This window comes from Python bivittatus, unplaced genomic scaffold (assembly GCF_059951505.1).
Source record: "Python bivittatus isolate LINGU-HERP-01145 unplaced genomic scaffold, Pbiv_v1 ctg000020_np1212, whole genome shotgun sequence".
Taxonomy (NCBI): Eukaryota; Metazoa; Chordata; class Lepidosauria; order Squamata; family Pythonidae; genus Python; species Python bivittatus.
The window spans coordinates 23,968,007-24,256,364 of record NW_028277030.1 but is presented as its reverse complement, the minus strand read 5'-3'; the positions used below and the strand labels follow the sequence as shown (position 1 = coordinate 24,256,364).

At 37.4% G+C, this 288,358-nt stretch overlaps 2 protein-coding genes across 2 annotated transcripts; one reads left to right on the top strand and one right to left on the bottom strand.

Annotated features, from left to right (window-relative positions):
* Positions 1-58,542: 58,542 nt before the first annotated feature.
* NBAS (NBAS subunit of NRZ tethering complex) lies at positions 58,543-250,145 on the bottom strand. Its single transcript, XM_088135940.1, has 52 exons — positions 249,730-250,145; positions 246,156-246,210; positions 243,052-243,085; positions 242,313-242,390; positions 241,344-241,391; positions 238,847-238,890; positions 236,978-237,111; positions 236,116-236,249; positions 235,934-236,032; positions 231,443-231,587; positions 229,930-229,995; positions 229,219-229,347; positions 223,360-223,423; positions 220,399-220,592; positions 217,343-217,597; positions 216,434-216,559; positions 215,687-215,838; positions 214,333-214,470; positions 213,567-213,645; positions 212,290-212,394; positions 209,831-209,967; positions 194,882-194,965; positions 190,381-190,534; positions 188,513-188,698; positions 187,172-187,345; positions 183,172-183,305; positions 182,296-182,358; positions 179,082-179,204; positions 177,820-177,922; positions 173,761-173,990; positions 167,563-167,675; positions 157,085-157,198; positions 150,569-150,682; positions 150,004-150,161; positions 148,544-148,648; positions 137,385-137,552; positions 136,940-137,053; positions 136,600-136,723; positions 130,529-130,605; positions 128,634-128,771; positions 121,797-122,026; positions 118,671-118,781; positions 114,724-114,974; positions 110,647-110,981; positions 105,617-105,838; positions 103,854-104,056; positions 101,346-101,435; positions 91,352-91,547; positions 80,375-80,514; positions 76,771-76,915; positions 70,671-70,799; positions 58,543-59,222 (listed from the first exon to the last, which is right to left on the bottom strand). The coding sequence occupies exons 1-52, from the start codon at positions 249,865-249,867 to the stop codon at positions 58,947-58,949; spliced, it is 7,158 nt and encodes a 2,385-aa protein (XP_087992066.1). The 5' UTR covers positions 249,868-250,145; the 3' UTR covers positions 58,543-58,946.
* Positions 250,146-257,707: 7,562 nt separating this feature from the next.
* On the top strand, positions 257,708-280,766 carry DDX1 (DEAD-box helicase 1). The gene is made up of 26 exons (XM_007426144.4): positions 257,708-257,817; positions 259,142-259,193; positions 260,333-260,396; positions 260,913-260,942; positions 261,346-261,442; positions 262,781-262,828; positions 263,418-263,501; positions 263,795-263,878; positions 264,811-264,887; positions 266,676-266,748; positions 266,833-266,909; positions 267,364-267,478; positions 267,782-267,920; positions 268,062-268,122; positions 268,593-268,691; positions 269,196-269,285; positions 271,059-271,247; positions 271,952-272,003; positions 272,356-272,502; positions 273,094-273,185; positions 274,486-274,558; positions 275,516-275,588; positions 275,681-275,723; positions 275,989-276,084; positions 279,077-279,197; positions 280,483-280,766. Exons 1-26 carry the CDS (start codon positions 257,802-257,804, stop codon positions 280,611-280,613), a joined length of 2,223 nt encoding a protein of 740 aa, XP_007426206.1. The 5' UTR covers positions 257,708-257,801; the 3' UTR covers positions 280,614-280,766.
* The last annotated feature ends 7,592 nt before the right edge of the window (positions 280,767-288,358 follow it).

Sequence of the window (288,358 nt, the reverse complement as noted above, 5' to 3'; positions counted from 1 at the left end):
TGGATTCTACATGGGCCTGTGCACACAGAAGCAGTCCTGCCATTGTGATCCAATGCTTTGAAATATTTCCAGGTACTTTGAAGCAGTATTTTGCTTCAAAGGGGTGCTTTGATAAAAACTTTGTTAAATCAAAATGCATCATAGAAGCTCTGCACAGTGCAAATGTCTGGATATTCCTTTCTTGTTTGATTTTTCTAAACTTATATTTGAACATATAACTAATTTTCTGTACAGTACATTATTAATATCATCATTATTAACATCATCATCATCATAAAAAAGAAACAAGATCACAGGGATTTGATTCTATATATTCAAAGAAATGCAAAGGGTATAAAACTATATTCAGGAAGATTAAAAATAATAAAATGCAGCCCTTTTTAATGATTTAAAATGTCTTTCATACAAACATTTAAAAATACTGGCTCCGCTTGCACCCTGAAGTTGTATTGGGTATATTGAGCATGTTCTTAACTTTGGTGTATCTTATTCTTTCTTCAACTTCAACACAAGAACAGATCTCCTCTCTGCAATTTGTAGCTTCTTGAATGGCTGGTTGAATGGTCTCTATTAGGGATTTAGTAAGCAGTTTACCAATTTTATCAAAAGTGGATTCTAGATTCTTGCTGGCTAATGATGGTTGTAAGGCCTTCTTAATGAACTTTGCTAACATTACTGTGATACTTTTCAACAGAAGAAAATAATTAATTAAATAATTAAACAATATAAATACACTTTCTCCATCAAGAATGAGGTATGAAACACTTCCCAGTGGAGATCTAGAAATATGATTGTGGAAGATAATTTTAGGCTCACTGAACTTCCCATCCTTTCAGGAGTGAGGTTCATGGAACACTTTTAAAAGTTGTAGCATGGCGGGTAGTTTCACAAAACAGCTGCCAAAGGTGGCTTGCTCATATACAAAATGGCTATCAGAATGAACAAGGTCAATTACACAATATCTGTTTCCCAGAAGACGAAGTGATGAGGCTAAAAGAAAAGAAACTGAATTACAGGGCAAGGAAGACATGGAATCTGTGCTGTAGTGCAGAAAAATATCCTTATAATGCTTCCCCCCCCCTCCCCCCATTGCTATTTCACACAAAGTAAACTTCTGAGACTTGGAGACAAGTGATTGAACTAAGCAAATGAGGTGAGATGAGCAAGGTCTGGAACCCAAATGCCAAATCACATATTTCCTGGGCGTTTGGTCTCATCAAGGTGCAGAGGTGATGCAGTTTGACTTACTGCAGTGCTCTGCAGCTCCTCAAACTCCCTCATGGTTTTTTTAGATCAGTGCTTCTCAACCTCAGCAGCTTTAAGCATGCTGGCTGGGGAATTCTGGGAGTTGAAGTTCTTAAAGTTACTGAGGTTGAGAAACACTAATTGAGATGGAAGAGATTTCTGTGCACCTGGTCCCTCGTGCAAGAGCCTCTTTCATTTATCAGAATTGTCAAGAGAGGCCTCAAGCCAAGCAAAGTGAAGCAATGGGCTTCCTTCACTTTCTGAAGCAAGGAGACGCCTTTGCTTTGCGAAGTAATTTCTCATGGATCTTCATCATGACAAAGTGTTTGAAGCTATGCACAGCTCTAAGATTTTCTCCCACAAAGCACAAAATACTCTTTCAGCAAAAGCAAGTTTTACATTATACACACAGGGGAAAAATATTCCAGATACACCACAAAAACACTCGCCATCTCAAAACAAAGTTGCATACAACAACATACTCCAGAAAGGCAAAATACACACGTATACTATACTTCCTTCATTTCTTGCTATCCATTCTGACTTGTTAGAACTTGTAATAATCTCAAATTTATTATTGTCATTATTGGGGCGGTGATGGGGACCACTTCAGACTGAAAAACTGGGCTGCCACCATTCACCATTTTTACCTTCTAATGTTGCTGAGATTTATATGGATGCCAGAGGAATGATTTGAATAATCCTAGGAATGGAAAATATCCAGTCTGCAAGTTTGGAAGGGAACCTGATACGTGTCTGTGGGCACCCAGGGAGGAAGGGAATGGGCCCCTGTTTTAAGAGATCAGTAAAGGACTGTTTGGTTTTAGATTGTACAGAAATCTTAATTTTAGTAAAACAGAGGAATACATATCAGAATTTCTTGAGCAGACACTGGAGAGAGTTGGCAAGAAGGATATTTGACTCCATTCTGAAAACTGTCTGATCCATTTCTTTATCTGGGCTATGTGCAACATTTCTATCTGCATACAGCTTCCACGTGCAATTACATCTGGAATTAGGACATGAAAAAAATACATTCTACTGGGTGCTAAGCCCCAACATTGTTAGGTTAAATGAATATCTGCTAAACCACTTTAAGACTGTAGATACACTTACTGACACATATAACCACCATTGTCCACTCTGTTCAGTCCTTATCCCCCTCTCATGCAATTTTAATCAAATCAGGGAAAGCTCCTTATTAGGACTTATACTGAGTTAAAGGTTTTTCCTTTCTTGAGAGATTAAACATTGGCTAGTTAGGGAAAGGGCTTTTTCAGTTGTGGCACCCATTTAAGAAATGCTCGGTCTAAAGCAGCACTTCTACAGCCATCTCTGTAAAGTAGCCACTTTTTTTTTTTCCCCAAAGTTTGAGTAGGCCTGAAAAAAGACACAGCTGCTTTAATGAGTCTCATTAAACCACATAGCTGCTTTCACAAGTCAATTCCTTAAGGCAATTGCAACATTTTTAGGCTTGCGTGAGAGCTGCTTTAAAAAGGTACTGGGTTTCCACTCTGATGCATCCTGGAGTACTTTTTTCCAAATTGGTTTTGGAACATAAACAGGTGTACTTTTCAGCACTAGGAATGACTAATACTGAATCAACCTAGGCTTCTTTCTATCCTGAAATCCTGCCCTTTCCTAAAGAGGTACTTCAGCAGTGGCTGATTGAAGAAGCCGCTCTGCCTTTCAGAAAGACTGTGTTTGGAAGCCCTCAGTTTTTTAATTTAGACTTTGAATTTGTAATTATGCTGTTGTGGCTATGTCTTGTGTATTAGGTAGACTACATTTTGGCAACTGATATTGGGAACTGTCCTCAGCCTAACCCGAAGTTAGAACAGAAATGGTAATCGTATGAATACAATAAACACCGTATTTGCCCTGGAAGGTAGAATTCGTCTAAGCTTTCTAAATTTTGCAGAAACTTTTAATATAGTTTGAACTCCATAATCATTTTACCCTGGAGGATTAATGCAATCTCTATACACACATATGTACAAATCCATCTCAGAGCCAACAAATGACCCAGATTGATGAATGAGTCTCATAAGAGGAGCCTCTGAGGGAAACAGTCATTCACTTAATAGTTTGAGAGGAGTCTCTTACAGTATGGTGTACAAGAAAGCATGTTAGGGGATTATTATGAATGAGGGAGGTTCAGTCTGGCCGTCATGGAAAGCCATCATTTTCAAATAGCAAGTTTCTGCTCATTTAATATTCTCTTTGCTAGTATTCAGAAACACTTCAGACCCATTATTTCTGACATGCACAAAAGCGCCAAAGCATTTTTCCTTATTCCCTTTTCTCCTCAGTTGTTCTTCAGGTTCTTGGAATTTTGTTCTTTAAGTCTTCAAAATAAAACACTTATACTCAGTAGTATATGACATTTAGAAGGAGAACTGTGTTAGCCTATGGTAGCCCCAGATCAGGAGGAGTTTGGTAACACATTTTCAGGCTAACACATTTAATTAAAAGAAAAAAGCCAGTGCTTGAGAAAGTGTGGTGTCATTGTCCAGTATGAACTATAGCTGATTAATAGCTCATCTGAGTGGCTTGAGTTATGAATTGTGACAACCAGTGACATTCTGTTGTTCTGCTTTTGTGGTCTCTTTTAATAAGTCCTCTGTTGACGTGGCTCTATTGATCTCATTGGATGAGTAGTTCAGAAAGAAGTGAACTTGTTCTGTAGGTAGGGAATGGCTGAGGTTAATGATGGGGTGGGGTGGAAACTGATGAAGTCATGACTGATGAGAATTTCATTTCCATGGGTTCAAATGATGAAAATATCATTCATGAATCTCAGGTAAAGGAAAGATTTGGGGGTAAGAGTTGATAGAGCATTATTCTAGGTCAGCCATGAAGTTGTTGGCATATTGTGGGGCCATCTATGTGCCCATGGCTGTGCCACTGATCTACAGGTATATCGTATTGCCAAAAGTAAAGTAGTTACGGATGAATCTGTTGGCAGATGTGCTGTGTTGACAACCTTGATAAAGTACTTGATGGCTTGAAGCTCATGTTCATGGGAGTCATTGAGGTATAGTGCTTTAATGTTCACAGTGGCTAAAATGGCGTCATTAGGGAGATTGCCAATGGATTTCAGTAGTATGTGAGTGATCCATAAATACAGTATTATCAATAGGCCACATTTTCTCTGCAAAGCAGAGCCTTTTTTTCCAACTTGCTGCTTCATTTCTCTTGCAACTAGTATTACTGACTCCTCTGACTATATCCTTAGGTGCTTTTCATCCTTTTGTTTTTTCTTTATCGCCTTTCTCCCCACCTCCAACCCCACCCCTCAGTATATTGATTACATGCCCACTTGGACTGAATATTGATTGGAACCACAGATCTCACAGAAGTCAGGTTTTTTTCATACTTGAATTCAGCTTTCAAGAAAACAGATATTGTTCTAAATCATTGTGTATCATGATCACTGCAACATTTGTTTGCTCAGTAGCATTTACAGTGCAATCCAAAGCATATTGATTCAGACCATATCTTAAGGTCCCACACCTCACTGGGCAGGTTGAATGTCAGAAGTAGGTCTTAAAAGAGGATCCCTTGTCTCTTCTGCTGATATGCATATATATGGTAGCATGAACATTCTTCAACAGGAATTGTATCATATGATCCTTGGAGTAATAGGGAACATCTCACTAATGAACAGAGACCTGCCATTGAGCTAAGTGGAGCAGTTGTCTCAGAGGACAGGTGCTGCTAGGGCACAGCCTGATATTGGCAAGTAGCTGAGTACATCAGTTTGCCTTGACCCCACTAAGGTAACATGTTGACTTCAGCTTGAATGGAGGGCGTGGTCCCATATCTGGTATAAAGCAGCAGTCCTGTGATCTTTTGTATATGAAGTAGATTAGGGGATGCCACACCTTGTAGAACACATCTAGGATCAGTGCTCGATCAGCTAATTGCCCGGTCCCCGGCATGCAGAGGGGACTTTTGACTGATACTTGCATCAAGGCATCATTTTTATCCTCCTTTTCATATCAGCAACTGGGTAGGTCTGAGAGTACCCCTTTAGTCCCCCCCAAATTCTCCAGCTGAGAATGCTACATTGTGGATGTTATACCATAGGACCTAGTGATTCACCCAAACCTGAATATTGCTACTGCTGCTACATGCTGTCACCACCTAAATCCAATCCAACATCAGTTCCAGTTCAACCAGCATCATGCATTCTACCATGGCTAAAATCTGCTCAACTTATTATTTTGTACAGTTACACTTAAACCCTGTAAATGTTCAAAGATTCAGTAATATTTTTAAAGAGTGATCAGAAATTATCTTTTTAGACATCAGAACCAAGTTCCATGTTTCATATATGATGTAGTCAAAAGCTGAATGGTGGCTTATTTTGGTGTGGAAGGGGATGTTTTGCTTGGCCTTTGAAGTAAAACATTTTGATCTGCCATAACTGCCCTTGCTGGCTGCATATCCAGTTTAGAGTTCTGCGAGTTGAGTACCAACTACTTTCACATTCCTTTCTGCCTCTCTTCTGCACTTCCTAAGTATCTGCTCCAAAGGACTGTGGTTGTCCAAGAACTAGGCAGGGAATGAGAAAATGGTAGCAGTTGCTTTCCCTCCATTTTTGTTCATAGAAACCTCTCCTTGGTCTGAGCCCTTTCCATGAATAGATTTGGTTCCTTTCAGAACCAGGAAACTTGAAATCCAACTACCTCACCACCTTTCAAAGGAGGTTCAGTAATTCTTGAGATGACCAAAGATGAGTAACACCTTTGGTCATCTCAAGAATTGCTGTAATTCTACCTTAATGCCTGTGAGTCAGCTGGTATGATAATTTTTCAAACAGCTTCTTCCTGCATTCCAGTCAGTGGAAAACAGTACTGATTTTTTGTTTTTAAAGCAACATGCAATGAGATAGTAGTGATACTGTTAATAAATCAAACCATGATGAAATTCAACTTGGAGTAATTTGTGGCGACTTGCACTTGAATTAGAAATTGCACCAAATCAGTAGGTACTGTAGATAGCAGATGATATGAACTGTCTATGCTTAGGTTTAATAAAGACATCATTATAAAAACCTAAATAATTAGTGAATATAATTAATTGCTGCACAAGGTGGGGAGAGAAGTAGAACATTTTGTTTCCTGCAACATTAAATATCATTCTGCTTCTTTTTTTTTAAAGTAGTGCTAGAAAATACTATACACACAATTCTAAGTGAATTCACATTTCTAAGAAAAAAGAAGGAAGATCAACTTGAGTTGAATGTATGGCAGTAATGGATGTCACAAGATGGAGTTGCTACACTGTTCCATGTCCTTCTCCTACTTACTTTCCTAGTTATCTTGCTCTTTGACTGTAATTTACTCATTATATATTTAGCTAACTATATTTCTAGAACTGCTAACAGCTGATGGTTTACAAACCTACAGTGTACGTTTGTACATGTAGTGGGTGAGTGAGTGAGATAATACACATAAATCAAGCTCTAAAAGAAATTAAAATAGCTAGAGAATGAAACTAATAATAAATAATACAGTAGATCAGTAGCACAAAAATCTAAAAACCACCATTCTAGTTTTAAAAGTCGGAACACTTTGTGAAAACTTTGAAATTAAATCTGACCCCATGAAAAGGTCCTGGGATGTTTGCTTTGGAGTCTGGGGTGGGGGATGGGTGGATTCCATATTCGCGGAAATGCTATTTATTTATTTATTTATTTATTTATTTATTTATTTATTTATCATATTTATATAGCCGCCCATCTCACACAAGGTGACTCTGGGCGGCTTTATCAGGTTGCTCTTCGTGAGGCTTCATTCGGTGGTGGAACTGATCCAATTTTATTTGCTCTCTCTCCTCCATCAGCAGGGATGGGGTTGAGAAGAATATTAGAAAAAGAGATAAGAAGAGGAAATCAGTGCCGTACGTGCAAAATATGCTGCTGCTGCCTTCCTTCTTGTTGTATTTTTTGTGGATTGTGTTTTATCAGTTTCTGCCCAGATAAGGACCACTGCATGCAGAGAAAGAGAGAAGTCTAATTCTTCCTCCAAGCCCTTCCTATCAGTGTCATTTTCAATAGCAGAACAACAATCTCTGTTACTTCCAACAGAATTTAAAATACACAGTTCCCATGATTTGGTTGTGCTTTTCAAAGGGAGAGAGGGGGTAAAAAAGAACATATGGGGAAAATTTAAGTTTATTTTCCTGAGATACAATTCAGGCCATTGTGGAAGTGCTGTACAATTCTTAGGTTATCTGTGAAGCTGTTTAGCATAGGACCCCAGAAACAGACAGACATCAACAACTGGAAAATGCCCGGTTTAGCAGCATGAAATCTCATTGCCCTGCATGACAGCAGTGGGCAGAGCTGACTCATCTGCGAGCCTATGGGGGAAAGGCATCTCAACAGAAGTTTTGTTGGACGTGCTAACCCCATACCACTGATGCTTCACCACTTCATAACTTACTCATCACAATGGGGCAGTAGGGTATAGATAGAGTTAGGGATTGACTCCGTACTCTGGGTCCCCTCTTTGTTTGTCACTGCAGGCAGGATTTGGTAGGCAGCTTGGCCAAGGCATTAATCATTGCCTGGAATAGGCAAGTGGCAGAGTTCTTGGATTGCATTGTCCCTATGCAGCCCCTCCCTGGGCATGCACCCTGGGGTATTTATTTATTTATTAAATTTATCCCTGCCCATCTCCCCCTAATGGGGGACTCTGGGCAGCTTACAACTCATTAAAACAATAAGTAAAAATACAATTACATAAAACCTAAAACCCATACAAAACACTTACTAAAAAAGAAAGAGTCCGGGAGGCTGATGGTTCAGAGCAGCAAACGCCAGGCCTCTAAGGGGCTAGCCAATCCCACACCTGATGTCTTCCTTCCCCACCCCAGGCCAGATGGCAGAGCCAGGTCTTCAAATCCTTCTGGAAGGCCAGGAGTGAGGGGGCCAATCTTACCTCTGGGGGCAAGATATTCCAAAGAATGGGGGCTACAGCAGAGAAGGCCCACCTTCTGGACCCTGCTAGTTGGAGCTCTTTTACCGAGGGGGCCCGGAGCATGCCCCTTCTGTGTGATCGGGTGGGATGGGTTGAAGTCATGGGGAAGAGGCAGTCCCTTAGGTAACCTGGACCTATGCCATGTAGGGCTTTAAAGGTGATAACCAACACCTTGAATTGGACCCGGAAGCAAACTGGTACCCAATGCAGCTCATGGAGCAATGGCATTACGTGGGCCCTTCTTGGGGATCCCAAAATAGCCCGCACGGCTGCATTCTGGACCAGCTGTAGCTTCTGGATACTCTTCAAGGGTATCCCCATGTAAAGCACATTACAGTAATCTATTTGAGAGATAACAAGGGCATGAGTGACTGTTCGAAGGGCATCCTTTGATCCAGTGAGGAGTTCCAGGAGATGAAGCACCAGAAGAGATGCCTGTAGCCCCATTGGATGAAGACAAGGAATGAGTCTGACCAGACATGAGTAAGAGACCATATTGGGATTACTTTATGGCAATATGGATGGCAAAACTTCAATATTTCTTTGCCTTGATTGTGGCTGCCAATAATTGTCTGACAGCCCAGTTTAAAGTGATTGATGGCTACTATTTGTGTGTGTGTTGGGGGGGGACAGGTTACAGGAATGTCTGCAGGGCAGCTGTGAACAATATTGTATCTATCTGATGGATAAATTTCCTCAGATCTACTCCAAACTATGAATTCAGCCACCTATTTATTAGACCCAAGTCCCTCCTGGGGTATTAAGGCTCTCTGGGAAGTGTCCTGTCATTGCGTTCATGCAGTGATGCTGACTTCTTTGGAAGATGGGGTGGTTCCTTTGGCCTTGAAGAAGGCAATGGTGCACCCATTCCTCAAGAAGACATACTTGGACCCAGTGATTTTGGATAACTAACAGCCTGTCTTCAACCTTCTTACTTTTTAGAGAAGGCTGTTGAGAAAATGGTTGGACTTCAATTGCAGAGGATCCTGAAAGAAGCTGATTATGTGGACCCATTTCATTCAGTTTTCAGGATGAACTTTGGTGGAGCTGGGATGGGGGTGGGACTTTTCTTTAGTCTTGGATGGGGCTGCACTTCCCCACTCAAGACTGGCATGCAATCTGGAGATTATTTCTGCTCATAATTCCTGCTCAAAGAGCAGGTACAGTTGTGGCTAAGAGGACCTTTTCCCAATTATATCAACTGGTGCACCAGTTGCACCCAGTTTCAGGTTGGGAGGCCTTCCAGATGGTCACTTATGCTCTAGTCATCTCATGGTTGGAGTATTGTAATGCGGTCATCATGGAGCTGCCCATGATGATCATTCAGAAGTTACAGTTGCTCCAGAATGCAGTGGCACAAGTAGTGCTGGGCATACCTCAGTATGTTACACTTCTGCTCCATGAGCTGCAGTGGTTTCCAGTGGGCTTCCAGGTCTAATTCAAGGTGCTGGTTGTCACTTATAAAGCCCTTCATGGCTTAGGGCCACATTATCTAAGGGACCACCCATCTCCCATGGTCCTTGCCTATCCAGTAAGATTGGGTGTAGTCAGTACACTTGATGTCTCTTCAATTAAACAGCGCCATCTATCAGGACCAAAGAAGTGTGCTTCTATGTCATGGCACCTACCCTCTTGAATGAGATCTCCCCAGAGATCCATGTAATTCCTATCCTGATGACGTTCCAGAAATCTTTAAAAACCTGGCTGTTCTCTCAGGCCTTGGAGTAGGGTGTTAATGGAACCCTTTTTGGTGATGTCTTTTGTTAGAGGGTGTGTGTTTGTCCAGATGCTTGGGATTTTCATTTTATTGCTTTTCCTTCATTGTTCATATTTTTAGTGTAAGCCACCCAGAGTCATTTTGGAGTTGGGAGGCCTCTAGATCTCATCAATCAATCAATCTGCAATCTACCTTTAAAGCATCTGTGGGAAAGGATAACAAGCAAAGCATAGGAAGCAGGAACCCAGTATATACTTTTTCTTCCTAAAATCAGGAAAAGTATTCAACTTTGAATGTTTCTAATTAATTTGTGCCAGATCCTTATCATAGTGCCCTTCTTTCCAAAAGCTTTTCATCCAACCAAGATCACATCTGGTATTACCTAGCTCAGAAGAAAAGCATGCTGATAAAGAAATTGTAGGAAGATAAGCCAAGGACACAAGTCTTCTGCTTTTTTCCCCCCCATAATCAATACAATTCTGTATTTAAATACATGGAACTGCCAACATGATATCTAGTTTCACCAACTAGCTTGAAGAAAAGGTATTTCTGCTCCTTCCTGTAAACAAGGAGTGGGAAGGAGACATACCTCTATCTGTACCTACTTCTGATGTGTGGAAGGAATTAAGAAGAAAGTATTGACACTGTGTGCTCTCATTTTAAGGTTGCCTATGCCATTTACCACAATATTTAAACACAAGATTAAGAATGCCTCCCAGTGACCCTAGGTCTGCTATAGCTCAATAAGAGAACATAAACGTTAGATGCTGAAGGTCCAAATTCCATTCCTGACATTTGCAGAAATGTCAACCAATACTGACAATTGACAGAAACGACAATTACAGGGTAAGGACTGGGTTCTGTCTAAAATTCTGAGAGCTGTTACTGCCAATCACTCTAGATAATATTGAGCCACCTGGATCAAAAGTCTGAATCAGTATACAGTATACAGAAATTTCCTATATTTTAAATAATGTGGAAGTTCACCACACACATTGAGCCAGAAGTACAGAGGTTAGAGGACATAATGTACACCCTGACATGGAGGGATATGGCTGGCAGGCTTGATTCCATGATGTGTCTCATACATTCATTGAACATCCCCTCTATGTGCCACAGATGATTTAGATAATGCATTATTCTTAAACTTAAGGAGTGTCTCCTTTCTACACTACAATGTTATCTGTATCAGAATATAAGCATTAGGACTGTGTAGCACTTGGTATCTGAAAGAGAAAGTGCTTTGGAGCCCACCTTGTTGCACACATTGCACCTGTCTACAGTTTCTTAAGCCAAACACGAGTTGCAGTTACGGACTGGTGCCATATGCTCCAAAGCTTATGTCTTCACATCTGAAACACTACAGAAGTAATATCTTGCTGAATAAAAGTAAGGTCCATCTAATCTAAAACTCAGTTCCCAGTGAAAATCACCAAATACATTACATTATGTATATAACATCTGAACATTTCAGTTCAGGCTTGTCCTCCAAGATTTTTTAAGCCATATTATGTTATGTATTTATTACCCAACAATTTGCATACTGCCCACTTCAAAGACTCTAGGCTTATATAATCATAACAGATCAACTGATGGAATACACTCTCAAAATCCCAGTATCCTATCTTGACCCCATCAAAAGGGCAGCCCACCACCACGATTACCAGCCAATTGCTCACTAGATGGGATGGCCTTCAAAGCCTTCTGTGCTGTTGGAAATGCTTATCTACTCTTACATCCATTCTATGCTTCTTTGTTCTCATTCTGAGGTGCCTGACTGATCCAGTTGCTTTATAGCTGGAAGTTTACATATTTCTCCACCACACTGCAGTTTCCCTGATTGCCCAGGCTTTCTGATTTGAAAATGCCCCGTTGGAGAAGTTTCATCATCATGGTTTCCCTGGGGATTTAAGGATCTATGGGAAGCCAAGGAGATTGTATGATGAAACAAAGACCACTGTCTTTCCAAAGCCCCCTTGGAAATGCCAAAATCTAATACCCAACTTTCAAATATTGTCAAAATTGTCATGTCCTTTCCTTTTTTTGAGGGGGTGTGTGTGTGTTCAATTTCTTGTCCATCAAACTGAAGAATAGTTGAAAAATGCATACTCTTAGGACCATCTCAGAGAAAAAAAATCTACAATTCACTCTGAAGAACTTTGAAATGTCTGTATGTTCAGACTTACTACTACAGGCAAAATTTGCTCTGTAACCAGTTCTTTGACTGGAAGGAGATTTTTTTCCCCTTCCAGTCAAAGAACAAGTCATTAAAGTGACTTTTTCTTGCATTATTATTATTCCAATGGGTAGCTAAAGGGGGGGGGGCTAATTTTAATTAACCTCAAAATATCATTTTTGTTAAGCTACCATAACTTCCATATACTTTAACCAGTTAATTAAGCAATTAATTTGATAAATGTGGATCAGTTAGTGAGTTTAAAATTGCCCTTGAATCAGCTGATCTTATGAATTAACATTCCACTGTATAATGAAAAATATTATTTTTGGACCAGGGTTTTAAAGAATGTGCTTTTGTCCTGTTAGTGGTACCTAGGGGTATAAGCATTCCTTCCCTGACCATTGTGTAAGCAATCGGTTGTAACGAGAAGCCAAAGAAGTTTACATTTACTGTAATTCCCTTTGTCCTCTATAATCAGAAAAAGTAACAGTTCTCAAGTGGGCTTCCAGCAATTTTTTCACTTTCAAACAGCAGTTTTCCTTGCATGCTTGGCAGAGTCTTTCATTTGAGCCTCTGCAGGATCTGTTGGCTTTTGGTCAATTCACATGAGACTACATCAGTTCAGAAACTATTAGTGTATGAAGGAACCACGTGGGCAAATATGAGTTTCCTGTCCATGAGAGTCACGTCTTTGGGATGTAAAACACTGTATAAAGTGGCACAAATTAACAAATTCCTTTCACCTGTGCTCAGGAAAATCATTCTGACTCTCATCCAAGCATGTATACCAGATGACTGCATCTTTTTTTTACTGGATAACAGTTGAGGAAGTTGAGCATGGTCACTTATCAACAATAATACTGCAATGCACGCTACATGGGGCTACCCTTAAAGAGTATCCGGAAGCTTCAGCTGGTCCAGAATGCAGCCACACAAGCTATTTTTGGGGTCTGAAGAAGATCCCATATAACACTATTGCTCCGCGAGCTGCATTGGGTACCGGTCTGCTTCCAGGTCCAATTCAAGGTGTTGGTTATCACCTTTAAAGCCCTACATGGCATGGGGCCAGGTTACCTGAGGGACTGCCTCTCCCCCACGATTTCAACCTGTCCCACCCGATCACACAGAGAGGGCATGCTCTGGACCCCCTCGGCAAAAGAACTCCAACTAGCGGGGTCCAGAAGGCAGGCCTTCTCTGCTGTAGCCCCCACCCTTTGGAACATCTTGCCCCCGAAGGTTAGATTGGCCCCCTCACTCCCGGCCTTCCGGAGGGACTTGAGGACCTCGCTCTGCCATCTGGCCTGGGGTGGGGAGGGAGGTCATCAGCTGTGGGGTTGGCTAGCCCCCTGGAGGCCTGGTGTTGCTTCCATCGGCCTCCTGGATTTCTCCTTTTATTCTTTGTAAATGTGTCCTGTTATAAATTTTAATTGTTTTAATATGTTGTAAGCTGCCCAGAGTCCCCCATTGGGGGGAGATGGGCAGGGACAAGATAAATAAATGAATGAATGAATGAATGAATGAATGAATGAATGAATGAATGAATAAATAGCTAGCTAGCTAGCTAGCTAGCTAGCTAGCTATTCTTGGGCAATTTTGCCATCTCTTCTTCAGAGAAGACACACTAACTTACTTTCCATGCCATGTGGGGACAGAGATCCAGCAGGATCCCAGGGAGCTCTTCTTCCCTTGATAAGGGAAGTGTGGCTGTCTCTAACCTTCTTTTGCAGTAAAGAATTTGACAATGTTTATTAGGGCTGAGTCAGAGTGTGGGGGATATTGCCTAACTCAGGGTTCCTCAACCTTGGCAACTTTAAGACGGGTGGACTTCAACTTCCAGAATTCCCCAGCCAGCCCTGCTGGAAGTTGAAGTCCACCCGTCTTAAAGTTGCCAAGGTTGAGGAACCCTGGCCTAACTGGCTTTGGTAGCAGGTTTTTTTCACCAATTCTTTTCAGCTCCTGTTAGGGCTGAGATCCACTGGGTCCCATTTGGCTTTTTGACATTTGGTCCCAGCTACTTGGTCTTAGTCAAGTTCAGGCACTTGGTCTTAGTCAAAAGGCTGATAAGTGATTGTGTAACTAGAGCTAGAACAAAACTACAGCTTGAGAGGGGATGGAAAGATGCAGGAAGGTGGGATCTGCACTGTGGACTGGAGAACTAACTCTTTTGATTCTTATCACACTGGGTCAGGGTGAAAAACAAGCATCCTGAGGTGCTTTTTCCTGCCCTGAATCACGATTTGATCTGATTGTTAGAAATGTTGATTATCAAAAGCTCATTATTTTATTATGCTGGTTGTTTTTTATAGCCACGCCTAGCTCTTAATTAGTTCATTTGAGAAGCAGCCTCAGACCCCCGAGGGCATGCTACATCTCATTGCCAACCAGCTTGAGGAAATGTGGGTGCCCCCAGTTTTGATAGCACCCGCTTAATAAATATTAACCATGGATGGATGCAAGCAGGGGTTGCTTGCCTATCTTCAAGATGGAAAGTTGATAATAAGAGCCATTTCTTAAGGTGAAGTCACTCTTAACAGACGCTACCAGCTATGTGCATAGTATAGGACACCAGTCTCTTCTAATTTGTTCTTGTCTGTTGCCCTTTATGACTTTAGCTAATCAGCATTGCGACCCTTTCGCACAACCATGTCTCATGATGACCTTCTGGTGGAAGAGTGAAGAATTTAGTGGCACTTTCAAATCTAACAAAATTCAGATGGCTTGTGTGTTTCTGTACTACAATCTACTACCTTGGGGAGATGGCCACCATTCAATAATTAACACTGCTGTACATCCTGAACTTCATTTCCCTCTGAACACATGGCTTTCTCCAGTATCATCTCCAATTATCCCCAGTCATAAGTACTCAGGACAAGACCCAGTTGATGTAATGAAGTGGGCTGGAGCCCACGCAAATGCATGCTTGCCAGTTAACAAAAACTGAACTTTTTCTTTTCCTTAGAGCAAATATCTGAACCTTGAGAGCTAATGTCTGAATAGGTCCATTTCAATTTCCCACAATACTATCATCTGAACGTTCACCAGCTGCATTATGAGAAATGTAAATAGGGACACTGAGGCCTCAGCAGCTGCTGCCAAGGATGCTACAGGTTGACACTAGACCTGACAAAAGGCAGCCATAATGCATGCAGCCATCAAGCCAAGGAACTAGATTGTAGACAGTCAGAAAGTCAAGATGGTGGTCGTGACCATGTGATTGAAACCTCACCCTTTGAATGTGTATCGCAAGCACAGCACACATTTAAAAAGGGTGGGGCTTTGATCATGCAGTTACAGCTGCTGCTTTTACTTTTTCATCCTCCCCCTGCCCCCAGACGCTCCTGTAGATGCTCCTGTAGCAATCTGATAATAGCGGTTTCACTCACTGCTTTGTGAATTAGCTGCCTCAGAAAGATTCGTTTCTTGCTTTCTTAATTTTTTGTACAATATCAGGGGCATAAAAGCTTCAGCCTGTAATGGGCTGTGAGAATAACCTTGAGGACTTACAATCCTGTAACCCTATAATAAAAGCAGTATTAGCATTCATAACTTTGGTTTCCTTGTCTGGTCTACCTTGAAGGGCTGACAGCAATCTTGCATGTCTGAATGTGCCTCTGTCCTCCCTGCCTTTATCTTAAGTGGGGGGGGGGGGCGGTCAAGTCTGAGATGTTTTCTTAAATTTCTGCCTTGGTCTCAAATTTCTCTTATCTGAACGTTGTCTTGTCTGCAGCTGTTTCTCCTGTTCTTCAAGATTATTCTCACAGCCCATTATAGGGCCAGACAAACCTGCCAGTATTCCTCTTGCCACCTTTTTAAAAATGTATTTATTTGGGTGATTTAAAGGAACAAAATGAGTGCCTTAAGCCTTACAGTATCTTAAGGCCCATGGAGCACCCATTAAAAATAACATCCCCTTCAAAATCAGGCCCGCTGAGGGCCCTGGCCCTGCCCTCTTGGAAGTGCGGCCCTCAAGATGTGTCAGCCTTGCAGGGTAAACCAGATAGGAATCATAACCAGATGAGCTAATTCTACTTAATTGTAAAGCTACATTGACAGAAACTTGCAAGTCTGAAAGTACAATTGCCCCCTCCCCCATCTCCTTTACAGACTGAGAAACTAGGGAGGGTCTCTTCTGAGCCTCTTGCCCTGCCCACTATCCAGCTGCGGGATAAGCTGCCTCTTATCTGATCATTCTCTTGGCAGCATCTCCTGGCCCAATCTCCCAAGCTCTTTCCCACATACTGTTACAAGATGCTACCCAAAATCTAGTGAGCCAATGGAAATCTAGTTCAGTTTACATACATACATACATACATACATACATACATACATACATGCTTTGAATCAGTGTTGACTCCAGGTGACTGCCTGGACAAATCCCTGCAGTTTTCCTGGCAAGATTTCAGAAGTGGGCTGCCCTTGCCTGCTTCCCAGGGCAGAGGGAGAGTGACTGGCCAAAGGTCGCCCAGTTGGCTTTGTGCCTAAGGCTGGACTAGAACTTGCACTCTCCTGGTTTCTAGCCTGATGCCTTCACCACCAGACCTAACTGGCTCTCTTCCCCCACATAACCCTGAGGAAAAGATTTGTCCTGAATAAAAGTTCAACCTTCAGCCAGAGCAAAATTCTCCTGTCAGATGCTTTATGGGAGCCCCATTAGGAACATGTTTTTTATATTACTGGCTTTCTAATATTTGCCTAGACCTTGGGCTATCAAAATGTTCCTTAAAACACAGTACCAAAAAAATACAGAACACCATAGCTTCACCAAACTGTTCCCTGTTTGTATTAATATTTAATGGTGCAGCAAAACAAAAGCTGTTAACGTAGGCTTAAATAACAGCTTCAGTGTTGGCTTCCCTTAATATTATACAGTAAAATATTGGTCAGTGTAACCAAACTGTTATTTCAGATCCCACTGATATAATAACCAGGGCAAGCAAAATCATACTGCTATAATCCTAACATATTATTCATTATTAAAAAAACAACAACAACAACTAAGAGCAATTGTGTTAGTCACAGAACAATTTCATATTAGCAAATACCCATAGGAAATTCATCTAAATCAACAGAATCAGAATTCTGGATAAGCATGACATTCTTTAGATGTGTGCAAATAATAGCATACATGCTGTATTTTTTCCTGTTTCAGTTCTGAATTACTTTTGCTTTTCTTAGTGGAAATGTGATATCGGTTTATTAATAGCAATGTTTAACATATTTAGTAATAAACTAAAAATACTTAAAATCTAAATTGCTACATACTTGCACACCCCAGTGCTATCTCTGTCTGTCTGTCTGTCTGTCTGTCTCTATCTATCTATTGCCAATTCTAATAGAACATGATCTATTTTATCCCTTGGGAAAAATATAATTATCTCTCATATTTCACATTTCTCTGAATTTATATTCACTTTAAAGATGCAGATTTTTGGAAAATATACATTTAGAAATACATAATTTATGAGAAAATATGTTTCCTCACAATAAATATCTGAATGGATTCTTGTGCAGATTAAACAATCCACAGATTAATGCAAAAGCAGATTTAATAATACAGTTATGATTCGGGAGGCAGATTTATTCTGGATGTTTTATTCTATTCTTTTTCAATCTAGGAACACCGCAGATGTGTGGGCTTCATTTCCTACAGCTCTCAGCAATGGCCATGTTGGCTGGGGAATTCTGAGAAATGGTGGCCACACATCTGGAGGAGGCCAAGGTTGGGAAAGAGTGTTTATTGGCATTAGCACAGAAACAGTAGCAACAAGAATCTTGGTTCAATTAAGACTGAATTCTATGCGAAAGTAGATTTTTGTACACATAGTCTGGGTTCATGGAGGATATGCAGGTAAACATCTGTATTTGGGGGAAGGAGCAAAGGGTGGACTCAGTATTTCTGCGGGTGTATTTGCCCATCCCATCCAGAAGTCCACCTGCCAACTGATTCCTTCCTCTCCACATGGAAGATGATGCTTGCCAAGATTACCGACACTGGAGAAGATGAATGATTAGTGGCACCAGCCGAACAGAGAGCACTGCACCAACACTCTGAAGAGGAGGCAAATTAAGATTCACACTGGCAAGATTTATGTTTGTGCCAAGCCATGCTTCACTTCAATCACAATTTGTTAATTAAATTACAAATGATATTGTAATATTATATTACGCTAAATCGTATACCATAGCTTACATTTTACAACAGCTGGGTATACACAACACATCAAGATGAACCACAGTAGTGCAATGTTTGAAACTTGCTGTGTGTGGAGAAAGGGAGAGAGGGAAAGAGAGAATTTTCATCTGTTGTGTATGGAAAATTCTTTCCTCCCTGTTCCTCGTTTGCCTCCCAGTAGATAATTCCAAATTGTGTACTTTATCACAGTTAATTCAAATAGCTGACAGTAGTGCAGGAAAGGGTTTTTATCATTTATAGCTCTCCCATGAGAAATCACTGCTAGAAGATTTTATAAATATACGAAGTGCAACAGGATAAAAATAAACTGAAATATATAGAGATACATAGATATGGATGCAAATACGGAAACAGATACAGAATGGCTGTAAGTAACATTCATTTTACAGGGTGGCTTTCACATGTGGAGAGAGTGGTTAGGGATATACAAAATAGTAAAGATATAGTTCAAATTCAGGATTTAAAAAATTGATTTACAGATTCAGTTCAAGACAATTTGAGCTTCAAGATTCAATTTGATTTGATAAAAAACTTGGCCTGAGGCCATAAAGGGAAAGTATCAAAATGGCTACTGCTGTTTTATTTTTATTTTTTTGACATAATAGCATGGAAATATGCATAATTTCAGCAGAATAAATGTTTGAAGCATACTCTCCTACTTTTTAAAGGCAGAGACAGGAGATATACCAGGCTGTGCAAAACAACGTCCTACTTCATGTTAAAAAATTAAACTTTCCAAAAATGATTTTAAAAACAAGCTTTTATTAAAGTTTCAAAGAACCCACTCCCCTCAGACCACTTGTTTTTCTGGGCTGAAGGTATAGGGTATGGCCCCTTGGCAGGGTTAACATGGGCCATTAACAGTTAACCTCTTTTGACAAAGACACATTAAAAGCTGCATGTGCAACAATTTAAATAAGAGAAATAAGTGTATTATGTATTATGACTGTTGTGCATGCAATACTCTGTAATATAAATAAATAATCTGTGTTATACAATATGCAGTAGTCAGACAGCAAGCACGCTATCTCAAGGTGTACTCCCATACTGCAGAAAATTCACTATACAAAACAAAACTGACACAGACAAGTTTCAGAAAGAAAAGAATTGGGGGGGGGGGGAGAAGGGGGATGTAAGAGTGGGGAGGATGAAAGGGGAAGCTGAAGAATAACAAACAGACAGAAACTAACAGTCAGACAAATAGACTGAAAATTAAAGACTGGTAATGATAAAACAGTATGGATTTGGGGAAAGCATCACATTAGAAGCAGAAAATCACATTAGAAGCAGAAAATCAAGTTGTAAAAAGTAGCAGAATGTATGAGTCTCTTTCTTTCTCTCTCTCTGTCAGACATTACAGAATTAAGTTGTGGACTATGCTTCAGCAGTGTTCATGCCACCCTAACAGAGATGTTATTTTCCATAAGAATCATCTGGAAAAGAATAAACAAACAGAAATCATAAAGTTGGAAGGAATCAGGCCACTGAGTCCAACCCAGTGTTCAGTGCAGGACCCTCCCTGAGACTGAACCCTTCAAAGAATTAAAGCTCATCACCTTCTTCCTCAGTAACTGATTCTGCTAGGTACTCATACTATGGCAAAATATCTTCTTAACACTCAACCACCATCTGTCTTTTTGTAACTAAGAATATTATTCGATGTCAGACTCTCTGAAGCAGTGCACATGAGATCTTGGCCTACTTCAGTGTAGCAGCTCTTCAGTTACTTGCAAAGTCTAGTCATATTTTCCCTACTCCTTTCTGAAAGCTGAACGCATCCCATTCCCTCCATTTCTCCTCATAAGAGTTATTTTCCAGCGCCCTTGATAACTCTTATCGCCCTTCTTTGCACATGTTCCAGTTTCATCATATTAAAAGTCTAGATATACCCAGAAATATTTCTTCAGTCTCTTCTCTCCACCAAAACCTGGAGAAATGCTCCTAAGGGCTCTGCCTTATCCTGTTAAGGGATTCATCTATTAATTTACACAATTAAACCTTAGGATCTTAATTTTTACAAAGTCAAGCATTAAAAATTCACGGACAACTTTTTTCTCATCACTTAGATAGCTGCAGGCTGAAGAAATTTAGCTAGTAGATTCCTCTTAAATTGGGCAAGAAACACGTATATGAAATAAAACAGGATGACATTTCAGCTCTTTCCCATGTTCCCCAAGGTCTTCAAAAATTATGGAAATCTTTATGCAAAGCAAATTAAATGACAGTTTAATCCTCACAAGTAGGTGTGTATGTGACAATATGAATGATTCCTGTTTACCCAGTAATCCATCTTATTCATTTCTAGAAGGAAAATTAGAAAATGATATAATCAGTTCTAAACAGAGGTATGATTTATCTCTAGTGTATATTTATTAGGGAGAACCTGTGCTTCTTTCCTCTAGATATTCTTATAATATTAACTAAAAGTTAATGCAAAACAAAATATATTATTAACTCATAAACATCGACAAAAAGATTTATCTCATAATTTTGGGTGAATGATCAGTCAGGTTGACTTACGAAGTCCTTCCTTCCCAGCTATCTGCTTCATACTGTGTATTATCAAAACAGCATGGTCCACAGTGAAAACTGGGAAAAACAGAATCTTACACCTGCCGACTAAATTTCAGTACTTTGTGTTTCCTTATTGTAGCTTTCTTCACCCTGCTGTGCTAGGCAGAAATTCTGTGGATATAGTGGGATTCTGACAGTGTAGCAGCAAATCCGAAGGTTACTGGATTGGACAAATGTTGGTTATGGTATACTTGTACAAATGGAGCCATTATGGAGAACATATCTCTACTATTCTGCATCATTATACTTCCCAATTCAAAGGATAAGCCTGGTCTCTCAAGTCAAGCTTCACTCTTGGCGTCAGAATCCAGGCAATTGGTAGCCTTATAGAAGTGGTTTGCCCTTGGCTTCCTCAACTTCCCAGTCTAGCCTACTGCCTTGGACTTCCCAAGCAGTTACTTATCCAGGTACTAACCAGGGCCAACCTTTCTGAAATCAGTCACATTTGGCCAGATACTAAGATATACAGTATGTTTGAGGTTATCCTCTCATCAGGGGTACACTAAGTGAAACACAGACACTATGGTCTTCTAGTGCATGGGCTCCTAATCTTTATAACCCACATATCTATTGAGGCCTATTTTTCATTTTTAAATTAGAGGCAGATTACAGGAAGAAGCACCTCCAGAAATTTATTGCCATGAGAGAGCTTCAAATAGCGCAGCATAACTTAAAAATCGGTTATTTCTTTTTATAGTATAGAGAATTATGGCTTGATCTGAGATCTATAGGTGAAAGTCATGCAGCTTTTTCCAATTCTATAAAGAAAAGCCATGCATCTATATTGGAAAAGTACATGTGTTGTGACCATGTCAAAAGCAATGTTCTGGGACTTACTGGAGAAGTCCAGCAAGGATTATGGAATGGTGAGCTATCCTTGCTGCTTTGTACCTTCTCCCAGGTAAAAGATTTATTCAGCAGAAATTGGGAAGACAGACAGTGTAGCAGCCAGGACATGAATTTCAAAAGCATCTGAATCTCATTCAAAATGGAAAAAACTTCTCATAAGGAGTTTTTTTTCAAATTTTCCCAAGCCCATCTCATTATACCTAACTTTTCTAACCTCATTAATTACTAAATTTATCTATTCTTCTTAGATCCCTTCAAGAACCTTTTCTTAAATCTACACTCAATGTCTACTTGCTTCCTTTTGCCTTATAATTCTCATTGCCCAGAGGCTATTAATGCTGTAACCGCCTGTCTAAAACTGCTGTTCACTTTCAGACCAATCCAGTCTATCATTTTCTAACCATCTTGGGAAAGATCTGGAGCCATGCAGTTCTGCTGGATGGAATATGCTGCAATAAACAGAGATTGTACCCAGATGCTCAAGATGTTCTTGGATGCTATTTATTATTCATATATGAACCTTTTGTAAGGTGTTTTCATTACTATTTATTCTATTTCAATTAACTTTTTTTTTTTTTTACTGTAAACCACCCAGAGTTGCTCTGCAGTGAGATGGGCGGTGACAGATTTGAAATATAAATAAAAATAAATAAATAAAAAATGAGATCTGGTTGAGAAACCTTGCCAAAGATACAAGTTTGGGAGACAGAATGGGAGAATACACAGCAATGGAGAAATTGACTATATATATATTCACAACAAAAGCCTAACCAAACTGAAGCAGGAATGGGTCCCTTACATAGCAAGGCCAGCTGTTAGAATATGGCACTTGAAGAAAAGAAATTGATCAAAAAAACAACAGAAAAAATTACTCAGATATAAGCAACAACTGTCAAAGTTTAAAGCAAAGGATAAATATCTAAGTAGTCATGTTTGGGAGAAAAGTGAAAGGAACAGGAGAGTGCACTACTGGATGGTTCTTTTTAAAATGCATTTTAATGCACTGTATCTTACTTCTTGCATCTCTCATTTTGATCTCCTACTTTTGTACAATGCTTATGCAATAATAACATTACTCAAATGCTAAAACAATGAAATCTGGTTTATTAGTATGGTAAAGAATCATCAGGTAAGGTCCCTGTCATCTTAAGGTGAATAAACCATCTCCTAAAATGGGCATCATTTATGTCTAAGAATCAGCGTGTTACTAAATCAGTTATTTTGTATCTATGAAGCCTCACTGGGTTTTACAGCATTGTTTTATATTAAGGACTTTGAACAGTTTTTCTCATAAAGCAATCCTTTTTATTAAGTCACCTTGGAGAAAAAGTGCCTTCAGAATTAATTTAGGCTTCTTCTCTCCCACACATACGCATTTCTTTTCCTCCCCTCACCCATGATTTAGATATCAGCTCTGGGCTGAGATTCAGTTCCCATTATCTTCTGCAGTTAACACAGAAGATCTTTTTTATGTCCTGTCCTCATTACTTTTTATTTATTTATTCCACGGTGCTTATATACTGCCTGCTTATCAAACTCTAGACTTTCTACTTTTAGGTATTTTAACTTTTGTTAAATTTGCTTCATCTATCTATCTATCTATCTATCTATCTATCTATCTATCTATCTATCTATCGTAACAATACAGTGGAGGTTTTAATATTAAGTAATTGGCTTAAGATCAAAACCATTATCATAAAACCAATATCTTGATGTGAGTTGTAGCAGTTCTTTTTTGTTACATTTAACTTTGGATGAAAAAGCCAAATAATTTCATGCTTGTAATATTGACATCTTAAATTGTAATTAACAGTAATAGATTTTTTTCTTTCTTTTATCTATTTTCAATACTTTAATCTATCTAAATAATAGAATGTAAATAAATTCTAAATAAATGGAATGTTAATTATCTCTAATCATATCATATAAACATCACTGTATTGAAATAATACCATGTATCAAGATTTATAACAATATAATAAAAAAGAAAAATATCTCTAGACAATTCACAATAGCATAAATATATTCAACCATTAAAATAATGAACATTACAATCAATCCAAACAGCATTCAAAATAAAATGGTTAAGCAATTTAAAAGCTTACTACAGAAATCCAGGCTTGAGGCAATGAGGGCATAAATTATTGTCACCTCCTCCAAAAAGGACCACAACTGGTGGGCCATCTGAAACTGGGCAAAGACATCTCTGGCTACCTGATGATCCAAAGCCATGAACTCAACAGCAACCCAAATCATGTAACTGTTTCTTCCACAGCTACCCTCCCTACAACATATCTAGTGGTTGGTGTACAAACAACAGTCCCTTATGGCATCCAGATGTCAGGAAAGAATCTTCACCTCATCTCTTGTCCATTTTGGGGTGGATATGTATATTAAACTCTCACACAAAATTGATAGATACCCCCCCCCAGTAGTTTTATATACCCATTAAATAACAAAGGGGAGAGAGGGGAGTTCTGTGGTACCCCATGCATAGAGAGTAAAGGTGACCTTGACAGAAATATGCAAGAATTGTTGCTTAGGCAAAGGGGGATGAAATATTCTTTAAGCCCTGGGAAACAAGATAATATTTGGAAGCACTCAGGCAGATGACTTTCTGATTCACTGGGGTGTAAGAAAGGAGGGAAGTACAGCAAAATCAGACCTGCAACATTCTCTTAGTATAGCCAATCTCAAGTGTAGTTCTAGTCTTCCTGTGTAGTTGATTTTCTGATCTGGTCTACCTAGCAGGTCTGATACCATAATTAGTTAGCATGGATTCAATTGCTTATTTTCCCCACCCCAATTTCCTACTGGAACTGCTGACTCAGGAGGGAGCAGAATGATTGCAAAGCAGTACCCCCTCCCAACTCTTGCAGGCAGTCTAGAAGGATACCATAGTTGATGATACCAAATACTGCTGAGGGATCTAACAGGGCTAAGAAAGCTATACTCCCATTGTCCAGGTCCTTACAGAGATCAATCAAAAGAGTGATGAACATTGTTTCCATCCCATGTCTGGGTCTAAATCCTCACTAAAAGGATCTAGATAATCCAATTCATCTGGAGTCCTATGCAACTGCAGTCCTACCACATTCTCTGGAACCTTTCCTAAAAAGTGAAGATTTGAGACTTGGCAGAAATTTTCCAATATTGCTGGGTTGAAAGGTAACTTCTTCAGGTGGGGTACATCTACCTCAGGGCAGAAGATAGTACCTCCTCTCTTAAAGAGCCATCAGTCACCTCTGAATCCCAACCTTTCACCACTTCCTTGCATGATGGAAGCAGATGTGGCAAAGGTCCAACACACAAGTGGCTGAATTAATGCTGCAAACATCCTGTCCATTTCTCGGAATTCACAAGATTTAAAGAATTTTAGTCATTATTCCAGCTATCTTAGTTGAGCTATTTTTTTCCTGGTGAAATATAAACAAAAGAAAAAAAATGCAACAGTGTTAGTACAATCAAAAAAAGAAACTAATATACAGTAATGACCAAAATAAACTAAAAGTGAAGGGGAAAAAAACCCCAATATAATATTAATATAGAACTCACTCAATCCTTTAATATACTATTACACCTATGCTTCCTCTTCTCATTTTTATAATATAAAGATGTTTCAAAAATTGAAAGAGAATCCATCTCTGGAATCCACTCTTCAACATTAGGAGTGTAAATTTCTTTCAACTTACATAGAATAATTCTTTTTGCCAAAACCCAAGCTCTGTAGAGCCCAAGAGCCCAGGTTCTTCATCAAAAGTCAAATTCTGCATTCTGGGAGTATCATTCAACATTACATTTACATCTTTATGTGCTATGTTTTTAATAATCTATGTAATATTAATATATGTATATATCGTATCCATATATTAACTTTTTACATTAAAATATTTCATTACTTAAGTTAAAAATAACCATAAACATGACCAAATCATGAGTCCCTTCAAATTTCTTGCAAAGTCCAGAAGATTCCCCAGGTTAATCACAGAAACAAGGGATGTGGTTGATCACCTGATACAATAACATGACTATTCAAAAAGCAAAAATATAATCTAATACTTAGGTACAGCATAAGAAACGTAACCAAAAATAACACTGCTGTCTCCTTGGAATACTCTGTTTTTCCCCTCGCTTTTTTTGTAAACTATGTTTTGTGGCTTTCTGTTTTTTATCTGCATCTTCAGTGTTTAAAGTGTTAGGCCAAGACTGAGGAAACCCAGCTGAACCTCTTTAGTCACTTAGGGTTAGGGAGCCATAGGTGTTATGTCAAACTGTGATTAGTCTGTTGTATGAACTCCAAGTGGGTTTATTTCAATAAGCCATAGTTAAGCAAAGCATATTTTAGCATGTTCAGCTCAAGACTCACATTTCACCATAGGGATGTCAGACTAGGACCACAGAGACCTAAGTTTAAATCCTTAGCAATCCCTGAGTGATGGCTCACTATTATCTGCCTCACAGGGTTGTTGTGAGAGTAAAAATATTTTCATATGGAACCCTGTAAGAAAGGCCAGATTACAGGAAAAGAGAAAAATGGAGTCCTTGGTGTTCTCTGAGCTTGGTTGTTTTCTTGCAGACATTTCATTACCTAACTAGGTGTTACCTAGCCGGGTAATGAAACAACTGCAAGAAAACAGCCAAGCTCAGAGAACCCCAAGGACTCCACAGTTCAACCCTGAGCTACAGATAGTCTCTTCTATTGAAAGAGGAAAATACCTCAAATTGAGTCAAACTACTTTTCAGCAACCCAGTGCCCTCAAGACTACAACTCTTCCCTGTAGCTAGCATATCAATATATGTCTTTGGTGAGGATGATGGGATCTGTAGTCCAACTCATTTGGAAGCTACTACTCTTCTGGGTAAGGTTAATGTATACCACCTGGCAACAATTCTGCAGGTTTTTTTCTCAGCTCCACGGTTAGGAATTGAACCTGAGATCTTTGCATGCTCCACCAGTGAAATCTACTCTTTCCCTGAGTTGTAATGCCACCTGATGGTCATTTGATAGTAGGTTCCTCACAAGTGTGAGGAAAACCAATCTTTTAATTCACTGTAAGAAAGAAGCAGTACATATACAAGTGATACAATATTCCTCCGTCTAATTTTGGGTGATTCCTCCACTTGCCATAGCTCTATAGCACAAAACTTACAATGTTTCATAGGACCTCTGAACCTTTTAAGGGAGTTGGGATATAGTGCACCAGGTGAACTGTCATAGGAATTTTTCTTCTGTGCCTGCAACATTGGCTATCAACATTGATTTATACAGAGGAAAACAAAACAGAGAATGGAGAAATGATCACCCTACTGAGTGAGAGCCTTCTCTCTTTCTCCCTATGTGTCCTGTCCAGAGTGCCCATAACTTACATTTGGAAGAGGGAGGGAGGACAGAGGGAGAGGAATGTAATGGTGAGAGCGACATGTCCTCTGTCAGGCCATCAGTTCCAGAATCTCTGGTGGAATATGATATTATTTGCACAACTTCCACTTGAGAGAAAGCTCACAGAATATTTTTCAACTGATTTCCCTCATTAGAGATGTTGGTGCTACATCCCTGGCAAACAGATCATATGGAAATGAAAGTTAAAACAAGTTATGTGGGTCATTTGGCAGCCTTCATTGTGTTCAGAGACCTTTGAAAGGATGTTAAATTACTCTAGAGGTGCTGAAAGTTCAGATAAATAAGCAAGCTATTTACACAGAGTTGAACTGGCGTGGTGCCACATCAGAAGCATGTACAGTGTGCCTAAACCCGTCTCAATGCTACTGGGAGAACCAAAAAGATCCAATATGGATTTTGAGGCCTGCACAAATGTCTTCTTCTCATCTTCTCCCATCCTTTACAAGACAGTGCCCTGAGTAGAAGGTACCACACATGAATGACAGGCGTTCTTGATCCCCATCATCTCTGCAATCCTGCAATGGCAGCTTTTATTTTAAAACTCTTCTTTTAAGTTCTTCCTTTTTTCTTCTGGGCAAAGTCTCCAAATAACCCTGCTTAGTCTATCAGCACAGAAGAGTAAGCAGTGCAGACATATTTATTTTACACACAAATATTTTGGAGAGAAGCTGAACCCACAGACTGCCAATATCCAACAGTAGTTTGTCACATGATTAATAGATGTAGTTGTTACACTCTGGAAAAATGAGAGTTTTGTCCATTTCAATTGAGTTAAAAAACCCAATCCACAGAATATAGTACACTAATAAAGCAAATTATTTTTTTTAAAAAAAATTTTTTTGACAGAGCAAAGGATTTTAATAGATAAGGCTGCTGTTACTTAATACCAGCCTGTTGTCACAGTATCCTTGCCCAGTTTTGTCTGGTCTGGCAGCTGAGATCATTTTTAGAACAGAGAGCCTTGGCATGGAGACCTCCAGTTTGGATTATTGCAATCCACAGTTCTTGAAGCTGTCTTTGAAGACGACATGGAAACTTCATCCAGTGTGGAATACAGCAGTTGACAGGTGAAAAATGTTTTAACAGAATTACACCAGTGATGCAGTTACTGTCACTGCAGTAGTTGTCCATTTGCTCCTTGGTCCCATTCAACATGCTGGTTATGACCTATAAAGCCCTCTAAGGGTTAGAGACAGCTTATCTTTAGGAACATCTGCTTCATGAATCATCTGCCCACCCTGTCCATTCAAATCAGGAAGGGATGCTCTGCATGTTTGCCCCTTGGGAGGTTAGAGGGCTGGGAGCCAGGAAGCAGGCCTTCTCTGTGGCCACCTTGAAGCTTATGGAACAACTTGCTCCCTGAGGTAGAGTTGGCTACCTCATGTCTTGTGTTGTCATGACCCTAACTTTTTAATAATTATCTTTTGCTACTGGCATCTTGGATCTTAGGGTTTTGCGGGGTGAAAATGAGGTAATAAATAAATACATTTGAACATTTGGAACATTATCATTGTATGTAAGGATAAAAAAAGGCTATTTCCCAATACAACATTAATAATAATTTAAAGAATGAAATATTGCTGCCAGGTTCATAAGAAAAAGTAGTGAAAATGTATTTGCAAGCATACCAATGCTCAACATCTGAACTTTGTCTTTGCTGAGTCACTCTTCTGGTACAGTCCTGTATGGTGTTCTTGGCCACATTATGAAAGCAGTTTGCTGGTGCTTTCTTCCAAGATATTTTTTAAAACCGTCCAGTTACATCCAGAACCTCAGATTTCCTAGTGATCTCCCATCCAAGTATTAATTAGGTCCCACCCTCCTTGATTTTTCCAAGCAGAGCCAAGATATTGCCACTTACTGTAACAGTATTGTAATACAATATAAAATTTTAAAAAGAGATGCAACTGACTGATTAAAGATAAAATCCAGCGAATATCACCTATAACTATCAAAACAATTTTTTTAAATCTTAAAATCAAATCTGAGTATTTTGAATTATTTCCATTAGCAGCCTTATGTCATGAAAGAAAGGGAATCATAAAAAATGGGCAAAATTTCATTTCTGCCTTCTTTTTTTAAAGGAAGACTTACCAGCTTTGTAACCTCTCTGGAACATGCACATTTAATCTTTTAAAAGCCTGTACATTCCCATACATTGTGGTTAAGGTATTGGACACCCATGTTCAAGTCCACCCTCAGCCATAGAAACTCTGTGGGTGAATTTGGGCCAGTTGTGGGGTAAAATGAAGGAGATCCCCATATAAGAAGCTTTGGATTCTTGGAGAAAAGGCAGGATATAAATGTAACAAATAATTATAATAAGATGGTAACTCCATAATTCATTATATTATCCCTCATATGCAATCCAGTGAAATACACTGATTAAACACATGCTGATCCATTCTTTTTAAAGATAGGTATTAAATATTGAATCCACAAAACTAGATCTGGAATCATCCATTTTGTTTCTTCCTAAACAACTGAAATAAACTAGACACAAAATCTTTTTTGAGTGACAATACTTTCAGTGTCATCGCAGTAAATTACATATAATTAAAACGGGGAAAACACAGTGTTCAGACTTACATCAGCTTTGTTTCATTTTCATTGCAGCAGTACAAAATTTGGCTACCATACAGGTGATAGACAATTTCATATCTCAAAGGAGAAGGTTCTCATAATAATTATCTATTCTTCCTGGGTATTGATGCAGCAGGATAAGATAGAGCTATTCTGAATAGCCCTGCAGAAGTCACATATAGTAGTACATGATGAACTGGTTTTGCGTCACTGAACTGCACTGGCAGGTGTGCTCATGCAGAGGGGTGGATATTGTATCTCAGCCTGGGAAAGTATTTAAATATTGTGCAGGTTACCTTTGGCAACCTGTTGACCTTAATCTGATGGTCTATATAGTTTAATCTTTGGGAGAATGTTTGTGGGAACTGTTCATATCCCCAAAATAGTACAAATGCTGTTGATAACCCATATGATGGCAATTTTTGTTCTGCTGTAGCTTTCCTGACTGAATAATAATTGTCAGCAGGAGCAAAGTCAATAAATCTGTTGGGAAAAACTGGATTTTCAGCCAGGAGCTAAACATCAGCCTTCAAACCTGTTCCTCAATGTTAGGCATCCCTGGCTCTAATATGAACAGGGCATTTGCTACACTCCTAAGGCAGCAAATAGGAACCTCAAAACTTTGATTTGCATTGCCCCTAATGAGTCCTTAACAAGGATAATTTCAGATTCTTTGAGACAATAACAAAGGGATGCTACCAGTGGCTTTAAGGAAGGCAGGAAACACACTTAAGATTCAGACTGTGCAAATTAAAGATGCTACTCCTCCCGTACACCTCCCCACTGTCTCACAAGGCACTTAATACAAAACCCATCCAACACCAAGTTAAAAGTAGCCCAGGTCTCCTGCAAATAAAGGATATCCAATTTTGAGAGGTACTTTAAAAAGTATTGGTTTTCGTATTAGCTGCCCAGCGTGCAGGATCTCATGGTAATTGTGCAGGTTTGGGGAGAGTGTCATATGACCTTCTTTTTAGGGGTTGGAGGTGTTAAATCATAGTTTGTAGGTGTTACTTCCCTAAGGGAGTGATTATAGAAGGGGAGACATGCTTATCTATAATAGCATGTCTATCTATAAAAAATAAGAGTCTGGTAGGACCTTTTCACACTAACAAATTCTGTTATAAGACATAAGTCTGAGCTGAAGCTCAATCCATCATATGCACAGAGTGGCTAAACTTATGTATATTTAATACATTGGGGTGAGGCCGTGGGATGGGGGAGGGAAAGGAAGACAGAGTGCTTATGCAGATAAGGGTTCCACATTGGACAGAATACAAATATCTTATTAATTAACAACTGTAATGTATTTAAAAAATTGTTTTTGTTCAGATCTTCTGAGATAGTTTGAAATCTATTGGTGTATGTAAGCTCAGCTGTCTCATACTCAATTGTGCTGACAAAGTTCCTTTGCTCCAAAACTGCCATTTTGAGACCTGTGATGAAATGTCCTGGGAGGTTAAAATGTTCTGCTATTACTTTGTCCTTGTTTTGGGTCCTGATGTCAAATGTGGTTGGTCCATCAGCAGGATTCCGCTTCGAAAAGAAAACTGAATGGGACCAATGGTGTGGTGGGAGAAGCCAACCAAAGAAAGGTTGGGTTAAAAAATGGGCTGGATCTGCCCAGGACTTGTGGAGAAAAACAGCCTGGAAAAAAAAATCCCCCAATGCATCCTTATGGGAGGGGTGGCTGGACAGCTCCTTGGAGTCTTGCCAGCCCTCCATTCTGAGCCCCCTCCCTCCTAATCACATGAGCCAGAGCAGAGCATATACAAACACAGATGCATCACAAAGGGAAAGCAGAAACACACACAGAGAGGCAACATGTACACACCCAACCTGATTAGACCCTCACAGATGTAACACATGCACAGAGACACAACATGTACGTACGGATACAACCTGATTAATCCCTGGGGAGAAAATGCAAAACACTATAGTTGTTAAGCCCCTCAAGACTGCAGGGTGTGAATTCCAAAGACTTACAGCAGGTACAGAGAAGACTCCATCCTGAGTCACCACCAGAGGTGAATCTCATCAAATAAGATTCACCTAGTCAAATTCATCAAATCCGGTGGAGGTTCAAATAGAAGGAGGTACCCTCTCAAATGGCCTGGATTTACTTAAACACGATGAGCAACACTTTGCACTTACCTCAGAAAGGAATTGGCAGCAAATGCAGTTTTAGAGACTCCCCTACACTTTAGGAGGAACTGATATTAAACAGGTGCATTATGTTATAGTTTCTTAACTTGTAGAGAGATCTTTACTATGCTTAAATATAAACTTTATTAATATGTTCTAGGCATCACTAAAAAATAAACCGATTTAAGATGACACTAAGTCTTCTTACTGAATTGTTGGTGGCCCCTGAAATTGTTGACACCAACATTCTGAATGAGAAATATCTTTTTTCCTGTTTGAATTTCATCTGAATTATTATGTTAATAGTTCAGTTTCATTTTAGGTTTAAACATATGGCACAGAGAGTGCAGTGTCAGCTTTCACAGTGTTTCTATTTTGTTTTGTTTTTTTAAATAAAGAGACTTCAAAGTTTCAATTCCAAATACTACTCTAACCAATTATTGTGGTAAACTTTGCATTAAGCAGTCATTTCCTTTCCGCTATATTGCATTCTGATGGTGTTTCAAACAATGCTGCAAAAGTTAAACTAGATGTTGTTGGGTCTTTACACAAATTATGCCAAAAAAGTAATTGGCCTCACACAAATAATGCAAATTACAGTATATCATTTACATCAATTTATGTCACTTGTGCAATAACATCATCACACATATGACACAAATTATTGCTGTATAATATTCTCTGATTTAATGGATAGTGGGGAATAATAGAATCACCCTCCCCCAGTTGGTCCATTATACAGCATGATATAGTAAAGAACAAAACCCTTAAGACAACTGAGCCTACTTGTTTGTTTTTCTCTTGCTCTGTACTAAAATTGTATTGATCCATACCAGCTGGACTGCTCCTAAATTCTGTAGGTTGGAATATTTTGAGTTAGCCAATGTACTGAAGTTATTATGATGTGGTCATATTATAAGTGCAGCCATAAACAAGTTTATGCAGTAGTAAGCCTGAGTTCAATAGCATTTATTATTATTTTTGTTATTTATTTATTATGGCAATAGCATAATAGAGATAAAATATTTGATATGGAAGTTGAGGATCAAAAGAATATTCAGGTTATTTAAGTTTTCCCAAGAGTTAATTCACAATTTCCCTCCTAGCATAAAGTGATGACAACTGCTTAGAGAAAAGTCTGAGATTGTAGGAGGATCTCTAATCCAGTCTTCTTCCTTCCTCTCTGCCTTTCCTGCATTATGGAGGATAGGATTCTGAGGAAATTACCTGAGGAAATAAGATATCTGCAGTGCTCTGAAATGAACCAAAACCTTAGACTTTGATCACCAGAAGATCTATGGACCTAACAGGTTGGGACCTAAATAGGACGCAGTAAATAAAGTATGGGTAATGAGGTGTTTTGTTTTGTTTTTTGCTTCAGTTTGTATTTAAGCTGCAAGGGGCTTGAACGTCTTTGGGTGTTTAAGTCACAACAGTTGGCTTCTTGCAGGGAAGAAGCTATACATTTTCTCAGCAGGATACTTGTTTCTTCAGTATAGAAAGTGTCAGTAGGTTGAGAAGGTACAACAAGGCAATGTGTACAGAAATGGATCTCTAACAGAATGATTCTGATGAGTGTGAGCAAGGTCCTTTTCCGCCTAATATACCATATCAGAAAGACTAGGAACAAATAACCATGTTTGCTTAGTGCCCCTTTGCCATTTCTCTGGGAGATTTTCTATGAGATCTTCAGATTTGCAGTACACACATACCAAAGCTAATGGTGGCTCCACAGTTAAGGTTCTTCCATCCATTCTAAATGTTTTATATCTGATTTGCATCTCATCATGCATTATAGGCATAACATCGTAAAGCACCAGGATATAAATGCTGTAGACAAAGAAGGAGTGAATAAGAGCGGAGTTAACTCATGAAATGGATAAAGATGAAAGAGAATTCTACTGACCATTGTGAAATAAGAGCGTGCCTCTCTCATTATAAATGCAGAGAACAGCTGCTAGAAAGTACAGTAGACAGGGGAAGAGAAAGCGGCTCTTTTAGAAGGACTAAAGAAACATTTCACAGAGATTATAAAAATTGACTTGGGCGGAAAGGCCATGACAAATTACCTAATTGGTAAAAAAAAAATGTTCCTTAGGCTGCACTTTTTTATAAGTTAGAAAATAACTCACTTGTCAGTTTGTGAAAATGGCACACTGCCCTGGCAAATGAAAAAGGCTACATGAGAAATAAGATTACTATGTGACTATGGGCATCTTTATTTTTACGTTGGGTTTAAAATAGTTCAGATAAAAAGCATAATGGGGCAATTATTTTACTGTGTTATAAACATCATGTCATCTCTAGAACTGTGATCAAAGTTAAAGGTGTGGATTTTTGTCCACTGTGTTTCATGTAAACAGAAACGCCATCTCCTAGAAAACCTGCCAACATACTGACATACTAGTGGACGTTTGAATGTCATAAATTAGCATTTTATTGTCAATTCTTAGTCACCATGTCTCCCTCCAAACCCAGCTATCAGTTAGAAATGCATGTTTTCTGCAAAGTTTTGATAGCAGTACAGTTTTTTGTTGTATTCTTTTCTATTATAACATAGCAATTACAATTCCCACCTACCTCAGGTCTCTGGACAGTTTACACAAAACACAAAATACTTTATGTTACATAGTAAAATGATACTGAGTACACAGAAAGGAAGTCTAGGTACCAATATAAAGAGTTCAGCCTGGGTACTAAAAGCTCAGGGAACAAACTCTATTTCTTAGAGGAAACTTTAGAATCACCAGTGCATGCTTTGGATAAAGTGAACTACAATTCATAAAAGCTCATGCCTTTCATAAAATTCCATAAAGTGTATGCTTTTAAAAAGGTGCCACCAGACCCCTTCTGATTTTCAGGATTACCAAGGGGCTAGTGAGTACAGTGTTATGTTCTACATTCTCCTATAGAAGTATAAGGCTATAATTCAGTCCTGCAGCCTCCAGCTGGGATTAGAGTTGGGGAGTAATTAAGAGAGTTAAAGTCTGGTGCAAAAGGAATCTGTAGCGAGTAATCAGAAGGTTGCAGGAGGGTTAATTTGTTGAGGAAATAAGACGAGGAGAGGAGGAGAGTAATCAGGAAGGAAAAAAATCAGAGGAGGACCAATAGGTTGTTTCAGACCAATAGGAGAAGAGGTAGGTTAAAGATTAAGGACCCAAAAAGTTAGTGGCAGGTGGGCAGGGACCGAAACTCAGGGAACAAGAGTCAGAAGAGAAAGAAACAAGGGCTAGGGTTGAAATGGGAAGAGAAAAGAGAGTGTCATCAAGCATAAATGGAACAGAGCCAAGCAGGGTAAAACAGCACAGTGCAGTACGGGACCCAGAACAAGGATTTAGGCAGAAAAGAGAACGGGTGCCATGGCAAAGAAAAAGCTGATAAAAGGAAGCTTCTGTAAAGTAGTTTGAATAATATTAGTAGTAAAGCTGTTCATTGTTGACAACCGAGATGTAGATTTTCTGTTCTTTTACTGGATTTCAACAGGAGGGGTGGGGCGGGTTCAGAAATTGATCCATTAGAGCCCCCCCCCATCTGAGAGAAGGCAATACTTGGCACCAGATTTATATAAAGAGAAAGATGTACAGGTACTGGTAAGAGTTCTCCAGAGTTGTTGCAAAACCCAGGTCCTGGGCCCAGGCTAATCCCAGTTTAATAAGGCTGCTACCCTTGCTTGTCATATTTGCCTTTATAGCCACCTAAAACCTGTGTCTATGTGTCTGTGTGTGCACATGCATGCTTAATTTTGTCTGTATTATACCCAGATTGAAGCATGACAAAATAAATAGTGCACCTCTAGAGAAGGAGGTTTATGCTAAGTGTAAATTAATTAAGTGTGAGAAATGTTAAATGAACTATACTTTAAGTACAGACAGAAATATTCGTATGGTTCAAGGAAGAATTTACTAAGTTATTCAGTGGGAAAGGATTAGCTGAATTTCCTTATTTCTCCTGTAATTTTATTTTCTCCTGGCTATTTTGTGCTAACATCCAAGGTGTTAAAATAAAAAGCTGTATTTGTTATCCGTCCCAATCAGCAAGGTTATATTTTTCAACTTCAGAACTGCAATACCACTTCAGAGTTGAAGCTAAGTTCCTAGCTAATTATTTGTACCGCTGAACAAGATGATCATCATCATATAATTGCTTCTTGCCTTTTTGCCTGGAAGATATTTCTGGAGGTTCTTGAAGATTGGATTGTAGTCTTAAAATTTCAAATGGTCATCTGCAGCACAAGCAGTTCAGATCTCAAGAAACAAAGCTGTTACCATAATATAAAATAATATCTTCTCAGAGTTGGGCAGCGCACTAGTTTAATGAATTGTTATTAAATTATTATCATTCCCTTATTTCTCTCCCTTAGATGGCATCTGTTCAAGTCTCATGCCTTTCAGATATGGTAGATTACCATGCTTAGCTCTTAGCCAGCAAGTTCAAAGGACATGATAACTGGGAATTATGAAGATTGTAGTCCAGAATACTGGGAGGTCACTGTATAGAAACAGCTATTCTAGGAGCTATACTCAGACCAAGCACAGCCATGGAAAGGAAAAAGCAATGAAGCGTGCTAGGTAAGATTGAAAATGGGATCAGGAAGTCTGCCTTCCATCCCTTTTATGTTTGGACCACTGTAGAACCAATAGATATAAGAACTTACTGTTGTAATGAATTCATAGATCACATGCTAACTTGGGAGTAAGAATAGCTATAAAGGGCGAATCTGGAACTCATTTTCCTTCCCACCAAATCTACCATGCATAATACTCTCAACTTCTTATTCCCTTTACTTGTCATGGTCCATGCTTAGTTCTATGGTTAGGATATGGTTGGAGTTCTACATGGGAAAATATACTGGTCAGAACTTAGTGAAGGTGATACCCACACACCCATTTAAGGATAGAGGGCAAAGGGAGAAAGGAAGGGAGACAGGGCACTTGCATTCATAAAGAGGATCTAATTTATGCTTTTGGTTCTTTGGTTTCTTAATTCCATAAAGTTTTTCTCCTCTTTTTTCCTTTCTCTCAAAATACTTCCATTTCATGTTTTTTTCTGCTTCATTGAAGCAGTAAGAACTTTAAGTCATAAGATAAAGCAGTCATACTAAATTCACATGCACTGTCTTAAATAACAGGAGAATTTATCATCTCTTTCATTTTAAGATAATGTTAACACTATTATTTCAAACGTATAAAGAATCTATGATGGGGAATGGGAAGAATCTGGAACATGTAAGATACTGAATGGTAGACCAAGCTTTTCATTTTAAGTATGAAAGAGAGAGAGAGAGAAAGAGAGAGAGAGAGAGCACGCTATTGAAATAGAAATACCTAATTAAGTCTCAACAAAGCTTCAAAAGTAATACTAGAAACACAATTCAGTCTCTAACGTGCCTCATGGACATGTTGTGAATGGGCTGGGGGGGGGGACATGCAAAAACTGCTTAATACAGTCCTTTTATCCAACAAAATTTTAGGATTATTTCAGAAAATGCCCCTACTCCCACTTAGTTTTCTTTACAATATAGTTAGGACCATGAATTATATCTAGCAAGAGACTGGAGGAAGGAGAATTAATTATTTCAAATCAGTGCTTGAAATTAATTTTTAGCTGCCTCCAAATCACAATACTACGGTGTCAACAGAAGCTGCAGCTATTCCTCCCTTGCCTCCTGGACCCTTTCTTTTTATTGCTCCCATTGCTTTTTGCTTCAGTCTTCTTCCTTCAGATTTATTTGTATCACCTATCCCTACTCAGAGCATGGCTGTATTATTTCCATAATAAGCACTATAAAGTTTCCTCAGAGCCCCTTCTCAACTTAACGTTGTGCGTTTTTGCCCAGATGAATCATCTGAGGGAATTTCCTGCTTTTGAACATAGGAACATATAAACTTCATCCAACAGAACTAAATTCTCCTTAATGCTTTAGCTATCTATATGGCCTCACTCATAATATTGTGCTCCAGGCCCAATATCTACTCTAGATCATTGTGTGCTGTGCAGAGGTTTGATGGGGAATCTGGTTGGCCTGATCATGGCTTCTCCACTCAGAAAACTGAGGCTCTCAATCATACAGAATGGGAATAGGGAACCCATGGCCCTTCAGAACTTGCTAAGCTCCAACTCACAGATGCCCCAGTCAGCATGGCCAAAGGTGGGAGAGGCTGAGCTAGAACTCAAAGACAGTTTTCTCTGCCTCAGTGTAGAGAAACTTGCAGTAAGTTTATTCTGATTGCAAGGACTGTGAAAAGTTGTGATGGTTGTGAAAATAATAATTCTTTGTTCTTCTGGCATAAGTGACAACTGTCAGTCACAATGCGATCTTCTCTTCAGATCAGTTCATAATATTGTTGGTTTGGCCATCTTTATGTGAATGGTCTAGAAATTGGGTTTAACAAAGGAACATTATTGTTCAGTGATAGCTGGCAATCTCTCTCTAGTTTGGAACACAATGCCCACTAGAATCTGCAAATGCGACAGAAGTGAGAAAAGGCAGGGAAACAAGACCAGAATTGTAGGTAGAATAAATAGGAGAGTGAGAGAAGAGGGACAAAGGGAAGACCAGAGAATCTGGAGTTGTCTGAAAGTGAAATCTCCTAGAACGCATTGGCTGCTTCTAATATGCCTTCCAATTTTCAATTCTGCAGTTTCCATTATAATAATTCTCATTGTATCAGCATCAGATGAGAGCTGTTTAATATGGCACTTCATAAGAGAAATGACCAAAGTGTGTTCTTAAAAGTACATTGATTTCAGTGCTTTATTACCTGGAAGATGCTTATTCAAGTATTAAGTTAAAAGACAGCACAATTAAATTTGCTTCATCGCTTCAAGCTGCAGAGCTTTAATGTCTAACCTGCTTAATGACTTAAGGGTTCAATTAGGAGATGCATTTCTTTAAGAAACTTTTTTTAAAAAAAGAAACTTCCAATATCTTATTTCCTCAAAAAAAAAAAAGTTTAAGGAAGTTGAAATACTGGGAAAATGAATAGTGTGGCAGAAAGGAAGCAGGAAAGGATGCATTGTTTTAAACGCACATTGGTGAAGTTTGCACTTGCTGGATGAATATAGACTAGCCAGTGGGATAGTCTGAATAGTGATATAGTTTAAAATTGGTTGCAAACAAAACATCCTGGTATCATGCTTAGCATCAGGATATGGCACGGTCAGGTAAATGACAGGTCTGGGTGCTATACTGGGCTCATGTGCTGATGACACCAGTCTTTTTAAAATAATTGTTATTTACTACCTAACTCACTCAAACTGCCATTCACTTCTCAAGACTGCAGGCAGGTAACATAAAGGTAACAAAAATGTCACCATAAATAATAGGAGATTATGACTAATACCCTTAAGGGTTAAAAAGGACCACACCACACGATCTTCTTTAGGGTCTAGTGTTAAGAATCAAGTACCAACTGAGGCATCATCGGGCATGTCTACCTTCTGAGACCCCCAGCCAAACTTCACTGTATTAGAGCCTAGAGGCATTCTGGGAAAAGGAGGATGGAAACTGCTACTTCACCTGTTTCCCAGGACTGTGTATGTGAAATTCATAAGAATAGCTGTGAAACTATACTGCGTGCCCAAGTAAACTGACACAATTGAACACAATAATCATAGATACTAAGAATTGGATATCCAGCATTACCAGAACTGAACATTACTTTTCTAAAGTGTCATCACCATTCCTCAGCCCCCCAAAAATGGTGGCAGCTACATTTGGAGATATTCCTGTGATTACATATTAGATAAGCAATATTATGATAGGCAGATGTTTTCAACACTAAGTGAAACTGTATCACACCAAAATGTTTCTACCTTTGGATTTTTCAGCTTGAATATTTCATATACAAAACAGTATAGCCTTCTTCAGTTCTTTACCAATTGCAAGCTAAATAGCTGAAGAATTGCTTTAAAGTTTAGCCTTAATCCATAGATTACCAGCAAATTGGGCTACGAGGGCAAGCAGATGTTTAGGGCTTGACAATGGATCCATTCATATATTAAGTGTGGAATTGTTTTCTCTTCACTACTTCAGCTGATTCTTTATTCTCACCATTTCTTAACAAGTCTGTAGCACAACAGTTAATGACCTGCCATAAATTTAATGCAACTTCCAAATGGAACTGAGAAGGCTATTTGCTTCCCTATCAGTTATGCTACACAAACATGGGCTCTAACCCTTCTAATAGGAATCATCATTTTGGGAAACATCTACTCTACTGCTTTGCCCTACATTACTATGGCCATTACTATGTACTATTGGTGTTGGTGGAACTGAAAGTGGCCACCTCCTCTTTCTTTAAAGTTCTGTTGACATTGTTCTACCATAGGAAAAAGGGTTGGAAAACTTCCTTTTGTATCACAAAGGAACAAAATGCACATAGAAGCTTCCAAGAAGTTTCCAAGTAGAAGACGACAAATGGTTAAAATGTTCTTCCCATTTACTCAGGGTTGCTCAGGCTTCCCGAACTCATGAGAGCACTGTCACGTTACGTCATGTCACGTCACGTCATGTCATTCTCTCCTGCTTTAACTAAAGATCTTGCCACCTGCTGATGGAACAGTTTTACTTGCCCATCCTTTTTCCAATCACTTTTTAAGCTCCCTAGAGATGGCAAAATGAGAAGGAGGTATGGAGTGGAATTACAGAAGAAGTTGAGGAACTAGTAGAGTGCACCCATTTTCTGATGTGCATGTTTTGTTTTTTTCTGTTTAGGTAATAAGTGCATACAGGCTATGAACCACTACTTGATGGGTTAAATGTCTGTCTGCTTTCTGGATGTTATATCAGCATAGCCTGATCTAAGTGTTTATCTCAGACCTTTAATCAATATCTCCACAGCATGATCTTACACCCTTGATCACAAGACTAGCTAGCCACTTGGTGTAGGAACTTAGATTGGCATGGTCAGTATATTTTCTTCATCTATCCATTAGTATATATACCAGTGCCTAGGAAGACATTTTCCCAGACATATGGAAATATTCATTCATTCATTCATTCATTCGTTCATTCATTCATTCATTCATTCAATTTTGAGGCCACGCAATTCCATAGTGACTCTGGGCAGTTTATTAAAAGAAAGCAAAATATATCAAAAAGAAAAAGAAGACAGCTAACCAGATCCAGAGCCAAAAACCAACCAAAGGGACTTAACCCCCATTCTAGCTCATGACCCAGGAGAACACCCAGGTCTTAAGTAGTTTACAAATGGTCAGAAGAGTAGGAGCTGTGAGGGGGATATCATTCCAGAGGACAGGAGCCATTACCGAGAAGGCACTTTTCCTAGGCCCTTTAAGATGACACTGTGTAACAGATGGGACCTGGAGTGTGCCAACTCTAGCTGATCTGACCTGATGGGCAGAAACAATTGGAGGCAGGTGGTCCCTCAAGTAATGAGGCCCTATGCCATACAGGGATTTATAGGTGATAATCACACCTTGAATTGTACCTGGTAACCAACTGGCCATCAGTGCAGCTTGTGAAGCAGTGAGGACTGTGTGCATACCATGACATACCTATCCCTGTCCATGCCACTGAATTCTGGACCAGCTATAGCTTCTGAGTGGTATTCAAGGGCAGTCCTATGTAAAGTGCATTATAGTAGTCCAATTGAACAGTAACCAAGGCATGAGTGACTGTCTGAAGACCCTCTTGGTCCAGGAAGAGGTGCAATGAGCATACAAGGTGAACCTGTGGTGCGGCCAAACAAGTTGTACTATATCAGCGATGATATCTGCTTGCTGCCAAACTTGTAATGGAAGTGTGATTAGTTCTAAAGTTATTTTTAGTTGCCTGGATATTCTGTTGTTGTCATGATATTGTGTCTGTTCTACAGTCTCCAGCCTGCTTCTTGTCTATACTGGATCAGTGGCAATAGCAAAGAGCCATCTTAGCACAAGTCACATTCACTACATCCATTCCTCTCCTGCCTTCAGTTTGGAAAAAAAGTCAGTCTCAACTGACTCCTAAGGAAACTTCTATTAGACATATGTAATGTACCCATGTACTAAATAATGTATCATAACCTTTAATGGCCCATTTTTTAAAGAGCACTCTTACTTTTTATGGTGAATTGAAAGCTATTTTCTCTATACTTACTTTACACATTCTCCTAATTACGGTAAAATGAAATATATTTCTGGACCTGTAGAAAGCCATTTCTTTTCAACGGTCTGTGTTTATAAAGCGAATTAACAATTTCAATCAACAGAACCTCTAATTTAAAACTGTTGTCAGCATAAAGCATAATCATAAAAGATTTCACAGTAAGCAGTCCTGACGGAATGCAATCTGTAAGGCGCCATTCTGGGAGTTAACACACTCATTCTTCTTCCTCATTTCCCTCTTCCCCTCTCAATCTTTAAAAAATTATACTGGTACTTTGGGACCGAGAGCAACTTTATTTCTATCTGAAAACGGAGTTGTTGTTGTTGTTTTTTAAATCAATAATGGGAAAATAAAATGTGCCCGCTCCATATTCAAAGGCTTGAAAAATGCATCATACAAAATGAGAACCCTGCTGAATGCAACCAAAAGTCTCTCTAGACCAGCATCCCATAATGGCTTGCTAGATGTCTCTAGGAAGCCTAGCCTCTTTATACTGCTCTTACTTCTCAGCAAATGGTCTTATTTATTTCTTTTAAAAAATTCTTTTATTCAATTTACATGGCCTCCCACTGGCCAGCGACTCTGGGTGGCTAACAGTGTTAAGAACAATTAAAGAAATGTGAATAGTAAAAATTCTAAGAAAAGTGACACAAAAGAATATGCCCAACATATCTTCAATGATGATTTCTTAGTGGTTGTACCTGGGCTATCGCATGTCTTTACATTGCCTCATGAGATACAGCTGGTAACTTTTTTCACCCTCCGTATCAGCTCACTGCAATGCTATATGTTATTTTTCATAATAATTGCCTATTTAAAAGCTTAAGGGGAAAATGTATCTTTTTAAAAGCCTCACAGTGGAAAGGGTGCTCTTAGAACCTATTCATATGAAACTTGGCAGTAGTTATTCCTTTAGGAGTGTCATCCAGCTGAGTCATGAAATGAAAATGGTATTACCAGTTTCTTTTTTAAAAATCTGCATTAGGAGAGGCACTTTTATCTGTCAGGATTTGTGTACGTTTCATGCTCTCAAAAGAGATAATTCCTGAAATTAGCAAGTTTTGGGGCTTCAGGGGAATCAACCTACAGCTATGTGTTGATTTCCAACTATAGTCAATGGGAGTTGTGGAGATTTGTATTTCCAAATCAGGATTCGGATTCAGGGTTACACCAAATCAAATCAAAGTTGTTGTTTTTTTTCCTTTCATTTGAACAGCCACAATGGATCACAACCACATAATTCTTCTAGCATAGTGTGTGACTTGGAATCTCAATGGGGGAAATGTTAATTCTGCTGGACCTCAAAATCCTAAGTCACCTGATCATGGTCCAAGGCTGGATTAAGGCCAACCGTTGCTCTAAACCTCAGCAACTTTAAGATGTGTGGACTTCAACTCCCAGAATTCCCCAGCCAGCATGGAGAAGTACCTGGAGAACCCTAACCCTAACCCATGCTGGCTGGGAATTCTGGGGATTGAAATCTATACATTTTGAAGTTGCTGAGGCTGAGAAACACTGCCCTAAGCACAGCCCAACAGTGGGGCCCCTCAGCCCTTCCATTGCTTAACTGACAAGACATTAAGATTCAATAAGTGCTGAAAACTAAAGTTGAGTGTGGCAGGGAAAGAGTTAAAGACATGAGAACTAGGGGGGGAAATGCTATGATGCCCCACTTCCCGTGATGCCCTAAGCATGTACTTATTTTGCTGAATGCTTAGTCCAGGGCTGTTGAGGTGGAACTTGGAAACACTGTGGTCTGTGGTGGTTTCAGACTTGCTTGGAAGGAGAGCTTCATATGATGCTGCTGCACAGCGGGCAAATAATAGTCACCTTCCTCCCTCCCCCTTGGAGGAACAGAGTCTGTAGCAAGTCTATATGGTTTCCTCTCCCATAAAGATTTGTTTTGATAGAGTGCACCTGTATGTGTATACAGTATATCGCTCCCATTTTATTCTTATCATCATTTCTCTACAGATTTTCCTTTCCTGTTATTTTTTTGCTCTGCTTTTGTTTCAGAAGATAAAGAGCTGCAACGCTGTACATAAATAGTCCTCTGTAAATGTTTTTGTCAAAACGCTTTAATTCATATCCCATTTCCTATTTTAACTCTCCACAGTTTTTTCCTTGAATATTGCCATTCTTTGTGCTGTTCAAAAAAATTGGGATTAAAACACTTGATTGCAAAGCATAAATGTACCTGGAGAGAAGTTGGATAATACTATTTTGAAAGTATTATTTTCTTTAAAATATAAGCAGTAACTGTCTGTAACATAAGTGCAACAGTACAGAATATGTATGAGCCATGTTGCTGAAATTACTGTATATATACAATCTATAACCTGCTTACTATTGATTAAAAGAAATTCAAATAAAAATAAAATAAAAGTAATACAATAAAATCCTCTTTGAAATCCTGCAACTTCAAACCACAGAATAGCTGAAATGTATACGAGAATGGACCAATCAAAACATCAGCACCCCATGAAAGGCATGACTTTGCCCCAGGTAGTTGAGCTATGCAGCATCATGAAGAGCTGCACTGCTGCCATGGAAACCTTGACCAAAACACTCTTTGAGGCTATTTTGCAAAGTGCCCTGACACCCTGGCTTTTCTTCACCCATCAAAGTGGCTTCTGCACACACATAGAATGTGCATAGAAACCATTTTGGCCAGGCAAGATGGGTGATTGAAGCAGATCGTTTATGTCTTGATGCTTCTAATGAAAGCCTTGCCCCCTTGCTGTCAAGCTGCAGAAGGTTAAGGCATAGTTAGCACAGGCCTAAAGTTTAACTGAAGGCGGGGTGGGGGAGAAACAGATAGATTTTCAATTGTATCAAAAGATGACAAGGCTCAGCACCAATTGTATTTGAACTGGGCACTCATATTTAGAATGCCCTGTCTTAGGGAGCCACATAGTGCATCAATGTGGCACCCTCAAGAAAACAATTTCACCATGATCTGTTCTCAGAAGATGTCTCCCTTTAGCATCCTAGCCACAATGTCTTGCAGTAGCTGAAACTTCTGGGCCCCATGTCTAGGACAGAAATCCTCAGGCCATCCCAGAGAAATGGCTGTCCAACCTCCAGTGATGGAGCATTCACTAATCCAGGAGGCAGACTGTTCCACTGCTTAATAACTCTCATGGTCAAGAAATTTCTCCTGATTTTGAGTTTGGATCTCTGTCTATAAAACTTCTACTCACTGGTTCTTCTCCTACCTTGGGACACTATGAAGAATAAATCTACGCCCTCTTCCCTGTGATAGCACATGGATGATATAGCTAGCATATATCAGTCCAAGAATGACTATAGCTGCTAAATCAATCAAAGGTGGGGGAAAATAACTTCCTCCAAAAATGACCTCAAGTTTTTATGGATAGCAATGACTCTAACAGGACATTACAGAGTGGGATAAAAGGAATCATGTAGCCACCACAGCTGTCTTGCCTGGATTCAGTTTTATGTTATGGATAAAACCAGCCCAGCATCATATCCAGACACTGATCTGGGCATTACAAAGCCTGTAGTGAGTCAGATGATATTAGAAACTAAATTTGGCATCCTCGCTTTACTGTCTTAACTTTACTTCCTCCATACCAATAATTTCATGTAGGCATGAAACAATGTTTTGGACAGAATAGAGCCCTTAAAAAAAAAAACTGATGAAAGTTTGATTACCCAGTGTTATCCTCTGAACATGGGTGACAGATAAATGTGGAATCACCGTAACACCTATCCCCAGAATCCATTCAAAAGAAATGAAATCCAAGGTCACAAAGAGATCAAGAAGAATGAAGATTTTGCAGTTCTTCCTTTTCCTCTGTGTCTCGGTAGAGAGAACTGTCATGATGTCCAAGCTTTTGAAAAGATGGGCCTTTAGAGAAAATAATTAAAAGTACATTTATTGAATAAGTAAAACACCAAAATGAAGGTATGAGTACACTGTTGTGCTTTTTGTATTCTTCTTTTCCTAGATACATCCATTAACTGCATTTTTAAAAACATTATTATACAGTATTTTTATTTGAACATTGTTTGCCTTAGTAAAAGACAAGACAAACACACACACACTTTTAAATTTTTAAAAAGTCTTTTAAAACTGTTATGTGGCTCCCATTCCTTATAATTCTTGATGTATCACTACCAACATAAGCTATAAATAATGTTTTATTGGAGGACTTCTGGGGAAGAAATGATGAACTGAAAGTAGCTCCACTAAAAGCGGAGCCAATGACCTTGGTGGAATGAAGAGCCGGCAAGTAGGCCAGCTCTTAGTAATTACTCTCTAGACAAGAAGGGGCTTGAGATTGGCCACAAGTGCTCCAGACAGGTGTTTCCTCATGAGTATACCACAAGACAGTGGTCTTCGATGGGTTTAGAGCTCTGAGAGATGAGGGAATAGCCATCTTTTTGCTAAAACCACAGTCAGCACCTTCAAAAGGACACTGGGTTTGCATTCTTCCTTTTCTAATCACTTTTGGAAATTGCTTGTTAACTGCTTTTCAGCTATTAGGAACTTTTGGATTGACATGTTTTACAGCACCAGGTGCATTTCCTTCAATCCTTTGTGAAAGAAGTTTTAAATACAAATTTAAGGACTTAAATTTTTTTTTTTTGAATAAACAGAAAAAAGGTGATTAGAATTTGATTTTGGAAAGTTACAAACAACTAAAGGTCCAGATGGATTTGAAATAAGATTTCAGAATTAATTATAAGAATCTTTCCCATGGGAAAAATGCTTTTGTTTTGAATTCTTTAAAAAAAACATGATAGGATGAGATATTGAAAGTTAGATACTAGAGGGAACCAGAAGGAACTAAATATTACAATTAAAGAACATTTAAATTTGATTTACTAATATAGAATGAAGCAAAATATTTTAACATTGGACATATTGAAGGATATTTTTCTATAATGGACCCAGAAGTTAATTTTAAGAATATCTGCCCCTATAGACAGACTGTGTTTAAAAGATGTTATGGAAGAGTTGAAAGGGATTTAAAAATGACAGGCTACAAGAATGACATGGAAAAAGATGTTACACTGGACATACAAAAGAAACTGGCTGATGTCTTAGTAATTAAAAGGGATATGCAAACAAAAACCAAGAGAGTGACCTGGATAATTTTCCAATATTAGATTTACAAAAGAGGCTTGTTAAAAGCTATGAAAAATTTTGTGAGAAGGGACAGAAAAGAAAAAATGAAAAGAAATCAAGTTCTAGGACATTATTTGAAGGGACTAGAGATCAAGATTGTTAGAAATAAGTAAAGAATATAAAGCTGGTTTATTTGATCAAGGTTAAAATAGATACATTGTTATCTCTGGTAACCCTTAATGGACTTTTGCTGATCAGGACTGAAACTATGAGTCTTTAAGTATTTGTTTATAGATAAGAGATAAGATATGGGAAGAAGAGATCTTCTTGATGTTGAAGTATCAGAGAAGGTGATAAGTTACTAAAATTGTTTATATTTGTTGTGATGAAGGTGGGAAGTCATTTCTTTATATATTTTTCTTTTTCTTCACTATATTCTTTTTTGTTTGTTTGTTTCTTTTCTATTTCTCTATTTTTTCCCTTTTTTCCTTTCTTTACTGCACTTTTTTTCTTTTTTTTCTTTTTTTTAGTTTGTATTATTTTTTACTGTTGTAATAATCTTTAATAAAATTACTATTAAAAAAAGATTCTTCCAAATCATTTTCAATATATAGCCCTAGTAATAATCCATAGGACTGTGCATTTAATTTAAAATCTGTGCAGTTATATAAAGTTGAACATAAATTGCAGGATTTGGTTTGTTGCTGTTTTATAGCTCAGTTAGGAAGACAACTGGGGATAAGTCCTATAAAATTGTAAAGTACTTTTTTCTAAAGGCCCTAGTCTCACAGAACAACACATATACACACAAAAATGATTTATATCTATGCTTTTCATCAAAAATGGTCACAGTATCTATGGTGAATACTCAGCCTTGGCTAATCCACAGAGAAACTTGGTCTATTAGAAAAACTAATTGGTGCCCTTTGTTTAATTTTATATGCATAAGGTTGCTTGATTTTCATAGCCATATGTGTTGTGTGTGTGTGTGTGTGTGAGAGAGAGAGAGAGAGAGAGAGAGAGAGAGAGAGAGAGAGAGAGAATTATGTGGGTATGGGTATGTGAATAAGTGAGAAAGGGAGGGAGAAACAGAGAGTAAGAAAGAAGGAAAACATGAACCATTTCCTCACATGCATTTTGGACATGTTTCTGAGACGTCCACAATTACTATGGTGTCCCCCCCACCTTCCTTTCAGTCTATACTGAACTATACTAACTTTTAGTACTTTTAGTTTTTCTATATACTTCTGGAATAATTTATTTTTTGAAAAAAAATCTTGAAAAAGTATGTCAGATAAGGAAGCACAATTTTTTCCCTAGTTTAACTTTATTCAATCTAAAGAAAGGACTGGCTAGCAATGCTTGTTCAAAGTTGTGGCTGTTCAACTCTAACACAATTGATTCTAATAAATCTCAGAACAGGTGTGCTAAGACATACATCTCTGTGGATAAATAAGTACCCATAACATACACAAACAGAAATTAACCATTTAACCTTGTCCTCCTTTCTATTCAGTCAGTGTGGTTGCAACTTGGGCTCAACCCACTGAATTGCCAATCCCCCCCCTGCCCCCCAATACTCCTGGGCTTGGGACCATGTGTGTTGGGAGGAGAGAGAAGGTTGAGGTTCTACACCATTAAAAGACCAGGTACAGTGGGACGCTTTGGCTCTTCTCTTAGAGATTTTCTGCAATGGATCCAATCTTCTTTTCCTAGCTCCACATCCAATCCTAAATGGAGATGAGCGGGCAGGTGTGTATCAAATTCTGGTAGCTATCTGGTAGCACTTAGAGAAACTTCTGTACAATTTGAATCCCATTTCTCAGACTGTTTTCATTTGAAAGGCATTACATGAATCTGTTCTGCTCTCCCTCCCATTTCTTTCAGTGAGAGGAGATGAAAATCAAAAGGAATCTCAAAGCCTGAAATTATGCAGCACCTCCCTGCAGTTCTAATCTGGCTATTCTATATGATTCTGAAGTATTAACTCCATTCAGACAAGTTGTCCTTCAGGAGGGAAGCAGAGGCATTCAGCTTACATGGTATTTTAAGGAGATATCTGATTTCAAAATAAAACAAAGCACTGTCTTGGTGGCAAGTTAACTTCTTCCAACAACCCACACAATCACTTTTCAATGCCTTAAAATTAACTGCTCAGAAGATTCTACTCCTTTTCCAGCCCCTACTTTTACAATGTAAATATTGCTATGGATTTAAACTTCATTGGCCAGATGGTCTATTCAAAAGTCCCACAATTCTTCTCTCCCCTCACACAATAATGGTGCCAGAAATACAGAAGGATTTTACAGAACGGAAGAGAGGTAAATCACTGCATTTGGATAATAAAAGCTTCTTTTTTGAGAATGAAGATTCTTATTGAATTCCAAGTCATTTGGCAAATCATTAAAAGACATTTTTTTACACTGCACCTATGGTTTCAGAACTTTTGTTTCAATTCAGTATGCCGTGTAGGCTGTGAATGTAAAGTCCATCCTGTACATCTAGAAACAAAATTAGCAATTAGAAAAACTGTAGACAGTTTAGGATAACTGCATCTGTTTTTTAAAAAATGAAGCTTTCAGTGGTTTGAAGCTTCGTTTGCTTTTAAAGGTGCAAGAGCTTTTCCCTCGTATGGGTTATGATAGATATCTCTCAGGCCTGTGTATACATTTCTCATTGACCCACAACTCCCTGAGCCCCCAACCCCTAGAGATCCCATCTTTCTTGGCACCTGCCAAGCTTCCTGTCCTACATGATTTTATTTGCTTTACACTTGTAATTTAAAAAAGGAATAGAAAGTTAGGCTGTTGCAAAATACAGTAAAGCCTCAGGTATAATCAGACATTTCCAACAATGTCTCTGGGGCCCGTGAATGCCTGCAACCCTGTGCTTTGCTAGGAAGTGTCCACATGTCCTAAAAAAATAATAATAAAAAAAACCCCTGAGATAGTATACAGCATCCTGGTATGCTAGAGGGGGACCCTCCCTAGTTAACTTTCGGGAAAAGGGGTGTTTTATGGTTGGCAATGCCCATCATGGCAGCCATGTTGTCAGAGGGTCATAGCACATGCTCAAAGTGTCAGATGTCCCCACCAGCTTGGAAAAGGTTGAAGATGCCTGCATTATACAAATTCAGGAATATATGAATTTTCATTTGGAAGAAGTAAGGACCCAATGCATATGATGCCAAAGAAAGGGTTTGAAAGTACAGGGACATTGCTTTATAACATCACCAGAGCTGGCAAAAAGGTGGCAACTTTATCTGCCTATGTAATCAAATAGAAGCTTGGTTATGATATCATGAACCCATCTTGTCCTTACTGAAAGATCTGCATAGCATTGGTGGCCAGCTGGTTTCCATATTCAGTTCAAGTTGTTAGTTTAAACCTTTAAAGCCCTTAACAAGTTACAGCCTGATCAAATCACATCAGTTTATTTCAGCCATAAGGCCAGATACAGTAAAATATCTAATAGTAGAACTGTTAGATCATTGTTTGGTTCTCCATCATTTGACAGAAAAATATTCTGTGCCCCCTCAAGGTTCGCTTTTTTGTTGATTTTAAGTCACCTTTTGACCTGATACAAGGGAAAGACTGTGGGACAGTTTGAGACATTACACTATTGATAATTCACTGTTCTTGAATTATATAATTGACATCAGTATACTGGTATACTGGCCAACAGATTATTGGCTTGTCTCTAATCTAGATCCTAGCTTGCACAGAACAGTGAGAGTATGCTTGGAGTAAATTTTGGCTGTGGTTGCTCCTGTTCCTTATTGTCCAAAATATGCCAAAACTCACTGACTCTATGCTTGCCATCAATAGGGAATGTCACAGGTGGCAGGGGTGTGACTAAGACTGGTAAATTAGTCTACATCTTCTCTAGCTGATTAAAAAGAGTTATGTAAAAACCTCAGCTGACCAAAGCCATGATAGGCAGCAGAGGTCAATATCAGCTGATAGTGTATCATCTAGTGATGATCATAGCTTATGAAAGATCGTGACTTGGAATACAAGAGGAGTAAAAGATAAATACTATGAAGTAATGAATGAAAGAAAAATACATGTTGTGTGTTTGTAAAACTAATAGAAAGGGGAAAATTATCTTAAATCTGAATCAAGATGGTCTGATCTTCTGGAATGGAATTGATGAACACGTGTAGGGGAGTGAAGATGCATGTTGAATTATGAATGAAAGGGCTAAAATGTACATCAGAAAATAAGAATTTTCATCTAGACTGTTGTGGTATGAAAGTAGGAATCCATCAGTTGACATTACATTCCAGTGAAGGGTGATAATGGAAAAACTAGGAAACTAGACAGAAATAGTCAGAACTCCCAGCTGAGGAAACCTCCAAAGGCTGCTGCATTATAGGTAGCTACAGTTTCATCCAGCATGGCCAATTGTTAGGGATGATGAATGGTTTATTTCAGCAGTAGCTGGAGTATCATATTTTACCCATCTAGCTATACTCCAAAATAACTGGAAGACTTCAGGTTGAGAGATGTTCAATAAACAATATCCACAAGGTAGTTGTACAAAGAGTAGAAAACCCAGTTCTTCCCTGTTTCCAGTGGGGCATTACATATGTTAATCAATGGAACAAAAACAAGACAGTCTTCTGGAATCTTAAAAGACTATAAAGTCATTATTGTATCCAGCTTTCGTAGGCTACAGTATACTTCATCAGATTCATGAAATACAAAACTGAGAAAGGAGCAATATATGCAAACACAGTTATTGCCAGAAGAGAAATGGGAAATGGAAAAGAGGTGGTGAATTACAAAATTACTATTAGATTCTAATTAGTAATGAACAGTAGGTAGATAAGACTATGCCATGCTGCCATCTCTTCATCTTTAAGGTATCACGCTAGTCACAAGCCTCCCCCCTCCCCCCCCATTTCCAGAAAAACAGCCATGGATAGATGCAGCACTTTATCCGGGAGAAAAGAGAGCAAGTGCCTCACCACTTAATTTACCATGCCATTGATTACGCTCCAGAAGCACTTGATCCCAGTCTTTTAGGCTGTCTTTAAGTCACAGCCTCCGCAATTCCCCTTTCTCCCTACCAAGAAAACAGCTGTCAGACTAAAAAAACGGCCAAGGGCTCCCTGGCAGAAACTTGACACTGATTAGCTCCAGCATGCCGCAGGGGGAAAAATGACACATACAGTAGTTTTCAGAAAGGGAATAGGTTTCAAAGAATAAATATTGAGAGTTCAGCTCTAGCTATCAATCCCCATTTACAATCTATCTACAATTGTCCCCAGTGGAGGTGCAGAAGGTACCACCAAAAGGTTTTCGGTGACAACGCCCAGGAGTGTCCTGATGCTTCAGCACTGACTGTTGATCTCTTTCTCCTGTGTTTGATCACTAGCTGGCACCTGCCATTAGCAGGCCTACCTCTCCCAGCTTGCAACACATTTGTCATGTTGTGCACTTTCAGTGGCCCAGATAAAAGTGTAAATAACTAGTACAGATAAGGGAAGAAAAGATGCTCGTTGCTTCTAAAAAATCAAATTTCTGGGAGAGACTTAACCTGTTTTACATGGGTTGCACTGTAAGGAAGGAAGCTGCTTGAATCACTCAGTGAAAATCTAATGCAGAACCATCCGTCATGCAGATGCAAGCTTACTTTTCTTATAGTCCTGCAGTTTTCATGTGCTTCACTTAGAAGAACCTATCAAAAAGCAGCACTTCTTTCATGCATGCCTCAGAGACATTAAAAATGCCACAAGAAACTCAGTTTGCACCAATTTCAAAGATCCTAATAGCTAGGACTTATGAAGGTATGACAAGAGGTTGATGGACTAAGTGACATATCAGTGTTGTTTTATACGAGAAACCATGTATTCATATCAACCTGACATGAAAAGGTCAGAGAAAAGGCTATTGTGATCAGTATATAAAACAATATGAAGTTCCAGAAGATCAAACTATTATCAACCTCTCTAAAAGTGCTCATGCATTATGTAATATGATATTGTTCAATGGGGTCCAGACATTATTCCACCACATAGGTATCTGCTTCTGTAAGTACAAAGCACTCAAATAATAGATCACTGGGGAATGTGTTTGTGTGCACATGCATTCAAATATATATGAAAGAGAGTGGGATGAAGGAATACCAGTCACATAGCTAACTTTTCTTGGGAAAAATCACGGCATTGTCTTTTCCCTCTTCTCTCATCCAAAGCAACCACATCATCTATATTGGCTCAGATTGAAGGACATGGTGAGCTTTATAATGAACTGTGTGGAATGTGCACATAACTATTGATAATGCTCCCTAGTGATCTGGCTGCCACAGGAGTGGTGATCAGACATTCCAGAAGAGAAACGTAGGGGAGCCATTGAACAGCAAAAAGTCAAAGCTGAACATTTTGATTGCTTCTTCAAAGATCAAGGGATTGTGATTGAGCTTCTGGGCTGTTTGTGAATTTCTCCCTGTGGCAGCCAACTTCAGGATAAATCTAATTAGATTCAGACTCCAAAGTTATTTTTCTGTTTTGTTGTGTAACAACACAATCAATCAGTGGCAGTGTTCCTAACTGACAGTGAGGCAAGGAAGCAGTGGAAGCGTACAAATCTTCCAGGGGTTGCATTGCTTTGAGCAGAGGCCCTTCCAAGTAGCTCCATGAAATGAAGCGCTCCACTTTCAATCTGCGAGGTGGTCACAGGGTTTTGCTTCTCTAGCAACCACAACTTCTGCGTATGTGCAATGCCTCCAAACAAACCACTGCTTCTGTGAACTGAAGCAGACTGAGTCTTCATGAGGCAACCTGCCTCTACAGGTACTTCCTTGTACTGAGGGGAAACTAGGAAGCTTCTCCAAAGCTAAGACAAAATTCATTTTTACCGTTCACTCTTTTCCTAATTTACCAACATTTATAGCAGAGATGCCCAAACTTTTTCGAGCCAAAGGCCTTTCACATACAGGCCAGGAGGCACATTCCAAAAAGGGGAGAGTGCCAGGACAAAAATAAACATGCTTCACTGTTTAACTGAAGCACAATTTAAATTAGAGTAAGTACATTTAGCATTATTTCTCTCTCTGGATTTAATAATGTTCCTCTTCTGTTTCATAAAAGATTGCAATTTGACTGCCATTTTGGATGGCCTAGGTTTGCTGTCTGGTCCTGAAAAATGGTATGCCTGTTTCAGTGACTCATACATGAGTGTTGTTGGTGCTTCTGAATCTTCCAAAGCACCTCTTCCCAGTCAGATTCAAAGCTCGGCCAGCCCTTTTGTGCTTTCCTGTTTTAAATGCCCTTTGGGGTGTGCAGAATAGACCTGTTGTTAACCAAGGGTTAAGAGCAATATAGCATCTGCGTAAGTTAAATCTGGTGGTGGTGCTCTTCTAGCAAATGGCAAGTGATTTTAAGAACTCTTTCAGATGCTGGAAGTTGCCTTTCCTAGCTAACTGTAATTTTATACTGTAGCCAACTAGAAATCTGCTAATAAGAACTGAGAAAAAACTGATGGGGGCTACAAAACTGTCACCATGGAAACAATTGCAAGTGTGAGGCCCAAAGACTATTAAAGACTGGTTTTATTGTACTAGAGGAGACTGCAAAGAAGTCTTGCCAAGAAGAGAAGCCCTACAGGGCACAAATAGTACTGCTAAGAAATAGCAGACATAGTTGTTCTACAACCTACACCATTATTCTAGTTGCAGTTACAATGATTTTGTATAATCTTTATCTTTAAATTCTATTAAAAAAAACCAAGGAACTGTACACTACAATCTGTATCTGCAGGCTTACAATGATCTCTCTAGCTAGGTTACAGGACATCAGCTTAGCCTAGGTAACCAGATGGTTTGGACTACGATTCTCCAAAGGCCTAGCTCTTGGCCAAGCTTGAGGGATTTCTGGGAGCTGTAGTTCCAAGGGAACAAGTTGAGAACAACTGACCCTTTAGACATATTACACAGCAATGTCTAAGCTTCTCTGCTGAAAGGTGTATCTATATACCTCACACATGAAATGTGTGTGTATACATAATAGTACCTACAAGGAAGCAACTCCTGCTTCAAGCTCTCTAACAGTACATTTTATGAGGCTCTTCAAGAAACTCCCAAGGCTAACTACCTACCTAGCTGAGTAGCAATGCAGAGTGTGGTATCCAACAATCAGCCAAAAATAGTACCACAGCTGTTTTCCACCACATTCCTGTTCCATTAAGATTAGAAATGTCTACTCAAAGCATATTAACATCTGCTAATGCTATTAATTACTTAACATTCCTGTAACTTTGGGGCCATGAGTTTGAAGAGTTAATTCAGATCATAATAGGTCTGGGTTCTAAATTTATCATGGGTTTCTCATACATTTTTGTTATTTTCCACAGGTGTTTGATAGTTCTTCACAGTTCTAAGTTAGCCTGGCTCTGAGCAGCAGATCACAACAGCTGGAGTGGGCCTTTGCTGAGTCTGAGCTTCTCCCTCTCGAGGAACATCTGGGATTTGATGGACAGCCTCATCTACCTGGCAGAGCACAAGGGAGTGCTTTCAGAATATTCACCGAGAGCACATTTTGGCCCCTGCAGGATGAGTTAATTTCTCTTATGGTTCTAATAAACCACAGTTGAGACTGGAATTTAGGTCGCTAAGCGATGTGGTCATTAAGCGAATCATCACATTACCAGCCCTGGTTTTACAACCTTTTTTGTAGCGGTTGTTAAGTGAATCACAGTTGTTAAGAGAATCATGTGGTTCCCCACTGATTTTGCTTGCTGGAAGCCGGCTGGGAAGATTGCAAATGACAATCATGTGACCCCAGTCGTAAGTGTGAGCTGGTTGCCAAGTACCTGGATTGTGATCATGTGACTGCAGGGGCGCTGTGACGGTTGTAACTTCGGGCACCGGTCATAAGTCACTTTTTAAGCACTTTTTTATTTCTAAATGAGGGGTTAAATGTCTAGAGAGCTGAGAATAACAGCCAGTCTGAAGTGAAGCCTGACACACAAGATAAAAAGGTCTGCTATACTTTGTTTAAAGTTCAGAGCAATTCAAAATTTCATAGACTCATGTGGAATCCAGCAATTCTTTAGGAGTAACAGGGAATGCAAGTACAAATACAGTCATGCTAGTGAAAAAGCATCAGAATTAAAGAGATACAATTTTACACTTTTACAACCCAATTATAGTACAGAATGCTTTGTGATGAACATTTTGTTGAACATTTTTGTAGTCATGAGTTTAGGAAGTGCACTATAACTTCAGAGTTTAACTAAAGATCTAGGTCCTGATACCCCAAACCATTATGCTTCGCTAAATATTAATTTAAGAAGCCACTTTCAATAATTTCTGAATCTGAGTCCTGTGTATATCACAAAATCCATGGTAAGTGATGCCAATTCAAAGGGTCCTAAAAACTGCATGCTTTTGAGATCCCTTAATCTGGCAAAATATTACAAAAATCAGATTGGAGCAGGGAAGGGGGAGAAGTTATGATATCTGTAGTCCTAAATTGCAGCATAGGAAAAGATTGCAGTCATTCAAAAATAGCCTCTATCTAGAAGAGTGAGACCTTCAGTATGCAACAAATGTGGAATATTAAGGAGCATAGTTACAGTATTTGACATCTCAATTATAAAAATATAAAATCCAGGCTTTCTCTAAAGGAACCATCGGAGTTGAATTTGGATTAAAGATGTTACAGGTACATGTCCAATAAATACAGTGCTGCAATGGAAATTATATTGCACAACCAGGAAAAAGCAAAAAATGGGCATTAGTCTTGCAATGACTTCAACTGAGTATTTGAATTTGTTGCTCACAACTTCTCAGAAAATTATTTGTTTTATCTCAAGGGAAGTGCCCTATATATCCAATTCAGCAGAATACCAACAGAATGCATCTTAATGGTCAGTTAACAGTAGCTCCTCACTGATCTTTACAAGTGAGTTGTGAGATTATACTTGGATATGCATATTATATATTTACCATATTCTATACTACAGTGATCTAGAATGTTTACTTCTATCTTTCCTATTGTAAATGCTTTGTATGACTGAAATATTGTAACTTTGGCATGTGATCGAATTAACAGTATTACATCTGTAAAAATTTCAAAACGATATACAATGTATAACTGGGAAACTAATAAAATTTATCTATGATCATTTTCTGTGACAAATTTCTTTCAAATAGGCCTATGCCATTAATTTCTGAAATACTTTGATAGGGCTAGAATAAACAGGTTCGACAATTCTGCTTATGGTTTGGTCATGCTGGGAGAATAATCACTGTATTTCATAATGTAAACTACACTACAGAAGGGAGTTAAAAGAGTCTAATTCATGTGCTTACCTCTTTAATCATCAGAACAATCCTGCCTTGGCTATAAATTGTATTTTTTTTTCTGTATGCTGCACAAAAAGTCCATGAAACAAGTATTTTGAAGACTGTTAAAGGGTGATCAGCTTCCAATCTGCAGCAAAGATAAACTAGCTGCATTTTCAGATGGCTACCACATAATAGAATATCTTTGCAAATGATAGGTGTGAAGACCTGGGGAAAAAAATTGTAACTTAAAAAAAAATCATTATGAAATAGATCCTCATATATATATTTTTTAAATGCCACATGACATGGTTGAAACATGAAAGAAACTGTTCTTTAGTTGGAAAATATAAAATCAATGTGTAAAAGGACAAATTTTAGGCAAAACTTCTGTTTTCAGAAGTCTATAAAATGATAAAAATAAAGGACAGCATTCAAGTCAGAAAGTAAGAATGACATCTCAGATGATAAAATGTGTATTTTAAGACTTGGTCCCCCCCCCCGCCCCTTTTCCTCAGCTTTCTATAAAAATCAGTGTTTCTTTTATCTGATACAGTGGACAGCAAAACCCATAATATATAACTTCCTTTGTTTTATGACAATGCTGATGATTCCTTTCCTGTATTTTGTCTACCTGCTTCTCCTAAACAGGCAAAAATGAAGACATGTTTAACAGCTTCTAGTTTCATTTTAAACAAAAATTTAAAAATGTAATTTAAAGTGAATTCATCAATAATGTATAAGCATTTTCTGAATGGACCATACTTTTCAATTTTATACACTAAACTTGCTTTATAAAGTAATAACAGGACTGTATACCTGTAGAGACTGTTCAAAACAAACTGCTACATGTGTATTATTTTGGGGATGGGAAAAAGGTCTCTCCCACCCTCCATTCTGACACTTCAAGATTTCTTGAAATTTTATATCTCTAGTAAATAATTATATTTCTGGTTTAGTGTATCCTGATTCATTTCTATTTTAACTGAAATAGCATAGTGGCTATGGCCTTTGCCTAGCACAGAAGGCTGCTGATTTGAAACAGGTGGCATACAATAATAAATAATAATAAATAATAAATAATAATAATAATAATAATTATTATTATTATTATTTTACTTTCAGAAAAAGGAACCACACTAAAAATAAACTCAAGTTGGTTGAAAAGAAAGCCTTTAATTAAAACAGAAATTAAATTAATAAATTTCCAAACAGCAATGACATATTAAGTATCTTCCTCAGGAATTTCCATTTAATGTGAGATTATTAGTTCTACGCAACTTAATTTTTAATTATATTTTTATACAATGACTGTGTGTTATATGATAATTATTTATTATGAGAAAACTGGAAAATATATATTTACTAGAATATTGTTCAGGGGTCACATTGAATGCACATGGGAACCAATTCAAGAAAAGGTTAAAAATGCACATTACAATTTCATGTAGTACTGAGCAAAGATGAACTTGAAGTGTATTTTTCCATATTACTTTTCTTCAGCAAGATTTCCAGCCGAGCAACTCATATTTGAGGCATCAATTGCAACTTGAAGTGCCTTCCCACTTAAATCCAGTGCCTAAGAGAGGTCAGAGCTGCACCATAGGTCTGGAGTGCAGGATGCGTTCCTTTAAAGGCCATCAGGAGTGATCCTGCTTCTGCAACAAAGCCTTCTTTTTGCAGCTGTTTTGCTATTTCTATTATATCCCATTGTCCTTCCTCTTGATTGGTGATCAGATAGTTAACTAGGTGAGAATAATAAACTGTGGGAATGCATTTCACTACTAATTTCTCATCCAGGAGCAAAGAAAGAAATTCAGAGTCACAGCTGGAATCATCAACCTAGGGGGGGAAAAAAGCAAGCACACAGCTAATATTATTTTTAAAAAATGAATATAGAGTTGTATTTTTGAATCAGAAATGGAATGATAATCTATTGTTAAGCCACTCAATTTCCCTACTCCCCTTTCATTATCACTGTCTTTCCTCCTCTGCTGGGTAAGAATCGATCCTATATGCTGAAAGTATTGAGATAAATATAGCCTATCTTAGACAACCAGATAAAAGTTGGTAAATAGATAAATATGCCCTACTTTGTTCCCCTGTAAGAAGCAAAGATGGTAGAGTCAGATTTGAAAGGGAGTGGCTATAACACATACCAATGTATATTTAAATGTACACTAAAAACAAATATGCTCAAACCATATTCACAGTACTATATGCTCTTCAGTGAACATCTTTCCTGTTACTACAGAATACGTAAGTACAGATGGGAATGCAGGTGAATCTGAGAAAATATTGCTAAGTTGTAAAATTTCAGCTTATATGATATATTGAAAAATTCTCAAAATGTTCATGGTCTAATAGCATTTGAAATTTTAAGTTTTTGGTACTATTAACCAGTTATAAAACACTGTTTTAACAGAATGGGTGGGTGGGAACACACACAGCATGAGAGTTTGTGTAGAATAAGTCAATGGAAAGGAGAACTGGTGAATATTAACACTTCTCTTCCCCCTCCTCCTTATTCAGATGGAAGCCTCTACTTGATCATGGTTCCTTCTACTAATGAAAAGTTTTGATCTAATGCTCTGAATATTATCCAAGCAACTTTCCATGATATCCATTATCCATAATCCATAGCTATTACTCTGATAAGAAAGTATGCAAGCTCCCTTGCTTGATATTATAAATTAGTACAAACCACAATTTCATATGATCATGTATAACACCTGAGACTCATACATATTTACTAGATAGCAAGTATAGTTACTCATGTGCCCTTGGCATCAGGAATGAAACCTTTCAACTCAACTTTTGAGCTGTCATACTACTAGAATGGCTCATTAAGTTGAATCCCACAATCAACTGTTTACCTTTAAATTAGTCAGAGTGGTAAAACTGGCTTCAAACTGATGCAGCTGCTTTGAGAACAAGAACAGCAAGCTTGAGTGATTTGCAAATTGCAGATCATATTAAAAACAAGATGGCCATGTTCCAATATAAGCAAGCTATATACTTCATTTAAAAGCACTTTTGCAGAAAGTCAAGCTGTTTTAATAGCACAAAAAACCTTCAAGTTTCAACTCCAGATTAAAAAAAAAAAACATAATAGGTGATTAAAATACTGTAAGTGCTATATACAACCTTCCTCTTCCACAAATGCAATTCCAGCACATTAAATTCTAAGTATATGAGTGCACTGAGTAAGACAAATGATAGTTTGCCTAGTCTGCTTATGATGTTTGAGAAAAAAAAAAAGACAATGTCATGTTGCTCCTCAGCATATCAACACTTCTGTGGTCTGATGGCTGCCACCAAAAAAAAAAAAAATCATAGGACATAGCAACCAAAATGTCCTGTACCCTAAATGGCTGGAAAAAAAAAAGTTTAGGTTGCCAAAATGACTTAATATGATTACAGGACTAAGGCCCATTCCATCTATAAAGGGGTTGTGCAGGTGATTAGAATTATGCATAATGAAGAACAGATTTCTGCCTAGTGGTCATAAACTTGGGCAACACTTATCAAAGAAGATAGCCTCAAAGAGTTAAATCTATTACTACTGAGACTAGTGGATAGAACCTCATCTGGAAAGAGGATAGGCTCCAGAGATCATGAAAGAGGCCTCAGGTTATACCACACCTCACTTTCAACGATGGTGCTAACGATAAGACTATTTGGTATCTCTATTGATGGCTGCAGTAAGACATGGGAAGGAGAGGACACAACAGACTGCTAACACCTTTTCCCATATCTGATTCCTGAGAAACAGGAAAGGGATGGTAATGGGGCAATTTATGGTTGGTGGGATATACCACCTAATCCAAATCTAACTCTCACAATGAACAAAGTGAAAATATTAACGAAGAATGAAAAAAACTGAACTGATACCTTTTTGGAAATGCTAATAGCATCTGATAATATACTTTCACTAATCAGTCAGAAGCTACCCTTCTACAAGACAATGCTAGACAGTTCATTACAAAGTCACAAACAATACAAGCAACCTCCATAATGGTCATCTTTGTTTGAACAAAGCAAGTAACTACTACTGGATCACTGAGGAAAAGGACAAAGGGTTTAACCAAAGATTTTATTAGAAAGTTGAGTTTTAAGGTGATCAGTGTGTAAAAATGGGAGAGAGAGATTTCACTGCTTGTATCATGCTGTAAAAACTCTTCAGTGGGCAGAGTAGATATTGAGAGCCATTTTCTCTTGATACTTGCAGGTGCACAATTATCTGACAAGTGGTTTATACTCAAAACAATGTCAAGGTACAATGAAGACAAGGGATATGATTTAAGATCAGTTTGGAGAAAATGTGCAATCCCTTCTCTTTCCCAAATTGGAGTTACATTAGCCCACAGCAAGACAAAAATCAAGTATATCTCTCATTTTACTTTGAGCACTTTATTAAATCATGTCATATGTCATCTGTAACACCTCAAAATGGATTAGGAGGAAATTTAATGGAAGGCAGAGAAGGAGGCATGCACAATCCTATTGCCTGCTCTAAACCCTAAGTTTTGTGATATATCTGAAGGAAACCACCTATGATTTAGAGAAGGAAGTAAAGTGCTAGCATTATTTAATTATGACTACCTTATTGCTAAGAAACAGGCTGCTTCTACTTTCAAACGTGCTACTGTTTTCCTTTATTTTCCCCACTTACATTTAAATAGGCTGCCAGAATTATTCCTCTGCTATGCTAATTTTCTTTCCATCAAAAAGCTTAATGTTAAGTGGAGGGCAACAATTCCCAATTCTGTTCCATAAAGTTAATTTTAACTTTAAAGTTAAAATTCTGTGCTGACATTTATTTGAAGAAAACTTTCTAATAGGGTCTTGATAAAAAAAAATAAAAAGGCTAAACTGATTCTGTGAATCTCCAAACCTATCATCTTATTCTCACCACTTGAGTACTGTCTGGCTTTGCTATTTGGCAAAGTGGCTGGCCACTTAGTTGTTAATTTCTGCTTCCCTCCCTTTTAAATGGATGCCAATTTATACTCAATTGCCAAGGCTCAACAACAGCTTCTCCTTCACTGTGTGCAACTGCAATCTTTTCCAGCTTTCTCTGCCTATGGGAAGGGGACTTTGAAAAATGCTCAATAATTGCAAAATATATAATTAAGCTTTGCTGTATTCAACTAAAAAAAAAAAAAACTACTCTTCAGCAGATATTATTTTAAAGACAATTATGTTAATCAGGAATTATTATTATTATTATTATTATTATTATTATTATTATTATTATTATTATTATTTTGCTCTGGCCTTGTCCTTTTTGTTGGAGTGTAGTCTCTGCCAGTGTGGATATACACATAAGCAAACAAATATATCATATGCACACATTTATTGGTAGGGAAGGCGTGGAAAGACTCTCCAGGGCAGATTTAGTGTGAGTTGGCAATCCTGGTTGATATGGTAGGGAAGCTGAGATATATACAATATTTTTGTCTGTTTAGTACAGTGTTTTTCAAACTTGACAACTATAATAATAATTTATTAAATTTATATGCTGCCCGATTGCCAGCAACTCTAGGCGGTTTACAATTGTAAAAACATTTAATAAAAAAAAAAAAAAAAAGACAAAAAACACCACAAGACAGAAGAACAGCAATGGCAAAGAAAACAAAACCAGAGGGGAACAAAAAGGAAGAAAGGGGCCAAAGGCCTGGTCAAAAAGCCACATCTTTAGGGTTCTTTGAAATATCAGTAGGGTGGGAGCCATTCAAATTTTGGGGGGAATCTCATTCCAGAGGGCAGGTGCTGCTGCAGAGAAGGCATGCTTCTGGGGTCCAGGCAGGTGGCATTGTTTAATCGATGGAACCCAGAGCATGCCAACTCTGTAAGATTGAACTGGTAGCACATACTAGCAGGGGAATTTTGGGAGTTGAAGTCCACACATCTTAAAGTCGCCAAGTTCGAAAAACACTGGTTTAGTGTCTTTCTTCTGTTGAATATTTTTTGGGGGGGATGGTCATTTTAAATTGAGGATAAGCTTCTTTTCAAGTAAATATGGTCCTCTAAAGTGGTAAGAGAAGCTAATGGACTTCTTCCTGTATGTTTAATACGTTTCTAATGCTAAACTAGTGCTCTAACTATGTCTGAACTGAACTAATTTCAGCTGCTACTACTGTTTTTTAGGATTTTAAAGGTTGATGCTTATGTCAATACAGGTCTCTCCTGTCTCAGTAGCCCAACAAATCCAGAGGTGGGAGAAGTGTTGCTCACAAAGGTGGAGCAAGAAGACCCAATTCTACCTTTAGGTCATTTAGAACACAGATTTATGTTCGTGGGATTTAAAATCATAGTAGGAAAACTACAGTGAAAACCAGAAGGTGCAGAAGAACTATGAAAGGTGAGTGGTTAGCATCAATTACATTAAGAATGTGCAGACAAGCAAAATCTTTTATGATAAAGACCCATTTGCTTTGTCTAATGTAATGAAGAAAAGTTTCCACTTTTCCAAAGGTGTCCCCAGGCTTAAGTATGGAGACAAATGGAAGCAGATGCAGACCAAGAGTAGGGGAGACACAACTGCTAATGGCCTTAACTCAACCTGGAAAATTCTGGAGATCTGGAATATACCATTACAGCACAAGGCATGTGTTTACAAAGAATGCCACTGGGAAAGAAAAATACTTGGGATATTTTAGATATTTATTCATTTAACCAATTTAATATTAAAAGATTCACAGGATAGTAATTGTTCCTGAAATATAAACACGAAGCTTGAACCAAACCATTATAGAAGAATCAAATAAATTCTCAAAGAAATAGGATAATACAGATTGCTTTTGGATCATTATGCATGAGGAAGAAAACAAATTAAATACGGGAACTATGAATTGGTATTTGAGCTTATTTGCATACAACAAACATATCAAATCCATGCAACTAAGCTCATTTTCATTTCTGCAACACTCTCCTTTAGTGTTCTACTTTAACAATTTACCTGAAAAACAACCAAACATATCAAACAATAATCTTCAGAATTCTGACAATTAATAAGAAATACTAGATAAGGGGCCTACTGTGAACAATGATTTTTATGCTAGCTTATGAGACAAAAGATTTCTTACACAGAGTTTATAGAAAGCATAAATAGAAACATCAGAGAGAATAATAAAGAATTAGGGCATGAGCTAGCCCTCTTTTACAGCAACCTTTGCCTTTCTTGTAGCCACTCAATATGAGCATGAGCTTTCTGCTTCTCATCTCCTCTTTTTCATCACTGGCAGCCCTCTCACAAGGAGAGGATTGTTCTTGCAGAACAGTTCTATGAGGAATCAATTTACTGTAATCAGATCCTTCCTCTTTTAAAAATACAAGATAAGGAATGAAAATTACTTTAGTCACATATATTTGTTATGTTTGAAGACATGATACAGAAAATGTTTGGAAGCTAGTTTAAAAATTGACGTGTATCAGAGTAACATGCAGAATTTGGGAGTTGTGCTGACCAACAGGCATGCAGCAGGATAGGCTGTTTCTGTCTCTATTTAATCAGTTAATGGACACAGGATGTAGATGCACTGACGAAGTATACAATGTCAGCTGAGATAATGCATTCTTAAGTCAGTGAAGCTTTCAGTTTAACAGGTGTTTACCTATCCAAAAAATACCCACTGGAGTTCAGGAAAACAATGAGTTTGAAATTGCTTATACAATGCAGAACAGGTAAAATTAATATGTGAAAACGAACATATATGAGTTTATAGACATTACCTTGGCCATGAATTCCACCAAATTTGTGGAATAAGTGACTATACAATTTCAGGATTTCAATCTTAGTATCCTTTTTGAGGTTACCACAATCATCCCTTTCTGAGTATGAACATAAATAACTGTAACTCATGAGCAATCTTATTTATTCAACAAATAAAAGATACCAAAAACTGATAAAATCCACAACTGATGAAAATAATCAATGTATACTAGCTAGCTGTCAGTGAAATGCTAATTGTCAAATGTTTTGTTAGTATTTTAAGTAATTGGAATTTTAGTGTAATTTTATAAAAACATTTATTCATTATCATTGACTGGCATGAGGTTTTTCTTAAAAAAAATTATTAAAGCCTTTTAATAAAATATATATTTTTTGATAACAGCATCTTTGGCCTGGTTCCCTGGGGAAGAGCTGAGGTGTACCAATTTACACGTTAAAATGGAATTTGGAAGCCAGAAGACTAAATATTGTTAATCTTGAACACTACCTAGAGTTATAACCAAGATTCAAAACAAAACAAAACAAAACTTAGAACTTTGTTGTTCTATTATTTGAGACAAGACACTATTCAAACTAAATGTGCTGCTGGCAAACCTAACATTCTTTCAATTATTTATGCACAAGATTCATTGTCAGAGATGAACCAGTTATTTCTGATCAGGGAAATACACAGAAACAGTAATTTGGAGATGGATAAGCAGCAAATACAAGGGTGCTGCAATTTCAGGAAAGCTAGGAAAAGAAGCCAGGCTTTTTACTGCAGGCAAAAGCAGCTGAAATCCTGGTATCAGCACTTCCCCCACCATTATCTCTTTAAATGTAAACATCCATAAAGCTGTCAGTATTAGACAACAAATGACTAAATAATACATTTGATCAGCAAGTGAGCACTGCATTTCCTCTTGCATATTTGTGGTTGCGAGCCTTGCTAGGAAAATCAATAGGTTCTGATTTTGCTTTCCAGATGCTGGTTATGATTCTCTGGTGTAATGTAAGCAGAGAGAGGGCTTTAGGAAACAAAAGAGCCATGGTTAAACAGAAAAACAAGCTAACTCAAAAAGTCTGCCTGGCGACAATATATATTATTCAAGCATCATGTAATATAGCTTAATGTAGGCAAGGACTGAATTGTAAGAAAACAGTTACACCTGAACAGGGGGGAAAAAAAACCTCAAAAGAGAAAGAAAAATCCACCCAGTGACATTCTTCAAATGTTATAAACGCCTAAGTTTATGCCAATTATTTAAGTAGTGTAGGAAAGTTTATATATTCTGTCTCGTCAGAGACAAGGAGCAACAGCTTACTATTTCAGCTGGACGACCATTTGTTCTCTTCCTTGGCTACAATATTTCAAGTGTTTAAGAGGGAAAGAGAACAAATCCCTCTCCCCTTCCCTACGATACTTCAGAATGGGGATGTACAAAGCAGTTACCCATAAAAGAATTATGGGCAATGTACATTATCTGCAGCAACCTATATTTAAAAGCTCCATTGTAGAGATGCAGGCCTAAATCTAAATGATATACAGAATCTGAGACCCCCTTAGGGTTAATTAACCGTAACTTCCACAACCTTAGCCAGCATGGTCAAAGACAGGTGATACTGGATGTTGTAGTTCAGAGTTACCGGTTCTCACCTTACAAATAGGTAATGATATGATCAAGTGGCTGGTTTATAGATGCCTTCCTATATACCCTGAATTCACATGAAGACACAGTGGTCTCACCAGGAAGAACCACACTGTTTAGCTTTATAATTCCTCAGGTGTTAGAAGCCAGAAGTTAGTCTGCTCTAGCGAACTTGGAGCTTCCACACCAAGGATACACAAAGGATCCCCTGAAAGTTGGCACTGAATTCTAATTTTTAACCTGACAGAAGAGGAACATTATTACACTAGAAGAAATATATTAACCACCATAGCAACCCTGAGAAAATGAAACAGGGTTAGATGTAGTTCATATTTGAATGGGAGACAAGCAGGGAATGGCAGGGCAATACAGACTTGGAACACCCTGGAAGAAGGGAAAGGCAAAGGACTTCCTTATTGCTGCCAGGAAAGCCATAAGGATGTCTCCATGGAATCACCAAGAGTCAGACTGGCTTGAGGGAAACTCTTCTTTAAATTAACTATATTTAATTAAATTTAAATGTGGTTAAATTAAATCAATTTTAAATTTTGAAGATTAGAAAAGTATTTGAGGGGAAAATGTTCCCATCCTGAAGTACATCTCTGACCTCAAATGGGCCTTTCAGATTGGAACAGCCATTCGGACTGTGGGAGGGCAACCAATGATGGAAACAGGAGATGAGAAGCAAAACATGTGAGAATACTGAATAGATGCAGGAGGGGCAAGGATTGCATATTGATCCAGATTGCTACTGAACTACTGAAATATTTTTTCTGTAAAAAAAAGAAAAAAAAACCCTTCTCTTTTTCACATTAGTAATACATTCCTTTTGTTAGATAAAACTAAAGTTAGTTTTGCAGTTTCTTAATAACTTGGAATTAAATCATATTTAATATTTGTAACAAGCTACAATGTTAGGACCAAGCTGAAAAGTAAATGTTTACTGACGATAAGTATGGGAAAACTTATTAATCATAGGCTTTTAAGTAGGACAAGCTATTGCATATGAAAGAATGGTATTATAATACCTAGTGGAAAAATATACAAATATCTAACTAACTATTTATCTAACAAAAGGAATGTATTACTAATGTGAAAAAGAGAAGGGTTTTTTTTTCTTTTTTTTACAGAAAAAATCCTCCACAACACTCTGTGGCTTCTGTTAACTTTAAATATGTCTTTGATTCAAACTCCAGGAAAATCTCAAGGGAAAACTCAAGGTTATAACCATAGATCTCTGCTCCTACACATCTATAAATTACATGAAAATACAAACTTGAATCTAAAATGCAATCTACAAGGGTAAGTTTTAAATTCTCCTCCTATTCAGAATCAGGATCATGTACTATCCCTTTTACAAATTTATATTAAGTAGTCAAGAATCTATAAAATCTGGATCTCCAGCCATGTAAGCTATCTGAGAAGTGCAAATCCTATTATATGGTAAGAATATGGTGGTTTTATCTCAATCTTAATTTGGGTTTAGGAGAGTGTTGAAGCTATTGCTCAGCCTCACTCTGTTTATCTCTTCAAATCAATTACTAGAAAAGAAAGATTACAGTATTTGCTAAAAGACCTAGAATAAGTGTTGTAGCAAACATGAAGTTCCTCTACTCAAAAGGAGGACAGATTATTTCTGCTGCTGTCAGATTATTAATGGCTAAGTCTGATGCAATAACTCAGTTCAGTTTGGGCCATGTTCCAACTAACACTCTGCTGGAATCAGTTCAATCAAAGTCTTGGAAACAGTGCTCCAGGTCCCTAAATGTCTGCTGAATGCAGCCTTGTGAATGGAATTTAGGGCTACCAAGGGTGATGAATCAAGCTTGACTGCTGATTTTTGAGTTTCCACTTAAAATGAAACTTTTGGCCCCTTAACAATCCTTGATTAATATCAGTCAGCCTGGAAGAAAGCCATATCAGACAACATATCACATGGTTTGTTTTAGTGTTATCAGAGACTCTTAAACAAGTTATGACATTAGGACTTGGAGACTGAAAATTCATACAGAGCCAACCAACTATTTCAATACTTTGGAACTGCCTAGATATCATAGAGTGTTCTCATTGGCCCATTTTAATGTATTGCCAGCTGTCTTTCTGGAGGGCTGGTTTATTAAGATATCCTACGAGGAATGAACAGTTCATTAACTAGTCACATCTTAGTATTATAAGAGATGGGGAGTATGTTTATTTCACTTAGTTTATCACTAGGTCATTGAATGACTCTTTCAAATAGTTTCTGTATTGCTTTCTAACAGTCAGGTTGGCATCTAAACATTAAACATAATGTGGCCAAATTCTGTGCTGCAGCATGTAAAGCACAACATGAAATAACAGTGGGCACTTTGTAATATTCCTACAAATTAGCAAATCTGGTTACATTTGGTCTTAACTGTGTTACTCTGTCAATATTATCTTTAGTTTTTGTTTATCATGTTTAAACCTGCTGGTTTTTAACCTTATTAACATTTTCAATGCAATTTTAATCTCATCAAAACATCAAAATCAGTTAAGTTACTTTTCAAGAATTTGCAAACATAGTTATATATGGCAAATTACACTTCAAGCGTTTGCAACTGTACGTACAATGGATTAAAAATGTTGGCTCCAGACCCTTGATTACCATTATTTACGATTATGGGTATTCATACAGCATGATTATTATTCACAAAGCACACTGCATAATCTAAAATTTGACACTATGGAAAGGCAAGGGAAGAATACATGATTAGTACATTAAGCTTCATCACATCATCTGATTCTGTCATTTTGACTGGATTAGATACTCTATTTCAACCCTCCTCTTCTGATTCACTCCAGGTATACTGTGCTTCGTCTCCTAGAAATCTCTATCCAATATGGCTGGTTGTGGGTTATGGCCCAATGGAAATGCTGGAGGATTTATGGGAGCTATTGCTCAACATATTTGAAAGACATCAGGGTGCTAAAGGCTGTTTTATGTGATTAAGTGAACAGAAAACATAGGTGGTATGGGTTGTGAACACATCTGAAATCTAAAAAAATATTTTAGTGGGGAAATTCCTGCATGCCCAAACTGACATTTTCTATTTGAAATCATGACAACAGAAGATATGGAGGACTGCTTTAATAAAGACACGAGAACAGTGAACGAACAGTTAATTACTTCATTTCTTTAAAAGATTCACAACCACTATTCAGGTAGTGTAAAGCATTTGAAAGGGTGTTTTATAAAGCACAATAATGTAAGCAAAGCATCACTCATTGAAGTATGAAAGTAGCTACTTCCTCTGGAAGATCTGGCAGCTCCAAAAGCTTTTCCCAGTTGCTTCTGCATGAATGTGCATGTGCAGACAACACTTCCACTGAGAAGTAAAAGCTGTGTATAAAGATAGATAATCCAGGAAAGCTTTTGAAGCAACTGCAGTAAACCTTCCAGAAGACGTAACCTACACTAATGTGCTTTGTGAAACATTCCTTTCAAATATTTTGTTCAGCCCCTAACCACCATGTTTTGTAGTATTAAAAGTTCCAGTTTGGTGATCATTAATAAGATTTGTCTTAATTGCATGCTACTGGCATGTCAAGATATCTAAAACCCAGATCTGTTATGCTCAGTATATTCCAGTCTACACAGAATTAATGACAAATGGATTATCTAAGACAAACCATCAAGTAGGTACAAAAGCTCTTTGTTATTTTCCTAAACAATTGGTTGAAGAGATAATGTAAAATAATTAGAAGAAACATAATTAGTCTTAATCATTTTGAGCATATAAAATGAACACTTAGCCCTATATACTTCTGTAGATTACAGATACAAAAGCTTCGGAAAGGCATTATAACTATATTACACTCAAAAGGCCTAGTTTCCTGCTTGATGACCGAAGAGCTAATTTATTACCTCAAATGAGGAAGAATGGCTAATTCAATTGCTCATACCTTAGCAACTGCTGTTATCTGCTCTAGTGCCATGAAGTGCAGATCTTGATCTCCACTTTCCACAAGCAGCTTTAGAGAGGGTAGCAGAAGAGATTCCTTCAGGAGCAGCAAACACAGGCTTTTTATGCACTGAAAAACAAAAAGAAAACTTGTGTGTAAGCAGTCAGCCAGAGGGTCACAACTTGCACTCTTATTCAGGAAATCCTTACATCAAGTCCAAAACGAAAACCAGAATCCTTTTAAAGCAAGCAAGCAAGCAGCCCAACAAAAACCTGTGCTGAAAATTCAGCCTCTTATGAAATTTAAAGAGTGAATGGAGCAAAAGACTGAATTGTTGAGCTAAAGTCACTTGAAAATTCCTTTTATGAGAACTGCACTGAGAAGAATTAAACTATAAACATTTTGAAAAGATGCCTTCTGTCCCAGAAGAAGACCATCAGTTGTCACCTATGGCCACTGCTAATAAAAGGGATGGAAAGAATTTGAGGAACTAAGCTCTGCATGGTGTCCCCACCTTCTTTTATTCCTAAACATTCAAAAGGTCTCTGGAAATGAAGCTGCATGTCAGTTGAGGCCATTCATCCATCCAACAATACTCTCATACACATAGACATGTAAAAAATCTGGAGTACAACTGAGATTTTGAAAACTACTAGTTACTGTATATACCAAAGAATTTTCAACAATAAAGAAACAGACTTTCATTCCAGAACATTTTTGTCTATTCGTTTTAGTATAATACACTTCTTTAACTACAAGATCCAGTTCTACCTGCATCACCCAGCACAATACTCTGCGTGCAAATATCTCTGCACTTTCACATTATGTTTTCTTCTCCTATTAGCTACAAAGATCTGATCACCACTAATTGATTAATAGTCAAGCCCATCTCCTAAAATCACAATCTCTGGAATGTGGTCATATTGAACAGAAAATATTTGAAAAATTATATCATTAATTTTAGTACAGAGCAAGCAGATTTCAGGAGGGCAGGGAAGCTAAAAAGAATCCAAATATCCATAACTGGAGTGTGGCTGTAGCATAACTGAAGTACAAGAAATCCAACAAGCATACCTGTCTACTGGTTGAATGGCAGACTGACAAATGGAGGCCAGGCACTATAAAATGGAATTAGTTTCTCACCCAAACTCAAATCAGCATATACCTTAATTAGCTTATATAACTGTTAACCACAGGATAAGAGCTTGCTCTAGGAAGCACTCTTCCACAATTAAGGAGCAACCTGGTCCAAGAGAATGTATGGTATAAGTCACCACTGTGTTAAGACACTTATTTGAATTAGCTCTATGTAGATGTTCCTAGAAGTTGGTTAGGCACTTCTGTATATCTTTATTCCCCGCTCCTAGTCTTCAGGAACAAGAATGTCATTTGGACTTCTTTGGAAATAAGTTTTATAGTTCTATCAAGCCTCTTATAATTCAGCTTCTTCACTTAAGGTTTTGATGGGTTTGCAGATATAAAATGTTACTGGCAGTAGAAAACTGCTGCTTCACCCAACTGTGCATCTTAAGAGCCATCAGCACTTTTTTTTGTAAGCCCTGTGCACATAGCAATAAATTGTCCTTTCCAGATGCACAAAAAATGTGCAGAAATATATGATCAGTATTTCATATTGTGTTCTACAAGCCTTTTTGTTACTGTTTACCAGAAACAAGCCCCTAATACGAAGTTGTAAGAGATGATAGAAAGCTCAATATTTCTAATTTTACTACCTCATCTACAATACATTTAATCTATTGGTTCTCTCTTTTTTCTGGTGTGTTCACTTGCATGGTAGAATAAATCAGTTCAGATGGGTAATACAATCACAAACACCACCTTTAATTTTAACCTTGAGTGCCATCTCTGATTCCTTTGTGTGCTGCATGAATGTTGAGCAGCTGTTATTTCTGGTTAGCAGTAGTTGAAATCTGACACTAATGGCAATCCTGAATAACTAATGTAGGGTAATGCTTAAGATATTGGATCAGGACCAAGAGAGTGCCAGGTTCAAGTCCATCCTCAGCCAAAAAAACTCACTGGGCCATTCACTCTCAGCCCAACCAGACTGCACAGGTTGAAGTTGTAGGAGAAAATTAGAGAAAGGAATACCATGTTCTCTAATTTGAGCTCCTACAGGAAATATGGGATGATGAAGATGATGTGAATGATACCAATAATATCTCCTATTGGGGGTGAAATTTTACTGCAACGTTTCGTTACAGTAAATTTATGCATTTATGTATATTTATTATATCAGTAAACCTCCAAAATCTTAAGACTCACAGCAGTTTACAAAAACAGACAATTATTAGCCCCCGCCCTTTGGAACATCAGGATGTTCCTTTGGACCTCAGGATGGCCCCGATCCTGCTAGCCTTTCCTTAGGGTTTAAAAACCTGGCTATATGCCAGAGCCTGGATCCTGAAAGCGTTAAGGGCCCTGTTATCTGGTTGCACTGTTGATTTTTATGTAATTTTTGTGACAATTCTCAGCTGCCTATATGTATAATTTGTAATTGTTTTAATGGTTTCAATTATTGAAATTGTTCGCTGCTCAGTCTCTTGGATTGAAATGGGCAGCTATAGAAATTGCATAAATAAATAAATAAAAATTAAAGAATTAAAATATAGCTAAAAACTATAAAAAAGATAACTTAACAATAAGGTTATTAAAACAAATAGGCAATATACAATTACAAAAAACCCAGTAGTGCTAACCCCACATTAAGTGACATTAGTTTTCAAAGGTCCTGCAGAAAAGTTCTGTTTTAACAGCTTTTTAAAAAATGCCAGGGTTGGTGTGAACTGGACATTGGGGGGGGGGGGTGCGGGGGGAGGCTGTTCTGAAAAGTGGGGCCATCACAGAGAAACACCACCTCTGGGCACCCACAGTTCTCACCTCTCATATCTTGGGAACCCTTAATATCCCCAAGTGTGTACTGGACAAATTGATTCTACTTGAAGGAATCTTCCAGATATCTAAAAGGATACAGATGATATTTCACCCTGAAGTGGCAGATAACTGTTCCAAACACACAAATGTTAAAGAGTAGCAGGAACATGACTGAACCCTGCAGGACCCCACAAGAGAGCCCCTATCAAGCCAATCTCTCCTCCTGCACTATTATTCTCCTAGGAAGGAGTGGAACCATTGTAGAACAGTGTCTTCAATTGTCAACAATCTGCAAAACAAACAATCCAAAACAATACCTTTGTCAATGGTACTGAATGGCACTGAGAAGCCAAATAGACTGCTGGGTACACTTCTTCCAACTAAGGTCATCCATCAGAATGACCAGTGCTGCTTCTGCCCCATGCCCAGACCTGAACCCTGACTGAAGAGGTCCAGATAATCTGGTTCTTGTAGAACACTCTGTAGCTGAAGCCACATTACCTTTTCAACAACCCTGGATAAAAAGCAAAGATCAAACTAAACGAACATGGGTAGCGCCTTTATTAAGGATTACACTGCGGCAATAAGAGTGGCAAAACTTAATTATTGTTCTGCTGTTATTGCATCCATGAATTGTTGTCTGGCAGCCCTGTTTAAGGTGACCTGGTCCCTCTTAAGGAAGAACGGTCAGAATACTGTGTGAAGGGCCACTGTGAGGATTACTCAAGGCATCTGTCAGATAAAGTTACTCAGATTCATTCTGACTTGGACTCTAGCTGTGCATGTGTAGTTGAATTAACTGAGGTATGGTCTAGCAAGGTTATATGGGAAGAATTTGAGCCTGTTTGCCCTGAGGAAGTGAACAGGGTGCTTGGAGCTGTTAGTAAGACCACCTGCATTTTAGATCCACAACCTTCTTGGCTGTTAAGGCCTCTCAGAGGGTGACATGTAGGTGAGTCCAACTGGTAGTGAATTAATTCTTGAAGGAGGTGGTGGTCCTCCTCCTCCAAGAATCCGTCACTAGATCCATCAGTATTGGATAATTTCTGATCCATTTCCAGCCTTCCCTTTTTGAGGAAGGTGGCAGAGAAGGTGGTTGACTTGCAGCTTCATGAGGCTCTGGAGAAAGTGGATTATTGGAATCTCTGTCAGGTTTCAGGCATTAGCATGGTACTGAAACCACACTGTAGATGACATATGGAGGGACTGAGAAGGTAATGGTGCACCCATCCTGGCCCTCTTTTCCTCTCAGCACCCTTCAGTACCCTTGTGGTATCTTTCTGGGACGGCTCATAGTGTTGGAAGTGCGAATGGTTGTTTTCCTTTTTCCAGAGTTGATTCAATCGGTGTTGATAGGGAGAAAGATCTAAACCTTAGCTCCTGTTCTATGGCATATCTCGGGGGATGATTCTCTCCCTGCTCCTGTTTAACATTTACATGTGGCCACTAGGTGAGGCCAACCATCAGCACAGGGTTTGGTATCATCATATGCGTATAATATCCAGTTATACAGCTCAACTAAATAAATATACATTAACAACAACAACAACAACAAAACAGTCTCCAGACACAGAAAACAATTCAAAAATGTTGCCTGTGTCTGGAGACTGGTTTTTTTTTTTGTTAATGTATATTTTTATTTGTTTTGTTTGTGTATATGGCCGTAAGTCACATGTTGTTAGGGTAACTGGATAAATTGACTTAATACATAAAAATAAATAAACTTCCCTAAAAAAGAAAGGTTAAGACACAGAGCAATAATGTAACTGGAAGGTATCTTTAGAAGGGATTATATCAGTGTCTCTTTAAAGGTATCCAGCACAGCACCCTCCCCTAAAGTGACACTGTCTACTTCTTAGATCCAGCTACTCACTGCCTCCACTGAAAGTGCCAGGAAAGGCATGGATCTAAGCCATAGGCAGTGGAGCTCACTCTAGAGAGTGCTCTATCAACTTCATCAGAGTCCACAAGCTGAAATGAATCCCAACAAAACATTCTGCAAACATGTGACCAGGGGGTAGCTCTTCTTGCTCACCCTTGAGTGTCCTTAAATAGGGTGAAGTATGAAGATTTTGCTGCCCTTATTTGCCATGCTCCTTTGTCCTGTGAATGATTCCATCTAGGACATGTTCTTCATATAAGGAAGTCCCAAAAGCAGTTCCTGACATACCAAGTTTAAAAAAGACTCAGGTAGGGGACTACAACACGATACAACTAAACTAAAAATTTTGGTCTACTACCAATTATAATCAAACAATTTTAAGCTAGGCATCTGTCCTTGTGCATCTATATTCCACTTACTTGATAGTTTTTTTTTTTAATTGCATTAACTTGCTTTATTTTGGAATAACTCATTTGGTCATATTTTTTGTGTACTGGCATGTTATCTGTAAAGATAAAAATTATTAAGCTCTCCCCCCAGTAAATAAATAAGTCAATCATAAGTATGTTCAGTATGCAGCCCCTCCTCCCAATACTTTTCTGGGATAAGTTTTCAGTTCCTCCAGCTTGAAATCTCGCCTATTCCAATTCCTAAAACATGTTCACAGCATTTCAGGGCCTGTAACAATGGAAGACTTTATGAATGCGGTTGGGACAAAAGTGAGCTTACAAACAGAAGCATAGAAGAGTCTGAAGCTAGCAATTTATGAGGAGGTGTTTTTATTGCCCCATCTGGAGAAAAGGAGACTGCAAGCACTTTAGACATTTCAATATTTTACCAAACTTTAAAAAAAATACCGCATCAATAAAAGCTTAAGTGACAAACACTGCAAATCCAACAAGCACTTTTGGTTAGAACTCTTGAGCGCCCTGATCCACCAACAGAGATGAAACAGAATTTCATTAGGAAGGATGCTGGCAGGAGCTCTGGCTGAACTAGCCACATGGAACTGAAAGGACATCTGAGACCCATCTGTTGTCAGTAGTGACTAACTATCCAGAAATGCAACTGTACCAGGACTTTAGGCTCTCTGACAGACTTGCATGAGAACAAAGTCTAGTGGAAATGGGTGTAGCAATGCCTGATGAACAAAAGGAATAGCACTGTACCTGTAACCAATGAGTTACTGAACACTGCAAAAATATTTCAAAGCTTCCTTACCACTATCATTCTATGTTTAATGAAGAAATTGTAGACATTAAAGAGTTTACTTCCAAATAAGCCGGCTCATGTTTAACAAAGATTCTAGTCATGTGGACTTACCTCTGAAGAGAGCTTGTGTTTTGTCTTGTATAAAGAGCGGCAGATCTTCAGAATTTCATCTCCCACACTTTTCTTTTGCTCCTGTAGGCACTTCATAAGCATCACTGTTCCCAGTTTAAGCCAAAGATTATTACTTGGACATGTTCTACAATGCAGGAAAAGAAGTTTTCTTGTAAGTACTAAAAGCAATCTGATCTCTATTGTGCACATTTACCTATATGTACCTTTAAAAAGAGATGTATCTTTTGATAACATATGTTGAATGCAAATGCTCTGGGTAATAGTTAAACTCAAATGAACTGCTTTTCAATGTCCATATAGTACATGACTTTTTAGACATAAATATGAAAAAAAAGATTAACAGAACTAATTATTTTAATTAAACAAAAGTGTGGCAGAGAGAGAGAGAGAGAGAGACAGACAGACAGACACACACACACACACACACACACCCCAATAAGGAGGAGCTGATTGCTAGACAGCGTAAGCAAATAAGCCATAAAGGCTAATATGTGTCTTCTGTAATGTCAAACAAAGTTTGAAAATAGACAGAATACAAACTGAGGTCAGAGGCAAATAAGACAAGCCCAGCCGATTTTTTAAATTTTCAGATTAATGTTTGCTAATAGTAAGTGATTAAGTTTAACTAAAAATTAACAAAATGATTTGTCAATTGTTAAGTAACTTTAACTAAAAATTATTTAAAGTAAATTGTGAAATTTTTTCCAGAATTAGTTTTCTAATCTAGAGTCACAATTTGCATGCTATTATGACTCGGGCAATGATATTGTTTGAGTTTAGGTACAATATCACACTTCAATTACCAGTTACACCACAAATACTGTGCATGACAGTAAAATTCAGAAGGTAATAAAGTATAATAATACTCACACATTATAAACCTGTCAAGGCTAGTGTTACTGGCAAATGCTCTCTTCAAAACTAAATTAGTATAAGAATCTATATAAATTATCTACAGAACTAAAGCTTAACTTTTTTGTTCATTTTCTGCCCCTCACACACCACATGCGCATGTCTTTAAATCCACTTTGGGACAGGTTTTGAATTTCAGACATTACATGATTATTATTGGAAATGTAAAATGAAGTTGCAATTCCTTTTTCTCGATCAAGATTAATAGAATGATGAAGAGGGAGAATCATAGGTGGCATTAAATGTTCTTATTTGTTATTCTTTCTCTTTAATTGGGTTGTGAACTATTAAGTAGTTAATAAATTAAAACAGCTTACAATAGCAAGGTGCTATCCTAATTATATGAAAAGAACTAATTTTAATAGCAACACCTAGCTTGTAAAAGCTATGAAATATATAAGAAGTCAGGACATTCACCATCTTTTTTTATGATTCAGGAAAGGTTTCTTCAAAATGTGGCTGCTGTGACAAATTCATGCATCATATGAAAACAAAGTATTTTTCCTTGTCAGAAATGCTTTATTCATATGTAAAACAATGCAAATTTACATGAGTGTGTACATTCTAGTCAATCAAAGTACTACATATTATGTCTTTGATCAAATGACAGTTTGTCTTTGAAAGAATCCAGAGATAATCTGAAATGTGACAATTCAATAAAGAGACCAGAGAAATAGCTGAATGCGTAATTGAATTAATACTGTGGCATGGTAAGCCTCCAGCCTGCCAACTTAGTTCAGTGAGAAAACAGCTTATGTCACAATAGGAGTAGCTGCATAGGACAGAGATGATGTTCTCTAAAATACCATCTCATAACATCTTCTGGCCCACAGAAAAGAGAGGGAAAGAATAAAAGCCAACATTCCATGATCAGAAATCCACTCATGCAACTTTTTCTACCTCTGCCCTGTGTCCCCTCAGTTTGACACAGAGGACCCAACACATTTTCCAGCCCAGATTTTGATAGAATAAAGATGCTGAAAATAAATCCAAGGTACAAAGTGCCTTGACTATAAAAGCCCACCGCTGAGTGGAAGTTTATCAAGCAAAACCCAAACAACTGCCTTTTGTCATTACATGAGGTTGCAAAAGTTCATTTTCTGAGGTACAAGAGACCACTAGTGCTCAGTTTTACATGGCTCAGTTGCCAGACAGAGAAGAAAACAGCTTTATAGTTCACAAGGAATGTTTCTTCCCCATAATTCTTAAATCAATTAACTCAGAAGATATGGCTCAAAAAGGGACATACTGTATTAGGAAATGTTTAAAGCTGGGAAGGTAAGAGTAGTTCTGTCCTATAACCCTACCCCTGCCCCAGCCAGAAATTCCTAATTTCCTCTTGAAAAGGAAAAAAAAAATAAAATGAGAGTATGGTATAATGGATTGTTTAAATACGCCATAGGTCTAGCATGTTTTTTTCTTCCATATGCATAAAAGCTTTTTTTAAAAGGCAAGAGAGGAATCCGATGAAAAAAGAGGATACAAATAACCAAGCCATTGTAAAAGAATTTTCCCATTTCCCAATGCAATTGTCTTTCTCTATTAAATAAAAATCTGAATTTTGCTCGAAGGGAATTCTATGTGTATATCAATGGTTTATAAAGGTTAAGGTCAAATATAGAGGAATGTGCATAAAATGAAAAATGTATTTTATTTCAGTCTTGGAACAAAACAGCCCCACTCAGAACATTCTACTGGAATATATAGGCTGTGCTAGGATGGACAAACCCCTCCCCCACCATGGCTTCAATGTTCCATATTCCATCAGAACAAAAGACATACCAAACGTTCTGATTAAAGGAAACATTATAGGTGGACAGCTGTATTAGTCTATGGTAGCCAAAAATCAGGAAGAATCTGGTAGCACCTTTTCTGATTAACAAATTTTAATTAGATGCATAGAATGGTTAAACTCTATGGGGTGTGATGGTGCTGATATAAAACGTTGGGGCAAAGTACACATTGGGGTTTTTTGCAGGGTCTGTGTCTCATGTTAGTATCACTCTTTTGTTGTTACTTATGAGAATCTGCATGCAAGTCTGGACCTGCCACCTAGCACCTAAGAAAGTGAAGCATCATTGTCTAGTTTGCGTTGCAGCTTATTAATAATCACAGAACAACAGAATACCATTGGTTGTCACCTACAGCTCACCTTAAGCCACTCAAATGCATTATTAATAAGCTACTTAGTATGTTAGCATTTTAGTATTTTATAATTTAATCAATTAGTTTTAGGCCTTTAAGATTTTTTAGTATTTTATTCTTTGTATATATAGTGTTCAGAAGTCTGAACTATTTTATTGACTTCTATTAATCTTCCAGAAAATGTTTATGTATTTTAATTTGAGTTTTGTAATCTCTTACAAAAACAGTATAAAATGCTGGTCAGTGATCATCATAATAAATATGTTAGAGTCTATAAGAAAATATATAGTATTTTTGCACTTTGTAAAGACAAAGAAGTTTTTCAGAATTGGGGTGGCCTAGAAATACCAGCAATCAATCACTCACTCAATTAAAACAGCAGTTTCTTACTACTTAAAAATAATAGGGCAATTCTACAATCATTTGTTTTAAATTTGCAAATGGAAAGTAATTTCAAAATTAACACTAGGTCAAGATACCAAAAGATATTTTAAACATATGTTACTGTGCAAGACAAATAACTTACATATTTGGGCTTTTCATAGGTGGCCAAGCTTGCAGGAGCATAACTAAATGCTGGAATTCTTCATGTTCCTCACTATTTTCCAGAAGTTTCATGACGAGAGCATACCTCTTTTCTTCATTTTCAATCTCTGTTATTTCTACCTAATAAATTGGGAAAAACAGCAGCTCACAGTAAATACAGGATTCAAAGTAGAGGACATAATTATCCAAATATGAGGTATTCTTATGTTAAATCAAGTTTGTTTGTTTTGTGCCTTCAAGTCAATGTTGACTCCTGCCAACTGCCTGGACTAGTACCTGCAGTTTTCTTGGCAAGGTTTTTCAGAAGTGGTTTGCCATTGCCTCCTTTCTAGGGCTGAGAGTGCATGACTGGCCCAAGGTCACCCAGCTGGCTTTGTGAGTAAGGCAAGACTACAACTCACCATCTCCTAGTTTCTAGCCTTAACCACTACACCAAATTGGCTCTCTAAATCAAGTTACAGTTACTTAACATTCTAGATAATATTCCCCAAATTTTTCTCCCTTTATTTTTACACATTTCCCTACAAAACTCAAGAGGAATATCAAGCACATAGCCTTCACAGTTCAAAATATCTCCTGCAAGATTCCCTGGTTTCACAAGCACAAAGGAGGACAGAGCAAAGGCACTGTCTACAACAGAAGTAGCCTGAAAACACTGGTGACAAGCAGAAGCTTAGGGAGCCTTTGTATAATGGGGCCTTCTCTAGCACCCAGGGAACAACTGAATTCTTGTTTCTTCTTGTTCTCGTAATCATTAGGCAGTTTACTCTGCTTCATGCCACCAAACTGTCAGCACCTTTGCAGGAGCTTTCGGGGCCACACATGGCCCATAGATATTGGGGTTCTCCTATCCAATTTACTTTAATCAAGGTATAATGGTTCCCAAAAATAGAAGTAACCTAGGAATCACTGATTGTCCAGGAGCTGGCTTTTTCAGGCATGGAATTTTCCCTCAGTTCTGGAATGCTTACACAGTGATACATGCATGGCCCTTCTTCTGTTATTCTTTTGGCATCTTTGAAAGTGAAAAGTGTGTGTCTGTGTATCTCTATCAAAAGTTCAGGATTATTTTTAGAGTCGACATTTTTGGGATATTCCAAACATGGATTAAAGAACTGGAATCTCTGATAATGACCCATCAATGGCTTCATGTCCTTAGAAATGTTAAAATGGTATCAATGTATTTAAAATTCAAGTTGATTCATCAAAAAATTGTATTTAGAGGGCATTGAGCTCCCTAAATTTACTTGAAAGGATGGACATCAGATTTTCTTTGTTGAGGGTGTAAAAAATTTGAGGGTTCATTGAACTGCATGATATGGTCATGTGATCATTTGGTAACTTTTTGGAATGGAATTTTAATGTACATAAGTAGATTTATAGGAAAATCTCTAATTATTAAATATGTTCATGTGATGTTGAATTATATACCAAAGCTTTGGAATCTCACTGTTTATCAGAAATTATGGCTGTATTGAGCCATAATTGGAAAACTGATATTATTTCAGGTGTTGAATGGCTTTTGGAAATGTGGGATTTATTTGCCTCGGAAAAGGTAATATTTTCTACTAATCAAAGGATGAAGGAATATGTACTATTCTCACAAAGACTTTGTAATATTTTACAACAATATTTTGTACTGATTATACTATAAGTACTATACGATATTTATTAGTAATCCAGTAACAATCGATAAGTTTAATATATAAGGTAGATCTTTTTTGTTGTTGTTTGGTTTTTTAAAATAATCTTTTCTTTGGTTTTCATTTTTTTTTTCTTTAAGGACTGTTTTGTTTAATTCTGCATTTTAGTACATTTTTGTGTTTTGTCAGTATTTTGTATTTTGAAAAACAGCAAATAAATAAATATCCCAGAACAGAAACCATTTAATAGGGGACAGCTATTTCTGCTTCCTGAGAGTTGGGACTCTAGAAAAATGGGTGAGAGCTTCCTCAAACTCCAGACTCCACACACAGAGGACAGACTCCCTCTTTAATTTCTCTCTTTGTCTTTCCAATTATGTTTCCTCCTCACTTCATTTTAATCCAGATTGGATATCAACTAATGATATAAATGGTCCACCTTATTTAAAAGGCAAGTCATTTTAATTGGAGCCCAACTAGCTGGCAACACCTTGCTGATCTTGGCTGATCTCAAAAAGCTAAGCACGTCTGGTATCCATAAACTCACAAGGAGACAAGCTCAACTTGAAGGAGGCTTTATGTTTTAATCTTAATCAATAGCTATTCAGTCAATTAATAATTTTTCCCCACTCCACCCTTTTTTGGAGTGTGACTTCTGGCCAGTGTGTACACACACACACACGTATGTATGTGTACATATACCATATACATATACAAGTATATGACATGCAAACTCTACTAGGGAGAAAAAAATAATCAGGACTGATTTCAGTTGGAGGTGATAACCCTAGGTTAATGATATGGGAAATCTGGACACTGCACAGAATTTTTGGCTTATTCAATATATTTTTCTGTTTTTTTTTTAATGGAGGGAGACAATTGCCTCTTTACTTTAAGGATTAATTTCCTTTAGGTAAATTAAATATTTAAATTTACATGTTGCAATACTTTAAAATCTATTTCTGGTGTCTGCTTGCATCCTTATACATTATAGTTTAACCACTGCTTTGTTTAAATACTTATATTGTGATTTCTGCCCATTGTAAAACATTTGGGAAAAACTTGAAGTACAGCATTCAAAGTTTTAAAAGAAAATTAAAAGGTAAGTGCATAGCATTCTGAAGTATCTTAACCTGCTTTCATTCTATCACTTAATTGAATGGGAGTACGCAAGGTGTGATTAGTAGAAGGCAGAAAATAGACCTGTATGGCATTTCAGATTTAAAGGCAGAAAGATACTTTGGACCACGTAAGTGTCCACACACAGTACTTCATCAACTCCTTAAACCAAATGTATATTTTCACAGGATGCTGTTGCAGCGGTAGAAGGCAGTTGAAAAAGACACAGCTGTTTTAAAGAGCTGCAGACAGGTGTGTTCAAACCTAAAGCATGATTTAGGCCTAGCAGAAGACAGGAAGGAAACCGTCAGCCCCAGTGTGTAGATCAGACCAAGAAATCAATTCCACATTAAGACTAAAATTACTTTTGATTAAGATTAGCTATAGTAACAATCTTGCAAATCTGATTGTACCTCCCCCTCTTATACTGACATGAATCAGGGAGGTGTCTGTCTGAGGGATTTTCACATTCCTCCTTCACTGTTTCGGCTTAAGCAATGTTTCCTTCCTCATTGCTTTGGTAACAGATCTCCCCATTCTCCATCAGAGTCATCTTCTTTACTCTCCACAGGAACTGAGTAATAGACTCCAGTAATATGCTTCTATGCTACTTATACTGACCCAGCAGTTAATTTCACTTACAGTATGCTTCATGCTTTATTTTCCCACTTCTGCTACCAGAGGTCCTTTTAATCCAAAATGATTAAGTTTGTTTAGTGTGAACAAATTTCCCAAGGTGTAGAATTCCTTTTTTTTTTTAAAGATTTTTTTATCCTACCTTTATTATTTTTATACAACTCAAGGTGGCGAACTACCTAATACTCCTTCCTCCTTCTATTTTCCCCACAACCACCACCCTGTGAGGTGAGTTGGGCTGAGAGAGACTGACTGGCCCAAAGTCACCCAGCTGGCTTTCATGCCTGAGGTGGGACTAGAACTCACAGTCTCTTGGTTTCTAACTTGGTGTCTTGCCTTAAAATCACTAGACCAAACTGACTCTCTTTTGAAGAATTCTGTTTTTTTTTAGCATAAAAAATGTTATTCTTCTGAGTACAATAGTGTCTAACCTCCCTTAAAATATTTTGCTCCATTTTGACAGCAAGCAAGGCCATTCCCAGCCTTTGATTTTGAAGGGATTTTATGAGGAAAGGGGGAAGGGGCCTTCTACACTCATATTGGTGAAATGACTGTGTAGGAAGAAATAAGGCAAAGCAAATAAAAATAAAGTCCGCAAAGCAAATAAAAATAAAGTCCTTGACCTTTTTACAATTCTTCCATTTCCACAGCTCTTTTTGGATTTGCATTTATTAGAAGTTAACCCTCAATTAAGATATAAAAACTAAAATCAACTGTTTCCCTTAAGCAAGTTCTATATTAATAGAATGCATGCTAATAGGATCTTTTGATTTATACATAAAAAGGGATTTTGAAAAGGCTAGGTCATCAAGGTACATAGCAAAATAATCCTCAAATGTATAATGTAAATTATACTTTAGGAAGAAAAAAGCTGTTAAAAAAAGTGAAATGTGACAGGAAAGAGCTGATAATTAATTCAAATCAACAAAGTTATTCTTTTAAAAGCTGAAAAACTGAATACTATTGTCATGTGAATATGCTATAAAGACTTCTGTGCAAAAAGCGAATAATAAAGTAACACTGATTTGTCAGATATTTGATTAATATTGAACATAACTGTAATGAATACAGGAATGAATACAATTTATGAATAAATATCTTATAATAAATATTCAAGGGGGAAAAAAGGATAAAATATTGACACAGTGTTATTTCTCATTTACATATTTTTTCCTTCTCAGTGTAAATTCTATACTATCTGATTCCAGTTCTGATTCTAGGGGACTTTGTCCATAATGATACCATTGAAATACTAATATTCATAATCAGCATCAGCATTTAGAAGAATGAATTTTAAATGAGACTAAGAAACAGTGCTGGTGCAGTATATGATATGAGGAAGCCAAGTATTTTCTTTTCATATAATTACTGGAAATTTAAATTAACCATGTTCATTTGTTAAACACCATAACAATATCTGTTCTTACCATCCAAACCTCAAATCAATGGCAGATTTATCTGTATCCTAGCAAAACCCATGTTCATTCATTCAATTTGTAAATGTATTTCTCAGATACTCTTTAGTTCTTCACTGCAATGTGAATCTGAATTACTACAGCATTAAAAGCAGAATTACAAACAAGGCACTTGACAGTAGGTCCTCATTGCTACAGTACATTCTCAGTCCCAGTGAAGTAAAGATCTGTTAAATTCATATCTGTTCACAACAGAAGGGTTCTTGAAAACAAGTCAAAGATGACATATGCTTTTATCTTCAGGCACTGTGTCACAGTCACAGGAAAGATGAAAATGGAATGAAATTCCTCCACTGATTCAATTATATTGTGTTCTCCCATTGGGATTTCCTTGACTTACATACATAATTATGTATGTGTCACTATGAACTCATAGAGAAGCAATGGCTCTTTACTCCATCAAAGGTTATCTTCAAATAAAAGGTATCGATTGATAAATGGTTATGCCAGTTTTTCTGAGAAGAAACTAAGAGTAGGATAAATTATTTGTTCATCTTGACTTAGCTCAGATTCCTATATCATAACTTAAATAAATTACAGATCAATGTTCTAATCACCTTAGCTAGAGCACGGTAATTTCCCTTGTAACAGCTTCAGAACCTGAAATCCAGTGTACGCTATTACGTATACAAAAATTAGGGGGCAATCTTGTTTCCTCCAAGAGAATAAGCCAATGTCAGATTTTCCAGAACAAAGAGGGCAAAAATGACTAAAATCTGCCATTTGCTACCCCTCCCACTACTTTTTTTAAGCAAATATTTTTCTCTCCTGGTTGGAAAGGGAATTAATATTAGGTATAAAGGTGACCTAAAATCTCCTCTAGGTAAGATATGTGATGAATAATTGTACTTACAGATACAGTGCCACCCACTGGCATGCTCAGAATTGCCTTTTTAAAAAATCTTGCCTGACAACTGGAAATATGATGTTCAGAAGGCAATAGCAAGGTGCTTCCATAGGAGCAGGGAAGAGGATTATACCTTCTCCCTTGAATGATAAATATTATTTCACTGACTGAAACAGAGGAACATACTAGTGTGACCATCAGATAGCACAGAATTTTAAACAGAATTATTTGATAACAGCTGAATATTGTACAACACCCAGTTGCAAGAGGAGTTAGAGCTGTCCTACCCACTACTGAAGGAATAGCCAAATGGAATGATAAGGTGATACATCTTTGTCAGGATCTCTATTACTTAGCTTCTCTTTAAACTAGGGAGCTTAAACATTGCAACCTTTCCTCACAGGGAAATAAAGCTTTTGACTGTTCTTTTTTACATCTTTTCTAGACCAAAAATATCGAAGTATCAAAGGTCCACTTTCAAACATGTCCTGGACCAATATAATTTTTTGTTCATCTTATAAAGGTCCTCTTTTCCAGTGACTATAGCTGTGGAACCATTTTCCTTTAAGAATACTGAATATTTTCCTTTGGGGAGGGAGGAGAGAAGAAATGTTGAGGAGAATCTTAACACATTTCTGATTCAGCCATAAACTATGTGAATATTCAGTTTATTTCATTCCTATTCACTGTCAGCCAATTGCTAATTTGTGTATTTCTTAAGATATAATTTGTTGTATGTATGTGCTTTTTAGATCACATGTAATCCCAGTCAATGAAGAATTAGAAATAGCTGTAATAAAACAATACGAACTTTGCACAGCCATTTATTTGCTAACAGAATAATGCCACTGAAAACAAATCCGGTTAATTCAGGGGGGAAACAGGGAGAATGCTAGGTCTTTTTCAAAAGTGCAATCTAAAAATAGGAAAATCTTTTTTTTTTTTTAAGCTGTCAAAAATATTTGTGGCTTAACCCTATCCTCAATGTTATTGGCTCTGCCTGGAATGCTAACTTTATTTCCAATGGAATCTGTAAAATGAAGAAGATACTGTCAATGAATGAGGTCTGTAAAGCACAGAGATGAAATACATTGATGACAGAAAATTGCCTGTTGCATCTAGGCTAACCAACATAAAGGTGGCTCTGTTTTTTATACATTAAAAAAAAACTGGATGATTTAAGGGAAATGTCAATACTTTAAAACAAATTGTAATGCTCTGAATAACTAGAAAATCACAAAACCTGTATAGTGGGTGACAAAATATAAGAAGAAAATTAGAACACCACATCTCACCCTCTGTATCTCAGCTAGTTCTTCCCTCTTTCCAACCCATCTGTTCCTTAATGGGATGCCACCTGAAAATGAATTAAGATCTCTCGACCTTTGAAAAAATGAACACATCTGAATATTTCATTTTGTTAACTAATCATTAGTGAGCTGGAAACAGCTGCACTTCAAGTATGAGATAGGTGAAAAACATATTTTTAATTTTATACAAGCTGGTCTATTTCTCAGCAATACTTATTTATGGAACCACTAACTTATAGCACCTAAAGTCTAATTAAATACTAAGTCTCACTTTGATGTATACAGAACCTGACTAAGAGGATTAATCAAACTACACCAAACACATGCTCATAAGTGAACACTATAATATCTTTAAAATTATCTTTATGTGCCATTAAGTCATTGTTGACTGTTAGCGATCACATACATGGATCTTCTCCAGGACAAAATTTATTTTTGCACAATAATAATCCACATTTAACACTGGCATTGTCCAGAGTCTTGTTAGGTGTCAAGAAGGAAATGAAAAAGGAGAAAGGGAGCATTATGTTGAAAAAGAATGCCAAAATTGGGCAAAGTAAAGGGAATAATATTATAATGCTTAATAGACGATGTGAATGTATAATTAAAAATTACCTTCTCTTCCAATCTGGGTTACAGGTTACTTAGAAATCTGAACAAAAGGCTTCCTTTCTTTTTCTTTTTCCTGCATTTTTTATTCTTTTTTTCCCCCATTCTCTTCTCTTTAAGTTTAGCTTCTATTAGTTTTTACTATTGTAATTAAAATTATTAATAAAAATTATATTAAAAAAGAAATCTGAACAAAAGGCAATGTGTTTTCAGGTTCTCAATGATGTCACTAAATGTGGAATTATTTTTATTTTGCTATGGTGTAATTCTCATATTGAGGTAATTATTAGTAACATTTGTTTTCACACTCATCATCTTTGGAGCTAATTAGAGGGTTTCAATATTTTCTATTGTTTTAAATTAAGAAAATCTGACACTTCAGTTTTTATTTCTGAAGTCACACTCTAAGTGTAATTCATTACAAACACAAGAGGTGAGTAATTTGTTGAGCATTGCACAAGATCTATTCATAAAATTTTAACTAACAGCAGTATCAATCATTGTTTGTTTTTGTTTTTTTAACCTAAGCTTGAAGAACAACAACAAAACCTTTTCCAAACACCACTTCATAATCCAAAATAAAATCAGGAACTGGGGGAAGGGTAAGTACACATATATACAACAGAGTCGAAAAGACAAAGTATGTTGCAAAATGCCATTAACACCAAATGTTTCAGCTGCCATCCTACAATAATATGGTAACTGAAGAGGGCCCAACATATGGTTTTAGCCAATTTTGGGTGATCTGAAGAAAACATAAGCCACACAAGATCTAGTGAGTACTTGGATGGGAGGCAACTAGAATATGCCAGTCACACATCTTTTAAAAAACACATCCAGGAAGAAAGTAATGACAAACAACATTCTTGTTACCAAGAAACCAGTGTGGATGTGCCCATGAAATCACCAGAAGTTGAGCTACTTAAGAGTTTTTATTTTTATTTTCATCAAAGGAGGGAGGCTTTTAAGAATTACAAAGGATTACAGAAAAAGGAAATATAGTTCAGTTGATCTGAAAACCCTTGTACTCTCTAACTTTTCCTGCCTTCTGAGTACCTCATGCAGTGTTAATCTATACCTTATTCCAATTTATATATATTTAGAAGAGAACATAGTTGCAAGAGAACAGTTGCAAGAAAAAGTATGTGAACCTTTTGGAATTTCATGGTGTTCTGCATTAATTTGTCATAAAATGTGATCTGACCATCATCTAAGTCAAGAGTATTGACAAATATAATGTGCCTAAAATAATAATACAAAAACAATTCTGATCCTTCATGTCTTTATTGAGAACAACCATAAAAACCTCATAGTGCTAGTGGAAAAAGTATGTGAACCCTTGAGTTGACCTCAAAAAAGCTAATTGGAGTCAGGTGTTAGCATACCTGGAGTCTTGTTAAGAAAATGAGTTTGGAGGTGTGGACTAGAACTACGTTGACTGATAAAAACCACTCAAACTTTTTGAGTTTGCTCTGCACAAGAAGAATATACTTATGTGAGCCATGCCTCACCAAAAAGAACTTTCAGAGGATCTACGATCAAGAATTGTTGATTTACATAAAGCTGGAAAGGGTTACAAAGTGATTTCAAAGACCTTAGAAATTCACCAGTCTACAGTTAGGCAAATGATCTACAAATGGAGACACTTTGGGACTGTGGCTACTCTACCAAGAAGTGGGCGCCCAGTCAAAATGACCCCAAGAGCACAACGAAGACTCATCAATGAGGTAAAGAAACAACCCTGAGTGACAGCCAAAGATTTGAAGGCATCATTGGAACTGGCTAACATCTGTGTTCATGAGTCTACAGTACATAAAACATTGAACAAGCAGGGTGTCTATGGCAGGACACCACGAAGGAAGCCACTGCTTACTACAAAGAACATTGCTGCATGCCTGAAGTTTGTGAAAGAGTACATTGACACTCCACAGCAGTATTGGCAAAATGTTTGTGGACTGATGAAACAATGATTGAACTATTTGGGAAGAACACGCAGCACTACATCTGGCGTAAAAAGGGCACTGCATATCGTCATGAAAACATCATCCCAACCGTAAAGTATGGTGGAGGAAATATCATGATTTGGGCCTGCTTTGCTGCATCAGGGCCTGGCCAGCTTGCAGTCATTGAGGGGAAGATGAATTCCCAAGAGTATCAAAAAATTCTTCAGGATAATGTGAGAATGTCTGTACGTCAGCTGAAACTCTGTAGAACTTGGGTGATGCAACAGGACAATGACCCAAAACACCAGAGCAAGTCCACAACAGAATGGCTTCAGAAAAACAAAATCTGCCTTTTGGAGTGGCCAAGTCAGAGCCCAGACCTCAACCCAATAGAGATGCTATGGAATGACTTGAAGAGAGCCATACACATGAGACGTCCAAAGAATATGACAGAGCTAAAGCAGTTCTGCCAGGAAGAATGGGCTAAAATCCCTCCTGAATGATGTGCAGGTCTGATCCACAGCTACAGGAAGCGCCTGGTTGAGGTTACTGCTGCCAAGGGGGGGAGGGGAGGGTCAACCAGTTATTGATTCCAAGGGTTCACTTACTTTTTCCACTAGCATTTTGAATGTTGAATGAGTGTGTTCAATAAAGACATGAAGTATCAGAATTGTTTTTGTATTATTATTTTAGGGACATTATATTTGTCAATACTCGACTTAGATGATGGTCAGATCACATTTTATGACAAATTAATGGAGAACACCATGAAATTCCAAAAGGTTCACATACTTTTTCTTGCAACTGTATACAGCTCAAGGTTGAGCTGTGGAGTCCTTGGTACTCTCTGAGCTTGGTTGTTGGATTGCAGACATTTCATTACCCGACATTTCATTACTTAGGTAACATCATCAGTGCTTGTGAGTGTGGGGTTTGCTCCCTGTTTATATATAGTAGCTTGCTTTGCCAGTGTTGGTGGAGGTGTGGTTTTCTCCTTGGTAGTTCCTTGATTAGGGTATTATTTTCTGCTTGATTGTTGTCTGCTTGAAACAAGCAAGCTTAGAGAGTACCAAGGACTCCACAGTTATATGTATTTTCATGCCACATGCCCAAGGTCTTTATTTTTAATTTACAGTTTTAATTTTAATTTTATTAAAACTCATTAACAAAGAGCAGGAATTTAAAAATGAAAAATCACCCTAGATATTCATTAGTTTAAGAGAAAAAATAATCAATACAAACAAGCCTCTATTTAACAGATTTGAGAAGAAACCCATAAGAGCTCTGTACACCTAAATGTTGAATGAAGGTCCAGCAACTACCATTTTATAAATAACTTATTTGTAAAGAGCAAACACTCTATAAGATTGCCTACCTGAGTCTGGGGCCAACAGGCTCTGAGAACAGCTTGTGTTCTGAATAGCACAAGCAGCTTGCTGTCCTCGTCGCTTAGGTGAAAGGCTTGCTCCAAAATCTGTAGCACTTTTATGCGAGGCTTCACTGGTAAAGACTCATCTCCACAGAAAGGCCTAAGCCAAGCCAACAGATCATCTGAAGACACCAGATTCTCACTGCAATCAAATCAAGACACACGTTATAATCTGTTTTTATCTAATCATATTCTGTTACCAAATTCCATTCAGATCCTTAACTTAAGATATGTCCATCCTGCTTTGCACATGTGTTACCCATGTGCTATAGGGCTGGGAAGAAATACATAGAAAGAGGTCGTGAGAGTTTGTCTTTCTTATAGGTAAATGAATGATCCTTTGCAGAGATGCAGTTTTTCTGCTTTTCTCTGTTGTAGTATGTTGCAGTATCCTCTTGCAGAGGAATAAAAGTAAATTATTGTACCCTTTGTTGTAGATATGCAGAAGCTGGGCTTTTTGTTCCCCATAGGACAGCAACAGGCAACCTTTTTTGGGGGGGGGGGGCTGAGGTTTGGATTAGGATTATTTAACTAGAAATGTCTTATTTTTTATATTGTGGAAGACATGAAACTCTAATTTAAAAAATCTACTACGTTTTCATCATAACCCATGCTTGAAGACTGTATTACATTCATATTATACTGATGATACTACATTACCAATAGGTTTCTTTGCTTGCTAAAGGTTCCTCACAGTATTTAGGGATATCACTGGTGTTCTCTGATGATATTTTGAAACAGCATATGGTTCCAATACAAGTAGTCCTCACTTACTGACCACGCGTTCAGTGACCATTCAAAGTTGCGATGGTGCTGAATGAGTGATACTTATGACCAGTCCTTGAAGTTCCAGCCATTACAGCACCCCCAGGGTGATGTGATTGCAATTTGGGCACTTGGCAACTGGCTCACACTAGAACAGTTGCAGCATCTTGCAATCATAAGACCACCATCTTCCCTGCTGGCTTCCCACAAGCAAAGTCAATGGGGAAGCTAGCAGGGAAGATTGCACGTTGCTCTGGTAAGTCCCTCCTGGCCTTCTTGCACTCATGCCATCCATCCCCTGGCCTTCCTGTGGTCACGCTGCATTGTCCACCCTGTGTTGTCACACCCCACTGCGCCATCCACCCCAGCCTTCCTGTGCTTGTGCCTCACTGTGCCATCCATTCCCTGGCCTTCCTGAGCTCACACACAGCCTGTACCAAGCCTCCCAAACCCTCCCCCAACTTGCACATAATCTGCATCGGCCTTCCCAGGGTCTTCCCCACCCCCCTGCGGCACTCCCGTACTCCTTACCTGGGACTCCTGCTACTTCCAGCGCATCTTGGGGTTATGACGGCAACCAGGACTGCCAGGATTGTTGTTGCTAAGTGATGTGGTCATGTGACATCACGCTTTATGACCACATTGCTTAGTGATGGCAATCCCAGTCCTAATTGCTGTTTTAACCTGAGGACTACCTGTAGCTAAAGTGATACTCTGGGAAAGCATTTATTTACTTAGTTATTTAAATATAAAATCCTTATAAAATTTTGCTATTGCCCTCTCTAAATATCATAAAAAGTCTCACAGATTATTTATTTTCAATATTTATATATCATCAACTCTATATGAACTCCCAGCAATTTTTTTTGGTTTTACTGAGCGAGGTGGACATGAAGATACCTGGGGCCAAGTCATGAAGGACTTTATAGGTTAAACCTTTAAACTGTACTCAGAAGCCTACTAGAAGCCAATGCAGCATTATCAAAACCAGTGTTAGTTATGGCAATAGGCAGGGTACAGCATTTTATACCAGCTGTATCTTCCAGTTGTCTTCAAAAGTGGCCCCATGTGATACATTGCAGTAGTCAATCCTAAACTGTTAAAGGCATGAGTTGCTGTTACCAGGACCACTTGTTCAAGGGCCACAACTGGTATACCTGTTGAAGCTGGACAAAGGCTCCCCTACCCACTAGCAGAAACTGTGAAACTAGAAGACCCCTAAGTCACAGATCTGCTCCTTCAGTGACAGTGCCATCCTGTCCAGAGCTACAACTGGAGAGGATAGAGACCTCAATGATGTCTTTGCAAACAGCAACTCCATCTTGCAGAGATTCGATTTCAGCTTGTTGTTTTCATCCAGCACCTAACAGTTTCCAGGCACTGTAAAGATTTCAACTGTCTTCTGGATGGTTCAGGGTAGAGATATATATTTGAACATCAACAGTATATAGATGATAGCTCACTCTGAACTGATGGTTGACCCATTCCAGCAGCTTGATATAGACATAAAAAGTAGGGAGAAGATCAGAACTGCATGTCAAAAACCACAGATAAATCAGAGCATAGCTAGACAATAAAGAAGATGGGCTTATTGAGCTGATTGCTCTCTTCCTGACTCAGCTTTTTCAATAATTTTCACCATTCATATTTGACTAATATTCAACTAATTGGCAAGATTAATAATAAAAAGATGTTTAGGAAAGTAATTCTCAAATAGAGGAACTAAGGCTTATATGGATGATCCAAAAGCTGCTGAAGTGGCACACTACTCTAGAACTAAAGAAGAAATGATGGGAGAGGATGGTATTCCAATGCAGCACACAAAAATCAAGCAACATTTGGAACAAAGGTTTGAAACTAACTTGATAGGAAATCTAATTAAGCAACTCAAACAAAAACTAAAGGCATAATAAACAAAGTCAGTTAATACTATCTGTCAGGACTTGGCAGATACATTTGAGCAAGCTAATAAAAAAAAGAATTGTCTTCTCAAATTTCAAAGGCCGTCCAGACTGCTAGTAAAACGTATGATGTCGCTACAAAAATGAACCTGATACTGGAAAGGTTCAGAAAGATTGGAGACATTAAACTAATTTTGGCTGATATATAGGATGAGAACTCAATAAATAATTTGAGAATTAGAAGAACTAGAAGAACTAGAGAAAATGTGGAAAAGAATGATTTGATTGGATATCTTATCTCACAACATAATGACAAGCTATAGGATTTAAAATTGTTGTGGCCAAAACCTGGCTCGCCTAAACCAACCAAATCACTTTGAAGATACAACATAATTTTATTTTTATGCATACAAGCAATAATATAGTATATACTGGACCCCCAGCAAAGCTTTGATACTTTGCTGAGTGACAATGAGCAAAAACAGAACTAGGACTTATAAAACTTTGGCCCGCTACATTGCAAGGCAAAAAAAGGCAAAAGCAAAACAAAGAAAAAAGGAAGACACAGTGGAAATTACAGCATGACGTCAGAATATTTCAGATAAACCTATCTGTGTGACATTATTATTATTTATCCCTTCCTATCAGATCAGCTAGCCATACTATCTTTGAAATATGGTCAGTGAATAGACACAATTTGGTTTACTGGGCCACAGGTTCCTGACTGAGTTTTCTTGCTGTCACTACTTAGGGTCACTTCAGCTTGCTGTGAATGTTTCCTTATAAGGGGACTAAGCAGTTCATATGTATTGGGGGGGCATCTCATAGGTTTGGTAGTGAATGCAGTTTACTTGTGTATGGGAGGAGTACCTTTTACTACCAGAAAACATTCAGCTAAAGATGTGGAATCCATCCATAGAGTCTTTATTCCTAGGTTCCACTGAATGCAAAAACCAAGGGATATAATATTTGTGAATGCTCAAGCGAGAGACAGAATTTTGCAAAAGATTCTTGGTCTGGAAGAGGTAAATTAGGATGGAGATAAAATGTTATTTTTTGAAGTTATTAGTTTTGCCATGTTACAAAGAACAGCCTTCAAGCCTTTCACAAAAGAATTATCAAAAAGCAGAATAGATATAAATGGGGGATTCCTTTCAAGCTAGTGTTATTTCAACCATAAGGATAAGAGACTATTTCTGTGCTTTAAGAGACAAATAGAGTTTTAACAAAACTAAGGAACACTTTGCAAAGAACTAATAGAGATCTTTGATGCTTAAAGAATTGATTTATCTTTATAAGATCTGATAAAAGGATCTTTTGACATTTAGTACTTACAAGATGGTAGACTGTTATAAAATAAATGTTTAATATTGTTTCATATTAGTTGGGGAAAAGTGAGATATAAAACTGAGAACAGCAAGAAGTTACAGTAATCCAGTATAAGACAAGAGAAGGTGAAAAGGGGGAAGTTAGAGCTCAATGTAGCACTCTCCTAATTAGATGAATTAATGGATTTAATTAATCCTCTGTGAACTTCTGTCCACATGTCATTTTAAGGGGTTGTGAGGGAGAAAATGGGAGGATGAATAGAAAGGAGAACTTGGGGAGGATTGGGGAAAGGAGGTATAGGAGGCAAAAAGGACAGATAATAATTTTTAAGCCATTCACAAATTTAGTCAGTATTGTTGGCTTATAAGATAAGTAGGGTTTTACTGCTGATAAGTTTAATTTGTAGGAATGGTGAGCAAGACAAGAACAGGAGAAGTGTAATAGGGCAATGGATGAACAGTATCAGATAGTTTCTCTAAATGAGTCAGGAGATTTGATAGAATTAGAGTTTCTAGAGAAAGAACTAGAATCAGTAAGCATTAAATTTTTTTTACCCTGCCTGTGGTTATGTTCTAGAAAACATAAAATTGAAGGGTTTTTTTTGGGGGGGGTGAAATTGACTAATAAATAAAGAGGGGATAGCCATCTTGTTTAAAGTTAATATTGATTTTACAGTAGAGAAGATTCAAAAAGATAGAAAGAGAGGATATATTTTTTATTGAAGGGACATTTAATAATAACATTGTAACAATTGACTTCTATATATGCACCAGATCAGAATCAAATTAGATTTATACAAAAAGTAATGACAGCCATGAATAAATTTGCTTGAGAGAATTTGGTTCTAGGGGGCAATTTAAATATTCATGCAGGTACACCTGGGGAATGGAATAAGTCATCAGAAAAACAGAAGAAATCTTTAGTATTAAAGAGATTGCAGACTGATATAGGCTGATGCAACTTCATGAGCTTATTGATATTTGAGGAACTATGTATCCATTAACAAAATGCTTTACATATTATTCAGGTAGTCCAGCAAAAGAAAAAAAATAATGATAAGAATTTAGATATATTGAATTTTCTGAATTATCCTTCATGGATGCTCAATATTTGGATTCTCCATTGCAAAATCAGAGGTTGGTTAATTTTTAAAATGGAAAAGTGCTAGGTTGAGATGAATTGACAGGTGAATTCTGTAAGGCATTCAAACCTTTTTTTAAAAAAATCTAATTTCTTGTCACTAGGCAATGCACTGCATTACAGAAATCTGCTTCGATTGTTCTGGAATGACTATAAGATAATTCTAATTAGGTAAAGATCCACTAGAAGTCTCACCAATGACCAAATAAAAATAATTACAATTCAGAACAATTCCTAAAACCACACCCCCACCAACACTGGCAGAGCAAGCTACTGCAAATAAACAGAGAACAAACCCCACATTCACTAGCACTGATAATATTACCTAGTTAGGTAATGAAACATCTGGAAGCAAACAACCAAGCTCAGAGAGCACCAAGGACTCCACAGTTCAATTGATATTCCTAATCTGAAGAGGTATGAAGCAGGGTTGTGCTTTATCCTCTCTATTATTTAATTTTGTTAAAGAAACATTAGCAGTGGCACTTCATAACAATAGAGAAATTAAAGAGACACCAAGTAGGAGATTTTCAAAATATTAGGTATCACTCTGTATTTTAGAAGAGGTATCAAAGAACATTAACTGTGACTTTTGAAAATTTGCTATAAATCCTGATACTTCAACAAATTCTTCTATTCCCAACTTAATGTATTTAGCCAAAGTACTAGCATTTTTATTGTAAATGAAAATATTATATTTGTTGTTCAGTCGTTAAGTCGTGTCCGACTCTTCGTGACCCCATGAACCATATTGTGCCAGGCCTTCCTGTCCTTCACTGCCTCCCTGAGTTTGCTCAGTTTCATGGTCATTGCTTCAGTGATGCTATCTAACCATCTCATCCTCTGCCGTCCTCTTCTCCTTTTGCCTTCAATCTTTCCCAACATCAGGGTCTTTTCCAAAGACTCCTCTCTTCGCATTAGGTGACCAAAGTATCTGAGCTTGAGCTTCATTATCAGTCCTTCCAATGATGTTATGCTAATAATAATAGCTCTAATTTTGATGACTCTGATATATGGGAACTATGGCTGAATGTTCAGATATACTGTTCTAGGATATTATGTTGCATTCTTTTTTCTTATCTTACTGGAATGTTAAAAGTGAAAAAAAAATGTAAAAGAGAGAGAGAGAGAGAACGAATCCTGCAGGATTCTATTAGACCAACTTCCACCAACCACTGACTGGAACCTCTAGAACCACCCACTCAGGAAGAAGGGAAGCCACTGTAAGATAGTGCTTTCAACTTCCAATCCTGGCAGGCAATAAGGCATACTCTAATTTCTAATCTCCATTTCATCAAGCGAACCTCATTGGCTACATTTACACAAGTCACATACAAATACGTGAAATTTAAGGCCTTCATGGCACTTTGCTTTTCTGCACAAAGATACCAAAGTCATGATTTCCAGAACCACATCTGCTTGAATCCAAAGAATATGCAGAAATCAAACACTCAAGTAGCTAACCCAAAAACTTTAAATAAGTAACAGAGATCCTAGTACCTACTTTTAAATTATTCTTAACATTTATATATAAGCAATTGATAAATTAATTGAAAACATAAGTTTAGAAAGCAGAATATCCTAACAGAAACAAAGTATTTCCCAGAAACCAACTGATTCTTCAGAAACAACAAAAGACTTCCTGTTCAACATTTTCAGCAGTTCTATTGTTATATACTATCAGAAATTTGCATTACACTTTTCTTTTGACAGCTTTGGGTATTCTTAAAGAAATTTTTCCATAAGGAAATTATTTTAACTTCTTCTTATAGCTATTTTTTTCATATCTAATACAATCTATGTTAACCAATGGTCAGCAACATTAAGTAGCATTCTGACTACCCAATCAAAGGAGTCTATGCATTTCTTGTCACTAGAGAAAGTCTGTACTCTAATGCTTATGCAGTCCTTCAAGCAACAACTCTTATATAGCTAAATGCTGAAAGCCATGGAACGCAAAAAGGAGGTATCTGCAAATTTAGGATAATCTTGTAATAATCTTAAACATAAAAAAACTTGGGAAGGGGAAAAAAGCCTAGTGAGGAGTTAATGCTTACAAAATGCTGATTGACAAAAACAGAAAACAAAACAAAACAGGGTGGTTTGAAGAAATAAAATGGATAATTAGAATAAAATTATCTATCAGTACACTTAGCCTTCTTCAAGGTCCCTTCATGTCTGTTTTTTTTTTAAATATTATTTCCTCATTCAGAAAGCAAAACTTTGAAAATTGCTCCAGCCAACTTGCTACATTTTCTACTAGGGCCCCCATTTTGCTATGTGCTTGATTTAGTTCATTTTACAATGTTTCTTTCTAACATGTTTTAGATTATGTTGCTGCCAATCTGTGATCCTTATCCAAGGTACACTTGAGAGAGAAATCAGGATCCTAGTCCAAGAAAATAGCCATCTTGTTGGGTTATGTTTAGTTCCACAAGTCTAATGCTCCACCTTGCAGTCAACTTAGGTTAAAATTCCACTCCTCCCCGCATTCCTCAAAAGTAAGGGTATACTTTGGAGAAGAGATTTGGGAGAAATTTATCTCCACTCTCTTTCTCTTAGATATCTGGCCTACTTTTAATTTATAGTTTTACACTGTAAATCTGAACATAATTCTTGATTAACGGAAGCCTCTTTGGGACACAATCTTTATCTGAAAATAGGATGCAAATACAGTATTAAATCCATAGTAATATGTGTAACCTGTCGAGGTGGCATGCTTTTCCCACCTGTTCTCTTAGATATGCTTCACACTGTTGCCTTTTACCTGCCCAAACCTGGATCTAAGACATAATGAACAGAAATAGTTTACTCTCTCCTGTCTTCGGCAATAACGCTTCTTTTTAATATATTTTATTCTCCCCAAATCCTTTAGGAATAGTCTTTTAATATCTTCCTTCTCAATTTTTTTTGAGGGGGAAGGATCTGGAGCTGCCTGTAATTTAACCTTTCCTATTTTCTCCAAACAGCTACTTTTATTCTCCTGTGCTAGAGTTAATCCACTTGAGTCTGATCTGTTCCTTCAAAACGTCAGCTGAATAACAATATTGCAGTAGACTAAAGATAAAAAGGATTTTCTGTTAATTTTAAAAATACACAAGGAAGCAATTAGAAAAGGAAGTTCACAAATAATAGTTGATTAGAAATAATAGCTATATTTGCTGACTATGAAAGTAATAAACCATATGTGTTCTTTCGTTAAATAAGAAATATCATAAGCTACAGCAGGTACAGGCAACTTTTCTTGGTCTAACACACAGAGTATATACTGAATGACAAATCTGTGGTTTGATAAAAAACACTATCAAATAATCTTAATAAGATGATGTAGGACTTGCAATATTCAAGTTATTAGGGACCTCCCCTCCCCCCCATTTCAGGCAATATACATCTTTACTAGTTCTAAAAAACTATATATCTGTTTTTGTATAAATAATGCTCGTTATATTCACTGACAATATTTCAACTTGACACTTTTTTTTTCAAATGAAAAGAAGCAGCAGGTAGCATGTGATTTATATTTGAAGTAATACTACTGTAGTCATTCTAACAAGACAGATGGGAACATAATATCAGCTAGAAGACACCAATTCAACCTGTCTGAAAGTGCTGAAATAATATAAGCTGACAGTTTAAGTTATCATTTCATGAAAACTTCAAAATTTATTTAGCCTGTGTTACTCTTTTTATATTCCATCTCTCAGAGAACTGGTGCTAAATTAGAAATGATTCTTTGGAGCAAGTGACATTTGGAATGTAAATTAAAAAGTTGATAAATTAAAAAGAAAGCAGTTGAGGCCTTGGCTTCAAAAGTTAGGTAAGCTCATTTTTCAAATGACTGTAACTTCCTGAAGGGAACCATTTATATTTAGTTCCCACAACATCTGAAGGATACAAAGGTAAATAATGTTTCATGGAATACAAGTCTAAAACCTTATTACAGCAATACTGGTATTTCAAAATATATCTTCATACTAGAGTTCCATATGGATTTGTGACCAGGTTCATTGGACTTTTCCCTGGGGAAAATAATAGTATTTACAACAAACAATGTAATGGTCCTTTTGGAACTAATAACTTGACAAGTTACAGCAGGATCGATGCAAGACTGGAGAAAGTCTGTTGGCAAAGTTTGCTTTGTACACATACAAAGTGGAGGTTTAAAGGCTACAGACCCACTGGCAGGTATGGAAATACCTGATTCCACCAAAACATGAAAAAGGACAATGTAAAGAAGGCAGAAAGCAAGGGAAATAAGGAGGGAGGGAGGGGGACTATAAAAAAAATTCTTGAGGTGAAAGAAGTTCCGAACAGTGCTATTGGCATGGAAATTGGAGAAGTGAGAAAGGATAGCAGGAGATGAGCCTTTAGGACATACGCAAAGTGAGAAGGACAGATTCCTGAAAAAATGCTACAAAGCTGCAGTTTTCTGAATAGGGCACACAATGGGAATCTGAAATTAAACATATAGATGTGTGAAGGAAGAATTTCAAACTTGGTTAGAAATTAGATGCAAACCAGAAAGTAACTCAAATCTGCTGACTACTTGTGTGTGTGAAAACATAGTATAAACACGGTGGACAAGATAAAAAAGAAAAGGGGAATATTTTTGGCGCAAGCTGCCAGTTCTGCTCATAAGCTGGTTGCATTTACTCTGCCAGTATTCCGTTCTGGTTTTGGAGATCCACAGAATAATTTCAAAATTGTTTGATTTGATCCGGGTTTTTACAATTAATTCAAATTTGACGCATATTCTTATTTAGCAGTTGTAATCAAGTTTTACAATATACCCCAAAAGCTCTTACCCATTTTCAGCACTTGTGTGGACAGCAGAGACAATGTCTTCCAGTATCTGAAAAGGATCTTTTTGAAGAGAATGTTGATCACCCTCTTTACTGTCAAATGAATAAAACAGAAAGATGCTTATTTGGAATCAATGATACAGAAACCTTAAGGGCTATGTGTATAAGCATTCTGTCCTGCTTATCAAATATTAAATAATTAACAATTACACAGAAGATATATTGATTGAGTTTATCATAATTTGGTTTGCTTAGTTTTGGTTCAGTGTACTGTGTGAATTCAGCCATTTGTGGGTCTGCAAACAAGGTTATGGTTTAGTATACTGTACGAACCCATTTGAGCTTGTCCAACAAATCTTGTTTAAACAAGCCATGACTTAGTCCTACTATGAACTCAGCCATTGCCTTTTATAACTTTCAGAATAATTTTTTAAAAAGAGAAATTAAGATGCAAGATTCCCTGTAATTAAATCAAAAGTATTTTATTGCATTTGCCAGGAAAGCTGTCACATTAATCAGTATTAAGAAACCAATACCTATAAAGACCCTAATATGAAAGCATGTTAAAGAACATGTACTGCAGTTGATTTGTTGGTTCAAAATATTGATTAATTAAGGATCTGAGGGGTTATTAAGGCTTGTCGCCCAAGAGAAGGCACCCACAACAGTGATAACACTGAGACTCCCACAACTTTCTAGGTCTCAACACTGATAGGGTTTTTTCTGGCAAAAAGTACATTCAGAGTATAATTTTCCCATTTCAGGCACAGAAACATAGAAACAATGTTCTGAACTGCCTCTGTTGCATAAATAAGTTCTTGGGAAAAAGATTTAGAAGAGCAGGACCCTTGCATAGCAAGCTGTTGATAGGGTCCTGTTAACCCCAGTTTAACACGTGCACATTTAAATATTACTATCCATTTAAATAGTTCAATATTTTGGGGGTAGAACTTCATGCTTATGCTTAAAGTAATTTTACTAATTAGTCACTTTGTTTGTATTACATAGGCTCTATTTCTGCATTCACTGAATTGTAGTAACTTACTATATACACTTTTATCAATGTTTTAGAAACATTCTAGATTTTAGGCATTTCACTGTTTTTCCAGGTAATTTTTTGTTTTCTCTTCCAACGCCATGTCTTGTGCTGTTAAGAAGCTGCCTGTTTAATTTCCTGATCTATATATACACACACATTAGATAGCTATGTGAGATAAAGACCATTAAACAAAAAAGATAAGACCTGATTACTGTTAAAAAGAAAATAATATATATCAATTTACTCTTAAAAAGTGTTACGTAAGAGAATATCTAGACTTTTAAGCCATTTTCATCTTAACATTCAGTCAAATAATTAGAAGCCCATCAAATGGTTGATATACTTGTGGTCATGCCACAGCAGATGCCACCTTATAGTATATTCTGCAAAATATAACAAAAAGTATAAGTAATAAATTGTTGGTATTATTTAGTGTAGTTTTCATTGCTGCTTTTGACTGATGAAATGACTTCTGGGTAATGCTGTGTGAGAGAGTGGATATGTGCTGACATTTCTATTGCCTCTCTAATAATTACCTCTCTAATAATTATTCATAAACATCCAAATAATTTAAATAAGGAGAAGGGTTATCAACTCTCATCTACATAGCCATTAGTGACTGGTTGTGGGCATCCTGCTCCACTGAATACAGTCAGTATATAAGGAAGTGACATCTGCTGCCAACTTCAGTTTCAGATCTGCTCTGAAGAAAGCAGCAGTATGGCTGGCAAAATATCAGCATATATTCACTGTCTTGCATGGTGTTATCCAGAAGTCCTTTCACCAAATTTATTATTATAGTTTAAATATGCAATCTCACCACTACTAAATATTAAAGAACTTGAAAATAAAAACTAAATAGATAAAATCTTCTTGAAATTGCACATGAGTTTATGAATTTCCTTTACAAAAAGATAAAAGAAACCTATTGTGTGGCAATTCCACTTTATAAAATATGAGGATACACAAGGAGTCTGCAGATATGGTGTTACTTTGTTCTTACAAAAATATCAGTATGATAATTTAAACTGTTTTCATTAAAATTAATCCTAAAATAGAATTGTTATGAGGAACTCACAACTAATCCTATAGACCATCTTCTTACTGGATACCCCCCCTCCTTTTCTTTTAATATGCTTTTTAAAAAGTACATTGTGCACTGTTGTAAAGACCTATTGGTTGAAACACAGCATAAAGCATTTTAATAAAATAAATACATTAGAGCACAAAGCTTTCAAACAAGCACATGAAAAGAAGCAGATGTATGTAAGACTACATCTGCTAAGGGCCTATTTGCCTACATACATAGATTTTCTTCAAAAAAAAAAAAAGGCAAAGCAAAGCAAAGCAAGGTACTTATGGTACTATCCTATATATGTCTTCTCTTAAAAAAGGTTTTTATAAGATTGTGCAGCATCAATTCCATTTAACAATATACTCCCAAAAGTTCTGAAATGTATAATTTAACTTACCTCAAAGCATCTACCACTCTGATTAGAGCTGTCTCAACAATATCCCTGGGTGAAAGTCCTAAATCTCCAACGGCAACATCCAGTAATTTTTGTATCATGTTCAGAGGTTGGCCATCCAAGCACATTGTTACAGCTTGCTCATGGATTCTTTTTTTTTCTGACCGGGATAAATCATATTGATGGCCATATTCTCGCAGTATATTCTATAAGGAGAAACCATTTAAATATCCATGATGTAAAGAAGTTTTAAGTCACATTAACTCAACATTTATTTTTGAAATTCAGATTCATTGCTAACCTAGAAATAACCTTTTCAGAAAAGTCAAAACAAAAAGCTCCAGACTTCATTCCAATAAATTATGACAGAAATCATTATTTCCACCACTGCACAAAGCAATTTGAAGAACTATTCTCATAATGGTGCCTTAGGAGTATCCATGGTATCATATTCTGTGTACTTAAAAAAAAAAAAAGTTCACAACTTCCTGTCCCACCTTACTCTTATAATTTTGAATAATAATAAATGTAAGAAACTAGCATGCAGCAAAGCAAAGCACCAGACTTTTCTTTCTTTCCAAGAATACTTTTGAGACCCAAACAAACCCCTTAAGTTTGCTGGGTACATCCCTGTACTTTGCAAGTATGTCCACCTGCCCCCCAAAAGGTGGAAGATTAAACAGGTATACTAGAGATGGGGTGGTAGTGGCATTCTGGTTAATTGGTGGTTGTTAAGCTCATTATATCTATCATGGCAGCTTCTTCAAATAAGTTAACAGCTATTTTGAAAGAGTGTACACATGCTTTCAAAACTGAGTGAGAGCCAGTTTGGTGTAGTGGTTGAGGTGCTAGACTAGAAACTGTCAGTCCATGAGTTCTAGCCCTCCCTTAACCTTGAAAGCCAACTAGGTAACCTTGGGCTTGGCACACTCTCTCAGCCCAACCTACTTCACAGATGTGTTGCTGTGGGGAAGACAGGAGGCTGTTATATATGCTGCCTGGAGTTAAACAAAATCAAGGTGGGATATAAATCTAATGATAATTTTAAAAATTCCAAGTATGACCATCAGGCCAAAACTATTGCAGAGTTCAAATCTATTATAACACTCTCCTACCACAGACAGCTCATAAAGATAAATACAGGTGGTCCTCGCTTAATGACCACTCATTCAGTGACCATTCAAACTTGTGACAAATCTGAATGAGTGGTAGTTACAACTGGTCCTTGAAGTTCCGGCTGTTGCAGCACCCTCAGGGTCATGTGATCACGATCCATGAGCTTGGCAACCAGCCCGAATTTCTGACCATTGCATCATCCTGTGATCATGTGACTGCGATTTGTGAAGTCAATGGGGAAGCCAGCAGGAAGTTGCGAGTTGTGACCACATGAGGTCCTCGCTTAACAAACCCACGCAGTCCTCACTTAATGATGGTAACTAGGGACTGCAGGAACTGGCATTGCTAAATGGTGCAGTCATGTGACATCATGCTTTATGACAGCATCGCTTAGCAATGGAAATTCTGGTCTCAATTACCGTTATTAAGTGAGGACTACCTGTATAAGTTTTAAAAAGAAATGAAAAACTATGATTCTCTCACCTGAATTATTTCAGCATGAAATTAAATCTGGCTGCTTTTATTGCATGTTTTACAGAATGTGATGAAGGTAGATGGGGAAATGAAGAATTTAGAAAACTAGTGCATAGCAGTTCTACTGTATATGACATATAATCTTGATTTGGTTCTGCTAAATGTTTTTCACTTACCTGGTCACTGGTTTTCAGGTAAGAAATAAAGCTATGGCTAAGTGTTTCCAGATGTGCAAGGGACTGCTGCAGATGATTCAAAACGTCTTTGTAAGTGATTTGCCTGTTAACCACACCTTCTGCAAGGTCCCCCTCAGAAGTCCTTTTCCCAGCTTTTTCAGCTGCATGTTTCATCGACTTAATGGCTTTCTTTGTCATCTCTACCCGGGAGTCAACTGACAGCTGAGGAAAGATAATGCTCATCTCATCATAAATTGCTACGGGAATTTATAGTACAAGTGGTGCTTGAATGCACATGAATCAGGAGTAAGAACAACTGAGTAATGTACATTGATTAAAGATTGCCTTTTTTTTTTGGTAAAGAACCAGAAAGTGTTAAATAGAACATGAGCAAGAGAATATCTTGTTTCTTAAAAAAACCTTTTCCTTTCAAAGTCTAATCCCATGCTACTTGTTTCTTCATGTCTATGTTTCTCTTGACTGATTCCATTATCTGACTTTTAAAAAACATTTAAAAACACACACAGAAAAAAACTCTTTCTGTCTTAAATCATAATAGTCTGTAGAAATCTTGAAGTGCAAGTCTTCATTCTTCAACTGGTTTGACAAATGCCTCTGAAACTATCAGGTGAAGTATTCCATTTAAAACAGAAGGTATTTTGAATCAAGAGCCTGTAGCTCAAAAGGAGCAACAAGTAAACAGGAAGGCATTAGGACTGTGCAATCCCATTTTTTCCCCTAATGAGTTTTCAAGCATCTACATATTGGAAGTTTTCAAGCATCTACATATTGGGATTTTCATAACGTTTCTATGTTTGGATGCTGCAGATTCCTCTATTTCATACAATTAATAGTTTCTCAGGGGAAAAAGATGGACTGTCTCTCAGTCACAGAATTCTTCCAGATGACTTACAGAAACAGAAACTGTTTTTCCTCACTGATCCTCAGGTACAATTCTGAATTCCCAATGTAAACAATCTAAATTTATATATCATGCAAACCATGGTTTGTTTAACTATGGTTATAATTAGTTAGATTCACATAACATGCTAAGCCATAAAATGTTCACATAGATTATGGCTTACTGCAAAGTATAAATTTAGTCATTGTATCTATGGTTAATATCAATCTCTCTCTCTCTCTCTCTTTCTTTTTAAAGGCTGTATGTAATATATAGGATAGTTCTCTTTATAAATATATGCTCCTTGTTTGGCATTTGCATTTCCTGTTTTTTCTCTGAAATAATTCAGAAAACTATAGATCACATATGCTCCAAAACTGAAGAGTGTGTTATCTAAGAGTAATAATAAATAATTCATCTGGAAAAAAAAACATTTTGCATTGCCGGCATGAGAAACTACAGTAAAAACATCTCTTGTGATTCTGTTAAATCTGTATATCTAATTAAGATCCAAATCCTCCTAGCAAATAAAACTCCAGAGGAAGACATTTTATAGTCTGATTTATTTAGAATGCTACAATATAATTTAAACTAATAAAAACAGACCTACTCAGCCATAGATTAATTGAATTTGATGCTGAAAGTTTGGAAGTAGTTAAGTTCCTTTTCTATAGAAAGCAGCCATTTAATCTTTCAGATGCATCATTTGGTCCAATATGCTCTAATTTTATCATACAGTAGCCTGGACTGTGAAAGCATTTCAGGCAAAGGTTATCTCAGACCTAAGCTCTTGGGCTAAACCAAAGCCAGGATTCTGTAGTCTTCTAGATTTTGCTAAACCAAAACTCTCAGCACTTGCAGCTAACGTGACCCATAGTGATACTCAGGGCTGGCTTTAAGACCTAGGGTGCCAAAGTTTAGGGGGGCCCAGTGCTACCCCTTCTTCAAAAGCATTCTAAAAATGCAAAGCTTTGCATTGGTGGGAGGTGGCGCCATCAGTCAATATGACCATATATGCTTGAGCTACCACTGGGGAGCCTGCACGTCAGCAACACCAACAAAGCTACAGATTGCCTATCCCAGCCTTGCTAAGCCAAATTTGACCAAGGTCTGCTTGAATGCCTTGCATTTCTCCTGATCCTTAGCCTAGCTGTTCTTATTGAGAGTCCTTGTCAGATAAAACAAAAAGGAAGATATCATCTTCAAAATTATTTATCACAATTTTGTATAATTAGCTCAATGCATTTTGGAGATGCTATCCTTTTTCAAAGGCTCAGGCTTCTGAAAATAGTTTGCAAGTAATCTCTATTCTTATAAGGCCAATATAGTCAGGGCTTTCAATTACTCACTTCTCCACATTCTGAGTAATAGTTTAATATGTACTATCTGCATTTGTCTATCTGCCTTACTTCTGTTCTAAAACTGTGTTCTAATTTCTGTATTGTAATAACCAATTCTTTTATGAAAAAGGGCTAATTTCCCCCTAAAGAAATCGTTGTTTTCAATGTGCATATGCATGTATTTTCACTAATTCCCTTTTTGAATAAACTATTCAAAATGTGATTTACTGGGCAAATATATCAATATGTGCTATTTCTATTATTTAATATAGGAGTTACACATTTTTCAAGTTGCAGGCACTATTGTGATTTTGCACAATGCTGATGCCAAATACACTCACTCCTCATTTAGCAACTGAGTTCTGTTCCAATGACCAGATTGCTAAGTGAAATGATTGCTAAGTGAACATGTGAGAGAGAGAGAGAGAGAGACGCTGTGATGATCACTGGTTGCTGCTGTCTCAATCAGATAAAGTTCTCTTGTACAGCTGCACCAGTATTACTCTCACTCTGGCATGCACTGTTGTCAGGCACATAAAATTTGGTCATAAATGCACACATTGGTTGGAAAATTAGTTTTTTATTACTGTCATATTTGCAAATGGTCACTAACTGAGCTAGTTGCTAAATGAGGAGTGGGTGTAAAATTAAATTTAAAAATTAGGTAAAATAGTAAATAAAACTTAAAATTCCCAAATTCCCATGTAATTTCAAATAAGAATACATAAATCTTACTAAATGTTGTTATCTTGTGGGATTTGGAAACATAATTCTGTAACATATCTAAAGACCTGACATAGCCCATCTGTGAACAGAGAATTTAGTACAGTGGCTGGGACAAACAATGCAACTGAACGTCAGTCCTAATACTAAGATTAAGGCTCCAATCTTATATACATTAACCTCCATGAAAACCTTTGGAATTTACTTGATTGATTGATTGAAATATGTCAGTGAACCTAGTCTTTATTTCCCCAAACTAGATGTTTGTTGTGTATGGTCTGTTGAAAAGGATAAACTGAAGTTCAAAAGTCTCCTATTGTGTATTTAATACTTTATGTGTGAGCAGGAAATGGCTTTCATTCCAGTGTTCCTTCTTTTCTCAAATCAAATCATGGAAGGGAATAGGTTGCATCCAGAGTGTCAAAAATTATAAAAAATCACAAAGGCCAAAATCAAGATAAAAAGCAAATAGCTTGAACTAGCCTTTCGTTAAGAATTAGACACCAGTAAAAAATTTCCCTGGCTAGAGAAACTAATCTAGAAATGTATGAGGACACAGAATACTTCTTCAGCAAATGGCCCTCTTCTGTTTACAGATGATAATGAGATCTACCAAAGGTTCCCCTCCAGAACAGGTTTTTTTTTGAGAAATTGCAGTTTTATAGGAGAGATCAGCAAGTATCTTTCTGCCTAACTTCCTCCAGCCTGCCATAAGCAGATCTCACAAAAATTCTGGATCCAAACATTCATAGTTTCATTATACAAAGAGACATGGCTTTTATGTATTATGCAAAAAATCTTTACTTTACTAGAAGAACTTTTTCCATTCTCATCCCTTTTTGTGCAGTAAAATTCTAAAACCCTAGAATAAATTGCTGCAGATGATAACATTATATGTACAGTTAGCTTATTGTGCTGGATTTTAAAGAATTGGAAAAGTGTTTGGCAGTCTCTGATAACAATGGTAGCCACAATTGTAAGACAATGCTATCTTAATTGTACATTCATTTCTTCCAACTGATAAACTGTAGTGCTAGCAAATAGTGTTACCATTCTCTGCCTTTTCTAAATAGGTGAAAAATAATCAATGGGCAGGTGATGACCACAGATAGAACCACAATCAATCTGAATTGCAACTGAATCAGTAACAAAGATAGACAGACAGACAGACTAAACAGTAAAATAAAGATATTGGAAAATATACACAAAATTGATGGAGATATTGCTGTAATCTTTTGAAATCTTCTCAAATAAGTTTGTCTACTAGATGAAAATACCCTGTCACTAAGGTCCATATGAAATTAAAGAAGTCCTTTTAATAATATAATATTGTTTATTAGCAAGCTAGTGCTAGTAAATTTAAACTCTAAACAAAGTACAATTCAGAATTGTAGAAACAGACTAAGTCCCAATTTACTCTTTCCTTTAGCATGTTATACTTTCTCTATATCAGGACCCTTAAATCAAATATCTTCCGGATATATTGGAGCCCAGTTTTCATAAACCACAAGCAACATGATTATTGGTTAGATGATGGGAGTTTGTCAGACCTGTCTCAGATGCAGCTGAACCTCAGGTAGAAGAAAATGGGCCAGGTGAAGCACTGACTAGCCTTGCTTTTGGGGACCCACACCTTAGAACTAAATACATGAAAGAACCATGGAGAGATTCTGACTCTCATATAGAGATTTGGCCGCCCAGCCATGAGAGCCACTATCATAATACAGAGATCCAAAGGGCAGAGAGAAGACAGGAGTGCTAAGTTGCTTGGAAAAACTCCCTGGGAATCAGGACCTACTTAAAAATAAGTTACTGCTCTCAAGTAGCCTATTTTTTTACCAACAGCTATACTTGGATGGACCCAGTAGTTTCCATTATTTGAGCCTCTTCCTAAGAACATTCACATGCTGGAACTATTTTGATGATAGCTTGTTCTTATACTTTCCATATATTTCCCTCTATGCCTTACCTAACTATTAGGAAACTCTGATTTTTGTCTGTATCTGATACTTTTTACACTGAAAAAGGAAGTCATACACATAATGCTATTATAAAATAGTACTTACTTTGGTGACAGCCTTTGAAGAAAAAGTAATTTCATCCAGAACATTGATAACATCTCCTGGGTAAAGTCTATCAAAGTATTTGGCACAGATGTCATAGGAATGTAGCCATTCAGGTGGGGTTTCTGGAATTCTTTTAATAAGATGGGGATCCCCATTCCAGAAGAGTTTCTTAATCCAGGAAGCATAGACAGAGCTAGGAGAAAGCATCCTTCCATCTTTTCCTGGGATTTTAGGAGCAAGCTTTGAAATAGGCAGAATATTTTGACTTGTGAGGATAGGATCCAAAGCTGCCAGAGGACTTGCATTTTCTTCTGTTAGCTTTTTATAATTAAGACCTGTTAGCAGAAAAATATGAGCAACAGTCCTTACAGTGGGATCAACTAAAGTCTTACAACTAGAAACTGCAGTAAAATGTGAACCACTATTTATGGGTGCTAGGATCCTACTATCTGTGCATAACTTTCATCATATTATAGTATACTTTTCCTCAATTTATAGCATGGAATATTATGTTATTATGTTATGCAAGGTCTTTACAGAGAAACAAGTAGGCAGAGAAAAGGAGGGAGGTACATCAACGTCTCAATGAGGAGAATCATATGACCTCCCACCTCATGAGCTTTAAAGTTGTTAGAGGAAGATAATGTAATATAAATTTGCCACTCTTCCCACCACTGATATCCTATGCCAAAATTACACATGATGACATTCTTACCTGCCATCAGTATGTTCAAATGGAAATAAAAAGCATTTTTGTGTACTAAATTTTATGTTTAAAACACCTCTCGATGGAGGAGTGCATCTATGGTATAGATGTGGTTGAATTCTGCTCTATTTAATCTCTTTTAGGTGGCATATTCCTATACATGTTTATTTAGAAATAAATCCCATGGGACAGTCCTGAATAAAAATGACGACAGCTTCAATATATTTTTGTAAGTTTCGGTTAGAACTTGGAGCAGGGTTGGGAACTGGATGTTGTGTGGGGACAAAGCTTCATTAAAACCACTTCATGATATCAGTTGTGCACCACTCCTAAGTGCTGCCCATTTCTCCATGGATGATGTGAGCAGCTATAATTTTCCACACCCTCTTCACAAAGACAATAATTTCATCGTTTATTTTCTCCAGTGGGAAAGATATGCAGTGGAAAAGCTAGCAAGAGTCAGGATTTGACCCTATCCCTTCCCTGATTGATAGTCCTCTGGTCTGATCTTTTCTCAGCTAAGGAAAAAGGATAGCATAGTGAAGTGGATCCTGCAATCCACCTGCAATGGGAAAAGAAGCAGGTCAGGAAATGTGGATCTATTCTGTTGGTTCTCCTCTACTTATAACGAGCCTCACCATTTCTAGTGCCAAAGCATTAGAATTTCTAATGCCAAATTACCATTTCTTTGGGGTAATTTAGGGGTCCTGATATAGAGAAATCACCATTTCTAGTGCCAAAGTCAGAACATTAGATGGGGACTTTGCTCATGTTGGACAGGCCAGTCTAATAGGCCCACAGGATGCAGGTTTTCCAGCCCTGTTTTAAAGCAGCAGCTACCAGCCTTTTCTTTGTGTAGGCAACTAAACTAAACTAAAAAAGACCACTACGTAAAGCAGGGACTGATACAACAGCACCCACAGTGCCATGATGCATATGATTGCTCCAGATGATTCTTCTGGAACCATTTAAAAAAAAAATGACAGAAATGTCACAAGGTCTCCAAATCTGGTTTTGAGAAATGATGGTCGGCATTAAAGGCTTGGGATATCAGTCTGATGCTCAAATTGAGACAGTAGATGCTATCTAAATTTAAAATGTAGGTATCTTCTCCAGAATATCATCTTAGCACGTATATAATATGAATCAAGTCAACAAACATATTGTATCTACCAATAGAGATTACCATGAATTTAAGACAATGTTCCCCCATAGGAAGAGTAGATAGTAAAACAAAACAAAACAAAACCATAAACAAGGATCTTGTGCAGTTCCTATCTTCCTCCCTCATCTGTTCTATCAAGGTTGTCAATCATGGCTATATATAAATAGATTATCTGGATCCCTTTCAGTTGGGATTCAGACCTGGTATGGGATGGAAACAGCATTGGTTGCACTTTTGGATGATCTCTGGGGAGGGCGGGATGGGGATTGTGCATCCATCTTTGCCCCTCCTTGACCTCTCAGCAGTTTTCGATACCATCGACTGTCATATCCTTCTGGATCAGCTCAGGGGATTGGGGGGTGGGTGGCATTGTGTTGTGCTGGTTCACCTCCTTTCTTCAGGGTCGGTTCCAGTCAATGGTAATTGGGGACAATTAGAATCCCAGCCTCTACTATGTGGGATGCCGCAGGGTTCAGTGCTCTCCCCACTCCTATTCAACATTTACATGAGGCCGCTGGGTGAGATCATCCATTGTCATGGGTGAGGTATCATCAGTACACTGATGACACCCAATTATAAATCTTTGTCCCTGGTGAATTAAGTGATGCTACGGACATCTTACCCCAGTGTCTGAGGGCTGTGAGGGTCTGGATGGGGAACAACAGACTTCAGCTAAACCCTGGCAAGACTGAATAGCTTTGGATTTTGAGGCTTGCTGGTTCCAGGAATGTGCCATCTTTGGTGCTGGATGGGGTTGTATGGCCCCAGAGAGACCTGGTGTGCAATCTGGGGGTCCTCCTGGACTCATGACTCCTGCTCAAAGAGCAGGTGGAGGTCGTGGCTAGGAGGGCCTTTGCACAACTTCATGTTGTGCAACAGTTACACCCGTTTCTGGACTGGGGGGCTCTGCTCACAGTCACTCATGCCCTTGTCACCTCCTGATTGGACTACTGTGAAGCGCTCTACATGGGGCTGCCCTTGAAGAGTATCTGGAAACTGCAGTTGGTGCAAAATGCAGCGGTGCAGGCAGTTATGTCTACTTCTAGAACAGTACATGTTATACCTCTGCTCCGTGGGCTGCACTGCTTGCCAGTCTGCTTCCAGGTCCAATTCAAGGTGCTGTTTTTGACCTTTAAAGCCCTTCATGACAGGTTATCTGAGAGACCACCTGCCCGTCCCATCAGAATGGGCAAGAGAACATGCTGTGGGTCCTGTCTGTCAGGGAACTACACTTGGTGGGCCTGAGGAGGCAGGGCTTCTCTGCCTGGCGCCCACCTTATGGAACATTCTCCCTCCCGAAGTGAGGTCAGCTCCATCCCTACTTATTTTCTGGAAGTCCCTCAAGACCTGGCTATGACATCAGGTCTGGGGGCCTTAGAGGACTGGCAAGATCTTGAAGTGGCTCCCTTGCTGAACTAATCTCTTGTGTTTTGTTTTGTTTTTTAATATGACTCTGCTTGACATGTTTATTATTTTATATTTTTTGCTGTATGCTACCCAGAGTCACTTCTTGTGAGATGGGGGGCCATATAAATTTGATATATGAACAAAATATATAAATATACGCACACATATATACATACATAAATATACGTGTGTGTGTGTGTGTGTGCGCGCGTGTGTCCATGTAATGGATGGCATGACCGGGGAAGATTCTGGAATGGAACTTCAAGGTTGTCAGGAGGGGGGAGACACATTCCAGGGCAAGTGCCTCCTCAGCCTGCAGCAAGAGTGTGGGAAGACGAAGAGGATGAGGCTGGCCTCTCCCTAGAGTCTCACGGGTTAGAGCCACTAGTTGCTTTAGCATAGGTTTGGTCTGGCGAGATTTTGTCTATTAGATGCGAGCTAATAAAGGAACTGAACTGTACTAGATTGCCTCGTTGCTGTTCTTGGGCTGTACTTAACAGTCCATCTGCGAGAAGCCACCTCCCAAAAGCACAAAGCCATGACAAAAACATACTTTTATATCAACTGAATTAGTAAGTATCAATTAAAATTAACTGCCTGTAAAGTAATGTACTTCAATTACCAAATTAAGTGATTTCCATATGCAGCCTTCCTTTCTCAGATACACACAGACAAGTCTCATGCAGAAACAAGCAAGTACACACACAGGATTAAATTCATCAAACAAGTGCTAAACTGCAGCCTCATCTTTAAAGACATCCAGCTTTGCTAAGCAGCTATGAATGTTAACACCTTGTACCTGGTGCAACCGCCTTGAATTTCTTCAATAATCGTATATGAGTTTCGGGTTTGATGGTGTCTTTCATAAATTCAGAGCAACCACAGTTCTCAAGAAGTGTGAAATAGTAAAGTAAGCGCTGGTGATCCTTTCCTTCAATGATAGGATATACATATCTGGTCATATGCTCATGAAAGGCTTTGGGAACAGTTTTCAGAGTCTCAAACAGACCAAGACTTTTTGCTCGATCTTCTATTGCAGCTGTGGATAAACTGCATGGAAAGCAAAAGAAAATGTCTGATAACTGTAACAAATGAAACCACTCAGATCAAAGCCCATCATGATGATTACCAATTTAATTTTTTTTTTTTTGCTAAACACTGGATGATGTTATCAATATTAAGTATGAAAAGATTTTCAAAAAGAGAGCTTCTTTGCATTAAGCCTTAAGCTGTCATGTACAAAGCAATTAGGTCTAGCTGATAAGTGTGATTATTAACAGTTCTAAAAACTCAACCAATTTTTTTAAGGACATAATATAAATCAAAGTGTTTAAAAGATGTTCTAGTAGCATCAATTTGCAAGCTTCTATTTGTAATTTAGAAGAGTAGTGCTACACAAGCAAGGGAAAAAAATGAAAAGAAACAATGAAAATGGTGCAGGACAACATTTATTAAAAATCAGTTTCAATTTTAACCAATAGAAAAAAGAAAAGATAAATACTTTAAAAAACCCAAGTATAATTTTTTTGCTTTGGCAAGGATTTTGTCCAAATGAGTCAGAATTGTGTGCTTTTCAAATAACTCTGCAATTTATGGTCCCCATTACAATGGGACTATCTACCTTTTGCTTCTATCCCTACTTCATTTAGGCTTCTACCTGTACTTCTAAGAGGTACTCATTATTTACTTCCATGCCTCATAGGCCTCTGTTCCAAGGTGAACCAGTTAAGTATCTATCCTAGGTCCATGTTATTAGATGACTTTCTTATTGCTATAGAACTGGTTCAACAATCAGCAGGCTTTTTTTATCTAAGTTGGGTGGTTGCTTAGCAGCATGTACATTTTGCTGGAGCTAAATTTCTCCTGGAATTACATGCAATAGCAGTAGGACCTGTGTTATTAACTAATGATTTTTGAAAGATAGTGAAAATTAAGCACTCAGCCAATTTGCCTGTAGCTTTCTACTTTATGGTAACTACAAAGGGAACTTACATATCAGTGGATTGTAATAAGGAGTGAGACAAAGTGGGAGCAAACACAGGCTGGATTCACACATACTAAGCCATAGTTTGCCTACTATTTATTGAATAAACCAGTTAATGGGTTCTCATCTCACACTAAGGTAATTTTTACAAACTATAATGCCTAATTTAATACAGCATGTTAAGAAGGACGCATTGCAGCTAGATACGATGTGAAAACTATGTCATAACCTATTTCTCTTTCCCCTAAATTTCAACGTAATCTCTTGTACCAAAAGGGAAAATAGCTTCAAGAGAAGGAAGAAAAGTTACTGAAAGATGTACCAGAATGAAATATTAGAAAACTCAGCATTACCAAGAAGAGGGTAAGCAAACTTGTGTTCTCTATGTGTTTTGGGCTGTAGATCTCACCAGGCCTTGCCACTATGGCCAATATTCAGATATGGAAGCTGCACTCTAACAACATATGGAAGGCATCAAGTTGCCTACTCTACCCTTAAACTGATGTTTAATTTTTACCATTTCATTTTACAAAATCATTTAAAAGGCACATTAACAACAACAACAACGTAATAGTGAGCCACCTGACTCCCAGCAACAGTGATTTACAATTGTTGAAAACATTTAAGAACAGAAATCAATATAATCAATATTATTACACTGTTTTTCAGCCTTTGGGCTATGATCGTACTACGATTCAGATACACAATATAAAATTATAATATAACTTAAAAGTATATTTAAGGTGGGGAAGAAACATTGGAATATAAGTAAACCTTGTTCCTGCAGACCTGGCTTCCTTTTAGCCCTTCATGCTTTAATTAGTGATAGCTCTGATAAGGAAGACTACCAACAATGGATGGACTCTAGGTGTGTGCAGTTGCTTTTTGACTAAATTGAATTAGAGAATTCAGACTAAAAATGCCAACATGCCCTTTTGAATGCAAATAAATGTCAATGAGTCTTCATCTGAATCTAATTCATTTATACATATTTCAGAGTGTGATAGTATTGTTGTCAGCCATAGTGTAGGAATTCCCTCTTCTCAGTGATATAAGTATCAACAACTGAATCCAATGCTTAGTCAAGTATGAGTTCGCAATTCTGTGAAAGTATTTACCGCTCTGGTACTGTATGTTTTGAATTTTTTACATCTTTGCCACTGACTGTTATCAGAACTTCATATGGGTTCTCTTGGTACAGGAAGAAAGACTGAGCAAATGAACAATACCACTGTTCAGTGTTTGCTTCATTTATTTTATAAACAAAACTATCCAACATACCATGTGCCAGTGTCCAAAAGAAATTATTAAGCTGCGATAATTGTAACCAAATACTTCCTGTAATTGGTCTCTCACACTGATCTGCATTTTGTCACAGCAAACTCTTTTAACTCACTTAATATTTGAGTTTTGCTAGCCCGAACTGCACATTTCAGGTCCTTCCACATTTATTTATTTATACAATTTATTTACTGCCTCAATCCTCATGGACTCTAGGCAGTTACAGATACTAAAATAGGAATAAGAATAAAAATATATTTTAAAACTTTAATAACAAAAATATAACAAGTAATATTAAATAATAATAAAAAATCCATACACAATGTATATATATTTCTATGTATTTTAAATGTTTGACTTGACTATTCCAAAGCACTGAATCTGTTACTCTTCATCCATTGTCTTGCAGACTTAATTGTATGTCTGGGATCATTGCCTTGCTGCACGATCCACTTATGTTATGGTTTCAGCAGATGGAGAGATGGCTTGATATTCTCCCATAGGATTCTATGATACAAAACCAAATTCATGCTTTCTTCAGTGATGGCAAGTCATCCAGGTCCTGAGGCAGTAAGCATCCCCAAACTATGACACTTACATATCCATATTTGACAGTGAATATGAGGCTCTTATGGTGGAATGCGGTATTTGGTTTCTATTAGACCTAATAACACCAATGCAGCTTGAGAATTTCCATGTTTGAGTCATCTGTCCAGAGAAGTCTGGATGGTCATCTACATGTTTTTTGGCAACCTTAACATCAGCATCAAAGTTCTGCTTAGTAACCAGTGGCTTCTGTCTTGTTACTCTCTCCCATGAATCTCATTTTTACCACACTTTTCTGATGGTGGAGTCAGGCAAGAAAGGCCCACAGATCACTGGATGTTGTTTTGAGGTTCTTGTGATTTTCTGCGTAATTTTATGCTCTGCTCTTGAGATATTTTGATAGGTTTCTGATTGCAGACTGGTGAAGCCCCAGAGATTTAGAAATAGATTTGGAACCTTCTCCTGACTGATAAACACATTTTTTTTAACTGGAATCTTCAGAAATTTATTTTAAGTAGTTATACCGTGCCTCTTGAATTGTAATAAGAACTTTACTGTGATGAGACGAGACAAAGTTTGTGAGATTTATATAGGACAAGCTAGCCTTCAATGTTTAATGAAATATTCATACAAGTGGCCCCAGCACACTGAAATTGCATGTTGGATTATTTTGTTTATAAAAATATGAACTAAGTATTAAACATTATTTATTCTCTCAGACTCCTTTTGCATGTCAATAGGAGCCGCATGAAACTCTAATAACATTCAGAGACAAAGAATTGCAAACATCCAGAAAACCCAGTAGAAGTTGAACACTTCTGCACAAAACTATATATATATTGTCTCAGTTAATCAAGATGAGAATGTTCAGTTGAGCTCCTCCTTTGAATACTTGCCATTAAAATAAATGAAACAGACTGAGGTTCTATACTTACCCACTATCACTGAAGAGAAATTCCAAGTGTGTCATATGAACTTCCCAGAGTGGGACATTATAACGCTGAGCCAAGGAGAGAGCTATACTGTACACATTTTCTTCAAGTGTTCTGGTTAATGAGAAATCATAATAAACATGTGAAAAAATAGTTTAATTAGGCTATTAGAGTAAAAAATCAATAGGAAAAATGCTTAACTACAAAACAGAACAGTGTCCGCAGGATCTATTCATCTAAGCCAGGCTGTTTCAAACTATTCTTGGAATCCTAGAGTTCCATGAGAGACTAAAGCCCCCCCTCCAGCCCCCCCCAAAAGTTAATTTGAACATAGCCAATTTTCCATTGCTAGAGCTTTGCCTCTTGATCAGTGGTTTCAGGATTTTTTTCCTTAACTAAAAGGTTCCACGGCCTGGAAAGGTTGGAACATCCTGCTCTAAGCAAATTCTTCAGAAACTGTACTTTCATTCAATAAATGCATGCATGCATGCATGCATCAGAATGAAAAGGAATAGACTTTAAAGTTAAGTCTGGTTTTCAAAAAAATAAATGGGTGAAAGTGTTATTCATACTTCAGTAATTTCTTAATTAATGTGGAATCAGCAGAGGCTATAGCCTGGATCCAAGGAACATTATTTATGTATTTAAGTCAAGCAAAAGAGCTTTCGTTAGATATAACACTTCTCAAGCTGCAGTATGCATTGCTAGTAATTATTAACTAACTCCTACTCCCTTGGGGAGAAACAAGTACCTTCTATTCACATCTTTATAATTCTTGTTTTTGAGTGTATGATAGTAAGAAATACTAAAGAACATAAAAGATATAAAGTTTGACCAAGACTCTGAAGAACTGACCTAACTGGATTAATTTCTTCGGGGAGGTTGAATGTCATATAGGAGCACACCACACTTGTAGCAAAACATTTTGGGAATTATTATTAAGTCCCAGAACTGCACATTTTACTAATCAAAGCTGAAACCAAGGAAGGCCTTTTGAGAATGGGGAATTTTACATCCTCGCAAGTATCTGTAAGTATGGATCAGAAGTAGTAATCCACATTCCCTTGAAGGCAATGCGAAAGTTCCCTGATATGCTTCTGATATTGTACTTTGAGGCAAGCAAGATAAATAATTTTATAAGGTTTATACTCAAGGAGCTTTTGCATCCCGAGTCTCAGAGACATCAGGCAGGGATTCAGTCAAAGCAGCTACATTTCTCTATCTCTCAATAAATACAGAAAATCCTTGGGTTATGATAGCAATTTCCATTGCTAAGTGATGTTGTCGTAAAGTGTGATGACATATGACTGCTTTGTTTAGCGATGGCAAACCCAGCAGTCTAGGTTGCCATCATAATCTCAGGACCATGCAGGTTGTTAATTGGGAAGAGGCAGGAATCCCAGGCAAGGAGCACAGGGGGTGCTGGGGGGGGTGCCAGGCAGGCACTTCTGAGTGCAGGTGGGCTGGCGGGGGCCACAGGGTGGGCCAGTGGGGTCTGCGGGTGGGTGTTTCTGAATTTGGGTATGCCGGTGGGTGCAACAGGCAGGTGCTTCTGAGATGGGCAGGCTGGCGATACTTCTGAGCGCCTGGGATCTCCTGGGATTCCCTGGGATCTTATACTTCATAGCAGAGGTTCTTGGGAGAAAAAGCGGCAAGAACAACTTATGGCAGTAACTTGCAACCTTCCCTGTTGGCTTCTCCATTGACTTTGCTTGTGGGAAGCCGACAGGGAAGGTCACAAATGGTGATCACATGACTGTGGCTCGCTGTGACATCATAAATGTGAGCTGGCCACCCGAGCACCTGGATCACAATCACTTGACTGCAGGGATGGTGTGACAACCGCAACTTTGCAGTCTGGTCGTAAGTCCCCCTGGTTCAGCACCGTCATAATTTTGAACAGCTGCTGAATGAATGGTCGTAACTCAACAACTACTACTATTATGTGTCAAATATATACACATGTTCTAGATCCATGCAATAAGCCATGTTAGAAGATATGCTCTGCTGTCCTCTTCTATAAGAGGTTTCCCCAGAGAAGGATTTCATGGTTGCCATGTATACATCCTAACATATGGTTTGGTAGTTAGAACAATAATGGAACCAGCTGGCACATGTGGTTTTGTATTTTAATCCACTTCAACTAGTGAAAGCAATACTATGCAAAGCAAAATATAGGGAGAAAATAGGGAACACCATGATGTAACTGGTGGTTATCCTGTGATGGAGATCTGCATGGCATGTGCTTAGAGATGATTCACTAAGCATTCACAGGATTGCCCAGTTACCGTTCACGTTCACGATTTAATCTAATGACAAACTGAAGTACAATGAACCTTTTTCTAAAATAAGTGACCTGCTGATCCTCATCATAAATTAAGTGGCAGTGTTCAACAATAAATAAAAGGAATAAATAGAAGAATTATTAATACATTTCACCGTTTCTCATGCTTATATTTTTAGACTGTGGAGTCCTCTCCTTTGTAAAATGTGATGTGCATTGCATTAACAATTACACTGGATTTTGTTACACATTTTAAAAAACTATTGGATAATCTAACACCTTTTTAATGGAAATAAGCAAATCTGCAATAATAGTAACAGTAGTATTACTACTATTTGTGCAAGAGGTATGCTCTGGGTCCCGTCTATTAGGGAATGCCATCTGGCAGTCCTAGACAGACAGCCTTTTCTGTCATGGCACCCATCCTTGGAACATCATCTCCCTAGAGATCAGATTGGCCCCGCCCCTACTGGCTTTTTGTAAGGCCTTAAAGACTTGGTTTTGCCATAGGGCTTGGGGATCCAGGTGTGCAACTGAGCCTGTACAGTGGCTCTGTTGGTTGTTGTTGGCAGTTCTTAGTATACCCTGGCTAATGACTGTGTTGTTGTATGCCTTTTTACATTGTTTTATATGTGTTTCTGTTTTGTTTTCTGTTTTCCCTATAGCTTAAATTGCTGTGAGCCATCCAGAGTCATGTATTTGAGATGGGCAGCTATATAAATTGAAATAATAAATAAGTAATAATAATACAAAAGTCTCTTCACTAAGTGCAGTTAAAAAAATAGATTCTGATTTGCATTTTAGATATGACAGGTTAACAGACATACAAAGCAGACACTACTTACTCTGCCAAACCTAATATGGTTTCCCTTTTGTACTGAGCATCTGCTGTAAACCTTTGGACATCCACTCCTTTGCCAAGCCCTTGAAGAATTTGAGCCTGGGTGAAATCCAAGAGTCGTTCATTATAGTACTGAAGATGTTTAATCATAATTGCTATTTCTTCTGGCCAGTCTGCATAGCTGGAGTTGGTAACATGCTTTGTGACCATCTGAATTAAATCTTTGGGGTCAGCCTGTAGAATTAATTCATAACACACTGAGATATACATTTGTCCAATTAAACATGTTAGAATGTTATGATGACATCTTTAATTGTCTGCAAAATATGGGGCCACATGGGAGGAGAGGAAACACCTTCAAATTTTAATTCAGGACTTTGATTCATGGCATAATTCCTCTCTCTTCTAGCAATAATTTTAATACTTTTTTATCATTTCGAACAAAAGCAAGAAAGCAAGTAAAGAGAAAAAAATCCTTCCCTTCAAAGCACACTGCTAACCAAAACCAAAACCAAAAACCCTGCACTTCCTCAAATTTTGCAGATTCCTTCACTAGCAAACCTTTTTGTGCTATGCAGTTTTTTTCATTACAGTAGATCACAAAAATTGACAGGGGATAAATGTATCCTTTTGTGTGTTCTCAAACTCTTAAAGACTGTTCTAGCACCAAAATCCTTAAACCTATTCATTTAAAATATAAGAGTTTTAGTACCCTCAGAACAGAAAAAAAAAAGCTTGAACATTTCTTTCAATTTTGTCAGGAAATAAAAGGGATCGGTGACTCTTTTTTTCTTTTTAAAAATCAAAATATAAAAGCTTCTTTCCAAACCTCCACATTGATTTGTTTTAAATTAGGCAGCTTTCTCTCTTTATGAGGGACTACTCCATTTACAAATTTCATTCAATTCTGACAAAACTAAGTACAATTTATTTTTGTTTGCTAATTTACAGATCTCTTATTTGCAAACAAAGATTTAGATTTCATTTCTGGATCAATCTGAAGTGAACCTAAATGCTTCCCAAATTGTAATGCAAATGAAATCATATCAATGCATATTCCTAATAAAAACTCCTGTATTTTACAACATTGTTTTATATAACTATGACTTTACCACTTTCATGGAAGGGTCAAGATCCATAATTCACCTAGCTTCATCAAGTACTGAGACATATATTCTTTACTCTTTGCATGAAAACCTAATGAAGCAATTAAAAAGTCTAAACAGTAGAAAAGCTATTTCTAAACATGATATGGAGAAAATACTAGTGTGCTAAAATGAACAAATGAATTAAAACTCACAGAAACACCTCTGCTAGATTCTCCTTGAATAATTCTGGGATGCCTCTCACCTAGCATGATTGGGTCAATTAGTCACTCCCAAACCTTGTTTAATTTGTATATTATCTTGCACTTGAATACTAATGAAAAGAAGCTGTACATGGCTCAGTGAGCATTTCAGTGTTCCCAGGCCAGAAATGCAGTGAGATGCTACAGAAAACATGTGGACTCTGTTTCTTTTCTGTCAAGTCCCAGTTGCCTGGCTCCTGCCCCCCTCCTCAGTCTAGTAATTTTGTGGTTGCATCCTACGATAACCATCTACCAATAGAAATGGAATCTGCCTGTAGAATTGCTACCTTCAATCATCCCTCAGTATAAACATCCCCAATCTACTCCAAACACAGAAATCCGAGTAGAAAAAAAGTAATAGGAAGCCTCATTGAATCAGTAGGAATTTGTTCACTTAACAGTGGATGGACTAATTTTTGGTTTGATTTTACTCTATTAAGAAGTTGTCTTTTAATGTGACGTATGAGTCCATTTCTGTAAAATTCCTGACAGCTATTTGTAAATATGACAAACACTACAGTAGAATATTTAAAAATATATATTTATCAAAATGGTACTACTTAAGTGAAACAATAAATGCATATGACAGACAACATTTACACCAGATGATAGGTAACAGATGTATCAGTTTGAACAAAAGGAAACCTACTCTTCCTTTAGAGGAACCAGTTTAGCGCACAATTTGTTTTTCATAGCATATTTTGATAAAAACAAAATAGATTAACAGATCCCCAAGGTAACTCATAAAAATGGTGTAACAGGTAACTTGTGATGAAGCGGTTCCTATCTGATCATCTAAATGAATAGATAAGAAGAAACACAATATTGTGCTTACTCCTACTGTATTCAAATAATGTCTGAAGCATTTTATTTTGCTCAGAGGCAGTTTATAATTTAATTGCTATGAGTTCTGAAAAAAAAACTCAAGCAAAGATGAAAAAATAAGTTTTAAAGACAAATGAGATATGTATATCATTTGACAAGGTAATAGAAATAATTATCTTGTAATACACCAAATGAGTTACTTTGTGTTAAAAAGAAATAATCATATATCTATATCTATAGATCTATATCTATATATTTCTACTAGTTTCTTACTGTTGAAGGTCAAAACTAACACAAATATATATGAGAGATACTTAGTTTTGACCTTCAACAGTAAGAAACTAGTAGAATGAATTAAATAAAAAATGACAATTTTTCAGAAAAGAAACTTATTTTTATTGTATTGTATTTATTGTATTTTTACTTCATAGAAGTCTTTTCCAGTAGTGTACAAGAGCACAAAGAGGACTCATATTCAAAGAGGATAAGTATAAAGCAAAAGATGTCACAAAACGTTGCATTTTTTGTATATCATTTTTATTAAAGAAATTTTTAACAAAATAAAAGCCATAAGAGAAAAAGAATAAGGAAAAATAGTGAGTAGTGAGAAAAGAAAATAGAAAAAGAAAAAGCAATAGAAAAGAAAATAGAAAGGTAAAAGAAAGAAAAGGGAAAAAAAGGTTATAAAAAAGTGGCTTCCAATCTTTTTGACAACAGTTATAGAAACATTTACATTTTACCATCATAGTTTCCTTCTTTCCATATGCTACCCTTTCTAATCTTCAAACTCATAAATCACAAGTTCATTTTTCTCTTTTTTCAGCAAAAAGTCCATAAGGGGTTTCTAATCACTAATTTCTGATGGTCATCTTCATCCCATTCCAAAAAGTTTGTTAAAGATTGAACAACCTTTTCTCTAGTGCATTCTCCAGGAACCTCTGGAACTGCTCTAAGTCTCAAGCAGAATTCTTTTTCTCTCAATTCCAGTAATACCAGATTGTCTAAGTCCTTTTCCATTTCTGTTTATTATTTCTGTTTTACTGTCTAAAATTTCTACTTTGTCATTAATTTGTTTAACTTCTCCAGTAAGTTGCCCTATAGATTCTTCAATTTCTTTGTAACTTCTTCTTTTCTCTCCTCTTTCATCTTTGTCAAACCTTTCTTCCATTGTCACTCCAAAAGCAACCAGCTTACTTTTAACAGATTTAACAGATTCAGATACTTGCTTTCCCATCTCTTCAAACATTTTTTGTAATATTTCTGGTGTAATTCCCTTTGCCATTGGTTGCTTTAACAAAGCTCTCCTTTCCTCACTCTGCTTTGCAGCTTTTCTGGTGGTTGCCATTTTTTTTCTTTAATTTATAATCCAAAAGTAAAAGTCAGTCAGTTACAAAGATGAAGGTAAAAAGCAGGCGTCTCTTCCCCCTTTTTCGCTTTCTGTATACCCTTAAGGCTTTAGTCCAATCTGTCTTTCCGTAGTTTTAATGACACAATCTGTCTCATATTACACTTACCTCCTTATTTTGTAAATTCCACCAATTTCCTTTTGATGACAATCAATCAACATTGTTGGAAGGTCTGGTCTGTTTATTAAGTTAATTCCAAATAACGTCAAAAGCACTTTCACCAAAATATTTATCTTTTAAATTTATAAAGTCCCCTTTACCTGTTTGCAACTTTCTTAGTTAAAATCTTGATTAAGCACTATGCTGTTATTTTAAAGACTTTTAAAAGGATAATTTTCCACTTTGTTTTGCTTTCTGTAATTTGGAAGGAAGGCTGATTCTCTGAGAACTTTTTTTCTTTGTCCTGCTGTTTTCAAAGACCCCTTTTCAACTGTAAATTGATTGTATCCTAAAGTGATTAAGAAAGTGAGGGTTGGTAAGAAAGGACTTACTGTCCTTTAAAAGGCTGTGCTGCGTGTGCGAGTCAGTTGGTTTTCCCTTGACCCCCAGCCGCTCTACCCACGAGAAAACTGCAAGATTTCCATCCTGTAGTCTCCTCATGAGGAGCAGCTGTCTGGGGTGCAAGTGGGCAATCTCTCAGTCTCTCCTTTATCTGGAAAGACTTTCGCCAGCTGGAAATCACTGCTGGCTGCCCTTCACTATTGCAGCACTGTCTCTGCTACTTCAAAGACATCTAGTCCATCATAGAACCTCACCCGAAGCTCCACAAAATTTTATATTGTTATGACTGTTCAAACATAAAAAAAGCCCCCATCCCAAACCCATTTTAAAAAGAAAGGACTACAAATAAATATTAGCTTACTATGCACCTATTATGAGCAATAGTTTGATACATTTTGAAGAGAAAAAAGAACAAGAAGATATTACTGTATGATTAAAGATTTTCAGTCCACTTTCCCAAAACAAATCTGTTGAACTACAATTCTTATTATTCCCAGTCAGAATACCAATAAGAATCATAACCTAACAAATTTGGAAGTCACTTCTTTATGGAAGATTGTTCTAGGATATGGTGCTTCCCTTGTTAGCATTAGCACAGTGAAATAAAAGTAGATTTTACACTTACACTACATACACTGCATAAGTTTGCACGTAGGATATTTAAGTATTGGGAAGTATGGAATTTTTATAGAAGAATCTACTATTCTCCTAGTAGCATTAACAAAGGTTAGCCAAAGATTACACTCAAGTACATTCAAAGTAATAATGCATTATTAGTATTCCCAATTTCCTTGATAGCAATATAGCTTCCTATAAATTTCACTACATCTCATTCTATTTTTATAAAATATTACAAGTTGCTCTTCAGAGTATCCCAATAAAGGTTTCATTTAAGTTACCAATAACCAAAACACCATTTATTATTTGATACGGTACAGCTGGGTTTCAGAAAGTGTGTTCCACTTATGCTGGGATTTAAAAAGCTTATCAGATCTACAAAATATGACCATTTCATCTGCTGTCATGCCAATTTGTGAAATTGAAGATTTCTGACAGCAAACACACATTTTAATACATAGGCCTCTGTCATTCCCCTGTGCAACTAATATCTAATCCAAGTAATACCTTAAATTAAGGACTACCTTGTGGCAATAAAGGCAGTGAAATGTGCTTATTTCTCCACCCTTATTGAGTCTGCAGACAGCTGCCCAGCAACCCTACTTCAGGTGACCTCTGCAGGGTCATTTGAACATTATGCTCAGCATCTGATGGATGAAGTTGCTCAGACCCGCTTGGAGTTAGACTGTGCTGGTTCTATGGAGATGATGGGGACACAGTCTAATCCATTTATCTGGGCAGAGTTCAATCTGGTTTCTCCCAAGAAGTAGACAGGTTCTTTGGGATGCTGACCCCTGCCACATGTGTGGTTGATACATGCTCCTTCTGGTTGGTTAGTGCTTCCCTGGAGGTGACATGTGGCTGAGTTTAAAGGGTAGTAAATACCTCTCTGTGGGTATTTACTGCCTTGAAGGAGGCCATAGACTTTTTTCCCCAGGCTTCAAACATTCTCATTGTCGAGAATGTGGTAGGCCTACATCTTCAAAGGGCCCTGGAGGAAGATGATTATCTGGAACCATTGCAGTCTAGGTTCAGACTGGAATACAGCTTGGAGATGGCATTGATTGTGTTTGTGGATGACCTCTGGAGGGCTCAGAATAGTGGTAGCATATTCAACCTGCCCCTTACTCTCTCTCTGTGGCTTTCAATACCACAGATCATGGTATTCTTCTGGGCAGACTGAGTGGATTGCAAGTTAATAAAGCAGGTGCATTGCTGAATCCTTCCCTTTAACCATAGTAATTTTTCTCAAAACCCCTCCCAAGAACCACCACTTCAAAAATTAAATCAAAGTTTTGGACCTGAAAGATTATTTTTAGAATAGTCATATATACCAGCATTACTGTAGCAGCTGTCAGGACTGGGCCTATATTAAAAAAAAAAAAAATGTATACCCCTCTCTTTTTCAAAATCCAGCTCTTCACATGAACTGAATTGGATTTCTTTACTTTTCATCTTTTTAAAGAATATACCAAGACAGAAAATATAAACGTAAGAATTCTGAAAAGTAAGCAAGTGAACAACTTGAAGCATACATGATATCCATGTATTAGCTTTGTCCCATTTGGAGCTCTCTGAATAGGCTAAAATGACTGTTTTAGAATTAATGTCTGACCATGTTGCCTAGCAATTCTTGGAGTTTTAGTGCAAACATTTTTAGTGGACCTAGCCTATATATCTCGCAGAAAACTGGGTAGCAATACTATTGGAATGTGTGGCTCTCATACTTAGTAATCACCGATAGTCTTAGGTGTATTCATTTGTCACCACCATTTCCTGTGAAAGTGAATTCCAGAGCTGAACTATGTATTGCATGGCATGGCTTATATCTTGTCTGCAATAAAGAACTTATCTAACTATATTGTACATGTCAGCTTTTGCTACAAACAATTTCCTGAATATAGGCTTAAACATGTGGAAAGTCAAGATTCATGATTATGCCCACCCCGAAGTCTGAAAATAATCTATTTTTGGAAACACTGTATTAAGGATTTTGCTCTTCTACAGGATTCAAGATAAAAGGGCAATTGGCTAAGATAAGTAGGTTTGCTCTTGATCTAGATTTAACTTGCACATTGGATTTATAGCATAGCTTTATAGTGTGTATATATATATATATAGTTAAAAATAGATATAAACTGACCCTGTAAAGGGGGTGGCATTCATCCTTGAAACATGGTGCCAAATGAGCATAGATCTGTAGACTATAGTAATAACTCGCCAGCTGGAGTGAGAGAGCAGAAGGAGACTGTTTTTCAAAACACTTGTTGGCATCTACTACCTAGAAGGAGAGAATTAACATAGTTAAGACAAAATTACAGTGATAAGCATATTGTGTCTTTTAATAACTGCTGGAAGAGGAGGAGGAGGAGGAGGACTCAAAACATCTGGAGTACCACTTGAAGACCACTGGCATTGACAAAATCACCATCAGTCAATTGCAAAAGGCAGCTTTACTCTGACCAGCTTACATCCTGCAATGATACCTTTAACACCATCAAACAACATCTGCCTATCCCAGGTCCTTGGGAAGGACTTGATAGGTGGATAAAAATGCCAAATCCAGTGTAAACATCTGGCTGACTGTGTGACCAACGATAATAATATCCTGAAGCCAAAGAATATTCTTTGTGGAGAGTGGACATGGAAGCTTTCTAAGATCCAGTGGTAAGAGCTTTCTTGTTACTGACATACTTCAACATGGATAGAAGCACGATTGACTTGAGACAGCACCTTCTCAGTGGCTACAAGATTACAGAATGTGTATCACATCAAATATAATTGGCCTCCTGCTTGTCTAATGATGCATTTATTTCAAAAGGCTTTATTGTATATTCATATTATTGTAAGCTTACCCTTGTATATCAGAGGCAGAATATAAATTACAAGAATGGAACTGAATTTAAACCAAGGGCTGGATTCACTTTCTATACATTATGAGAGCTAAAAGAGATTAGGAAGTAGAGCTTCGGGGATGGTTCTCCTGCCCCTACCCTCAGCCATCTTTTCTTCTGATTGGCTGGAGGCCTACAGCCTCATTTGATTATGGAAAAGAATATCGGGTGCTTATAAGTTCTGATAGTTGGGAGGATCTGCAAATCTTAACTCTGTTTTGGCTACCCTATAACTTTCCACTCTTGGGGGGAAGAAAAAACAGTCTGAAAGAAGACAGTTAAAAGCAGAGAGTGTGCTTTTGGAATATTTGTAAGTGCCAATTCTGTCTATCAGAAGTGGTAGAGGAAGCTCAGATTAGCCTGGCTAGTTGGATCAGGTCTGAGATGTGACTGTGTCAACAAAATAAATAAATAATCCCCAGGCAGAATATGCAGTGTTAGTCACTCTCTCTCTCTCTCTCTCATTGTGTGTTTAATATTCAAAATCTACAACCAATTAACTCACTGGTATAGGATAATGGATTGGTTTAGAAGGTTTATTTCATGAATGTATATAGTCTATTGAGCATGAAACTGAGCAAACTGAGCAAACTCAGGGAGGCAGTGAAGGACAGGAAGGCCTGGTGCAATATGGTTCATGGGGTCACGAAGAGTCGGACATGACCTAACGACTGAACAACAACATATAGTCTATGCCTGGAATATCAGCCTACACAAAAGACCAACATTCATTTTAGAGATGAAAAAGAACTCTGTATGTCTGATAGCTTGTTCATGTGAAGTTTTTTTTTTTTTTTTAATCTTTTTAATGCCGGAGCTTTAAAGTAGCATGGTTTAGGATTTTGTTATCACTGATAGACAGGGTAGCTTGACTTTTAAGCGTGCATGTTAACAGAATCAGAACTGGTGGACTGAAAAGGCTGGTGCACTAGACTGAAGAGGAAGTATGATTTCTTCCCCTACCAGCCTCACATCAGATCAAGCATTGAAATTTCTTCAGAACCTAATATAACAGAGGCTTGCTTATTATTGAGCTGAGGCATATTATATGCTCATCCTCTAAAGGGAATTAGATTCAGACTCAATATAAGAAGCAGGTGAGAGATTAGAGCAGTCAAGAAGCATGTCCCATCTGTGAACATACCTGGGGTAATGCAAGCAGGTAAGCAAGAGATAATGTCATGTCATTTGGTAAAGCTTCGCTAGCCAACTGTAACAGGACTGCAACAGAGAAAGAGACATAAAAGTTCAAATGCTGACACCTCCAACCTTGGGCACATACTAAGTTCTATATCTTTTTATTCAATTTCAGACATAAAGGTCATGTATACATTTAATTAAGTGTTAATCAATTCAGTAACAATTAAACAGATCATATGTAATTAGACTGAGAGAATGCTTTGGTTTATTTTCCAGTCAAGGTGAACAGGTGAGAACAGTATAGGGCAGATGTTGAACTGAATGGTTGAAATGTTTCCCATGCTGATTTACATCACCAAAATCTGCTGGCTTTAAAACTAAAGCAATAATATAAATTTATGAACATTTAGAAAAAAAACAGGCAGCAAGATAGTGTGAAATACGTTGTTTCTTCCAGTCAGAACATCTGCATTTATCACCTGCTCTTTATATAACACAAGACTCAACTATTAATCAAGTTTTTATCATGAGAAAGAAAGCAACAAGCATATCACCATTTTATAAACCATTACTGCAATGAAAGAGTTATGGAAATATCTGAAATCTATAATTCAGTACTCCAGCTGTTAAATATTCCCAGTGCAAGGAAAGGAGCTAAGCAACACTAACGATAATTTCTGAGCAATACTGAACACAGGAAGCTGCCTTTCTCCAAACCAGACTGCTGGACCATCAAACTAAGTACGGCCCGCGCAAACTAACAATGGCTTTCCAGGATTTCTGTCTGGGACTGGATATGAGATATTCTACAAAGAAAGCACAAGTTCTTCCACTGAAAATGGTCTTTCTCAATATTTGGTTAAAGCAGACCCTGTATATTATAGAAATTTAAGTACAGTAATCACCTAATGCCTATTACATAGAAGTATTTTAGTGTGCCAAGTGAAAAAAGAAAAAAAGGGTACAAAGGCTTTCTCTATCCCCTAGTTAGCATTCTGACCCAATGGAAGCTCAGCTAAACTAGGAAGCTCTGAATACTCCAAAACTACTGTTCAGAAAGGCGTACAAGACTATGCATGAACTGTCACTTCCTTTGTTGTTGTTATGTGGTAGATCCAAAGGTCAGGGATTCAACCCCCCAGGATTTCCAAGAGAGGCTGGAAAAAGATCCCTGCATGAAATACTAGGCTACATTAAATGAACAGCCTAACCAGTACAATACGGCTCCTGATTATGACTTTGTCCAATCATAATAGCATAATTTTCTCCAAAGATAAACATTAAAATATGTATTACGGGAAACTGAATCACAGAATAACTTGCAGAGAGTAGTAATGACATCAAGCTCAGGATCTGTGTAATTTTAAAGCCCTTACATCCTCTCCCCCACTATGCAAAGATAATCAGTTGTACTACTTATTATCAGGAGGAAGAAAGTAAAATCTGAACACAAGATGTAGACTCAAGCTGGGTCATGATCAGGTGTTCAGAGAAATCATAGAATCAAGAAATAGGGGTATAAAGGTTATGCTGAGGATTGAGGAAAACTGTTACGGAACCGGTGATCTTGAAAATGCGGAGGGTAAAGGATATACCATCAATCAGAAAAAGCAGTGTTTAGCAATGGAGGCGAATATGTGTAGCTCAGGGTTGAACTGTGGAGTCCTTGGGGTTCTCTGAGCTTGGTTCTTTTCTTGCAAACGTTTCATTACCCGGCTAGGTAACATCTTCAGTGCTAAAATGGGATGGGGTTTGCTCTCTATTTATATACTGTGGCCTGCTTTGCCAGTGCTGATGGGGGTGGGGGTTCTGTTTTGCTCTTCTGGTAGTTCATTGATTAGCATATGTTGACTGCTTGATTGTGTGCCTGGTGGTGACCTTTGCTTATCTGGGTGATGATTGCTGGTGATTGAATGCTGGTGAGGCGATCTTCTGGTCTTTTGCCTCTTTTGAATAGTATGTAGATGCTGTTTATCTCTATGTGTCTGTTAATTGCTGCCTTGTCTGAATACCAGGCTTCCAAGAATTCTCTTGCATATTTGGATTTGGCTTGGTCTAAAATGCTGACAGTTTCCCAGTTAAAACTGTGGTTGAGTCTGTCCATGTGTTGTGCAATTAAGGAATTTTCATCATGTCTTCTGACTGCTAGTTGGTGCTCATGGATGCGTTCTGCTAGTCTTCTGCCTGTTTGTCCTACGTAGTGTTTGTTACAGTCCTTACACTGTATGCTGTAGATGACTCCTGTTTTTTCTTCTTGGGCAACTGGGTCTTTTGGTTTACTTAGGATATTTTGGAGTGATTTTGTTGGTTTGTGTGCTACAGAGATGCCATATGGTTGTAATAATCTGTTGGTGGTTTCTGAGACGTTTCTGATGTATGGCAGTGTGATCCTTTTCATGGCTTGTGTGGGTTGTGTTGTAGTAGGTTGAGTGGTCAGGCACTGTTTGATAAAGTTACGTGGGTATCCATTTTGTTGGAAGATGTTGTATAGGTGGTCTTTTTCCTTTTTCTGCTGTTCTGGGTTGCTGCAATGCGTTTTTAGCTCGCTTGAATAATGTTCTTACATAGCTCCTCTTGTGGGAGGTGGGGTTGTTGCTTTGGTAGTAGAGTACTTGATTGGTGTGAGTTGTCTTCCGATAAACTTGGGTTTGATGAGGTCCATGATTCTGGGTATTTCGATCTGGGTGTATTTGGTTAAGACAGGTGTTTTGTGTAGTACAGCTGATATGGATTCTTTCGCTAGTTCTGGGTTTATGGACATGAAGAGTGCTGTGACATCAAATGAAACCATAATTTCATCTTCATCTATGTGCACATCTTTGATTTTCTGGAGGCACTGCAGTGAGGAGTTGATAGAATATTCACTGTTCTCTGTGAGGTGTCCAAGCTTTTGGACTTGACAGAACTGACAAAAAAGCTTGGACATCTCACAGAGAACAGTGAATATTCTATCAACTCCTCACTGCAGTGCCTCCAGAAAATCAAAGATGTGCACATAGATGAAGTTCAGAATCTACAAAAATACAGGGAAAGAGTCTTACAGATAGTGTCAAAAGAAGGCTTTGAAAACCAGAGAAAAATTTTGGCCAATTTATGCTATATATTTTAAAGGGTGTACAAATAAAAGCAAAATTAGAACATGTTGCTGTGAGTGTAGGCAAAAGGTAAAATCTCTTTTGAATTAAGCTCCAATTCTGCTGACTTCATGAATACCTCCATGTGCATTTCCTGGACACCTCTTGGCAACAATATGGAAGTAATGTGGCCTAGTCTTTTTCCCATCTACCTCGGTAGAGTGTTACCTGGTAATCTCCCATCCTACTATTAAACAGGCCTGACACTTAACTTCTGAGTCTAGATAAGCTCAACTACCTGCTTTCACTTGCTGCAGAGAACACACTTTTAAATAGTTTTGTCTCCTACTACTGTGAAAATGGTGACAGGGAAAAAATAAGATACCACTTTTGGTTTTACTCTAAGCACTTAATGTGGCATATTTATTTACAAACTGATATTACTTGACTATGAACTATGAACCAAAATCAGTATATCTCGCACCTAACGTTAATGTTTCCACTTAATAAACTTCAGAGATAATAATATCTGGGAAAATAATTTTTAAAAGGGTTTATAACTGACATGGTAACTTTAGGTATTCATTCAGAAGAAATTTATTTTGATCTTCCAACTGCCAGATGTATTTAAGATTGCCAGCTGAAACATTTATGGTATTTCAACAACACATTACCTACAACATAATGTTATTTGGAAAGACCACACACACACACACACACACACACACACAAAAACCCCAAAACAACATTCTGAAGGTATTATTTAACAAAAGTCTAGCTACTGATTTAAGAACTAAACTAGCCTCATATTTTAATAGGAATCTTGTGTTTCTTTCCATAATATGAAACCTCTACAGAATTTTTTACATTTTATATGTAACAAGTGGCATTGGGGTGACAGAAAACAAGGGTACAGAAAACCATTTTAAGTTTCAAAGCCGTGCTCAAAGTGGGAAAGTAGTCCATATTATTGACCTTTACTGCATCAATTTCTGCATGATTTCTGCATCAATTGCAGAAGAGAGATAAAAAATAGACAGTCATCAAGCACTTAACTGAGTCATCCTCTCCCCACCCCCCCCACAATTTTACTAGGAGCAGTTAAATTCTTCTTTCTCTGCCTTCTATAGTATATATAAAAAATCCTTAGTTGGGAAACTCATGTTTTAAAGTTGAGATTTCTATGATGGCCTATATATGGGTAAGAAGGAACACAGCTTATTCAATAATATTATGATTTGTTATTATACTTTTCATGCTATCTTAGTCCAAGCTTGCTACAACAATATATTCATTTCATTTGCATGCATTTGCATATTTAAAGTCTTTTATTCTCACACTAACCTGATTCTGCTAATAAAGTAACCAACATTTTGATGGGAAAAGAAGGAGAAAAATGCTGTCAGCTCACCCTCATGGCTGGGATAGGTGACAGAACTGACTGCAGCCAATGCTTAAGCAGAAATGAAGAGTCTCTACATTTATTTTGCTTGCTGACCTGGCAACATGGCATCACGGCTAGGGCACAGGTGGGAACCTGCAGTGTGTACACACTGTCTAAACACCCACAGCACCCCACATCATAAAGCAGAATGTGTGCTTTACCACTGATTTTCAACAGTGTGATTTTTTTGCCCATTTGTTCCATAAATATGCTAAACAGGTGAGTTAAATCTCTGAAAAATCCTCCAAAAAAGTATTGGACTTTTATTAAAAAGAATTAATAAGATTCTGAACTAGATACCTTTTCTCTGAAGTATCATATACATGCTGGGTCATATGGCATCATCCTGCACACTCATATTCAGCAGTTTCCTTGGGAACTTTGACAGTGATATATTTCTTAGGCCAACAATGTCAAATAACATTTATCTACATTAAAGCAAGTCAGTTATAAATGAACAATCTTGTATGAATGTCCATGTGGGGAGAAATATGTAAACAAAACTAATTAGTGTGATTTTTCTATTTTGGCAACTACATTATGCTCATACACATCATGCCATTCCCTTTTGGAGTAATAATGTTATACAAAGTATGGAAAAAGAATAAAAGTAGCAAACAAAATAAATTAAAAACAAGAAATAAGCAAAAAGAAAAGGAAATATAACTGAATCTAGTTTACACTAACACCATCCTCTGTAATCTATTCAGATGCTTCTGTCCTTCCAAAACAGCAATGTTTCCACCATATCCAATTTCTACACTGCCTCTATGACCAAACCAACTCAACATACTTTTTTGTACTAGTTATTTGTTTTGGTATTCACTCCACATTCATTCAGCATGCATTCATTCTTGCCCCTATCTCTTTCTGTTTTTCTTCTTCAGGAGCCCATTCCCACTCCATTCAACTAATGTTTATGTTTCTCCTGACATATCCAGCTTGTAAGTCACCTGAATGGTTCTATCACTGAATAAACAGATAAATAGTTAAATCTCCTTGCCAAACATTTGAGAGTATAATACTTGTTAGTTTGGGCCAATACATAGGGCCTGGATATCTGAGGAACCACTTGTCTCCAATCGTCTCTACCTGCCTGGTATGTTCTGGCAGAGCGGGTGTGCTCCAGGTCCCCTCTATTAAACACTGACATCTTGTGGGACCAAGGAAACATGCCTTCTCTGTCATGGTCACAGCAGCATATCTCTTGGGGTTCTGGAAAGCTCTTAAAACCTGGCTTTGATCCTAAGCCTGGGGTTAATGTACTAATATAGTTTTGGAGGTCCTGTTGTGATCTGAGTTGCTTTTAAGATTGTTGTAGTGCGGATTGTTTGTGTGGTTTTATGTTTTACTTGTTTTTATGGTTTTTTGGTTTTGTACACAGCCCAGAGTCTGTTGGAGTTGGGCAGCTACAACAAATTTGAAGAAGAAATAATAATAATAATAATAATAATAATAATAATAATAATACCACCACCACCACCACCACCATCACCACCACCACCACCACCACCACCACCACCACCGTATGTCCAGATAAAAATGCATACATTTTACCTTCGGTAGCAGGAAACAGATCATGCCCTTCACTTTTAGTTTCTGCAAGCTTTCCTGTTCTCAGCAATACTTCTGCAAAGCTTTCCAAAGGAGCATGCTCATACATGGTATAAGTAATTTCATTCTGCAGAACAGGATTTTAAGCATAGTGGCATTATAGCCAGGGATGTAAGAAATACTCTTAACATTCAATATGTTAACTCTCCACAATGCTAGTTGAATCAGACCTCATTTATTATTTAGCCACAGAACAGATCTAGATAAGATCTCATCTATTATCTAGCCACAGAACAATCTAACTCAAGTGATTAGGAGTGTTACTAATAGGCTTTAAACTTACATCTGCAAGATATGGATTGTCAATCAGAGTTTCATAAAATGGATGACACCCTTGTTTTTCAATTGTTGCATTTGCTCCAGAGGTGCTTTTTAATACATCTCCAAACTCCTGACCCTTTGAGAAACAAACAGAGGGAAAGCCAATATTGAAATCATATATTTTCCCGTATAAAATTCTATTTCATCAGATATATCTTAATATCATGAGAGATGGTGACTCATACTTTAATTCTCCATTTCTCTCTAGCAGTAAAGTTAAGGGAAAACCTGAACAACAACACACAAAGATAAAATGCATATTCCAGGTCTTTGTGGTGCATATGATATTTCTATATATTCTCTGTTGTCCTATGAAAGCCCACAACAAAATCCCCTATGGAACACAACGTAATGATACACTTAAAAGACCAAGGTATAACAGTCGGAGGACTAATGTTACTTCTTACATGCAATGGTCGAAGGTAAGCTATTGACTTCTTCCACCACTGTCGATCACTGACAGCATGCAACATAGCCTTTGTGGTCAGAGTTGTGTTAGAAAGGACCTTCATGGTTTTAGCTGTGGTCCACTGGAGGAGATCAGCAGACTGACTAGAGGAAAAGCTGTTATCAACCTGTGAATTTATGCAATACACAACACATAAGCATTAAATTTAATCTGCCAAAGAAGACATGTTTAAATCAACACATGCAAAATAAGCATAAAGCATCTTCCAAAGATCGGCCAATTTCAACCATTATGTTTCCCATAAGTGCACATTTGAATAAAGGGTAACACAAGCACATTTCATTCTCAGTTATAAATCTTGCATATTTTAATACTGCAATTTCAAACTTGAATAAAACACAGCTTTGTGATTACATTTCATCTAACTGTAATCTTTCAGAATGTGTTATAGTGCTAGAAGCTTACAATAATCAGCTATTGATTAGAAGCATGCTAATGAATCTTGACAACTGATAAAAAATTATTTTTGCTTTATTCCAAATGTTTGGGTAGAAGAGTTTGAATGTCTAATTACACACTACAAAATTAGAAGCATTTCATTCTCATTGAGATTATCATAGTTGACATTAAAAACTTCAGACACAGCAGTAAACAAATGAACTAAGCTTTGCTCAAAGTTGTGAAAGAAAAAGCTATAAATAAATATGTTTTAGTTTTTTGGCAGAGTGCCATTCTAAAATAAGGAGGATATTTTCACATAGCAGAACAGTTTGTCTAGTAAGCTTAGCTGAATTATGGATTCTTAAGAGAAGACTGACCATAACAGTGTCTATTACTGTCTGTAAAGCATTATTTCCTTGACATACACTTTTGCCAAAGTGTGTTAATTTTTGTAGAAGAATATTCTAATGACATGAAAAACTACAACACGTCAGCATATTCTTAGGGAACAGTGAAAATCAGGCTCAGGGAGCAAGAGGACAATGGACTTCTCAACCAATCAGGCATCCAACACTATCTTCCATACCCTCACTTGACAACAGAATACCTGATTTAATCCTGGAAACTAACCATGTAAGATTGCCCTATGTGGATAAAATCACACATCTTATTTGACCATCACGATCCTGTGTATGTACCTATAGTGCATTCAGAAAGTATTCAGACCCCCTTCACTTTTTCCAATTTTGTTATGATACTACAATCGTTCAAATTCATTTTTTTCTCATTAATCTACACTCAGTACCCCATAATGACAAAGTGAAAACAGAATTTTAGAAATGTTTGCAAATGTATGAAAAAGGAAAGACTGAAATATCACATTGGTGTAAGTATTCAGACCCTTTGCAACAACACTTGAAATTGAGCTCAGGTGCCTCCCATTTCTCTTGATAGTTGCTGAGCTGTTTCTACACCTTGATTGGAGTCCACCTGTGGTAAATTAAATTGGTTGGACATGATTTGGAAAGGCACACACCTCTCTATAGGAAGCCTCACAGCTGACAATGCATTCTGCATCAGAACAAAAGCCATGAGGTCAAAGGAACTGCCTGCAGAGCTCAGAGACAGGATTATTACAAGGCACAGATCTGGGGAAGGCTACAAAAAAATGTCTGCTGCACTGAAGGTTCCCAAGAGCACAGTGGCCTCCATAATTCTCAAATGGAAGATGTTTGGCACAACCAGGACTCTTCCAAGAGCTGGTCACCTGGCCAAACTGAGCAATCGGGGGAGAAGAGCCTTAGTAAGAGAGGTGACCAAGAACCCGATGGCCACTCTGACTGAGCTCCAGAGATCCTGTGTGGAGATGGGACAAAGGTCCAGAAGGACAACCATCACTGTAGCCCTCCACTGATCTGGGCTTTCTGACAGAGTGGCTAGTCGGAAGCCTCTCCTCAGTGCAAGAGACATGAAAGCCCACTTGGAGTTTGCAAAAAAGCACCTGAAGGACCCTCAGACTGTGAGGAACAAGATTCTCTGGTCTGATGAAACCAAGATTGAACGGTTTGGCCTCAATTCTAAACGTTATGTCTGGAGGCAACCAGACACTGCTCATCACCTGCCCAATACCATCCCAACAGTGAAGCATGGTGGTGGCAGCATCATGCTGTGGGGGTGTTTTTCAGCAGCAGGGACTGGGAGACTGGTCAGGGTTGAGGGAAAGCTGAATGGAGCAAAGGACAGAGATCTCCTCAATGAAAACCTGTTCCACAGCGCTCAGGACCTCAGACTGGGCCGAAGGTTCACCTTCCAACATGACAACGATCCTAGGCACACAGCCAAGACAACACAGGAATGGCTTAGGGACAACTCTGTGAATGTCCTAGAGTGGCCCAGCCAGAGCCCTGACTTGAACCCTCTTGAACATCTCTGGAGAGACCTGGAAATGGCTGTCCACTGACAGTCCCCATCCAACCTGACTGAGCTTGAGAGGATTTGCAAAGAATGGCAGAAAATCCCCTGATGCAGGTGTGCAAAGCTTGTTGCGTCATACTGAAAAAGACTCAAGGCTATAACTGCTGCCAAAGGTGCTTCAAGAAAGTACTGAGTAAAGGGTCTGAATACTTAAGTACATGTGATATTTCAGTTTTTTCTTTTTAATAAATTTACAGACATTTCTAAAATTCTGCTTTCACTTTGTCATTATGGGGTACTGAGTGTAGATTAATGAGAAAAAGAATTAATTTGAATGATTGTAGTACCAGGCTGCAACATAACAAAATTGAAAAAAGTGAAGGGGGTCTGAATACTTTCCGAATGCACTGTATATATTTGGAAGGCAAGCTGGATACCCTCTAGGCATTTGCCTGGTTTATACCAAGTATTTTGATTTATACTACAAGACTAAATGGCTATGTGTATTTGGACCACCCAGGATTGGAGATGTTCCATCCTTAGAACTGAACAGGGCTCCACTTCCCCTTTTGGGACTGGCATGCAATTTGGGGTTCTCCTTGGACTCACATCTCCTGCTCAAACAGCAGATGGCAGCTGTGGCCATGAAAGCCTTTGCACAAATTCATGTTGTATGCCAATTATGCCCTTCTTAGACCTGGATGTCCTTTGGACAGTCACTCATCCTTTGGTCACCTCTTGTGTGAATTACTGCAATGTGTTCTATGTGGGGCTGCCCTTGAAGACCACTCGGAAGCTTCATCTGAATGCAGTGGCAGAGGCAGCTATGGGCATGTGCAGCATGGCGATGTAACCTTCTGCTTCATGAACTGCCTCGGTTACTAGTAGGATTTCTGATGCAATTCAAGGTGCTGGTAATTATGTATAAAGCCCTTCATGACATAGGACCTAGTTATCTGAGGGAAATCCATCTTCCATAGTTTCTGTATAATCAGGGAGAATTGGCATCCCATCCATTGAACAGTATCATCTAATGGATCTAGGAAGTATGTTTTGCCCTCTGGAACAACATCCCCCCAAGATTTGTTTGCCTCTCCCAACATTATTCAAGAGGCTTTAAAACATTACTTTTCCCAGTTATATAGCTCCTTTCGGAGTTGTTTTAATATTGTATGCCGACCAGCGTTGCAATGGAGTCAGACAGCCTTATAAAATAAATAAATAATTAAATTTTTAATGAAAATTAACCCTGATTTCTTGCTTTGTCAGATCTAGTTTACATGGTGGGGGGGGGGGGGAGAGAGAGAATGAATTATTGTTGAGTCAAAATATTATCTTTTAACCATATTTTTAACTGCTTTGGAAAACATATTTTAATGATAGCTCAAAGAATGCTTGATTAAAAATACCAAACTTATTCCTACTTAAAGTAGACTCACTGAAATATGTGACATTGCTAATTATGATAAAGTAGGAGCAACTGAAAATCATAGCTGATGAAACATATTATCTAGTTCTGTGCTGATTTAATTGATTTTATTTCTGTAAACCATTTAAAGTTTATTTATTAAATTTATATGCCATCCATCTTCCCAGAAGGCAACTCTGGGTGGCTCACAATTAAAATTTAAAACAGTGAAAACAATAAAAACATAAATATCCATATTTTATATAGATAAAAAGACCATGTACAATTCAAGATGATGTGGGGGGGGAAGAGAGTTCATTTTTTTATTTTTTAAAAAGCAGCATACAAAAAATAAGAGCTTTCCTCTTAACCACAGTTATGAAATAAAGATGAAAGTCTTTCACATACCATTTTTCTTCCAGCTTCTTCCACACACAGTTAGATTTATAAAGAGAAACTCAAGGTAGTATAAGTAGCATTTCCTCCTCTAACTTTATCCAACAATTATGACCTTATGTAGTACATTAGGCTAAGAAATCATAAATACCTTAAAATCACTGAAATAATTTCCATTATCAAGTAAAGACTTGAACCTGGATCTTCCTGGTCAAAGTTTGATACCTTACCACTAAATACTGATTATCAGCAACCAGTGAATTTATTTTTTGAACCTCACTTTTCTGTGCTGAAATGGCACAATAAACACAAGGCTTTCTTCTCCCTCCTGGAAACCCTGTTCAGGACTGCTTAGGTCAGGGTTTTCAAACTGTGTTCCACAAAACCCTTGGGTTTTATAAGAACTTAATGGGCTTCCTGGAGAGGCTAAGGACAGGAAAAAAAAAAAACCCACTCATATTCCACCAGCAGTGTCCACTGCAACTTTTCTAAGAAAAGGGTGAGACTGGTCGGCTGACATTCACAAGACCCATCTCCCCGGGGACACCTTTGCTCATAACAATTTGTCACTCTGTGTGTGAGAAGCAGGCAGGGTTCTGGGAATTGTTTTTAAAACAGGTTCTATGACTTGAAAAAGTTTGGAAGCTCAAATCCTCTAGTAATAAGCAGGGGAATGATGAATGTATGCAAGAATTACTATGTATGGATATGGGCATATGCACACATATCTGTATACAGCTTCAAGTGTTTAGTGGGCACTGCGTGTGACTCAGAATCAAAATGGTTGGCTGCATCAGCGGTATACTCTGATTAATATTGAATAGTGACAAAAAGGGAGCATTTTCATGAAAGACAAGATATATGAAGGGCAAAGATGGGTAAGTGAATCATGGTTAAAGGTTCTTGTACTGGGGTGTGAGACATAGCTCCTTCAAAGAATATGCTTTGCTTAGCTTAAAGAGTTCTGCCAAACAGATTTAATAAAATCTTGCCCACTGCAGTGAACAGTACCAGCAATGGCACTGGATAAGATGCTTTACTGATAAACAAATTTCCTCAACTTTTCCAAATTCTGTTGTGCTGGGGGTACTTTTTTTCTTTTGAGAGACAGATCTCCCAAAGTAATCAACTGGATCACACTGTATGCAATACAACTAAACTAAAAGTGGGTGGAACTAATAACGTCTTTGGACACCCTTTCTTCTTTCTGCTACCCCCTGCTTTTCCTCTCTGATAACATTTTCCTTCTCACAAATCAAGTCACCAAGGTTTTGACAGTATGCTTTTGCTGGAGATCATAACTGATTGTCTGCAAAGGACTTTTGAAACTGAGCAGAGGATCACATGTGTTATTAAGGCTGTAGATTTCCTATGCTTGCTCTATAATCCTATTCCTTAAACATAAATTTGCCTCGTTGACAATTTTCATCACCCTAATGCTTATTTTTATCTGCCTCTCCCAAATGAAAGGAAGCTACAGAAAATTCACTTTGTTTGTATCAAGGGAATACGGATCTTCCAAAGTATTTTCAGGGGCGGAACTCTGGTGTCCTTAAAACCAATGAGATTAATTCACAGAATTCTCTTTTGCATCAGAGTCTCTTATAATATTTTAAACCATTAAAAGCTACACACACACACACACACACAATTTTATTAACTTTAATGAGCAGTCATACTTGCTGATGCTTTATTGGGAAGCACAAACTTTTTCAGGCCAAAAGCCACATTTGGCTGCTCAAAATGTTAGTGGAGTCAGGCAAAGAAGCTGCATTGCATTTATTTTAAATTTAATTTAAATTAATTAAATATAATTAATATGATTATTTCTCATGCATTTAATATTTTCCTCTCATGTCACAGTGTAAATTTGGTAGCAACTGTACTCAAGATTTTATAGGAATTTACTCTAACCTGGGGGTTACACGGGGCTCTGGGGCTACAAGCTGTGTATTCCCACTCTGTACTATATTAATTACAACAGACTTCATACAGAAAACAAGTGGTCATTTTTGTATGTATTTCAAGAAACTTTTTTAAAAAACAAAACAAACAGGTATTTAAAGGCAGCAACTATGTTCCACACCCTCTGTGCACAATAATTTCATTTTCATACTATGAAACATAATAGGACATATAAATAAAATCCTTGCTTTTTTTAAAAAAAAGATATGTAATCATTAAGCAGATTAAACATGAAGTTGCCTCCTTCATCCCATCTTATGTTCGACAATTTTCCTGAGTCACTACTTTTAGCATTAACAAATAATAAACACCAGCTTATACCTAAGCACTATGTTTTAATCACTTAATACTCTAAAAACACTGATTCTTGGTTTTAGTCAAGTATCTCTTGAATACATTAGAGTAATAGCATAAATTATTTAAACATATGACAGCAGCCAAGCTTAAGCTAGAGAAGAGGAATTCAAAAGGAAATTTGTTTTCTTGTTCTGCAGGTTCTTAAAAGACCTTTTCAGAGCGTGGCAGATCTAATAGCATATGCACCATTTTCCACCCCCTGCCTCCTTGCCAGTTTTGATCAAGCTGAGGAGTTAAGCTAAGCCATGAAACATCAGAAGATCTTTAATTTACTGCTAGGCCCAGTCAAGAAGACTAACAGTTTGAGGCCAAATCTTTATTTCTATTACTATGGAAGGAGAGACATCAACTATCAAGGATTAACTGATCAGTGTTGACCCTCTGGCAACACCACTAACTAGTGACCAAGTCAACAACACTTTGTTTTCCAGGTCAACTCAAATGCACCACTTGGCCCAAATGATGAAGTAGCTTATCTAACAAATGAGACAGAATCTACTGGCACCAGTGATCCTCATGCCACTCCTTAACCAAGATCCTGCAGCATCTGTGTAGCTGCCTCCTTGCCTGACAAATTTGTGAAATGACAGAGGCTTATGTGACCAGCTCAAAAGGGTAGGTATACGTACAGACAGCCACAGAAATGACCTTGGGGAAACTAGGCAAGACATAAAAGTATACTGGAGCCTGGAAAATAGCAAAACTGTGAAAAAGAAGCTTACATTGATTGCTTCCTAATTCTTACACTGAGGGAGGGGTGGGAAAACTCAGGCAGGCTTTCAGGATTCTGTTATTCTAATGTATTGCAATAAAGCAGTGTTTCAACTTCAGCAGATTTAAGATGTTTGGACTTCAACTCCCAGAATTCTGGGAGATGGAGTCCACCCATCTTAAAGGTGCTGAGGTTGAGAAACTGCAACAATTTCTGTTGGGGGAGGAGGAAAACAGATGGCAGTGGGTGAACAACTCTGAACTTAAGCTCTGGGATCTTTTTTACTGCTTTCCATTTTTATTTACTTTTAGTAATCATTTTTATAACTCCTCTTTTTACTCCTTTGTCCTTGCTACCTACCTATTTATATTTGCATAGTTCTTGTCAGATCTGTGATCTGTTTCCTGACTGGCCTACCCAAAGGGCCAACATTAGCAGATGAAATATAGGATAGGCTCATTCATCAAGGCACCCTAGATAGTCTGCCAACATTAATCCAGATTTACTTAGGCAGTGATGGAAAACTCAAAGGACTGCAGAAAAGAAAAGTATGGGCAGAAAGGGAAGATGCCATTATTCTCTTTCATTTCCTCTTTCCCTTGCTTCCATCCACACATCAGATTTTGAACACTGAACTTAGGCCACCAGAGCTTACTATCTACTCAAGAGAAGTTATGGCAACTTACTCAAGGCCTATGTCTATTACTGAGAATCCAGCCACTTTGCATATAAGTGTCCTGCTTAGAGCTCCTCCCCCTCCCCAAAGCATAAACAGTGTTGTGGTTTCCCTAGAAATTTTTGCTATTTTAGCCAACGTAAGGGTATCACTCATGCTTTCTGTTTTTTCTTAGAACTTCAGGGCACTCAGAGGTTCCTTAAGAACCAGCTAGATCATAAAAAGCCCTCCTAGAATCCGTCTGCTGACCATCCTTATAAGAAAGCACCACCACCACCACGACTCATCACTTTTGGAGATCCTGTCTGGCTTTGTATCAGATTTCTCCCCTCTGCACAACTATTTAAGAAGCTGGATTCCATCTGAGGGATGGGACATCTGGCTGAAGGGAGGAGTAAGAAAATTGCAGAACTAAAGTATAGAGGCTGCCCCTCCTGAAAATGAAAGAGATAGTTCTAAAAGGGGGGAATTCTGCACAGAATAGTAAACAGGGAAATACTCTCCCTCCTTTTTGCTGCCTCTATTCAGGGAGAGGGGGGAAATTACTAATGAGGAAGAAAAGGAAATGGAAGCTCCTCCAAGCAGGAAGTGGGAAGAGTGAAGAGATGGAGGGAATTTCTGACAAGAAAGAATTGGAGGTGGAAGGAGAGGTGGCAACCCACTCCAGTTTCCCAAACTAAACTCAGAGGGGAAGGTGAGAGAGAAAATAGAAAAGGGGGTGATATAAGGGTTGAAGTAGGCAAGGTAGAAATCAGTAGTTCCCACAGGCCAGAGATGGTTACTATGTAATAATACAACAACTGATTGACTTTAAGGTCACCAAACTTCATGCCAAGTATCCATTAATTTGGAAGGGGAGGAGGAAGAAGCCTTGAATTTAAACCCAAGTATAAACATTTGTAAATCTTTGTACAAGCAGTAGGCAATCAATTGTTATATAAAAATTCTGATCTTGCTAAATTTTCAGCCAAGTCAAGCTAAGACATGAAGGGGATCTGTGATTTATTGCACAGCACAGTTTGGGAAGTTTGACCTCTGTGGTTTTATTCTGATATCAACCTCCTAACCCATAAAGTATTTCAGTAAAGATTTCCGAACCAAATAACAAGCTGAGCAAAATTCTCATGGTGAAGCTCCCCTGTTCAAAATAAAGTTATGTTAATTTTAAAAAATAGAAAGAAAGCAAAGCCTGATCATTTATTTGTGAGTAACCTATGCACCTAATTAACTATATATGTGCTTAGAAAAATGAGAATCCCAGAACATCTCATTGTCCTCAGGCAAAATCTATACACAGATCGGGAAACCACAGTATGGCAGAACATGATGAAACTAATTAGTTCTAGTTGACAAAGGAGTAAGACAAGGCTAAATATTCTCTCCTTATTTATTCAACATATATGCAGAATATATACTGAGGGAAGCTGGATTAGAAGAAGATGAGTGTGGTTTGAAAACTGGAAGAAGAAACATTAATAATGTGTGCTATGCTGATGGCACTACTCTGATAGTTGAAGGTACAAATGATCTAGTAATGAAAGTGAAGGAGCACAATTTAAAAAAGGGACTCAGATTAAATATAAAGAAGACCAAAGTAGTCACAACAGGTATAGCAACCAGCCTTAGAACTGACAGTGAAGATATTGATGTGGTGGAGAGCTTTTGTCTTTTAAGATCGTGTACCTAGAATGAAGGAATCTGCAGTCAAGGAATATACTGCAGACTAGCATTTGGTAGGGTAGTAATGAAGGCTTTGGAAAAGATACTCAGATGCCATGATGTGTCCCTACCCGCAAAGATCAGAATAATGCAGACACTGGTTTTTCCTATGACATTCTATGGAAGCAAAAGTTGGATTTAGATGAAGCAAGATATAGAGTATTGACATTTTTGAACTTTGATGTTGAAGACCTCTGAGAATACCATAAAGTCACAAATGATCAGGCTCAAATTATCATGCTTTGGATACATTATGCAAAGACTTAGCCCTCTCTAATGCTGGCGAAGGTAGAAAGAAAGAAAAGAAGAGGATAACCAGCAGCAAGGTGGATGGACTCAATTACAGCAGCAACAAGTACACTGTTGGAAGACCTGAAGGACCAGGTTGGGGACATATTCTCCAGGAGGAAATCTATCTATGCGATCACTAAGAATCAACACTGAGTTGATGGCAATCAATCAATCAATCAATCAATCAATCAATCAATCAATCAATCAATCAACTATTGGACTATTACCCTAGGGCTATACAATACTTTGGATTCAAAGGCATAAAGGGGCTTTGGAGCATGCCGGAGAATTAATATAGCATTTGTCTGCAACTTCTTGTAGCATCTGCATTTTTTTCCAGGATCAATGATTACCCTCTGCAGTTTCAGCACAATGCTAGAAAAATGTGCACTTGGTTTAAGGAGTTGCAGATGAGTGCTATGTTTGTCCCCCTACAGATTCCAAAGAACTTTTTTGCCTTTGAATTCAAAACACTGCACAGCTCTAATAAAGTATAGTTACTGTATGTTACAATTAAGGGGAGATGCAAGAAAAAACAAAAAACAAAAAATAAAAAGAATACATCACAAGTTCCAGGAATTTGCAGTTTAAGACTGAATGTATTTACATGACAACTCTTCAACTCTTGCTTCCAACAGGGTTTTTTTTTAGCTATTCTCCTGCATGCACAGCTTACTTTCATAAGGAAAAAAAGTATATTACTGATATATAAGAATACATCAAACAGAATCAAATGGCCTGAATTTTGTAGGGAGCAAACAACTATAGAATGTTCCCCAAATCTTCAGGTGTTTCTCAAATCTGTAAAGCAAACAAGCCTCCTTTTTTCTTGAGAGCTGGGCTCTAGAGACCACCTTGGGAATTAAGTTAATGAATGTATTTTTATTTATTTAAAACATGGATAGGCTGCCCTTTGGGCTTCCAACCTCCACTGTGGTTCGTACCATAAATTCACAATATAAAACCTATAGCACAAAACTGAAATCCCCTGAGAAGTCCATGCTCAACTCCTTAAATCTTCTCCCTTAATGTGCTCTTTGTATTATAACAGGTATCATGGCCTCACTGTTTGGCTCAGTGTAGTTACATTAAGTTACTCAAATTGCGTGAGATATAAGCCATGGAAGACTCCCAGGCTCTGAACATAGAAAAGCTAAGAGAAAGAAACTCAAGAGGCAAAGTGAGAGAAAGAGCCAAGAGCTATTTTTGAGAACTCATGCTAATTCTAAAAGAAATGCAATTAGGAAAAAAAAACAATATTACATTAAAAAGGTTTACCTCCAGAGGACACTCTAATTTGATTCCAGCTGATGGTCTGGATATATTTACATTTTCTCCTTTTTCAGAAGGCCGTATCTGGTAGTTGACTGCATTATAAAGAACCTACAAACAAAATCACATGCTTTGTTAAATTACTTATTGGTGGAATTTAGAAAATCACTCTGGCCAAATCAAGACTGATTTAGGTAGTGGCCATTTTGCACTTCAAAAAAAAATTAAGAATTTCAATTGTCTTCCAGATGGAAGCATACCCTGATCTACAATGTACATACAAATATGTAACACAGTCTGTGTCAAAAAGTTGAAAAGTCAGAATCCATGCCTTCCCTGTAATTATTAAAAAAAATGGGGGGGGGAAGGAAAGAACATTTATAATATATTCTATGTACATCATGAGAAACAATGCATAAAGGTAAAAAAAGAAAATGAAGAAAGAACTATTCAAAGAGCAAGAATTTTAAGGTGGGTTACATTAACTTATAAAGAACATAAATATATATAGTGCTGCAGAATCTGTAATAAGGAACAGAAATAAAAAAATGCATGTATTCTAAGGACTCTCCAGACCAGCTTCTGTTACCTATTTCACAGTCTGGGAATATTAGCTTTAGAAACTGCACATTTTGACTGGGCTCAGACATCTTCATCTTCACCATCATTTCAGAAGTTCCCTTCTGGGAAAGACTGGCATAATAAAAGTACTTCCTATGACTGATGGCTAAATTTACTCTCTATATTAGAACAAATGAAAATAGACAAGAAAGGATATGCTTAAAGCAGAGTGGAAATCTTGTATGGATAATGGCATAAAATACAATGCAATAGTTCTTTGAATGAATACAAAAATCTTGCTTATGGTTGCAAACCATAAATGTCCCTGACCAGTTAGTTCTCTCCTCTCCACTCGCTTCTTCAACCACTACCACAAATTTATGCAGAACTAGGAAAAAATGGGTGATTTTAGCTTTTCTTCTCTTTTTCAAGATGATGAATGTCACAAGCAGACACCACAAGTTATCCACAAACCAGGAGTGGTTGTTGAGGAAGGGTAGGTGATATATTTATGTATAACAAAAAGCTGGAGTGTGACAACATCCAAATGTATCCATTTTATTCTAACAGGAAATGATTTTTCCTTATCAATTCCTAATAAAAGGCATACTTATTTAAAGAAGATACAACGTTGTAGTATTCAGGTGTTTTTCCATTCCATTTACTGATTATTCAAATAAGAATATGAATTTAACCTCTAATGTACAGTATAACAAAATGTCTTTTTTAGTATTACTGACTGAAAATAGAACTTTATACAAACCCATGTATACCATTTCAGGTTTGCTTTATTATTTAAGTATTTTATTCAAAGCAATCATCCAGTTTCATACTCTACTAGCATAAAGATATAACGTGTTCCTTTAATGAGGCAGTAAACAGGGCTTTAGAAATTTAAGACATACCTCAGTCTGCAGAATATTGCTTGCTGTCAGCAGCACTTCTATGGCACTTGGGGGACAGTGCGTCAGAGCATAGGCTAGGAGCTGTTGCCGAACAGCCATGTCTTGATATCCTTCTGATTGTCCTAACTGGCTACAAACCTCCCAGCTTTTAGAGTATCCTGCCATGGATATTACAAAAATGAACACAGAGTGGAAATTAAATGGAAATTGAGAATGTATTAGCTATATGCATCCATCATTCTATCCTCAATAACTCCTTTTATACAATATCCAACTATATCTCATCACAATATGCCTCCCTTCACTCAGCATACAAATGCTCTTTTTTCTTTCCAGTTTTTTTAAATGACAAAATAAATGGCTTTAGGACTTCTGCACTAGAAAACAAGAATCTTCCTGATCAGAAAAATGTCACAGCATATCTATAGAAACCTCACAAATAAGTTTTATTGGGCGCTGATCAAATTTCAAGAGAAAAGCAGAGGAAAACATGGTATTTTATATAATCTAGAAAATTCCCAAGATCATTTTTATCATGTATGGATGGGGTGCAAATATACTCTACCTGAAGCCATAAGTTCCTGACAGTGCATATTTGCAGCTTTGTAATCCTGAAATTTGAGTGCTTGTTCCACTAAAAGTATCAAAACCTGTCCTTTTCTCTCCATCTGGTCATCACCTATAAAATAAAATATGTGCTTATATTCTTAGTGGCACCTAACAGTAGTTAAGAATGGAATAGACAGCTATATAACTTATTGCTGGTTAACAGTACATAAGAATGGAGCCACAGGTTTCTTGAATATAACAAAAAAAGTAAAATGTATACAGCAAACCAAGAATATGCATGCTTATATTTGTTCTCAAGGTTACATACTTAGCATGCTTACTTCCTCGTTTTATTTAAGTCACATTTGTTGCAGTTATTTGTCAAAGAAGACAACTATGGTCCTTTGTGGGAAGTATCCTTGAACTCTAATTTTGTTCAGCTCTCCCCAAAAACATTTCCTTTTAGATCTTGTACCTTCCATCTCTCCTACATATCAAAACTGGTTTCTCACAAAACATAGTCTTTCCACATCTATACATATGTGGAAACATTTTAGCCCAAATCTAGTTCTAATTTCTTGGAACTTTCTGTATCATCCACTTCTGTTGCTGAAGACATACACACTTTTTTAAAAGTGGAACCAGAGGGCTGGGAGATCATTTAGAACAGATGAGAGGAAAATGGAGGGCTGCAGGGGGAGATATTCTTCTTGCACAGTATCCTTTATTTGTAGAAGTTTATCCAACCTAAGGGCAGATTTAGGATTTCTGACCATATTTTAAAAATACAAAATTAAAAAGATGTGCCAAATTAATACAAGAATCTATTATAACAATTTTAGTGCTTTGACATAAATATGGCACCTTGGCCAGATCCTTTTATTCCTCAATTTAAACTGAACACTTTCTTGCATCTTTCAGCATTATCTTAAAATAAATTAATAAATCTTCCAATAGAAGAGAATATCTATAGCTCAGGACTGAACTGTGGAGTTCTTGGTGCTCTCTGAGCTTGGTTATTTTCTTACAGACATTTCATTACGCATGATGTTACCTAGTTGGGTAATGAAATGTCTGCAAGCAAACAACCAAGCTCAGAGAGCACTAATAAACCTTCATCATCTAAAAAATCAAGCAACATTTTACAACACTACAAACAAGGGACAATGTTACCCACTTTTCAAGACATCCCAAAGTGATATAATTAATACAAAGTCCAGACACTGAAGATGTAAAGAAATTCCTGACAAAGTTAAAGCCCAGCTGGGAAAGGAGTTTCTCCACTCTGAAAGAGTATTCAATCTAATTTTTTGTATCATAGTTGCGGCACCTGATCAGACAGTAAATCAAGAGCAAATTAATTCTGTTTGACAGGAATGTGGGCACATTTAAATGTGGCAGGAACTGCTTTTTCTTAACTGAGTTTGAGTGATAGTTCAAGATAATACAGCAAAATAAAATAAAGCAAAACAAAACTGACACCTTCTCCTTTTTTATTCTGCCACTTACAAGAACTTAAGTACCAAAAATACTTGAATTGTCCTGGGATAACTCTCCATCCTCTGCACATCCTCCTCTCATTTCAGCTCTTGTTATACAAATGCTCACTGACTGGCTAAGGGTAACTGTCAATCCTGCTAGGAAGGCAAGTAGGGCTTTCATCATTCAGTGTGATTATATTGTATATATTCATATACAACTTTTATAGGCCTAACCATGGAGTCCCTCCAAGTCTTATCCTTAGTGGATTTATTAATCAGCTTTTATTCATCAGGAATCAAACACATTCACTACACTACTCCTGATACAGAAATTTAAAACATTAAGGAATTATACAAGTGAAAATGATTTCTAATGATATTTTTATATTTACACTATCGGACAGGTACATTTCAAGAAGAACTACCAGATACAAGGGATATAATAAAATATACACCTCAACAGTACAATAGTTTTTTTCTTTTTTGCCAGACATTTAAATGCAGAGCAGCTGCTTTATCGAAGATACCCAGTGACATTTACAACTGAAAATTCTGTCTTGTCTATTGTTTAAAGAACACTGTATGCACCAAAAGCAGTTTAAATAACTGGCCAAGCGTATATTCAGATGTTTCCCTTTTTCAAATGCAGATGCATAAAACCATTAAAAAGTGAACACTACAGTGGAAGGAGCATGTGTTGTGTGTAAAGAAGTAACACAAAAATCATATAAGGAGTAATCTTGCTTGGATCCAGGTTTTAGTGGAAATCAAAAGTATTTTTAATTATACCTTTACTGCATGTTAAGCTGATTTGCTTATTTTGAATGAGAATTTGTTTTCAAACTTGATTTCTAAAATTGGCATCTACTGCTTGAGCATGATTTTGGCAGAACATTAGGATATAAATTCTGTAAGTAAAATAAAAATATACTGTAGGTTTAGGCATTAGAGAACACCTAAAGGAAGTGCTAAGTCACAGCATATAATCTTAGTTACTTCTAGAAAAATAGAAGCAACAAAGTTGAAAAATGTCTTTCCTCTGCAAAATTGCCTATATGCCAGGCAAGATAAGGTAGCTAGTTCATTTACTAAGAACAGCAGGAAACAAACTGCATCACTTCACAAAGGTATTAGTCAGTAGATATATGCAAATATATTCCCAGAATATTGTAACTGATATACCAGGTAGGGAAAGGGAATGCTGCAAGGTACAAAACATTGTAGTCTGAATACTGGGACAGTCAATGCATCCAACAGATGTGCAGAAAATGCTGGATGTACTATTATTATACCATAATATAAAAATCAGAAAAATAGTATTCTGTAGATTATTTTGAAATTTGTTTCTATAAATTCTATAAATTTATAGAAATAAAACAAGCTAAAAATAATATTATATCTAATACAATAGATGTATACAGGACAGAGGTCATGTTATTACAATGGATAAACATCAAAATACAACTGATAAATGTACAGAAACTTCTTCACAAGTTATTATTTTTATTGTTACCACAGACAGATTTTTTTATGGTTTTCTGTGCTTTGACACATAGATCTTTTCTCATGGTGGCATGCATGGTACAATTATTGTACAAGTAACAGAACCTAACTAACATCTATACAGATTTCAGATCTTCCTCAATAATAAGATCACCTGTTTATTTATTACTCAAAATAAAAAACCTCTTTTCTCCCTCTAGGAAAAAAGACTACATATAATCACTAATTACAGAGTTCATAAACAATTTTATTCCCATGACTGTCACTGTCATTTTGAAGCAAAAATTATTTTAAAAGGATTTTTACAATTAATGACTTAAGGAGCAATTCCTGCAGCTAGTAACAGCCCCAAGCAATATTTATGCCAGATCTTTTCAATGTTAAAATGCAATAAATGAATCACAATTAGGAGTCACTCTTGAAGACTGTTTCATGAAGGCTAGATGCCAAGCATCTTTGAGACTGCCATGAAATACTGTTTTTAAAAATCTATTACAGAATTAATCTATGAAAATTTGTTTTAAAGTATAATTCCTATCTCTCCTGAATGCAGACAGTGAAAAATAATCAGAATATAACCCGCACTTCCTTAACATGATGCTCTCTAGAGGTGTTGGGCCCAGCTTCTATATGTCTCCTTGGCAGCAACAGCCATGGTTGTTGACAACTGCAATCTAGCATCTCTGTAGGGCACCACATTGTAGAAAACTAACATAGACAGTAAAGCAGGGAGTTCTCAGACTTGTTTTTCACAAACAGATGAGACAGAAAACTTTTTGAAGATAATACATAGCAGCTGGAGTGGGGTTAGTTTTATGAAACATTATTATTCTGGTCTTTTGCAAGCTGTACCACTTCCATCTTATTTCCAGTGTGCAATTCCAGGTACTGGTTGCCAAGTTTATGCAACACATAGCTAGTCTTCCGAAATTTGATTCAGTATCCTTTATGTTGGCTTCTATGCTAGCATAATTTGCTTTATTTCTCCTGATTTTTTTAGCTCTCTGTAAATAATTGCAGACTGTTACTTTCATTTTAATTTGCACTGTCATTTAAAGATTTATATAAATCAAACTTGGAGCCTAGCTGTTGAAATCCTTGTCAAATATTTCATAGATTTCTACCTTTCTTGTATACCTTCCAAGGACTGACCCCTCTCAATTGAAAAAGAAATTCTTTACACTATAATTGGATTCACACAATTGTTCTGGGCCCCACATGAACCCAGAAGCTTTCTGAAAAATAGAAGATGGGCAAACCTCCTCCTTAATGGGGGAAAACTGACAACAGCAGGCAGGGCCAGGTCTGGCTGAGGACAGAAAAGGGCTGAATTTTATGGATATGAGTCTGACTTACTGGCTGCTTGGGGGAGAAAAATTTGCCTTATAATCCCTGAGCATACCCTCCCCATCACTGTTTTCCAATGGTACCTTCCATCTCCAAAAAAGGGAAAAAAAAACAGCTATAATGTTTTAAATTATTTTTCAGTGAATGCTAATAGAACAAATTCATATTGCTTTTTTAAAAGAAGCTATTATTAACTTCAGGATGAGTGCAGACCATAATTCAAACAAGTGTTCCAAATAACCAGTAAGAACAGATTTTTTAAACAAACAAACAAACAAACAAAATAGCTGGTCTATACTTTCAATTTAAGGTGGAACATATTTAGTATGCTATCATTTTAAGAGCAGGAGAATTATTACAGACTTTTAGAATTAGCAAAAGATTACTGGAGCTCAGAATTACCAATGAGTTTTGCATCCTCAGTTATCTTTTGTGAGAGTTAGGAAGATATTCAAAATAAATTTCAGAATTATAGTGTGTTAGCATGGTCTCTCAGGGAGATAAAGAATCTGATAAGATGAAATCAAGTAATGAAGGATACAGAGGTTCTGAGAATAGACATATGCTGTGCTGAAATTTCTCTTCTGCCAGAAGTGAACAAATTAATTCACTGCTGTGATAAATATTAGTGTCAAAGTATGAGAGTACTCCTTTTATAAAACAAAACTAGAAAGGCTAATGAACAATAGCCCTTTAATAATGCAAGCTTAAAGACAAATACAGTGACTAGAATAACCACTGAGAAAGTCACTCTTCTATTTAACATAGAGTTCAAGCCAGGTTTTTTATTAAAAAAATAATCATTCAAGTGCCCCCAACCACTTCAGCATACTTCAGATGCTTTCAATATAATTATTCAGTTATCCACAAATCCATCATACCTGCTCCCCAAGATCTCATTGGGACTAGATTTCAAAAACATCTGAAACTGCAGGAATATAATCTAAGCAACATGCTCTACAAAAAGGATGGGCAAACATTTGGTGACCAGGTCCATGATTAGCAACTATGGAAGAGGAGAAAGAGGACCATATGGCAGGATGACAATGCAAGATAGTTGAGGCCGTGTCACGTAGGGGCAGAGAGAGAGCTCTCCCCCACCCCAGGTTTTAGGCTGAGTTTTGAAAAAGGCCCTCCACTCCACCACCAAGAGGTTTGCCTTACTAGAAAGACATGTCACTGAGGCCAACATTTGTTGATTACAGATTTTTCTCTTTAAATAACAAACAACAAAGGAATCAGGCAGCCTGTAATTTAATAAATATACACATGTGTACGAAATACTATTTTCTCTCCTTTTCATCTTTTTTTTGAATACCAGAAGAAAATGTTTGCAAAAAGCCCTAATCTTTTAGCTAACATACTGTAAGATGTTTGTACAGTGCCCTCTTGAAACTATTACTATAAATTCAACAGCAAACAATATCAAATTATATCCTGAGACACCGGCATTTTTCAGTGACCACCCAAGGCTATCAACTCATTCTCCAAATTCAAAAATAAAGTTAAATACATTTCTACTTTTACTCACACAACTACATGCCAAAGCATATACTACTTTCCATTTTAAAAGCCTCCTTGGCTTTGTATATTAAGATTTACAACTGTAGAGATTAAGAATTCCTTGTTTATAATGGCAGAAGAGTGTATACTCTGCAGGGCAGGAACTTGTGCTTTGTGTATGTTAATTAGCAAAGCATTGTGAGAGTGGTAACACAGTGATTTGTATATAATTCTTCCCTTCATCTTGCCAATGACAGGAAAGAAAGAAGTGTAATATATATGAAACAGTTTTCTGAAACTGATTAAAAAAAAAAAAAACCCTTCCATACTACAGTTTATTGGTAATACCAAATTTAATCTACATTTTAAATATGGCAAATTAGATTGGTTTTGCAGAAAACAGATAATCATAATTTCCAAAGTAACAGGAAGAAGAGATTTATAGACTGATTGTAGGTAACAAATGTATTTTACTTGCTTTATATTCTGTTGGTGATAGAGGACTGTGTAATTAAATCTCAAATGAAATAAATTCATTGGTATTTTATGTAGAAAATGTTACAATGGTTTACAGTGATATAATCTCTGAATATAATTTAAGACTTTTTTGAAGACAATTTAGAATCTCTGAATAAGCCCTTAAACAAATGGTCTATAAAAATCAACCAACACAAATTAAGAATCATATTTGATTTTACCTGCAACCTTCAGCAAATTTGCAAGTCCCAAAAGCTTGGCAGATTGCTTATAGTTTGTGGGCAGCCGAGAGAGACATTCCTGGATAAGGCTGAGTCGATCAGAACACAAGCGCACTGGAGAGAAAATGTATTATGTTTAGCAATAATGCAATAAAATTGTATTTGAGACAGATATTTGTGAAGTGTTCATGAACACTACAAATGTAAATGTACATTTAAAGTAAGCCTGTGGAAAGCATTCAAACTGGTGTTTCATAAACCACGTTGGTGCAAGTGAAGCATCTCTCTGTGAAGTGCTGAAGCTGCAGGATCCTCCAGAAGACTCAGTGTGATTGATCTGAAGGAGCAGACAACACTTCTGCTGGGACTATCAGTGAAGTGAACCAGAAGCAGATCAGTTATATACATCCATGCATGAGGAGAAAGGTTGACAAGCAGCTGAGTTTTCCAGAGGACCCGGCTATTTGGCTACTTCAAGAACTGCTTCTCTCATACTGATGTGCACTGCAAAATACCCCTTTCAAATGCTTTGAGGAACCCAAATTTAAAGCACAACTGAACACCTTCATCCATATGGGGAAAAGTGTTACTCAAGCACTTTGTTTCTCAGGAAATATCTTATAAATGAGCATCTTCCATCTTTGGAGGGTAGAACCATCATGTTATAGTTTGGAATCTTTATTTCTTTTCAAAACATTCAAAATACGAAAAGCTGTAATATGAGATAGTACAGCCCAGCTCAGGAGGATCATCTTAGTCTCCATTCTGTTCATACACAGTTAACACTGACTTTCCATGGTAAATAATTTTGGATTTTCATATTTATTTCCCATTTACTTTATGAGCCTGCAGGCAGTTTGTTTCTTTTTACCTTTTGTATGGTGCCCTGTTTTTAAAGTGCAAGAAAAATAATGCATAATTATATGTAATCTAAAGTTTTTAAAATGTTTTTCATACACTGCAGTTGATGCTATAGTTAATGGCCTTCTGTACTCATTAAAATACACAGAACACTTTTTTGAAAGCAATAGTAACATTAGCCATTTTCAAATAACAGAAGCATCAAAAACTCCTGAAAGTTTTTGCAGATAAATAAACACTGCAAAAAACAAAAAACACAAAAAATACCATTAAGTATGAATGGTTGACTGCTGATATATGAGAAAGGCAAAATGACAGATCATAAAAAATGAAAAGTGAAGTAGAAAAATCAAAGTAACTTGTGAAAACACTCTTTTTGGAAGTAAAAGCTTTTTAATTTTAAAAGTACAAGTGAATTTACAGACAACATCTACGCAGGTAATATAGAGTCAGGACCAAAAATATTGGAACAAAGATAACTGTCTTGGCATTTGGCCTCTGTACACCACCACATTGAAACTGAAAGGAAATACACCCAGATGGGAGCAAAGTCAGGACTTTCAGCTGTAATTCAAGGGGTTTGACAAAAGTGGGGCACTAACCATTCAGGAAGTACAGCCAGTGGCATACACCCCCCCCCCCACTGTTGGTGGCTCATAAGTAACGGAACAAATGGCTGACAAACAGCTGCATGGCCAGGTGTGGCCTGTTTCCTGGGTACCCCATGACCAATCAAGCAGATAAAAGGCCTGGAGGTGGTTTTGAGTGTTACATTTGCATTTGGTAGTTGTTCACTGGAACTCTCAACATGAGGTCCAAAGAGATGTCCATGTGAGTGAAGGAGGCCATCATTAGGCTGAGAAAACAAAATAAACCCATCAGAGAGATAGCAAAAACATTGGGAGTGGCCAATACAACAGTTTGGAACATCCTGAAAAAGAAGGAATTAACTGGCAAGCTCAGCAACAGCAAAAGGTCTGGAAGACCACAGAAGACAACTAAAGTGGATGACCGCAGAATTCTGCTCATGGTGAAGAGGAACCCTTTCACAACATCTAGCCAGGTCAAGAACGCTCTGGAGGAGGTAGGCATGTCATTGTCAACATCTACAGTCAAGAGACGACTTTATGAATGTAAATACAGAGACTTCACAGCAAGGTGCAAACCACTGGTAACACTCAAGAACAGAAAGGCCAGATGAGACTTTGCCAGCAAAAAAACCTAAAAAGGCCTGCCCAGTTCTGGAATAAGATTCTTTGGACTGATGAAACCAAGATTAACTTGCACCAGAATGATGGGAAGAGAAAAGTATGGAGAAGGAAAGGAACAGCTCATGATCCAAAGCATACCCCATCATCTGTCAAACATGGTGGAGGCAGTGTTATGGCATGGGCAGGTATGGCTGTCAATGGAACTGGGTCACTGGTGTTTATTGATGACCTCACTGCTGATAAAAGCAGCAGGATGAATTCTGAAGTGTATAGGGCTATACCTCCTGCTCAGATTCAGCCAAATGTTGCCAAACTGATAGGACGCCACTTCATATTGCAGATGGATCATGACCCAAAACATACAGCAAAAGCTACCCAAGGCAAAGAAGTGGGATGTTCTTCAATGGCCAAGTCAGTCACCTGATCTCAACCCAATAGAGCATGCTTTTCACTTACTGAAGACAAGACTGAAGGCAGAAAGACTTACAAACAAGCAGCAGCTGAAGGCAGCTGCAGTAACGGCCTGGCAAAGTATCTCGAGGGAGGAAACTCAGCATTTGGTCACGTCCATGGGTTTCAGACTTCAGGCAGTCATTGACTGCAAAGGATTTTCATCCAGGTATTAAAAGTGATCCTTATGTTTGTAATGATGTTGGTTTGTTCCATTACTTATGAGCCACCAACAGTGGAGGGGGGGGGGTGTATGCCACTGGCTGTACTTCCTGAATGGTTAGTGCCCCACTTTTGTCAAACCCCTTGAATTACAGCTGAAAGTCCTGACTTTGCTCCCATCTGGGTGTGTTTCCTTTCAGCTTCAATGTGGTGGTGTACAGAGGCCAAATGCCAAGACAGTTATCCTTGTTCCAATATTTCTGGTCCGGATTGTATGGGGGCTGGATATGTCAGGAGAAAAGTGAAAGTAAGTTGAATGCATTGTCAATAGATTATTTAAAAACATAAAACAAGAAGAGATGGGGCAAGAATAAATTAGTAATGAATAAATGTGGATTAAATACAAAAGTAAATAACCAGTATGAAAGTGGTAGAGAGGTACTTTGGTCAGGAAGGAAGGAGGGAATCACAAAACAAGTATATGAAGTAAGTATGAATCATTTGAGGGATGACACTAATAGTTGCATCAAGCTGTTGAGATCCTCCAAAAGAGAGGATTGACAAGTTTGAAGAACAGAAGTCATCACATACAGTGGGGCAAAAAAGTATTTAGTCAGCCCCCAATTGTGCAAGTTCTCCCACTTAAAAAGATGAGAGAGGCCTGTAATTTTCATCATAGGTATACCTCAAGTATGAGAGACAAAATGGGGGAAAAAATCCAGAAGAATCACATTGTCTGATTTTTAAAGAATTTATTTGCAAATCATGGTGAAAAATAAGTAGTTGGTCAATATCAAAAGTTCATCTCAATACTTTGTTATATATCCTTTGTTGGCAATGACAGAGGTCAAACGTTTTCTGTAAGTCTTCACAAGGTTTTCACACACTGTTGCTGGTATTTTTGGCCCATTCCTCCATGCAGATCTCCTCTAGAGCAGTGATGTTTTGGGGCTGTCGCTGGGCAATACGGCCTTTCAACTCCCTCCAAGGGTTTTCCATGGGGTTGAGATCTGGAGACTGGCTAGGCCACTCCAGGACCTTGAAATGCTTCTTACGAAGCCACTCCTTCGTTGCCCGGGCGGTGTGTTTGGGATCATTGTCATGCTGAAAGACCCAGCCACATTTCATCTTCAATGCCCTTGCTGATGGAAGGAGGTATTCATTCAAAATCTCACTATACATGGCCCCATCCATTCTTTCCTTTACACGGATCAGTCGTCCTGGTCCCTTTGCAGAAAAACAGCCCCAAAGCATGATGTTTCCACCCCCATGCTTCACAGTAGGTATGGTGTTCTTTGGATGCAACTCAGCATTCTCTCTCCTCCAAACACAACGAGTTGAGTTTAGACCAAAATGTTCTACTTTGGTTTCATCTGACCATATGACATTCTCCCAATCCTCTTCTGGATCATCCAAATGCTCTCTAGAAAACTTCAGACGGGCCCAGACATGTACTGGCTTAAGCAGGGGGACACGTCTGGCACTGCAGGATTTGAGTTCCTGGTGACGTAGTGTGTTACTGATGGTAGCCTTTGTTACTTTGGTTCCAGCTCTCTGCAGGTCATTCACTAGGTCCCCCCATGTGGTTCTGGGATTTTTGCTCACCGTTCTTGTGATCATTTTGACCCCACGGGGTGAGATCTTGTGTGGAGCCCCAGATCGAGGGAGATTATTAGTGGTCTTGTATGTCTTCCATTTTCTAATTATTTATCCCACAGTTGATTTCTTCACACCAAGCTGCTTGCCTATTGCAGATTCAGTCTTCCCAGCCTGGTGCAGGTCTACAATTTCATTTCTGGTGTCCTTCAACAGCTCTTTGGTCTTGGCCATAGTAGAGTTTGGAGTGTGACTGTTTGAGGTTGTGGACAGGTGTCTTTTATACTGATAACAAGGTCAAACAGGTGCCATTACTACAGGTAACGAGTGGAGGATAGAGGAGCCTCTTAAAGAAGTAGTTACAGGTCTGTGAGAGCCAGACATCTTGCTTGTTTGTAGGTGACCAAATACTTATTTTCCACCATGATTTGCAAATAAATTCTTTAAAAATCAGACAATGTGATTTTCTGGATTTTTTTACTCATTTTGTCTCTCATAGTTGAGGTATACCTATGATGAAAATTACAAGCCTCTCTCATCTTTTTAAGTGGGAGAACTTGCACAATTGTTGTTGTTGTTCAGTCGTTAAGTCGTGTCCAACTCTTTGTGACCCCATGAACCATATTGCGCCAGGCCTTCCTATCCTTCACTGCCTCCCTGAGTTTGCTCAGTTTCATGCTCATTGCTTCAGTGATGCTATCTAACCATCTCATCCTCTGCCGTCCTCTTCTCCTTTTGCCTTCAATCTTTCCCAACATCAGGGTCTTTTCCAAAGACTCCTCTCTTCGCATTAGGTGACCAAAGTATCTGAGCTTGAGCTTCATTATCAGTCCTTCCAATGAGCAATCAGGGTTGATTTCCTTTAAGATTGACTGGTTTGACCTCCTAGCAGTCCAGGGGACTCTTAAGAGTCTTCTCCAGCACCACAGTTCAAAGGCATCAATTCTTCGGCGCTCAGCCTTCTTTATGGTCCAGCTCTCACAGCCATACATTACTACTGGAAAAACCATAGCTTTGACTATGCGGATCTTTGTCGGCAAGGTGACGTCTCTGCTTTTTAATATGCTATCTAGGTTTGCCATAGCTTTCCTCCCAAGGAGCAAGCGTCTTTTAATTTCATGGCTGCAGTCTCCGTCTGCGGTGATCTTGGAGCCCAAATAAATGAAGTCTGTTACTGCTTCCATTTCTACCCCTTCTATTTGCCAGGAATTGATGGGTCCAGATGCCATGATCTTAGTTTTTTTAATGTTGAGTTTCAAGCCAGCTTTCGCACTCTCCTCTTTCACCCTCATCAAGAGGCTCTTTAGTTCTTCTTCACTTTCTGCCATTAGGGTGGTATCGTCTGCATATCTGAGGTTATTGATGATTCTCCCTGCAATCTTAATTCTGGCTTGTGATTCTTCCAGCCTGGCATTTCTCATGATGTACTCTACATATAGGTTAAATAAGCAGGGTGACAGTATACAGCCTTGTCGTACTCCTTTCCCTATTTTGAACCAATCGGTTGTTCCGTGACTGGTTCTAACTGTTGCTTCTTGGCCCGCATACAGATTTCTCAGGAGACAGGTAAGATGGTCTGGTACACCCATCTCTTTAAGAATTTGCCACAGTTTGTTGTGATCCACACAATCAAAGGCTTTTGCATAGTCAATGAAGCAGAAGTAGATGTTTTTCTGGAACTCTCGTGCTTTCTCCATGATCCAGCGAATGTTGGCAATTTGATCTCTAGTTCCTCTGCCTCTTCGAAACCCAGCTCATACATCCGGTAGTTCTCGGTTCACGTACTGCTGAAGCCTAGCTTGTAGGATTTTGAGCATAACCTTGCTAGCATGTGAAATGAGTGCAATTGTGCGATAGTTTGAGCATTCTTTGGCATTGCCCTTCTTTGGAATTGGAACGTAAACTGACCTTTTCCAATCCCGTGGCCACTGTTGCGTTTTCCAAACTTGCTGGCATATTGAGCGCAGCACTTTAACACCATCATCTTTTAGTATTTTAAATAACTCAGCTGGAATCCTGTCATCTCCACTAGCTTTGTTGTTAGCAATGCTTCCTAAGGCCCACTTGACTTCACTCTCTAGGATGTCTGGCTCAAGGTCAGTGACCACACCAGCATGGACATCAGGGACATTAAGATCTTTCTTGTATAGTTCTTCTGTGTATTCTTGCCACCTCTTCTTAATCTCTTCTGCTTCTGTTAGGTCCCTGCCTTTTTTGTCCTTTATCATGCCCATCTTTGCACTAAATGTTCCTTTCATATCTCCAATTTTCTTGAAGAGATCTCTAGTCTTCCCCATTCTATTGTTTTCCTCAATTTCTTTGCATTGTTCATTTAAGAAGGCCTTCTTATCTCTCCTTGCTATTCTCTGGAAATCTGCATTCAGTTGCTTATATCTTTCCCTTTCACCCTTGCTTTTCACATTCCTTCTTTCCACAGCTATTTGTAATGCCTCATCAGACAGCCATTTTGCTTTCTTGCATTTCTTTTTCCTTGGGATGGTTTTAGTTGCTGCCTCCTGTACAATGTTACAGACCTCCATCCATAGTTCTTCAGGCACTCTGTCTACCAAATCTAATCCTCTAAATCTATTCATCACCTTCACTGTGTACTCACAAGGAATATGATCTAAGTCATACCTGAGTGGTCTAGTGGTTTTCCCTACATTCTTCAATTTAAGCCTAAATTTTGCAGTAAGAAGCTCATGATCTGAGCCACAGTCAGCTCCTGGTCTTGTTTTTGCTGTCTGTATAGAGCTTCTCCATCTTTGACTGCAACGTATGTAATCAATCTGGTTTCGGTATTGACCATCTGGTGATGTACATGTGTAGAGTCATCTCTTGTGTTGTTGGAAAAGAGTGTTTGCTATGACTAGCTTGTTCTCTTGACAGAATTCTGTTAGCCTTTGCCCTGCTTCATTTTGTGCTCCAAGGCCAAACTTGCCTGTTATTCCGATTACTCCTTGACTTCCTACTTTAGCATTCCAATCCCCTATGATGAAAAGGACATCTTTTTTTGGTGCTAGTTCTAGAAGGTATTGTAGATCTTCATAGAACCGGTCAACTTCAGCTTCTTCGGCATCAGTGGTTGGGGCATAGACTTGGATTACTGTGATGTTGAATGGTTTGCCTTGGATACTCACAGAGATCATTCTGTCGTTTTTGAGGTTGTACCCCATTACTGCCTTTCCCACTCTCTTATTGACTATGAGTGCAACTCGATTTCTTCTAAGGGTTTCTTGGCCACAGTGGTAGATATAATGGTCACCTGAATTAAATTCACCCATTCCCGTCCATTTCAATTCGCTGATTCCCAAGATGTCGATGTTCAATCTTGTCATCTCATGTTTGACCACATCCAGCTTGCCTTGGTTCATAGATCTTACATTCCAGGTACCTATACAATATTGTTCTTTACAGCATCGGACCTTCTTTTCGCTTCCAGATACATCCACAGCTGAACGTCCTTTCGGCTCATGGCTTCACTGAGTTACGCAAGTCCCTTCGCCATGACAAGGCAGTGATCCATGAAGGGGAACTTGCAGAATTGGTGGCTGACTAAATACTTTTTTGTCCCACTGTAGCTGTGGTAGAAATAAGAATTTGCAAGAATATAAAAGTATGAATACCTTTAGAGAGATATAGTAATTGATTTTGGTATAAACTAGATTTAGTCATATTACGGTACAGAGTGAGTTTCTTGTGAGATATGTGCTCCAAGGCCAAACTTGCTTGTTATTCCGATTACTCCTTGACTTCCTACTTTAGCATTCCAATCCCCTATGATGAAAAGGACATCTTTTTTTGGTGCTAGTTCTAGAAGGTGTTGTAGGTCTTCATAGAACCAGTTCTTTAATTTGAGTTAAACACTTGGGATTTTAAATGCTTGGGTTTTTAAGAATCCAAAGCGGATGAGAAAGGAAGATGCAACTGTAACATTAGGATCAAATAAGTCACACCATACAGTAAGCTATGGTCAAACTGAAGGTAAGCCTTGGAGAACACTGCATATTCTTTAGTTTTATTTTATTTTACTAATAATATGCCCTATATGCTTTAATGTAAGGTACTGAGTGATACTGTAAGCCACCAAGTCATTTGATTGTGATAGGCAACAAAATACATACATACTTTGGTATAATAAAAGAAATTTAGCAATAGCAGTAAAAAATAAAATGGTTACTGATGACATGACTTTCAGGTAATGACAAAGGAGACAAAGAATATGGGCTTATGTTTCTCTAGGAATCCTGCTAGTGTCTTCAGAGCACATCTGTCAGTTATCTGTTTATTTATTGGCTTTATATGCTGCTTTAGTTGCTGACAACTCTGACCAGCATACATATCCAATACCTGTAACTCAGGTTAAAAAATAATACAATTTAAAATAACAAAAATAAAAGTGCATGTACTGTACATATATAACCTCCTAGGAACATTCATTATATTAGACTGTGCTTAAAGGAACAACAGTAAAGCATCCCAACCCCCAATGTTTGCTAGAACAGTCAAGTTTTAATGACTTCTTAAAAACCAATAGGATAAGAGACATTTGTATTGCCAAGGGAATGCTATTCCACTGCAATAGTAAAATAACAGTTTGCTATTATTTTAGCCATGTTAACTTAAAAGAAGCACAAATTAACATTTTGATTGGGAATATCATTTTTTTTCAGACAATAAAGAGTGAGAATCAGAGGATTTTTCTGTGCAAAACAATTCCCATTTACATGATGCCACCTTCTAACTCTTGCTATGTAGTATTCAACACTTGCCATGTAATACTTAACAGAGCTTCCGATATAATTCTGCATGTAGTACTTTTATGACTGTTCTGGAGTATAAGGGCACCAGCAAACATTCTTTTATCTTTTAAACAGCAATGCCATTCTTGTACAGACTGCTTTTAAAATAGTCTTAAAATAGACATTAAAGGGGGAGGGGGAGGATGCTTTTTAAACTTCGCAGCCTACTTAGCGTAGTTCCCAAATAGGGAAAACATGTTCAATTCATTTTCCACTAGAATGCATGTGTAGTTGCTACTGGTACTGAATGTGTGATTTTATTTGATATTTTATTGCATTTCCTACCTAGGTATGCAAGAAATCTTTTTCCTGCTGTGACTAGTCTTTAGTATGGCAGCAAATAGTCAGATGGTACTAGAGGTAGTTACATTCTGCCACTGCCTCCTTAATTCAAATGCATGTTTTCTTGAGGCTATGTGGCTACCATGTGAGCATGGAAAAGATCCAACTCCTTCAAGGAGCAGCCAAGAAATATGAGGAAGGTGCTAAACGCTGCATCTCAAGCACCCTTGCCTGCTTCAGATCCGAATACTGCATACTTCTAGACTATATCATCTTAAAAGAAATAATGAGGAGAACACAGGCAAGAGCATTCCTTTCCACACTCCCGAGGAGCGCTTCTGAAGCAGTGTTCTGTCTCATCACAGTTAGTATGAAGTAGCAACAGCCTTACATTAAATGCTTTAATTTTAGGGATAGGCAACCAGCAACTCTCTAGTTTTTGCTGAACTTTAAATCTAAGCAGCCCAAAACAGGAGGGACAAAGGTTGCCATCTCTGCTTTATCTGTGTGCAAAAGTGGAAAAGGAGGATTGTTAGAAATTTAGAAGCCTATCTTTTTCACTCCAGCTGACACAGAAAATGAACTCCAAATTTGGTATGAAATGAAAATGGATTTTTCCAAATATTTTACAAATTGTTAACATATGTAGGAAGGATATAAATGTATATGCTAATTACAATATCAAGATAGGCCACTAGGAAGTTCAACAGTGAGATTATAAAAAAGGATTACCTTCAGTGATATACTATAGAAAGCCAGTGCTACTACTGATAATTCGCACTAATTTGTGGTGAACAGATTATGAGTCTTACAAAGGATTATAAATGGGACATAGAGCAATATATCCTAAAAGGGAAAACGTGGGTAAAATCCAAACAAAATAAAATTACATTGGTATAAATGGGGCATATGCCTAACTCTTTCATTACATTTAATGGGACTTTAAAAATTTATTCTTTTTGCAAATAACTGAGCCAAACAGTTTGTTTATACAAAACAGTACTGAAATGCAATGATTTTATCTACTACTTGCACAAATATGAAACCTTAAGGCTAGTATTCAAAAATTGCTGAAAAGAACCACATATGAGATAGAGATAGAAATAGGGTGTACCTTGTAATGGTAAAATTTTCACACCAAATTCTTCAAAGTAGCTAAGAGCACGAATGAGATCTAGTTCCTCTTGAATAATAGGTGGACAGTCTGAAATCAGCTGCAAGCAGGATCTTAAAAGAAAAAGGGAGAAGTTTAAGACTGAGTTTTTCTCAGAGTAACATCTTAGAAGCATTTTTAATTTGGCATAGAAGATCAGTCCTTCATAGCTCCTTAAAAGTGTTTTCTATATATTTTATTGCATTTATTTCCCACCCTTTTTTCTTGAGAGCTCAAAGTGGCACACATGGGAGATGGTCCCTTACATTGTCCATACAACAGAATGTGATCAAAATTGGCCTGAGAGAGACCAATAGGCCTAAAATCAGACAGTGAACTCTGTAATCAAGTGGGGATTTGAACATGGTTCTTAATCTAACACCAACATCATGAATTCTAATTTTGAATGTGACAGAAGAGGAAAACTAATTAATGCTTTGAGAATAATAACATGAATTCTAGGCTTGATCATGTCATTCAACAGCCAAATGAAGTTGTTACTCCTAAAATATTAAGTATTCTTTCCTCAGCTTTCCTTTCCACCAACAGTTTGGGTAGGCTGGAAACACAAGCTTCAGTTTTCAATTGTGCGGGTGGTGATTGTTTTAAATATCTAATCCTAGATGAATCTCAAGATATGAAGCTATAGTTTAAAATTGGCTTATTTATCTAAATCATAATTAAGGTAGCCACAGTTAGTTGAAACTATGTAACTTGCTCCCTATGGTCTCCTCAGTTTATGTGAGTCATTGTTTACTTTTTAAAGGATATAAATCTATTTTACTACATTTTGAGCTTATCTAAAAGAATCTATCATTCCAGAAAAAAAATCCACTTAAATAACAATACAGTGGTACCTCGGGTTACGAACGCGTCTGTTAACGAACTTTTCAGGTTACGACCAGCTCCGGCCGCAAAAATTTACCTCGGTTTGCGAACTCCGCCTCGGGGTATGAACAGGATACGCAGCCATTTTCCCTCCCGTGACACGGTCCGCGGCCATTTTTCCGCCCCTGACACGTGGTCCGCGGCCATTTTTCCACCCCTGACACGTGGTCCGCGGCCATTTTTCCACCCGACACATGGTCCGCGGCCATTTTTCCACCCCGACACATGGTCCGCGGCCATTTTCCGCCCCTGACACGCAGTCGTAGGGAGGGGGACTCTCCCTCCAAGCAATAGCCGCCTCCCTGTCCTCCACGCCAGAATGAATTAACGGTAATTACATTGAACCTTATGGGGAAATTTCCTTCGGGTTGCGACCAATTCGGGGTGCGACCAGAGTCACGGAACGAATTAAGTTCGTAAACCGAGGTTCCACTGTATCACTAGATTAGACAATTGCAAGTCTGGATAATAAAGCAGACATTTAACATGGATGTTAAAATGGTAGTAATAGAGACAAAATTAATTTTCTAGGCAGAAAATGGAAGTATCTTCTGGTCTTCACATTCTTTGTAGAATTGACCAATTTTAAATGTTGTGCAATAAAAGGCTGAAAAATAGTTTCTATTATATACAAATAAAAAGGAAAGTGATTTGCCTTTTTATAACATTTAGAAATCATACCGTCCTAAACAAATATACAAGGACAGAGATAGAAAATATTTGGCATGAAGAAAAACTGCATAAGCAAACACAAGGTAAGTCAGCTTACAGAGGGAATGAGGGTCAACAATAGAAATGAACATAGAAAAATATTCCTAGGTTTCTTTGAAGCATTTCAAAATGCACTAAAAATTAAAATGATATAGTTCCTAATGGATGCATGTCTCACCGTGGTCTCAGTGTCTGTAGTAACCAGGTACAGAAAAGAAAGGATACAAATGCTAGTGGCTGGTAAAAGGGAAATTATTTTTAAAAATCACCTAAAAAGTCACTACTAAAAATACTGTTTTAGGTTCTTCCTCTCAAGCATCTAGAATGACACATTCTTACATTGAGATATTATAGCCTTTTTCATGATGATCTATTATTATGAAATATTACTAAATATAAAACTGTCACATCTGACTAATCAATGAAATTTATTAGCAATTCGTATATGGGCCAATTAATATGGCATTCACCCCCACCTGCCAAAATAATAAAACCAATAGATTTCTGTATTTTTCTACTACTCCAGCTTCTCTTTAAATCATATAAACCTTTCACCTCAGTCAATATCTTCTAGTCTCTTGAGTTCAATACAGGAAATGTGTCCAGAGACCCTTGTAATGCCACTGAGTCTTTGGAACACCTCCCATTCCTAAGTGGGAGGAACATTAGAGACAATGAAGATCAACCTCATTCCTTAGAACAAGCACAGTTGAAAAAAGCATTAGATCAGCACCAAACTGTTTAGAAGGTCCTGTCCCACCTTCTAAAGAGAGGATCACCTATAAGCTGCAGAAGTAGCGCTTCTTTTAATTTGGTTAATGTTAAAAACGGTGAGAATATATGGGAGAGATGAGCTCCAATTCATTCCTCCTTAGGGAAGAGTGAGAACAACTTGTAAAGAACAGGAAAGAGACTCTTCTTTCTCACAGAGGCAAAGAGCTGTGGAAGAGCTGCAACTGAGAAGACCAACTCTGTAAGTATCTAAATGCATTATGTTACAGGAGGGAAATACCAATTACTAAGAACTTCATAATAGACAGAAAATAATACTGTCTGCCAAAAGAATAAGTAATTGATTCCTACTTACAGGAAGATGTTGGCAGCAACTTATAAACCATATATTTACCAAGTAATACCCAATTGTTATAGGGCATATTTGGAATCAGTTCAAAGATTTAACAATCTCCCTCCCAGATCCCTTGCTTCATCTCAAAAGCAGTTTTCTTCACTGAGGTTAGAATAAATAGTGTTGAGTCCAATCAATGTATGTCAGCACCCCTAAGTAGACAAAGCCAGAGAATCAGATCCACTGGAAGATTAGAATTATACTTTACTGAGATAGGCTACAATAACATAATCTTGTCTGATTGCACTTCCAGGGAAGAAATGGTGAACTGAAGATGGTTCCGCTAAAAGCAGAGTCGACAACCACAGCAGAATGAGGAGCCGGCAAGTAGACCAGCTCTTTGTAATTCCTCTCTGGACAAGGAGAGGACTTGAGATTGTCCACAAATTCTCCAGACAGTTGTTCCTTGCGAGGAGAGTGCAAGACAGTGGTCTCCTGTAGATTTAGAGCTCTGGGAGACAAGGGAATAGCCATCTTGCTCAAACCACGGTCAGCACCTTTAAGGACACTGGGTTTGCATACATCCTTTTCTAATCACTTTTGAAAATTGCTTGTTAACTGCTTTTTAGCTATTAGGAACCTTTGGATCGACAAGTCTGAAAACACTGGGTGAATTTCCTTCAGTCCTTATTGAAAGAGGTTTTAAATACAAGCTTAAGGACTTAAAAAAGATATTTTTTTGGAATAAACAGCAAAAAGGTGATTAGAACTTTGATTTTGGAAAGTTACAAATAGACTAAGGGTCCAGATGGATTTGAAATAAGATTTTGGAATTAATTACAAGAATCCTTCCCATAAGAAAATGCTTTTGTTCTGAATTCTTAAAGAAAAAAAAATGATAGAATGAGACTTTGAAGGTTGGACACTAGGGGGAACCAGAAGGAACTAAAGATTACAATTAAAGGAGAAGAACACTTAAATTTGACTTACTAATAAAGTATGAAGCAAAATAGTTTAACATTGGACATACTGAAGGATGTTTTTGAACAATGGACCCAGAAGTTAATTTTAAGAGTGTCTGTCTCTATAGATAGACTGTGTTTAAAAGATGTTATGGAAGAGGAACAAGCTTTACCGGACATGACTGAGACCAATCTGAAAGTGGATTTAAAAGTGACAGGCTTCAAGAACAATATGGAAAAAAAGATTTGTTAAAGTTTTTGAAGAATTTTGTGAGAAGGAACAAAGAAAAAATGAAAATAAATTAAGTTCTTGGACATTATTTGAAGGGACTAAAGATCAAGATTGTTAAAAGTAAAAGGAAGGAATATAAAGTTGGTTTATTTGATCAAGGTTAAAATAGATATGTTGTTATCTCTGGTAAACCTTAATGGACTTTTGCTGATCAGGACTGAAATGACAAAGCTTAAGGATTTGTTTATAAGATAAGAGATGAGATATGGGAGGAAGAGATCATTTGTTTTATTTTAAGAGAAGGTGGTAAGTTACTAACATTGTTTATACTTGTGATGAAGGGGGAATCATTTCTGTATATATTTCTTTTCTTTTTCTCTACTATATTCTTATTTTTTCTTTCTTTTCTATTTTTCTATTTTTTTCTGCACCTATTTTTTTCTTTTTCTTTTAGTTTGTATTAGTTTTTATCTTTGCAATTATAATTTTTAATAAAATCACCATTAATTTTTTTTTAAAAAAAGAATCTTGCCTGATTGTACTTGACATCCCTTTTTTCTTATACCCCAGTGAATCAGGAAGAAGCCTTTCTGAATCATTTCCAAATACCATCTTGCTTTCCAGGACTTAAAGAATATTTCTGACAAGATCATCTTCCTTACTCTCTACACCATATAAGAATTCTTGATCTTTGGCAAAAGCTGAATTTCTATCCTCTGATTTTGAAAGATAAATTTCCCTCATTCCAAAGCATACACAGGATAAGAAATTACTCCATTGTGGCTTCTCTTTAGATTTCAAAAGCACAGCGACTTAATGATGGTGCTAAACTGCTGGTAAGACAAAGCATCTTTGACAGAGATCATCAATATGATTGGAGTAAAGATCAGTCTGTTTGGGTGCACTGATCTAGAGCAAAAGACCACCAAGGTACTTAAATCAGCTCATTGTACCGAAATATTGTAGGATGATATTATTAGCACCTCTTAATGCACTCCATTTGGCAGTCTCCCAGGGAAATTATATAAATTTATCAGACGGGCTATGTTCATATGGCTTCAAGGTAATTGAAAAAAAAATGGCTTATATTCTACTCTGTTGTAATACTATCAGGATACTCATTTAGAGTACGTATTTCCTTCTCTAACGAGGTTGGCCTGATACATTTTATATTACTTCCCCTTTATCTGACCATGATGAAATCACTCGAAAAGTTTCAGTAATGTTGAACTCATTTGGTATTGGTCAGAAGGATCACTAGCAATATTAATTAAGTCTACTCATGTATTCTGTTGTTATTGATGTCTGATACATGAATGTATGTATGCATATATGTATTTATTCATATTTTTATATACGTTGGACCAAAATAAAATTTGATTTCATACAAACACATTAATTTACACATTCATCTTCAAAACAAGATTATAGACTCATCTTGAAAAGAGGAAACGCTGAAATGTCTGAATGTCTTCCAATTTATAATTCCACAAAAGACAAAAGGGATATTGTATTATAAAATATATAGTAAATTAATCAGTTAAAAATGTCTAACATGACAGGGGTCTCTCCACAGGAAATGTATCATATGTAAAGCATTTCCCAGAACTGATGCCTTAAGAACATAACAACCTATTACAGGAAGTACGTTTGGGCTTTCAAAGCAGAAAACACAGAACATCACCAATGGTACAGAGGTGTCTCTTAGTGCTTACTTTAATTCCTAGATTTAATCATGCAATCTCAACCCAATTTTATGTATTTTTTTTTACATAATGCATCCCAAATATCTTTTTATTTGTTCAGTAAAGCACTTCTTAACTCTATAATGGATAAATAGATTATAAATATTTTAGCAGCATATACTTAAGGTTGTCAAGCCTTTCTTCAATAGAATCAATGTTTTATTTGTTGAACTTACACAAGCCTTCTTTTTTAAAAAAAATGTGGACAGAAGTCATTCCAAAAGCAACAAACATAATGCCATTTTACAACTGTACAGGTTACAACGGTTCAATAATAATTTCATGTCTAAAATCAGTTAACATTTGCTGACTACTGCTGGTTCACGCATTCTTTGACCAACAGGACAAAAGGCATTTTTATGTCATCACATTCTGATTTAATTTTATTCTCAGCGCCTATTAATAATGTTGTTATAAATACCAGTCGTCTTAGAAGTACAAAGAAAATATGAATTATGTAAAAATGATAAGAATATAGAAGATATATTTTTACAAGGAAATACCGTATCCTAAAATGTGGGGATGGGGGAATTAGAATAAATATAATATAATCACCTGGCCAAATCCATGCAAGTATCAGTCAGACTGGTTGAAGAATTGAAGTACTCTCTGCTAGCAGCCAAAACTAATTCAATGCTTTTCTCATAGCTGATTCTGTATTGCAATTTTCCTTTAGAAACAACACTAACAGGGGGATCTATTGACCAAATACTGCAATGCATCATTTGCCCAGCTAAGTGGATGTTCTCCAGCAGGCTTGAACATAGAAGACTTTCGGTAAAAATCTACAAAATAAGACACAGTCAGTATCATAGAATATTTTTTTATGCTTGCTAAACTCTTAAACATAGAGACTGAAATAGATACATACTTAGCTTTCAGGTACATGTAATCAATATAATTATGTTTTAAGAAATATTTTTAAAACAATCTGATGTGCACATTGTTCATTACTTATTTAAAAGATGTATATGGTTGCTCACATTATACAACATAACCCTGGGAGGCTCACTGCGACAACATAGAAAAATAACAAAATATAAAAAAATTAAAACAACTGCACATAACCAAGGCACCATAACAATCCTACCCCAAATATACATGTGCTGAACTCAACTCCCATCCTGGCCCAATGCCTGGGGGAACAGCCAGCAAGATTGTTGGCACCCCTCCAAGGTAGACCAAACTTGGAAACCAAAGACACACAAGCTAATACTACTTTTATTATAGGGTTATAGTAACACAATCTTGCAAGTCTGAATGTGCTTCCCCCCTCCCTCCCTTTAACTTCATGAGAACTAGGGTGGGTCATGTCTGAGAGGCTTTCTCAAATTACATTTCTGCCCTGGACTCAGATTTCTTTTATTTGACTGTTGTCTTGGTTGTGGCTCTTCCTCCTGTTCCTCAAGGTTATTCCTTCGCCTATTATAGGAACTGTCAAATATATTAAGGCTAGGCATTGTTTAGGGTAGTTTGCCCAACATTATTTAGGGTGCTCTAAGTATTGTCTGGATCACGTGCAACACTCCTATCAATACTCCTAATCTCTGTGAAAGAAAAATTATAGTGGATATTTGTTGTCTATTGCCAAACGTTTTAATAAGGAACCCGTATGTAGTAGAAATACGCCATTAGTCAACAAGGAAAGTTGCTCTGCATTTTGGATAAGCGTAGAAGCAACTTTAGAAGAAAAAAAAAAGTCTCGAAATTCTTCATGAACTATGATAATACAAATGCACTTCATAGGCATTTCAATAAGGTATCCCTAGAAAAAGTCTAGGCATTATCTTGAAATAAGAGATACAAATATAGCATTGTTTTCTTGGACATGTTTTAGTGTGTGTGTATTCATCCCCCCAAAACAAAATCTAATTTTGGATTGAAATCCCAAATGCTATTTCACTCTTGTAAGTTTTATAATTTGCTTTCAATGTTTTTCGAGAGCCATGGAGATTAACAACCCCACAGAATATATCCTATAATCTAAATAAGACTGACAATAATATGAAAATGTAAAAGTTGTCAATTTTTAAAATATAAATTATACAAAAGTTAATGCAAGTACTATACAATATAATAAAGAAGAAAGCATTCTGGTAAACTACACATATTTTTAAAAATTCTGAGTTCTGTTATAATTCACAGTGCATTCTAATTTTCTCTTGAACATGCACACAATTTTCTGTACAAACTGTATTTTGCATTTCACTTTAAATGCAAACAGGAAAGCATCTATCAAAGTTCTATATACACTCTGAGTGACATTATTAAAAATGAACCTTCTGCTCAGTAAACCATTTAACATACATAACACTGGTGCAAAAAGCTATTTATCTTCCTATTGTTTAGTAGAAATTTCATTACAGACTTTCTGTAAGTTAAGAAATTCCAATTTTTCATCTCTTTGCTAATTCAACAGTGGTTTATAAGAACATAGCCTTAGTGTAAAAAATGCAGAGCTTTATAAAAACAAGTATTTCTAAAACTTAGAACTGGTTATCCCCTACTAATATGTTCCTTAAATAACATTTTTCAAACAAACTGAAGTAGCCAAGTGTATTTTAGTAATTGAAAAGATATATGGCTTCAAAGTTTTACCACAGTGTGGGGAAGTTGCCTGAAATGCTGAGGGATAGAAAGTAGAAGACTGTGCGAGATAATACGTGCCTGACCCATGTTTAAGAATGGGACATTCTACTCCTTCCCACAACACATCTCTCTAGCATGAATTCTACCCCAGTATCTACACCCACCACATAACCCCACTGAATCATGTGGTTAAGGCAACACAGATCTTAACCACATTTAAAGGGTTTTGAACCAGATACTAGTCCACATAAAGGTAAGCATTACTTATTACTAAGCCTCACTTCAACAGGATCTGTATTTTAAGGCTTCTAGGGGAAAGCATGGTAACACAGGGCATAATCTCTCCCCCATATGCAAAACTGTTCTTTTACCTTAGTGAAAAAGAATAAGAAAAAGTCCATCACACTATCTAAACAGAAGGACAGACTTTTATAATTTCCAATTGCAAAACCAAATCCCAGAAATCAAGAAAGCAGGCAGGACATCTGGGAAGGAAACAGGAAAATTTCTGTCTGGTCAGACCATTATTACTGTGAATATTCTTTTTATACCAGGATTTCAGATGTTGTAGCCCTAGGGTGCCCACAGGCACCAACCTATCCATAAATATCTCCCTTGTTGTCCACCATAATCCCTACATACTTTTAAGTCTTTTTTATTTATTTATTTTTTTTACTAAGAAGCTGAAATGCTGCAAAGAACTGTACCAGCCTCTTGTATAATTCTGATGTCCTTGAAGGCCCATAATCCAGAATTCTTAGAAAATAAGAATAAATAGTTGCTTTGTAAAGGTACTCACCTACTTTGAAAATAGGCTGGAATGATAATATTTTGAGAAAGCTAAAAGGAATGACAGGGACAAGTCTCACTAGTAGCTTTCTGGGAAATGAATGTTTTGTGACTGCTCTCCCTCACCATGGAAGCCATTTGTGGCAGCATACAGACAACACACCCCAGCTATTCCAAGTGCACTTACTGGCCTAAAATAGTCAGAGACTCCCATTAGAGCCCCTCAGCTCTATTTAGTCCAGATAGGCTAAAAGACGACTTCTGTATCTCAGATACATTACCAGACCACAAGTACCCTGGGTAAATGAGTGGTCTCTACTGGAAGCATTTGTAATAATGCAGAATTATAAGACTTTCTGTGGCATTTATTTATTAAGGTTTTATTGGAATACAGGCATATGCTTCCAAAAGAGCAACAGAACACTGGTGGCCCAGTCTATCAGTAGCAACTAATTTGAAAGTTTCTATCTGAAATGTGTTTTTCAGGTCTAAAGCCATCGTCTATTCCCTATTCTTTTTCAGATTTTCAAAGCAATCAGGAAAAACACTATAAAGTCTTGGAGAATCTTTGGTAAAGCTGTATTTATCCTCTTAACCAGAGAAAAAAAGAATTTCGTTGCTTTGGGTAAGCTAAAATATTTGAATGGCTTTTCTTGGACATCTGAGAAACAAGTTTTACTAAGAAGAGTTCCCAAATAAGAATAGTATCCTCTACCTAAAAAATTCCTCCTCCTCAGTTTGCATCAAGAAAAAGAATATCTTGGATATGATTGTAGAGAAAAACCCAATAGGTTTATCTGGATTTGAATTTTAACATCTTTACAATATAGGCTCCACTCTTTACAACTACTGTAACCATAGCCATTTACTTGGTTACAATTTCCTGAAAATAAACTAAATAAAATTCAGTTTGAAATCGCTCATTCCTAGAAGATTCCATTAGCAAACTGACTCCAATTTCTGTCTAAAAGGAGGACAATCATGAAAGATGTTCCTTTTAAAATCCAAGTTACATATATCATAAGATTCTACCTTCATGAATTATTCCTTATCAATAAAATTGTTAAGAAAATTTAATAGTGGTATGATTTAAATGGACAGAAATAAACACTGAGACAATTCTAGACTAAGATTCTCCTTCCATTGTTCAGATTTAGGAGTATGTAAACAAAGTTAGTACAAGGAAGCATAAAATTTTAAATATCTTTTTCTGAATACTGAAAAAAAAAAAATCACCTCATAGCACGTGTCTGATCCTAAACATGTATATACATTCTTCTGCATAGCCAGCATATCTTGCAATAATCCCATCCAATACTTTTCATTAACAGAAGGCTGCCTTTTAAGAGATATAAAAATATCAACATTTATAAGCACATTATAATGAACTTGCAAAAGCAAAGGGTTTTTTGTATCAAAAGCAACCCAAAAAATATTTCTAGGATCAACACACACTCCTGTATGCACAGGCAACATTCCTGCTAAATGCTTTTTCACTATGTATCATATCAGCAATTCTATACAATATGGCAGATGGAGAACTCTGGCTGAGAAAGTGTTTGCTCAGTCAATTCAGGGCCAAAGGAATATCAAATAGGTCACACCATGCTACCTTACCCAGTACTCTAGCTCTGCTTTTTCAAAGCTTTAAGAACATAATTCCCAAACTAAACTAAAGCATAATTTGAACCCACACCTCTCTTTCAGAGAAGAAACAGAGTTAAACTGCTAATCCATAATCTGTATTCAGAGACAGCTATAATTCTGCTCTTGACCACATAGTCAACTGCTCCATGCAAAATAACCAGTATCAGAGAAGGAGAGAAGAGAAGCAGATCACTGTATCCACATTATTTACTCTTCAAAGATTGTATTCTGGTACTTTTGCACTTCCCTCTTTTCAATTTAATTCCTACATGGGAAAAATTACATATTTCTTCAGCCCACTACTACCAATTCTTAATAGGGAAATCTCCCACTCGTCCTGAGTACTATAACTGTACTCTGTCTGAACATCATGGGCACCTTTAGGAGAGGGCAAAGAGGGACATATGACAAAATAAGCACCGCAACATTATGATACAATTTCTGTCTCTTTTGTATGTGCATTGTGATGTCATATGCACATCTTGACAAAACCACTGGATTCTTCTGATACCTTTGCTAACAAGTGTGCGCTGTTAAAGAAGATTCATAGTATAATCATGAGCAGGACTTCTCAGAAGTCAGTCTAGAAGACTGCAACTTGCCTTATTTCTATGAAACTATGTGTAAGAGTGGAACTCAACAGTTTAGACACTGACCCATGAACAACATTTAGGCATTAAAAGCTTAGGTTTAATAACAATTCTCTTAATTCAGATATATTAATCATTAAGTATTTCTTAGTCCAAATGCTGAAAAATATTTATTTTACAGACTTAGAAGTGGAGACAACAACCTTAGCCATACAGATTCACTATTACAAGAACAGTTACCTTACATTACACTATACTCACTTTTTGGCTGTGTGCCGAGTCAATCTTATCATCAATTTCTGTGCTTCTTCTGGACTGTTCTGTGTGTCTTTTACAAAGGATACAGGTTTCTGGAGTCCATGCTTCTCCAGGAATTCTGATACACTGCAATAATTGTCATAAATATCAGCCATTCAGCTGCATGGTTCATCCCAGTCAAGATAATTATATTACCAAGAAGTCCAGAAACAATCCCATATTATTAAGAAGTAAACAGAAAAGGAGTTTCTCTTTAAAGAAAATCACATTCAATGTTTTATTTATTAGTGCGGTTATGACACATTAAAACACCCCCTTCTTCCTTGGCAGAAATTAAACGGAACATGAACAAAACGAAGCATATTGACCAAGTGCTAGTGCAAACCACAGATACTACCTTATTTTCTCTGAATATATTTGCATACATATGTTAAAGGCTGCTGCATTGTATTTCACTAGGATTTTCTAAGCAGTGAATGGCATCATAACACCATAGTGCATGTTACTCTAGATGCCACCTGTGGGACTTGAAAATTAATTAATTTTTAATAATGGCCAAGATTTCAACAATTAAATAAATATATTAATTCTTAGGGTGTTGGTAACGTATACAATTGTGTGATCTCATCTGGCACCTAAAATGTTGCTGACATCTGACCCCTGCCCAAATTTGAGACCTACCTAATGGCCAGAATAATGCATCAATTGACTGAGAACATGGACTTCTTTTCTTGCTATGAACTGATAGCTTCCTTATAGACAACACACAATCCTTTCAATATTTCTTTCAGATACAGTGGGGCAAAAAAGTATTTAGTCAGACACCAATTGTGCAAGTTCTCCCATTTAAAAAGATGAGAGAGGCCTGTAATTTTCATCATAGGTATACCTCAACTATGAGAGACAAAATGGGGGAAAAAATCCAGAAAATCACATTGTCTGATTTTTAAAGAATTTATTTGCAAATCATGGTGGAAAATAAGTAGTTGGTCAATATCAAAAGTTCATCTCAATACTTTGTTATATATCCTTTGTTGGCAATGACAGAGGTCAAACGTTTTCTGTAAGTCTTCACAAGGTTTTCACACACTGTTGCTGGTACTTTGGCCCATTCCTCCATGCAGATCTCCTCTAGAGCAGTGATGTTTTGGGGCTGTCGCTGGGCAACACGGACTTTCAACTCCTTCCAAAGGTTTTCCATGGGGTTGAGATCTGGAGACTGGCTAGGCCACTCCAGGACCTTGAAATGCTTCTTACGAAGCCACTCCTTCGTTGCCCGGGCGGTGTGTTTGGGATCATTGTCATGCTGAAAGACCCAGCCACGTTTCATCTTCAATGCCCTTGCTGATGGAAGGAGGTGTTCACTCAAAATCTCACTATACATGGACCCATTCATTTTTTCCTTTACACGGATCAGTCGTCCTGGTCCCTTTGCAGAAAAACAGCCCCAAAGCATGATGTTTCCACCCCCATGCTTCACAGTAGATATGGTGTTCTTTGGATGCAACTCAGCATTCTCTCCTCCAAACACGAGGAGTTGAGTTTAGACCAAAACATTCTACTTTGGTTTCATCTGACCATATGACATTCTCCCAATCCTCTTCTGGATCATCCAAATGCTCTCTAGCAAACTTCAGACGGGCCCAGACATGTACTGGCTTAAGCAGGGGGACACGTCTGGCACAGCAGGATTTGAGTCCCTGGCAGCATAATGTGTTACTGATGGTAGCCTTTGTTACTTTGGTTCCAGCTCTCTGCAGGTCATTCACTAGGTCCCCCCGTGTGGTTCTGGGATTTTTGCTCACCGTTCTTGTGATCATTTTGACCCCACGGGGTAAGATCTTGTGTGGAGCCCCAGATCGAGGGAGATTATCAATGGTCTTGTATGTCTTCCATTTTCTAATTATTGCAAATAAATTCTTTAAAAATCAGACAATGTGATTCTTCTGGATTTTTCCCCCCATTTTGTCTCTCATACTTGAGGTATACCTATGATGAAAATTACAGGCCTCTCTCATCTTTTTAAGTGGGAGAACTTGCACAATTGGTGGCTGACTAAATACTTTTTTCCCCCACTGTACATATAATCAGTAATAAACTTCAGTAGCATTGAGCACATACTATCTAGTAATACTCTAAACTGACTTTAAACCATGCTATATCTGATTGGCCCCAACTTTCCTCTGTTTGCACACAAGCGACTATCGTTTCCACTTTGCCGCTCTCAGCTCTTCATTAAACCAGCACCTAATGGCCTAACGGGCTACAATTTATATAAGGAAGCCGTTATGGAAGAGAGAGTTCCTTTCACACCTAAAATTCCTCTTTTTAATGCTACATTAGTTACTGTTATTCAGGATTTAATGCATAATGAAAATGCACACCTGGCATATAAAAGAGAAGACTAGGGAAGATCTGTCACCCAACCATTGGCCCATAGGGCACAACAGGTTATATGTGAATGGCAGAAAATAGAATGAATGGTGACAATGCATAGGCATTTTTTTTTTTGCAGTCTCCCAATTTAGAGTGTGGAAAGGATAGTGGAGCGATTCTCTTGATGAACAGGCTGACTAATCATCTACCTTTCTTAGTTAACCAGCTAAGGGCAACCTTGACAATGTTTTTTCAAGTCAATAACAACTTCTCTGCTAAGGCTGGTCAATCAAGAATAGCTCAAATTTAATGTTTGCCATGGTACCCAGTGGTCTGTACAAACTCATTCTTGGTCCCATGCATGCAGCACAGCATACACTAGACCTGGCATACTGATATGAAGAAGGATGAGCCTTATGTAACTCCTCTGACTTGAACAGATTACTTTCTCGACAGATTAAAACTGTCAACCACTATGAATTTTAGATGGAGTAATAAAATGACTGAAATGGTCTGCCATAAGCTCCTAATGAATCCAAATACTTGGAAACGTTCTTACCATGATCAACATGGAGAAATCACTCAATTGTAGACGTTCTTCCTCCCAAGTACTTTCGTCTCCCTCACATGGCTCCATCATTTCTATCTATGTAGCAATGCTACATTTTCATCTATTTATGGAAAGGCCATGGCCAGAGAGTAATTTCAGTGAAGATTACAGTAATTCTTGACCTACACACACTTTTTCCTAACAAATCTGGAATTCGGAACAGTCCAATAAAATGCTGAGCCAATAAAGTTAAAGTAGTGAGCGATATGGGTTAAGAAAGAAACTTCTTACCGAAGAATTTGTTCCAATTCATCAATTTTATTGTGAAGATTATTGGTAATGTCTGTTTCAGGACTGGAAAAGATATAGGAAATTTGAATATATCACAATAAAAAGAAAATGTCACAATTAAGAAATAGAACTAAAAACCCAGCATCCAGCACCATCGAGATTTGCTGGGACTAAAATAAACAAAGTTCCCTGCTGATAGAAGGTAAAATTTTTCATGACAATGGGAGTACTTCATTCCATCACCAAATTACACTACCTATATAAGGGTCAGCAGAGGCTGGTTCTCTGAATGTTCAAATTCCTGCCTTAAACAGAGTCAGACCACTGATCCACTCCATTTAGGAGTGGCTGACAGCAAATCTATTTAGCTTCGGTGTGGGGTCTTTCTCATCCTCGCTGGTGATGGTGAGTAAACTGACACTGTTGACCTAACAAGCACATGCATTGCCACTGAAATAAAGTTTTTGCACAGCCCTCTGTCCAAAGAGGTGTAGCAATACTATCCCACTATTCCTTGGGACCACTGGATATTCCAGTCAATATGCATTCAAAACTAGTTCAGCAAATCCAAACTGAATTTTAAACATTTTATTTCTTAATCTTTCTACAAATAAGTTCTCATCTGATCCTTTACAGAGAGAATTAAAACAAGCAGTTCACCACCTACCAATTTGAAGCGTTATAGACAAAGAGATGGTGTTAAAATAAAGCATTGCTAGATGCTGATTTTATAAAGTAACTACATAAGTCACATCATTCTTTATGTAGTGAGTTTTACATAATTAATGGTAGGTATTTCACAGGTACTAATGAGGGTAAAATTATTTTTAAAAATTATCCCAAAATATCTAAAATTTGAGTGATGACAATACTCACCTCAAACCTCTTGGGGGAAGACATTCTAAGATGTCATAGCACAGAGAGAGCTGGTCATCACGTCTGCAGCCGTAGATACATTCTAAAGCAATCATCATCAACAAAACTTCATCAGAAATTATTTTTTGCTGACCCTAGTAGAGAAAGAAACATAATATCCATTGCTATGTTCCAGAATGTTTCTCAGCTTGCTGTTAATGCCTCTAGTATCTCTGTGCAATACTCAACTACTCAAAGAATATCACTGTAGTTGTAAAGTTAACCTAGTAAGAGCTTTAAAAAAATTCAATTTAGTATTTTAGAAAATCATACTACTCATAATGGAAGCTCAGTAATAAGCACAGGAATAGGACAGAATTTTCAGTTCAGTTTATTTCTTTTAAAAAAATCCTCTAAATCATATTTTTATCAGGCAATTTATAAAATAAAATATTTGTCATTATAAAGCTTTTAGCTTAACTACATGTTATTTTCTTCATTTAGACATAAATAACTTTAACATTTATTTATTTATTTATATTTCAAATTTGTCACCGCCCATCTTACTGTGGGGTGACTCTGGGCAATTTACAGTAAAAACAGAATAAATATTGATTAAAATAGATAAATATTAATTAATATTTATGTTAATTAATGTTAAAAATACACTCCCTTTATAATACTTCCTAGAGGCAGATGTTAATTAGGTGTTAATAAACTCAGGGTGCATCGTCAAGGCACCAGCCATCCCCAGGGTTGATTATATCTTTCCTCACCCCAGGCAAGTTGGCAGAGCCAAGTCTTCAATTCCCTCTGGAAAATTGGGAGGGTAGGGGCCCGCCTCACCTCTGGGGGGAGAGTATTCCATAGGGTGGGGGCAACAGCAGAGAAGGCTCTCCTCCTAGGACCCGCCAGTCGACATTCTCTCACTGACAGGATCAGCAACTCTGCCAGACTGGGTGGGACGGGTCAATGTAATGGGGGTGAGATGGTCCCTCAGGTAACCTGGATCCATGCCATGTAGGGCTTTAAAGTTGATAACCAACACCTTGAATTGGACCCAGAAACAAATTGGAACCCAATGCAGTTCCCGCAGCAAAGGTGTTACATGTGCCCTCCTTGGGGCATCCATGATTACCCGCGCGGCCACATTTTGAACCAGCTGTAGCTTCCAGATACTCTTCAAGAGTAGCCCCATGTAGAATGCATTGCAATAGTCTAAACGAGAGACGACCAGGGCATGAGTGACAGATCAGAGGGACTCCTGATCCAGGAAGGGGCATAACTGGTGCACAACGCAAAGTTGTGCAAAGGCCCTCCTGGCCATGACTGCCACCTGCTCCTTAAGAGGAGTCATGAGTCCAGGAGGACCCCCAGATTATGCACCGGGTCTGTCTGGGGCAGTGCAACCCCATCAAGAACCAAAGATGGTAAGCCCCCAGATACAGAGGGGCCTCCAGTCCACAGCCACTCTGTCTTACCAGGGTTCAGCTGAAGCCTGTTCTTCCCAATCCAGACCCCTATAGCCTCCAGGCACCACAAAAGGGTGGTCACAGCATCCCCTCACCTGGGATGGAGATGTATAATTGGGTATCATCTGCGTACTGATGATACTTCATCCCATGGTGGCAGATGATCTCACCCAGTGGTTTCATGTAGATGTTAAACAGGAGCAGCGAGAGTACCAAACCCTGTGGTACCCCACAACAGAGGGGCCGTGGGTTGGACCTCTCACTCCCAATCAACAATGAATGATACCGACCTTGGAGGAAGGAAGTGAACCAGCACAAAACTGTGCCACCCATGCCCAACTCCCTAAATTGGCCCAAAAGGATACCATGGTTGATGGTATCGAAAGCTGCTGAGAGGTCAAGAAGAGAGAGGATGGATGCATTACCCTATCCTGCTCCTGCCAGAGATCATCTATGAGTGTGACCAATGCTGTTTCTGTCCCATATCCAGGCCTGAAACCTGACTGGAAAGGGTCCAGATAATCCGTTTCATTCAGTATACTCTGGAGCTGCAATGCCACCACCTTCTCAATCACCTTCCCTAAAAAGGGGAAGTGGGAGACCATACGAAAATTGCCCAGTACAGTGGGATCCAGGGATGGTTTCTTGAGGAGGGGATGCATTGGCACCTCTTTAAAGACAACTGGGAACACCCACTCCCTCAAGGATGAATTCACCATCGCCTGGACCCACCCACATGTCACCTCCTGAGCAGCCTTGACCAGCCAGGAGGGGCATGGGTCTAGTTGACAAGTGGTGGCATTAACAGTCTAGAGGACCCTGTCCACTTCCTCAGGTCCAACAGGATCAACCTGTTCCCAGATAACGGGGTACATTTGTACCCTGGGCATCTTCACAGACCATGCCCCATCCTTGGAATCCAACTGGGAACGGATCCAAGCGATTTTATCCTCCAGATGCCCAGAAAACTCCTCTATGTAGACCTGTAAATAGACCACCGGGCCCTCCTTTCCCAAAAGAGATTGAGTGATCTTAAACAGGGCTGCTGGGCAGCATTCTGCGGATGCAATAAGAGTGGAGAAATATTGATGTTTTGCCTCTCTTAATGCCACAAGGTAGGCCTTAATAGCGGCTCTAGCCTGTGTTCAGTCAGATTCAGTCCTTGTTTTCCTCCAGCGGCGCTCTAGACGTCTCTTAATCCTTTTCAAGACCCTCAACTCCTTCATAAACTAAGGGGTGTGTCAGGCTTGATGGAACAAGAGAGGTCGCACAGGCGCTATCCTGTCCAAGGTCTCGGCCACCTTCCTATTCCAGGCAGTGGCCAAGACCTCCGCTGGACCATGCAACAGATCCTTGGGTATAACCCTCAGCTCCCTCTGGAATCCAGTTGGGTCCATCAGTCGCCGGGGGCAGACCAGTTGAATAGGTCCTGTCTACCTGCGGAGGAGGGTAGCATAAGAGAATCTCAAGGTCACCAGGGCATGATTTGACCATGACAATGGGGACAGATGTAACTCCCCCTTCAGATCATTTTGGCACTGCTCTGACAAGAAAACCAAGTCTGGTGTGAGACCACTGTCCCAAGTTGGGTCGCGAATAACCTGGGACAGGCCCGTGGCTCCCATGGTGGCCATGAACTCCCAAGCCACCTCCGAGGCACGTCCCAGGGATGGCAAATTGAAATCCCCCAGAATCATACGTCTGGGGAATTCTGCCGCCAGCCCCAAGATGGCCTACATGTGCTATAGTTCTAGTTTCCCTTCACTACTGCTTGCAACCATTCTATAGCTGTATAGCCCCCAAAATAAATAAATTTTAAAAATTATCATCCTAGCAAGAAGCCACTTAAAATGAAGAATCATAAAGCACTGTACCAAGAAGAAAGTTACTATAAATGTATGTAAAGGTCACCTTAATCTCTTTTATTAAGGCACTTTCCTTTTTCCAATCTCTGTATTTCACAATTCAACAATTACATTCAGAACAAGTGCCTGATGTAAAATAATTAAGACTGACAAGGTAATCTATTGAGAACTAAATCCCACCAAGTTCAACTGCATTTTCTACCAGATTAGCTGATATAGAATTGCAACCCTGACACTCTCATTGGATTCCTTTGTGATCATTAAGATCAATCACAAGGCCACTTAAAATTGGGTCTGTGCAAATTGTCTGAGATGGCACTTCACTAATAAGATAAGTGTCATGCTTTGAAGATGCAAAGCAGATATTCAGAGGCTTATTATGGATGTTTGAGGCCCTCTTGAAATCTTTTGAGCAAGTGTCCGCATGCTCAGAAGACTTTTTTGCTGGGATAGCTGCTCAGAAAATCTCAATTTGGGGGACTTTGGATTTTATTGACAAAATCTGTTTGATCTGAAGAGTTGTCTCAGCTGGCAATGTCAATGCCAAGTTCTAGGACTTTTTTTTTTTTTTTTTTAAATCTCAGTCCATCAGCCATTTAACAGATATTTGGCTTTGGATATCTTTTTCTCCATATTAGTTCATTAAATGGTTTCCTGTATCTCCAACTAATAAATTGAACTTACTGATGGTTTTGAATGTTCAAATATTTTCAAAGGAAATGTCAGGTCTTCCTTTGCCAATGTTACCAAGTACTCTCTTAGAAGCTTATTAGCAATGCCTGGAGACTCATTTTCACACCGGTGTAGGAATGGGACCATCCACTGGTAAGCATTTTTGACGTATCTGTCTTCTGATGACTGGAATATCAAATATCTTTTCATTAATCAAAGATACAACACAAAATAAAGACAGAACTAAACCAAATCAAGGTAAAAGGAATGTATAAATATAGTTCAGCATGTTTCCTTAACCTGATCTTTAAATTTTCTTTTCTAAATTGCCACTCTAAGAGCTTTAAGAGTAGAGTGCCACAGATATTAAATTATGTCATGTCCCCATGTACAAGATTCTACATGACTTTCACCCTACCCCCCGGAAAGGGGGAAATTATTTTTTAACAGGATATATCCTAGGTGGTGTTTTCAGTGATACTGACCACCAGGAGGCACTATGGGATGGGTTTCATACTCATCTAAAGTGTAATAGTCCATAAGTTCAAATCTTGATAGAGGATTTTAACCCCACAGAAAAGAGCTGGCTACAGATGACTGACAAGTCACAATAAGGATGAAGCTGGTCACATACTGCCTCCTGGTGGTCAATATTACTGTAAAAGCATATTTTATGTTATACATTGTGCTGATGCAAATCTCTTTATTAAAAATGAATTAGTATTGTTACATGAATATTTTCAGGACATTCTAGAGAAGAACAATATGAAGTAAAGACTCACATGTGTTGCTTTACAACAAAGGTGAGGTAAATCATTATAGAGAAAGGTGTTTAGGCCATTAGGATTTTTTTTTCCTATATAGATACCACTAGAATACTCTGAAAAGGTTTCCTGAAGTAATGCTCCCAATGTTGTACTGATGAACATATACAGCAGCAAAACAGAGGATGGTAATGTGGAAATTTTCCTACATATGAGCTTTTCTCTTGGATTCTATCAGTATCCACCTTACCCACTCTGGAACTTTAAAATGCAAACGTTTTAAGTTGTTGGCAACGAGCTATTTCCCATTTTCCCCTCATCTACAAAAGAACAGTTGTCCTACAATATCACTTGAGAAAGCAGCACACCAATGTCACCTAAAATAAATACTTATCAGCACATCACTCTGGGTTAGACTGTGAATCAAATTACTCTCCTAAGAGTAAATCTTTGATTATGCAGATAAGAATAAGATGATGTTATTGAAAGACAAAAGGACTGCAATTCTGTATGACATAAAATTTCATTGCACAACAAAAATATCCCTTTCTCAACCCTACCCACCATGGTGCAAAAAAGTAACACGTACATTTGACATTAACAGCCTTAGCTTCTCAATGTTTTCCATTTGCTGTAGCTCTTTTAACTTCAAAGTAATGTCACATCCAGTCTCATAAACTAGTGTCTCCAATGTAACCAGATCATCACAGAGAGAGCGAAGACCAGGAATATTCCTTTCCATGCCAAGGCGAACCAGTGAGAGAGCACAATCTACCTATTTAACAACAAGCAGAAAAAGGAATGGAACTGGAATGTCAACCTATTAATGACTGGGCTTTGCTGATGTTCTAGCAGGTTTTGTAAAACTGAAGAAAGTTGTTTCAAAAACAATTCACAACTCTGGACAGCTTCCAATACATTTTTTATTGAATTATTAATATTAAACTTTAAAATTCAGTCATATCAGATATCAGGCTGAACAGATTTCATCCCCACATTTTCTTTGAAAAACAGCTAGCATAGAGTGAGTATGATTTTAGATTATCTGAGATGAGGAACGGCTAGTTTTTCTTTGTCAATGCACTGAACTGCATTCAAAATACATTCCAAAAGTCCATATCCCAAAGAAGATACTAGAGGTCAGAAAGAGACATTGATGGCTTCCAGCCAGATCCAAATCATTTGTCCCTGTCTTCAGTGCAGAAGCCGTAGGAAACAGACTTGTACATGAAGTGAAAAATAATCTAAAAAGCGAGACAAATAGTTATCACAAGTGATGACATTGTAGACCTCAATGGCAACTTGAAATTATGCCACCAGCTTCACATGCCATCTATCCAAGAGTTTTCAAGAAAGTGCATGTGAAATTGCCAATTTTCTAGCAAAATATGTTACCGGTCCCTAAAATTGGTGTGGCAAACAGGAATTTACATCTCCACACCTATGAGACAGAACAAACTGCCAGGCCCCTTTCTCAATTCCAGAAACAGAACTGTCACCACTTATAATAAGTAATAACTAATGCCCTGAACATTAGTTGGGATATCCAGGTGGCTATCATTGAAGAAATACCACTTTTCCAAAGCCTTTTTTTTAAAAAATTTTTGTCCCGCCTTTATTATTTTTATAAATAACCCAAGGTGGCGAATATACCTAATACTGCTTCCTCCTCCTATTTTCCCCACAACAAACCTGTGAGGTGAGTTGGGCTGAGAGAGAGTGACTGGCCAAAGTCACCCAGCTGGCTTTCATGCCTAAAATGGGACTAGAACTCACTCTTCTGGTTTCTAGCCTGGTGCCTTAACCACTACACCAAATTTTCCTTTAAACTTCTGAACAAAAATACATATAAAAGGTAGCTGCTTTGTTCTTTCAGGAAATTTTTAATTTATAATAGTGCCACGGGCTTGACTGAGCCTACAGGAGATGTACACATAATCCTCTTTTTAAAAGATATTGGACTAAAAGCCAGAGTGGCTTTTTTGAAAGCAAATCCAACTTTAAAGGTATTTATGCTTTACAAACACTTTACAAATAAACCCTTGGAAATAGGCAGAAGCCCACAATAACGCTTTTGTATGGTTTGACAAACATTTTAAAACAGGAAGCTTATTTTAAACCTACTGAATATAGCTCAGCAGAATCTAGTATTTTGCAAGATAATATTTTGCATCTCCCACTTACCCACCTTTGTTGCCTCATAAGCAGCCTGAAAATACTCCAATAAAGCTAGAAAAAGTATGTAATAAAGCTAGAAACCCAAACTCTGTTACGGCAGATTACATGTGAAAATATCTCTTTATATATTGCATGTCCACTGCATATAACATCTAAAGAGTAGTACAGTGTATGAAACTTAATCAGATTTAGTCTGTATGAAATTGTATGTTTTAACTCCACAAAACAAAATATATGAGGTCTTCAAAATAAAAAATACATCTAGAATCTTGTGTTTACCTGCATAGAGTAGTTTTCTATCTCCTCTGCTCGTTTCCAGTACCAGTCTGTGACCAAGTTTATTGAAAGGTCAGTTGTTCTGTATTTCAACAATTCAGGTTGAGAGTCAAATAAAATTTCACTTTCATCTTGGATAACTGGGTCAATAGTTAACCTGAGCATCACAAACAAAGATTTAGTTGCAAAATGCAGAAATGAAATGTTTATGGGAAAAAAAAAAAGGAACTGAATGCATGAATTTAGCAACTAGCAGATGTAAAATGGGTATAACTCAACATGGCTAAGTTCAAAGATCCACTTTCCAAAAAAAAAAAAAAAAAAAGGACTTTTCCCCCCAAAGCCCTTTCCATCCTCTATACCATATAACAAGTTCATATTACTTTTATCTCTTCCCTTAGTGATTCAGCTATTTTTATTTCTAATGTTACTTTCATTTTTAATTTTCTATGTTTTATACGAGGGGGGACCCAAAAAACCCCTGGAATTTATTTATAAAAAATTGTGTATTTATTTTTACATTCAAACTTCAGTCACCTTCAAAGTACTCCCCGTTTGATGCAATACACCTATCGAGAAGTTTTTTCCACTGCTCAAAACAGGTTTTGAACTCATCAATTTTGATGCCTTTTAGTGCCTCTGCCATTTTTTGTTTCACCTCCTCCACATCGGCAAAACGTTTCCCTTTGAGGACTTTTTTCATCCAGGGAAACAACAAAAAGTTGCACGGGGCGAGATCGGGTGAATAGGGAGGGCGGGGCACAAGGGTCATGCCTTTTTTGGTCAAAAACCGCTGAACATTCAGCGCGGTTTGTGCAGGTGTGTTGTCATGGTGGAAGAACCAGTCATCTGTTTGCCAAAACTCGGGATGTTTCTTCTGCTAATTCTGACGCAACCTTCTTAAAAATTCCAGATAAAAACTTTGGTTGACCGTTTCACCTGGGGGAACAAATTCCGAGTGCACAATCCCTCTCACATCAAAGAAACAGATTATCATTGTTTTCACATTTGACTTCACTTGTGCTTTTTTGGGTCGTGGGCAGTTTTCCATTGGCTGGATTGCTGTTTCGTTTTGGAGGCGTAGGTGTAGCACCAAGATTCGTCTCTGGTTATGACTTTTGAAAAAAAAAACAGGGTCAGCCTCCAACTGCTCCTTCAAAGCATGGCACGCAGTCTAGCGATTGCCTGTTTGTTCAGGCGTGAGCAAGCGAGGCACAAATCGCCCATCACGAAATAGGCAAACGCATTGAGTCTCTAAAAAAAAACTCACTGAAGCCGAACACAGCCTCTCACAACAACCCAGCTGGTGCGCTGATGCAGACGGGTTCCTAGAACACTCACCCAGCAGGGGATGCCTGTACAGCATGGGGCCCACCCTCCAGAAGATAATTCTGGCTTTTTTTGGGGTCCCCCCTTCTATTCTATACTTTTATTGCACTTGGGTATGCTACATCTGATTGGTCAATGTCCAAAAACAAATTTTATTATTACAAGTCCTTTCCAAACAAAAATTTAAAAGACTGATATCTTAGTTTTTTAATTAATTGTATTTCTCTTGTTTTAGTTGTTGTGACCCGCTGGTCATTGGGAACTGGATGGCAAACAAATTTGACAGACCGACCGACCGCGATTCATTTAGATAGTTTCTCTTTTACACATTACTTTATTCTAGGAAACTGGTATATTAAAAAAAAACTGTAGGAGGGATCTAATTTAAGATTTACTTGGTATTTCTAGCACATAAAGGATTTACTTTGTTGGAATTTTCATTATAGGAACATTCCATACACAAGCAAGTTGATTGCACCTACTGAATTTCCATTCATTACTAAGTAATTAAACTTTATTGCTACATCAACAGGAGTTTATGTACATACACATTTTTATTACACTACTGGAAGTGAATATATTAGTCTCTGTATTTAAGCATAAAAGTATATCTAATGTACAAAAGGGTTTCCCTTGTGTCCAGAAATTGTTCTTTCAGCAAACTGGGCCTCTTCAATTCTAACTTGGGTGCAACATTTTGTCCAACTACAAGTAATTGTGACTAACTGCTGACTGCAACTCATGATGATATGAGCACTGGGAAAGGACACTATTTGCTATCCCTGTCACCATGGCAGTAATTCTACTAAACGTATCTACTAAGCAAGCAAGTTAATGAACTGACCCCACAGAGTAACCTGCACAATTCAACAGCAACAAGTATGTAGATGTAGCTTTGTGCATTTATAGATTTCTGCGTATGTGATGATATGATTACTTGTACTACAAAAAGTAAAGGGTTCAGTGCCACTTTCTTATAAAGAAATGTTATGAGCTGTAGCAAGACTATTCTTTGCAAAAAAATGGAAAAGTAATGAAATATCTACAGTGGAAGATTGGGTTATAAAATTAACTGAACTTGCAGAAATGGTGAAGCTGACCAGCCTAGTCAGGGAAAAAATTACAAAGATTTTTTTTGAAATAAACTTTATATGGACTTTTTGTTGAAAGAAGAAAAGACTGAACTGATGATTTCTGGATTTGGGGATTAAAAAGGGCCAAACAGGATGGGGAAAACAATAAGATGATAATTACTTGAAAGAAAGGAGGGCGGAAGGCATAACTATATGTTTTCTTCTCTTTTCATTCATTTTATTACTTTCTTTTTTGTTTGTTTTGTAAAGTTTTACTTTACCAAAAAATTCTAATAAAAATATATTAAAAAAAGGGAAAGAGAGCAAAAATCTACTTGACATTCTCAAGTGCTCTCAAAGGTGAATACAGAAACCATTGCAGATGAAGGATTCCTCATAGTCGATCCTACTGAACCTGAACAAAAAGACTGAATCACCAATGCAAATATCAAAGTAAATTAGCATATACAGTGCATTCAAAAAGTATTCAGACCTTCACTTTTTTCAATTTTGTTATGTTGCAGCCTGATACTATAGTCGTTCAAATTCATTTTTTTCTCCCTAATCTACACTCAGTACCCCATAATGACAAAGTGAAAGCAGAATTTTAGAAATGTCTGTACCTTTATTAAAAAGAAAAAACTGAAGTATCACATGTACTTAAGTATTCAGACCCTTTACTCAGTACTTTCTTGAAGCACCTTTGGCAGCAGTTACAGTCTCGAGTCTTTTTCGGTATGACACAACAAGCTTTGCGCACCTGGATCAGGGGATTTTCTGCCATTCTTTGCAAATCCTCTCAAGCTCAGTCAGGTGGGATGGGGGATAGCCATTTCCAGGTCTCTCCAGAGATGTTCAAGAGGGTTCAAGTCAGGGCTCTGCCTAGGACATTCCTAGGACATTCACAGAGTTGTCCCTAAGCCATTCCTGTGTTGTCTTGGCTGTGTGCTTAGGATCGTTGTCATGTTGGAAGGTGAACCTTCGGCCCAGTCTGAGGTCCTGAGCGCTGTGGAACAGGTTTTCACTGAGAAGATCTCTGTCCTTTGCTCCATTCAGCTTTCCCTCAACCCTGACCAGTCTCCCAGTCCCTGCTGCTGAAAATCACCCCCACAGCATGATGCTGCCACCACCATGCTTCACTGTTGGGATGGTATTGGGCAGGTGATGAGCGATGCCTGGTTGCCTCCAGACATAAAATTTAGAATTGAGGCCAAACCGTTCAATCTTGGTTTCATCAGACCAGAGAATCTTGTTCCTCACAGTCTGAGAGTCCTTCAGGTGCTTTTTTGCAAACTCCAAGCATGCTTTCATGTCTTTTGCACTGAAAAGAGGCTTCTGTCTAGCCACTCTGCCAGAAAGCCCAGATCGGTGGAGGGCTGCAGTGATGGTTGTCCTTCTGGATCTTTGTCCCATCTCCACACAGGATCACTGGAGCTCAGTCAGAGTGACCATCGGGTTCTTGGTCACCTCTCTTACTAAGGCTCTTCTCCCCCGATTGCTCAGTTTGGTCAGGTGACCAGCTCTTGGAAGAGTCCTGGCTGTGCCAAACATCTTCCATTTGAGAATTATGGAGGCCACTGTGCTCTTGGGAACCTTCAGTGCAGCAGACATTTTTTGTAGCCTTCCCCAGATCTGTGCCTTGCAATAATCCTGTCTCTGAGCTCTGCAGGCAGTTCCTTTGACCTCATGGCTTTTGCTCTGATACAGAATGCATTGTCAGCTGTGAGGCCTTCTATAGAGAGGTGTATGCCTTTCCAAATCATGTCCAACCAATTTAATTTACCACAGGTGGACTCCAATCAAGGTGTAGAAACAGCTCAGCAACTATCAAGAGAAATGGGAGGCACCTGAGCTCAATTTCAAGTGTTGTTGCAAAGGGTCTGAATACTTACGCCAATGTGATATTTCAGTTTTTCCTTTTTCATACATTTGCAAACACTTCTAAAATTCTGTTTTCACTTTGTCATTATGGGGTACTGAGTGTAGATTAATGAGAAAAAAATGAATTTGAACGATTGTAGTATCATAACAAAAGTGAAAAAAGTGAAGGGGGTCTGAATACTTTCTGAATGCACTGCACGTATTCAAATCCATATACTTACTTGCATAGTGGCCCTTCACACCAATCTTCTTCTCTATGTTTCTTCTCACTCCAGGGAACAATCTCTAGTGCACTTTCTCTATAGCTGTGGCAAATATAGGGGAAAAAAATATGCAGTATGTTGAAAATCTGAAATGCACAGTTCAGCTTTTGGAGTACCTGAACATGGTTGGGCAACAGTACTGTTTTCCAGTAATTACATTACTGCTTCCAATAGCCATAGTTTTTCACTAATCAAAAGCATAGTGATGCATGAAGGCACAAAAATCCAAGCTTTGCCTGTACATTAATGAGATCCAAGCTGGCAATGATTCAGATAAGCGATCTTGTAATTACAGTGGAAATATAAGCAATGTGGAGCTCCTGTAAGAAAGGCAAATTCTATGTTTGAAATAATTAGAAAGGGGATTGAAAATAAAACTGTCAATTGAATTAGGCCCCTGTGCAAATCTATGGTGAGAATACTGTCTACAGTTCTTGTGACTACACCTTAAGAATATTAAGGAAATTTGTGCTTTCAAATCAATTTTTGACTACTGGTGACTGTCTGGACTAGTCCCTGCAGCTTTCTTGGCAAGATTTCTGAAATGGTTTTCCATTGCCTCCTTCCAAGGGCTGAGAGCGAGTGACAGGCCCAAGGTCACCCAGCTTGCTTTGTGCCTGTGGGACTAGAACTCACCATCTCCTGGTTTCTAGCTTTAACCACTATGCCAGCTGGAAAACTTTTTTTACCAAAAAAATAAAAAAAAAACACCACCACCACCCAAAAAAGGAAAGGGGAAAGGAAAGGCTACAAAAATTGGGGCTCTTTAGTTCAGAACCATGAGTAAGAGGAGACATGTTAGAGATATATAAAATCATGCAAGGCACAGATAACATGGACTTTTTTTTTCTTCCTCTCTGACAGTGTTAGAACTTTACATCATCCATTGAAATTAAACACAAGACATTCAGAACAGACAGAAATTAACACGAACACAGTTAAATGTGGAATTTGCTGCCAGCAGTCTTGCTATTGGCAGATAGTTAGGATGGTCTGAGGGCAGTTTAGTACCTCCTCACTCACAGGTAGCATGTCTTAAATCCTGTTTGCATGGAACAACTATACAATGGGGCTACTGCTGTGAGCTTTCTAAATGTAACCCTTTGGCCGCTCTGCTATACTGATGCTAGACAAGATGGGCAAGTAGAGCTTCTCTTATATTCTTACACCACAATCTGAAAAGGATCTCTTAATAAGTTCTATTAAATTTAGATGGATTTATCCAAATCTGGGCTGTTTTCCAACAGAAGAAATTTGCCCATTTTGCAATCCCCTGTCATTAGGCCAATTATAAATCCTATTCAAGATTAGTTAGTGGGAAAATCCTCAGGTCTTAAGATGTGTATTTCACAATGATCATGAAGAACAGCAAATTTGCTTGAACTCCCATCTTATTTGTTGGGCAGGGACTAAGTGTTGGAGGCCTGTATATGCTGTGACTGCTCCAGCAACAGTTGCCAGATTTTGGCTGGGACTGGAACATGAGTCATCAGTTGTTGTATGTATGTATTTATTTTCTCCCCCGCCCATTTCCCCCCAATGGGGGAACTCTGGGGCGACTCACACAAAAAATTAAAACCATAAATATATATAAATACATAAAACATTAATTTAAAAACATTACTAAAAAAGAAGAGTCCAAGAAGATGAAGAATCCGGGGCTGAAGATAGCAGGCTTCTATGGGGCTAGCCATCCCCACGCTTGAAGTATTCCCTCCCCACCCCAGGCCAAGTGGTAGAATCAGGTCTTCAAAGCCCTACGGAAGGCCAGGAGTGAGGGGGCCAATCGCACCTCCGGGGGCAGAATGTTCCAAAGAGCGGGGGCTACCGCAGAGAAGGCCTGCCTTCTGGACTCCACTAATTGGAGGTCTTTTACTGAGGGGGTCTGAAGCATGCCCTCTCTGTGAGATCGGGTGGGACGGGTTGAAGTCATGGGGGAGAGGTAGTCCCTTAGGTAACCTGGTCCCATGCCATGTAGGGCTTTAAAGGTGATAACCAACACCTTGAATTGGACCTGGAAGCAAACTGGTACCCAATGCAGCTCGTGGAGCAGTGGCGTTACATGGGCCCTCCTTGGGGCTCCAAAAATAGCCCACACAGCTGCATTCTGGACCAGCTGTACCTTCCGGATATTCTTCAAGGGTAGCCCCATGTAGAGCGCATTGTAATAGTCTATCTGGGAGATAACAAGGGCATGAGTGACTGTTCGAAGGGCATCCCAATCCAGGAAAGGGCGTAACTGATGCACAACCTAAAGTTGTGCAAAAGCCCTCCTTGCCACGGCTGCCACCTGCTCTTCAAGCAGGAGCCGTGAGTCTAGGAGGACCCCCAGATTACACACTGGGTCTGTCTGGGGCAGTGCTACCACATCCAGCACCAAAGATGACAAAGTCCCGGATACAGAGGAGCCATTAACCTACAGCCAGTCCATCTTACTGGGGTTCAGCTGGTTCAGTATATTCTGTCCCATCAGCTGGACTAGCTGGTTCATTACCTGAATTAATAGGTCCATCCCCTTTGTAACTTGGTTCTGATATTGGAGCAAAGCAATGGCCACTTCAGCAACAGCAGGGCTGCAAAAGGATCTGCAGCCATTGTTTAATCATGGTCTTGAGGTACAGTCTGTCTTCCCATAGTCCTGGGAGTATGAGTAGACAGATTTTGCTGCCAGGTTTCATGTCAGACATAATAAATCTCGACTCTCCAGACATTTAACTCCCTATTCAAGGAACTTGCTTACATCAGAAATAGCTAGATTTGTTATTTTATTGTAGACAAAAATGAAGCCATATACATGCAGGTCTCTCCATTCCAGTACGCAGGAATCTACGCCCATATACAACTCTGTGCTACAGGATTTAAATTCAAAACTTCTTTCTCCCACCTTTCTGAGTCAAAGTATTTGGCCATTCTTTTTAAGGCCATGGAAAGCAAATGAGATCAGTTTATATAACAGTCCTTTCTAGCCTGAGAACCACTGGTTGTCCACCCCTGCATTTGTTTACCTCAAAATGTAAACTGTAAACCTTGTTTTCAATTTAGTGTTTATGAAAAAATAGATGAATTATGAAGGGGGTAGTCTCTGAATATACAGGTTACTTTTCCTTAAGCAGTGAATTGTTATTAGCATTCTCCTTTGGGATTAAAGGCCAAAAGTATAATTAAATCAGGCACACAAGGGGTTGAATGGCATGCAAGGGTGGGGCAGGCCAGAATAAAAACTAAATTTGAATTAAGTAAAAGAAAATGAAATTAACTCAAAATGATTATTTCCCGTGTAATTAATAAATTCTTCCTCCTGCTGGATTAAAAATTATTATTCAGCAGCAAGGCTTTGGTTGGGAAAGCAAGTGGCCCTAGGCCTAAAGTTGTGGACCCCTGCATTGAATGGATATTTGCATTTAACCTGCAGAGATTTTAATATGCCAAAGGAACCAGCAGGGGTGGCAAAATAATTAAATCAAAACCAGCATCGTGGGAAAATTTAACCTTTTCCTCACTTGAGGATAGCTGAGAATTTTCTTTGCTTTGGGAGCAGCCTCTGGGTATTAAATTTTCCCCACCAAACTTACTTTAATTGTCTTTCAGAAGGTGAAATTTGCATTTTAAAAGAACATTACATTAAAAATAAATACTAGGTTAGTGTCAAGTAAAATCTTGCCCGGAAAAGAAAGGTTTTCAAGGTTACTGAGCATATTTTCTTGAGTGAGTTGTTCTTTGGCATTATTTCATGCATTATCTTCTCTATGTTTAACTTTTTAAGACTCCTAAATGAAGTCCTTCTCTGAAATTCTGTACAGTACACAGATACTACCTGGCTGTACTCAATCAAATACAAAGTAACTATTGAGTGTGGGGTTTAAATTCCTGATTTCTGGCTCTGAAAAGATGGCACAGGGACAAGCTACTGCAGGGTGATAATCTGTTCCAAATTACTTATAGCCAAGCTTTTAAGCCATGGTTTTATCATGGCCACCATTCAAAATAACACAGACCAAACAAATGAAGAAATGGTTATTTGGACTCCTGCTTTAGTTATTTAATGAACAATGCTATTTGATACTTAAGATACATACTTTCTGTCTAATGTAAATCTCATTAGCTCCCATGCCTTTGGGACCTGTCCCAGGGATATGCTTCCAATTTGTTAATAAAACATTTTCCAGTCACAGACATGGGGAAAGAGGGCAGGGAAAGTCTTTAATTGCCAGGTAACCATAAGTGAATGCACCCTGAGTACTTTTTCCTGCTCTCCCCACCCAGCATCTTACACATGTGACTGAGGTGCAGCTCATGAAGTGCCAGGCCACTTTCAGTGAGTCCTTCCTCAGCACTCCTATTGCACAGATTCACCACCCTCCATTGTAGCAAAGATACATTTTATGAAATCATTTTTTAAAAATAAAAAGCCCTGATAACCTCCCACCCCCCCAAATTTAGGGGGTCCTACATGCCTTCTCCAACACACCCCTGTCCCTACTGCCCTTCTATATGCTGGGATGATAAACCTCTTTAGCTTGGAAGATTTCTTCACTTCGGAAGGCTTCTTGCACAAGTTAGGGCTCTGAGAAGATTCCAGAAGTTCCAGATTCCAAAACATGGCCTATTTCAGAACATATTTGTCTCAATCCATGTAGGGTAATGAAGGGTTGAGGCAAATAGGGTAATTCATGTTTCTCCTTTGCACAATGGCAATATACTTTGGGGTAGAGAGAGAATGCCTCCATCTGGACAAGATATTCATAATGTGATGTAAAATCCCATTTATTATTTTACCCATGTATAAAATACATAAAATATACTCATATTCTCCCATCGGAGGGAAACACAGGGCCAATCCCCTGGTGTATGTCTGATTCCATTATATGCCCATGAGTTTTATCAAATAGTATAATAACCTGAGCAAGATATGTCTACTTCATGTTGCCTTCATTTCTGAAACTGATTCATTCCAATATAATATACAATATTGTCTGCTGAGTTAATCCTAACCATGCAGTTCTATAAAGAGTTTTAATCCTTTTTGCTAATATGTTGCTTTGTACTTATTCTGGCTTTACCTGGAACTACTTGAATATAAAAGATAGCAGCTGATTGTACTGTTAACAAGAACAAGCTAAAAGAACAAGGTTAAGTACCCAGTGAATATTATAGATGAAGCTTAACAAAACCATTTTAGAGTTTAGAAATTTAAGCTGGTTTATCTCCTTTTACTCTTAATATATAAACCTTTATAGAGACTTAAAGTCACTTTGCAGCAAGACAAACCTCCACAATATGCAATAACAAATAAATCTGTTTCACTATGACATTAAACGTCAATGGACACTTGTTGTCAATGTTACTTTCTTCGAAGACTATGGGAGGTATAACAAAGCTATGCATGACAATGAATATACACACAAACAGGCAATCTTATAGATTCTTTCAATAGTAAATCATTAGGGAAGTTAAAAGCATCTCCTTGTGGCTGGATACCACACTGGAAACATTTCCTCATCAAAGATGTAACACAAAAATCATATGTATTGCTATCATCTCAAAAATTAAATGTAACAGTTGGAAGTGGATCCAAAGCACATAACAAGTGCTAAAATTAAAATGTCAATGCATGTTTATAAACATACAACAGCAAAAAATATGTGGTGAAAGTTATGAACCATTTGCTAGTGTTAAAGCAGGAAGATATTAGGAGCTTAGCAGTTCAGAGTTAAGACACCTCATTGTAGGAAAGTTGAAGGACAATAAGTCTGCTAATAATTATGGCAACACATAATGTGAAATATGACAACTGTGTTTCATGCCTCACTTTCCTGAATCATACACTGGGATCCACCAAGTTTTAGAAAATAAATCCTGGTTAACATTTCAGACATAGATTTTTGCTGGGATGCAAACATTTTTGACAGACCTTAGTTAACTTTTATACTGAAAATAAGGACTACTTCTTTGTTTTAAGAGCTATTAGAATGTTACCCTTTAAACCAAGCATCTTGATTGGTTTAATCAAGATTATCAAATAATCTGATATTATTTTTACAATGTTGTGTCAAGTTATCCTTAACTGAATGTTATATATAATTCTCCACACAAATATTGGCTTGAATCCTAACCTTCCTTCTGTGAAGGAAATCAAGCTCATATGCATTAAAAAGAAGAAGAAGAAAGGTACTGAATGCAGTTGCAACAAGTAGTTAATGTCTACCTGACCTCCTTATATCACATTTAAATGTTTTGTACATTACTCCTTTGAATTATCTTAAGCATTTAAATATTTTGCATAAAGAAATAAGAAAAATGAAACCTATATTTGTATCTATATAAAAGATGCTTCACCATTTAAGTTCAATGCTTAAGGCAGCAGCCTTTTCTGTAATAAAATTGTCCAGAGTTCATCTTATCTTTTAACCAAGGCAAGGGACCATCAACCCAAAGTAAACTCATTATTGCCCATCACATTTAGAAGCCAACAGATACTAGGCTCTTCGCTCTCTGTAAGTAAGTGAAGTCCTTTAATATGAACCATTTATAATATGTTTTCTCCTCCCTGTAAAGAGATAATTTTTATAGCCTCTCCTAGAGGGTTTTAAGCTTCAAATAGCCAAGGAATTCATATCAGCACTCTGCCAGTAAAGAGAAAATTATGCTGCCTAAAATTAAGCGCAATATTCCAAAGTGCCATCTAGGGAGCATTTCAAAGAGTAGATTAAATGCACCTCAGGCATTTGAACGCTAGAAAAAGTCTCCCAAACACTAGAACATCTTTCATCATGACTATTTATTTATTGTTTCCATTAGATATTTTGCAAGGTTTTTTTTTTTAAATGACATCACTGGGCTATAGAACTCCTTGGCAGTAGGTGCAGAATGTTTACAATTGGTTCCCATAAACTAGATATATCGTCATACCAATGCCAATAGTAGGAAATTGCAAATTTTTTCAGCCCTCAACATAGAACAGAAAGCAATCCTATTATACAAGCTTTTGCACATTTATGAATAAAATAGTCTCATATGTGTTACTTTACATCAACACGTAAAATTAAGACATGTAGACATACATTCATACCATGCAAAAATTATAGAGATAACGCAGAAGAGAGATGAAAATAACATATAGTAGATGTGATGGCCCGGATCCAAAGAACAGGAGAAAAACTTTTCTGATAACTTCTCACAACACCAATGTATGTTAGCGGTGTTAACTGTTAACTGGAGACATAATGAATTAAAAAAAATAGACTGGTCTGTTAAAATGCATATGCTACAAAGCCTTGAAAGAGCTTGTGCAAACTCCTCCTTCTCTAGACTTGGTGGTCACTCACGTCTCATGAAAATTAGGTCAGAAACAGCCCATTTAGAGGTAGTAGTGTGTTTTGCTACAAATAAGACTCTTCTTGAGCTAAAACAACAAACATAATGCACAATGCACATACTGTGTATGTGCTGTTGCTAATCTTTTTACTTTAAAAAAAATTGTAGTTAGACTTACATATTGTAAAAGATAAAGATTCCCTCAAGCCAAGGTTGAATTTACATGAACAAGTCCACATACAGTAGTTTTCTTGGCACAATACAGAAGGGGTTTCCCGTTGTCTTTTTCTAGGATGATTTTTCAATTTCCTAGTCTAGCCTACAGCAGTGGGATTTGCTAACAATCTTCCACCCAACTACTAAGCAAGTCAATCTGCTTTGGATTTCTTTTGAGATCTGTCCAAGTTACATTTAAAATAATTATGTATACAAATTATGTTAATAAACAAACTGCACTTACAGCTCAGTCCTAATGTTATTTACTTAAATATAAACCCCATTAATTTCAATTAGATTTATTTCCAACTATGTTTGATTAGGGTTGCTGTGAAATATAATCAATGCAAAAAGTAAAAATATGCCTCAGTAGACTACTGAGGAGCTACCTGAATCTTGAGATAATTTCCTCTTCTTTTGTTCAAAATTGTCTGCCTAGTTTGCACATCAGAATTTTAAAAACATCCTTCAACCCCCAAATATTTCTTGAAAGAAACCACACAAAAATGTAATGAACTAAATTTGATTATCACCCCTTATTCTGTAAATGTGATGGGAATTTCTGTTTGTGCAACAAAATTTTCCCTAGTTTTCCATGTTACTTCCCCTTTTGCTTGGAAAAATCTTCCAATCCTTCGTAATAGACTTGGATGATGCAAGAAGGATGCAGTGGGAGGGGATAATCCAGTTTTGCACACTGTTTTGCTAGCAAGCATAATTTAATGCAACGTAATACATTTTTCTTAGGAAAAGGAAAGTGTCAATATTTTGGAAGGGTAGATAATATATGTCATTGCATTTCTTTAAATAAAATAACCCAAGCATTTTAGGCAATTTCACCAGAAACATATCCCTCTACATCAGTGTGTATGTCCCTACGGGGAGGGTTCTGTAGAATCCTTGAGCCATACGCTCCTTTACTGCTCTCTTTACAGGGAATCTTGGATGACACTTATTTATCCCATCCTGAAGCAGCAAGTCAGAACTTTATTTGTTGCTTCTTCTGTCTGATCAGGATTCTAATGTCTGTTCCCAGGTTGCTCGATTTTGTCCTTCTGCTTGTTCTATAAATTTTACTCACAATTGAAGATTTGTATTAATCTTGGTGATTGCCACTATCATCTCTTCTATTTTCTATGTTTATTTTACTGCATTTTATGCTTACTTTTGATTACATCTATTGATTTTAGGTACATGTGTCTCTGCATATATTTGATATACATACTCGTTGTATATTGTGTCTTCTGGCTGTAAGGCCATAATAAAGGTAAAGATATACTTGAGAGGTTCAGCTGCTGCTTGTTTCAATCATTCTTGCTGGCAAACTTTCACAAGTGGCCCTTTGCAACTCTGCTCTTAGGGAACAATTTATATAAAAGCAACCACACAGTCAAACAAGGTATTTAAGAAAGACATGTTTAATTATACGACAGATACTGAATACTTTAAAACATTCCAAGGAAAAGACGTATGCAAAGGCACTCTTCTTATTCAAAAAACAAAATGTATTTGAAGGATTAAAAAAGGCATCTTATCAACTGTACAGGAGAACTTTCTGACCATAAGCTACAACATTCATTTCACTTGGCCAGGGATGTAAAATTAAACAGAGAAACATTATACTGAATAGATTTGGAAATCAGAAAAGTAGAAAGCATGGCTTGCAATATCCATTTCTATTCCAGTTGCCTGATTTTTAGAATCAGTTTATACCACTGAGCCGCACAGGACCTGACAATTATCAAAGGCAGGAAGCAGTCCAATTATAAGTGCATTTTATAGGCATTTCAAGTAGGGGGTAGTCACTCCAACACTGGGAAGTAAAACTCTGAATTTTGCCTCTAACAATACTTGGCATAATTAACAGCTTCAAGTTGTCAGAAACTTGCTATCTCATATCAGTAGTCGTATCAATGCATGGCAAAGCTTCAGCAAAGACTGGAACAAGCAACACCTCAACTGCTTTGCAAGTAATCTGTTCTGATGGCTCTTTGCCAATAAGATCAATCAATACAGTGAAAAGTGAAAGAAACATCAGGTTACAGGTAGTCCCCAACTTATGACCACAATAGGGACTGGAAAATTTGTTCTTAAGTAGTGCAATTGTTAAGCGAAGCATCACGTGACTGCACCCGATTTTTCACCATTTTTTGCAGCAGTCTTTAAGCAAATCACATGGTCGTTAAGTGAATCACATGGTTCCCTATTGATTTTGCTTGTCAGGAGCTGGTTGGGAAGGTCACAAATGGCAACTACATGACCCTGGGGCACTACAACTGTTGTAAATACATGCTGGTTGCCAACTGCCCAAATTTTAATCAAATGACTGCAGGGATGCTATGATGGTCATAAGTGCAAGTACCATTCATAAGTCACTTTTTTCAGCACCTTCGTAACTTTGAACAGTTGCTAAACGAATGGTCATAAGTCACGGACTGCCTGTAACAGTATACTAGTCCCACTGAAAACAGCCTTCAGCAATCTCAAATGCCCAGTGCACCAATTTGCTGTCAATTACTTTTCTTCTCCCTTCATTCCATAATTAGCTGAATTAATTTAATAAGACACTGTAGTATGGGAGCTGCTACCAGGATGAGGTCAAACATCAAAAAATATAGCCTAGGAAAAACATCTGAGAAAAATTCAGTGCAGACAAGGGAGCATATTTATGAACCGTTCCCTTAAAAGTGTAGTTCTCTTTCACCACTTCACCACCTTTTATGGAAACCATAATCAGGTTTTCAGCTAAATTACAGCTGATAAGGGAATCATTTATCTGAAATTCCTGACTTTGTGTGACTAATATGTTGACTATAACATTGCAATATCATTTTTTCAATGCATTAAAAACAAAAACAGAGAATTACAAGGCTTAAGCTATATGCACTTCTATTGCTGATAAAGAACATGGTTTTCTAGAGATGGTCTCTTAAACTCAAATGGCCACACTTTTCAGAATATATCAAAAGTTTTAATAGGATTTTTTAAAATACAAAGAATGTTCTTCCAGCCTCAGCATCTAAACATTATACACTGTTTCATCAGTTTTTCAACCCTTTACTACCACTACTACTTTTAAAAACAGAATAGATTTGAAAGGAGGGAATATCACTGTTCTTTGCCTTTTATTGAGACCAAATCATTAAAAATGCTGCCTTGAGTTAAGACTAAATAATTAAAAACTAGGAGTGTTAAAAATAAAAGCTAAAAGGGATAGAAGAAAATAACAATGACAACAGGCTGACATGGTGAAATACAGACTAATCTTGAACTGATATTAAGAAGCAAAAATATTTTTCCCCAAAATATTAAAGTTTCATCCACTGTCAGACCATTTTTTCTGTCTTTCCATTCTCACATTTATGAATACTGATCTGTGTTTTGAAACAAAGGGTTGTAAGCCCATTGGTTTCTACCAACAGAAGGCCTTTTTATCCATCAAAGGCTTATATTAAGAGAATGGAGAAATGAACCTCGCAATATTATCTCCTATGCTTTTCTGAAAATTCCCCAAATTTCTAGACCAGATTTATGAGATAACTGTACAGAGAGTTATCTCTGAAACTTACAGTACTCCTCTCCCTTCTTCCACTGGAACAAAAAGCTTTCAGGGATGAAGAAACTTTTGGACAGAGTTCATTACTGTCTTCTCTGTCCACCCTCTTCTTACTACACACTCCCAGTATTACAGAAGCATTGTCTTTTCTATGCTGGGAAATATGAAGTAGTGGCAACCAGTGCAGACAACCTGCAACCCATGAGTCACACATGGCCCTCCACAGGCTTTTGTATGAACCATAGAGCTCTCTTCTAAATAGTTTGAAATGCAATTTGCTGACAAACAACAGTGGGTTTCTTTCTAAAGACCCCTTCTGGAATTGGACAAGACATCTGAGTTAACAAGAAGCCCATGGTGCCCAAACAAGGATCTACTATATTTGCCTCTTCTCCTCCATTTAATCTATGACTTTCTCACCTGTCTCTCAAGAGCAGCATTTTCTGGGATAGAGAGGACCTCAAGAGAAAGGAGCAATGGATAAAAACAGTCTCCTCACACCTGGAAAGCAGAACTATTATTTTAAGCATGGGAAGAAGCATTTTCACACTGCACTAGAATTTGGAGGGGCTTCCTTACCATCATGATACAATAAATACCAAATAGCAGCAACATTATGATCCCAAAATGCACAGCCAAGTGCATTTTATCTGCAATATTATTTTTAACAGCTGCTGGGAAATAAACTATATAAACTGAAGATTTGATTTGATTTGATTGTCTAATAGGCTCTTCATTTTGCTAAGAAAAAAGGGAAATCACCTTGTATGTGTGTGTGTACGTGTGTGTGTGATAGAGAGAGAGAGAGAAAGAGAGATGCTGTTTTTAAAAAGTCTCACATTTTAAAAGACTCCAACACATTAAAGCAAGAAGCCATCATGATCAGAATTAAGCACTATAAAATCTTTTTTTTTAATCCTATAATTTAGACTAGCAAATGCCACTTCCTTTAGAAAGTTAGTAATAGTTTAAAACATGGTTTTTTTTGAAGAACTGAAAGTGTGGAAAGGCAGCTTTTATTTTGAACTATAATAAGCACCAGAAATTACAACATACAGTACCTATATTAGATAAATGCATCATGTTAGCTTCAGAAGTACTGAAAGTTGCTTTCTTTTAAAAGGAGCCAACCCAATGAATAAAACAATTAAGCCCCCCAAGCTGTTGAATGTAAGAACCCAGGTCACACTCAGAAGGGACCTTTCCTGATTACTGTCAGCTCTCACAAGTGCTGATACTAGTGAAATATGCTTCTGTGTCAGATCTTGCAAGTATATTCAATTTTGACTCTAACACTTAATTAGGAATTGTCTGTATAAAAACCAGGTAAGAAAAACTCTTTCAGGTAAGCTGTCCTAGGACCCACTGTTCTTTTTGGAGAAAGGAATCAATAAATATTGCATCATCACTATACTTCCAGATAAGGATGAATAAATACCAGATTGGTACTTAAGATGCTACATACAACAATCTATTCTTCTACAAACAGCAAATATGTAGTCAGTGATACAGTACATGTTCTAAACAGAAAGAACCCAAGCTCTTTCCCCAGATAATACTGGGAAAGACCACTGTTTGGAACCCAGAAGAGCAATTGGCTATTATTATAAAGCATACTCAAGTAGATGAATCAGTAATCCAACATGAGGCAAAGCAGCTTTCCATAGTTTTATTACTAAATCAGGCATACCCTTAGGTAGCAACAGACTTCATCCACTCTTCAATAAAGAAGAACATGTGTGAGTAGTAAAGAAAATGATGATAGGTAATCCCATTTTTGACAAAAACTGCAAACACACACCTCATTTTAATAAGATGAGGTATGACTAAACCTTTAGCCCATGTGTAATCTCTTTTGCACAAACACAATTAAAACAGAAGCCTGTCATTAAACAATGCTTCCAATTTTATCCTTACTGGAAAACTATTGTGACTACTGTAATGAAGCCAAGCAATACTGAATAAACTTCAAATCATGGTTTAAGTACTATGATTGACTTATTGTAAAAAGAGCAACTGTAGTTTCCTGGTTGAGACATAAAGGCAAGCCAAGCTTAGGAGCTTCCTGATTTGTTAGCATATTCCTCTAGAGGAAAAATGGACATCTCACAGCCACAGGGGACTTGGTCGCAACGTCACCACAAGGACAAAGCTGAATTTTTTGGCCCCTTTTTATTTGTCTGATACATGGGGATAGTTCTGAAGTGAAATAAATACTTTAAGGCTGTTTTAAGGGGATTTGGAGATAAAAGCTGTCCAAAAATTATGCTGATGAATTCTCATGTTTCATTAACGGTTGTAAAAATGGGGTCCAGTAGGTCCAGGCCACAACTACCCTAAAATCAGAATGAAAGGAATTGACTAAATGTGTGGGCAACAGGGTCTGTTTACTGAACAAAGGTATAATTGAATATATTATGGCATGTTTGCTCCTGGACAGTCATATAAAATGGCAACACTCAAGTAATAGACAATTCCTCCCTCCCCGGCAATAATAATTCACTCAAAAAAAAAAAAAACCCTCTACATTTTCATCAAATCCATCCTCCAGGCATAATATTTCATATTAACGCAGAGAGCTTTGACATTTGTCCAGTTAAGTTTCACTTGCTTCTATCCAAATGCTTCAAAGTAAACTTCTGTAAATAATGTGTGAACCACTTCAATCATAGTTTACCATCAAAATTGTAGCTCAGTGTACTTACATCAAGGTCACTATAGCATTTTTTCTTGCGGATGCCACATCATCCCACTTCTAAATAATCAGGAAACAAAATCACTAGGACTTAACATGCACAAGGGATGCATCTAAAATGTTCAATTTTTGAAAGAAGTTGAACAAAATATTTTCACTTAGGTCTAGAAAGGTCGCAAGGAAATTGGTACACTACAATATTTGTGGTACAGCAGTGAAATGACTGAAAACAGAAACACTACTGAATTTAAAACTGGTTTGACTTAACTGGGCAACTTAATCACAGGCTCTGCCATGCTATCAACCAGGTTGGAAATACCTTTGCAATAGAATAATCATCACATGCCAAACATTTGCTCATAGGAACAAAGGTTCTAGAAATTAGGGCTTTAAAAATGATTCTGAAGAACTGCTTCAGACTTTGTGTGAGCAAAGCGTTACTATGCTATTCATGAAAGAAACCACATCACTTTTGCTGGCTTCCACACCAGTCTGAATAAAATCTTTGCTGCCTTCAGTGTTGATTACGGCAACTGCCTGGATAAGTTCTTAAGAATCACATTAATTATTCAACTCCTTAACACAGCTGCAACTTTTTTCAGATTCCATGGAAATCTAAAACTTCATCCAAATCATTCAGAGATCTACTAGAAATTACATTCAATAGGCAAGTTCATGAAAAACATTAAACAATTCTAGCCAAGAAAGGGCAATAGTGAACCTCGTATGACACAGCTTCCTATGTCCCTTTTTTATTTTGTTCTCTCTGCAGGTATTTGGTGACATACTTCAACAACTATTTAAAAACTAGAAGTCAGTAGCAGGAATGTTGCTGATATTTCCATCACTGGCTATTAAAGTGGGAGGAGGATCTTTCAAGTATAGCAAAGAGGAAACTTGCACTGTACCTAAACCAGGCACTTAATAATTAATTGCAGGAAGCAGCAAAAAACTGAGCAAAGTTTAGCTGTAGTGTTAGGATCTCTCCTAAGCAGCACATGCTGCTTATATTTTAAATTGACTTATTAATCAGGAATACTGCTTGATTTATTAAATTGAAATCCCTAGGTTTTAAAAGGGAAATTATAATTTTCCATTGATATGTAGACAGTAAGTATATACTCACCAAGCTTCAGGCAACAAAAAAGAGTATTCATGTGGGGAGGTAGTCTCAGGAAAATTGGAGAGAATTGGCAGCCGATATGGAAGCAGATCTGATCCATGATATGTGAATAAAATCTCCAAGCCTCTTACATTACTTTCCTAGACAAAGAGTTCTGTTTTAATATTCAGAAACAAATTATACATTCTGTTTTTTTTAAAAAGCTGTATGCCAAATTAATGGGAAGTCATGTAACTTTCTTTTCTTTAAAATATAAGTCAACCCTTAGAAGTATTTATTGATAGGAAGAATTTTCTCTCAATTACTTTGAATTGGGGGTAAGGGTGCTGTCCCACATTTTCTGAAAATAAAAGTCGCTGTTGAAAACAAAGAAACAATGACATGAAGTGGAATGACTGCAGAAAATACTACTGAAACGGAGGAGTGGTCTTGAAGATTAGCTGTTGCTTGGGAATGGCTGGTTGCCTAGTGAATGTTTACCCTTTTTGTTACAGTTAAATAGTTTCCCTACAGTTAAATAGTTTCTTTTCCAGTGCAGCTTCTTCTGACCCCATGTCCATTCTAGTTTTTTTTCCCTGCTTTTCCTGGAAAAGGGGAGGTATTTGTACATATTTGTGTATTGTTATGTATGAATGTGGCTTATATATGAGACAGAACATGGATAGGTACTAAGATGAAACTAAATTAATTTTACTAACAAAGTATGCTTTTTACAAGCAATTAATTTCAATTTATAGTACTAAATTCATTTAATATTGATTTACTCTTTTACCTGCTCCTGCCTTTTTTTGAATGTGGTTCCTGGTGGGTATATGTACACACACGAATGTACATGAACATATGTGTATCACATATACACATTTACTCAGAAGTTGTTTCAGAGTTGGTTTCAGATAGAGTTAGCAATACTAGCAGAAAATAGTGGGTACTGCAGTATTTTTTTGTCTGTGTTCTTTGGTTTTTTGTCTATTTCTCCTTGGTGGGAGATGTCCCTTTCAGGTAACTATGATACTGCACATTAACTATCCATTAGTTACGATAAATAAGCTGACAGTAATATCTCAGTATTATTCTTTTCATCAGCAAGCAGCATGTCATTAATATTTTGATAGAAAAGTCTGTGTTCTCCCCAAAAGGGGAAGTCTATTATTGACTTGCTTAAAAGAGACACTAATCAGCTACTCCATTACCAAAGTAACAACCCAACCTCTCACAAGAGGAGCTGTGTAAGAACATTATTCAAGCGAGCACAAATGCATTGCAGCAACCCAGAACAGCAGAAAAAGGAAACAGACCACCTATTAAACATCTTCCAACAAAATGGATATCCATGCAACTTTATCAAGTGTCTGACCACTCAACCTACTACAACACAACCAACACAAGCTATGAAAAGGATCATACTGCCATACATCAGAAATGTCTCAGAAACCACCAACAGACTATTACAACCACATGGCATCTCAGTAGCACACAAACCAACTAAAGCCCTCTAAAATATCTTAAGTAAACCAAAAGACCCAGTAGCACAAGAAGAAAAAACAGGAGTCATCTACAACATACAGTGTAAGGACTGCAAAAAACACTATGTAGGCAGGCAGAAGGCTGGCAAAGAGCATCCATGAGCACCAACTAGCAGTCAGAAGACATGATGAAAACTCCTTAATCTCACAACACATGGACAGACTTAACCATAGTTTTAACTGGGAAACTGTCAGCATTTTAGACCAAGCTAAATCCAAAAATGCAAGGGAATTCTTGGAAGCTTGGTATTCAGACAAGGCAGCAATCAACAGACACAGAGATAAACAGCATCTACACACTATTCAAAAGAGACAATAGAAAAGAAAACAAAAGACCAGAACATCTCTTCACCAGCAATCATCACCCAGATAAGCAGAGATTACCACCAGGCACACAATCAAGCAGTGAACAATACCCTAATCAAGGAACTACCAGAGGAACAAAACAAAACCCCCACCAACACTGGCAGGGCATGCCACAGTATATAAACAGAGAGCAAACCCCACTCCATTCTAGCACTGAAGATGTTACCTAGCTGGGTAATGAAACATTTGCAAGAAAAGAACCAAGCTCAGAGAACCCCAAGGACTCCACAGTTACTTAAAAGAGACCTTACCCATTATCTCCTAACAGAAAATGATTGATGGATACAGTCTCTTCCATAGTATGGGATAAAGCCATGGGGAGAAGGGAACAAAAGGACCTTTTATTTTATCCCATATCAGATGAAAATCACACAAGCAGTAAACCATATTAGTTACTGTGCATCCCAAATAGAAACCATAGTTCAATCTGATTCCACAGCTACAACCAACTTCCAAACAGACCTGAGCAACATTGTGCTATATTTCATGCTGGCATCATTAAATACCAATTAAAAAAAAAAACACCCTAACCTATAGGAAACCCTTCTTAGTAGAAGTTAAGAGAAGGTATACCCGAGCATATGTCCTTGCAGAAAGCACAATATTTTGATTGCGGAACTTCCTGAAAAACTCTGCATCATAATTTTGCTCAGCAGCATGTGGTCCTCCAAGTATTTCCTAAAGAAGAAAACATTATATTTCAGATATTAATTCTCAGAAATGCTTAGCACGTGATATAGGATGCTTCCTGAAGCAATGACAACTTTGCTGGCATGTACCGTCTTATCCTATGCAAAGAGAGACAAATCAACTAAAAACAGGAAAAAATACTACACTTGGATTGGAAGTGCCTCTGGAACAATAAGCCTTCCTCCTGTCCAGGATTTGAATAACTCCAACTCCATTATCCTTTAAACATGCCAGGAGACTTGGCTCTTTCCCCAGGTTTTGGGCTAGAGTAGGATGTGGGCTCACTCTATGAGGGGGTTTACAAATTTTTAGTGGATGCTTATTCCACTGAGATAACCATCTTCTTTTTCTGTATTGCTTGTAGTTTTACATCTTTGGATGTAATTTTGTACACTGCCTTCTACCATCACCAGCTCCTTCACAAATCCTTATTTGGCTGCCCCATCTTCACTTAGTATTCTACTGTTACAGCCATTACCATAAATTATCTGAAAAGATTAGTGACTACAGAAACATTTAAGTACAGACAAAGTAAGCTTTATGGTTGTTGGACCTTTAGGAAAGAGGACCTTTCAGGAAAAGTAGTGCAGGGATGACAAGTTGGATCAGGAATGGCACAGGTGGCACTAAAAGCAACAATGTGAGAATTGTCAAAAATCAGCAACATACATGGAAGCTCATACAAATCAGGGGCAAATGAAATAGATGGACAAAAGTGTCAGTTTCTACAGCAGATCACACCGAATGCTTTGGAAGGCCACATGAAGACCATGGGCTGTGGACTGACATGTGGCTCAAGTCATGTGGCACTGCCATTTGAGTGTATCATCGAAAGGTGGTAGCTTTGTATATTTTCACTCCAGGTTTTGTTACAAAGTTATTCTAAAGGCACAAACAAGTTGTAAATATCTGAACTTAAAAATCCGATTTATTAGAGAAAGAAGCTGATAAAAAGGAGAAAACACGCTAGAATACAAGTTATAGCATCCATGTTGCTGAAATACAGTCTTGATGTTACCAGTCCCATTATTTGTGATAACTAAAAACCTAATAACAGACTGAAAATATGAAACAAGATCAGATGAAAAATTTAAAAACCTTTGTATAATGAGGTGCAAGTCAACAAATACAACCCACAGTTTAAATGTTACTTTCTGTACCTCATATGTTGCAAGCCGATCCAAATAGGTTAGTAGTTTCAACCTGCTACGACATAATTCTTTCTGTTCCAGAGTTAATCTGTTTTTAAATAAATGGTGGAGAGAATTTTTACATGTTTTCAAAGACTGCTAAGAAAAAAATAAACCAAATAAACTCATACATGTTGAGATACAGTTTTAAGCAAGGAAAATATCTTTTAAAAAGTAATTTCAGTCTAGCTTTAAGTATGACTAGCTGTATGATTTGTTTACCTGGATGTACTGTACAATACAACTGGAATCCAACTAAATGTCATGTATTACATAGTAATGACCCTGATTCAGACTGCCATGCATAATTTAGAATTTGCATCTAAATGTTTCTCCTTTTGGAGATATTTACCTGCACTGCAGGATTTTTTATTATATACACACTCAGATCTCATTTGAATGAATACTCAAGAGGAACCATTCACATGCTGGTTAAGAACTCAGGGAGTTGAAGTCTAACACCACTAGAGAATGTCAGGTAGAAAAAGGCTGTTTTAAAGCAATCAATTGTGGATCAGACAACTTAACTAAAAACTATTAGTGTTCGATTGGTGAACCTGTTTCTACATTTTAAATCTCAACAAAAAATTCAATAAACAGAACTATTTAGTACTGTTTAGTCAAATACTTATATATTACTCCAATTGGAATTAGAATATATTTAATTCTTCACAAGCATGTGTATGTGAAGATTACAAAATAGCAATAAGAGACTGAGCTTGGTAATTTCATTTACTTTGAGAAGTTTACTGATTCTAGAAGTTTTTGACGCTTTATGGCTTCCTGCTCCTTTCTATACTCTGCTTCTTCTTCTGGTGTTAAAAACTCTTCATAAAGTAGTTCATCAATGTCTACATCACCTGGTAAGATAAATCTGGGAAAACAACAAAAATTAAAGAATAAAAGACCATTGTTATTTCGTCAACTACCAACTTTTCTTTGTTCAATTTACAGCTTTTGAACTTTGAAATTACAATATGTTTTTTTAAAAATTGAAGGAATACTCAGCAAAAACAAATCCATGAGTGTTTTTGCCCTTTTCACCAGATAGGACTTTTGTTATTATTATTTATGTACTAAATGAAACATTAAGTATTTCAGTGTAATTAATGGGTTTATACAGATACAATAAGGTATTGGTGAATACCTTATTTAAAAAGTACTGCCATTTGTACTTTTTATTTAAAAAAAATAGGCTTGGGTATGTATAACTTATTAAGGCTACAATTTTAAAATGTTCAGATGTACTTAGACGCGAAACTGGATTTTAAAGAAGTGCTTATAAAACTGGAGGCAATATGGTTCTCTCAAAGATAATTAATTAAGAAACAGAATATGAAAGCTATGTCATGTAGTAAATAAAAATGCATACTTTTTGCTTCAGAAAAAAATTACTGATATATGAATATATTATGAGTGTGTGTGTCCATATATATATATATGGATTAACTGGCTAAAACCTTTATTTTGCCTTTTGATAAAATTTTGCCAATGGATGTTTAACAGAACAGTTGGACCTGAAGTGACAGGACTGTCATTTACAGCAAAACAATGTGATCTATTTATATCATTTCTAGATCACTTGATGATTAAAATTGTCCCAAGTGGGATTTAAGGACTGGCCCATAGTCCAGGAACTACAAGTGGAAAAGGATTCATGCTTGTAGCACTTTCAGAAAGAAGACTGTGGCCATGATGTCATGAGTCTAAAGTCATGAGTACATTTGGGCTGCCTGCTCCTTACTTAGCAGAATAGGGTCAAACTTATACTGAAGTACTGCAAGGAAGATTACAGGCATGAAAGATTCCAAGAACATTATTTCTACTGTGAAAAAGTGTTCTTGCATGTGTTCAATTCATATTTCAGTCTAATTTTATTGTTTTGAAAATTGTTTTGTAAAGCAGCCAGGTTCATGGACTCTATTTTCCTGTAAGATTGTAGAATTCAAAAGGAACCAGAGAATGTTCCTCATATACTGTAGTTACTTAATATGCATCCATCACAAGTTATTTTTAATCATGGGCTATAAGATTTTCTTAATACAGACAGCAAGAGAAGACAGCAGAATCAGTAAACCATTCCAACAAACCTGCCACCATCTTCTCTTTTCCCTGTAGCTATAAGAGCCTCCAAGTCTGTCCCCTTTAAGCCATATTGCAACAATTCTTTAGCAGCATCCACATTTTCAGGAACTCTTTCCAGGCATTCATGAAGTACCCAAGAACGCTTCTTAATTTTGCTCTGCTCCACAAAAAAGTAACAGGGAAAAAAAGTACTTTTACTTTTTTAGAACCTTCAGATAATAAAGTGAGGAAGTGCAGTTACAGGATGCTCTACTATATCAAGTTAATCTATGTGTCCATCTAGAACTGTATCATCTAGGCAGCCACTCCAAGAAATATTTTCTTCAACATTTCAGGCAAGAATCCAGTAGATTATATCCAATCCATCAGCAGGCTTTAGAATTCTCCATTAAATGGTCCAGATAGAATCATGGTTCAATTCTACTTTTAGATACATGATAGAAAATATTGGTTTTCTTGGCTAAAAAAAAATAATAAACCCCAAAATATTGTAACAGCTTGGGATCCAAATATATCTTCATCAAGCACAAATGCACTTCAGTTTGTGCAAGAAAGCTTTGTTAAACACATCCCATTTTCCCATATAACTCCTCCCCATAACACTGCAGAAAATCTCTTAATCCTCAGGAATGGCATTTGGGGTACACAGTAGGAGTGAGGAGGTAAGTAACCCTACTTATTAGCAAAGTTGTATTTGAATACATCCTCTGGAAATATCCATATAGATATTGTTTTTCCATAAGAAAACCTACCAAATAATCCTGAATAGAAGCCACACTAACAGCAGATTTCCTCCACTGCCTCTGATAAACAAGGTCAGAATCAAGTTCATATGTTTGAGCTAATGACAAAGCTTCCCCATATTCTTCATTATCAATCTAAAAGAAAAGCATATAGAAATTAAAGCAGTCCACCTGGACTCCATTACAGGAGTTAGCTTCTCTTATGCAAAACATTTATTGTACTTATTTTAACGTTACAAATTTAGATTTATTCAGAGTCAGTAAAAGCATGTGCTATTCACATATAATTCATGAGATAGTTGAGCCAAAAGCAATTGGTCAATATGTAGTCTGAGAGTGGACAAACTGTTGCCTTCTGTATGTTGCTGTACACCCAGCAATCCTACACTAATGGTGAAGGATATTGGGTATCCAAGTTGTAATTCAGTAACAGTCTGTATATGGAATTTGCAAACAGTACATAATAATAGGTGCCCCGTCACTCAATTTTATATACCAGTCGTGTGACAATTGCTGCGCCACCACAAGGAGAAGAATTTTTCCTGAGGTACTGCAAGTATTGAATGTTAAGCAAGGAAAAGAGATATTCTCATGGTGGACATTTTGTGCTGAGGAAAGGCATTAAACTCATGCTCATTTATTAAATGAGAAAAAACTATGAAAAGAGTCCACTTCCATCAGTCTTCCCTAAGAAAATCAAACAAACAGACAGTACTTTTTCATGGAGTGTGAAAACAAATGCATATACCTTTCCACAACTGCTATCCTAACACTTGAACTGGAAGGCAAATCTAATGAAATCAGTGCAACTCAAAACCTAACCATCTAAAACACACAAGTAAGCCCAGCTCCTATAGTATCATAAGGATTTTTTAAAAATTGTCCTTACTTGGAGAGGGGCACACATTTCATTCTTACCTTCCTTTGGTACAATTCCTCAGGGGTTGTGGATCTGAGATTCACAAGCCGATAATTCTTCATAATTGTGCGAGGACGTTTCCTTGGAGGAGCGAAACGCTCCATTTCAGTCACAAAATAAAGTCCTTGCTTAAGGTAGCCAAAATAACGGGCCTTTGCAGACATTTCATCATCTGAATCCGAGTCATCTTCTCCTTCATCTTCATCGCCAGGCCTATCTGAGCGCGATCTCTTTGAGGCAAACTTTACCTCACACTATAAAGAAAGCAATTCTTACTAAACAGTGCAATGTATCACACTGAAGTCTGCCAGGCTTTAGGATACTAAGAGGCAATAAGCTACCGCAATTCTCAAAGCTGCTGGAAGCAAAGAGAAGCAACAAAAGATCACTAGAAAATGACTTCCTTCTCAAGGAGCCACGTTATTACACTGGATAGGACATTAGCATAACCCTCCCCCCCCCCGGTAAGGATTTGGTACATTCCAACAGATCAGAATATGCTTAATAAGGATGTTTCTTAAGTCTAGGGGGGAAAAAAAAAGGAGAAGAGCCATTTGAACTCTGCATGTCATTTTTTTCTAACAAATTAAATGCTGGCATTAAATTGGGGGAAAAGGGACAGTGTCTGTCACTATGCAGCATATTACTGAAGTAGCAGCAGTGTCTACTGAATATTAAAAATTATTTTGAAAAGGAGATTTTTAAGATCTCCACTGCAAAGCTATATGGGTCTACGTGTGATCATGGTTATTTTTAAAAAGCAGTAAAATAATTAGAACTGCCCAGCACCGCACTGAAAACATGCCCATACACACAGATGTGCATGCACATCCACACACATGGACAGCACCAAAAATAATTAGCCAATACCTAGTTAAACCTAAAGCTCAACCTTAATTAACTGAAAATAGACTTGCACTAATAATAACCAATAAAAGGTAACATCCTGAAGAATTTGGAGGTAATGGTAAGCAGGAGCCAGAGGAGGATAAAACAAGGCAAAATACCAAATGGAAAGAAGAAACTTAAGTTAGAGAAAAGAAGGCTAAGAATACAATCCTGTATATGTCTACTCAGAAGTAAACCGTAATGAACTCAGCGAACCTTAGTTCTAAGTAGCTAAACATAACCCACAGCCTAAAAAAATATCATATGGATTCAATGGATCATACTCAAAAGAATGAACTAAAGGGCAGAATTGAACAGAATAAAAAACTGCATTTGCATTATTTCACAATGTAAAATAAAAAAAAACCTCAGACAGTGATAAGATCTGAAGAGAAAGTATAAAGCTGGCAACTGAACAGAAAGAGAAAAAGTAATATTGTCAACACACAAAGAAACATAAGAAACTGAAATAAAAGAATAAAAATGGGACAAAAAACAATCCGTCTTTGAAAGACCAGGCCTCAAAGCACATGCAAGCAGCCATGAGGATCTTGCACAAAGAGAAGGTGAAAGACTCCAAAGAAGGTTTATCAGGGATAGATAAGACTACATGAATATAAGAAGCAAAGAAATTATGACATTTAATCAAAAGGGAACCCCCACAAGAATGAAGATAAAGAGTTTAGCATGTAAACACAGTTTCATTTACCATCTATTTAGACAGGTTCTATTATAAAGTTATAAAAATGATAAATGTCTCATTATACTGGGGCTTAAAAAATATGCTATTGGTACCTTTGTGTGCAAATACATTTCCTTAGGATTATTTGAAGAAAACATGGTAATTTTATGGTCACAGCTTGCAAGATATGCCATTTAAAAAAAAAAATGGAAAGCATTCCTTCAAAGGAAGATACTCATTAAAAAGTCTTTAAAAATATTCATGATTAATGAAGACAGCAAACACTATTGACTTTGGATTTAAACTTCCTATAAAGAAATGAGCACATGATTGTGTTTCTGTATATTCTTGAATATTATGGAGATGGCTTCCTTTCTTTATATTAGTTTTTTAATGTTCATTTTCTCTCTAAAAAGTGCCAAATTACCTATGACATTTGAAGATTAACCCGCTGTATTGACAAACAGGTAAAACAATTCAACTGAAACCAAATTAGCTGCTTTACTTAGGAGCTGGAGAATATGTATTTCCAGAAACCCACATGCCAGATTTATTTGGTACAACCTACCCATCTATTAACTTAAACTTCCCAATTTGGCTTTCTGTATCTGTTATTTACATTTAGCACAACTTCTAAAATTACCTCCAACTCTGACCACGTAAAAGCTAGACTCTCCATTTCTGTTTTCTACTTACTACAGAATGTGTTTCAACTAAGAGAAGGTTCTAAACAGCAGCTTTTCAAAACAGAAATCATTGTTTCTTCATCCTAGCTGTTCTGGGATTACCCCATCACAGCACCTAACAGTTCCTTAAGTATGTGCAATGTAGTTCCATAACACATCTTAATGCAGATTTTACCCCTTTAATATCAACCTTTTTCCTTCTATTTGCTTTATTTTTCCATCTTGTTCGATGAGCATTCTAGAGCACTCAAAGGCTGCATGTTATTGTGTGATTTATTAATTGATCTAATTAAGATATTGCCATAATACAAAATTTGAAATGAATATTGTGATGAAAACTTATCACATCAAACCACAAGACTGTTTGATATCATTTCATGCTATGAAATACAAAGCACAGACTCTATGCTATCATTTTATCCTGCAAGCACATACAAAGAAGATTTAAAGCTTTTACTTTCATCTTCAATGATCATTTAAAATTATGACACTGTCAAACAAACCACAGTTAACATTAACTACATCTTAGGGCATGGGCATAATGCTCAACCATGGAAGAGAACATTTTTAATCTCCTGCTGGTAGGCATGAGAAAGAAGGGGACTGTGCTCATCTAAGACTCACTATGTGCAGAAGAAACTCTAGGGTTTCTTGCATTGTGACAATGCAACCGATCTTCTTCCAAACATATCCTGTTTTATACTGACAAAGGAAATTCTTTTTTATTTCTTTTAAATAGATACAGGAAAGGTGACATGTACAATTAATATCCTTCTTTGGTTCTGCAAATACTTCCTACCTCCAAGCACAGAAATCCTCCATCATGAGCTGATGTGACCTGAGGGGAGCTTTCAAACCATTCACAGGATTTCCCCAACAGGTTTTTCAAGTTCTTCACTGATGACACTGTCAGAGCACCTGAACCGCGAGCCAAAATGACAGCATTCTCCCCCCACCAGTTTATATCTATCAGTGGATAAAAAGATGCTTTGTCTGGGAGCGGGGGATCAGGGTGGAAAAGACAGAGAGAGAAAAGAAAAACATTTCAGGCATTTGAATAGAATAACTTCAATTATTTAATAAGCCATTTAAGAGCATGACTTTAATAACCATATATCAACACAGCACAGAGACCAACTTCTCTTCATTTTAATAGAAGCATTTAAACTAAGCCCTATATTAAATATATTTTCCTTAAATAGGAAATTTCCCATAAATAATTAAATAACTTCCTTAAATAAGGAACATTCTCCAGTCCAACAATATTGGACAGTTTTCATTCAGTTTCCACCCTTCCTTTTTTAGGGGAGGTTGTGGAGAAGGTGGCAGAAGCTATGTACATAAATACTGGGAGCCTTGGAGGAAGCTCTGGGCCTTTTCTAGTTCAGATTCAGGCTGGGTTATAGTACGGAGACAGCATTAGTCATACTTGTGGATGATCTCTGGAGCCTCAAGACAGAGGTGACACACCTGTCCTTGCCCTCCTAGATCTCTCAGCAGCCTTCAAAACCATCAACTGGCATCAGGGGCAGGGAGGGGGGGAACTGTTTTTCAGTGGTTCTCCTCTTTCCTCCAGGGCCGGTTCCAGTTGGCATTGGTGGGGTGGGAAGAGGTCGAGCTCTATGGCCCTCTTATGAGGGGTGCCTCAGGGCTCAAATTTCTCCCCATCTCTATTTAATATCTACATGAAATTGCTGGGCAATGTCATCCATCAGCATGGGGTAAAATACCATCAAAATACTGATGCTACTCAGCTTTATATTTTCACCCCTGGCTGCATAAATAATGTTGTCAAGGTTCTTACTTAGTGCTTGGAGGTTGTGAGGGTCTGGATGAGAAAGAACAGGTTGCAGCTCAACCCTGTCAGGACCGAGTGGCTTTGGGTTTTTGGGCCCCCTAGATCTGATGATTTTTCAACTTTAACTCTGGATGGGATAACGTTTCCCCAGACAGAGTTGGTGTGCAATCTGGGGTGCTCCTGGACTCACTGTTCCTGCTTGAAGAGCAGAGGAGCCTTTGCCCAGATTTGTCTTGTGTGCCAGTTGCACTTGTTCCTGGACCAGGAGACTCTGCTCGCTGTCATTCATGCCTTAGTGAGTTCCTGGCTGGATTACTGCAACGCAATCTACATGGGGCTGCCCCTGAAGAACACTCAGAAGCTCCAACTGGTACAGAATGCAATGGCACTTGCAGTCTTGGCCACTTCCAGGTTTGCCCATGCAACGTCACTACTGTACAACCTGCAAGGCTTCCAGTAGGCTTCTGGGTGCAATTCAAGGTGCTGGTTATCACCTTTAAAGCCCTACATGGCATAGGGCCAGGTTACCTGTTGGAACATCTATCTTCAAGGGTTTCTACCTGTTCCACCAGATCCAACAGGTGAGCATGCTGCAAACAGCTTCTACAATGCCATCTTGCAGGACCAAGGAGGCATGCCTTCTCTGTTGTAGCACCTGCCCCATGGAACAGCCTCCCCAATGAGATTCAGATGGCTGCAACTTGGCTTTCTGGAAGGCTGTTAAAAGTTGGATTTCTCCCCTAGCGTTAGGGCCCAGATGTTAGAAGAGCCCAATATATGTATATATTTTATGGAATTTTATGAAGTGCCTCAGTTATTAATTTACTTTTTTCTTGTATTGTATTATTTTAATTTTTGCATGTCTTGCTCGCTACCCAGAGTTATGTATTTAACATGGGTGGCTATACAGTATAAATTTTCTAAATAAATAAATAAATGTTAAATTATCCTTTTAAAAGAATGCAGCTGGTGTATTACAGAACATCTATTCATACAAAGCAGAATAGAATTTTTAAAAATGCTCAGAGATATGGTCATGCTGTCCCTCAGAGTAGCAATGTGACATATTTCTTTGACAAATGGCAAATGGAATCCAGCTGAAGCTGTCATTACCACTGACAAGATGAAATAATATGAGATAATCTCATCCATGCTCTTTTCTGGACATTTATGTAAATGCACAATTATACTACTTCACATTGTTCCTCTTAAAATATTTAGGGAAATTGCCTACTTTTCTTTTGCTTAAGTATAATATTTAAGATAATGTATATTTTTGTTCAGGCATGCATGATAGAAGTAAGAATGATTTACTGGAGCTGGACATGAATCTCAGAGACCTCTTAAGCTCTGCTTTTTCTATGGTAACCCAGCCTTGGGTGAATTAGAAAACAAAACAAAAAAGGACTGGGGTAACACTGCACCCTTTTAATACAAATCCCACTTGGTCCAACTGTAACATTACAACAAAAGCAATTTAGAAGTAATCAGAAGTACAATTTAATGGTAAATATTGGCAGTAAAATATTTGCAGCCATTCCTGTAGTTTAAAATATGTTTATTTGGGAGTAAATGTGAAAAGAAGGAAATATCAAAATGGAAAAGAATGTAAGAAGACCCATGATGAACCAGATGAAAAGGTTTATTTACTTCAGCATCCTTTTTTATACAGTGGTGTGCCTGTGAGAAGCCTACAAAAAACATGAAGGCAACAGCCTTCTCCCACTGGGGATCCTCAGCAAGTGGTCCTCAGAGACATACTCTCTCTGAATCTGGTAATATATAGAGCTATTACAGCTCAAAAGTGTGCATGAGAAAGTAACCTTAAAATGCACCATTTAAATTGCTGTAGAAGGCAACATTTTATGCGACTGTTTATGTTCTGTAAAACAGATTCATTAAAGGTACTGAATTAAGAAAACCCCACTCTCTCAAATACAGTATTAGGATAAGAATACCAACCTTTAATTTTCTTTCGCTTTTCAAGAGAGAGTTTCCATTCTGGTTTGATTTCATCATATCCTGGCTAAAATGACAAGAATAAGAGTTTTCTTTCTAATTAAGTACTTAGGGCATCTCTCTCTCTAGAGATAGAATATTTCCTTCTACTAAAGTATTTCTTAGAAAAAAAAGAAAAGTAAATATTTTGGTAAATTCTACCATATCACTGCTATGTAATGACATGAAAGAATCACAAAAGCAATACATGACTGGATAAGATGGAAAGAGCAGACATATAAGATATGACAGATAAGATGGAATATTGCAGACATATTCAAAAATTATATTAAACCCAGGCCCTACTTTAATCATGGTTAGCTGAAAACATTTGAATCTCAGTGTCTGATTATTTCTTTCAACTAAGGTTGGTTAATTTTCCATCATCTCCTTTTCTTTGGCCATACTTAGGAAGATGATGACCAAAGCTGAGTCTTTTATTTTCTCTTTGTTAACCTTTTTTTTAATCTTCCCCCAAAATGTTGTTCTCCCCTACCCCACCGCCAATAAATACTCTGGTCTCAATACCAAAATGTGATTGGGGAGCAAACACTGGGACAGTCATCAGCAATAACATAGTTATTTAAGGTAGAAAAGAGAGTGGATGTTACATAAATACTGTACTATAGAGGTTAGTCAGATGTGATGGATGGTAGAAGCCTGGGAAGTCTTGCAGATCAAGCAATGGAAATGAAACTTTTGAATTGCTGGTATTAGTCAAGGTATCTGCTCCACATTAGAGGTAGTAAGAACTAGATCTGGATTCAAAGGCATAACATGATTCATAACTTTTATGTGCAAGGATGGAGCACCTTTCAGAACACCTTAAAGTAGCTACATCTTTTCCTGGCTTGCACAGCTGTTCTCCATAAATAATATGTGATCCTGGGAAAAGATTGGTTTGGTTTAAGGTGTTCCTAACATATACAGTGGGGCAAAAAAATATTTAGTCAGCCACCAATTGTGCAAGTTCTCCCACTTAAAAAGATGAGAGAGGCCTGTAATTTTCATCATAGGTATACCTCAACTATGAGAGACAAAATGGGGGAAAAAATCCAGAAAATCACATTGTCTGATTTTTAAAGAATTTATTTGCAAATCATGGTGGAAAATAAGTATTTGGTCACCTACAAACAAACAAGATGTCTGGCTCTCACAGACCTGTAACTACTTCTTTAAGAGGCTCCTCTGTCCTCCACTCGTTACCTGTAGTAATGGCACCTGTTTGACCTTGGTATCAGTATAAAAGACACCTGTCCACAACCTCAAACAGTCACACTCCAAACTCCATTATGGCCAAGACCAAAGAGCTGTTGAAGGACACCAGAAACCAAATTGTAGACCTGCACCAGGCTGGGAAGACTGAATCTGCAATAGGCAAGCAGCATGGTGTGAAGAAATCAACTGTGGGAGCAATAATTAGAAAATGGAAGACATACAAGACCACTAATAATCTCCCTCGATCTGGGGCTCCACGCAAGATCTCACCCTGTGGGGCCAAAATGATCACAAGAACGGTAAGCAAAAATCCCAGAACCACACAGGGGGACCTAGTGAATGACCTGCAGAGAGCTGGGACCAAAGTAACAGGCTACCATCAGTAACACACTACGCTGCCAGGGATTCAAATCCTGCAGTGCCAGACGTGTCCCCCTGCTTAAGCCAGTACATGTCTGGGCCCGTCTGAAGTTTGCTAGAGAGCATTTGGATGATCCAGAAGAGGATTGGGAGAATGTCACATGGTCAGATGAAACCAAAGTAGAACGTTTTGGTCTAAACTCAACTCGTTGTGTTTGGAGGAGAGAGAATGCTGAGTTGTATCCAAAGAACACCATACCTACTGTGAAGCATGGGGGTGGAAACATCATGCTTTGGGGCTGTTTTTCTGCAAAGGGACCAGGACGACTGATCCGTGTAAAGGAAAGAATGAATGGGGCCATGTATCGTGAGATTTTGAGTGAACACCTCCTTCCATCAGCAAGGGCATTGAAGATGAAACGTGGCTGGGTCTTTCAGCATGACAATGATCCCAAACACACCGCCCGGGCAACGAAGGAGTGGCTTCGTAAGAAGCATTTCAAGGTCCTGGAGTGGCCTAGCCAGTCTCCAGATCTCAACCCCATGGAAAACCTTTGGAGGGAGTTGAAAGTCCGTGTTGCCCAGCGACAGCCCCAAAACATCACTGCTCTAGAGGAGATCTGCATGGAGGAATGGGCCAAAATACCAGCAACAGTGTGTGAAAACCTTGTGAAGACTTACAGAAAACATTTGACCTCTGTCATTGCCAACAAAGGATATATAACAAAGTATTGAGATGAACTTTTGATATTGACCAAATACTTATTTTCCACCATGATTTGCAAATAAATTCTTTAAATATCAATGTGATTTTCTGGATTTTTTCCCCCATTTTGTCTCTCATAGTTAAGGTATACCTATGATGAAAATTACAGGCCTCTCTCATCTTTTTAAGTGGGAGAACTTGCACAATTGGTGGCTGACTAAATACTTTTTTGTCCCACTGTAACTATAGATACTATACACCCATGCACATTTCAAATCACATTTTGCTCCATGAACCTAGATCTCTGCACAGTCCTAATAAGAGTCTATGATTTCACTTCAGGCCTGCCCCCCCAGCAAGATTGCTGTGGAACTATGATAATTTTTTATTAAAAAATGGATAATATAAAAAAAATTGGAATACAGCATAGTATCAGACTATTAGCCACCTATTTCTGTTTTGACTATTTCACCACCGAACACTCACATCTACTCACTACATCTCTTCATCTACTGACAAGGCAGACAGACAAGACAAATATCTTCATTAAAAAGAATGTTGAAAGCACTGGTTTTGCATAAATTAGGCTGGCTGGTAGCCATGATGCTCCTTCCTTCTCTTTTCCAAGTCTTATGTGAAAAGTACTGCATAGCTTTGAAAACGTTATCTCAACTCGGTTTACTTAAAACTTATTTTCTTTATTCCACAGGCATCTGCAACATGCCATGTCTTTGCTTCAGCACTAGGGACACAAACAAGGATTTGGACAAATGAAGATTTCATTCAATAAAGAATGTTTATTCATTAATTTTATTTAAAATTTATTATGGTCATCGACCAGTACACAATGAAGAGTGTTCTCTATTATCTCTTCAAATATAGCATTAAGCTGCAGAAATTGCTAATGACTGCAGCGCTAAATCTAAGAATTATATAGGAACATAATCCCTTCATACATTTTCCTGTTAGGCTAAAGTAGGATGACTCTAGAAGTCATGACTCCTGAAACAATAATACAATTCTCCGTTTAAATATTGGAGAGAACATGCAAATTAATGAAGAAAAGGGCAATGACAGAGACTGGGAATCCCAGAATAACCATACCAGCCAACTCTACAATGAGCGAAGACCATTTTTATTGATTCCTTTGTGATTAAAAATTTGTGAACCCTTTTGAACTTTCAATATTTCTGCATAAATATGACTTAAAATGTGATCTCCATGTCCTAAAACTAGATAAAGAGAACCCAATTAACAAATGAGTCAAAAACATTATATTTGTTCATTTATTTATTGAGGAAAATGATCTCTTTATCTAGTTTTAGAACTTGTGTGGAGAACAGATCATATTTATGCAGACATACTGAAAATTCAAAAGGGTTCACAAACTTCTAAGCGCCACTGTAGATGGCTATTTTACAGACATAACAGAGGCAATTAGTCCTAATTCAATATATTAACAGTCAGAAGAATTATCCAAAAGTAACATATGAATTAAATCCAATTTAGGAAAACTAAAAATCTAAACCTTGTTCCTGTCAATGGTCAGGCTTGGACTGGACAAAATGTTGTTCCAAGTCTCCTGTTTCCAACCAACCAACCAACCAACCTACCAACCAACCCCACTCTGCTTTTATCGATGTCAACGGAAGTTTTTAAAAAATAGAGGAAAAATGACAATCTCAAATTTCTACTGTAACATGAATGATGTATTACCATTGTTCTAGTTTTTAAACATTTTTTTCCTTTCATCTAGCTCTTTTTTCTTCAAGCATAACATAAGAAGTGATCACAAATGCATCCAGATGTCAGCGAGCATTGATTATCAGGAGCTAATCCCAAGCCCTACCCCACTCCCTCTTGCTAAAAGGGTTACAGATATGCTGGGCAGAATAGCATACATAAAGAAAGAATATTAATGAATAACAGGGTGACACATAATTTAATGCAAATTAAAATCTTAACCACTAAGAATTACTTTCCAACAAACTGTACAATTAAGGTGCTACACAGAAAAAGAATATATGTAAATTCTGATTTCTAGGTAACTAAATACATATTAATTCCAGGATTTTTCTACCTTTTTTTTTCTTTTTAAAGTCTACTATTTAGATACTTGACTGTGGTAGTGCTTTATTTAAACTTGCATAGGTGAATAACGAAAGGATGTGATTGTAGCTAACTAGGATTAAGCCTGCTGAGACTGATCATACCCATATTTATTTACAGGTAGTCCTTGCTTAGTGACCACTCTTTCAGCAACCATTTGAAGTTACAATGGTGCTGAACGAGGAGACTTATGATTGGTCCTCATAGTTGCTGCCATCACAGTGTCCCCACAGTCATGTGATTGCAATCTGGGCGCCTGGTAAATGGCCTGTAATTACAATGCTTACAGCATCCTGAGGTCACGTGATTGTCATTTGTGACCTTCACTGCCGGCTTCTAACAAGCAAAGTTAATGGGGAAACTGGCAGGAGGTCGCAAATGACAATCACGTGACATCACACTTAACAACCATGTGGGATTCGCTTAACAATAGCAACCAGAAGTGCCGGAACTGCCGTTGTAAGTCAGCACGGTCACATGACATCACACTTTATGACTGCATCACTTAGCGACGGAGTTGCTGGTCCCAATTATCATCATTAAGCGAGTACTACCTATATATGAACTAGACAGCTGATTTTGCATCCAAATCATAGGAAGCCTAAATGAAATAAAACAAAGTTTATTTTTTGAAATTTGAAAGATTCTTTTGAAAATGCTTTATAAATGAAATATTGTTGCACCTATGTTTTAAGCATCTCATTTTCTTCCATACTGAAAAAAGGAAGGTTTATGCCTCTATAGTGTCTTTCCAGATATACAGTTTATTACAATTCAATTTTCCAAATATTAACTTTGTTACTATGACATAAATCAGATGAGCAAAGTTGAGTAGGTAGGTGGTGAGCTTGGCTGCAGTTTTTTGCAATTATTAATCTCTGGAAATTATAGTAAGCAGAATACAAAACTTTTAAATGCAGCAGTTGAATGCATAAAGCTACACATAATTCTGCCTCAAACTGTACTGTTGTCCTCCGACTAAAATAATTTTTTCATTAATCATATTGAGTTTGGCTGCAAGCCTATATGCTGCGGACAGACAACCTGATTCTACCAGGTGTTTTGGGCCACAATTTACATAATTCCCAACCACTGAGCAGACCCATAGAGTCTAATAAGCCTGAAGCCCAAAACATCTGGAAGAACATTAGGTAGTCTATTCTTCCTATATGTGCCATACTATAAGAAAATCCTACCAAATCTAAAGGGGCTCACCGCTAAAGTAGCCAAGCCCAATTATTTATTAAATCTGTGTAAGTTTCTTGGATGGATATAAGTTCTAATTAGCCTTTTTTTTCAATATGGAACAAATGAAGTTATTTTTTAAAACATCATTCCATTTTAGATATATCTCTCCCACACTAAAAAATATCACCACTACTTCCAAAGAAGAAGAAATCCCATGCAAGTCACTGGGTATGGCCACATACCTGGTCACTTTGTTCCCATTCTCCTTGTTGTTTCAAAGAAGGAATGCGCCAAATAGTCAGTTTTCCTGAGAAGTGTATAACTGCTAGGCGAGTGTTGTCTGGAGAAAGGCTCATCTTGAAGATACCATCCTATCCAGTATTTCAGTTAATGATTAGAACAGGAAGAAAAAAAATTTAGAACATCACAATACACATTTCTTCCCACTTTCAAAGAAGATATATTTCTCATTCAAGAGTTTCCACAGTATAAAATCTGAAACAGTTGTTCATGACTGCATAATCGTAGGCATGCTTACTCAAAAGCAAGAAATATTGAGTTCAACGAACCATACGTCCGGAGAACAGCCAAGCAAACTAACCGAAAACTTCAAAGTACCATGCCGTTATTCTGATGTTACCCCTGTATATAATTTTCATCAGATCCAAATGTTTAACCCTCAAGCAGGATCAGATTCCTGGCCCATAAGCTGCAGGAGGATGAATAGGTTCCACTAAATCTACACAAGTTTGAAACAGTAGCTAGAGTTTCTTTCATACTCAAGGACCCAAAACTGATTAATTTCATCTTTATTTAATTAAGCCTCTTTTATCACTATTATATTGTTTTTGAACAGCCAGATGGCAATCATAATCAAGAATATATCTGACAATGTACCTTCCTTAGAAGCATAGGAATCTAATAATCAACGACTCTTGTGTATTTTCCATTACCTTTTCACTTCCTTGCCTGTTGTAAAATGAAAGATGAAAGATCTTGAACAATGAACTTTTCTTGGCCTGTTAAAAACAAACTTGTATTAAATTCACTTTCTTTCTGCCAGAAGCTAAAAGCAAAAAGAATCAATTCAAAAAAATATATATATAAAATACATATGTAGACTTCAGGAAATTCCTATACAATAGAAATTACAGCAGTAGGGATCATGAGTATTGATACTGTAACCTTTCCTAGAACATTCTAGACTCATTCAATAACTAGAAAAGAATATGGATTGACTTCTTACTGTGCTTTTTTTACAACACATAGAGGACACCTGGTGCTCTGCAGATGTTTAGGTCTACCATTCCCCCAATCCTTCTGTTAACTATGATGGCAGGCCCTTATGGATATAAAATCCAAAACATCAGAAGAAACAAGACACTTAATATTAATTGCATATTTACAGCAGGTTCCAGATGTCTATTTCCAATATAAATCATGATGATACATTTGACATATATAACACTTTAGTATAACCAGATTCAATCTTTTAGTCATTTTTGTAAGGCCAATAAACAGACATTCCCCCTAATTTGTAACTCTTCTAGCACGTTTGCATAGTAAGAGCCATTTCCCCCCCCAAACCATCCAACTCTATTGTTTTAAAAACTTGCTAGCAATTAGAAGCATCCCATACCCTAGGTTTTTTCCCCAAGGAGATTTGGTGAAAGAAAACACTTATATAGTTCAATACACAAATCATTCAATAATACAGAAGGCAGCAGAACTTGATGGGGGCTGAGTTGACAGTGACTGATAGGAAATGACTTTGGTGGTGTGCTAGAAAATTCAACAGCAACCCAGTGCTTAAATCTGCATATCAAGCCAAGCTAAGTCCATAGTACATAATGCAGATTTTGGAGGGCCCTCGCTCACCAAGTTGCTGAATTTGGATAGTATGATTTTGTCTTTTTATAAAATAATCACCATCCACAAAATACCTCAATCCTAAAAAGAGGTGTATTTGACCTCTGCTGGGCTTAATACATCAATTTCCCTCCAACAATTAAAAAAAAACAACACTGGTTGAAATGTTCAGCCATGCCCCATACTGTGCCATTTGTTATGCCCCTTTTGTCATTACCAAAGAAGAAGAGCCTAAATGTAGATCTTGGTTGAAAATTTTGCCCATCCCTATTCTAAGATGTAATAGTCAATGTACATATACTCAGATGATGATCACTCCTTACTGCTATGTTCTCCCTCTGCACACCCAACTGTCTACCTGAAATTAATTTAAGAGTAAGAATATCATACAATCGCAACCTCTGAATAATTCCTTAACAAAGCGAAGTGTTGGCTCTGTTTGGAGCACTACACATTTATTATGGCTTAATGTAACTTCAAATGCAGGGACTGCCCACTGTTAATGAATTGTAGGGACTTTAGTCCAATGCTTTTGATGGGAGATCAAATGAGAGAAAATAGATACAAATGGTCCAAATACACTTCATTTATACTTACAATCCCAACATCGTCTTCATAATTAGTAACCTGCTTATAATAGGGTGATCCAGAAAGAACTCTCCATACTGACAAACCACAACTACCCGCTTTAGACATTCCAGCTCCATCATCATCCACTTCACAGCCACCGATAATCAAGAGCCTATCACAAGAAGATCACACACAATTTAGCTTGGCATCCTCTTCTTTCCTCAAATCTGTGCCATGGCAAAAAGTATTCTCATCTGCCGTAATTTAAAAATTACTGATTTCATCCTGTAAAACAATTATTTATATCATTCTGCCACCTGTGCATAATAAATCCCAATTCACAATTCCTATTTAAAACTATTACTTAGAAAGAGAGAAAGAAAATCAAGAACTAAGCCTCCTTGAATTCAACTGTACTTGCCACTAAGTGTTGGTATAAGACTGTGAAGTAATTAATCCAGCAAGCTAATTTTCAAAGTAATTACATGTTTTGTTTTGTTTTATTTTAGAACTCATTGTAAATTAAAAATATGTAGTGAGGAGATATGGCATCATTTTGCCCAAATAAAAGCATGAAACAGTGTTTTACTCTTTTGTTTTGGTTTGGGTTTTTTGCAGGTGGTTAAATATTACCACCTAGTGGTAGATGAACAGTTAGCATGTTCTGTCATGAATAATGCTTTGTCCCTGTAATCGAGTTCACACATTCATCAGCCAGTCATCCAGTACAGAATAATAAAATTAAACAAATCCATCCCTACAAGAGAAAAATTTTGTCCATTTAAATTCTTCAGTAATTTTCCAGTAATTTTTCAGTGGCCAAGAGATTTTATTCATTTCTGCCTTTAGATTTGCTGGCAATGATTCCCCCCCCCCCCGGCAATTCAGATAACCAGGATTTTCTTTAAAAATTAAATGTTTAATTATATCAATTTATATAACCACACATCTGGCAGTCGCAACTCTGCTTAGTGGCTAGGCCACAAATCACAATAAACAAACCACATTACAGCTAAGAATGATAATCAAGCATTATTTAAATAAATCATTTATAAAGTGTGCTATCCTTCTCCTATGAGAAAAAAACCATGTGACCAGATTCCAGGGCAATACATAAATAAAGTGAATTCCGCAACATAAAAAAGAGATCTATTTATCTTCCAGTAAGAGGAATTCAGGGATTGTAATTTCTATGATGCTAAAACCATAAACAATACTATTGAACAAGTGGCAGTATTCCATTTTCTTAATGCTTAACTACACTAAAGGCTTACTTTACGGAACCATCTGACCCAAACATTTCTGCTTGAGATCTGTGTTGTTGGCTGACTTTGTGGATCCTTCACAGAGTTTGGTCTGCTATGCAAATTTTATATTTGGCAGTAACAAATATAAAACCAAAAAAAGGTTCTAATTGCTTCCAAAAATATATATGGGAGAATATATGGGAGTTTCTATTAGTTTCTTCTGCATTCTAGCGGGGCTCGCTGGCTTTAGAAGTGATACTGAGATGCTACCTCACTTTCTAATCCCAGGGATGGATTATTTTGCTCATCTATACACAGCAACCTTGCAAGGGGATTCTACAGATTTCCCATTCATCAGGATGCTGGAAAGTAGAGTTTTTACTACATGTTTAGGGAGAGGGTTAAGTTCGAAGCACTTAATTTCAGAAAACTGATATTTTTCATAATTCAAACATTTCTTCATACGCTACCTGAAACATGACAGCAAAAAAAAAAAAAGCTATTATATCAAGTTAGACCCAAGACATTTTATTAACTAAAAAAGGCATTGCAGCATAAATTTAAATGTTTAAACAATTCTTCATAGAGCTGAAAATGCAAAACAGAAGCAACTGTTTAAGAGAGATGGTATCAAAGGAAAATTTCACTGCTCACTAACTCAGAAATTATCTGAACTCATACATGCATGTAACAGTAACTGAAAGAAAGCTCATGGGAAGGAGATCAACAACAGAAATATCTGAATTACATCATGAATGAGTTAAGAGTTATCAGAGAGGAGGGCGAGAAAATGTGAGTGCAACAAATATAACAGTTCTCCCTTATAAGAGAGAAGGAGCAAGGCAATTAAGCATTATACCCTGGGAAACTATGAAATAAGTCATACACTGAAGTAGTAATCAGTAAACATTTGTACAACAAAGACAAACAATAAGTTATAAAGTAGCTGAAGAGAGCCAGTTTGGTCTAGTGGTGAAGGCTCCAGGCTAGAAACCAGGAGACAATGAGTTCTAGTCCCACCTTAAGCATGAAAGCCGGCTGGGTGACTTTGGGCTAGTCATTGTCTCTCAGCCCAACTCACCTCACAGGGTTATGGTTGTGGGGAAAATAGGAGGCAGGAGGATTAGGTATGTTCACCGCCTTGAGTTGACCAAAAATATATAAAAGGCAGAATGAAAATTAAGAGGAGGAGGAGGACAATGATAAAGGTAATAGAGCTGTGAGGAGGAAGAGGAGGAGATACAGGTAGCCCTCGACTTATGACCACAATAGGGACCAGAAAATTTGTCATTAGGTGGTACGGTCATTAAGGGAGGCAATTTGGTAGAGAATATGTCAGAGATGGAAGAACAATAATTTAATGAACAATACAAAACAGATGGTTAACTTTTAAATCTTGTAAATATGCTCCTTTCAAAAATGTATAACATTTTGAAGAACAAGGCCAACTCAAGACAGTAAGTTCTAGGGAAAATGATAAAGAACATGACAATAAATATTTTCAGTAAAGTTCGAAGTACTCACAACAAGAGAAACAAGAATTAAGAAACATAACTTGCACACCATTTCTGTGATTTACTGCATATTATACAATTTGCATCAAATAATATAAATCACAGAACAATTTATTAAAGTATCTTTTATACCCACTATCTGTCAGGCCCAGCCCAAGAACAACAATGAAACAGTCCAGTCCAGTCCAATCCCTTTATTTGCTTACACCTATAGACAGAATCTTGCCAAACTAAATCCATACCACAGCAACTAGTGGATATACCCTGGATTCTAGGGAGTGGCTATCCTGAATCTCTTCCTCTTCGCACACTCCCCTTGCGGACTGTGTTGCCTCTTGCCTCTTCCCCCCTCCTAGAATGCATCCCCTCCTTCCGGATAGCCTTGATCTCCCACATCACTCTCCTCCTCATAGATACATCCCATCACACTATCATAGTCTAATAAATTAAGGGGAAAGAGCAAAAAGCAGAGGTTATAAAAGTCTATTCAAGAAATAAACAAAAATCTCAAATCCAAACCAAAGCAATTTAAAAATAAATATTTTTTAAACTTTACAAAAATACATTAAAGAATTTGAATATCTTCAGTGCATTGGAAAAACCTTTAAGGACCATCTGGCACATACATGTACTAGCCATGAGCTCCAGATCAGTTTATTCTATGCTTGAATAAAATTGTAAATAGGACAGAGAGTGTGGATTTTTGCCAACAATATTTTGCAACAGTCAAGATAATTTTTCAACATTTTGGTAACAGAGTTAAAATATTGCTAGAAAAAAAAACACGGTAGCATTTCTAGAGAAAAAAAATTGTTCTGGACTAAAAATGGGTCATAATCAATAACAAAAATTAGTTTGGAAGCTTGCTTCCATATTATTCTACTTCACTCTCAATTATTAGATTCAGCAAACTATTCATCAGAGACCTATAAGGGATACACAATACAAAATACATACATATATTTATTGAAATATCATTTAAAGTTGGATCAAAAGTCTTTATCCATTAGTAGGAAATTTCCCCACTGTCCAGAGCAGCATGCAAATAAAGTAAATAAATAAATATGAAATGTATTTATCAAATGTATATAGCCTTCATAATGTTCTGCTGTTTTATCCCTGATCACACCCACTTTTAAAGTGTGGCCCTCACATGCTGTGTAAAATTTGCTATTGTCCTTGACCCAATGAAAATTGTTGTAATGGTATGTGGGAATGACCTTGGGAAACAGGAGGAAGAGCTGCAGACTAGACAAGAGGCAGATAAGAGGCAGCTTAGCCTGCTAAAACAAAGGATGCACGGCAAACATCTCAGAAGGGACCCTCCCTAGTTTCTTGGGCTATAAAGGTGGCGGGGGGGGAGAGATGTACTTTCAGACTTGCAAGATTCTGTTAACATAACCTTACAATAAAGTTAGAGCTAGTACTTCTGGGTGTGCTTCTTGTTTAGATTACCTCTCAAGGCCGACAATTGTGCACTCCTGACATACAATAACTTTTATCTAAATCCTCTTGCATTGGCACAGTAGTTACAGAAGATGTCAGAGTGCTTAGGACTTAGCAACAATGACCATCTATCAACCGTCCAAAACCAAATGACACATTATTACTAATGTTTACAAGTGCCAGTGATTGCTAAGTTTCATTAATTACCTCACTGCAACCAAACATTTCAGGAGAAGGGAAGGATGACAACTAAATGATATCAAGCACAGGGCTACTTCATTAAAACAATTATTTAAACTACACAATCTTACCGATGTGCAGGATGATAAACTACTCCAGTTATTCCATTAATATAATGCTTGCTAAAGTTGAAAACATGGCTCTCTTGGTAGCTCTGATTTGTTCCAACACTAGATCAAGAGAAGATTCAGAATTTATTTTATGAAATGGGATTCCCAATAAATTATTGGTAGACACATTAAATCATATTTACCTCACCAAGTAGCTTTTCAGCTCACCACGATAATTGATGACTAACAATTCAGCTGACCACTGAGCACTGGCTTTGTATTCCAGGAAGATCAATCCTGCAATGGCATCAGTCAAGTCCCCTGGGAAACTAGTGTCCTATTCCAGAATAAAGATTTAAAAAAAAAATTTTTTCAGCAAAGAAGGCTTCAAATGCTAGAAAACATTTTCTAATTGAAACCAAGCTTTTTAAAAACCAGAAATTAAATCTCTCAATAGTATATTATTAAAAGTGAGCCTAACATTTTATAGAGAATATGTATTCTTCAGTATTACTGTTTAGAAATTTCAACATGTAATATTATTAACACTTATTAATGATAGTTAACAAAGTAATGAGTAAGTGAAAATTCTTCCAATAATTAGATGCTTTTTCAAAACCCATCCCTTCCTGCATTTTTTCAGTGTTTGATAACATGCCTGTTAGAAAAGCTTAGTTAGTATATTTATGATTCTTAAAATTATATTGTGGCAAATGAGATCTCTGATCCACAAAAGGATGTCTGTCTTCCAATATCAAAATACAGGTATTAGTGCTAAATGATGTTCTGTTTGGAATTATTATTTTAGAAGTCTACAAGAGCAGCAATTCCAGGCCAACATCAGCAGCCTTGCTGGCACATATAAAATTAAATATACCTTGTTCAAATATCTGCAAACAAAGAATGCAAGATTACCAATATACATGCAAAATAGCATTCAAAAAAATGAGCAATAAAGCACGTACAATGCAAGTTCTTGACCTAAGCCATTAAAACTATAAAGACTAAGAAGGTTCCACTGCATGCTAATTGTACTTGTAAAGCTTGCAAAGGAAAAGAAAATACCGGTTGGATGAGCAAGAGTTCACTGCCGACCAAGTCAAATACTCGAACAGTTCCTGTGCTTTCACCATAGGCAAGCAAAGTGCAATCATGACTCCACGCAACACATCTCCATTGTGGATTAGGATCTTTTGGAACTACGCGGAGAAGAAGGTATGTTGATAAACTCCAAATTACAAATGGTTAGCAAAATCACTTTTTCCAAACTCTATCTCTTGAACTGTTGCATAGCAGATACATATTCCAATGTTCCCTATGGCAAAGTCATTCTAAAAATAACTGGTTTGTTTTATAGCTGTTCTGTATTGAGAGAAGACACAATGTTGATCTGGTCATCTGTGAACCATGGAGTGGAAGTGGGCCAGTGAATCACAATCAGAGATTGAAAGTTCTGAATTATAATGAAAGCACTTGAAAGTTATGGGAAAGGAGGAAAAAACTAGGGCTGCACTTACACAAAGGTGTCTCCACAATCGCTCTCAAAACTATGTTTTTTCAAAAAGAGATCAGAAGATACAATATTGTTGCATCTGCTTATTTTACATCCATAAATGTTTTAAAGAGCAAGTCTTTCAAGTATGTCACTGACTAATTCTTTTACTTTCTTTAGGACAAAGCAATCACATGCTCTACCAGTTGATTTTGGCCTCCCTTATTTCATGGCTGACACAACTTCTATTTCTTTAGATCTGTATGCCTCAAAATCAGGAATAAGATCCTGCACAAGTAGGTTCCTCAATGAACAAGCCATTACTCTGATCCCATAATGTAAAGGCATGAAGCAACCATTCAAAGGCTTGGCATGGTTGCTGCCTAGATATCCTGCCAGGAAGATCTTGGGAGGGCCATGAAACAGTCACACTGAGCTTCTGAGTTGTTATGGCTTATTCATGGTGTGGATCCAGACAATGCATCTCTCATCAAAGGATATGCCCAGACCTAATTCATATGAGCTCTGGCAAAACCTTGTTTTCAGGAGACCAACTAGGACAAAGTTGGCTTATTTTTAGGAATTGCTCTATTGCTGCCATCCTCTTCTAGACACTCCTTTCACATCATACTAACTACAGGTGCAGAAACTTATATATAACTTACAAGGGCCTTAAGCCCCTTCCTCCACAAGCAGCTTTGATTGCAAAGAATGCCACAGTCCTATGCAGAGTTAAAGTAACATAGATTGGAATATAAGTCCTGGCCACTGCAAAGAGCCCATATTTGCTATATTTTCGAGCATTCAGTGCCTTTGCTTTGAACAGAGGTACTGCAACTGGCTGAACATGCAAAGACAAGCACAAAGGAACATTTGGGAGCTTATGAGCTTGCCAAATCCACATTACTAAATCCATGCAACCACTGATGGAATTTGAGAAGCAGATGTTTTTCATGTGCAACACAACTGGGAATATTTTCTCATCAGAAGGTATTTTCATTTATAAACATGTGTTTAAAGAATAACTCAGCCATAAAATGAGCTAATACAAACATATATCCTTAACTATCAAGTCCCCTACCCTTCTGAGGAGTAACCACTTCATTCTGACTAATCCTTCTCCAAATGATCATCTTCACTGAGCCAATGTAGCGTTAGCCACACACAAAATAGTAGTTACAAGTAAACTTCAAGGAAGCACAAGTTTTGTAGAAGGGAACCAATGCTAAAGGGAAGGGGGAATCAAGTATGGGCAAGTTCAATGGGGCCAAAATATTAAACACCTCTTTGTAGAAAAGGAGAAACATAAAGAAACAAAGAGGAAATAGGATGCAGTGGCTAGAAACCAAACTGCAGTTAGAGTTGCATTTGATGGGGTTTGGGTTGTTTGTTTGTTTTTTTTGGCTAAGTTGTAATTTACTTGAAAGTAAAAGGTTACTTACCTTGACATTTCCCAATGACAGATCCAAACTCATCCTTTGCAGACCTGCAACATTTCAATTTGACAGGTAGAAATATATGAAATGCATGTTTTTATGCTTCACAAATGTCTTGATCATTGTCTACGCTACTTTTCAGGGGCTAAGACTGTACGGTAAAAGGAGGCTGGTCCATATAAAAGGATTTCAAAGTGAATGGAAGTGAAAATTAAGCATCATTTTAAATTAATGTAATTATTTCGCCGTTCAATTTAAAATATGAGCATACTTGCCATAATTCACATCTCCTTATATGTCACTTGATGCTCAGTTTAATAAAGGAAAAAGAATGCTAAAAAATGCTCTCAACTCCCCCCTCACTCTATACAGGTAGTCCTCAACTTACAACGGCAATTGGGATGAGAATTTCTGTCACTAAGCTATGTGGTCATAAAGCAGATGCAGGTAGATGCAGGGGAGAGTTGGGGAAAGGGTGTGAGGGAGTACACAAGAGGCACCGCATGGGTCAGGGAGGCTGCACAAGATTGCCTCAGAGGTACCACGTGGGTCAGGAGAATAGGGGAGGGTGCACAAGAGGTGCCACGCAGGTCAGGGAGGGTGGGCAAGAGGTGCTGTGTGGTCAGGGAGGGTGTGAGGGGGTACACAAGAGGCACCATGTGTGGGTCAGGGTGGGTTCATGAGGGGGTGCATGAGAGGCGCTGCGTGGGTCGGCAAGGGTGCATGAGGGGGTGAGGGGGTGCACAAGAGGTGCAAGTTGGGAAGGGTACACAGGGGTGTGCTAGTGGCCAGTGCAGAGGGGCTGGGGGAGGGTGCGCAGGTTGGGTAGACTTACTCCAGCAACTTGCAACCTTCCCTGCCAGCTTCCTTATTGATTTTCTGAGGAAGCCAGCAGGGAAGGGTGCAAATCACATGATCGGGGGCGCTTGGAAACTGGTCGTAAGTGCAAATAGGTTGCCAAGCACCCAGATCACAATCATGTGACCATGGGGGTGCTGAGATGGCCAGAACTCCAAGGACTGGTCATAACCGCCATTTGTTCAGTGCCATCGTAACTTGGAACGGTCACTGACCAAATAGTTGTAGGTCAAGGACTATCTCTACACCAACTTGCTCAAGTCTAATGTACAGCAGAGGGAACACAATGAGGCAAAAAGAAGCTGAATCAGTGTAGCAATTTGTTGCTGGTAGACAACAGACTCTGGGAGGATATAGGGGTTCTCGTGGGCCTTAGTCTTTGCCGTTAAGATTTAAGCAGTGTTTTTCAAACTTGGCAACTTTAAGATGTTAAACTCGGCTGGGGAATTCTGGGAGTTGAAGTCCACACATCTTAAAGTTGCCAAGTTTGAAAAACACTGACTTAAAGGAACTGTGTGCCTTTTCATATTAACAGTAGTCCAAATGTGAGGCAGCAACTTTTTGAACATGCAGGTGAGCAGACACAAACAGTCTTGAATCTCTGCCTCCAATAGCTGTGACATTAAATCTGCAACATGAAAGAAGGGAGCACAATAGAAAGAGGGGGGGGAGATACTTCCATGACAATAGTAGGAGCACACCTTTGGGGTTTGGCTTATGTTAGGGCTGTACAAACTTTTAATGGCCAAGTGCTGCAAAAAGAGGGGAATGATGGGTGAAACCATGTCACACAGGATGAGAGGACTGGGATTTGAGTGGTTTGAAGATACTCTTCAAAATGTTTATAAAACTGAATTAGGTAGACTTAAAACTTACACTTTAGCTTTTGTGTGTTTCAGACCTTAAATGGCAGGAAGCTTGTACTAAGAATTAAAATCAACAAATTTTAGTGGCACGATCATAGGTGGCTTCAGAAGCTGCAAAGGGTAGCAGGAGCCATAAGTTGCCCCTTTCAGTTTTTATTGTTCCTATGCAAAACTTTTAATATCTGCATGCTGGGCAACCACTGTGCAAAGCTCCATTAATCAATAAAATAACCGGGAGGAGAGAAGCGGAAGAAAAGCTAAAATATTGAGTGAACAGCAAAGAAAGTTCTGGAAAGCATTCTTGCTTAAAGAACGTCTTGTCTGCATTTTCCCATTTGATATCTATAAAACCCAAGACTGGGTTTGTATTAGGATTTTCTGATCAATTGTCTTACAGATAAACAATGCAAATCACTGCTTCTTTAACCAGTTACTACAGGATGATGTGATCATCTTCATAAATTATAGCCCATTTTGTGCACAAGAAATATTAACCCCTTAATTCAGCCTAACATACTAGAAGTTATTCAGATAAAAGATTTTTTAAAATAAAAAGAAATTCAAGTCCCTCACCATTCTCAGAATTTATCTTAGTCCTAAAAGCAATATGAATACTAAAACTTAAATCCATGGCAAACAGAAAAGAGAGCTAGAAAGAAATAAAAGAGGTGCATTCTCTTCTATATCTTGGTTGCAAACCTATAAATATATTTGTGCGCAAGTAAGCCCCACTAAATTCATTTGGATCTAGGTGTACAATTGTGCTGTTCTTCACTTACCTTATTTCTATAGTCTGGTCTTGAACAACTGCTAACAGTTTTCCATTGCTACCAAAAGAAAAGGCTTGAATGAAAATCACAAGCTAATGATTATTGCTTCCAAGAGACCTCAGAAATCATTTTATATAGTCAAGTTTAAATACAAGGCAAACGTGAGATAGCCTCAGCTTTTTACTGGCTCCTGAATCAATCCATCCATCCATCTATCTCTGAACAACTAAATTATCTCTGATATTATTAAAAATGTACCCCAAGATTAAATTGTAGATCTGCCATTAAATGGTGAACATGGTATTTCAGAAAGTACTAGGAGCATGAAATACCCTGAGAATATATCTCTCTTTATAGGTTGCACAAAATATATGAGCTGGATTGGATCTGGATTTAATAAAGGGTTGAACAACAGAAATCAGTAGCCATTGTTAACTTAACTCTAAGTCTGATCAAGTCTGGATCTCATACTATCTATGCATTACATATAATAAAAACTGAGAGCACAGGTAAGATGAGGAATCCTATGGCCACCATAAAACTCAGAATCCATTTTCACTGGCAAAATACATTCATATCAAGATCTCCCAAGTCAGAAACTGCAAAGAAATGTAAGTGGCCAACACCAGGATTTATGGAGCAGAGACTGGGGGCCAAGGCTATGAATGAAAAACAACTCTCTATGTAAAGAACAAAAACCAGGATTCTTACCTCTCTCTTTGCTATTTATTCACAAACTCAAATTCCCTATCAGTTTTATCAAATTTGAACTCAGGCAAAAGATTCTTCTTTCAGGAATTTGATATCTTTCAAAAGTGATATATTGAACTCTGGAGGACATTTTCTGCACTGACTTTGATTACAAAGCAAAATTACATTGTTGAAGATTACATATTAAAGCATTTAGTTTCAACCGCAAGAAGTCCAAAGCCAATTACTGTAAAGTCCCACTTTCAAAGGAAAAAGAAAGCCACCTACCTCGCAAGCTCTAGATGCCAATTCATCTGTTTACTGACCAGGCGGACAAAACCAACAGGGAGAGATGATTTTGCACTACTGGAAATACAAATATGCTTATGTTGGAGCAAAAAACATGATGCTTATGAATTTTAATTACAGAACAATTGTTAGAATAGGGCAGATGAATTGTGAGTAGGAGGAATGTATACAAATTCCTCCCCAAATAGAGCTCCTGAACCTATCTTGCATAGCTCTGCGAAATACAGAATGAACACAATATCTGAAATACTAAAAGTGGTTGTACTACCACTTTTGCTATTTGTTTTCCTATTATTTTATCCAGCTGTTTTGTTGCCATCTAATATTATATCTGTTTAAACTATTGGTTTATTGCAAAGATTTATATCCTTGCAAGCAGGATATAAATCACTATAATATTAATAAGATAAAAAGCAATGTACTAAATTCTTTGATCAGAATCATGCTCTCAAGTTATTTTATATATACATACATATACATACACACACACATATATATATATAAAACATTCAGTATCCTGAAATGATGCACAAAAATCCAAGTGCCTTTTTTATTTAACAAAATTTATCTTCAAAAATTACTATTTCAGAACCAAAGATCATTATATCTTCCAAATGCTATTATACACACTAAAAGATAAAACAACACTTCTAAAGTGACATACTCTCAGAGTAACTTAAGACAGAATTCTAGTTGGTTATGCTTAACAATAGCTTACCTGCACCAGAAGTGGCGCAGAAACAATGCAGGGCCTAGAAGAGAAAAATATAATTATCTTTAAAAGAAAGCAAGAGGCTATTTTCTGCAGCTGTTTTGTCAAAGGACCTACGACTTACTTCCTCCACCAAAAAAAAAAAATCTTCTCCAAGTAGTTAGCTCTGTATTTGGGGATATGCATAGAAACAATAAAATTATATTTATCTGCTTTTCATTATTCCCATATCCTTAACACCCTTACCCGCTAGCAATACATATTTTGATACGTTTTCTCCAGTTGTTTTCAAGATGAACACCAAATCTAGAGCACGTGATCTTTTTTCTTCCAGAAAAGGCAGCATGTAGGCAGGAGCAAAAGGGTGCTGATGGTAACACATTAGTCTACTCCTTTTGTGGCAATGGTTTCTACCCTTAACAGTGGGGTACTGTGGCCTACTGCTTATTTAACATAATAAAGAAACTAGTAACCAGGTATATGCACCTACAGTGCATTCAGAAAGTATTCAGACCCCCTTCACTTTTTTCAATTTTGTAATGTTGCAGCCTGATACTACAGTTGTTCAAATTCATTTTTTTTCTCATTAATCTACACTCAGTACTACCATAATGACAAAGTGAAAACAGAATTTTAGAAATGTTTGCAAATGTATGAAAAAGGAAAAACTGAAATATCACATTGGCGTAAGTATTCAGACCCTTTGCAACAACACTTGAAATTGAGCTCAGGTGCCTCCCATTTCTCTTGATAGTTGCTGAGCTGTTTCTACACCTTGATTGGAGTCCACCTGTGGTTAATTAAATTGGTTGGACATGATTTGGAAAGGCACACACCTCTCTATAGAAGGCCTCACAGCTGACAATGCATACTGTATTGGAGCAAAAGCCATGAGGTCAAAGGAACTGCCTGCAGGGCTCAGAGATAGGATTATTACAAGGCACAGATCTGGGGAAGGCTACAAAAAAATGTCTGCTGCACTGAAGGTTCCCAAGAGCACAGTGGCCTCCATAATTCTCAAATGGAAGATGTTTGGCACAACCAGGACTCTTCCAAGAGCTGGTCGCCCGGCCAAACTGAGCAATCGGAGAAGAGCCTTAGTAAGAGAGGTGACCAAGAACCCGATGGTCACTCTGACTGAGCTCCAGAGATCCTGTGTGGAGATGGGACAAAGGTCTAGAAGGACAACCATCACTGCAGCCCTCCACCGATCTGGGCTTTCTGTCAGAGTGGCTAGACAGAAGCCTCTCCTCAGTGCAAAAGACATGAAAGCCCACTTGGAGTTTGCAAAAAAGCACCTGAAGGACTCTCAGACTGTGAGGAACAAGATTCTGTGGTCTGATGAAACCAAGATTGAACGATTTGGCCTCAATTCTAAACGTTATGTCTGGAGGCAACCAGGCACTGCTCATCACCTGCCCAATACCATCCCAACAGTGAAGCATGGTGGTGGCAGCATCATGCTGTGGGGGTGATTTTCAGCAGCAGGGAATGGGAGACTGGTCAGGGTTGAGGGAAAGCTGAATGGAGCAAAGGACAGAGATCTCCTCAATGAAAACCTGTTCCACAGCGCTCAGGACCTCAGACTGGGCCGAAGGTTCACCTTCCAACATGACAATGATCCTAAGCACACAGCCAAGACAACACAGGAATGGCTTAGGGACAACTCTGTGAATGTCCTAGAGTGGCCCAGGCAGAGCCCTGACTTGAACCCTATTGAACATCTCTGGAGACCTGGAAATGGCTGTCCACTGACAGTCCCCATCCAACCTGACTGAGCTTGAGAGGATTTGCAAAGAAGAATGGCAGAAAATCCTCCAATCCAGGTGTGCAAAGCTTGTTGCGTCATACTGAAAAAGACTCAAGGCTGTAATTGCTGCCAAAGGTGCTTCAACAAAGTACTAAGTAAAGGGTCTGAATACTTAAGTACATGTGATATTTCAGTTTTTTCTTTTTAATAAATTTACAGACATTTCTAAAATTCTGCTTTCACTTTGTCATTATGGGGTACTGAGTGTAGATTAATGAGAAAAAAATGGATTTGAATGATTGTAGTATCAGGCTGCAACATAACAAAACTGAAAAAAGTGAAGGGGGTCTGAATACTTTCCGAATGCACTGTACATACAGATGCATCGAATATACAAAAAAAGATCCAGAGAGACCTATGCTACTCTTTCGAAATGAATAAATTAATACCAATAGGACATCACAGAATGCTAAAGGAAAAAGATAGGAGAAAAAGAAAAGGGAGGAATCTTACAAAGCATCATGTTTCCCAATACAGACAGTTCTCACTTTGCAACCACAAGTAGGACTGGCAGCTCCATCGCTAAGCAACATGGTCGCTAAGCAAAGTATCACATGACCATAATGGACTTACAACATCACTTCCCATTTGGTCATTAAGTGAGGCATCACATGACCATGACTTGCTATCTTACTGCTGGCTTCTCCATTGACTCTGCTTGTCAGAAGCCAGGTGTAAAGCATGCAAACAGTGATCACGTGACCATGGGATGCTGCAATGGTCATAAATGCCCACTGGTTGTGAAGCGCCTGAATGTTGATCACGTGACCATGGGGACGCTGCGATGGTCATAAATGCAAAGACTGGTCAGAAAGTTAATTTTTCAGCGCCATAACTTTGAACGGTCATTAAATGGGCAGTCATTAAGCGAGGTCTACCTGTAAATGCTATGCAATTAATATTATACTAGGCTCTGGATATAGTATAAGACAATATCAAATAACAAGCCATGATCTATAACTTTAGTGAACAGTTTGTAACTGCTGTTTTTAAATCTTTCTAGGTTAGTGCATCAGTGAAATTTATAATGGAGTTGGTTTAATGGGATGAACTAAATATTGTAAAATTGTTGCCAGTCTTTTTTTTTTTTCCTGCCCTAATGACTCAAAAAAAAAATGCTTCAGAATTCTGGACTTAATTAACTTGAAATGGCACCAACAACACATGATAAACATATAGAAGCCATAATACTTCCATTCTATAAGATGGGCAACCATATACATTATATTAATTAATTAATTCACACTACATTAATTTTAGCCACATAAGATCTATTGAATAATCAAGCTAGCATATTTACCCATAATCATTCTTGTGATGATAAATGATGCACAATGCTTCCGGCTGCCTCTTGGCTGTAAGAACAAGAAGAGAGTTTTCAGCAAATGCTTTATTTGCAGGACCTTTAAGCTGATGTAGTTTGTGAATTAACTGTTAGGCTGAGCAAGTCTTCAAAACTCTAAGTTCAGCTCTAAGCTGTTTTAGAGAATTGTGAAAGTAAGCTGTACAGGAAATACTTCACCCCAGAGCCAGGTAAGGAAACACAAAACAAATAACAGATTCAATGCTGCATGTCATCCAGGCATGCAATAGGTCCTCCCTTTATCTGTTAAGCATCTCTTTCTTGGGAATATTCCTCAATAAGAAACATAATGTTACAGTCACTAACCGGAAAATACGAAAACAATCCTAATGGCATAAATTATCCATGGAATTTTTAGCATAACAAAAATAAATAAAAAGGACACTGATGGCTTCAGTTAGCAAGGAGTCATTGGGCAGATGCAGTAGGTTACCTTAATCAAGCAGACAAAGAACTTTTTAAAATGATTAATAAATATCAGTTCAGAAGCTGATTAAGCTCCATTGCCCAATACATTTGCTTCACTTTCTTCTTGTAAAAGGTTATGCTGATCCAGGACAGGAAGGTTCTACTAATGAAAATCATAAGTTAACATCACAACCTTTCACGGTGATGGAATGATTGAAGATCATTACTTGTACAATGTACAAGTCTGTACAGAAGATCTGTACAGACAATTTCTAGCTAATGACCAATAACAATGATCCCCAAACAGTCCCTGCAATGATGTAATAGAGGAACCGATAGAAGGAACAGACAGAAAAAGAACCTCTCATTCAGGGAGAAATCAGATGCAGTCCCATAGCAAATGATTGATAATTTTAATAATGCCACAAAGAGGGCATAAATTATTATCTATCTTTCCAATAAGAAACAACATGTCCCTTGTAGAGCCATGCCCAGACAACACCCTCAGGAAGGAAACTTGGCAGGCTCTGTCAGAAATATCAAAAAACCAAAAATCACTACGCTTCGAACAAAAATAAAAATAAAATAAAATAAAAATTTTTAAAAAATGCTCTACATGGAGCTACACTTGAAGAGTAGCCGGAAGCTACAGTTGGCACAAAATGCAGCACCATGGACAGTTTGGAACGCCCCAGGGGGGCACATATAACACCTCTGTTACACAAGCTGCATTGATTGCCTGTTTGCTTCCAGGTCCAATTCAAGGTGTTGGTTATTATCTTTAAACCCTTCATGCCCCAGGACCAGGTTATCTGAGAATCTGTCTCACCCCCATTATATCAGCCCACCCCACTCAGTCCAGAAGAAGGGGCACGTTGTAGACAACACCAGTCAAGGAATTTCGGCTGGCAGGGTCTAGGAAGAAGGACTTTTCTGCCATGGTCCCCGCCTTGTGGAACTACTTACCACCTGAGGTGCAGTCCGCCCGCACTCCCATGGCCTTCCAGAAGAGTGTAAAATCTTGGCTATGCCAGATGGCCTGGGGGCCTGATGAGGGCTTGCATTGTTGCAATTGGCTGGGGGGTAATGGATTCTGTCCCCCCATCTCAAATTGTATATAGTCTTTTTATATAGTATTTTTTTAGCTAATTTAGTATGGATATTTATATTTTTATTGTTTTTAACATTTGGATTTTAATTGTGAGCCACCCAGAGCTACCCTCTGGGGGAGATGGGCAGCATATAAATTTAATAAATAAATAAAAATACACTCTCCAGCCAGTAACAATAATATCTCATTCCTTCTGCCAGATGACCCCCATATAATGTCTAACCCAATTCCTAACCACTTTGGCATCAAAAGGTACCCTACAATCAACATCTGCATGATCCAATGCATATCTAGGATGGTGTCTACTCCACTTACCTACAGATCTTATAAAGTTAATCACAAATAACATTATAACTTCACTTCTCCAAATAAAACTTTTTGTGGTGACTACATAGAGAAGTGGTTTTAATTTTATTTATTCTTCCATATAAAACATTTAAGTTTTACACCTGAAACCTTCCTTTATTTTGGTTTATATAACATCACACTTAAACATCACATATATACAGACAGACAAAAATAAGTAACATCTACCTATCAGGAAAGGTTACTTGGTATAGCATTAATCAATCTGTAAGCTAAGGGAGGTAGAGTAATAACTGAGATTCCATTTGATCACCACCTTCTACGAAATAAACTTCAGTCAACACAATGGTTTTTATATAACATTGCACTCTAAAACTATAGACTTATCCACTTAGATCCTGAGCTACTGAATTTATCAATGGGCACAAGGTTTCTTGTGATATGATTTCATTTATTTAAAAAAATGTATCTTGTGAAACTGGGTTTTATGGAAGTTTAGAAGAAAAGCTCAGTAGTAAAAACCTAATGTATTCAACTAACTTAAGGTAACTACATAGCTAAAGATGATAGGACTCCTGTGAAAACAAAGAAATACTGTAGAGGCATGTGTGATAAGTATTCCACTGAGTATGTAGCAAAAAGCATAAAGGAGACTCAGATTATTGACAACTTTCACATACGCAACATCCTTTTTATATAGAAGCCTCATGCGTATGCACAGAGGTTGCTGTGCAACTGGATGCATGAATCAATCATACGTTTCTTGAAAGTACATATAACCCACAGCATGTTATTTGTCGTGTTCATGCCCAGGATCCCCACATAATACTGCTTCTGTGAAGTTAGAGGTTGCTTTCATTTGGCCATTTAATATTCCAACTGAAAGTTTTCAACTGGCTACCTGTTAATCTAATTTTAACCTATTAAAGTAAAGTCTCCCTCAAATCAAGCTCAATTCCTACATGGTCATGTGTACCTATTATTGACAATAATATAGAAACTTTTTGCTCCTGTTTTCCAGGATGTTTTTTCAGCTTCTAGCCTATAGCCCCGCTGGTCTCCCATCCAAGCACCTACTTAGGTTTTCCAAGTCAGCCTCACATTACCACCTCTTTAAAGATGGGTTGATATATTGTGCATGGCTCATTATTCCAATCAAACCAATCAATCAACTACCCAGAGTTGCTGGGAGTCAGGCAGCATATAAATTTAATAAATTATTATTGTTGGTCACACAGTCAGCCAGTTGTTTAGACTGGACTTAGTGTTTTTATCCACCTATCGAGTCTATTATTATTATTATTATTATTATTATTATTATTTTGTGTGGAAATACAGGATATAGCAGAATATAACTAACCGACTGACTTCTCTGCCATACTATAATGGTTCTTCATCCTGAAGTCCGAAGGACTTTTGATTGACATGATCTTTAACGACAGAAGGGAGCTTATTCTACCATCAGAGGAGGACCTCCAAACTCTTTTGCAACGTAGATATTCTTGCTAAAGTCCCCACGGGCACACAATCAAAACTGGGGCATAAACAAGCGGCAGCCCTTAAGAAGTCAATGACACGCGGTCGTTTCTCACGACCCGACCTCTCCCCTGCTACGTGGCGAGCGCTCCACTGTTCTCGCCGCCAGCAGGCAAGCAATGCATGTGCGGCAACGGCGAAGAGACCCACCTGCACCTCATTCTCCGGCGGCCACTCGGTGTTGATCAGCAAGTCGTAGAGAATGTTATCCTCTCCATCCTCCTCATCCTCCTCTTTTCTCGTCTTACAGCCGCTGCTCTCCTCTTTCTTTCCCCGGGCGGCAGCCATGACTGTACCGAGCTGGCCCCGCTACGGCGGCCTGTAGCGGACAAACCAGGCCAGCAAAGATTTCTCTCTCTTAACGCTTTACAGTCCCTGCTCAGAACAGTTCGGGGCTGCGCTCGCGATCCTGGGACTCTCACTCCTTGAGCACAATCTCGCGCAATCCAGGGTCAAGGTGGATCAGAAAGCCGTCAAGAACTCAGGGGCTGCTGTTGCAACTCCCCTTAAAATCCATCCTGTAGTTTTGTGCCTCTGGAATGGACTATTCAGTCCTTGCAATAGAGCTACTAGACGTGGGCTGCACTAATCCGCAAGGCCATTAGGAGATAGCAAATTGAGGGTTCTCGATCTCTTGGCTGTCATCTAGTGACCGTCTGGATTTCTTCAGCGATAATCTTTAAGAGGTCTTTTTCTAACGCGATTGGAGTGGAACAATGTTTCATTGAATACACTGGGGCTTTTTTGCAAAAAAAAAAATGTTTTAAATGAAGCTGCACAGTTGGATAAAAAAAACAAGACAGATGTTCTTTGTTTGGTGGTTTGGGGCTTTTGCATAAAACTTTTCCCACATCTTTAATGATCATCCAGTTACAGAAGCTATGAAAGATTTTTGGTAACATTTTATAATGTGGAAATCATTATTCAGTAATAAATATAGTATCCTAAGAAATATATTGAAAATGAAAGGTTTTCCTCCTCAACCCCCATGCCCCCCAGCCCTGGTTCAGTGCTATCAAACTGAAAGAATTTCAAGAGGAAGCTATTTCAGACACAAAGAAGCAGCCCTAGGGAAAAGTATTACAGTAGTTGAATTCTTGCATTACACTCCACAGTTGCAGAGTTCAGTAACTGATCTGGTTACAGCCTGTCATTGGTCAGACACATTTTTAAGTAGTAGGCTTGCAACAACTACGTGAGATAATAAAAACACCAAGGTACTTCCAAGCTTTTGGGGGAAAGGCTATATTTTTCAGTAGTTTTGACATTTGGAACATTAAAATGCTTTAAGTCCTGGTACAGACTTCCACTGTACTGATATCAGTAAGCATTATTCCTGAGTAAATATGATTAGGGCTTAAATCATAATCTGTGTTAAAGAAACAAAAGGCCATTTAGTCCAAAACCTGCATTGCAAAACAAGTCAATTTATAATGTGACTGAAGAAGGAAACAGATGTTTGAAGGAGAAGCATTGTATGTAGTTCCAATGTTTACAAATGGATTTGGGTAATAACCATCTAGAAAGAAAGAAAATACATTTATTATAAAAAATGTACTCCCTCTTTTTTAAAAGATTGTAATTTTATGTATAATTCTCAAGAAGTTTCTATTGTTTTCAGGGGCCTAATTTCTGACTGTTACATAATCAATCATGCCTGGATTCCTGTAACATTTGTTGTTGTTGTTGTTTAGTCGTTAAGTCGTGTCCGACTCTTCGTGACCCCATGAACCATATTGCGCCAGGCCTTCCTATCCTTCACTGCCTCCCTGAGTTTGGTCAGTTTCATGCTCATTGCTTCAGTGATGCTATCTAACCATCTCATCCTCTGCCGTCCTCTTCTCCTTTTGCCTTCAATCTTTCCCAGCATCAGGGTCTTCTCCAAAGAGATCTCTCTTCGCATTAGGTGGCCAAAATATCTGAGCTTGAGCTTCATTATCGATCCTTCCAATGAGCAATCAGGGTTGATTTCCTTTAAGATTGACTGGTTTGACCTCCTAGCAGTCCAGGGAACTCTTAAGAGTCTTCTCCAGCACCACAGTTCAAAGGCATCAATTCTTCGGCGCTCGGCCTTTTTTATGGTCCAGCTCTCACAGCCATACATTACTACTGGAAAAACCATAGCATTGACTATGCGGATCTTTGTCGGCAAGGTGACGTCTCTGCTTTTTAATATGCTATCTAGGCTTGCCATAGCTTTCCTCCCAAGGAGCAAGCGTCTTTTAATTTCATGGCTGCAGTCTCCGTCTGCGGTGATCTTGGAGCCCAAATAAATGAAGTCTGTTACTGCTTCCATTTCTACCCCTTCTATTTGCCAGGAATTGATGGGTCCAGATGCCATGATCTTAGTTTTTTTAATGTTGAGTTTCAAGCCAGCTTTTGCACTCTCCTCTTTCACCCTCATCAAGAGGCTCTTTAGTTCTTCTTCACTTTCTGCCATTAGGGTGGTATCGTCCACATATCTGAGGTTGTTGATGATTCTCCCTGCAATCTTAATTCCGGCTTGTGATTCTTCCAGCCTGGCATTTCTCATGATGTACTCTGCATATAGGTTAAATAAGCAGGGTGACAGTATACAGCCTTGTCGTACACCTTTCCCTATTTTGAACCAATCGGTTGTTCCATGACCGGTTCTAACTGTTGCTTCTTGGCCCGCATACAGATTTCTCAGGAGACAGGTAAGGTGGTCTGGTATTCCCATCTCTTTAAGAATTTGCCACAGTTTGTTGTGATCCACACAATCAAAGGCTTTTGCATAGTCAATGAAGCAGAAGTAGATATTTTTCTGGAACTCTCGTGCTTTCTCCATGATCCAGCGAATGTTGGCAATTTGATCTCTAGTTCCTCTGCCTCTTCGAAACCCAGCTTGTACATCCGGTAGTTCTCGGTTCATATATTGCTGAAGCCTAGCTTGTAGGATTTTGAGCATAACCTTGCTAGCATGTGAAATGAGTGCAATTGTGCGATAGTTTGAGCATTCTTTGGCGTTGCCCTTCTTTGGAATTGGAACGTAAACTGACCTTTTCCAATCCCGTGGCCACTGTTGCGTTTTCCAAACTTGCTGGCATATTGAGTGCAGCACTTTAACACCATCATCTTTTAGTATTTTAAATAACTCAGCTGGAATCCTGTCATCTCCACTAGCTTTGTTGTTAGCAATGCTTCCTAAGGCCCACTTGACTTCACTCTCTAGGATGTCTGGCTCAAGGTCAGTGATCACACCAGCGTGGACATCAGGGACATTAAGATCTTTCTTGTATAGTTCTTCTGTGTATTCTTGCCACCTCTTCTTAATCTCTTCTGCTTCTGTTAGGTCCCTGCCTTTTTTGTCCTTTATCATGCCCATCTTTGCACTAAATGTTCCTTTCATATCTCCAATTTTCTTGAAGAGATCTCTAGTCTTCCCCATTCTATTGTTTTCCTCAATTTCTTTGCATTGTTCATTTAAGAAGGCCTTCTTATCTCTCCTGGCTATTCTCTGGAAATCTGCATTCAGTTGCTTATATCTTTCCCTTTCACCCTTGCTTTTCGCATTCCTTCTTTCCACAGCTATTTGTAAAGCCTCATCAGACAGCCATTTTGCTTTCTTGCATTTCTTTTTCTTTGGGATGGTTTTAGTTGCTGCCTCCTGTACAATGTTACGGACCTCCGTCCATAGTTCTTCAGGCACTCTGTCTACCAAATCTAATCCTCTAAATCTATTCATCACCTTCACTGTGTACTCACAAGGAATATGATCTAAGTCATACCTGAGTGGTCTAGTGGTTTTCCCTACATTCTTCAATTTAAGCCTAAATTTTGCAGTAAGAAGCTCATGATCTGAGCCACAGTCAGCTCCTGGTCTTGTTTTTGCTGTCTGTATAGAGCTTCTCCATCTTTGGCTGCAAAGTATATAATCAATCTGGTTTCGGTATTGACCATCTGGTGATGTCCATGTGTAGAGTCGTCTCTTGTGTTGTTGGAAAAGAGTGTTTGCTATGACTAGCTTGTTCTCTTGACAGAACTCTATTAGCCTTTGCCCTGCTTCATTTTGTACTCCAAGGCCAAATTTGCCTGTTATTCCGATTACTCCTTGACTTCCTACTTTAGCATTCCAATCCCCTATGATGAAAAGGACATCTTTTTTTGGTGCTAGTTCTAGAAGGTGTTGTAGGTCTTCATAGAAGCGGTCAACTTCAGCTTCTTCAGCATCAGTGGTTGGGGCATAGACTTGGATGACTGTGATATTGAATGGTTTGCCTTGGATACGCACTGAGATCATTCTGTCGTTTTTGAGGTTGTACCCCATTACTGCCTTTCCCACTCTCTTATTCACTATGAGTGCAACTCCATTTCTTCTAAGGGTTTCTTGCCCACAGTAGTAGATATAATGGTCACCCGAATTAAATTCACCCATTCCCGTCCATTTCAGTTCGCTGATTCCCAAGATGTCGACGTTCAATCTTGTCATCTCATGTTTGACCACATCCAGCTTGCCTTGGTTCATAGATCTTACATTCCAGGTACCTATACAATATTGTTCTTTACAGCATCGGACCTTCTTTTCGCTTCCAGATACATCCACAGCTGAACGTCCTTTCGGCTTTGGCCCAGCCGCTTCACTCTTTCTGGAGCTACTTGGAAATGCCCTCCGCTGGGGAGGGCGGAGCTGGCGTCGCGGCGATACGGCGGGCGATCCTGGGCTCCCAGGATGGCAGCCGATATCTCCTCGCCCGGACGGTCCCGATGGACCTAAGCCGTCCCGTAGAGATGGCGAACGCAAAGGGCGCGTCCCGCGGATCTCAGGGACGCCGCAAGTCCCAGATCGATCCGGGGAGAAGCTCTTGAAGCCGGTGGAGGAGAGGCAGCCAAAAATGGCTGCGAAAGCCGGGACAGCTCCAAAGGAAGATGGAAGAGAGGGGTGTCAACTGGGTGAGATGGACTTTTACTATTCAACTATTCTTAGAGAACACCTTAAGTAACTTAAAGAGATTTTTAAAAGTGAAGAAAAGTGGATTAAGCGGCGAGATTGAACCCTATTAAAAAAAAGAAGGGGGAGAAAATTTTTCTTTTCAACTTTCCCTTTTTAGTGGAATTGACAAGATGTTTTTCTTTTAAAAAAAATATATTTTTAACTGGATTGGCTTTCTCTTTTTAATACCCAATAACTTTTTATTTTAAGCCTTTTTTTTTTACTAAGATTTTTTTATTGTTATAAGAAATTTATATCTTTTTGACTTTGAAATGGGGAAAGTGGAGTTAAGAGAAAGTAAATGAAAGAAAGTTGCACTGCCATTTAGAGGCGCGAATTAGTGCTTTTTTTTTCATTGTGACGCACGCTCAAAGACCCTGTGCTTTCTAAAAAGATAGTGGGATGTGCATGTTTATACAGGTGCCATCCGTAACTATAAACAAGAAAGTGGAGTTGAAAGCGACTTTGAAAACATTAAGATGGAAAGTTTGAGCCAGTCACAAGAGCCTTGATTAGTGGCAGTAGCTCTTTTTTCTGCTAGAAGCTCTGCTTTGCTTTCTATTCCCCCCAGATGGATTTTTTTTTTAAAGAGGCTTAGCCTTTTCCTTCTTTTCCTTTTCTTTTTATTTTTCCTTCTTTTTTTCTCTCCTTTTGCTTCTTTTTTTCTCTTATTTTTGGCAAGAACAAAGATAAAGAATCCTTTGACTCAATGAAGGTTTATCAAGATAATAGACTATACGAGAAACACAATGCAGAAAAAGATCTTTAAACTATTGAGGATGACTATAAAAAATTGGAAGAAGAGCTGCAGAAATTCTCAAAAAAAAAAAAAAGAAGAAAGATATTAAAGCTAAAATGGACTTAATTAAACATAAAACGGGATCATTGGAAAAGGAAGAAATAGTACAAGAAATCAGAAACATTAAACGGAATTATTGTGAGGCCTATAAACTGAGAATTAAAAGGGTTAATCAACTGATAAATGAAGAGAGACAGATTTGTTCTTGGCACTGAGGGTGAGAAAAAGATTATACAAGATTATAATGGAAAATCGTACTAAGAGAATGTACAAAAAGAAGAAGTAAAACAATATTGAAAGAAACTATTGCAGATGTTTAAAGAGAAAATCAGGGGAATACAACAATGATGGAACTGACAGAAGCTTCCAAAAGCAGAATGTTCAAAAGGACACTTATTATTGCTTTCTCTTATCCAATAATATAGAAAAAAGGAATGAACAGCCAGATATTTTGGGACATTGAATGAAAAGGGTGAACTCAAAATTATGCAAGCGCTGGAATAAAGTATAAATCTGAGATATATAGTTAAAAATTGTATAACATGTAGTGAAATCTGGTTAGAACTGTAACTTGGTTAGAATTGTAATTGATACTGTAACTGATATTGGTTAGAATTGTAACTCTTAAGAATTGGAAAAATTAAAAAGTACTTATGCAGGAGGAAGTTATTCAAAATTATGGAATGTGCAGAGATGAGTTAAATTGAGATTTGAAACTAGAGTAAGAAGATAAGCAATTTTATATGACACGGGATTTGTTTTTATTAATGATTAGATGAGAAAATATAGTAATGTAATAGATTAGGAAATTTTATAATAGAAATTTGATATTAATTATTATATATATACACATATAATAGATAGATGGAGATGTATTACTAATCCTATTGAAAGTTAAAATTTTTTGTAATATATGATTTTATAGATTAGCTATGAATGATTAATAATTGTTAATTGATAAGTATACAAGTATATTTTTGAATAGATGATATGAGAATTTAAGATTATGAAAGGGGCACCAACGAGTTTAACTGGTTGACACACGGTATAAAATGGAAGATGCTTTTTTATGCCTTTTTATGTTTTTGTTTGTTCATGTTTGTTTTGTGTTTGTTGTAAAAATAAAAAAAACATTATAAAAAAAAAAAAAGGAAATGCCCTCCGCTCTTCCCCAGTAGCATATTGGACACCTTCCGACCTGAGGGGCTCATCTTCCGGCGTCATATCTTTTAGCCTTTTAACATTGTCCATGGGGTTTTCTTGGCAAGGATACTGGAGTGGGTTGCCATTTCCTTCTCCAGTGGACCACATTTTGTCAGAACTCTCTGTCATGACCTGTCCGTCTTGGGTGGCCCTGCACGGTATAGCTCATGGCTTCACTGAGTTACGCAAGCCCCTTCGCCACGACAAGGCAGTGATCCATGAAGGGGTCCTGTAACATACTAGGTTGAAATGTGCTTTGCTTTCTTGTGGCTCTGTACTGCACATACAGAAATGATAGTCTGTGGTTTAGCAACTAAACTTTAACTGTTGTATGAATACAGTAATTGTGCTTACACTTTTAACAGTGAAATCCTATACATACTCCCTGCAGTCTGAAATAAATTCCACTGAATTAAATAAGTCCCACTCAATACCACATTCAAGGCAATTGTATGCAATATAATACAGCAATCCTAAATCCTTATGTATATTTTTACTTTTGACTTGATCTGTTTTGGAAAAGGCAATATTTTCTACTAATCAAAGGATCTAGCAATATGTGCTACTAGGGCAGAGATTTTGCAATATCTTACAATAATATCTTGTGTTGTTCATATTATAGTAATGAATTCATTAGTAAACCAGTGACTATAAGTATAAAATATAAGACTGATTTTTTCTTTTTCTTTTTTTATTTTCCTTCTTAGTTTGAATTTTCAGTTTGCACTTTTCATTTTTGAAAAACAAAAAGGGACAGACTTGCTTAAGCTGGTAGAGTTATATATACGCAGAATCAGCATGTATGTATCTTAATATTAGAAGATGGTCATTGAATGTGTCAATTCTGTCTTCCAAGTGTGTTTGCACCGCAGCTGCCAAATAATTATGGCTCGGGATTCTGGGAATTCTCAACACATCTGGAGGGTATTAGGTTGGGAAAGGGAAGAACATTAATTCTTCCCAGATAGCCATAAAACTAGAGCTACAAAAATTCGGATTACCAACTGATTGCAGCAAACTCTAGCCCTAACAATCGTTCGGACTGTCGCAGCACTGATCCCATAACCCGGAACGCTGCGGTTTAATGAGGAATCCGCAGTGTAACGTACTATCCAGTCATCATACATCGCGTTTGCCGGAACCTTGACTGAATGGCTGCTGTACAGACCGGCGAACTGAAGCGTGGGACTTTCAAATGCGCAGGCGCTGTAAGTTCGAGAGCTGGAGTCTTGACGTATTGTCCGCCCGGTTGTCGGTAGGAGTGCAGGCATGGCGGCGTTTTCAGGTACGTGGCTCCTTCCAGACAGCCTAGGATGGAGGTAGAGGAAGGCGGAACGGCATGAAACATTGGCTTTGGGTAGTGTAAGTGTGCGCTTTTGGCGAAGAGGGTTTGCGTCAGGACTTTGCGTAAACCCGAGTTTCATCTCGGGTCAGTTTCTGCCGAAGCTCAGCCGCGCCACTAAATCTTAGAAGGGGGAGCCAATTCCTTCTTAAAGGCCGATGTATTTCTCAGCTGATCAGCCATCAAATCCAGTATGTTACAGAATTCACTTACCAAATCCTGTGGATGTTTGCACGACTATAAGATTCATTGAATATAATGTAATTGACATCGGAGAATCTAGGAATGCCCTGGATGTATGTCTACATTATGTTTTATTGTAACACATTGGGATTATAATGGTATTTTAAGCACCCATCCTCACCTACCTGAAAAAGATTGTTCTGCATGTAAAGTACTCTTTGTTAAAGTTAGGACATATATTCAAATCAATCTTATATTTAGAACTTTTTATGTTTGATATAGGGATGTTTATGAAGATTCTCAGTCATCCAGGTGGAATTGTCTGGAGGTTGAGTCATGGCAACTGGACTTCTTTTCTTTTTGGTTAAAGACGTTTCGCTACTTGTTCAAGCAGGATAGACTTTGTCCTTTCAAGGTGTATCCTGTTCTTTCTGTGAAAGGGGCAATCTTATAATTCCCTTATGCAGTGGAATAGTTTAAGAGAGAATGATTTTCAGAAAGAGCAAGCTAACTTAGTTCAGGCAAGGCAGAAGTGTTGATTAGTGTCATATTGCTGATCCTGGGATAAAGGATTACTCTCTGAATGGGTTTGCATTTTTGAAGAAGGTTTGTAGTTTGTGCATATAGTCAGAAATGCTTTAGAGTGCTTATGCTGCTGCAACTAGTGCACTTTACAGGAGGAAAATCTCTTCAGGATTTGCAAGGCTCAAAAATGCCTTGTTTACATGAACATGGTAATGCTGGTTTTAATACGTGCTCAAAGATCAACCTATGGCTAGATTAGAGCCAGATTAGAAACTGTGACTGTTGTCATTGTCAACCTGAATTATGCCAATTCTAAGACTAGTTTTATACTTGCCAGAACAGAAAGGTAAGTATCAAATCAATAAACAGTGGCTTTGATTTTGCATCAAAAGATTGTCTTTTCTCTCACAGTCTCACAGTTGTATATAGTTTATACAATATTCTAGCATGCATATAATGATGCAGCATTAAAATTTATAATGAAAGTTTGGCAAACTTATTTTTCCTCCTCAAAATGTATTAACACAGTTTGTTAATGCTATTGCTTCTCTGCTTGTAGAAATGGGTGTTATGCCAGAGATAGCTCAAGCCGTAGAAGAAATGGACTGGCTGTAAGTATGATTGTTTCTGTTTATTCCTAGCTTTCCTAATGGAAGTAGAAAGGAATTTTCACTGACACTGATGCTACAGACTGATTCTAGAAATCTTGTTTCAGCTTAGTGTAAGATACTTATGGCAGTGATTTTACCATTCATTTAGGAGAAAAGCATGGCTGTAACTCAAGACCCAGTATGCAGAAAAATTAAGCATGTTTGTTGCTCTTAAATTTGTAAACAATTTAAATTTTATTGCACTATGATATCTAAGGGAATGGTTACAAACATGCTTCCTAAAATTGCATATACTCTCTTCTTGTTAAGCAACTGCAATCTGTTCCTTAAATTAGTACCGAAATGGTCGCTAAGCAAAATGGTCGCTAACTGAACATGTGACAGAGAGAGAGAGACTGCAAAAATCATTGTTTGCTCCCATCTCATTAAGATAAAGTTCTCTTGTACAGTGTTCTGTGCATGACCTTTTTTCCCCCCTTTTTTTGCCCTCTCGCAGGGCGGAGAGATTGCTTAAACAAGCTATGTCTTCATGAGCTGTCTTTCTCTGCAGTGCAGCAATTCTGTAAAAAGTACTAACCGCAAATTAACAAGCTCAGCTCTGTGACCTTAATTAGTTGATTAGAACCTTCCTGCCTGCTTCCACTGCTGCCTGAAACTGACCAAACTTTAATCAGCTTCACAGTGAAGGCTTTAGTTGTCAGGTGCACAAAATTTGGTTGTAAATGCATTCATTGGTCATAAAATGAATTTTTTATTATTACCGTCATATTTGTGAATGGTCACTAAGTGAGGTAGCCACTAAACAAGGAGTGTCTGCATTATTTTACAAACAAAATAATCTGAAAAATATACAGGTAGCCCCTGGCTTAAGAACACCCGGGTTATAGATGACCCATAGTTAAGAATGAAGCCTATTCTAGCAAAATTCAAGTTAAATACACAATGGTTCAAGTTAATTACACAATGCTACTTATACAGTATTATACAATAATACTGTTCCAGTTTATGTACAAATTCGACTTAAGGACAGATGTTGGGAACAGAACGCGTTCTCAAACTGGGGACCACCGGTATTCTGAAGATGTTTGGATTTCGGTTTTTCAATAAAGTGTGAAAGATTCATTATGTTTTTATTTTAGTCTACCCACAGATATCCAAGCAGAGTCCATTCCATTGATTTTAGGAGGTGGCGATGTACTCATGGTATTTATTACAGCAGTCTGTCTTATGTTGTATTATGTAGTGCTTTATACTTACACTTACATTCTGCCTTGTGTCAAACTATACCTCCACTGTTAGTTCAAACTTTATATAGCATCTTAGTATACTATGGTAATGTTCCTTACATATATATTGGAAAATCACAATTTAGAGATGAATATCCAGGTTATATAATGAAACTGAGTAAGTTAACATTCTTTTTATATAAAATAAATCCTGCATCTTTGATGCCTAGCTTCAGCTAAGACTAGCTACTTACTGGACTCTACAATATTTATACATTTTTTCCTAAATGGCTTTTTGAAACAGGATGCATGGCTAATTTTGTTTTGGAAGAATTAAAAATGATAGTATAAAATAATTATCAACAGCTAATATATCAATGTTTTGCTGGGATTTTACAATTTCTTTCTACTGTTTAATAACTTGAAACTGTTAAACCTTCAATTACCAAAAAAATAACTCATATCTTCATGTTTTATTAAATTTTCTACCCAGGCTGCAGAAACTGGGAGTGGAAAAACTGGTGTAAGTGAAATTACTATTTTGCAAAGTAATACTCAGTTATATACTTCTAATGCATGCAGTTCTGGTGGAAATGTAAAGTATTTCATTAATAAGTGACAGTATGTTTAGCCAACAGCTGTACTATTAATTAGTTTAGCATAGTGTGTAAAGGTGGACCCATGTCTATGATCTGGGTGACTCTAAGAGACTTAATCACAGATACCCTGTCAGTAAGTATTCCATCCGTACATGTGGCTTAACGTGTTATATAAATGTTATGATAAGATGTATCAACATTGTTGAATTATTAATTTTTTAAAAAACTTTGGTCTTGTTTCTTTTTAGCCAAAATTATGTTTTGGCAAAATTTGTAACTCAGGCCTTGAATAACATTATTAGTGAAATAAACAACTTTATATTTCAGGCATTCAGCATCCCAGTTATTCAAATTGTTTATGAAACTCTGAAAGATCAACAGGAAGGAAAAAAGGGTAAAACTACTATTAAAACTGGTGGAGGAGGTAAGGCTTTTCCAAGAGGATTACTAAAATTTATACACCCTGGATATCTGGAATCTAATGTGAATTGAAGTTTGTGTATATAGCTTATTTATAATTACAAACTATAGGTGATACCTCTAGCCATAGATAAGGTGTGTAAGAATAATTCATCTGTTGTCTAATAAAAGCAGTTGTGTATTCAGCTTGGGCTAAAAAGAAGTGTGACATTGGTGTCATACTTAATGATATTGTGGAATACTTTTGCGATATCAAAATCATGCCAGTATTTTTCAAGCAGAATATCTGGCTTATAACAATGCTATTTTTGTATTTCTGATATCTGTCAGAAATGTCTATATGTTGATTACTTCATAGTTTTTTTGCACATTTTTTTAATCAATTAATTTATATGACCGCCCATCTCACCGTAGTGAGTCTGGGCAACTAACAATAGTTTAAAACACAACCAGCAAAGAAAATACGTAACTGGCAGCCCAGGTGAAAACCCCAATAGAACCACAGTTAACATAACCATCTCATAGGCTCTGACAGTCCAATCCCCAAGCCTGGGAATGTAGCCGCCTCTTCAAGGCTTTGCAAAAGGCCAGTCTGATGTCTTGGGGAAATGATATGCCAGAGCGTAGATGCAATGACAGAAAAGGTTCTCCTGGGTCCCTCCACATGACATTCCGTAATTGACATGATCGATAACATGCCTCTTCTGCTGGATGCAATGGGATAGGTAGAAACAAACAGAGATTTATGACAAAAAAGTTGAATTTTTTACAGGTTTGCCTTACCTTCAAATTCAGTATAGACAGTGTCTTTACAGCTTTCTGATATTCTGCCAAAGTGTATTATTAAGTATTTACAGGTAGTCCTTGACTCAAGATCATTCATTCAGCAACCATTCGAAGTTACGGCAGCGCTGAACAAAGGAACTTACAACCCATGCCTGAAGTTATGGCCATTGCAGTGCCTCTGCGGTCATGTGATCAAAATTCAGGCACTTGGCAGACCACCCACACTTATGACCACAGGGGCATTTCAACTCCCCCCACGCACCTATCTCCCTCCATCTATGCCCTTTTGGCCCCCTGCTGCCCTTCACTCTGCCAGCCAAGCTAACCTTCACTGTCTTCTTGCTCCCACTGCTGGCAAGGCATGCCTGGCTTAACTGCTGGGCCGGGCTGGGGCTGGGCTTTGCACTGCAAAAAAAAAAAAAAAAGCCAAAAACAGCCCCAGAGCTGTGGTGCACCAAAAAGCCCCTTTGCAATAAGCTCCTGGGCAGGGCTGGGCTTCATGTTCCCCTCCCCCCAAAAAAGCCTTTTTTCCCTTCTCTGCTTTTTTTCTCATTAGTGCTCAACAAATGGCAAATGAATCCCTATGACAGAGGAAATGCATTTGGTAAGCCTTGTATTAACCTCTTCTATAGATCTTGGTAACTCTATATGTATGTGAAATCCTAGGCTTGGATGGGAGATCTTCCAGGAATTTGAGTTTCACAGAAGGAGGAAAGAGTATAAATATAGCCAACAAGATTTTTTTTTCCCCTGTTAACGTGACTGGATAAATTTAGGTATTATTATTTTAATGTGAATTGAAATTCTGCAAATACAGATGAGAAATTGGGGAAGCTGTAATAGTTTCATACAGCTTTCCCCGTCTTGATTTGCAAAACTTTTGGAGCTACATGTCACCCATCTCTGGCCATTGGCTCTAATGACTGAGACTAATGGGATTTTTAATCTACAACCATGAGAAAAACTGGCTTAATTCATAAATTCCACTGTGTTTTTTAGAGTTGATCAAAAATCATGGAAAAGTGATAACTCAAGTTTTATAAGGGCTATTATCCCATGGATGCCTATTGCAAATTATTACGTTTTCTTAAGAAAGAGTATGCACCACATGTTTTGTTGCTTGCATGTGAGTTAGGCATTGCAAAAATAGCTATAATAGTTCTTGGTATTTTTAACTCCTTTTGCTTTTTTAGCTATTGGAGCTGATGGTCTCTGCTGTCAAAGCAGGGAAATAAAAGAATGGCACGGATGTCGATCAACTAAAGGCGTAACTAAAGGTACTAAATAACAGGGTTTATGCTTATATGTGAAAAATTAGGAATACTTGAGCTAGAATATTCAGTTTTTTCTCTACTTTCAAGGCAATGGTTAAAGATTTAGGCAGAGCAGCATTTTCACACAATGACCAATATTGTCTCTTAGGTCAATATAACTCTGAGAAGGACTTCACTGTTTTGGAGCCTATTCAGGCTATTTATTACTATATTTTGTATTCAAGTTAAAAGTAACATTTGATCTGATCACAATATATTGAAGATGAAATCAGTTGCATGTATTTTAAATGTTTTAGGGAAATATTACTATGAAGTGTCCTGTCGCGACCAGGGATTATGCAGAGTTGGATGGTCCTCTTTGCAAGCTTCATTAGATTTGGGTAAGTAGTATCATAACAATCAGGATTAAGTACTGACCCTTAATGAGAACACATAACATTAAAGATTGTTTGACAATTCTAACCTGAAAAACTGAGGGGGGGGGGCGGATATACTGTTTCCAGAAAATCTGATATGCGACTGTTTTGATACTGTTTTTAGTATTTTTCTTTGTTTATAATGATCTCCACCAGCTTCTGAGGTAAATAAAGACTTCACAGTGTAATCACTAAACTGAGCATTTTGTTTATGCCAGCACTTCATGGCAAGACTTTGGCCTTAATTTAGTCTACTTAAACATGATTAATTGTACTAGAATGATGGTTTATGTTCCATCTGCACTCCTCTCCAAATGGTTAACAGTCCATGACTGGATTGGTCATGATGTCACCAAAATATGTTCCTTCTTTCCCATATGTTAATATCCATCCATGTGAGGAAGTGCAGAATATCAGTGGGAAAGGACAATTTCTGTGGAGGGACAACATATTCATAAAGAAATCACCCACACTTGTTTCAGTGCAGAGCTAATAAGCAGTATACTGAATAAAAATACATACATACTTGTCTCAAAAGTTTAAGAAACTAAAATACATGATTTGTTCCCCCTCCCAACACTCAGTGAATGATCTTGCTCTTTTTACAGAACTAAGGCCCAAGTGAAACTCTGTAATGGAGAAAATGGGCATTTTTATGGAATTTTTTCTTCCCTTGCAGCCCAGCATAAATTCTCATATTCTTCCTCAATCCTCCAGATAGTTTTTTTTTTGGGGGGGGCGGTCACAAAGGCATAGAAAAGAATAAAAGTGCCCAAATCACCACCTTCCTCTCTTCTTCCAGTGCAAACCCAACTTAAGTACAAGAGTGGATCCATTTGAATATATTTGATCGAAAACTGTATGGTTTTAATTGTGGTTTCTTAATTATTCTTTAGGTACTGATAAATTTGGCTTTGGATACGGCGGAACCGGAAAGAAATCTCATAACAAACAGTTCGATAGTTATGGGGAGGTATGTTTTTTTTCCCCCATTTTTAAACAAAATGTTGTGGGGAAATTAGACAGATTCTGAGGAGGTAGATTCAGTTTATAGTTCAGCTGCACAGGTCTCATAAAGGAAGGGGCGTGGCAGGGAGGAACAATTTAAAAGTTTTTTTAAAAAAATAGAAATGAACTCAGTGAAGCTTGCTTAGGTAACTGTTTTCTTAAAGGCTAAAATAGGTTCACTGTAGAGCCATATAAGAAGCAGTAGGAAAATCTTGATACTGATTCCTACCACGTCAATTTGTGCTGTGTTAGTTGTGTCCATTTACAGCTGCAGCCAGGATTCCATTTCTAGCATATCAGCATAAATGTCGCCATGGGGAGCTTTATTGTTAGAGTGTGATACAGCACAGTCTTGACTTTACTTCCATCATATACCACTCTTCGTGCATTCAGGAAGTAACCAATTATATAATTGCATGATATATTTTGTAATTCAAAGACATTCACTTTATCGTATACATTATCTAAATCAAATGTATGCTAAATTTTCTTTTACACATTTCTTGGTGATAGGCTGAAAAAATCTGATCTTCATACCCCCTATGCATTTCCCAAATTTTGTTTGTTACTTTCATTCTAGTTTGTTTTATTTATTTATTTCTCTTCCATGTCCATTTTTTTTCAAGATGCACTCTTGACACACAATAAATAATAGCCTGCTTCTCATTCAGGACCTCTCATCACTCATGTATCCTTCACTTATTATCTCAGTCTTTCATCATAAACCATCAAATCACTCATGCTTTTCAGTTTATTCCATTTCCATGTGTATACTTGAATAGACTTAAACCACTCAATGAAAATAAGCAGAAGTTGAAACAGACACTGTTCTTACTCATTCTTGGATTATGGAATGGCCCAATGACTTTTTCTGTATTCTTCTTAGCTTGCTTCTGCCTATCTATTCAAATCTCCTCTTGCAAAAACATAGTATTTTCCCCCTGGAGAAATGCTGCCATTAACAATAAAAACTCACTCTAAATCTAACTCTGACTGTAAAGTAAGCCATAGAACCCAAAGATGCCCAGCCCTAACTCTAACCTCATAATTATGTCAATACAAATATTTCATCAAGTTAGAGTAAATATTTCTATTGGCATCAGGAAAAAGTTAGATTTAGGGTTATATTCTCCAGAGGTCTATGCTTGCATTTTTTGTCAGAATCACATTTTTTAAATGATTAATGGTGGTCTGGGCTTCAGCATATGGTTGGGAGAGAGTGGTGATATTATAGATAGGGAAAATATAGAGTTCTTTGAGGTTTGTAAATAATAGTAATGTCAGGATTAGATTTAGAAGACATTACCCATTGTAATGGCCTGTGGGAATATCCTTGAGAGACAGGAGGAGGAAGGGCCATAGCCAGGGCAATGGTCAGATAAGAGAGATTTCAGCCCACAGAAGGAATGGGATTGTGGAAAGTATCTCAGAAGGGACCCTCCCTGGTTCCCTGGAAAGTAAAGACAAGGAGGGAGAGAAGCACTTTCAGATTTGCAAGATTCTGTTACTGTAAACTTACAATAAAGGTAGCGTTAGATACTCATGGTTTTTGTTTCTTGTCCGAACGACCTCAAAAGGCTGACATCTGTCATCCTGTAAGTTCATTCCATCTGGCACCCAGCTCTGAACAGGTAGAAATGATTTTGTCTGTGAAATGCCTGGCCGGTTCCTTGACCCCCTGTCTGGTCATCTTTGCTTTTCATCTTTTGCCTTCATATTCCTTTAAGATAACACATGTTCTTCTTTTATACAGGAATTCACTATGCATGACACAATAGGTTGTTATATAGATGCCGATAAGAGTCAAATCTCATTTTCAAAAAATGGTAAGTAATCTATGTTTTTTCCACTAAGTAATGAATTAAATTTATTAATGAGACAAATGTTTCCACACAGTCCTTTTCTTCCAGGAAAAGATCTTGGACTTGCATTTGAAATTCCACAGCACCTAAAAAACCAGGCCCTCTTTCCAGCCTGTGTCCTAAAGGTAATCTTTGTCTCCTTCACAAGGTTTAAAGAGCTAGAGGAACAGTGGAGGGAATAGTGATGAGCAAGTGTGGTAATTTTAGTTCTTTGCATAGTTACAGCAAAACCTAGAAAGTAATAACATTTTTTTAGAATTTTGTGTGGGGGTTTGTGTTCTTTTTGAATGGCAAGATCTCATCCTATATCACAATTCACTTCCAAAATCAGTCATGCAAATGCCCTCTGGTTGCAGATACGCTAAATAAAATAAAAACAGAGAGAATTTAATGTTATCATAAGAAAGAAGCCAAATTTCAACTTGTTTGGGTTATAGTGGTTCAGAAAAATTTCTTCCTTCCTCTAAAAATGACTTAAGAGGCAAGCTTTAGCAGCAATCAATGAAAATGTTTTAGGTGTTTATTCTCACTCATTTTGATAATCCTACACATATTTTTTCTTTTACACATCCTTCTTAGAATGCTGAATTAAAATTCAACTTTGGTGAAGAGGATTTTAAGTTTCCACCCAAAGATGGCTTCATTGCTATTGATAAAGCTCCTGAGGGTAATGTCGTGAAGTCCCAGCACACAGGTACGTTGGATGTACTCTCAGGTTTAGGAATCACTGTGAAAGGCATTTTATATAACAGAGCTAAGAACATGAAATACCAGGTTGAGTTAGTCATGCTTATAATAGACCCATTGAAAACAAATGAACTCAGATTGCCTATGACTAATTTAGGTCCTATTTATTTCTGTGAATCTATATTCCATGCTGCTTTATGTGAATCCTGAGCGCTGTCTTTTAGACCTTCCTACCTTGTAAAGTAAATACATTTAGAATTATTTTCAGCTATCATCTCAAAACTGAAACTTCTGCCCTGTCCTATTTCAGGAAGTGCACAAGTAGCACAGACAAAGAATTTACCAAATGCTCCCAAAGCTTTGATCGTGGAGCCATCCAGAGAGCTAGCAGAGCAAACTTTGAACAATGTGAAGCAATTCAAAAAATACGTTGATAATCCTAAATTAAGGTAAGGTAAAATGGGTGAATTACAAAGCAGGAATGAATGAACTGAGAGTTGCATTCTTCCATATAAAATCATATTTTTCTTTCATTCTGGAGAGAATGACTGAATAGCACAATATGTGATTTGCTACCGTACTTCTCTTAGGGAACTCCTGATTATTGGTGGTGTTGCTGCAAGAGAGCAGCTCTCCATATTGGAGCAAGGGGTAAGTGAGATGGTATTTTATTTCAGTTTGTATAAGTTAAGGTAATTTTCTTTTAAGTACACAGGTGTATTTAATTGTTCAAGTCAAATGAAAAGTTTTTTTTTTTAATTATAAAAATGAATCTAACCTAAAAAGGCAAATGCTATCCCTCTCCCCCTACCTAGCAACACTGGGATGGGTAAGCCTAAAATATGAATTAATAACAATTTAAATACTGAGCTAGAATTTTTGTTCCCCTTCAATAATCTATATGTTTCTGGATTTAAATTGAGATAAAAAAGAGAGAAGCGTTATAAAGCAGTATGTTCAGTTAATGCTCTTTGAATATTGCTCTTATTTATCCACAGTTTCAAGCATCACTTTAAAAAATCTAAAGGAAGACTCTTGCTTCTGAGTAGGGGTAAAAATGGTGTTGCTGCTTCCATTTTATTTTGTCAAATACAGTATAGCATTGCATTTTAATTTTACAGGTAGACATAGTTGTTGGAACTCCGGGAAGATTGGATGATCTTGTTTCGACTGGAAAATTGGCTTTATCTCAAGTTAGGTTCCTAGTTCTTGATGAGGCTGTGAGTATCACGCGCTTTTTAAAACAATCTACCAATACAAATATACATATTTGTGCTATGGTGATGTTTCCCTTGATTCTGTAGCATGCATGACCCGTTGACTCATTGCATGGCCAGACAATTTACTTTGATCTGAAGCTAATAGAGGCATGCAAGAGTTGCTCATGACTGGGCTAATTTTTCAATTGGAAATGATTAGTGTGTGACTTTTCAGAAAGGTGTCTCAGAAGCATTGAAGCTTGAAGCACATCCAATTATTACTAGCTTTTTGTGTACTTCCCAAATTCACTCTGAACATGGGATAAACAAGACAAATTATAACTATTCACCGGGTGGCTGCCATCTGTCCTCTCCTCATTTTCATCTGCCAGATTTCTTCACTGAATGTCCTAATTTGTTAACTGGATTTGATGGAATCATCAGACTAATCTCCATGCATCTTAACTTTAGAAATTTTATCTAGGCAATGTAATGAGACTGCTAACATCTCTGTTCCCCACACAGGATGGCCTCCTTAGTCAAGGTTATTCAGATTTCATCAACCGAATTCATTCTCAGATTCCTCAGATAACTTCTGATGGGAAGAGGCTACAGGTATGAAGTTTGCTTACTATTTCTGTGTTGACATTTTCCATAATTTATTATTACTGTATCTAGCAAATGTTGATTTGTTATGTGACTCTATTTAGGTGAAAGTAAATTGTGCACATTGAGCTTTAGCAAATCATAGGCATGCATATTTTATTATATATCAGTTTGGCTGGGATAGTTTCATTATAAAATAACATGAAGAATAACAAAAACATCTCTCCCTTTTGTATCTCCCAAATCACTGTTTGCAACTACCTGTATCAGATACTTCTTTTGCAAGTGAAAATGACACTAGGAAGAACTGTCCATACTAGCCAAATAAACAAAGCTGGCTTCTCTTGTGTTTTTGTTTTTTCATGCGTATACAGTAGATCTGTAGCACAGAAGACTTAAACTATATGTGTGGCAAATTGTACATATTCACTAAGCATGATTTTCTACGTAACCATAGTTAATTCATAGGCATTTTGATAGAACAAAAGGTATGGCTCAGGGTTATAAGGCAGTACTGTTACACTTGAAGAGAACAGTCCTAACAGGAGGAAAGGCTGATGTGACAGATACTTCTTTTTTTTTAATAGTAATTTTATTAAACATTATGATTAAAAAGATAAAAAGTAATACAAACTGAAAAAATAGAAGAATAAAAAGAAAATAAAGAGCAGAGAAGAAAAAAGAAAAAAATTGAACAAATAGAGAAGAAAGAAAAAATAAGACTATACTAAAGAAAAAGGAAAGAAATATATAAAGAAATGACTTCCCCCTTCATCACAAGTATAAACAACTTTAGTAACCTTCTCTTAAAATACAACAAATGATCTCTTCTTTTCATATCTCATCTTTTATTTATAAACAAATCCTTAAAGCCTGGTTGTTGTTCAGTCCTGATCAGGAAAAGTCCATTAAGGACTTTTTCATACAGAGATGTATGAAATCTTATTTCAAATCCATCTGGACCCTTAGTCTGTTTGTAACTTTCCAAAATCAAAGTTCTAATCACCCTTTTGCTATTTATTCCAAAAAAATACATATATTCTTAAGTCCTTAAATTTGTATTTAAAACTTCTTTTGCTAAGGATTAAAGGAAACTCAGTCCAATGCTGTAAAACTTGTTGATCCGAAGGTTCCTAGTAGCTGAAAAGCAGTTAAAAGCAATTTCCGAAAGTGATTAGAAAAGGAAGTACACGAATCTAGTGTCCTTTTGAAGGCACTGTGGTTTGAGCAAAAAGATGGCTATTCCCTCATCTCCCAGAGCTCTAAACTTGCCAGAAACTGCTGTCTTGTGGTCTCCTCACAAGGAGCAACTGTATGGAGCGCTTGCGGGCGATCTCAAGTCCTCTCCTTATCCGGAGAGGAATTACAAAGAGCTGATCTACTCATCGGCTCTTCATTCTGCTGCAGTCATCTCAGAGGCATCTTACGTTTGCCATTTCTTCCCCAGAAGAAATGCCATTTCTGCCTATCAACAGAAAAAATCTAGTAGAAGCCTAATTAGAGCCTCAGATCAGAGGCTCTAATCTCCACCCCCTTCCCCAATTCTGCTAGCAAAACACTGCTATTCCCCATCTTCATTTCTCATAAATGACTGTCTGAGAGGCATAGGATTGCTTTATAAATTGTGCCATATCTCAGATTTTAATACTGAAATGTGGCTACGCTTTTTCATTCATCACTGCCAGTTTTACCAGATATAAAAGGCTCAATAACTGATATAAAGTGTACAGACACCCTCATTCTAAAACTTCAGCCTTAACCTGAAACCATTTGTGTTTTAAGGTCATTGTATGTTCTGCAACTCTGCATTCATTTGATGTAAAGAAGTTATCTGAGAAGATTATGCACTTCCCCACCTGGGTAGATTTGAAAGGCGAGGATTCTGTCCCCGATACCGTGCACCATGTTGTTGTTCCTGTGAACCCCAAAAATGACAAACTCTGGGAGAGGGTTGGTAAAAATCACATCAGAGTAAGTGTAAATCAAAACTTTTTGTTTGGTTTTCAATTTGATGAAAATTAAAGGCAAATAGACATGCCTAAGTCAAAGTGGAATGTTGTAAAGTTAGGGGGAAATTTGATTTCAAAACTCAAATTGAGAGGGTTAAAGACTAGTCTAACTTACCACAGTTAGCTAAAAAATGGAAGCAGGGCAGTCTGTGCACAGTGAAGCATAACAACAGGTTCACTTGATACAATTAATGAAAACTGGGCAGAACTTTATCTAAGCTGAGATGATCGCAAAGCTTAACTCAGAATGGAATAAAATACTTTTATTTGGATATGTATTTAAATAACTAATTGGATGGGAGAAGTAATCATTCTGCTGCACTATAGGAGGTATAGGGTTGGCATATTTATCCAAAGATGTTAATGGAAGTACTCATGAACAGTTTTTTCTGCTAGAATCTGGATTAAATTAAATTAATTAAAAGAAAAAGTTTAAACTGTTTTTGCTTGACAGGATTATCCATTAGACTGGAAGTCTTAGAATAATTTTATATAATTTTTTTGTAGTTGTATGCTACATTTTTTCCCAGAACTCTGCCCAATAAAAGTAAAGTATTAATTCCTCATATTTTAAGGCAGTGTCTTGATTTAAGAAATCCTGTAGGCCATCTTACTATAACAGATATCTTTGGTCACAGTTTTAATTTTCATAATTTAACTTTGCAGACAGATGAAGTACACTCAAAGGATAATACAAGACCTGGTACAAATTCTGCAGGTAATCACTGCATTGGTCAAACTGCTATAAGATGTTTTATGTATATATCTAAATGCATGTTGAAGACAATGGGTTAACGAAGCGTTTAATAAAGAAAAGTGTCTCTGAACCAATTTGTTACATTTTGTTTCGAATCTCAGACCCATGGTTTTTTTTCCTTGATCAAAAGCTTAAAAAGAGATTAAAAAAAATACAGAAGTTTTAAAATATAGTTAAAACTATTCAATATTATTCCAAAACAATTACTATACAGTAATTCTCTATTAACCTACATGTCAGAATAAATTGCTGGGTTTTGTGTGTGTAATGTATTTGATATATCATGTAGGAATAATTTATGTTCTTCTTGCAGAAATGTGGTCAGAAGCTATTAAGATTTTAAAAGGAGACTATGCTGTTCGTGCCATCAAGGAACACAAGATGGATCAAGCAATAATCTTCTGTAGAACAAAAATAGATTGTGATAATATGGAACAATACTTTATACAGCAAGGAGGAGGTAGTAGTTCTGTGCTTGTTATGTTTCACTCCTTTCTTTTATGGACTTATTTTTTCCAGATTTTTTTTTTTTTTTTTGCAAAGGGTAGCTTTTCACGATAGATACTTTCCTACTGGTAGGATTGTTTTTTTTTTTTAACTGCTTCAAAGAGTGGAATTGGCTTCACATATGCATTGCTGCTCTACAAAAATGTACAAATAAAGTTTCTCTTCAGCAATTCAGAGATCCTCTTTCGACTTTTCTTTTAGTTCAGTTGACTATTCCACAAGTCAAATAATCTCCTCCTTTAACTTCTGTGGTAGCAGAGGAAACATCAATGATTAGAAAAGTGTCTTCAAGGCCAGTAGCATGGGCATACAACCTTTTTCAGTGTACTCAAAGCAGAAATTGGGCATGTCCAAAGTAAGCGTGTGTATATTTAAGGTAATAAGCATGTGTATATTTAAGGTAATAAGAAGAGCAACAAAATGAGAAAGTCTTCTTTAAAAAGAAAACCTCCACCATGTTTCAAGAGAAAATGTTGGAATGCTGGTTGTGACGATATAGTAACACAATATATGGAGTTTCTAATGTATTCTGATTGTTCTTTAGGCCCAGATAGGAAGGGACATCAGTTCTCATGTGTCTGCCTGCATGGAGACAGAAAGCCTCATGAGAGAAAACAGAATTTGGATCGCTTTAAGGTAATTTTGGCTTTAATGAACTAATAGCTAAATGGCCTCCATATTGAGGGCTGAAAATATGGCATGTATTTCAGTTTAATTGATTAATCATTAATTAATAATTGCCTAAGTTAAGATATTGTGCCCCATTCTCCTGTCTGTTCAAGAGTCAGGGTGATGTATCCAGACATAATCCTCCACAAATGGTGAGGCACTTACTTCCTAAGCCCATTCAGAGAGTGGCCAGGGATCCAGCAGTGAAAGAAGAGGGCAGGATAGCCCTTTTCATCAATTCACCATTCCTCATGCAAGCCCAGGAGTACAACATGTGAAGCCACAGTTCTAGAGGGTCCAGAACAACAGTGCAGAGGGGAGATGTTGCAGAAAGGATAAGTTTTTGCCATTCCTGCCCCACTCATTCGTGCATCATTACTAAAACGTAATACACAACTGCATCCTGCCCAAGTTCTTTTTTTTTGCATAAAATAACCAAGCTCCGGGCTAGACCCACAGACCCATCTGGACTGAAACCACCACTCCTCAGAGCCAGTATATTAAAGAGATAGGACTGCATAAGTTACCTACCTGTACAGGAAGCCAGATTCTATTGAATTCTATATAACCAGTCTATAAAACAGAAGAATAACAAAACTTCTGCAACTGATCTAAGCTTGTATCCAGAAACTAATCCTGCAGCACTCTGTTATTCCTATAGCCAGTTGTTGTTCAATGGTAGCCACTGCAGAAGAATGAGGATGATTTTGTCAGCAGCAGCATTTGGATTGTAAGGATCCCTGAGTAGCATTACTGCCCCAAGAAGTTTGGGAAAGTGGATCATGCGGGAGTAGGATGAATTAGTAAAAAAATAACCTTTAGAAGAGAATATATGTAGCTCAGGGTTGAACTGTGCAGTCCTTGGTGCTCTCTGAGCTTAGTTGTTTGCTTGCAGATGTTTCATTACCCAATTAGGCAACATCATCAGTGCTAGTGAGTATGGTGTTGGCCCCTGTTTATATAACACCATACTCACTAGCACTGATGATGTTACCTAGTTGGTAATGAAACGTCTGCAAGCAAACAACCAAGCTCAGAGAGCACCAGGGACTCCACAAGAATAACCTTCATTGGCAATTCTGTTAGGTCAAAGGCCTTTTTATTTAGGGAAGGACTTTTCATGGATTGGAAGAGTATCTTTAGATCCAGCTTTATAGCTTTATTGAATTATTCTGTTTGGTGTTGTTGATACTTTGCATTTAAATTATAATTATTATGTAAAAATGAAATTAAAATACATGTAAATTTACTCAGGTTTTCTGTTTAGAAAGGAGATGTCAGATTCTTGATCTGCACAGATGTAGCTGCTAGAGGAATTGATATCAGTGGTGTGCCTTATGGTAAGAATTGTCAGTACTTTGCCACCATCAGGAAAGCCTTCTCTCAGCTGAACACATGAAGTTGCTGAGTTGGCAGTTGCAACGGGACTGCTGCTGCTGGAAATCAAGTAGTTGCACATACTGGGGTGGGATAGGTGAAGTATCAACTCCAATGAACTTCGCTGAGGTCTCTGTTAGCCCTGGCAAATGCATACGCTGGGTGCTGACACTAGACCTTCCTGCATCTAATCAAACCAAAGCATAATTCCATTTCTAGAGATGTTGTATTGTTTAGTGTGCATGTTATGCAGGTAGATTGCGATTAGTGCAAGTTCAAACAATGCAATATTTGATTTAGTGTGAATTGTAAATTGATACCAGGTTGAGTTTAATGCAACCCAAAATTCAGTTAATCTGAGGCCAGCATGTGCGCACTTGAGGGTAGCGCATGTGCAGTTGTGGTTGGGGTTTTAGACGCTGCTAATCTCTGTGTGCAAAATGGAAAAAAGGAAGATTCTATCAGAGGAAAACAGTACACTTTTTTTTTTAAAAAAGAGGCTCATTATTACATTAAAGCAAAAACGTTATGTCATTGAATGACATGAATGTGGACATAGCAACACTAAAATAGGATAAGATGTTGGAATGCCTGAATCTACAGTATAATTTTTTTATACTGTAAAAAAAAACATATTTTTTTAATGTTTTTATTTTGCTTCCTATAACTACTCTGTGACTTTGTTAACCATAAATTTAAATTATAAATATATTCTTTTTATCCTTTACTGTAATCTTTCATTAATATACATATAAAAATTCATGTTTAAAATTTTCCATTGCCTATTTCCATCGAGCTGGAACCAATTATCATATTTTCCATAGAAATATCACTTTGAATAGTGCAAATTGAAATAATGTGACCATTTTGTGGGATTCATTAAGGAGACAGACCTGTAAACACCCTTCCCTTTCTAACAGTTATCAATGTCACGCTTCCGGATGAAAAACAAAATTACGTGCATCGGATTGGCAGAGTGGGAAGAGCTGAACGGTATGTTTGGAAACTCTTATTTGCCCTTCATCTTATATCTCTTCTGAGATGGTTAAATAAAAGCTCCTTTTTGTTTGTTTTGCTTTTTTTAGCATGGGCCTGGCTATTTCCCTTGTGGCAACAGAGAAGGAGAAAGTAAGTTCTGTTTCCTTAGGACATGGAGAATAAGATTCCTTTGTTTTTAGAACCATCTTGTTTGTTGCATATTTGGGACTATGTGTATGCATACAGCCTTTAAGAGTTTAAACTTAATTCAGTGACATGACAGTTACTTTCTATATATCAAAAATGCTATTCTTGCCATTTTAATTTGCCTTCCTAAATAATTCTTTTAACTATATTTAAATATTTAGTGTTGTTTTTTTTTTAAATTCTTCTAACCTTCAGACTTGTCTCCTAGGTTTGGTATCATTCATGCCCCAGTCGTGGGAAAAACTGCTATAATACTAGACTGAAGGATGAAGGTGGTTGCACTATTTGGTACAATGAGATGCAGGTAATCTTTTTACTAGTTCCACTAAAATCTTTTCCACTAACTTTGCCTTTCAAGAGCAGACATGTTACTTTTAGCTGCAGTTTTTCAAAATGGATATAAAATAGTCAACCCCCAATCATTGATCCACTGGGAGGTTCTAATCAGAGTATTCCAGCATAAGGCTAAGTACATTTTTCATAGCTAGACCCTTTCTGCAGTTTCTTGGAACCTAGAGATTCAGATGTACAATAGAATTCCCGAGTAAGCAGGTAGAGATGGGTAATTGAAGTTGTAAATCATGTTAAGACTATCCATATTATATTACAGGCTAGGCCTTTTCTTTAAAGTATACAGTCTTGTACAATGTAGGCATGCACTTTATTTGTAATATCATGTAACTCTAATGTTTTTAGAACATGTTAATTGTAATCTTTTAAAACTTCAATTAAAAAAAATTAAAAAGATCACTCATGCATACAAGAACTTCCTCAATGCTGAAGTTGTGCTGACTGTGAAGATGGTGGCCATGGGTATATGGGTATAAATTGGGGGACAAGGTTAAACATAGCTTCCATCAGCAAGCCTCTCTTTGCAAGAGTGAATAGACTGATGTGTTGCTTTATTGATTTAGAAAGAGAAATTGGTGCATTAACCATTTCAGGTCGTCTTTGAAATGTGGATATTATGTTGCTGTGTCCATTTTCAGTGGAAGTTTATGGTAAAAAACATTTACGTGTATTTTATGGAAAACATTTAGGTTTGTTGGCTCAAAAATAAAACTTTTGAGCCAGCATTATTTTCATGACTCACAAAATGATGCTGGATCAGTGTTTATGAGCAACAAACCCCGATCTAAAACTAGGGGGAAAAATCTGACATTTGATTTCACTTGGACATAGAACACACACTATCATAGTAATCCAGCATTTCTCTCATCTACAATGGTCCCATTACCTGTTTTGGCAAATTGGGATACCTTTCCCTTATAGACAATACTGGTAGAATCTAGCTTTTTCCCTGTAAGCTAATCAAGCAAGTTTTCAAGTTGTAAGAAATAACTCAAAAGAGAAATATAACACTGAGGCATAAATATGTGTATATTACCACACATATATTGTGTCTGTAGGTGTAGAACACAGCGGTAGACCTGGGTATGTTAGATGATTTCAACTAACCATTCCCAGACAGTTGTTTGACCCTCAAGATAATAAAGTTGGACAACATACCTTTAAACAATTTGTCAGCTAATAAGGTCTCAAATATAGATACTTACTTTTTTCATTAAACTGTTGTTAGTATAATCAGTGTTATGCAAGCAGATATCATGTATTCGGATTTGTTCTGCATGTCCTTTAAATGGTTGAGGAGGGTAATAATTTCCACATCTCTGCTGAAAATGATTTTCTTTTTATATATATATATATAAATTTCCAAAAGGTTAAAATACAAGAAGGTAAAAAAAAAAAGGAAGAAAGAAAAGAAAGATCAATAAAGAAAAGGCATAGAAAAAGAAAGGTAGCTTCCAACTTTCCTTGTTACAGGTTATAAATGTAAAGTTTATTCACTTCTTACTCTAGTATCTAAAAATTTACGTAGTAGAAAATCATTTTTAGTCTAACATTAAAAAAAATTCATAGAATCTATCTATTTCAACAATACATATGATTTGTACAAGATATTTCTATAGGTATAATATCAATCATTGAATCCCAAAATCAAAATTGCATTTTTTTGAGTGTCAGGCAAAAAGTCCAAGAGTAGTTTCTAATTAGAAACAAAGCTAGACACTGTCCTCTCTTTAAGCAAAGTTTTGCCATCTCCGCCAGTTCCATTAATGTCAATATCCATTCTTCGGCTGTAGGTATTTGTAAATCCTTCCATTTTTGTGCATATAAAAGTCTTGCCACAGTTATCATATAGAGAAATAAATTTCTGTGTTGTCTTTGCATTTGTTTATCCATCATACCTAAAAGGATCCAAAAGGAGATCTCTGGTCTCAATTGCAAATCCATCTTCAGAATCTTTTGAATCAGAATACATATCATGTTCCAATATTTCTTAGCTTCTTCACAAGTCCACCATAGATGATAGAATGTACCTTTACACTGATTATATTTCCAGCAAACATTTGAAGTTCCTTTATACATCTTTGACAATTTGTCTGGTGTCAAATACCAATGGTACATTATTTTATAAAATTTTCTTTTGACGTATAATTAAGAGTCACCTTTAACCCTTTATTCCACATATTTTCCCACTGATCCAGCATTATGTTATATCCAAAGTTCTTTGCCCATTAAAAATTATTTTCTGAGCAGAAAATCATCTTTTCACAGAAATACATTATTGAATTCCATCCCTTATCATTAATTGCTTGTAATACTACAATAGATTTTGGTCTCTTGAGATTATAATTAGTGTCACAAAACAAAATGACAATTGATGTAATTCATTTCAATTTTAAATAAAAATCTCTTTTATTTTGCAAATTCAGTATTAAAATTCTGCTAGCCTTCAGTAGATGAATACAACAGAAGATAATTTGTTTGTGCTTAAGTACCATTTCTTATTTTTACTGACTCCTAAAAGATCAGGAGTATACTAAAGTTCTAAGTCTCATTGATTGCAAAGTTTATGTTTTTAATTTGTTTGAGAAGACTGTGCTTGCCCTGAATAAAATACTGGGCAGATACATATATATGAATAACCTAACCATAAGATCTGCTTTCTTCATAATACTGTTTGCTCCTAAGGCATTAGTGCCCTATCTTCTCTTAAGTTTAGTCATTAATTGATCTCAGTAGTGGCTAGGATCAACTTATTGTGCTAAACAATATCATGATTTGTTTGGTGCTGTTGCTTAATGAGATGTGTAAACTTTGACAGTCTTGAGTTATTCAACTAACCATGGCTAAAGTAAAGTGTATTATTTGAACCCATCTATTGTATTGCCTGTCATGGAGAACTGGATATCATCTTACAGCCAAGGTTTCTTGCATTTTATGGCCTTCAGCTTTTAGGTGAGATAGAAGAGCATCTGAACTGCACCATTGCTCAAGTTGAGCCAGATATTAAAGTCCCAGTAGACGATTTTGATGGCAAGGTGACTTACGGAAAAAGGAGAGCTGCTGGTGGTAAGTAGACAACCGCAATCTACCTGCATTTTGGAACAAAGAATTGAATTTTCTGGTGAATTATAATAACTAGGTTATAATTAGGGTTCCTTTCGCTGCCTATTTCAGAACAAGTTCTGATTTTGTTTGGCTTCTTTTTATGTTATGAACTGTGAGAAAGTCCTCCATGTAAAATACTTCAAGGTGCTTGAAAAATAAGGTTTTTGCCTCCTGCTGACCTATAACTCCCCACTTAATGTGTGGAGATGTAATTATCAAACAGATCTTATATTCTTTGACGACCTATTCCTCAGCCATTTCTCTCAAACTTGGCATTTCAGTGTGTATTTTCTGAGGAAATATATCTAAGAATATATTAAAATATCTATTTTGGTAGGATGTTTTTAAAATAATATATTAATATGGAAACAGAGTGGATGTGTGGGTATGTAAATGTGGGTATGTAAACATTCCCTAAAATGTTATCATTTTGACTCTTAGACTAATATTAATTATAACTAGAAATTATATACAGTATAGTATGTAATTTCTTATGTGAAATATTTTGAAGCAGTGTAATTAAACTTTTAAGAAAAAAAAATCTAAAATGCTATTTTGTAAGCACAAAGGTAGATATACTTTTTGTATTGGTAATTTAAAAGAATATTAGCTGTGTTCTGGATACGGTATAATTACGATCCAAATGAATACATATTCAGTGGAATTTGTTTCAGAATGTCACGTTTCTAAAAGTATTTTGATACAATGTGGATGTCTGCTATTTCAAAAGCATTCGTGTACATAAATCTAAGATATCTCTTCAGATCAAGGACAATTTTTTTTTTTTTAATCCAGAGGCCATACATCTTCATTTGCTTGCTTGTTTGTTTGTTTTCAAACACTCCTCCCCCAGATCACATGGGTATAGCAATGCCCCACTGACATCCCTGGCAAGGCCCAAAATTTGGTGTCCTTTTATGAATGGTTGGGCTATTGGAGGGATTTCTTTAGTAAGCCTATTAGAAGCTTAACACACCTCTTTTACTACTTTTTTAAGTGGACAATTATGCTGCCTAATTCAGTGATTTGCTGCTGAATTTAAGAGTCATTAGCTTGGGCAGCGGTTTAAAAACAGTCTGGGAGCCACATGCAGGCCATAAGATGCTCACTTCATCTTTAGATTATGGCTAGTAATGTTTGATAGGGCAATTTTTTATTAGAGGTTACCTACATAGGAATAATCAATACTCTGAATGGTTGTACCTACATAGAGGAAAGGGATAACTTAGACTTTGGATCTTTGCAGGTGGAACATATAAAGGCCACGTGGATATTCTGGCACCCACAGTGCAAGAGTTGGCTGCCCTTGAAAAGGAAGCTCAGACATCTTTCTTGCATCTTGGTTACCTTCCTAATCAACTGTTTAGAACATTTTGAGTTATGCCTCAGGTGAAACCTGGATCTTAAGCCTGTATGAAGTGCTGTGTCTGTACTGACTTTCTCTCAATCTTGCATGTTCAACAACCTTGGAAAAGTGTAAACCTTGATGAAGCTACTAGTACTGACCCAATAAAAATGAACTGCTCATAATCACATTTGTGTTTTATGTTTTCTTTTCCCCAGATACGTTAGAGGGATATCTAGTCTAGGGATTCTTACTGAACTGAATGCATTGTTTAAAACTTGAGAATTTGTTTCAGTCATCATCAGATTTGGACTTTGATGGATGGATGTGGAAAAATTAAATGTTAGCACAATGTTTCAGAGAGTTTGAAAATTAGCTTTACTCTAAAGTTCAGGGAGAGTAAAATTCTACACAATATATCTCACATTACTAAATGTGTGTAGAAAAAAATAAAGCTCCTGCATTTAAAAAGCAAGCAATACTGGTGGCAAATGTTGAGTTTATAATCAAATTAATTGAGTAGATTAATAGCATCTCCAGTAATCTGTGGATATATTTTTAACATGCTAATCTCGCAATGATCTAACTATGTATACTCTTCAGCAGTTATGAGATCCCAGAAGTAATTGTTTCAACATACCTTTGGTTTCACTCTTTAAGTGAAAATGATGAAATAACAAAAAATAAATTATGTGGAAACTTGGCCTGAATTTGACGCAATGGAGGGAAAACCATTTCACTGAATGGAGAACGTCTACTTTTCTCCACTAGAGAAAAAGTAGAAGACAACTCCTCATTCATTTCAAACTTTTGGATAATGTTTAAAATTCATAATTTTGCTCCTTGCCTTGCTCGGTCTTTCTGCAGTTGATGAAAAATAAAGCAGTTCACACAGCTAATGAGTACACTGTATCTTGATGATCATAATATATTTATACTGAAGGATCTGCATTGCTTAGCAATTATTTTCTGATTCAGTTCAAAGAGGTTGGGTTTAACCTTTAAAGCCCTAATCAACTTACAGCCTGGTTATTCATGAACAATATTGTTGAGTTCATGCAACAGAGCTTTCTCCTGAGATGCTTTCGGGCAGTGAAGAAAGGACCCTGTGGACCTTCGCTTAATCCTATTCTCCCTGCTTTCAGAAAGGGCATCAAAATTAGCTTTTTAATTATAATTTTAGTTATTTAACATTATAATATAAATAATATCTTTATATTTAACTTTGAAAAGAATATTTTGAATTTTAAGTTTGGGGTAATGATCACACTTTTAATAGTGTTTAATTTGTTTTTTATTACTAGCTCCTATGAACACCATTTTTTTCCCCTTTGGGTGCAAGGCAGGATATAAATAAATATAACAAAAGAGGTACATGATCAAGCTTCAACAGAACTATCATTACAAAGCAGAATTGTGATTTTAAAATGACAGGAAAACTTGAGAGTGTAGCACTCCCTATGCTGTAAGTCTGGGGAAGCAGTAGAAGTTTAAAGAGAAAAGAGAAGAAAGGAAATAAATGATCATTGTCTAAAACATGGTAGATTAATGCAGATATATAACTTCAGAAAATAAAACAGTGATGGCTGCTATTAGCAGCAGATAGCTACAGCTACTCTGAAAAAAGAAAAACTATCCAAAATTCAAATGGTCCTTTTTGATAAAATATATTTCATCTGATGTTTTTGGGCTAGTTCCTTGGGCAATGCTTAGAGAAGATATTACAGACAACCTAATTAGATTTTCTATTTTCTGCCATCTTGCAATCTATCAGCTGCCTCTTGATGGCACTAATGTTTCATTTTTTTTTCCTAAGAGTAAGTACTCTAGTTCAGATAGATTACTCGGTTTGGTAGCAGTTTCTCATTTTGTGTGCTGCTTTTCCATGTATATTAAAATTGTAGCTCCAAGCTATTTTTTTAATTAAAAAGGTTCCTGTATGTATGAAGCAAAAATTTGCAATGTTAACAATAAAATTTGGATTTAATAACTGACATGTTGAATCATGTCATTGCTGCCTGCAATTTAATCTTATAAACTAGTATAGCTACCTACCACAATCTTTGTAATCAATTTTCTTGGGAAAGCTGTATCTTAGCTTATTTGGGATATGTTTTCTTAATGTTTACATAGTTACATAGACATCCATGTCTTGGCCAATTGCTGCACTTAGTGTCAGAGGTTTCCATTGTTACTCCTGGTTTGCAGCTGCCTTTAAAATGCTCCATAATTAATCCATCCAAAGTTATAGATTGTCAGACAAAGTAACAGATTGGCTATAAGGATTTTTTGTAATAAAGAACAATAGCAAATTATTTTAAGTAACAGAGAGTGACTTATCAAGAAGGGATATCTCTATAGGTCTGGGAGAAGTGTGTGTGTGTGTGTGTGTGTGTGTCTTTTTTTTTTAAGGGAGGAAGAGAAAGCACAAAGGATTAAACATGCACATTATGTCCACAAAGTGGAGAATGGTGAAATTAGTTGGAAAAGAATGAAGAAAACAGCACATGAATTGACCTGTTTAGACTTCCAACGTTTTATATTGTCACGGCAGGGAGGGGGACCTGGTTTGCCTGCTGCCTCACTTCCATCACAGAAGACTCTCCCCAGGAGGAGATGTACATAACAAAGTATCGCCAGAATCATACACTGCACTAGGCCATGGTTTATTTAACAAGGCTCAATTGGCTAAGTTACCAAGCATGGTGTATAAACTAGCTGGGTTCAAGTTGGTGCTAAGCCACCAATCAAAAAACTACTATAAGGCTTAGCCCATAATATACCCATAGCTGGGGGTTTTACAAATAAGACATTTTGCCAGTAAGAGTTTGTAATCATGTCTAATAATTACGTGACAGTGAAGCTGCAAATGTCACTGGCGAATTCAAGATGTCATGAGATATGAATGATTGGCAAAAGACAGATATTTGTGCTTTAACATAAACTCATAACTGATCTAAATTCTAAAGTAAAAATCCCAGTATCTATCCAGATCTTCCATATAACAGGTCTTTTATAAATTTTAAGGCCTGGTTGCTCCATAATGTCAGTGTAATATGAAAAAAATGGATTAAAATTGAATTTTCCCAAAATACTATGCCACAATTTCCTAACTGATTTAATAGCAACAGGAGTAATATTTAGTATATTATATTTTGAACTCAAAACAGTCCAATGAACTAGAAGTGCGATGTTTGAATATACCAAGAAAGAGCCTTGGGAGGAAAATTTATACTGAGTGAAACCTTCCAAAATTTGGTGGTAAACACGAAATAAGCATAGCATTATAATTCAAGATTTGGGAAACCAAAGCCCCAATCCTTTTCTGGTATCTTTTTCAAGGATATCTTCAGAACTGAGGAACCCCAGAGAAATTTACAGAACAATGTGTTTTCCAGATATATGGAAATCCCATAGAAAAGTATTCTGGCAATTGTATTCATTTTGAGATTGTATACCCTATCCCAAAAAGTAAGGTTTAAAGACTCAAATCTACCAATATCCCAGGGAACCTTTTCAAGTTTCTTATTGATATTTAATATAATTATTTGAGAAATATCAAATGGAATATTTAAAAATAAATTCAGTAAATAGAAAAAATAATAAATTACTCAATGCACTGATACATAAACATTGCCTATCAACATAAATTCTGATGTAAACCCATTAAAAAAGGCCCCACAACTCTCCCAAACACTTTAATCAAGTGCCTCAAGCCCAGAGGATGAGGTCAGTAATAGAGAATAAAATATATTATGACATTGTCTAATAGCATATACTAAGGGTTCTATACAGAAATCAAAGGAGAAACTAGACATCCTTGTGTGGTACTTGAGTGAGAAAGGTGAAGGAAAAAACTGATCCTTACTTTAGATTTAGAGGCTGTATAAATGAATCCATTTTATAAATCTTTTGGGAAATCTGAATTTAGAGAAGGTGATACACATAGCCTATAGATTTTATCAGACGTTTTTTCCACATCAAGTAATAGAATTGTGTGTCTTGGTCTTTTCTAACTTTATTCAATCAATCAAATCCACTATCAACCAAATATTATCTAATCCATCGCTAGTTTTTAATAACCCTACTTTGCTCATTCTTGACAATGGACAAAATCACTTGCTGAAATCTGTCAGTTAAAGGAGTAGTTAAGATTTTAATATCTACATCAGTCAAAATGTATATAAAATTTACTTTCTTCTCTTTTCCTTTGACCCTTTAATGAAATGAAGGCCAACAGAAGAGAGTGAGAGAATGAAAAAGAGAGTGAGTTTAGTTTGGAAGTCCTAGCAGTATGAATTGACTGACATTTGCAGCGAAGAGTTTTGTGACATGCCAGTAGCAGGGCAGAGATTAGTTTTGGCAATGTGGACTAATTAGTCTGTGATGCTATGAGGAAGGTAGAGTGTCAAGGTTGAAATGAAATAATTGGGAATGCTCAGAAATTGCAGATTCCTTTGCTCCAGATTTGCTTTTGCATGCTCACTCATCCCCATTTATTCATATATGTGGTCTGTTCCTATGGAGAGGTCATGAAGAATCCTTTTCCCCATCCTCCTTTCAGATGCTCCAGATCTCACCCAACGAGAGAAGAAAGCCCTGTCAGTTGCAAGACACAATGGGAGGGTGGTCCGAAGATAAAAGGTCGATAGCATTTCAGCAAATATGAAGGGAAAGAAGATGATCAGGAAATTTAGTTTTCTTTTCTTGGTGTATGTAGGTTTCTAGCAGAGGGCTAGAGTCTCCAATTACATTCATCTTGACCGTATATCATAGCTGGAAATTCCAGGAATCTGTCTCTGTCACTTCTTAGGGGTGCTAAAGCTATGTGTGTGTTCATGTGAGTGAGTGATTCTGAAATAAAATTTCATGGGTCTCTATGCTTGTCAAACCGGTTTACCATCTTTGTTTGCCTTTGCACGAAGCAAATGTAAGTTCATCTTGGTGTAATATTTTAAAATTTCTTTTCCATTCTTATCCACAGCGTACCTTATGAGTTCTGTAAAACATTCTGAAAAGAACAACTGTTTGTACCATGCAAAGGACAATTGTCATGATGATGATAAATGCAACAAAGAAGTGTTCAGAGTTTGTTTCCTCTAAAGTCTGATTGGACAAACATAAGACAAAAGTACAAGAATGAATGTAATAAAAACTTCACCAGTTCACAGGAGCGGAATGATGGTGGTGATGAACAACCCAGTTGAGTAGTGAGACAACTACCACTAGCTTTCTCTCTGAGTGGAAAACAAAGGCTGCCTTTATGAACGGGAAAAGGATACAGATGGTGTTTGCTACTCGGTTGTTCAACCGTAGGGAGGGGGTTGATTTTCATCTACTCCAGGAGTAAGAGTTCAGGCATCTCCCCTGTTTCAAGTATGGTTTGTTTTAAACTATGCAAAAAAAAATGCCTATACATGAATGTTTGCTTCTGGCAATACCGCACATGACTTCAATGTTCTCATGTTCATGGAATCTTGCATGCAAATAGAGATGCCTGCTGAACTTCAAAGTGTAATTTTAGTTCAGGCCACTTCACTATGTACATCTTGTTCTGTCAAGAGCAAAAGCATAACTTTGCTCACATGCCTAGAACTCAGTTGTCAAAAGATGTTACTGTTCATACCAGCGCTTGTTAAGTCTACAGGGAATAGAGTTTGTGTTGACAACGGAAGTTTACACAATTCTCTGCAGAAACAATATATGATGTTTGAGCTGAGGGTTCTCTCTTACTTTTATTTTGAAGAAGGATGAAAGGCGAGTTAGGGTGCTTAGTGGGCATTCTTGTCCGGGGAAATGAGTTAGATCCATTTTTTTATGTGTAATATGGAATGGAAGAGAAGCCCCTGGTTGTGTATGTGTGTTTGACAGAAATACCAACTCTTGAATAATGCCATGGAAGCTTTCATTATGTGATTAATATCAGTTTTGGTGGCAGGGTGAACGACGTTTTTTTGCCATCCTTCCGGGAAGATTCCACAGTTAAATGAAAATGCTGCAGTAAGATGTAGATAGAAGAACCAAATGAGGCACAATCAAACTAAGTCTTGGCTTACGTACCCATGTGCATTACTTGACTCCTTCATACATTTCATCTCTGATAATCTTGGGTTCAATGTACACCTTCAGTGAAGTTCATGATTCTTTCCCTGGGCTGCAGATGAGAATGAAGGAAGGGCACTGGAAGAGACCTCCAGGCTCCAGTTTGCTTAAAAAATCATTTCTCCAATCTGTTTTTGGGCCCCATGAATGGTGAAGACCATTTTGCCATAACTTCTTTGTATTTTTTTTCCTCAAAAAATTAGGAGGTGCTATATGCAGCTAAGGGGAGAGGTAGTTGGTATTCCTATTAATACATTTTGTGAAATACATACCTAGGGAATCCAATGCCTTTCTGTAAAGTGAATGATTTGCCAAAGAAGAAGGGCATGTCTCGGAGCCCACCTCTGCCTTGTGTTCAAAGTAACTGGGCAAGTTACTTGCTCTTTAGCATCAGGTATATAACTGGATATTTTATAACTGGTTGCATGGCAGCTCTTTTGTAAACAGACTTTCAATTCATATGACCATGATATTTTTTCAAAAACTCAAATATGCTTCCTATTTCTGCCTTCATATTAGGAATCTTTATTTTAGAGTTTCTTGATTCTCAGGTTCTCTAAAGAGAGGAAACAAAATTAACAATTCTGGCTTCAAACCAAGCACCTTTCTTCATTAGATATTCTGCCTTTCCTCTAGGAGCTGAAGATGTCTCACAACAATGTTCTGGGGTACGTTGGGCTGTCTCAGTAAATCTCCATGGCTGAGGGTGGATCTGAACCTGGATGTCACCAGTCATAGTCCAGCACAGTGCTCCTCCCAAGCAATAAAGCAAAAATTACCTAAATTATTGTTTTCAGTGGAACAGACTTAGTATTACATACTCTGGCATGCGAATTTGTGAGTCTGTAAGAAGAAAAGGCTCAATCATTTAAAAGACGCATAACTGCTTACTAGTAAGAACTGGCAGCCGTGTTATTAAAAATATCTCAAACTTCCTACAGCACTTGAGTCCAGACTAGCAGTTGTTACAATGCTGGTATTAGCAAACAACATGAATCGATGTGCATTCCACAATTCTATTCTCCCCAACACTCCAGAATGTATTTCCTGAAGATTCGCACCACTTCAGATCTCAGCAGAATAGTTTTGAAGTTGGTTTTTTCTAGCCCAGTGTGCCTCACTCTACGCCAGGCCTGCAGAGCTTGTTGAAGGGAAAGCACCACATTGATGACTTAGAAATGACTGGGGGATTACAAAGGAATATCTGGCGTGCTGATTCGCTTTTTGCCAGCAGCAATGGTGCTGGTGGGGTTGGGGAGGCCTGGAGACGTTGGAGGCTGTCAGCAGCAGGTCTGTCCGTCTGGCAGTGGTAGTGGTGGAGCCTCCTGGTGGCGGTAACCTTTGGCAGCAGTGGATTTGTTGAATTTTCAAAAAATTCCAGTGGGTCGCACAAGGCTGCTCAGCGGGCTGCAGGTGACCCGTGGGCTACATCTTGCGCAGGTCTGCTCTATACGAACTGTCATAGGAGTTCTGTAATGAGATCTCTCAGCATCTTTTTTTCCCTTGTCTTTTTTACATGTGATAGTTGTCATGGGCTCCTCCAGACTGATTTAGGAATGTGGTGCTATGAAATACGTAGCCTTTATCTGAAGGTAAGTCAAATGATTTGCCACCGATGGAAGAAAAGATATATTATAGCTGTCTTCTCCCATCTTAACTTCCTTGGCAAATAGTT

What these genes read in the sequence shown, in the direction of transcription:
- NBAS (XM_088135940.1), bottom strand. Translation starts at nt 249,867, where the DNA reads ATGGCTGCCGCCCGGGGAAAGAAAGAGGAGAGCAGCGGCTGTAAGACG. An exon ending in AACTCTTGCTCATCCAACCG is followed by an intron (nt 236,250 to 236,977) that starts GTATTTTCTTTT and finishes ATTCTGGAATAG; the next exon opens with GACACTAGTTTCCCAGGGGA. An exon ending in AGAGTGGTAGATGCTTTGAG is followed by an intron (nt 101,436 to 103,853) that starts GTAAGTTAAATT and finishes TTCATTTGACAG; the next exon opens with TAAAGAGGGTGATCAACATT.
- DDX1 (XM_007426144.4), top strand. An exon ending in GAGGTGGCGATGTACTCATG is followed by an intron (nt 260,397 to 260,912) that starts GTATTTATTACA and finishes TTTTCTACCCAG; the next exon opens with GCTGCAGAAACTGGGAGTGG. An exon ending in TTCCAGCCTGTGTCCTAAAG is followed by an intron (nt 266,910 to 267,363) that starts GTAATCTTTGTC and finishes CATCCTTCTTAG; the next exon opens with AATGCTGAATTAAAATTCAA.